General features: G+C 58.8%; 66 protein-coding genes across 66 annotated transcripts in view; 25 read left to right on the top strand and 41 right to left on the bottom strand.

Annotated features, from left to right (window-relative positions):
• The window catches only part of LSCM1_00161 (uncharacterized protein), a gene marked incomplete at both ends in the record, with an annotated part of 3618 nt that extends 350 nt beyond the window's left edge, over positions 1–3268 (top strand). The window contains one exon of the mRNA XM_067317817.1: positions 1–3268. This exon is cut by the window's left edge and continues 350 nt beyond it. Coding sequence (XP_067173922.1) covers positions 1–3268 — 3268 coding nt within the window.
• Positions 3269–5799: 2531 nt separating this feature from the next.
• Positions 5800–11229, top strand: LSCM1_00160 (uncharacterized protein; the record flags this gene model as incomplete). The annotated part of the gene is made up of 1 exon (XM_067317816.1): positions 5800–11229. The coding sequence occupies one exon, from the start codon at positions 5800–5802 to the stop codon at positions 11227–11229; it is 5430 nt and encodes a 1809-aa protein (XP_067173921.1).
• Positions 11230–12641: 1412 nt separating this feature from the next.
• LSCM1_00159 (uncharacterized protein) lies at positions 12642–14072 on the top strand (the record flags this gene model as incomplete). Its single annotated transcript, XM_067317815.1, has 1 exon — positions 12642–14072. One exon carries the CDS (start codon positions 12642–12644, stop codon positions 14070–14072), a length of 1431 nt encoding a protein of 476 aa, XP_067173920.1.
• A 1082-nt stretch (positions 14073–15154) lies between these two features.
• On the top strand, positions 15155–16624 carry LSCM1_00158 (uncharacterized protein; the record flags this gene model as incomplete). The annotated part of the gene is made up of 1 exon (XM_067317814.1): positions 15155–16624. The coding sequence occupies one exon, from the start codon at positions 15155–15157 to the stop codon at positions 16622–16624; it is 1470 nt and encodes a 489-aa protein (XP_067173919.1).
• Positions 16625–18709: 2085 nt separating this feature from the next.
• On the top strand, positions 18710–21262 carry LSCM1_00157 (uncharacterized protein; the record flags this gene model as incomplete). Its single annotated transcript, XM_067317813.1, has 1 exon — positions 18710–21262. The coding sequence occupies one exon, from the start codon at positions 18710–18712 to the stop codon at positions 21260–21262; it is 2553 nt and encodes an 850-aa protein (XP_067173918.1).
• Positions 21263–26708: 5446 nt separating this feature from the next.
• LSCM1_00156 (uncharacterized protein) lies at positions 26709–29459 on the top strand (the record flags this gene model as incomplete). The annotated part of the gene is made up of 1 exon (XM_067317812.1): positions 26709–29459. The coding sequence occupies one exon, from the start codon at positions 26709–26711 to the stop codon at positions 29457–29459; it is 2751 nt and encodes a 916-aa protein (XP_067173917.1).
• A 5429-nt stretch (positions 29460–34888) lies between these two features.
• Positions 34889–36394, top strand: LSCM1_00155 (uncharacterized protein; the record flags this gene model as incomplete). The annotated part of the gene is made up of 1 exon (XM_067317811.1): positions 34889–36394. One exon carries the CDS (start codon positions 34889–34891, stop codon positions 36392–36394), a length of 1506 nt encoding a protein of 501 aa, XP_067173916.1.
• A 4215-nt stretch (positions 36395–40609) lies between these two features.
• On the top strand, positions 40610–42139 carry LSCM1_00154 (uncharacterized protein; the record flags this gene model as incomplete). The annotated part of the gene is made up of 1 exon (XM_067317810.1): positions 40610–42139. The coding sequence occupies one exon, from the start codon at positions 40610–40612 to the stop codon at positions 42137–42139; it is 1530 nt and encodes a 509-aa protein (XP_067173915.1).
• A 5354-nt stretch (positions 42140–47493) lies between these two features.
• On the top strand, positions 47494–48183 carry LSCM1_00153 (uncharacterized protein; the record flags this gene model as incomplete). Its single annotated transcript, XM_067317809.1, has 1 exon — positions 47494–48183. The coding sequence occupies one exon, from the start codon at positions 47494–47496 to the stop codon at positions 48181–48183; it is 690 nt and encodes a 229-aa protein (XP_067173914.1).
• Positions 48184–48901: 718 nt separating this feature from the next.
• On the top strand, positions 48902–51706 carry LSCM1_00152 (uncharacterized protein; the record flags this gene model as incomplete). The annotated part of the gene is made up of 1 exon (XM_067317808.1): positions 48902–51706. The coding sequence occupies one exon, from the start codon at positions 48902–48904 to the stop codon at positions 51704–51706; it is 2805 nt and encodes a 934-aa protein (XP_067173913.1).
• A 1539-nt stretch (positions 51707–53245) lies between these two features.
• LSCM1_00151 (uncharacterized protein) lies at positions 53246–57226 on the top strand (the record flags this gene model as incomplete). The annotated part of the gene is made up of 1 exon (XM_067317807.1): positions 53246–57226. One exon carries the CDS (start codon positions 53246–53248, stop codon positions 57224–57226), a length of 3981 nt encoding a protein of 1326 aa, XP_067173912.1.
• Positions 57227–59197: 1971 nt separating this feature from the next.
• Positions 59198–60664, top strand: LSCM1_00150 (uncharacterized protein; the record flags this gene model as incomplete). Its single annotated transcript, XM_067317806.1, has 1 exon — positions 59198–60664. One exon carries the CDS (start codon positions 59198–59200, stop codon positions 60662–60664), a length of 1467 nt encoding a protein of 488 aa, XP_067173911.1.
• Positions 60665–61370: 706 nt separating this feature from the next.
• LSCM1_00149 (uncharacterized protein) lies at positions 61371–64742 on the top strand (the record flags this gene model as incomplete). The annotated part of the gene is made up of 1 exon (XM_067317805.1): positions 61371–64742. The coding sequence occupies one exon, from the start codon at positions 61371–61373 to the stop codon at positions 64740–64742; it is 3372 nt and encodes a 1123-aa protein (XP_067173910.1).
• Positions 64743–65592: 850 nt separating this feature from the next.
• Positions 65593–67518, top strand: LSCM1_00148 (uncharacterized protein; the record flags this gene model as incomplete). The annotated part of the gene is made up of 1 exon (XM_067317804.1): positions 65593–67518. One exon carries the CDS (start codon positions 65593–65595, stop codon positions 67516–67518), a length of 1926 nt encoding a protein of 641 aa, XP_067173909.1.
• Positions 67519–68796: 1278 nt separating this feature from the next.
• LSCM1_00147 (uncharacterized protein) lies at positions 68797–69264 on the top strand (the record flags this gene model as incomplete). Its single annotated transcript, XM_067317803.1, has 1 exon — positions 68797–69264. One exon carries the CDS (start codon positions 68797–68799, stop codon positions 69262–69264), a length of 468 nt encoding a protein of 155 aa, XP_067173908.1.
• A 2120-nt stretch (positions 69265–71384) lies between these two features.
• Positions 71385–88136, top strand: LSCM1_00146 (uncharacterized protein; the record flags this gene model as incomplete). The annotated part of the gene is made up of 1 exon (XM_067317802.1): positions 71385–88136. The coding sequence occupies one exon, from the start codon at positions 71385–71387 to the stop codon at positions 88134–88136; it is 16752 nt and encodes a 5583-aa protein (XP_067173907.1).
• Positions 88137–89143: 1007 nt separating this feature from the next.
• Positions 89144–89773, top strand: LSCM1_00145 (uncharacterized protein; the record flags this gene model as incomplete). Its single annotated transcript, XM_067317801.1, has 1 exon — positions 89144–89773. One exon carries the CDS (start codon positions 89144–89146, stop codon positions 89771–89773), a length of 630 nt encoding a protein of 209 aa, XP_067173906.1.
• A 2336-nt stretch (positions 89774–92109) lies between these two features.
• On the top strand, positions 92110–93789 carry LSCM1_00144 (uncharacterized protein; the record flags this gene model as incomplete). Its single annotated transcript, XM_067317800.1, has 1 exon — positions 92110–93789. The coding sequence occupies one exon, from the start codon at positions 92110–92112 to the stop codon at positions 93787–93789; it is 1680 nt and encodes a 559-aa protein (XP_067173905.1).
• A 1495-nt stretch (positions 93790–95284) lies between these two features.
• LSCM1_00143 (uncharacterized protein) lies at positions 95285–97879 on the top strand (the record flags this gene model as incomplete). Its single annotated transcript, XM_067317799.1, has 1 exon — positions 95285–97879. The coding sequence occupies one exon, from the start codon at positions 95285–95287 to the stop codon at positions 97877–97879; it is 2595 nt and encodes an 864-aa protein (XP_067173904.1).
• A 1484-nt stretch (positions 97880–99363) lies between these two features.
• LSCM1_00142 (uncharacterized protein) lies at positions 99364–100698 on the top strand (the record flags this gene model as incomplete). The annotated part of the gene is made up of 1 exon (XM_067317798.1): positions 99364–100698. The coding sequence occupies one exon, from the start codon at positions 99364–99366 to the stop codon at positions 100696–100698; it is 1335 nt and encodes a 444-aa protein (XP_067173903.1).
• A 3498-nt stretch (positions 100699–104196) lies between these two features.
• LSCM1_00141 (uncharacterized protein) lies at positions 104197–104751 on the top strand (the record flags this gene model as incomplete). The annotated part of the gene is made up of 1 exon (XM_067317797.1): positions 104197–104751. One exon carries the CDS (start codon positions 104197–104199, stop codon positions 104749–104751), a length of 555 nt encoding a protein of 184 aa, XP_067173902.1.
• A 1027-nt stretch (positions 104752–105778) lies between these two features.
• On the top strand, positions 105779–109201 carry LSCM1_00140 (uncharacterized protein; the record flags this gene model as incomplete). The annotated part of the gene is made up of 1 exon (XM_067317796.1): positions 105779–109201. The coding sequence occupies one exon, from the start codon at positions 105779–105781 to the stop codon at positions 109199–109201; it is 3423 nt and encodes a 1140-aa protein (XP_067173901.1).
• An 849-nt stretch (positions 109202–110050) lies between these two features.
• On the top strand, positions 110051–111700 carry LSCM1_00139 (uncharacterized protein; the record flags this gene model as incomplete). The annotated part of the gene is made up of 1 exon (XM_067317795.1): positions 110051–111700. One exon carries the CDS (start codon positions 110051–110053, stop codon positions 111698–111700), a length of 1650 nt encoding a protein of 549 aa, XP_067173900.1.
• A 3250-nt stretch (positions 111701–114950) lies between these two features.
• On the top strand, positions 114951–117314 carry LSCM1_00138 (uncharacterized protein; the record flags this gene model as incomplete). Its single annotated transcript, XM_067317794.1, has 1 exon — positions 114951–117314. The coding sequence occupies one exon, from the start codon at positions 114951–114953 to the stop codon at positions 117312–117314; it is 2364 nt and encodes a 787-aa protein (XP_067173899.1).
• A 1426-nt stretch (positions 117315–118740) lies between these two features.
• On the top strand, positions 118741–119403 carry LSCM1_00137 (uncharacterized protein; the record flags this gene model as incomplete). The annotated part of the gene is made up of 1 exon (XM_067317793.1): positions 118741–119403. One exon carries the CDS (start codon positions 118741–118743, stop codon positions 119401–119403), a length of 663 nt encoding a protein of 220 aa, XP_067173898.1.
• Positions 119404–123944: 4541 nt separating this feature from the next.
• Positions 123945–124673, bottom strand: LSCM1_00136 (uncharacterized protein; the record flags this gene model as incomplete). The annotated part of the gene is made up of 1 exon (XM_067317792.1): positions 123945–124673. One exon carries the CDS (start codon positions 124671–124673, stop codon positions 123945–123947), a length of 729 nt encoding a protein of 242 aa, XP_067173897.1.
• Positions 124674–125618: 945 nt separating this feature from the next.
• LSCM1_00135 (uncharacterized protein) lies at positions 125619–127751 on the bottom strand (the record flags this gene model as incomplete). Its single annotated transcript, XM_067317791.1, has 1 exon — positions 125619–127751. The coding sequence occupies one exon, from the start codon at positions 127749–127751 to the stop codon at positions 125619–125621; it is 2133 nt and encodes a 710-aa protein (XP_067173896.1).
• A 1060-nt stretch (positions 127752–128811) lies between these two features.
• LSCM1_00134 (uncharacterized protein) lies at positions 128812–129888 on the bottom strand (the record flags this gene model as incomplete). The annotated part of the gene is made up of 1 exon (XM_067317790.1): positions 128812–129888. The coding sequence occupies one exon, from the start codon at positions 129886–129888 to the stop codon at positions 128812–128814; it is 1077 nt and encodes a 358-aa protein (XP_067173895.1).
• Positions 129889–130669: 781 nt separating this feature from the next.
• Positions 130670–131950, bottom strand: LSCM1_00133 (uncharacterized protein; the record flags this gene model as incomplete). Its single annotated transcript, XM_067317789.1, has 1 exon — positions 130670–131950. The coding sequence occupies one exon, from the start codon at positions 131948–131950 to the stop codon at positions 130670–130672; it is 1281 nt and encodes a 426-aa protein (XP_067173894.1).
• A 947-nt stretch (positions 131951–132897) lies between these two features.
• LSCM1_00132 (uncharacterized protein) lies at positions 132898–133671 on the bottom strand (the record flags this gene model as incomplete). The annotated part of the gene is made up of 1 exon (XM_067317788.1): positions 132898–133671. The coding sequence occupies one exon, from the start codon at positions 133669–133671 to the stop codon at positions 132898–132900; it is 774 nt and encodes a 257-aa protein (XP_067173893.1).
• Positions 133672–143225: 9554 nt separating this feature from the next.
• On the bottom strand, positions 143226–144344 carry LSCM1_00129 (uncharacterized protein; the record flags this gene model as incomplete). Its single annotated transcript, XM_067317787.1, has 1 exon — positions 143226–144344. One exon carries the CDS (start codon positions 144342–144344, stop codon positions 143226–143228), a length of 1119 nt encoding a protein of 372 aa, XP_067173892.1.
• Positions 144345–145318: 974 nt separating this feature from the next.
• Positions 145319–145888, bottom strand: LSCM1_00128 (uncharacterized protein; the record flags this gene model as incomplete). Its single annotated transcript, XM_067317786.1, has 1 exon — positions 145319–145888. The coding sequence occupies one exon, from the start codon at positions 145886–145888 to the stop codon at positions 145319–145321; it is 570 nt and encodes a 189-aa protein (XP_067173891.1).
• Positions 145889–147705: 1817 nt separating this feature from the next.
• Positions 147706–150045, bottom strand: LSCM1_00127 (uncharacterized protein; the record flags this gene model as incomplete). The annotated part of the gene is made up of 1 exon (XM_067317785.1): positions 147706–150045. One exon carries the CDS (start codon positions 150043–150045, stop codon positions 147706–147708), a length of 2340 nt encoding a protein of 779 aa, XP_067173890.1.
• A 516-nt stretch (positions 150046–150561) lies between these two features.
• On the bottom strand, positions 150562–152304 carry LSCM1_00126 (uncharacterized protein; the record flags this gene model as incomplete). Its single annotated transcript, XM_067317784.1, has 1 exon — positions 150562–152304. The coding sequence occupies one exon, from the start codon at positions 152302–152304 to the stop codon at positions 150562–150564; it is 1743 nt and encodes a 580-aa protein (XP_067173889.1).
• A 1837-nt stretch (positions 152305–154141) lies between these two features.
• Positions 154142–155866, bottom strand: LSCM1_00125 (uncharacterized protein; the record flags this gene model as incomplete). Its single annotated transcript, XM_067317783.1, has 1 exon — positions 154142–155866. The coding sequence occupies one exon, from the start codon at positions 155864–155866 to the stop codon at positions 154142–154144; it is 1725 nt and encodes a 574-aa protein (XP_067173888.1).
• A 1765-nt stretch (positions 155867–157631) lies between these two features.
• On the bottom strand, positions 157632–158387 carry LSCM1_00124 (uncharacterized protein; the record flags this gene model as incomplete). Its single annotated transcript, XM_067317782.1, has 1 exon — positions 157632–158387. The coding sequence occupies one exon, from the start codon at positions 158385–158387 to the stop codon at positions 157632–157634; it is 756 nt and encodes a 251-aa protein (XP_067173887.1).
• An 836-nt stretch (positions 158388–159223) lies between these two features.
• Positions 159224–161089, bottom strand: LSCM1_00123 (uncharacterized protein; the record flags this gene model as incomplete). The annotated part of the gene is made up of 1 exon (XM_067317781.1): positions 159224–161089. One exon carries the CDS (start codon positions 161087–161089, stop codon positions 159224–159226), a length of 1866 nt encoding a protein of 621 aa, XP_067173886.1.
• A 1349-nt stretch (positions 161090–162438) lies between these two features.
• LSCM1_00122 (uncharacterized protein) lies at positions 162439–162861 on the bottom strand (the record flags this gene model as incomplete). Its single annotated transcript, XM_067317780.1, has 1 exon — positions 162439–162861. One exon carries the CDS (start codon positions 162859–162861, stop codon positions 162439–162441), a length of 423 nt encoding a protein of 140 aa, XP_067173885.1.
• Positions 162862–163957: 1096 nt separating this feature from the next.
• Positions 163958–164965, bottom strand: LSCM1_00121 (uncharacterized protein; the record flags this gene model as incomplete). The annotated part of the gene is made up of 1 exon (XM_067317779.1): positions 163958–164965. The coding sequence occupies one exon, from the start codon at positions 164963–164965 to the stop codon at positions 163958–163960; it is 1008 nt and encodes a 335-aa protein (XP_067173884.1).
• A 1425-nt stretch (positions 164966–166390) lies between these two features.
• Positions 166391–168328, bottom strand: LSCM1_00120 (uncharacterized protein; the record flags this gene model as incomplete). Its single annotated transcript, XM_067317778.1, has 1 exon — positions 166391–168328. One exon carries the CDS (start codon positions 168326–168328, stop codon positions 166391–166393), a length of 1938 nt encoding a protein of 645 aa, XP_067173883.1.
• A 1767-nt stretch (positions 168329–170095) lies between these two features.
• Positions 170096–171208, bottom strand: LSCM1_00119 (uncharacterized protein; the record flags this gene model as incomplete). Its single annotated transcript, XM_067317777.1, has 1 exon — positions 170096–171208. The coding sequence occupies one exon, from the start codon at positions 171206–171208 to the stop codon at positions 170096–170098; it is 1113 nt and encodes a 370-aa protein (XP_067173882.1).
• Positions 171209–177348: 6140 nt separating this feature from the next.
• Positions 177349–178266, bottom strand: LSCM1_00117 (uncharacterized protein; the record flags this gene model as incomplete). Its single annotated transcript, XM_067317776.1, has 1 exon — positions 177349–178266. The coding sequence occupies one exon, from the start codon at positions 178264–178266 to the stop codon at positions 177349–177351; it is 918 nt and encodes a 305-aa protein (XP_067173881.1).
• A 1042-nt stretch (positions 178267–179308) lies between these two features.
• LSCM1_00116 (uncharacterized protein) lies at positions 179309–180853 on the bottom strand (the record flags this gene model as incomplete). Its single annotated transcript, XM_067317775.1, has 1 exon — positions 179309–180853. One exon carries the CDS (start codon positions 180851–180853, stop codon positions 179309–179311), a length of 1545 nt encoding a protein of 514 aa, XP_067173880.1.
• A 1019-nt stretch (positions 180854–181872) lies between these two features.
• LSCM1_00115 (uncharacterized protein) lies at positions 181873–182979 on the bottom strand (the record flags this gene model as incomplete). The annotated part of the gene is made up of 1 exon (XM_067317774.1): positions 181873–182979. One exon carries the CDS (start codon positions 182977–182979, stop codon positions 181873–181875), a length of 1107 nt encoding a protein of 368 aa, XP_067173879.1.
• Positions 182980–184459: 1480 nt separating this feature from the next.
• LSCM1_00114 (uncharacterized protein) lies at positions 184460–186115 on the bottom strand (the record flags this gene model as incomplete). Its single annotated transcript, XM_067317773.1, has 1 exon — positions 184460–186115. One exon carries the CDS (start codon positions 186113–186115, stop codon positions 184460–184462), a length of 1656 nt encoding a protein of 551 aa, XP_067173878.1.
• A 784-nt stretch (positions 186116–186899) lies between these two features.
• LSCM1_00113 (uncharacterized protein) lies at positions 186900–187274 on the bottom strand (the record flags this gene model as incomplete). The annotated part of the gene is made up of 1 exon (XM_067317772.1): positions 186900–187274. The coding sequence occupies one exon, from the start codon at positions 187272–187274 to the stop codon at positions 186900–186902; it is 375 nt and encodes a 124-aa protein (XP_067173877.1).
• A 924-nt stretch (positions 187275–188198) lies between these two features.
• Positions 188199–188663, bottom strand: LSCM1_00112 (uncharacterized protein; the record flags this gene model as incomplete). Its single annotated transcript, XM_067317771.1, has 1 exon — positions 188199–188663. One exon carries the CDS (start codon positions 188661–188663, stop codon positions 188199–188201), a length of 465 nt encoding a protein of 154 aa, XP_067173876.1.
• Positions 188664–190101: 1438 nt separating this feature from the next.
• On the bottom strand, positions 190102–191841 carry LSCM1_00111 (uncharacterized protein; the record flags this gene model as incomplete). Its single annotated transcript, XM_067317770.1, has 1 exon — positions 190102–191841. One exon carries the CDS (start codon positions 191839–191841, stop codon positions 190102–190104), a length of 1740 nt encoding a protein of 579 aa, XP_067173875.1.
• A 684-nt stretch (positions 191842–192525) lies between these two features.
• Positions 192526–192900, bottom strand: LSCM1_00110 (uncharacterized protein; the record flags this gene model as incomplete). Its single annotated transcript, XM_067317769.1, has 1 exon — positions 192526–192900. One exon carries the CDS (start codon positions 192898–192900, stop codon positions 192526–192528), a length of 375 nt encoding a protein of 124 aa, XP_067173874.1.
• Positions 192901–193420: 520 nt separating this feature from the next.
• LSCM1_00109 (uncharacterized protein) lies at positions 193421–196447 on the bottom strand (the record flags this gene model as incomplete). Its single annotated transcript, XM_067317768.1, has 1 exon — positions 193421–196447. One exon carries the CDS (start codon positions 196445–196447, stop codon positions 193421–193423), a length of 3027 nt encoding a protein of 1008 aa, XP_067173873.1.
• A 1168-nt stretch (positions 196448–197615) lies between these two features.
• On the bottom strand, positions 197616–199403 carry LSCM1_00108 (uncharacterized protein; the record flags this gene model as incomplete). The annotated part of the gene is made up of 1 exon (XM_067317767.1): positions 197616–199403. The coding sequence occupies one exon, from the start codon at positions 199401–199403 to the stop codon at positions 197616–197618; it is 1788 nt and encodes a 595-aa protein (XP_067173872.1).
• Positions 199404–200578: 1175 nt separating this feature from the next.
• On the bottom strand, positions 200579–201436 carry LSCM1_00107 (uncharacterized protein; the record flags this gene model as incomplete). Its single annotated transcript, XM_067317766.1, has 1 exon — positions 200579–201436. The coding sequence occupies one exon, from the start codon at positions 201434–201436 to the stop codon at positions 200579–200581; it is 858 nt and encodes a 285-aa protein (XP_067173871.1).
• A 1277-nt stretch (positions 201437–202713) lies between these two features.
• Positions 202714–207699, bottom strand: LSCM1_00106 (uncharacterized protein; the record flags this gene model as incomplete). The annotated part of the gene is made up of 1 exon (XM_067317765.1): positions 202714–207699. One exon carries the CDS (start codon positions 207697–207699, stop codon positions 202714–202716), a length of 4986 nt encoding a protein of 1661 aa, XP_067173870.1.
• A 1581-nt stretch (positions 207700–209280) lies between these two features.
• LSCM1_00105 (uncharacterized protein) lies at positions 209281–210945 on the bottom strand (the record flags this gene model as incomplete). Its single annotated transcript, XM_067317764.1, has 1 exon — positions 209281–210945. The coding sequence occupies one exon, from the start codon at positions 210943–210945 to the stop codon at positions 209281–209283; it is 1665 nt and encodes a 554-aa protein (XP_067173869.1).
• Positions 210946–212758: 1813 nt separating this feature from the next.
• LSCM1_00104 (uncharacterized protein) lies at positions 212759–217678 on the bottom strand (the record flags this gene model as incomplete). The annotated part of the gene is made up of 1 exon (XM_067317763.1): positions 212759–217678. The coding sequence occupies one exon, from the start codon at positions 217676–217678 to the stop codon at positions 212759–212761; it is 4920 nt and encodes a 1639-aa protein (XP_067173868.1).
• A 1197-nt stretch (positions 217679–218875) lies between these two features.
• Positions 218876–222754, bottom strand: LSCM1_00103 (uncharacterized protein; the record flags this gene model as incomplete). Its single annotated transcript, XM_067317762.1, has 1 exon — positions 218876–222754. The coding sequence occupies one exon, from the start codon at positions 222752–222754 to the stop codon at positions 218876–218878; it is 3879 nt and encodes a 1292-aa protein (XP_067173867.1).
• A 972-nt stretch (positions 222755–223726) lies between these two features.
• On the bottom strand, positions 223727–224236 carry LSCM1_00102 (uncharacterized protein; the record flags this gene model as incomplete). The annotated part of the gene is made up of 1 exon (XM_067317761.1): positions 223727–224236. The coding sequence occupies one exon, from the start codon at positions 224234–224236 to the stop codon at positions 223727–223729; it is 510 nt and encodes a 169-aa protein (XP_067173866.1).
• A 723-nt stretch (positions 224237–224959) lies between these two features.
• LSCM1_00101 (uncharacterized protein) lies at positions 224960–225469 on the bottom strand (the record flags this gene model as incomplete). Its single annotated transcript, XM_067317760.1, has 1 exon — positions 224960–225469. The coding sequence occupies one exon, from the start codon at positions 225467–225469 to the stop codon at positions 224960–224962; it is 510 nt and encodes a 169-aa protein (XP_067173865.1).
• A 720-nt stretch (positions 225470–226189) lies between these two features.
• LSCM1_00100 (uncharacterized protein) lies at positions 226190–226729 on the bottom strand (the record flags this gene model as incomplete). The annotated part of the gene is made up of 1 exon (XM_067317759.1): positions 226190–226729. The coding sequence occupies one exon, from the start codon at positions 226727–226729 to the stop codon at positions 226190–226192; it is 540 nt and encodes a 179-aa protein (XP_067173864.1).
• A 900-nt stretch (positions 226730–227629) lies between these two features.
• Positions 227630–228214, bottom strand: LSCM1_00099 (uncharacterized protein; the record flags this gene model as incomplete). The annotated part of the gene is made up of 1 exon (XM_067317758.1): positions 227630–228214. One exon carries the CDS (start codon positions 228212–228214, stop codon positions 227630–227632), a length of 585 nt encoding a protein of 194 aa, XP_067173863.1.
• Positions 228215–233966: 5752 nt separating this feature from the next.
• On the bottom strand, positions 233967–235886 carry LSCM1_00098 (uncharacterized protein; the record flags this gene model as incomplete). Its single annotated transcript, XM_067317757.1, has 1 exon — positions 233967–235886. One exon carries the CDS (start codon positions 235884–235886, stop codon positions 233967–233969), a length of 1920 nt encoding a protein of 639 aa, XP_067173862.1.
• Positions 235887–237963: 2077 nt separating this feature from the next.
• On the bottom strand, positions 237964–250758 carry LSCM1_00097 (uncharacterized protein; the record flags this gene model as incomplete). The annotated part of the gene is made up of 1 exon (XM_067317756.1): positions 237964–250758. The coding sequence occupies one exon, from the start codon at positions 250756–250758 to the stop codon at positions 237964–237966; it is 12795 nt and encodes a 4264-aa protein (XP_067173861.1).
• Positions 250759–252364: 1606 nt separating this feature from the next.
• On the bottom strand, positions 252365–252826 carry LSCM1_00096 (uncharacterized protein; the record flags this gene model as incomplete). The annotated part of the gene is made up of 1 exon (XM_067317755.1): positions 252365–252826. One exon carries the CDS (start codon positions 252824–252826, stop codon positions 252365–252367), a length of 462 nt encoding a protein of 153 aa, XP_067173860.1.
• A 972-nt stretch (positions 252827–253798) lies between these two features.
• On the bottom strand, positions 253799–254260 carry LSCM1_00095 (uncharacterized protein; the record flags this gene model as incomplete). Its single annotated transcript, XM_067317754.1, has 1 exon — positions 253799–254260. One exon carries the CDS (start codon positions 254258–254260, stop codon positions 253799–253801), a length of 462 nt encoding a protein of 153 aa, XP_067173859.1.
• A 2540-nt stretch (positions 254261–256800) lies between these two features.
• Positions 256801–258690, bottom strand: LSCM1_00094 (uncharacterized protein; the record flags this gene model as incomplete). Its single annotated transcript, XM_067317753.1, has 1 exon — positions 256801–258690. The coding sequence occupies one exon, from the start codon at positions 258688–258690 to the stop codon at positions 256801–256803; it is 1890 nt and encodes a 629-aa protein (XP_067173858.1).
• Positions 258691–261698: 3008 nt separating this feature from the next.
• Positions 261699–266393, bottom strand: LSCM1_00093 (uncharacterized protein; the record flags this gene model as incomplete). Its single annotated transcript, XM_067317752.1, has 1 exon — positions 261699–266393. The coding sequence occupies one exon, from the start codon at positions 266391–266393 to the stop codon at positions 261699–261701; it is 4695 nt and encodes a 1564-aa protein (XP_067173857.1).
• Between the last annotated feature and the right edge of the window lie 4084 nt (positions 266394–270477).

The following is a 270477-nucleotide window of genomic DNA, read 5'->3' as shown; positions in this document are numbered from 1 at the left end:
CCGCGGCGGGGACAAGGAGCGGGCCCTGTGTACCGTCCTTAACGTGCTGGCTAAGGCGTCGGGTGTCGCTGAAGTGGAGCTGGACGTTCACGCGCTCGTCGACGGTGTGGAGATACGGCCGGTTCTTGAGGAGCTGTATGCGCGGGTGCCGGAGGACTCGGAGGCGTATCTGCTTGTGAACAAGGACGTCAAGTATAGGCGCTTTCGGCGCACCTTTTCGGAGTGGTGCGCGTCTCTGATGCAGGACGGCTTCGCGTCAGACGTTCTGCTAGACGAGACGTATTTACCGGTTCTCTCGCACTGGATCATTGCCATGAGCGAGAGCAAGTCGCGCTCCTTCCGTCACACCGCGACCGTGACACTGCTCGCGTTTGTGCAAGCGCTCTCCAGCGTGGCCGCCGACCTGCAGAGTCAGTTGGCGCTCCTGCGCACAAAAAAGGACATCAGCCTCGTGCAACGGAGGCGCGACAAGGTCGTTGAGTGGCGCGATCACATCTTCTCGCAGGCCATCCATCAGCGACTGCGCGACATTGCACCTGATATCCGTCTTGATGGCTTCCAGGCACTCCGTCGGTGGATGCTGAGCTTCCCGGACGAGTTCATGACGAACAAGTACCTGCGATACCTTGGCATGCCGCTTCACGACAAGCGGCCAGAGCTGCGGGCCGAGGCACTGGACACCATTTTGCAGGTCCTCGCCCGCGTCCCGGATGCCTACAGCCGGCTGCATTTGTTTCTGCAGTACTTCACGAGTCGGTTAGTGGAGTTGAGCAGTGACGTCGACGTTCGGTGCGCAGAGCTCGCGATTCGCGTGGTCGCCATGATGGTGCGCAGCGACTGCGATGCGCCAGAGGGAAGTGAGCTGCTGAGCAACGAGCGAGTGGATCAAGTTCTCTTGACGCTTTTCGACGAGCGCCCGACCATCCGGGCCGCCGCGGGCATCCTGCTAAAGGTGTTTATCCACTGCCGCACCGCAGCGGAGGAAAGTGAGACAGCGCAGTTGACTGTAGCGACCGAGCTATTGTGCTCCTTCGCTGCCACGCTGCGCGTGCAGTACCAGGAGGCTATGCCGGAGAGGTACTTGATTGACGCCATCTGGACTCCAGAGCGGCCACCGCTATTGCTGACCGCGTTTCAGCCCATCCTTGCCGCCGCGCAGTCCGACAAGCCGCTGGACGCCGTCGTGGGTTTGCAGCTGATAGCCTCGCTGCTGCTCAAAGTTCAGGGGCGACTCACACTGGGGCCGCTGCCGAAGGATGACCGCCGCGGCGGCGCGCTTACGGCAAGCAAGAAGATCCCGCCCGCGGCAAAGGAGGAGGCAGAGGTACTGTTGCATCGCCTCAGCGAGGATGCAGCGCACGCTTTGTGCTCCATCCTGGAGGTGCACTGCGGGAGCGAGGATGTCCTGCAAGCCGCAGCAGAAGTGTGCGCCGCGCTTGACCTTTCCACCTTCACCTCACAGCGCCACCAGGCGGCACTGTCAGCCCTTCTGGTTGAGCTTCGGAAGGCGACGCTGAACTCGTCGTGCACCGCCACGGAGATTCGTGAGAGCCTCACCAAGGCGTGGCATCAGCTGGCCTTCGTGGAGCACCCGCTGCGCAGCGAAGCAAACGCGCACCTGCAAGAGCTGCACAATAGCGTTGTAACGCAGTTTTCGCGCGTGGTCAAAGCGGCATCGCGAGGCAGCCATGAAGGCACGCCGACCGACACCTCGGAAGTGCTGCGCGCATGGGCTCGCATGAACCTCGCCTCTGCCCTCGTTTCTATCGGGCCCCAGTGGCCGCTAATCCAAGCGGCGTTGACGGAAATGCAGGCGACACATCCGCCCCCAGACGTGCCGCTGGTGTTGCTGGTGGTGGGAACCGCCGTTCAGTGTCTTCTCTGGCAGGTGAGCGAGTCCGCCGAGGAGGCGAAGTCGGAGATGAAGGCGCACCTGCGGGAGGTGGTCACCGGCGTGCTGCAATATCAGGCTGAGGCGGAGGACGAGGCGCAGGCTACCGGCTCCCCTGGTGCCGCGGCGGGTGACGCCTCTGTACTGCCTCGTGCTGAGGTATTCGTTTACCTTTGCGATATCCTCGCTCTCCCGTCTTGCGAGCTGACGCAAGTGGAGCAGAAGAAACTGATGCGGCTGCTTCGAGGACTGTACGAGCAACTCTCGGCAGAGCTGTGTAGCGCCCAGGACTGCCTCAAGATGCACGTCGTGGAGTACAGAGCCCTCCAGCAGCAACAGCAGCACCCACCCCCAGCTGCCAGCTCGGCGACTTCGGGGCTGGCCGAGTTGGTCGCGGCGCGGCGCACCTGCTCACGCGTGGAGGCGCTTCAGGTTCGACTGGTGACGGGCGTTGCCCGTCTCTTCATCTTCCAGCGGCTGGACGCCGTCCTGGCGGCGCCTTTTTTGTCGCTGTGGACAAGTACACCGTCCAAGGCGGTCTCAGACACGTTCAAAAGCCTCTTTCACACCCTTCGCGATCGCGCCGGAGACGGCGGCTTTACCCTTGAGCGCGACATCCTGCTCGCTGCGTACCATCACTGTGCCGAGGTGGGCGCGACACCGGTTTCTGTGGAGACGCTTTACCAAATGGGCTTGAAGCTCTCCTCGTTGCACTTTGTCGGTACAGACCGGTTTTACTCGTGCTGTCCGTCCATGGCGCGCTTCGGCGCCGACTTTGCCACGTCAACGGACCCGCTCCTTCTGCAAGCCGTCTCGCCTTACGCGGGAAAGCTGCGCCCAGCTGATGCGCTCCACCTGCTGCGAGATGAGCTGAGCAGGAGCAGCGTGTTTACAGAGGCCAAACACGCGTACGTGCGGGCGTTTGTGACAGCTTTGCGAAAAGCCGCTAAGCTGGATGGCACCGCGACTTCCTCGTCGAATGCTGGCAAGAAGCGCCAACGGGCACCGGGCAGCGAGACGGCGCTGGCAGAGGAGGAGGGCATGCTAAATGCGATAACAGAAGGCTTGTCTAAAGGCTCAACCGCCGCCCCTGGTGTTGCTTACGCGTCCGCCCGCCCAGCTGGCCGGGGACAACATATCTCGGTCGCGTCACGCGTCGTGACAGCTGATGGCTGGCGTGTTTGCACTGATGGTGCGAGTCAGGGCGATGCGGAGGATGAGGTGGAGGTCGATGTCAGTCAAGGCCAGCCGGCCGCCGCCGTACGTACTCACCGTTCTATTGTCAGCGTTCCTACCACGCAGGAGACGACGCAGCCATCGTTTGCGGACGCATTGGACAGAGACGAGGTGTTTGTTGCCACGGAGGAGTACGAGTAGGCTCATCCTATCAGAGTCGGTGCGCCGTGGCTCGCCAATGCGCACGCCTGTGTAGATGCCAATGACTGCAAAACATTGAGCGGGTGTAGGGACTCGCGGTGGCCGATGCATCTTGTTTTTTTCTCTCCAGCTCCCTGGAACCCACGGAACGGCGAGTGCTGGAGGGGCAGCGGCGCGGTGGTTTGGGGGGATTCCGGTAATGGCGGTGGCACAGCTGGGCATCCGACTGCAATAGGCAGAGGAAGAATAGTGGGCGATGCGTTGAGTAGCGAGCGACAGGCAGCCGAGTTGCGGACCATCATAGAAAAACAATGCTGTGCTCGATCCCATGGCCAGTTTTTGGTGATCGACGGGCTTTTTATCAGCATTCTGTGACATAGAAGGGAAAGCGCACGTTCGACGTAGGGCACGTGCGTTGACTGGGACGCTTATGCAGGATTCTTCATGGTGTCCTTGTGCGTGCGCATGTGTACTTGGACCACAGGCCACACTTTGGCCGCTGCCTTTCAGTTCAGTTCCTGTTTCCTGTCTCACCTGCATGAGGGGGAAAAAGCGTGACTAAACCCCGTGCACGCTTATGGCTCTCGCGTACGGGAAGAAGGGTGAAGGACGTGCGAAGAAGAGAGTGAAGCGGTACAGAGCGGCGGGAAGAGGATGTGGATCAGGGGGGAACGCTTCAGCAGGCCAGAGTGAGAGGGTGGTCCTGTCCTACCGAGCGCCCTCTTCCTCTCTGCCTTTACGCACTTCACCGCCTGCTCGCTTCGTTGTGTGTATCAGCTCACAGCAGGCGCATGCCCAACACCTGATTGATTTGTTTGTTTCCTCGCTGAGTGCGCAGCGCACTGCACTTTGCTGTCAGGGCTCAGTCGAGGGTGGGAGGGGAAAGCGCCATGTAAGGGCCAAAGACTTGAAGGAGGCAGCGGAAGCATCTCGCAGAAATCGCCACGGTGGGGAACGTACGGTATGCTGCCTCGGCTTCTCGAGGGGTTGTCCAGAAAATGGGTGGCGCAGCGCGTGTGCCTCCAGCCTCGCCAGGGCTGGCTGCCTCGTCAACTACCGGAGGCGATGCACGTTTGCCTCAGCGACCTACGCGTCGCGTGAAGGCGGTGAGTTTCGGCGCGCCAGGCCGCTTCTTCTCCACCATCCTCACCCTGCTATACCCCCAGCTGCGACTCCGTAGTTCACGCGCGCAATGACGCCACTCATCCTCCCCTTCCACTTCTTCAACGCCTGCGTCTCAGCTGTCCGCTTCTCGCTGTTTCACATACCCAAACGGCGTCTTGCACAGTCCTTTTTCTGCCAACGAAGCGCCAGTGCATCAGGCCATCAAACAAACGCTCCTACACACACACACACACAACACATAGCTGCACGACGCGCTGTCGGCGGCTTCGTGCTGTGACGCAAGGTTTGCGATACGAAGGAATGTCGTGAGGGCAGAAGGGCAACAAGAACCGCCACACAGTCACACGCCTTCCCTTTCCCTTGCCGGTTTCCGTGCCTGCGAAGAGTATCTCTGCTCTCTCTCTCGATCCGAACGCGTACTGAGAAGTGCGCAGACACCCACCCGCCCTCGAGTAGCGTTCAATCCTGCGTTCGACCCTTGTGTGTTCAGCGCAGCTCCTTCGACACGTACGCACCGCCACTCTTTGAGGACTTCCCGTGGCAGAGGGCTCGCCTCTCTGTCTCTCTGCCTCTCTGTCTTTCCCCACGCCGTGTCTCTTTATCGCTAGAACTCTTTTTTTTTGGGGGTGGGGGCGCTGTCGTCTTCTTCCCCTATCCTCCTCTTCCCTTTTTGCACTTCTGTCCGCTCTTTAGATCATCCTTGTCCTTTCAAAATAGGCGAAAATTTTCTTTTTTTTACGTGGGCAGAGGTTTGTCGCTCCAGCATCTGACTCGTAGCCCTCGTCTTCTTTCTTTCCCTGTATCTCGCCATTTCGTCCGTGTAGTCATCATCGTCCCCCTCTCTCTCTGTTTCCTTAGATTGTCTTCACTCTTACCTGTTGAAATGCTTTTACACACATACATATATATATAGAGAAAAGGCGCTGCCGTTGGCCGGCATTCACCCTCTCTTCTTTTTTCACTTTCGCCTCTCTTTGTATCTCCTCTCTCTGTTTCTGTCGTGTGCCCCTCTGTGCCGTCCGCCCCTCTGTTACGCTGGCTTCTCCCTTTCGCCTTCCCTCCAGGTGTGTATTTCGCGCAGCTTGGCTTTTTAAAAAAGCTTGTGTGCGTCTGTGTACATCCCCCTTCCGTAATTTTCCGTTTCGTTTGGCATCGCCGTACAGGGCACTTTCCGCTGCGGCAGCAACTGTTTCTCTGTCGGCTTGGGCGATCAGCGGAGGTGTCTCCCCCTCATTTTGTTTTGCCACCTGTCGCTCGCTCGCGCATCGCTTGTGAGGCACGGGGAGTACTCTAACGGGGGCTGCGTGGTCGGTCCATTTCCCCAAAACCGCTCTTCGTCTTTCGACGGTTTCCTGCACTTGCGCTGCGCTGGGCGCTGCTTGTGCTGAATCAGGCTTCACCTAGCAATGCCCGCCAGGGTGCTGCACACACCGCCCCTGCCAACGCCTCCAGCGGTGCCATGGTCGCCGCTCGAGGTCCCAGCTGCTCATCTCGGTGCTCCGCTGGGGCGGCAAACGCTGCGGCTCATGCCAGCAGAGGAAAGTACTCCTGCTCTCGAAAATGTGCCGTTGTCGTCCTCCGGCGCTTCTCGGCGCCGCGCAGTGTCTCCAGCGAAGCACAGCGCTCGCAAGGGGGTGCAGGGGCTCTCAGGCGCAGCCCTTGCGGACGCCAGTCTGCAGATGAGCCCAGGGGCAGCAGTCAACAGTAGCGCACACGGCTCCCCTCTGCTGTGCAGCTCTGCTGGGCTCGGTGAGTCGATCCAGGTGCCTCCGCCCTCTGCGTTCGAGGATCCGGACGCGTGGCTGCGCGAGTATGCGATTCTTCAGACAAAGCTGAAGCGGCCCGCAGATTCGGTGCATGTATACCATGACTACGCGGCCTCCCTCAACTCACGGGCCACAATGCGTCATGCGTGCGTGGTGCGCCCCCTCCCCGACCTGGAGAAGGTTCAGGAGGGGCTCCGTCAGCGTTTCCAAGCGCGCACGCCGGCGATCTCGTACGACGTGTGCGAGCGGCAGTGCGTTACGGGCAACTCTTCAGCCGCCGAGTGGGACGACGACACCGTTTCCGCGGAGGGCACCCTGGAGGTAACTCGCGGCTTGCGTGGTGCGCATCGAGAGCAGCGCAACGATGTGTTTTCACCATCAGCTACGGTATGGTGCGTCAGCGGCTCCATCTACGAGAACGAGGTCGTCGTCTGCAACGCTGTGACGGGGCAGCGCCTATTCCGCATTCTCGATCCCAAAATGAGGGTGGCTGTCACGGCCATGCAGCACGCGCCGCTTCGTGGGTTCATGGAGGCGCACCAGCTGCACGTCCTTCCCGTGCGAGTGCCACAAGACGTGCTGCGGCTGAAGGGATCCCAGCTTGTGTTCACGGACTACGTGTGGTGCGGCCTGCAGGATGGCACTGTGCGGCTTTTCCCTGCGAATCACCACTATATCCGTGCTTGCGGGGCGTCGTCATCGTTTTTCAAAGCGCCCTCTGCTGCCATCGTCTACGAACTACCGCGATACCAGGGCGGCTCCGTTGTATCGATTGTTAGCAGCCCATGCCACGACGCCGGGTGCGCGTTCGATGACTCGCCCACGTGGGGCCTGCCAAACAGGGTGAGCGATGCCGTTCGGTGCATGACGGCGGCCTCCACCACCGATGCCGATAGTACAACATCCCCGGAGCGAGCAGACGGCGGCCCTCTAGATCCAGGCTCCCGTCAGCACCTCTCGCTGGTGTGCACGGCCGCGACTGACGGCAGCGTTGTCATCTGGGACGTACGGCATGTCTACGAGGCTATGGCAAGGACGCAGCAGCGGCGGCATGAGCTCAAAGAAGAAGCCCAAAGCGGCGGCGCATCGATTTTGCGCCTCGCCGCTTTGGGGTGTGTGTCTGTCGACGGTACCGCTGTCTCCGGCGCGCCCTCCTGCTGCGATGTCGCATCCGCGTTGTCCGGTGCGACGGGAATGTCCAGTGATGTCATCACGTTCGACTGCACTTCTCCTGTGCCTGGGCTGCAGCGCATGCAGGTGCGGTCGACCTGCACGCTACTCCAGGTGAAGCCGCTGGCAAAGCTGGTCGGCGGTTTTGCCGGTCTCACTGCTCTCCGGTGGGTATCTTCGCTCGTCGTTGCGGGCGGCTGCGATGCGCCAGCGATCCGTGATGTGCGGATGGCAACCCGAGATTCACGCACGGCGCCACGTGCAGTCGAGGGACTGCCGCGTATCGAGCTCACCCAGACGGAGACCCGCTTCGACAAGCGCGAGACACAGCGCATCGACTTGGAACTGACAGAGGAGGAGATGCAAGGGGTCGAGCGTGAGCTGGAGCATATGATGCCACCTCTGACCACCGAACCGGCGCAGTCGCTGCGTGTGAATCTGCTGGTGGCGGCGGACTGCATGGGCACCGTGCACGTATGGAACCTTGACGAGGAGCTGCATCGTCACAGCGAGACAAAGGAGAGGTCGCGGGGATGGCCAGCCAGCTTTGGTGCAGGTTACTACTCTAGTCTGCGATCCATATCGTCTCGCAGTGACGGGTGCTCGGGAGCGAGCGGCGGAAGCGACGCGACTCGACCAACGCCACCGACATCCTCTCGAGGCGCGCCGCGCGCCTCGGAGTCCAAGGGGCGCAGCGGGGCTCGCAAGACGAAGCACGACCCCAAAAGCCGCCGTGCGTGCCGGGGTCTCGGCCTTGCCGAGGCACGCGAAAATCGCGCCCGCCTTTCCGAGCTTCCCTCCAATAGCGCCGCCCCGGGGCCTAGGAGTGATGGCGAGGCTGCAACGATACGCAAGAGCCTCCAGCGGCTCTCCATCGGTCGCCGTTGCACCGAGGAGCGCGAACCGTCGCAGGCAGCACAGTACCGGTCGCACCAGACCGCTGCCGAGCGGGAAAGCGGTCGGCCGAGCAACGGCCAAGGCCCGGGTCCAGTCTCACCCTCTGCACCCAAGTCCATGGCGGCGCCTTCGTCACCGGCCCGCCAACACGCCCTGCCGCCCCACCGTGAACCACCCCTGAAGAACGGCGTCCCTGTGCCCGGCCCTACGAAGCGAAAGAAGGTGAAGAAGGCGAGGGACTCGCTTCAAGAGACGCCCGTGCCTAGGTTGCGCTCTCCTTTGCCGAGTACCTCACCATCGCGCTGCCCAACTCAGCAGCATGCCAGTGCACGCTCCCGCGCAAGCAAGCAGCGCAGTACGTCGGTCGCGCCAAAGAATGGGTGTGACGCGATGGACGCCAGGCAGGACGCGATGATGCCCGCACAGGCAGCCAAGTGCCGCATCCAAGTTGGACAAGGTTCGGCAGCGGCCATCTCAGATGTTGTGGTCGACTTGCCGCCTCACATTCGAACAACGCTACGCCGCGTCCCTACGCCGTCTCTCCTTGTGGCATCGTGGCAGCACCGTCCCACGGAAGAGGAGATGGATGCACGGGTCCTGGAGAACCAGTTTGAGGAACTGACCGAGGACAAGGCGCTGTTTTTCGCCTTCCAGCGGCTCGAGATGTACGTCGCCGTCGACGGCGCCATGTCAGCGGTGCGTTGTGTGCCGCACTGGCTGCTGCCGGACGAGGACGGGAGGGAGCTGTTTCGGCAGCGGAACGCCGATGGCAGCGGGGAAGGGGACGTGAGGCCGGCGGTGGAGGAGCCGATACGAACGGTGGCACAAGAATGGATGGCGGGGGCGGGGATGCCGAATCACGTGAGCATGGGCGCCTTCGACCTGCGGCTCTGCAAGCGCCTTCTTGACGTCCATGTGCAGCCCATCACGCAACTCTTCTTAGACCCGTGTCAAGGCCTGCTGTGGGTGGCACGCGAGGACGGGTTCACGTCTATCTTCGCGACACGCGATAAAGCCGTCGTCTCGCACATGGCGCACCCCTCTGCAGACGGCCTTCTAGCCCCTACGCCAGCACAGGACTCGGCTAAGCAGCAGGCATTGGCACTCACTCGCAGCCGCCTCATGGACACAAGGGCGCCAAACAGCTTGGGGTTCGAGTCCCACAAAGAGTGCCGTGGGCTCCCTCCAAATCACCTTACACAAGTCCTCCCTGTCGCCACTCGACCGCAGCGCTCTCTGCTGCTATACTGTCGCGCCTTCAGTGGCGGCCACGAGGCCACGTCTGATGCTCTCACAACGGCAACCGTCGCGTTGTCACCGTGCCGCTCATGTCGGCGCACCTTGTCGCTTGTAGAGCCGGTGACAGCCCGCGATGCTATGAAGCCAGCGCCGCTGAAACTGCAGCTTTCATTGAGTTGCAGTGGTGACACTGAGGCGAGCAACAGTGGAGCGTCGAGCGCACTCCGAGCGTGCGGGCTCGCGGCCGTCGCTTGTGTGGACGGCCGATCCGACATGAAGCATCTGGCCAAGTCACGAGAGGCGCAGCAGTGGCGCTGGCTGCGGTATCTGCAGCTTTGCCAAGCGGAGTCCGCTGCCGTCTGCCAAATGCAGCGCCGGCGCTACTACGCTCTGTGCCAGAGCATCGGCTGGAACGTGGCGCACGTCATTCAGGAGCTGGGGCAGTACGCCACTCAACGCCGCCTGCGCACATACTTTCACCTGTGGAGGGATCATCTGGCTCTGTTTCACCATACGCACCTCATGCGGCGACAGCGCGCAGCGCGACGCGAGCGGGAGCGTGTCTTAGCCGGTCGGTTGGGGGACGCACGCGTGGCGCAGTTGCGTGGTGCGTACTACTTGCGGTGGCGGCGCCTTCTTGCCATGGGCCAGTGCCGCCGTCAGGAGGGGGCGATTGCTCGTTTTGCGCGGGCCGCAGTGGTGGCGGCGCAGAGTGCTTGCACGCGTCGCTGTGACCGCTACGACCGCGGCCCACTTCCGACCGCATCGATGATGGAGCATTTCCATCGCTGCTCAGCGATGCGGATGCACTGGAGGGCGTGGCGGACGTGGGTGGCCGCGCAACGACTGCAACCACATCCCTTAAAGAGCGTGAATGCAATGCAGCAGTATCCGCCGCCCCTCTCGCGTACTCGATCTCTCACGTCATCAGTACCCGCCATGCTGACACCACCTCGCCGTGTTCTCTCAGGGTATCGTAGCGGCGGTGCGGACCTTGGAGAGGTTGGTATGACCAAGCCACACCGCCCAATGCACAGCCTTGGCGCGGACTTGTCTACGACGTCACCGTTGTCGCCACTGGGAAGCACTGTCAAGACAGGTAGTGCGGGCGGCGAGGCTGTGGCTCCCGACTCCTCCCGCGCGCACGGTGCCGCTGACGCTGTGCCGGCCGCACCCCTGCCCCCGCCGGCGCTGGAGCTGCTTCTTGCTGAGCTACTGCGGGCCCGCGTCTTTATTTTCCATTTCAGCGATGCGCGCAGCTCGACCACGAGTGTGCTGGACGAGTCGTGGAGTGCCATTCTCGAAAACGCAGAGTCTGGGGCTGAAAGCGACGACGAGGACGATCGCCGGTTCAGCGTGTTTTGTTATGCGCTGCTGCCGCTGCTTCAGGGCCTCATTTCCACCGCCGACGATGTGCTGCCGAACCTGTTTAACGGGTCGGTTGCAGAGGAAGTGATGTCCATGCTGGTGGGCATTGCTCTGGCAATGGATTACGTGACAGCGAACGCCGAGGACACATGGTGGACGCTGCGCGAGGCGGCGATGCTGACGAGACACTCGACCGCCATGGAGGGCGCCGAGCCGTTGCGCAGCACCTTTGACGCATCACTTCTGGTGCTGCGCTCGTATGCGATGCGCGCCTTCGCGTCAGATCCAGAGGCTGCTGAGGTCTTGCGCGGGCTGGCGAAGGGTAAGAAAGTCCTGGCGCAGTTCCTCGACTTCGCCATGGAGCGGGCGGTGGCGCGAAGGCTGGAGGACTTCTAGACGGCATCGCCTCGCGCGGCGAAAGAAGCGTCCGCAGGAAGAAGCAATGGTGCCGCTCTAAGGTATGCTGTTAGTCGTCATCCCCATACCGCTCGCCGTTCTTCCGTGCATCTGCAACTCGTAGCGCGCGATGATGAGCGGATTCGCTCGCAGATTCTCGTGCAAGGTGGGACACTGCTCCTCGTGGGCAAGGGCTTCCTCGGCGGTTTTTCTGGCGTGTGAAGCGGCGGCGCCTGCAGCGGAAGTGACATGTGTACGTTGACGGCTGCTCCAATGAGTTGCCTCCTCGTGATACAGTATACTCCGCCTTCTGAAAGGAAGTAGCGCGCTTATCAGCTGGCACGCCGAGACGAGTGCGCCCCGAGAGGGGACACCATTCTTCTTGTGCGTGTCGGGCGGCGAGGGGTAATCGTCTCGGCTTTAGATCTGCATGAACGATAAACGTATCAGAGAGCACTTAAAAAAATCAGAACACGAGGTAAAGCACATCCTTTCCTGCAAGAGGAGCGCACGACGTGCGTGGGTGCACTCATGGCTGCATCCAGCGTTACCGACACGAGAGCGCATGCGACCCTTTTGGGGTGTGCGAAAGCGCCTCGCGTGAGAAGGAGGGGGAAATATCAGGTATACCTGTCGCCGTCTCCTTTTCTGTGCGCCTGTCGGCATGTACAGGGCAAAGCGGCAGCCGACATATTCCGAGCACATATCGGTGTTGTACGGCGGTGGCCTCGGTGGGACAGAGGCGCGCTTCGGCACTAGCGCGACTGCCGAAGCGCGCAATATCAGCTGCGGCGCTGTTACGTCTTTTCTGCTCTTTTACACTCTTCACGCTCTCCTTTGCTTCGCTTCTCCCATCGGCTCCCGGCATCCACCCCCCATCCCCACTCTTCCCTTCTCCACGCCACAGCTTCGGTGCAGAAAGTGTGTCATGGGGCGCGATTCCGAAAAGAGAAAGCTATAACGCTTAGATTTTTGTAGATACAGCACGCACGGCGTAGCCCGCCACCCCACCCTGCACAGGCGCACAACACACTACCGCCTCCCGAAGAGGTGCGTCCAGGTCACTCGGCTAGGCTCAGCGAGCCCGCCCATCTATAGGTCGATCGCATTGGGCACTTCCGTGATTAGGCACCTTCCGCGAAACGTTTTCGAAGTCACGCAGCTACACTGTACACACCTCCCTGATTCTCCTGCCCCCTTGTTGGAGAAGATCTCCGCGCGCCATCTTGGGTTTCCTTTCACCCGCTTTCCCTTGCTTCCTGCACATTTTCTTGATTAGATCCTCTGCTCTCCGCTACGCCCTTGTAGCGGACGTCACTGTGTACAGACTGCGCCGCCCCCAAAGCGCTCAGCCTTCAGCGGAAAACCAAACCTCTTGTTCCACCTCTCCTTCTTCGGTGCACCACCAAGAAATGAGCGCAGCGCAGTCGACTGTGGAGAGCGGTGCGAGCAGCCTGCAACGGTCCGGCCTCAGCATCACCGTTGGTGACACAAAGTCGATCGTGCTAGCATTGCAAGCACTCCAGAGCAAGATTCGCTCTCTCGAGCAAGACCGAGACTTTCATCAAGATCAGTATGAGGTGGCACTGCAGGCCCACGAGCGTTACAAGCTGGATATGGAGCGCCAGATGGAGCAGGAGCGTGCGGCACACCGAAAGAGGGAGGCGGAGCTGCTCGAGCTGCTGCGCAAGGCGCGCCAGGAGCGAGCGCAGTTAGAGGATACGCTCAGCAGCAACAAGCACGACCTCGGCGGCTTTCGGCGTGAGCTCGAGAAAATGATCGCCTCCGAAAAAGAGCTCGCGAGCCAGCGAGAGGCAAAGATAGGTGCAGAGGTGGCGAAGCTGCGTGCTGAAATCAAGGAGGAGCAGATGCACCGAGCTGCTCTCTTGGTGACAGTGGACAAGCTGAAGGTGGAGCGTGAAGCAGCTTTGAGCGCCAATGAGCAGCTTCGCGTCGCCATGGATGATCTGCTCACTCGCTACGAGAAGCTGCAGCGACACCGTCTGGCGCCTCAAGCAGCTCTGCGGCGGTTTTCTAGCAGCGGGGTCGTAAGTGCGACGCAGTCACGGGCCGTGCCAGCTTCCTCTGGGTGTTTACGGCGGAGCGTTAGCAACCGTATCCGCTCTCCCGGGTATACACTGCCGCGCGAGGTGCAGCGGCACGCCTTGCCTGCGCGCACGTCTACGGCGCCCCCTGCACTGCATCACAACTACGAAGACCCCACGTGCAACTCGATTCTCCGTGATGTGCGCGTGACTCCTGATGAAGCCCCCCCATGCGCCTACCCGTCGGTGAACTCATCCATGCACCAGCCGCAGCAGGACATTGCGGAGTCCACCGGGAAGGCAAGCACGGCCCGCAGCGGGAAAGGCCAGCGCATGTGCACGGCAGTGACGCCATCTCAACGTGGCAAGCCGTCACCTGCTCGTCGGCCTCCGGGGAAGGGCGTCGTTGGCCCCTCATCGCTCCGCACGACGGCGATAGACGAGGTAGAGGCGCAACTCCGACAGGAGCTCGAGGCGCTGCAGCATCGCTACGATGAAACTATCGAGCGCGGCGCGTCCGAGGAGGTGCCACGTGAGGTTCTCACAGCTGCGCTGCAGCGTATTTCTGCCCTTGTCGAGCAAAAGAAGGAGCAACTGAAGTTGCTGAAGGAGGCGCGCATGGAGCTGGACGGGGCCGTGCTGCTCAGTGCGTCTAGAAGCCATAATGCAACGGGGATTCTGAACGGAGGCGCTAGTGGCGCATCGCCGACACCGTTGATGCACGACAAGCACACTCGCCGCACCCTGCTCGTAAATGAGCTTCGCTCTCTCCTAGCCGAGGCCGCAGAAGGGAGTTGAACGCAGCGCGTCTGGATGGCGGAACTCTCGGGGAGCTGCAGAGGTACGACTACGTTTACCATCCGCTCACACTGCTGTATCGCATTGCTAGGCGCAGGGCAGTGCGGTGGTGCTGCTGTCAGCTTCGCGGTGGCAGACGGAGCATCGCCTTGCGTTTCCCGACACGGCTGTCTCCGCCGTTTCTCCTTCAATCTGCTGCTGACGCAGAGGCTTCGCGTAACCTCTGCATGTGAGCCCACTGCGTCGCTGCGCGGCGAGATGCGTCACCAACTCCTTGCCGTTTCGTTATCTCTTCCACACTGTTTTGAAGAGAGAGAATGCCGTCTCTCTCTCTGTGTGCCTGCCTTCCTCACGTCGCCCTTTCATTGCTTGCTTTGACCCTTCTCATCCCTATGCGACAATAACTTTTGCCCCACCTCATGATCGGACGCGATATACACATGGAGAACTTTGCCCAGCGCGCATCGCGCACGGCTGACGTGACTGCACGGCAACGGCTCCCCCCTTTTCTGTTCGTTTCACAAGTGCCCCCTTCGCTCCTCGATGATAGTAGCGTGATGTGGTCTTCTTTGCAGAGTTTTTTTTATCTCGTAGACATCGGCACATCAGAGGGCTGTGCACCGAACCTTTCTGCCGCAAGCGACACCTCAGGAATTTTGTTCGTGCAGACTGTGAAGGAGGGGGGGCCGTGCGCTGCATGACCTCGTCGAAATACGCGTGTAAGAGGCGTGTCCCTCTTTTTCCCTCTCCTCTGCATCTCCCTCCTGATGAAGGCCCGCCGTAGAGGTCAGGTGCAGCGCCACTCTTCACCTCTCTCACCCCTCCTTCGCCATACACCTACACACTGTTTTCACCCTTGACCACTCTCCCCCGCATCGCCGCCACCACAGCCCTGTCCGTACGTTGCCTTTGGCCCTCCCCCTCCCCGAACGTGCGCATCACCCGACACCCGCGATTCAGGAAGGCGGAGCGACAAAAGGCCGAAACGTGAGTATCAGCTCGAGAGCAGTTGCACGCCATTGGTCTGCTTTGCAGACGCTCCAGCGCGCTCGTGCACTTCTGTCAACGGGAGGACAAAGGCGATGCAAGATTCTGCGAGAACTGTGCCGCCCTCGGAGGGCGAAGGCGTGGCCGTGCCCACTCCCTCCGCGCGGCCGGCAGAGATGCACGATCTCACCCCCGAGGAGTTGCAGAGCTCTCTCTCCGACATTGGCCACAATCCTTATGGGGAGCTGGTGTACACGAGAAGCCACCTCGCGTCGAAGCATCTCTGTGCGCTACCGGGGCTTCAGCGCTACGTTTACCTGCAAAGGCTCTGCGTCGATGACAATGGGCTCAGTGAGCTGGACGCGGTGCGCTACATGCCTCAACTGGTGCATCTTCACGCTCGCCACAACCGCCTCTCCTCGGGGGTGTTCACGTCCCTCGCTGAGGCAGCCGCCGGCAGTCTGGAGCAGCTTTACCTGGACGGCAACTGCATCACTTCGCTTGACGGGTTGGAAAAGCTGCCGTTCCTGCTCGACTTGCGGTGCGGTGGTAACCAGGTGCGGCACCTACCGGCCCGCTGCCTGGCAGCCGCTCAGCGGCTCATGTCCTTGTCCCTAAGCGACAACGCGCTCGAAGCCATTGACACCGACGCCTTCGCGGCGGCGCCACTGCTCCGCACGCTCGATCTGAGTGACAACTTCCTATCGAGCACAGATTTTCTCAGCTCTGTCACTCCCCAGATAGAAAAAGTGAACCTCTCGGGCAACCGGGTCTGCCACTTGAGTGCCGCCGTGGAGCAGTTGTCTTGCTTAACAGTGCTCGACGTGGGACGCAACGAGTTGTCCGGGTTGAAGGAGTTGCGGGTACTGCGTGGCCTCCAGGCATTGCGCGCCTTGGTATTTGAGGGGAATACTGCACTGGAGTGCTTCTCGTATGACGTAGCGGAAGGTGGCGGAAGGCTGAGTGCCCCCCTGTCGACCGCGGCCCACGGAAGCGAGTACCACCAAGAAGTAGTCATGAGTGATGATGGGGAAGAAAGCGGGGCGCTTTTGTCCACCGGTGGCGGAGCCGTTGAGGCCGCTGCCGCGACGAGCACCGCGGCCGTCACCACTGACGCTGCGATAGAAGGCAACAAGGGTCCCAACCAGAGCAGTATCCTTTGCCCCAGCTCAATCGCCACCAGTGAACTAGACAGAAACGAGGCCGGCGTAGCGAGCATCAGCCGCAGGTGCGCCAATTCGATACCGGGGTGGAAGTCCTCGGGCTCATTAGCGACACGAGCCGCAATACCAACTACAGCCGACTACGTGGGCCTCGCTGCTCCGGAGACGCACGGCTTCGTTCGCTCAGTGGGAAGCGTGAGGCGCGATGCGGCGTTGGATGTCCGCGTGCACCACCAGAAAGAGGTTCTAGCGCTCCCGCAGCGAGAGCAGGTGCATTTGTGGACGCTCTCGGTTCTACCCCAGCTTACGGAGATGAACGGCCGCGCCATCGGACCAGATGAGGTGGCGAAGGCAGCGTTCCTCTTTCGCGCCGATGTCCTGACACACAAACAAGAAGCGTGAGGGTCTAGGGGATGGCAGCCACTCTCCTTTGGCGTAGAAAGGAATGTACATTTCTGCAGAGATTGTTGGGTGCGGTGACGTCGCTGTGTTGTTTGATTTTTACGAGAGAGGCGAAAGTGCCTGTCTGCAGTACACGGATCACTGTGCAGCTCTGCTCCACGGCAGCGCCAACGACTCGTCGACGGCCCACGTGTCTCGCGGTATTCTTTTCTTCCTCTGGAATTCCTTCTGCTTTCCCCTGCAGGTGGTCCCAGCAGCGCAGACTGCACACCACGCGCACCTTCACACGAATACGCATGTATAAGAAGCTACTTCTTATTCTTTTTTTTCGACTCGTTTCGATTGCCTGTGCGCAGGCAGAGACCCGACACAGACGGCCTATCAGAAAGGCACCGCTTCCGACGGAGTCTTCCCTCCTTCCCCCTCTGTTCCCCGATTTTGCCCTGTGGCACGACGTATTTTGTCGCCGTTAGCGGAAGCGGCTGCTTCCATACGTATGCGAAAGTGGCAGGCCAACTTTTCTCCTCCCCGTACGCTTCATCCACCGACCAGCACGAGCCACCAGTCTCCCTTACGCCGTCTTTGTCCACCCTCCCTTTTTTCTCCTGTTTACTGGGTCGCACACCTTTCCGTGGCTCTTCTCTTCCTTCCCTTGCCGCCTGCTTCAGCGGACGGTAGTATACGGCGTCTAGTGGTGGCGATCTTGCTAGGGAAACTTCCACACGCAATCGTGCAGGTCGCCCTCTCCGTGCCGCTTTGGAGAAGCGGGTGCCGACCGGACGAGCTTGGGCTCTTCCTCTGTGCACGCATATCGACACAATGGCTACGCTTCTAACCGCTCGGTAGGACGGACTTCGATGGCTTACCGCCAGCTGTCCCACACCGAAGTAACAGGACTGCTTGAACTTCTGCGGCACGACATGAGAGCATCCTTGCCGAGTTCTGCCCATTCACCTACCCGCCCGCTGCATACCGGCAGCGGCCAGATGAAGTAGGGATGGTGTGCCGCCGCCGACGCCGCTTGCATTGTGGTGTCTGGCAGGGCGCGGGGCCGGATGTGCTGTGCCTGACGCGAGGCACTCGCGAGATGGGACGCACACCTCGCTTCCCTCGGCGATCTGATTGCGTGCATGGCACTCGCGCGGTGTTGGCGCCCCCCCTTCCCCCCCTCTCCCCTGTCGGGTGCCTCTCGCGGCACCCCGTACGTGGCGCCGGGGCGGCCTTCTCCCTGTGCACATCCGCGGCGCGGCGATGCCACCGCCCCCTACCGTGTGCATGTCGCGCGCGGCCGCGTGCGCGGTGGTGGTGGGGGGCCGCGGACGCGACGCTTGCGGACCAGGGCATGCGGTGCACCCGTGCCCGTCTGGCGTCGCTGGCGCCGGGTCGTGCGCGAGGAGGAGACGGGGACGGGCGGGAGGCGCCGGCACGACACGCGGTCCGGCGCAGCGGCAGGGACGGCTCGTCGTCCTCGCACAAGACTAAGCCGCGGTGCAGAGGCGAGGCAGGTGAGCTGTGGACGTGTGCGTGTGTGTGGTGGCCAGACCTGCTGGTGCTGGGGTGGAGTTTTTTGTGTGGGAGGAGCAAATGGTTTTGGTGCCGGCTCGAAGACACAGTGAACTTGAAGGCATGACGTACGCAGCGCAACCTTCCCATTGTCCCCTCATTCACCCTCCCGGAGATGTGTCGGAGTGCTGGTCCGACCAGCGGACATATAGACACTCGGAATAAGATGGGCTTCAAAGACTGAGAGGCTCCTGCCACCATGGTAATGTATGCCGTGCCGTGGGAACGCTCACCAGCGCGCTGTAGCGCCCGCATGCCTGGCAACCATGGGTATGGACATGCACCCGAAACCTCTCTCGTTACCCTGCATTCCTCCGATTTCTCTTCCTACAGACGTAAGACGCGGCTATCGCTGGATCGAGTACGCACGAGAGCTGATCGCTCCGGGTAAGTCATCTTCCGGACCGGGGCCAATATCGGCTACGAGGCAGCCTTGAAGATCCCCCACGTGTCGCTTAAACGGCGTTGTGCGCATTGACGTGAAGAGGGTGACTGTCCTTTGCATGAGGCATTGCTTGCAGAATGGCAAAGCACACCGTGGAGAAGCCGACTGTGAAGGGAGTCCGAGGCAGCGAGACCGGCGCCACCAATGCGCCGATTAGCCGTTCCGCGGTTGAGGAGATAGAGGCCCTCCACCTGAGCCGCGCTGTTGCGCTGCCTTTTGGCGAGGAGGCGAACCCGACGAAGGTGTCGCCAGAGGAGACGACAGGGACACCTCTGTCGTGGCCTTATCTGTGCCCGCTCTGCAGCGCGGTAGAGCTTGTTGATCCTGTAGAGCTGCATGCGCCCGTGAGGGACACTCTATCGCCTTCCGCGCCCCACTCCGAACCCGTAGATGAGTCGTTTCACTGTCTGGCGTGCCGAGTGTGTGCCGAGCACTGGCTGTCGGCAGTCCACGCATTCAACGAGAACAGGACCGCGACAGCAGAGCGCACCAGTGACACGGGCGACTCCGCCGCCGCGGCCACCTGCTCACCACTATCACTCGCTGCTCCTGACTGCGTCTCTCTCGTGGCGTGTCCCTTATGCAAGGTGGTGTGTGACGCAGGAACTTTATCGTCTCTGGATTCGGTCGACGCTGTTGCCAGGATCCTGGATGCGCATGTGGTGCGCAACGTCTACACGGGCTCTCAGATACCTCTTCCGACCATGAAAGTAAGATCGACTGTTGATCCGGCAAGCGCGCCCACCGCGTCCGCGTCGCCCCTATGCTCTGTCTGTGAGGAGGTAAGAACGACGTGTGTCTGCGTGCAGTGCGACTTCGGCATGTGCGACGCTTGCCACAAGGCCACACACACCAAAGGTGGGTTTAAGCAGCACGAGGTGATGGACCTTGAGCAGGCGCGCCGGCGCGGTCACCTCAGGTGCACGCAGCACGCCGGCATGGCACTCGACCTTTTCTGTGACACGTGCTCCACTTGTGTTTGCGTGACGTGCTGCTTCGGTGGGGCACATCGCGGACACGACGTGTCTCCGCTGGCTGACGTCGTCGCCCGCACCGCCGCTGCATTGACTCAGCGCTCCGCGGAGCTGGCCGCATTGCAACGGGACGCGGAGACGACGCACATGCGATTTACCTCTCTGTGGCCTGCGTACCAGACCAAAATCGACGGTGTCCGGGCAGAAATACAGCAGTGCTTCGCCAGCCTCCGGCAAGTTTTGCAGGACCGTGAGGACACCTTATTGGCTCGACTAGACGAGGTGTCGGCGGAGGTTGGTCGTCGCTCCTCTGAGCTCAAGAGGGCCACGCGCGCTGTCAGCAGCCTCCTCAGAGGCGCTGGTGAGTCTATGCGGCGCCTGCCGGCGTTGGTGAGCCCCGCCATGCTGATGCGCCTTATCGACACGGCGCAGCAGCAGCAAGAGTGGGTATCTCGTGTCTCTACACGAGTACTGGAGGAGGCCGCCGCGTTTGCCGACGGCTGGAGTTATCACTTGTGCACGGCAGGCGCGAATGGGTGTCGTATGGCATCCTTTGTGCTGCTTAACGCAGCCACCCCCAATGACGATGGTGTCAGAGAATACAAGCGCGTACTCGCCGATCTCGGCCGCCTCAATGCATCGGCTGATGTTCAGCTGCGACTAGCCGAGAAACAGGGCGCGGCCTCTCTGGAGACAGTAGAGAGGCGCGAGGAGAGGATGTCGGGAGGCGATGAGCATCCTTGCTGGGGAGGCATCGCGGTCGACTACACGGCGGCTGGCGATGACCTCAAGGACGAAGCACTCGTTGACTGCGGTAGTGGCAGCTACCCCACGTCTGACATCGCGACCCACGCCGAGGAACGCAAGGAAGAGGAGCTTGTTCGTCCATCTCACATTGCTACCGCTACCCTTTCGTTACCACTGCAAGCGGCATCTTCCACGTCGAGAAAAGCCTCGTTGGCGTGTCGCGACATGGAACTTTGTGCCGAAGGGCAGCGCAGCATGACTGCCTCGACCGTGCTGTCACAGAGCAGACCGCCGCCTCTTTCTTCGAGGAGGGCGCCCGATTCGTTGCCTCCCGCACCGCTACGGGCGCGCGAGCTGAATTTGCATTCTCCAATGGCGGAGACAGGTTTGGTGGCGTCCTCCGCTGCCTCTTACGCAGCCGGTGCAGCAAGCCAGCTGGGCATCACTTCGAGATGGAGTGATGCGAGGCAGGAAGAGCAGGTGGTAAGCGACCGCGGTAGCTTTACGACGAATCTCGGCCCGCTCGGGTGCCGCGCGCCAGAGGACGCAGCAGCAGCAGCTCAAGGCATGCGAGAAACGATGCCGTATCGCGTCTCGCTTCCGCCGCGGCGCGTGGGAAGCCACAGTCGCGCAGATGAGAGTGGTCGCACTGCTAGAGAGGATGACGACCCGCTGCCGTGGCGCGCTTTCAAACTGCACCGCAACAGCAGTGCCAGGGATGACTTCAGGTCTTCTGCGACGCCCCCGGCTCGACATGGCTCCACGACTCGGCTCCACTATCTCACGGAGTGGGACCTGCAAAAGCCAGGTGAGATGGTACTCGCAGCGTATGACACGAGCTTCTCTGCTTTGAGGCAGGATCGTGCCGAGTCGCAGCGACGGGCAACTGGGCTGCAGCTCGAGCTGTAGATGAATGCGAGTTCTATGGGCAGTTCGAGGCGTGTGCCAACATTGAGGCGGATACGTTAAGGCCCCTGTACAGATATATATTTATATATATGCCGCTTAGATGAGTGAATGGTTAGAGGTGCTTCCCCCAACCCTCCCCTCCTCCCTTTTTCTCTACCGCCTCCACCTCATTCAAAGAGCTACGTGGCTCGCGTCCTCAGGCTGCTCCCTTCTTTTTCTTCCGCGTTGCCTGAGAACCAAAGGGGCTCTTAATCGATACCTGTTTCCGCGCCAGTCTTCTCTCCCCCTTCGCTTCTGGCCTCCATCACTGGCCGCTTATGCAGAGATAAAGGGCACGCCTACATCCTCTATTTTTACCGTCTTTTTGCCGTGAGCTCCCCTTCCCCCCTCCCCGATGGTCTCTGTGGTGCGTCACCCCGGTGCGCGCGCTGCTGTCGCGGGCGATTTACACGGATCACCTCTGGCGCTTGTTTTTCCCTGTTCCATTTTAGATCTCTCTACTCCCACCACTCCTCCTCTTCCCTGCTCCTCCGGTGCGGGGAGCGCAGGGCGCTCTGTTGTGGTGTCCTCCACCTGGTGAGTGGCTCGTAGGAGGGGCGGCCACGAGGAAGGCGAGAGGAGAGCAGAGGAGGGGCTTTTCTTGCTTGGCCGCGCGTAACGCAGACACACACACACACAATTATAGACACGCGCTCCACATCGCTGACTCTTCTCCTATTCCATTGTGAAGGGGGCGAGCCAGTCTGCGCAAGCAGCCACTAGCAAGAAAAATAGATGGACATTCTTGGCAAAGGTAGAGGAGTGGTGCTCTCACATGTTTCCCTATACTGAACTGACTCGAGCGCTTCGTCAGAGTACGCGAGTCTAGCCCCACTACTCTCTTCTCGACCACTCAGTTGCGGAACTGGTTGCGTGCCAGCTTTGTCTGCTGTGGCTCTCACCCCCAGCTTGGATGCCTCGTGGCGTTCGCCTCCGCTTTCGTCGGTACCCGCCGCTTGCCCTCTCGTCTTTCGTTCCTTGCCCATTGCTCTCTCCCCACGCTGCTCCTGCTGCTGGCATCCACACAAGAGACGGCCTCACCAGCGTTTATACCGCGCGCGGGGGTCCAAACGCAATGCGGTCACCCGCCCGCATGCTCACTACTGCCATCACCGCGAGGCCGTTCTCCCCATGATTCCCTCCCCCTCTTCCCCTCCACGCCTTACCCTCTCCCCTACACAAAGGCACGCAAGCTTCGCGTCAATCGCCCCTCCGTACCTTCCGCAGGGGCACACTCGCACAAGCGCGTGCCTTTCCCAGCCGCGGAGTCGAAGTCACCGGTGAGAGATGAGAGGACGAGATGGGTGAAGGAGGATGCGCGCGGGGGCGCCGAAGAAGAACGCTCTCAGCAACGCCGCTGACGCCCAGTTGCTGAGGCAGTGAGCAACTAAGTCGCCAGCGAAATCCCGTAAAGGGCTTTGCTGCGGATGTGCGGTCGCTCAAGCGTTCGCCGTTGTACTTGTCGCATGCAGACGAGCCGCGGAGGACGGCACGTAGTCGAAGAATCTCTTCACATGGCCACGACCCCTATCGACGCCAAAACGAGGTGACGAGGAGGAATGAATGTAGAAGCTCTGGCCCATGACGCGCGGGTGTGCGGCGCCGAGGAGCGTGTGCACCAGGTATTCACCAGCTCGCTTCATTCACGGGAAGGCGTGCCAACCACGACCGCGCCGTCAGTGCCTTCTGCACCCGGCAGCGTGCACTCATTGCTAGAAAAAACAGCTTCATAAGGCGCCGAACTGAGCCTAGAAAAGAGGAGGAACGCATACGCCATCGGCAGTATTCCGCCTTCTGGGTAGCCCGCTGCGTCCGCGAACTACGCGGACTCTTCTGCTTTGGAAGGGTGCCGCGACACCGATCCTTCGTGCATCGCCCTCTTCGTCTTCCTGCGCGACGTCTGCTACGAGAAACAGCGCGCGGGGCGGCTTCGCGAATCACAGGTATCTGGACACCTCTGGAGCACACGCAATCGGCGGGGCGAACGGGTCAAAGCGTGCGACCCGTGCGCAAGCGCGCTCGAAGGTCAGGGCGCAACGGAGTCGGACAAGGAGACTGCCACCACGGACGGCGAGCGCGAGTGCGGAGCGCACACGCTTGTCGGTATGCGCCGTGGTGTGGCGGTGGGCTTGACGAACGAGAGGGCCTTGTCCAAGGACGAGGTAACTGGTCGCACGCCGGTTTTGTCCTGCCGTGTAGCTCACGTGACAAGTGAAAGGGCAGACCCTATGGAGAGCGCGTTGGAAAGAGGGCATGTCTCCGCGGCAGATGAACAGGCTGCAGCTGGAGAAGCAGAGGTCGATGCTGGATGGCGGAATGCCATGAATTGCCTACAGAGACTGCCGAGCAGTCCTGGTGTGTGCTATGACTATACCAGAAGCAGCTGGGAAGCCCATGACCACCCTCAGAGCGGTGCATAAGGCGAGGGGAGTTAAAGCCCCGGAGACGGCGGTGCTGCTGAGGAGGACATGAGAGCAGGCGTTGCAGGAGCCAGCGCTGCGTCGCGGCACGTGGAGAAGTTGCCCGTGACGACCGGCGCAGTGTTTGCTACTTCGCGGACTGTGCGAAAAGCAGGCAGCAAGGCGCCCTGAGGTATGAATGGGCCACTGTCTCATTTGTTCTACCGCGCGACCTTGAGAGGCAACGTGTGATGTCGGAAGGCCCCACGCGGCTGGCGATGCGGGCGCTGGAGCACGCGCTTCTTTAGCGGGGTGGCGCTCCGTTATTTCCACTGCGAAAGCCTGGGGCGGGACGCAGCGGTGGTGTGTCCCAGCCTTCTGCGCACACAGGAATTTACGACATGGGCATTGCCGTGCGCCGGCAGAGGCATATCAGGGCGCAACACAGCTGATGCTGCAGGCGACGCTGGTGTGTGTGTGTGTGGGGGGGCCTTCTGGCCCATTAGTGGTCTCTCTCGCTGGCGGCGAAAGGGAAGCTTAATGGAGAGAGGTGTATGGGCCTCGCCCTGCCGCGATCGCGTGAAAGCTATCAGCGGTGCTCGCGTAACTGCGGTCCTCTCTTCCGTACCTACTCGCGTACTTGCTTGCCCTACACGTCTTTTCGATGTGGCTCTCTTCACCCTGCGCCAGCGTCGCGACGACAGCCTTGGGTGATGCCTGGGAGGGGGGAAGGCACCGAGGCCCTTCGCTTTTTTGTTGCTGTGAGCGGATGTGCAAGAGGAGAGGAAGGATGCAACGCGTGCGAGGGTCTTCCCTGCGCCAACAAGCTTTTTTCCCCCACCCTTCGACTTCATTTCTGCCGAGATCGACTCTCTTTTTTGCCGCCTCCTCTCCCCCCTGAAATATCCTCACATATGTGCTCCCGTTGCATCTTCTACCTCTGTAGTGGTACCGAGACGGCTGCACCGCTGTTTAGAGGCGAGCAGGAAAAGGGGCGGGGCCTCTCACTGAGGTGCGGCCGCGCCTTGACCACGAGTAACGGCAAGGAAGACCGGTACCATCGCGGAAGAGTCTCCTCGGGGGAATGCTTGCGGCAATGGCAATCGGCAGGCGGGAGCGCCGATCCGCCTTCCATTTTCGCTTGTGTGTCGTTGGTATGTGCCCAGCCTCAGAGGACGAAGGTTATGTGCCCCCCCTCCCCCTCCCCCAGCCCGCCTTGTTCTCTTGCATCGATCTGCCTCGTTTCCGCACGGGCTCAGGTGACATCCGCAACTTGCTCTTCACGTCACGTGTTGGCCACTCGCTTCTTTGTTGTTGTACACCATTCCTCTCTGCATTATCCTACCATGGTGACGCGAAGAGACCAGTTCCGTCATCGTTTTTGCTTCTTTGGTATCTTGCCCACATGCCGTCCCGATAAGACCTTCGCCGACTCGCTCTTCGTAGCTCCCCCCTCACACGTCGCGTCCAAGCCGCTTGCCTATGATAGAGGTCACCACTTGCCAGAGCCCTCGGGCTGGCTCGGCCACCCATACACCAGAAGGCTGTCTGCGGGCCAGGTAGGGTGCCGCTCGAGTCCCGCGGACACGCTGCCGACCATGCCGGTGGCACAGGCGGGCTCTCTGCTGCGGGTCGCTCAGCCAACACGCCGTCCACAGCCTAGCCGCCCACGTCAGCAGCGCGATACATCGCTCTGGCCACCCCACTCTCCTGCCCCTCCCCTCTTCCGATAGAGAGTGTGGAGGCACGGAGCACCTCGAGACACCACGCACAGCGGTGACGCTCCTGTATTTGAGACGAGGTGTGGGCTCAGGAGAATGAAAACGGAGGCAGCGGGGATCAGGAGGTCTCGTCGAGTACCTGTCCAGCAGGGGCAAAGGTCACGTCTGCCTCGATGGAGAACGATCAGGAATGCATGTTGGGCGATGAATTTTGAACTGCTCATAAAAAAAAGGGTCTCGGCCTAACCAAAGATAAGTCAAGTGCGCGCCAAGCGAGTGCTCGGAGGTCATAGGGCTGTTTCATGGTCTTCCTCTGAAAGAAGCGGGTAGGCGTGCGGGCTGACATCTACGAAGAGACGCGTACCGGACAGAATAACACGCGTCGAAGGGAGATTGCTCGCGCGACGCGTCTTAGTGGCTTGGCGCGCAACTTTGTGTAATGCATTTTTTTTCGGGTGCTGCCAGAGAAGTTAGGCGACTCGCGTCTCCTTCGCACCCTCGTCCATTGTCCACGCTCTCCTCTCCTGTCGCTCCTCCGAGGCATTTCTTCTCTGCGATTCCTCCTGTGCACGCCTTGTGGGACGAATCCTGTTTGTTGCTGGCGTGTGCACCCTAGTTCATGGCAGCTTCACAGAGCTTTCACGCCCTGCACCATTCTGAGCGCTCCTAGCACAGAACAGCCACCACCTGTGTGTTTGTGTGCCTGTGAGGCAGTGAGAACGCCTTTAGGCATTTTTTTGCTCCTTCTACTGTTGCAGAGCGACGTGTATTGGTCTCCGTCCACTATCTGCGCCGAGTTAGCCGTTCGTGCGGGAAATGTCCAGCTCTGTGCTGTCTGCAAGCCTGAATCCTCTTCACGTTCGCCTCGCTGCGACAAAAACGGTCGCTCACCTGCTCGTCTGCCGCCCGGCGCTGGCTGAAGATCAGCCGTTTTGAGTCAAGAGGGTGGGCATAAGCCCAGAGGGGCATAGCCACGCACTTCAACGGCGACCACTCGACTTGCACCTTTGCAGGTCTCACTGTGGAGCTAGTTGCGCCTTCCGCTGAGTCCTCTTCGATATTCTCGTCCAAGTGGCGGTTGCCTTTTTTTTTCGTCTGGCTCCATAGGAAGTTTTCTATTCCCTCTCCGTCGCTCCACTCCACCGCTTCAGAGGTCGAGGCTTGCTTGCTTTTTGCTTCTGCGCAGCAGCACAGCAGCGACGCTGGCAGTTTCTGGTTGCGGCCGCGGCTGATGTGTTAGTCTTCGTGTGGGCTTTGCTTCACTGTCACTATTCTGTCGGAGAGGCGATGTCGCTCTTGCGCAAGAATGCCGTTCTAAAAAACTACCGGCTTCGTAACCGCGAGCAAGATGCCACGCAGTTGGGAGCCAAGGCGGAGGGACAGCCAGAGGAAAGCGATGATGTGGGCACTGCTGCTTTTTTGGACGTCAACGCCGTCCCTCCTGTTGGTTCCACTGCCGGAGGGGTGTCAGCGTCGTCGTGGTCGCCATCAGTCATCATGCTCAACGAACAAAGCACGGACATAGCAACGACGGGGTCGCGGAGCGTAAACGACTTGACCGCCGGTGTGTCTTCTGGCTTTGAAGTCACCACCGCTTCCCGTGAACATCTGCACGACACCAGCGCAGCGATAGCGACTGAGGCCCCATCGGCAAGTTTCACTGTTCAGACTGCATCCCGCCTTGAGACTATCGGTGAAAGGAATCACACTGCAGTGGGCAAGTCCTCGTACTCACGCAGTCGCATGCCCCGCGCAGAAAATGATGAGGACAAGTTTCCTGACATGAATTGCTTAACGGGACCCCGTGGTCGCTCTCCATCGCAGCCAGGCAGGCGAGGCGCTGACAACACGGGATTCTTTTGTTGCCCTAGTAGGAGCGACTTGTCTGGGGAGGAGGATCGCGCTATTGCCGGCACCCATTCTCAGTCCCCACCGACTGAGCCGTCGGTTTCGCCGACCACAGTGACGGTCGGCGGCGAGGCATTGGTGAGCGTTGCGGAAGTGCCCGAGGCAGCTCACGCTAAAACTACTGCATGCAAAACTAATGCGAGTACGGCTGCAGCGGGTGCGGTCTTTGGACCAGCGAGCGGTGCCGGTGGCCCATCATCGTTGGTATCAGCGGCAGAACTGCCGAAGGCGCTGACAGGAAGCAACGTCGTTACCAGCGGATTACCGCAAGAATCAGCGATGGTACGCCCACCGCGTGGGGTGCTCACCGAAGCTCTGAGAGACCCTTTGGGGGAAGAGGTCAGCCCGCCGTCCTCGTCCACTTCTTCCTTAGCCCCTGCAGCAGAGCGAAAACACGATTTCAGCGACGCCGCTGACAGGGCTTCGGTGCTTTGTGAAGAAAATGTCAGACAGCTCGATCTCGCGCATGGGGGCTTGACAGCAGAGTCACCTCTCTTTGGTGTAGGCAGGCGGAGCGGCGCAGGCTCGGGGATGCGATTCGAGATGTCCGACACGCTGCTGCAGCCGCCGACGAGCATCCTGTCGGAGCCGTCGACAGTGACACTTTATACAAAAGAGAAGTCTTTCATGTCCTTCGGTAGTATTGGGCGCCCCGCTGCAAACGGGCCCTTGGAGAGCCGCCGCGTCGCCTCCGCTGCCGACGGCGACGCAACCGACGAAGCCGTCTATTCACCAGTCAGCGGGATCGACGAGAACGAGCGGAGATCCTACGCTGGTGCGCTTTGCGACAGAAACGCATCTCTTGTGGATTCGCGAGCTCTTCTGCCGATGCCGCAACTACTCTCCTTATCCGAGACCGCTCCCTCTTTGACGAGAATATGGGACGACGAGGACGTTGATGTTGATCCAGCGACATGCTTGACGGACTCGGCGCGGCACCCTCCGCGCGCGGTGGCACCTATCACCTTCTACGAAGCGTTTGTGGACCTGACGAGGGAACTGCAACTAGAAGAGACGAACGCGCTGTGCGCATCCGCGGCGAAGCAGACGAGAAGAGCTGATTCTTCGACGAGATCGCTGCAGGCGTCGCCGCCGCCGGCCCTAAAAGGGCGGAGTCTGATGAAAGAGTGCTTCGCCTTCATCCTCGGGTGTTGCGGTGGCACAGCTTGCAATGCTCTCAGAGGGTCAAAGCAATCGCCATCAAGCATGAAGGCTGGTGCTAGGTCGAACGGTGAGGAGCGTATCAGTGCCACAGCGGCGGAAGCTTCCGTCGTCACTTCACTCGGACCTGAAGAACACCTCCGTGTTGTACGCGCTCTGAAGTCTACATCGCTGTCGCTGCAGTCACCAACCCACCGTCGCATGCTCCTGACAGTCTTTAACACGCTCACCGGAAAAATCCCGTGGCCGCATGCGAACGTACGCCCGCCCCCATCCGCCTCGCGCGCCACCTCGTCGCCTTCTTCGGCTATGGCAGTAAAGTGGGAGTCCATCGGATTTCAGGGAGCCAACCCTGCGACCGATGTTCGCGCAACGGGTATCCTTGGCGTCCTGCACCTATTATACCTCATTGACTACTATCCCACGTTTGCGCAGCGACTGTGGCAACTGTGCTGCGACCCTGCCAGCGAAGGGGACGCTGCCGCTCATCGTTGCGCCGGGGCAGCGACGGGGGCCGAGAAGAGACGAATTTCGAACGAGCTGCCGTTTGTTTTGGTTTGCTTCAGCTTCACGGGGTTGGTGCTGGATGCGGTCGGGCAGCACATTCTTGACGACGAGATCGAAAGGGCGGCGAACGCGAAGCGTCCCGTTTTCTCCTCACAAAGCGCCTCTACGCAATCAGTACGACCTGCGATCGCTCCCTCTTCGTATCCTGGCATGTATGTCTGCTGCGAGTCCTTCGTCGGAGCGTTAGCGCTGTTCGTCGAAGCGTGGAAAACACGGCCACAAAGTGGAGCCGCAGGCAAAGGTAGTGGGGTAATGCCGACGGTGCCCGCCAACCGCCCCAGCATTGCCGATTTTGGCGACATCAGAGTGCAGCTGCGGGGACTCATCTTGAGGAAGGGCGCTGGGAAGATAATGCTAAATGCAGCGCGCCACCTTAGTGGGCCCGGTGAGAGGTACGAGTAGTGGTAAAACGGAGGACTGCTTCGTGTGAACACACTCGCGCAGAGGCCAGGAGGACGGGTCGCCAACACACCTTTGCCGTTCTTTCTACCCGCCCTTTGCTGTCCACTCGGCCTGTCATTTACACCTCCCGTTGCGCAATTTGAAATGGCACTCACGCGTCGATCGCTGCAGCCCTCTGCGGCACAAGACGGCGTACCTCTCTGGTCGCCGCTTCCTTCCTCGTTTTCGCTTCTCCGCTATGGTTCGGATCCTGAACTGCCCTGCGCTACGCGACACCACATTGCGCGGTGTCTCGAGGTGCTCCGTGCCTCCACACTCTCTATCGGAAGAGGGGAGGGGCAGGAGAGTGGGGTAGCCAGAGCGATGTATCGCGCTGCTGACGTGGGCGGCTAGGCTGTGGACGGCGTGTTGGCTGAGCGATCCGCAGCAGAGAGCCCGCCTGTGCCACCGGCATGGTCGGCAGCGTGTCCGCGGGACTCGAGCGGCACCCTACCTGGCCCGCAGACAGCCTTCTGGTGTATGGGTGGCCGAGCCAGCCCGAGGGCTCTGGCAAGTGTGTGGGCGCCGGGGCCGTGCGCCGGTGGCGGAAGGTGGCGCATGGCTGTTGCGCGCGTCTCGACCGCTGCGACGCGGCCTGGCGAGACGGCGCCTGTGGCTGGCCGGGTGATGGGAGCGGAGTTCGGGGGGTGCACTGCAGGGCAGCGAGTGCACGGGCGCCTGAAAAAAATATTCGAGTGTCTCCTCGAGTGAAGAATTGAAGAAGGGGCGAGTGTCTTCATATTAACGGTCTTGCGTTTCGCAGAGACCCTCTCTCTCTCGCTGCCTTTTTTCAGAGTGTGTGATTGTGCTGCCCTCTGCTCTTCCTCCTCTCTGAGAACCCCGTGCGTGCCGAGCGGCTGATAAGCGCGCTTTTCACGCTTTGCTACGTTGCTTTGCGTCCGTACCCCTTCTCGATAGGGGAAAAGCAGCGCCCCGCGCTGAGCCTCAATTTTTTTCTCATCTTTTCCTGCTTATCTCTCTCTCTCTCACTGATCGGTGGGAACACATGAATGTTGCGGTGCAGCCTGAAGGAGTGGCGGAGGAGATGGAAAGGTCTCAGTGAGCGTCTGCTGTCGTGTTCGTTACCGCCATCACTGCTTTGACTCGCCTTGCGAGAATGTTTGAACACATTGTTTGCGCCGTGACAGCTTCTGCATCAGTCGCTCACTCGGCGCTGAAGAAGAGACGAAACAGAAAGGAATTGCTAAGCTGCCCAGCGGGAGTGGCTTGCGGAAGAACAAGAAAAAGACGCGCGTACTCGCTCGAAGGTGAACGCTGGCAGCCGTGTGCGAGTGAGTGTGCTTGTATGAGTGCCTGTGATAGGGAGGCGGTGTGCGCTCCCCCTTTAACTATCCCTTTCCTCTACCCTCTTGCTTGTCGCTGAAGGTTCGCCACCCCCGCCATCATCGCATTAAAGGTGTCATACGACCCTTCGCTCACCTCATTGGCAGATGTCTTGCCTTCCCTAAGGCTGAAGCGGTGCCCTCTCCCCTCCCACTCCAAGAGGTCAGATGCATCATTCTTTGACACACAGTGGAGGAGGCGGTGGCACGACACCTTCGCCGCGGTGCTGATCTAAGTTAAAGAAAAGGTGCAGGCCCGCTAGCAGATTCGGGTGTCTTGCGGCGGCAGAGAATCCTCCGATATCGGCGAGCAGCACGCACTGCCGAGAGAAGGGCGCGCGGCACCGCGTATGATGTTGCGTCGCGCTTTTTTCTTCCGCCCACGCAAGCGGCACAGGCAGACGTTAAAGGCTTAGAGCCTCTCCTCACAGCGGTAGCCGGGGTAGGGCGTTGGCCACGTGCAGAGTAGGCGGGAGCTGCCTTCCCCCTCCCCCCATAAAAATACACTTACCCATATGCGCGACGAGGGGACTCGCCCTCTTTCCCTATCCTGCACTCGCACGAACGGCTGCCTCTCGTGACCTCTTCTCGATACGTACCAACGATGGGCTTACTAAGTGGGTGCCATCGCCCTGCTTTTCGGTTGCTTTTGGTGAACCGCCCCCGCCAGCATCGTGCGCACTACCGCTGCGGAGGAATGCTTGGAGCGGTGCCCTGGCGATCCGTCGGCTATCGGGCCTAGCGCTGGGAGGGACTGGTTGATCCAGGTTTATCTGCGCTATCCACGGAGCCGTTTCCGCTTTATTCCTGAGAACTTCGGAGGAAGGAATGCGAAGGAAAGCGCTACAGCAGCAAGCCAAAGGTGGCCGTTGGAAACACTGCATCGACTTCAACCCGCGCATAAGGGCCTACATGCCAGAGCGCATCAGGCTGCAACATGAAAAGTACTCTCGACTCCTGCGATTCCTGTCGCCCATGGCGGATATCCGAGTGCCCTACGGCGAGGCAGCCTTGCGACATTCTCCTCTCTCTGCTGTGCTGTACATCTCCTACAGACGGCCGAAGTGCCACCACATTGCGCGGTGTCTCGAGGTGCTCCGTGCCTCCACACTCTCTATCGGAAGAGGGGAGGGGCAGGAGAGTGGGGTAGCCAGAGCGATGTATCGCGCTGCTGACGTGGGCGGCTAGGCTGTGGACGGCGTGTTGGCTGAGCGATCCGCAGCAGAGAGCCCGCCTGTGCCACCGGCATGGTCGGCAGCGAGTGCACGGGCGCCAACTCCCCCCGCTCTTTCCCTGGGGACTCTGATAAGGTTTGGTTTTAAATCATGCTGTTTTCGCTGCAGAGCGTCGATGTCTGCGCGGATGTCTGGACGTGACCTTTTTTTTCTGGGCAGCTTTGACCATAGTGGGCGTGAGCGGGTGCACATTTGTCGTCGATGGCTTACAGGCGGGGTCTCTTTGCGCTTGGCATGAGGTGGCACCACTTCAGGTGTAATTTTTTTTATGCGTGCGTTCAACGTGGCCGTTTTTTTGTCGCTGTGATGATTGAGGGCCCTTCTGCTTATCTGAGTCTCTGCGTATAGCCGAGCCGCAATTGCTGACCTACGGCACATCTTTTTTTCTTGTTTTTACTTCATTGTTTCTCAGGTATGTCAATCCTGCCCGTTGTCTCGTTGCATCCATCGATTCGTGTATGGGTGTGTGCGTTGTGTGTGGGGGGATGCTCGCCTTTTTCTCTGGTACTCTGCTTCATCACTTGCATCGCCTTCTATCCATCTCTCACACTTGCTGCGTTCTGTGTTTGTGGATTATTTTCAAAGCTCTCTCTCTCTATATCTCACCCCTTGCGTGCGCGGGGTACATCCTTCATCTCCGGTTCCGTTGCTGTTGTCACGGTGTGATGCGCCGAAGGGGGCTTCCTTCTGTGCCGTGAGCGTGGCTCGCTACTCTTTGCAGCCGTGGGCGTCGTGCCCATTCATCGGCTGCACCTTTTTTCCCCTATTTGCGTCTCTGTGTGCTTAGTTTTGTAGATGGCGTCGCGGAGAAGGGGACTCGAAAGAGGGCGGGGGGCATTCAACAGCAACTCCGCCGTATGGTGACGGCTCTATTTTTCTGCTCTCTTTCTCTGTGGCGGCGCTATCACCGTTGTATATTCTTCTGCCTACGTCTACGTGTGTATGGAAGGATGATGGGCGAGGCACCGAAACTATTGATGACGTCGCCATACGCATCAGAGAAGGTAAGCAAGAGGAGCGAGAGAGTAAATAATACCGTTGCGCACGTGTCCACCTCTTCGGTAGAGGGAAAGGGATCGATGGCGGTGGCGCAGAGGAAGATAAGGTGGCTCCACGTCAAGCGCCTTTGCTTCCCCTCAGCTTTATTTTCTGTTCGAGACTCCCCACTCGTGCTGACTTTTTTTCTGACTTTATGTTCTCGATGCGCTGAAAACGAGCAGTCGGTGGCACCATCGCGCGACGCGCTTCTTGACTTGGTGCGCTAGACTCGAGAAATTGCGCACAGCGTGCCATGCCGCAATGCACACGGAGACGGGTGCCTCTTATCATTTCCCTTCTTACTCATACGCCGGCTTCCTTTCCGGCTCGTCCGTCCACGAGTCTTCTGGGTCCTCTTGACTTCCAGATTCTCTTCCATCCTTCTGTAGGCCCGACCTAATCGCCGCTTCTCCCCCCTTCTCCGACCCCCCCCACCTCTGCCCCTTCAGCGACGGCGTTCGCCAAGAGGCACGTGTGTTCCGTTTTTCTTATATTTTGCCGCCATACGGTCGATGCCGCAGCGACGAGGGCATTCCTTCTCGTATCGCATAGGTGCACAGGTACACGTGCACGTGGATATATATGCAGAGTGACCCCACGGAAGCGCCTATGCGTCTCTGCGTGTGCCGCGCGCTCTCAGTCTTCTTCTAGGTGCTCCCGCGTCCATGTCTTGTAGCGGTGTGCCCCCCTCCCTTTACAAAAGCAAACGATAATAATAGCAGTAAAACAGAGGCACATAGAAGAGGTATTGCACAAGAGTGTAGAGTGGAGATGGCGGTGCAGGTCCTGCCGCGTCTTCTTCACATCTGCTTCCTGGCGGGCGCGGGTGCAAGCACAAATGAGCGCCCCTCCTCTCCTCTCTTATGACTACTTTCCTTTTCTCTCCCGTCGGCTGGGTATGAGTCGCACCGTTTTTTTTTTAATTTCTCCTTAGGGGGTCTTTTGCGAGTCTGCTCTCGTGGCGACCTCGTTTTCAGAGTGCTCTGAATGTTTATCGCTAATCATCTTCCTTGCCAACCCCCCCTCTCTCTCCCTTTGTGCACATGCGCCATTTATACCTCATATCGATCTTTGGTCTGCGCCATTACGCACGCACACCCCGAACAGCTCTCTGTATCATATTGGGCGATCTCTTGTGTGACCACCCGAGGTCCATTTGCCTCTCTCTCTTGTCCTTCGCTCGGCTTCGGTCCACATTCTTCAAAAGGGGACCGAATCAGCGGTCGAGTGAGTGCCTGCACGTTTCTGATTCACCTGCGCGACTACCTCTTCATGTTTCACCATCCAAGTGCGGGGGGAGCATCGCGAGCAGCCGACCTATACGGACTTCGCCTTCAGCCTCACTTCTACTTCCCTTCGCCTCTTCCGCAAACGCACGTGCAGCAGGGTTGCAGGCTTCTTTGTTTCTCCCGACTGCTTCCGCTTATTAGCACTGTGTGCACACACCGAGGGAGCGGCCGGGTCAGCATCTCGATTCGCTTCTGCGTTTTCCTCTTTTTTTTCGCCTCTTTTGTCGTTGTTCATCCCCCGGCCCCCGACACGGAACACTTTTCTGGACTTCTCCGTGGCACTCGGGTGAGGGGCGAGGGCGAGGTGTGTATAAGTGTGGGTGAGGGGGCGGCGAAGGAGGAATCCAAGGGGACAACGGTGAAGGAAGTCGCGACAGCGAAACTGGCTCCGCACCTCATTGCCCCCTGCGGAAGTCACGCATCGGTCGGGTGGCACTACCTTTAAGTGAGTACAGCAGGCACGCACCAACAAGTGAAGGGGCCGGATGGCGGCGCCCAGCGATGCACTGATCAGGAAGGTGTGCAGCGCATTTCCTTCCACCTTTGGTGTCGAGACGGAGGACGAAAAAGACACGGCGGAAAGTAGCCAATCGCCTCCCTTCCGATATTACTTGGACGTTGTGCTGGGGTCTGGAAGCTCTGGCACCGTTCTCTACGCTCGTCGCGTGCGCGATGACCACCCGTTTGCGGTCAAGGTTATGGACGTGGAGGGCTTCACGTCGCAGGAGATCATGCGCGCGTCTGGTGAGGTGTGCTGCCTGCTCAGCTGCAACTACTTCTCGATCGTCAAGTGCCACGAGGACTTTGTCCACAGTGACGAGAGGAATCCGGAGAGTGTCTCCATGATGGCGATGGTGCTAGACTACGCCAACGCCGGTGATCTCCGCCACGAGATCCGAAACCGAAGCAAGACCAAGCGCCCCTTCGCGGAGCATGAAGCGGGTCTTCTCTTTATCCAGATACTGCTGGCCGTACACCACGTGCATTCAAAGCGCATGATTCACCGCGATATCAAGAGCGCCAATATCCTGTTGTGCAGCAACGGTCTCGCGAAGCTCGGTGATTTTGGCTTCAGTAAGCACTACGCCGCTACCGTGAGTGATGATGTCGGCCGCACGTTCTGCGGCACGCCCTACTATGTGGCACCGGAGATTTGGCGCCGCTGCCCGTATAGCAAGAAGGCGGATATGTTCTCGCTTGGTGTGCTCCTTTACGAGCTGCTGACGCTGAAGCGCCCGTTCGATGGCGAGGACATCGAGGAAGTCATGCACAAGACACTCGCCGGCCGCTACGATCCCCTGCCGGACACTATCAGCTCGGAGATGCAGGCGATCGTGACGGCGCTGCTGCAGCGCGAGCCTAAAAAGCGGCCGTCGAGCAAGACGCTGTTGAACACGCCCACGTGTAAGCTGTACATTTCCGTTGTGCAGGAAATCGTTCAAAGCGGCGAGGCGGGCGGTTTTTCCGTCGAGGAAGAAACGACGATTACACGGCAGCTGAAGCAGACAAAGGAAGAGCTGCAAGTAGACCGCCGCCGCACACTACTGTCGATGGAGGATGTTATGCGGACGACTGTCAAGGTTTCGTTGAGCGACTCGCCTGACTGCATCGGCTTCATCTTGTACGGAGGGAGATTGATGAAGCAGAGCAGTGACCTTAGCTGGAAACGTCGCTATGTCTGTATCTATGGTGAGGTAGAGAAGGGACGCACGCTGAAAGGCGACGTGGCGTCCTGTCTGGTGTCGCTCGAGCTAGTGCAGGCGGTGTCACAAGACACACTGGAGCAGCAGTGCCTCTCGACCCCCTTTGCAGACCTGGAGGATGTCTTTCCGGTCATTGGGAAGTACACCGGCACAGATGCTGCGCACGCTTTTGCCGTTGTCTTCAAGAACGGCCGACGTATTTTGTTCGATGCGGAGGACAGCAGGAGCCGCGATGACTGGATGCATGCGATTCAAAGCTTTCTTGGCGTTGGGGACGAGGATGACTGAGTCACGCAGCGGTGAAGAGGCGTCAGTACGGACTTGCCGCGCGCATGGGGACCCCGAGAGCGGTCGAGCTTTCATGAAGGACTGCTCAGCTTTTCCTCGAGCAGTCTATCGAGCCCCGGTGCTAATCCAAGACGATCCGTACGTGCCTTTGTGCTCCTTTTTCGTTGCTCCTTTCCTTCGACATTTGGGCTTTATGTTGTCGCGACACCACTCAGTTAGGGAGAGAGCGAGACTGCATATCCGTGTGCGCATGTGTGTGTGTATGTGTGTGTGGTATCTCATTCGCTTGTCTCTCTCGTAACCTACACTCCCGCTCGGAGATTCTTCATCCCGCAATACCTTTTCTTAACTCTTCATTCCTGCCTGCTGCGTCAACGCACCCCAAAGGCCATCAACGCTAAGGCTGCCCCTCCCTCCCTCCGCTCCTCCTTCTCCTGCTCCTTTGCCCCCTGGGCGCGCCCTTCCCCTCGCCCAACCCTCCACTCTGACTCAGCTCTTTTCTAGAAATGCGCACGGCACTAATTTACCGAACATATCGCTGCCGCGCAAGGGCGGGGAGGGGGTTAGATGGCGGGAGTATGTCGGCATTATCAGGAGCGCGTAATAAGGAGGTTGTGTGGCTCTTCGATTTACCGAAACCTCTCTTTTGAAAGCGCAGTACTATCGAAGAGCCGAGTTTCCTCTGGAAAGAGTTGGAATCGACTGCGTTTGTTTTCCAAGCCAATCACGTTGCCCGTTCGGCGCTCCCCTCCCCCCTTGTCTTGCACATGTGTGTGTCTCTGTGTGTTATGCATCCGTTTCTCACTTCACGCCGTTCTCGCGGTAGGAGTCACGGCATCGACCGCGCCCCTGCTGAGCTGCCTTCCTGCGCACGCACATGCGGGGCGTTAGGTGCTCGTGCGCTCATGTGTACAGCACTGCATCCTTTTTTTTCTTCTTTCGGATTCCTTTTTTTTTTTCGAGCGTCTCTTCCCCGCCCCTCTCTTGATCTCCGGGCGCGTTCACCTTTCATTGGCGCAGGAAACTCCGCTACATGACACACCCGTGCACGCGCATCCACTCGTGCGACAGCCAGAGATGAACTGCTCTTCACCGGCAGCGGCCAGATGAAGTAGGGATGGTGTGCCGCCGCCGACGCCGCTTGCATTGTGGTGTCTGGCAGGGCGCGGGGCCGGATGTGCTGTGCCTGACGCGAGGCACTCGCGAGATGGGACGCACACCTCGCTTCCCTCGGCGATCTGATTGCGTGCATGGCACTCGCGCGGTGTTGGCGCCCCCCCTTCCCCCCCTCTCCCCTGTCGGGTGCCTCTCGCGGCACCCCGTACGTGGCGCCGGGGCGGCCTTCTCCCTGTGCACATCCGCGGCGCGGCGATGCCACCGCCCCCTACCGTGTGCATGTCGCGCGCGGCCGCGTGCGCGGTGGTGGTGGGGGGCCGCGGACGCGACGCTTGCGGACCAGGGCATGCGGTGCACCCGTGCCCGTCTGGCGTCGCTGGCGCCGGGTCGTGCGCGAGGAGGAGACGGGGACGGGCGGGAGGCGCCGGCACGACACGCGGTCCGGCGCAGCGGCAGGGACGGCTCGTCGTCCTCGCACAAGACTAAGCCGTGGTGCAGAGGCGAGGCAGGTGAGCTGTGGACGTGTGCAAGTGTGTGTCTGTGGAGGGGGGTGCGTTAGCGCGATGGAGTTATGAATGGGTGACTTGACTCTGTGACGAAGATGCAGCGAGCGTTCTCGCACTCTTTTTTGGGGGTGTGCGTCTCTGCTGTTTGTCGGCTGTACGAAAGTCTTTGCGTTGCGTCTTGGCGTGGTGTGCAGGAGCGCTGTGCGCGTCAGAGGGCTTTTCATTTGCCCTCGTACCGATGGGGCGCTCCATTCGCTCCTTCTTTTCAATTGTGGTGGATTGAAAGGAAAGGCGATTTTTCGCTCGTGCGTGCATGCGGCACGAAGAAAAAAAGGGTGCCAGCGTCAGGAATGTGTAGACGGTGCCGTGCAGCTGGAAGGTTGATTCAGTCTTGTCCTCGCAGGTTTTTTATTCGTTTTTTTTTGTAGGTGGTGGGAGTGTTTGTAGGCGCAGCTCTCTTGGTCCCCTTTCGGTCGCCCTACTGGCGTGTCCAACGTTTATCGCGGAGGTGGCTGTGTCTCTCTGGAGCATTGATCATGTACTGAGGAGCGGTGTTCGGAGTAGAAGGGTAGGGTAAGAGAGAAGGGTCATGTTCGGAAGCGCAGGCGCACTGTACGCGATGCCGAGGCTCCCGGGATATTACTCTCTCCAGCGCTTTTTTTACGCTCTTGCTCGTTGGCCCCCTTCATGCATCTCACCCCTCTTCCCTCCACTCACATGTATTTCACATATATATGTATACATACATGTGCATATATATATATACGTATGTGTATATGTACCCGCTACCCTCCCGAGTTGCCCGTCAAAGTGGGTGAGCGGTGGTTTTTTCTCGCTGTTTTTCATCGGCGTGCTCGCCGCACGCCGCTCTTTTTTTTTCTTTTGAAGGTCTACGTATGTCGTTGTTTTTACTACTGTCTCCGTCTCACCTCTCCTGTTGCCACTCGACAGTAATTTTTTTTATGTGGACCCCTTTCACATTTCCGTCCATTCTTTACAGTGCGTACCGTATGAATGGTGGTGCCTATTTCTTCTTATGTTTGTCTGTTCCTTTTTGCCTGCGCTGGTGTGTGGTGCTGTGGCTGTTATCCCGCATGAAGGCAGAGATCTTTTTCCTTTGCTCTTGGCGTCGAAAAGTTCCGGCCACAGAATGATGTGCGACCCTGGCAGCCTTTCCTGCTGGATCGATTTCACGCCCACTCTCTCTCAGTGTATTCTGTGTTTTTTTCTCCTTTAAAGCTTCTCCTAAAGCTGTGCGTGTGCATTGGCGCTGTGCTGCGTTGGGCAGCGCATGCATACGACTTGGTGTGTGCTGTGCGGGCAGAAGTCTTTGGATCTTTTTCTTTTCCTTGCGCCTCCTCACCTGTTGAAAAGAAGATGCTGGCGGCCCAGTGCAAGGCAGTTGGCTCGAGTGAAACGACGCTGTGAACTGCCCATTCACCGCGCGTTCTGCACGTGCATACGTGTGTTTTGACTTGCGTCGTTGCAGAGGTCGTGTCGCACCCGTGCGGCTTCGCTGCGCGTTGAGGGAGGGTGAAGCTGCACACCAGCTCACAGTGGCACTCGTGCCGAGGTAGCCGGAAGGGGACTCAACGACGCCGCTGGCAAGGGTAGGCTTGGCAATCAAAAAAAAGGCTCCAATCATAAGCGAACATAAAGGAATCTTCAGGGCCGAAGGGGCCTTACGCACCACGCTGAGGTCCGACATGAATCTCTTCTCCACATCGATCCTTGGCGCGCTCGCCCTCTCTCCTTCACTCTGCGTCTCTGTGCATTACGGCGATGGCAGCTCTGCACGCCATCAATCGCTCAAAGCAAAACCGAAAGGGCCTCGTCTCGCTGGGACAACGACGATGGCATCGACCCTTTCCCCGCCGGCTTCCTTCTCGCCTCCTCTCATCCCATCCCTCGCACGCTCTCCTTTGCCCTCGCCGCGCTCCGCTTCACTCTCCTTTGCGACATCTTCAGCAAGCATCCACCCGAAAGAGAACATACGATATTGGGCGCACGGTAGAGAAGAGGCTGACAAACGTCTTGAGAAGAGAGCATCATCTGCTGATTCACCATTCCGCTCGCTGCAGAGACGCTTTCTCACACACAGACACACTTCCTCCCTCCCTCCCACCATCCACGTCGTGTTCGCTCAATTCTTCCATTCACCCTTTTCCCGTGTGTCTGTCTCTGTCTTGGTGATTGCGCTCGTCCGTCGCTTTCCTGAATCAGCGAAGAAGCGAGAGAGAAACGAAAAAAGAACATTCGCGCTTCCGTTAGCGAGCACTCTTCGATACTCTGCAGTTGTCGCTTTGCTTTTTTCTCCTCTTCTGCGCCGCCTACGCTCTCTCTTGTCCCGCTCTTATCTCCGGCTCTGAATTACGCGCAGAGCACACAGAAAAACGAAAAGCACCGGCTTTTTTTCGTAGTCTTTGTTTCCTCCCCCTCTCCTCCTCCTCAGCCTCCTGCCGCGTTCTCGCCAGCCTGATTCTGGCTTGGTGAGCCTCTTCCGCGCACCCCTGTAGGCTTTCGCTTGAGGCGTCTTGGCTCCTCCTCTTCCGACGCTTCTTCTGAGTTGTGAGGAAAGAAGCGACGGGAAAGCATGTCGGGGGGTAACGTCGGCGACGCCATGATTGGCCGTGTATGTCGAAACTTCCCGGAGACGTTTGCCAAAGACGAGGCAACCGCTCGTGAGCAGGACAAGAAGTACTGGATCAGCCGCGTGCTCGGCTCCGGTGCTACTGGAACAGTCCTATGTGCGAAGCGTGTGTCTGATGGAGAAGGATTCGCCGTCAAGTGTGTAGACATGGAGGGCATGTCGGAGGCCGACAAAAACCGCGCGCAGGCAGAAGTGGACTGTCTGCTGAACTGCAACTTTTTTTCGATCGTTAAGTGCCACGAGGACCTAGCCAAGCGCGACTCTAGCAACCCAGAAGCTGTGCAGATGATTGCCTTGGTCCTTGACTACGCCAACGCCGGTGATCTCCGCCAAGAGATCAAGAGCCGCGCCCGTACAGGCCGCACGTTTCGCGAGCACGAAGCGGGTCTGCTCTTCCTACAGGTGCTCCTGGCTGTACACCACGTGCATTCAAAGCACATGATTCACCGCGATATCAAGAGCGCCAATATCCTGTTGTGCAGCAACGGTCTTGTGAAGCTTGGCGATTTCGGTTTTAGTAAGATGTATGCAAACACTGTGAGTGATGATGTCGGCCGCACGTTCTGCGGCACGCCCTACTATGTGGCACCGGAGATTTGGCGCCGCTGCCCGTATAGCAAGAAGGCGGATATGTTCTCGCTTGGTGTGCTCCTTTACGAGCTGCTGACGCTGAAGCGCCCGTTCGATGGCGCCAACATGCACGAGGTCATGCACAAGACACTCGCCGGCCGCTTCGACCCTCTCCCTAGCAACATTAGCCCGGAAATGCGGGATATTGTGACGGCGCTGCTGAGCGGTGACCCGTCGCGCCGTCCGTCGAGCAGTCGCCTGCTGAACATGCCTATCTGTAAGCTCTTTCTTTCCGGCCTTCTGGAGATTGTGCAGACGCAACCGGCCTTTCAGGGCGGCCTACGTGACTCAATCTCGACCCAGATTCAGGAGACGAAGCGACTGCTAGTGACAGAGAAGCGGCACATCCAGCGCATGATGGAGGAGAGCGCGGGCAGCTCGGTGGCCGCATCCACCACGATTCTCGAAGGCGCCACCCCTCTGACGACGGCGCTGGGCGGTCTCACAATTCACGAAGGCACCGTGAAGAAGCAGAGTAGCGACATGGTGTGGAAGAAACGGTATCTGTGCATCCGTGCCGAGCTCGCAGACGGGCAGACGGTCCTTGACATGAATCCCAAGTTCAAAACGTTGGATATGGTCTTGGCAATTTCGAAGGAGACGATGGAGCAGCAGTGCATTTCGACGCCCTTCACGGAGTTGGAGGACGCCTTCCCAGTGCCCGCGAAGTATACCGGTTGCAATGCCTCCTTTGTCTTCGCTGTCGCCTTCAAGACAGGAAAGCGTCTGTCGTTCCAAACGAAGAGCGAGATGGAGCGCGACCTCTGGATGGAGAAAATTCAGGACGTCCTGGGCATTGGCGACGGCGACGAAGACCTTTCTCCTCTGCCTGCGAAGCAGTGAGGCGGGATTCAAACGCGCACGGGAAAAGAGGACACGGCGGCGCAAGAACCAGAAGGATATCGAGCCAGCTCAGAGGCCAGCGCATTACGGGCAGCTGCCGAAAAAACGGGTGGCGTGCACCGCTCTCCGCTGCCTCTCTTTTGCGGCCTCTTATCCTCGCCATCCTCCCTGATGTCTCGTGCATCCACTTCGTGTCGACGGGTGGCGGCAGTGTGCCGGCCGCTTTTCGATTATTATTATTATATATATTTTTTTCCGTTTTTGATTTGAGTCTTTGTCGGAAGGCGGTTTTCGTAGCGTGGCAATCGCTGCGCGTCGTATTAAACGCCAAATCGTTCGGTGGAGGAGGAATGGCCCCTTCGGTCTCCTGTGTTTCTTGACTTTTTTTTTTGTGGGTTCATGTGGATATATATGTGTTTCATCGTCTTTGTCTGCATGCCTCTCTGTATGTGTGTGTGTGTGATGGTGGAGGGCGACCATCCCCCCTCTTCCTTCCTCTCCTTTTCCTCTTCTCGGTAGCACTAGCACAGCTCTCTTTCGCTGGCACCTTTGCCTACTTCACAGTTGTGGCATGCGGGATATATATGCTCGCTTGGCATGTTGATGCTATTGCGTCTTTGCGTATGTGGTGTGCGCATGATTTCGTTCTTCTTGTTGTTCTCTGGCGCCTTCACACTGTGTCTAAACATTTTGTGTTCATTCGGGTGATGATCGGAACGAGCTGGCCAACAGAAAGCGGAGACATGAAGCGCGAAAAAAAAGAGATGTCTTGATGAAACACAAATGGGCAATGACATTGTGACCCTTGAGTATTTTTTTCTGCTGCTGCGTGGTGCGTCTCTTCGCCCCCATCTGACGCCGTCTTCTCCCCCTCCTCCCACCCCCCACACACCTTTCCACTTTCTTGGCTCCCCTTCGCTTCCAGATCGCTTTCCCAGGTAACTTGTGTGACCTTCGCGGCGCCGCCTTGTATGTTTTGCCCTTCCCCTCTCTCCTTGCGTGCTGGAGGGGGGAGGGAGGGGAAGGGGCTCGTTCGAATGGCATGTGCTCGTTTTTTTTCTTTCTTCCTCTCTTTTTCGAGTTCCACATGCATACTCTGTTACGTTCTCTCCCTCCCGCTTTCTCATGTTCCTCTTCATGTGAACTAGGCTGTTTTTTTTTTATTGATGTATTCCAGCAATCCACAGGCAATAGCAGCAGCAGCAATGGTCGACGGCGGCGGGCCTGCTGAGCCCTCCTTTCCTCCGCTTTCTTGAGCACACGCACACGATACGCGCGCTGTACGTGTGTATGAGTGTGTGGTTGCGCGTGGTCTGTGTGTTGCATGATCAGTGGCTGCTAATTAGTCGATGTCTTTGTTTGTCTGTGCCCTCCACTAGCGCCACACTCCTTCCCCCTCCCTTCTCCCCCTCACTTCTCATGCACAGCTACACCTAATCGTGGTGGATGCGGTGCCGTACTTTTAGGCGCGCTTCTCGGTTAGGGAGGCAGGGCGGGTATCATCAAGGATGGCATTAGGGCGGCATGTGTCTGTGTGTTGCTGTGTGAAAGCGCTGGAGAGAGAGGGGGAGGGGAGTGGAGGAGAGCAAGAAAAAAGGGTGTTTTGACGAGATGGCGAAGTGCAGTGTCTCCTTCCCCCCTCTCCCGCCCCCGCTGGCCGTCGTCGGCGGCTCCGCTCCTCCGTACTTGGCTGACCACTTGGGAGTTGAAGAAGGAAAAGAGGAAATGCCCTCCCTCCTCTTCCTCATCGCCTTCCCCCCCCGCTCTCCTCCTCTTTGACACATTTTGAAACATGTGTTTCTGTGTTTCTCTTTATCCTTTCACTGTTGTTGCGGCCTCGCTTCCCCTTAGTGGCGCACTTCAATGTCACCCGTGGCCCTCTCCTCCTCCATCTCTGAGCCGCTTTTGGTTGCAGGTCTTTTTCCACCTCTTCCTTTCTACGAGGCGCTGCTCTTCAACGCTCCCTTCCCCAGTGAGACCATGCAGCGCACATGTCACGAGCGAAGATGATCCGAAGAGTGAACATCACGAGCGGCTCGAGCACCCGCGCTCATAGGGCAGAGCTTTATCTGTTGTCTGTTCGTGCGGTGGTCTCTGTCTGGTCGGGGCGAGAGGCGAAGGGTGACCGGCCTCATTCAGTGCGCACACATTTCTTACATCTGTAAGAGGGCAATCGCTTAAGTTAAGAAGAAGCAAACGAGCCAAACATCAAGAGTATCAAAAGGTGGAGTGAAGAGAAAAATCAATGTCCTTCACCTCTTCCTCCCTCCCTTTTCGCCCCCCTCCCACGACGAGCAGCAGCGCCCGCGGTTCGGTACGTAACAGCAGACACGAAAAGAAACGCAGAGGAGCAGCTGCCCCTTTACATGCTGCACTTCCCTTTTTTTGTAACTTTCCGTTGCGGAATGGAATGTGAGCATTGGCTCTTTAGCAACAGCGGTATTTCATGGCATCCTTTTCGTCAAAGGCAGGCGTTCTCTTTTGCTCACCTTTCCGCCCACCCCGACCACCCCTTTTTTCTCCGTTTCTTCCTTAATTATCATCTTCAGACACGAAGGAGGCTGGTGGCGTATTGCTGTCAGTGCCATGGCGGCAAATCATTTTTTTCCGTGTGTGTGTGTATGTGGCACGATGGCCTCGTCTCCTTTTCTTTTTTTTTTTCAGAAGCCCCACCGCTTTTCGGCCCCACTGTCACCTCTTCCCGAGGACAGGCACGACTTCAGTGCGCGGTGTCTCGAGGTGCTCCGTGCCTCCACACTCTCTATCGGAAGAGGGGAGGGGCAGGAGAGTGGGGTGGCCAGAGCGATGTATCGCGCTGCTGACGTGGGCGGCTAGGCTGTGGACGGCGTGTTGGCTGAGCGATCCGCAGCAGAGAGCCCGCCTGTGCCACCGGCATGGTCGGCAGCGTGTCCGCGGGACTCGAGCGGCACCCTACCTGGCCCGCAGACAGCCTTCTGGTGTATGGGTGGCCGAGCCAGCCCGAGGGCTCTGGCAAGTGTGTGGGCGCCGGGGCCGTGCGCCGGTGGCGGAAGGTGGCGCATGGCTGTTGCGCGCGTCTCGACCGCTGCGACGCGGCCTGGCGAGACGGCGCCTGTGGCTGGCCGGGTGATGGGAGCGGAGTTCGGGGGGTGCACTGCAGGGCAGCGAGTGCACGGGCGCTGAAGCGAAAAGGGGGAGGCTTTGTGCCTCGGCACTTCTGCGCGCGTGTCGCGGGGCACCCAATGGACGTCTTCGCTTGCCGGACCATTGTCTTCATTCAGGTGGTCATGGCTGGCCTGCTCAGAATTGTTGCGTCGGCAGCGGGGAACGCGCGGTGTGGGGGTGTTTGTGTGTAAAGTCGCCAAGGCGGACGTCCGTGATGGCGCTGCCGCATTCCATCTGTCTTTGTTTTTTTTTCTGTATCGAACTGTTTCGGTGGTGGTGGTGGTCTTCCGCTTTTTATTTCGTGCTTTCGCTTCTTCCTTATTCATGCATTGCTCTCTTCATTCCTATATGTTTATGTGTGTGCGTGCGCGGGTGTGTGTGTGTGCGTGTGTGCGTTCTTCTCCTTCAATGTTGTTGTAGCGGCCAGCCTATTGGCTGTTTTTTTTTCGGTGTTCGTTGCTCCCTTGTGTTGGGCACTGTTGTCCATCGTGATGCCCTTTATGTTCGTTAGTTGCCCTCTTTTTCTGTGGTGTCGTCGTTATGTTGTGGAATGGCATGATGGATGATCAGAATCGCCATGTGAGAGAAAGATATACCGACACATACTGACTTGAACAACGAAAGTCACTGGTGTTGGGCAGCGGTATTATCGTGTGACTCTTTTGCACACTCTTCCACCGCCCACCGCTCGCTTTACCTGGAAGGAGGTGCGGCAGGGATACGATCGACGCTCATGTCTCGCTTTTACTGCTCGTGTACAGTTGTGGTTTACACGAAAGGAACCTGCTCCCCCCAGGGTCGTGGTGCTACGTACTCCACACAGGCAAACTGAACAGCCTATCTGCGAGCCAGAGGCGCGGGAGCATGGGCAGTCAGCGCAGAACCCATCGATGTGGTTTCCACGGTCGCTCCACTCTATGGGTAGGGACAGCAAAAGGGGACACAGGGGGCTTACGTGGCACCGGTTTTAGCCCGTTTCGAGCAACGAAGCAGCGAATACACCTACATCATGACATGAGAGCATCCTTGCCGAGTTCTGCCCATTCACCTACCCGCCCGCTGCATACCGGCAGCGGCCAGATGAAGTAGGGATGGTGTGCCGCCGCCGACGCCGCTTGCATTGTGGTGTCTGGCAGGGCGCGGGGCCGGATGTGCTGTGCCTGACGCGAGGCACTCGCGAGATGGGACGCACACCTCGCTTCCCTCGGCGATCTGATTGCGTGCATGGCACTCGCGCGGTGTTGGCGCCCCCCCTTCCCCCCCTCTCCCCTGTCGGGTGCCTCTCGCGGCACCCCGTACGTGGCGCCGGGGCGGCCTTCTCCCTGTGCACATCCGCGGCGCGGCGATGCCACCGCCCCCTACCGTGTGCATGTCGCGCGCGGCCGCGTGCGCGGTGGTGGTGGGGGGCCGCGGACGCGACGCTTGCGGACCAGGGCATGCGGTGCACCCGTGCCCGTCTGGCGTCGCTGGCGCCGGGTCGTGCGCGAGGAGGAGACGGGGACGGGCGGGAGGCGCCGGCACGACACGCGGTCCGGCGCAGCGGCAGGGACGGCTCGTCGTCCTCGCACAAGACTAAGCCGCGGTGCAGAGGCGAGGCAGGTGAGCTGTGGACGTGTGCGTGTGTGTGTACAGCTGTGAAGAGGTGTGCCGTTTATACGATGGAGAGAACAGACGAGTTCACCGACAGGAGTGTGAAGTAAACAAGTTTCTGTCTTGATGCACGCGTCGGAGATATCTGTCTGTCTCCTCGGGACCGGGCAAGGAGGGGAGGGGAGGGGGATGAAGGTGCGGGTGCTGACGACGCTTCATGTGTTCTCCTTTTTTCGTTCCGCTTGGCCCTCCACTGCTCTTCTCGTCTCTCCACGTGGGAGTGAAGAGAAACTGTGGCAGTGCTGTCGCTTCTTTACTTTGACATCTCTCCTCTTCCCACTTGGGTAATTTGTGTCTCTCCGTACGGTGCGCTGCGGATGACGGAGGCAACAATAGGCCGTCCTTCCTGTCGGAGGTCATCTCATCGCAGCAACTCCTCTCTCCAGGCACCGTGTAGCATCCTCTTAAAAAGGCGTTGTCGGGGCAGCCTCTCAAGTGTAACGTGCAGCAAGAGGGTGGGCGAAGGCGATGCGTTCTTGTTTTGCGTTAAGGCGCTGCGGCGCTCAGAGGCAGTGCCGGTCTCCTCTTGGTGCCTGTTCCGGCGCAAAGCTGGTTGTGCCATGCTATGCGAGGGGGCTACGCTGTCTCGAGGCATCTTCAGGGGCAACAGCTTGTGCTGCCGCACTCACTACCCACTCCGCAGCGTTGCTTCTCTCCATGCGCTGCGAGCACACAACGCCGATGGCGTTGCCATCGGGAAAGATATTGACGCCAAAGGAGCAAGTCGACGAGCTTGTGGAAGCGTTCGCGGAGGCCTGCGAGTTGATAACGGATGCGAAGGAGAGCGTTGGCACAACCTATTTCGCAGACGATATGGAGGACGCGGAGACTCAGACGCAAGATTGCTTGAAACGATGGGAGAAGCTGCAAGCAGATCTGCAGCAGCAGGGGGCCGTAGAGGAGCTGCAGAAGGTGCGCAACACGTACGAGTTGAAGATCAATCAGCTGAAGGCAGAACTCGAGATGGTGCGCGAGGCGGGGGGCTCCGGCTAAGACCGGTGCTGTGGCGCTTGCGGCGTTGCTTCGCGTGCTGTGGAATGTGCCCCGGACTCGTCAGTAGCCCCTCGGGGGCTCGTTTGGCGGCGCGGCAGCCATTTGTCCAAGTCCTTCTTGTCCCCTCTGTTGCTCCCAACAGGATACCGTTTCGCTCACGCTACGGCTGCACGGAGGCCCTTTCGCCACAGTGTAGACTCACGCATCCGTTCACCCTCGGCTTCCTGCTGATGCATCTTCTCCCTCTCTTTTCCTGAACAAAAGTGTCCACGTGAAGGTCCGTAGGGACGACCCTTTTTTATATTTCGTTGCTGTTGGTGCTGAGGGCCTCGTCCTTGCCTCACTTTGTGTCCCTTCTCCAGCTGTGATGTCGCCTCTTCTTTTTTTTGTATAAGTTTCTGCTCAACTGTTCTGGCACGCCTGCAGTGCAGGTCGCTGGCTGCCACTGCAAGGAAAGGCAGACAAGCTCCTCACATCTGCGCAGCTGCACTGGAAGTGTCAGAGGAGGTCGAAATGCATGCGTGTGGTCATTTCTGCGCATTTACCTATGCCAAGGCGCCTCTTTGGCATCTCCCGGTCCACACATCGTGAACTCTACTCGAATGATAACGTTCCCTATGGTCGACTTGTGCTTCGGCTCACCTCGGCCTCTGCCCCGCATCGTCTTATTCCGTTTTTCTATCCCCTTTCATGTTCACTCCCCACGTCAGCGAACTTCCTGCATCGGCGCTTCGCCGGTGAACGCTCCACGGCGCGCCCGTAGTTATTGAGAGGTCGGGGCTACACGAAGTCTCCCTCCCCTCCGAACCGGACAAGCACACACGTTCTCGCCAGCTGTGCGCCAAACCTTTGTGTGAACGCGTTATCTGCGCAACAGTTGCGTGACGCATATTGCCTTAGTAAAGGAGCGCGCCGGTCTTCATCTGCGGCGCGCTGCTTTCACCGTTTCTTTTACTACTCTCCCCCCGAGCGACCATGGGTGTCCCTGACTTTGTCAAGTTTGTCGCGCGCTCTTCGCCTGGTGCGCTATGCCGCGTGCCAAGAGGAAGCTCAAGGCACGACCCGCTCGTCTTCGACTTCATCTTGATTGACGCCACGAACGCAGCGCAGACACTCGGACTGGACACCTTGCGCTCTTTCCTTCATCCAGAGAATCTGATGGCGAGGTCAGCTGTCATTTTCGCGCTTGACTCGCAGCGCGATCGCAGCGGCACCGCGCGGGCCCACCGCCACGCATTGGTGAGCATCAGTGACCTCGATGTGCAGGTGCAGAAGCTGTGCGGGCAGCTGGCGGACGCGTACCGAGCGCACCAAAGCAGCGGCAAGGCGTTGGGCGCCTGCGTCGACCCGCATGTGTTGATGAGCGGACGTGGCGTGGCAGGGGAGGCGGATTACAAGCTTCTGGACCTGCATCGCTCTCTGACGATGTGCGCCCTTGCCAACAGGGCCACTGCCCTTCCCACCTTTCTCTTTATCTCAGAGGACTCGGATGTGCTTTGCGGTGCGCTCTGCGGTCCTGCTCCCCAGCAAGTGTCGATCGCCACAAAGCTGCAGGATGTCCTCTTTGAGCCTTCGATTCTGCGTCTCGACCGAGTCTTGGCGTTTATCGCTTCCTGCACCGACGCCTTCTACTCCGAACGGGAGAAGGAGGCGGTGGCGGTTGCTGTGGCCGAGAGCAAGGGGATCGAAGAGAAGAGCGCGGCACGGGGGACGCTGGCAGATTCCGCCATCAGCGCCTCCGCACAAAGGAGTGCGGAGGGCCAAGGCAACAGTGAGGATGGGGAAGTTGCCGTGAAAGACACAGCGGTGGCGGCTGTAGTAGCGACGACTGCGCCGGGAGGCGAAGATGTGGTGCGCCGCCGCAAGCAGGATGGCCCAATGGTGGCCACTGGAGTCCGCATTGAGTTGACGGATAGTAGCGATGACGATCTCCCAGAGCGCGCGGAGTCGAAGCAGAGGGAGGCGACGACAGCGGCAGTGAGCGGGACAGAGAAGACGCCTGCGTCTGGAGAAGAGGAGGAATCCTTCGGCGATGCAATGGGCGCTGAAGGCAGCGCCGTTCCGACAGAGGGCGAGCTTCTCGTGTCCGCCATCACTCACACAAGCTCCGTGGACATGGTTTTTCTATTCATTATCGTGATGGGCAACGCTGTGAATGTGCCGTCGCTGGTTCGCGGCGCCACAAAGGTGGACATCGAGTCGTGCTGGCAGGCATACTGCAAGGAGAAGTACAAGCACTTGTCTGCCGCGGAGGCCGAGACAGGCCGAGTACTGCTCACCGCTTTGGTCAAAACGCACTCGACGAACAAAGGCAGCTTAGGATTGAACTGCCGCTTCCTTCACTCGATCTTGGATGCGGTGCACTATGCCGACGCGGAGCCACGCCCGCCCGGCGAGGAAGAGAAAACCGCCGCCATCATGTACCTCTCCAGTGCCGTCTACGCGACCCTGCGCTACATTCTTGCGTGCAATCTAGAGAAGACTCCGGTGCTGCAGCAAACGTTCCTCGACTCACGCACGCTCTCCGAAGCTGCCATCACGCCTCCTAGTCTCTCCGCCGTGATGTGGGTGCTGGGCCAGGAGGCGACCCGGACCTTTTCTTTTCCTCTCTATGGACTACCCAGAAAAGAGCTCTTGGCGACCGCGTTGGGTGGCGCCACGGCTGGAAAAGATGCCGCACAAGTCTTCTCACGACTTGAAGCGCCCCATCCCACCGCGCGCGATGCGTTATCTTTAACCGGCGACCTCGATGTCGGAGAACATTTGGTCGCTCCTGCTGCCTCGAGCGCGTGGGCGGTGCGTGATGCCCGCGGGAGAACCGTGTCGCTCGCGACGCTGATGCAGAGCCTCACCAGTGTCACAGGTAAGACGCCTTTGGCACTGCGCAGCAGTCTCGGCGCCACTGCCGTGCGGTCAGGGCAGCTTCCTAGCGTAGCAGAGATGCTGAAGAGCTGCCTGCAGACAGTGTCACCAGCCACTTCGGCGAAAGCGAACCTGCTCTTGTACCTCATGACCGTGTGGAGGTATGCTCTCGGGCTTGGCGTGCGCCACATAGCTGTGCTCACCAAGAGAGCTGCGTCCGTGGCAACAGCCGACGGGGAGAAGCCAACGTTCACCTCGGCTGAGGCCACGGAAGGTCCAAAGGCGGGGCAGGGCGCATCGCCCGCCGGCGGACACTGCGTGTACAGTTTTGAATTGCGTCGCATGGCGCCCGTTCTACAGGCTCCAGATACGCGGCGACTTATAACCACCACATGCACTTCTGCAGGCTCCGAACTGGCTGAGACAGCACATTGCAAGGCCTCGTCGTCTAGCGAAAAGTCGGCGGTGCAGCAGGCCATCTTCGCCGCCGCTGGGGTGTCGCTCGACTACTCCAGGGCGCCGCCTGCTCCAGCGAGCGCCGCGCAGCTGCCACACTCACCGGCGGACGAGGAGAATATGGAAGAGCTGCAGCGACACAAGAAGATTCCAAAGAAGGAGCGGAACCCGGGTGCATTGGCTGCGGCCATCCTTTGCGGGCAGCGCAGCGACAGCCCAGGGAGGATGGATGGACCGCCGCTGGGCTGTGGCGACGGCGATAACACCGCGATGAGGCTCCGCGAACAGTCTCACACACCGAAAAAGGACTCCCTGAAAGCAAAGAAACGCTTAGGCAAACATGAGCGTCTAAAGCAGCAGAAGAAGAGTGACCAGGGGACACCTACCCTAAAGGGCGGCGGTGAAACGAAGGCCGATGTGCGTCGGAAGCGCAGCGCGGGTGTGAATGCCGCAACTTCGTGAGGCGAGGGATTCTTACATGCGCCTCGCAGCAGCGCGTGCGCTGTATTCTTCCTCAGGACGCGTTCTCTTTTCTTACCGTACGTAATGCCATTGCATTTTTTTCTGATAACGCAACGGTGACAGTGCTCCTTTAAGCTGAGCATTTACATGAACACCCGGGACAGCCTCTCTTGTGTTTGAACCGCCAAGATGACGACTGGGCTGAGGGCATGAAGAGGATGCCTTTGGTGTGTGTGCTTAGCCCCACTCTGTAGCACGTGCGGTGCAGAGAAGATTACTTCACTGCTCCGGCTACTTGAGGAAACGCTTTGTGCGAGTAGCACGTCCAGGAGGAGCGGCTCCCTGACGGCACGTATCACCATCGACTTTTCGCCTGCTTTCTGACAAGGGATATCTGGGCGCAACACCGGTCAAACAGAGGTGGAGGGAAGGCGCCTCGGAACTACGGAGCGAAAGCACTCTTGCTGCTGCGACGGAGCTAACGGTGATCTCTCCGTTAATCCCCTTTGTCAAAGAGCGCAGCTCATTTCTGGTCTGCTGCAGTGATGACGATATTCGCTGCAAGACAGCCCTGCGACATTCTCCTCTCTCTGTTGTGCAGTACATCTCCTACAGACGACCGAAGTGCCACCACATTGCGCGGTGTCTCGAGGTGCTCCGTGCCTCCACACTCTCTATCGGAAGAGGGGAGGGGCAGGAGAGTGGGGTGGCCAGAGCGATGTATCGCGCTGCTGACGTGGGCGGCTAGGCTGTGGACGGCGTGTTGGCTGAGCGATCCGCAGCAGAGAGCCCGCCTGTGCCACCGGCATGGTCGGCAGCGTGTCCGCGGGACTCGAGCGGCACCCTACCTGGCCCGCAGACAGCCTTCTGGTGTATGGGTGGCCGAGCCAGCCCGAGGGCTCTGGCAAGTGTGTGGGCGCCGGGGCCGTGCGCCGGTGGCGGAAGGTGGCGCATGGCTGTTGCGCGCGTCTCGACCGCTGCGACGCGGCCTGGCAAGACGGCGCCTGTGGCTGGCCGGGTGATGGGAGCGGAGTTCGGGGGGTGCACTGCAGGGCAGCGAGTGCACGGGCGCTGAAGCGAAGGAACAGCGATCTGTTCGGTTTGTATGAAAAGGTGTCGCGGTGTTTTAATGAGGGGTACGGGTACGTATTCGTTGACCTTTCTCATATTCACATGTCGGCGTGTGAATCGCCTGTAGAAAGCGCTTATGGCTCGAAGAAGTGCGACGTCTGACGTTGAATCGTTACGGTTACACGACGAGCACGACACAGTTGCGCTGCGACTTTGGTACGGCCGACAAAGCTCTCATTGCGCTTCTTCTCTGTGGGCGCTGTACGTTTCTTGGTGTGCGGCAGGGTTTCTGCGAGCAGAGCCGTTCCGAGAGTGTGTGTGTGTGGGGGGCGACGGGCGGTCAACATTGTCTCAGCAGATGTACACTGAAATGAGCGAAGCTCTTCATCGATGAACCTTTTCCACGCTCGTCCTCCTCGTTCGTCTCTTAATGCCGTCAGCGGTTGTGACCGCTGGTAACCAAAGGAAATGTTCTTCAGGCGTCACAAGTCAGCGAAGGAGTCAGGAAAGGCACTTGGAAAAGCCACGGAGAAGGCGAGTCACAGTGTCAAGAAGGGCCTCTCCGAGGCGTCTGTGAAAATAGAGAGTCATCCCGAGAGCGCATCACTGCACAAAACCGCTGCCTCTTCACCTAGAACAGCCGACTTCGAGAAGCCAATGGGGAAGCTTACAGGTGCGGCGCCTGCGCCGACTTCTGCAGCCGAGTGTTCGCATGCTGCATCAGCGCACTCGGAGCACGCGGATGCGTCCACAGCGCACGCCGTGCCCACCGCCTCTGCTTCTCGCCCTCGGGCGGTCATTTGCGATTCTGCAGCGCACGCTGTCTTTTCTGCAAGGACAAATAGTGAAGGTCACCGAGCCACCATCCCTGTATCTCCTCTCCCAACCGCAAGGCAGTCAGGGTCGCCCGCGCCGGAGACGTCGCGGCGGGCTGCGGAAGGGGCGGCACATTCCCGAGTGGCGTCTGGACAGTCTGGCACGCCCGGAGAATCTATTGTGTTCTCGTTGTCAGACAGTATCGCCGGGACGTCGATCCAGTTCGCTACCGATTCTGCGGCTCCTGAGCATGTCCTGAGTGGCGAAGCTTCTGTGAGCAGTCGCGCCAGCGGTGGTGTAAAGAAGAGCAGGTCTCCCAACATGGGTGCGCAAAGGTCGCCGGCGGAGCACAACAACGCCGGCCATCACGCCGCTGCTCTTTCTGCTTTCACGAGCCCAGCCTCCTTGGATATTCGCATTGAGGACGGCGAGCAACTGCAGGAGTCGGCGACAAAAGTCGCGGCGGCGGCGGTAGAAGGTGAAGGACGGCATCCCAAGCACCAATCGTCACAGTCGCACAAGATGCAAACGTCAGGCACATCTACGCGTGTGCCGTCGAGCCGCAAAAGGGAGGTGCGTGGCAAACTTGCGGAAGCCGCCGGCGGCTCCACGCGTCACGCCACATACCCGGCTTTGCCCGTCGACCTCCCGCTGAAGGGGAGCCGTACACCCACTGCCCCCAAAACTGCTGCGCCCGCGACAGTGAGGCCGAGCGGTGTGTCTAGAGATGATCGGCGAGCTTTAAATGCTTCGAGGCAGAAGACAAAGACACTTCGCGCGGAGCAGCAGTATCCATCCTCCTCCTCCAGAGGTCGAGGCTTTCTCGACCCGTCGTTGTCATCTTCCCGCAGCTGGAGTGGAGGCAGTGCCGATCATCGTGAGCCTCGCGACACCCTGAACTCCGGCGGCGAGGAGAGCGCGGAGCACCTTCCACGTCGCGTACCCCATCAGGGGCGTCGGCTTCGTCTCATCCCTGGCGAAAATGGTGCTGAGGGGTGGTCAGTCAGCTCCGCAGAGGGAGTGTCAGAGCGTGAGTTGTTTCGCCACCACAGGGACGCTACTGCAGATGCTGGCGAAAGCGGTCGCAGCAGTCGCGCACGTAGTGGGAAGGCCAGCCGGCAGCAGCGACATACGGATCCTGGGCTTTTACCGGCAGGCTGCTACCGCAGTGGAGAGCTGGCGTGGGTGGAGCATCGCCGCTCGTCGTCACGGCGACCGATGCGCTACCCTTTCTCGCAGCACGTCTCTCTTGAAAACTTGGACGGGGGCGCGCTGGTGCATGAGTGCTTGATGGAGGTGATGAAGGACGGCGGCGAGGGCGCCCGTACCCCGCACCACTCCCGCCAGCGCCGACGCAGCGGCAATGCGATTCATCAGCGTTCGCTCACCAAGCACATCAACCATAGCGAAGGGGAGCGCTACTACCCGCTGCGCGGCAGCATCTCGGCCGCCTCGAGCGTGTCGCCAGTCGAGCGGCACAGGAAGGGCAGCGACGACGGCAACGCGCCAGGCGGCGAGAACCGAGCACGGCGACACCGCTACCGCTCGAACGGGTCCCCTCTACACCCGCGGTGGCACTTCAGCGTAGAACGCGAGGCGAGGGCAACTTCACCTTTGTACGCTGATCCTGGGTCGTCCCACCGCATTTCCTTCTACGACGACGATACGAATAGCGACCTGTACTCCGCATCTGCTGTCCCACGTAGGGAGGAGCTCCGTGCATTGCCGGATAGGCCTCGATCTCGCCGCAGCCGCGGCCGCCAGGGCGACTGGTACGGATCCGCGGTTGGGCAGAGCGCACGCTCAGCCATCACCAGTGTCTCTGGCGAAGGCGATAGTGAGTACGACGATGAACTGCGCTCTTCTCTCGTCGCCCATGGCCGAGGGCAGCACTCTCTCCGCCAGGAAGATGCCGATGTCTCGCCATGGTCGAAGGAGCATCGTGCTGGTAGCAGACCAAGGCAAGCAGTCGGGGAAGAGTATCTTAGGCGCCACTACGAAGGTGAGGGAACGTCAGAGCTGCAAGGAAGTCAGGTGAGGGCGCACCGCCGTCAAGGCTCCCAGTTTGACGATAGCTACCACTGCTCGGGCGTGCCACGGCGACTCGACCCACTGTATCGTGACGGCCACAGTCGCTTAGAGCACTCGCGGAGCTACCTCGCTCCCTATGCGACAGCTTTGCCGGCGTGTGACAGCCCTCGCCGTCATCGTCGTGGTACCTGTCGCCAAGATTTGAATGCGGGGGCGCAACCCAGTAAGGCGTGGTGTCCATCGCTTGCGTCCCCAGCGTCCTCGCCGGTTCGGGGACGCCGCACCAGGCGCGCAGCGAGTATCAATGTGAGGACGCCGCTGCGGCGAGGGTCACGCAACCGCACGTCCTCTGCGGGTTCGGCACCCTTTTCCGAGAAAGAGCTCCTGGAGGAGGTAGAGTGGAAGTTGGATGTGCTCGAGCAGCAAATCGCTGATGAGGACGCAGAGCTGGAGCGAGCGATGATGCGGAGTCCCTTTGAGCGCCTCTATCACCTCAACAACCGGCGTGACCGTGATGAGCGACGCAAAAAGGTGTTCCATCTGAACCGCCTTGAACGGATTCGAGACCAAATCATCTCCGGCTCCTTAGAGGAGGCCCTTGCGCGGAAAGAGGAGCGGCTGCGCAAGCAGCAGGAGATGCTAACGAGTCCGAACGGGGTGTTTATGCGCCTGTACCATTGCTCAAGTGCGCGGCGCTCTTCAGCAGACGTCGCCTGCGCGGTCGAGGAGAGCGGTGACAAAAGTGCGCGAGGCGGAAACGGGGGCAGTCATGCCAGTGGAAGCGCCACCGCCGACACCACGGCCGCGTCTGGCAAGCCGACGTCGACGGGACGTAGCCGCATGAGCGAGGCGGAGTTTGAGGCGCTGGGCAAGCGCCTTTACGAATGCGCGGCCATCACGAAACGCAAGAAGGAGGAAATGGCAAAGCACTCGTTAGAGGAGCGCCAGCGGCGTCAAGCAGAAGAGCTCCTGATAGCGCGCTTGGCATGGCAGATTCAGCTAGAGCGCGCACGCTCACGGGGCTCGGCATCGAGGCGACCGCAGACGCCAGCTCAGTTGGAAGAGGAAGCACGCGCTGAGCTGAAGAAGCTGCGCGAGGAGGACCCAGAAGGGTACGAGAAGAAGGTGCTGCGAGGTCGCGTCTTGTCGGAAGCGGAGAGGGACATGAATGCGGCGCGGCTTTCACGGCAGGGATACATTTCGAAAGGGAAGCTAGAGGCGCAGAAGAAGGTGTTGGAGCTGAAGAACTGCACGTTTCACCCCGTCATCAATGCGTTTCCCGGCAGCGTCGAAGAGTCTGTGCATGATCGCTCACACAGCAAGGCCGACCATCGGCACAGCAGTGGGGGCACGGATGGTGACGAGCACTTGGCTTCCGGAGCCTACCGTGCGCGGCCTCACGCAGAGGAGAGGCGTTGCGCGCTTCTGTACCGTAAAGCAATGCAGGCCAAGGAGCGTGGCGAGGCGCTCCGCGACCAGCGTGACCGCGAGACGCGCCTCAGAATCTTGCGTAGTCGTATGGCAAGTGACCACCACTTTCGGCGCCGCGTCGAGCTTGACCCGTCCCTTGCTGAGCGCTTCATGAAATCTCTCGTTGTATAGGCCACCTTTAACCGACGGGCAGCTCCTCATTTTCCCCCGTTTTCAGTTGTGAGCAGCGTACAGAGTACCTGTCGTGGAGCGGGCGGAGCTGCAGGGACCTCAGAGCCCCCCCCGGCCCTCTGCGCACTAACCCTCTCACTCCGTCGTTTTCAATACCCTTTCACTGGATGGCACGCTGATGTTCCGCTTGCGTTTCCGTCGACCGCCTTCGTTCTCGAACGTCTCTGCGTGTGCTTGCTTGCTTGATGGGGTGTGTTAGAGGTGTGCGTTAGAGCGCATCAGCCTTTAGACGCATGAGCATCACCGTTTGCTTTTTCTTTTGCTCTTATTTGGTCCCTTGCGTCGCTTCTGCATTCGCTGTCTGTTGAGGTTGTATCTTAGCACACAGGCATACATATATATATATATATATTAATGTACACATCAATGCAAATACGCATACACATGCATCCACGTGTGTGGTATATACATCCCTCTCTCTCTATATAGGTACACGTGTATACATCTATATATATCTATGTTGTGTGTGTGTGTGTATGGATATGTTTTTCTTTGTCTCGCTGCACGTGTGGCTGCATTTTGCTGCTCTTGGCCGCACGAGGGTCAAGGAGGACCGCTTCAGGTGGAGGGCGGGTGAGAGAGTTTAGTCGCTTGGGCTGTGCCTCATGCGTGAGTCCAGAAAAAAACAAGTCAAGGCTTTTTCCGACACGGCGCTAGCAGAAGAAGTGGAATGCACACATACTGAGAGGCAGGCCTCCTCACCACCGCCTCGGACTCCAGCGAGCCTAAATCGTCCCTCGGTCACGCCCCCCTTCCCACCCTCCCTTCCACATTGTGCATCTTCTGTTTTTCCGTTTATTCTAGATCGTGTCTTGCTCGCTCTTTTACTTGGTCCCTATCCTGGGGAAGGCGGTGATAGCTGCCCGGACACCGCGTTCCGAAAGAGACTTGTACGGGCGTTGGACGCAGGTCAGATGGTGTGAGAGGCGGAGAGTGGCTCGCGAATCGCTGGGAGCAAGGCGCTTGAACATTGCAATTCCTATCCGTCTCTGCGTCACCTTGTGCGCAGCGCTTCCCCGTGTGTGTATGTGATGCGGGAGAGAAAGAGGGGGCGAAGTGATGAAAGCATCGTTGAATTCTGAAGAATGGAGGAGGCAAGGGGGGAGTGACGTCCGTAAAGCTGCCGCGTACCACTGCTTCCACCGCTCTGTTGTGGTGTTCGTTGGGAGGGAAAAGGGGGAGGAGGGCATGAGTCAACTTCGTGCCCATAGCGCTGTGGCGGTGAGGCTTCCGGCTAAGTGACGCGTCAACTTTTCTTTGCCGGCCCCTTACCCCCCACCCCCACAGACACACTTTCTATCTCTCCTGTTTGTTTAGAAGGCGGGCGGAAACGTCAGTGTGTGTGTGAGAGACAGAGGGGAAACGAGAAGTACTTTGCTGTGCCTGCAGCATGTGTTAATGCATATCTGCTCGCGTTCTCGCACAAAGGGGGAATGCCTTTTCTTTCACCCTTCTAACCGTAGAAAGCTGAGATGCAGAGATCGTAAAGATGGAGGCTGTCAGGGTCCAGCGCAGAGGGTGTGCAAGCGTATGGTTGCCTATGTAGCCCGGCGCAACGCGCATGCCTGTTAGCGTTGCGCCTACTCTCCACAGTACGCCCTTTCTCCCTGTGCCAACTTACTGCGCTGATACTTATCTGGCGTCTTGGTCTATCCTCTCTAGTCCAGCTAGAGTGAGCCCATCAGCGTCTGGCCATGGTCGATGCGGCCGTTACCTGCAGCTACGCACGTGAAATATTGTACACCCTCCTTGTCCCCCAATGGTTCACATATGCGGGTCATTGTGCTGTGGGGGCGTGCCAGTGTGGTGCGCTGTGCACCCCTCCTCATCCTCTCCTTCGTCATGCGCGTTCCTCGTCTTTACCTTCACGTAGCGGTGCCCCTTTTTGCGTCCAGGCAGAAGGGATTTGCCATGCAGCGTCTTCTCCGGCCGCTCAGTCTGCAATGCCACGCCGCACTAGGACATTCACATTTACGGCAGACACGCACATGCACACGCGCGTCTACCAGCGTCTATGAAGTGCAGCAGCTGCCAGCACCGACGGACGACGCTTCTGCTTCTGCTTGTGGCGAGAAGCCTTCAGGCACAGTGCCTACTAAGAACGGCAAGAGAAGCGATGACAAGGCCAATAAGCGTTCGTTGCGGCATCCGATGGAGCTCTTGTCTAGCGTCTTCCAGCGCCATCTGCCTGCGCTGCGGTTGCACCGCGAACTCACCATCGCCCTTGCCGATGGTGACTCCGCACGCGCTGCAGACTTGGCAAGCGTACTTGCTACCACGGTTCAGCGCGTGGTGGCGGCGCAGGAGGCGAAATCGAGCGACGCCGCTACGCCCCCCCCTGTGGCGTTGGAGACCGCGAAGCTGGCCTGTCAGAGCGCTCTTCCTATGGCTACTGCCGAAGATGTCGAGGAGGCCATGGAAAAAACGCGTCAGACACTTCTTAATGAAGCCATGCCGGGAAACGGCAGCAGTGTGACCAGAGGCGTTGGCGTTCGCGCTGCCTCGGCGGCGCCTACGGCAGCGGAGGGGTCTCTCCCTTTTTGGCGCGATCCGGATCAGCTGTGTGTCACCGTCTTGGAGTCCACGTTCGAGACGGAGGTGCTCGGCGGGGAGTCGCAGGACACGCTAACACCACTCGGCAACAGGGCAGTGGAGCACGAGGCGGAACAGTTGCGTATACTCGACGCTTACTTGGAGAAGGAGGCCGCACGCTGGAAGGCGCAGAAGGCGGCAATCGGAAAGATCGTTCTCGACGTGGCTCGATCCTTGAGGATCACACCGGAAGACCTACAATCTGCGGAGGGCCTCTTTGCCTCTGCGGGCGCTGGTGTCTCTGCTGCCGTAGGGGAACGGAAGCTGAACGTCTTGCGTCACAGTAACCTGGTCATTCGCGGTGAGATACCATCTAGGCCTCACTCCAGCTCACCCTCGGAGGGTATTGCCGAGGCTGTGGAAGCGGAACTGCGAGCTCTGGAGGAGCGGATGTCGTCTCTTGGACAGTCACTGGCACCCGCGGAGGTGTGCATGGCACGCTATGAGCTCCAGATGCGCAAGTCAAGGATGCGGTACGTCGTTGGGGTGCACAAGGAGCTGCAGGTAGCCCTCGATCACAGCCCTACGCTACGGAATTTGCTTACGGAGAAAAGCACCTCTGAGGTTGCTTTTACCACGGGCACGGAGGAGTTCATGGCGGGGGTGATTCGCGCCCTGAACGAGGGAGCCGATGCGTACAGTGCGAGGCTCACGGCAGCGGGTACGCAGCTCACCGTGGCCGACGTGAAGGCACGAGAGGCGGTGGAGTCACCAGTGCTCCCCTTCACCTTCATGCTCAAGTGTTCTCTGTGGTTCACCACTGCGCCACCTTCCGCTTCGGATTAGCCAGGCAAAGAACACTCCAAGAACCGTGCCTTGCAGAATGGATTCGCAGGGCAGAGGGCCCGCCGCATCCCTCTGCATCTTCCTCTCGCTCTCCATGGCATCGACGTGCCTTGGTGATAAGCGGTCGTCCAGGCACCCGTCAGGATGTGTTCAGCGCGCACGCGCAGGAAGGGCCGCGCAAGCTCTCTGTCCCACAGTACTTGACATGGGTTTTGAAGAAGAGAGCAAATAGCAGTCTGGGAGTGGGGCAGTGCGCGTGTGTGTGCGTGTGTGTGAGCGCTTGGCCGCATGGGTAATGCTGACGTGCTCGCGTCGCAAGTCGAGTGAGGAAGCGGAACTCAGCGGAGGTCCTCTTAGTGACCTTCGTCCGCTCCCTGCGCTTTGGTATCCACAAAAAGGCTCCACATGTCAGGGGTGCGGTATGCCGGCCATGCCATGGACGATTGCGTTCGTCTTCTCTCCCTCCCCATTCACCCCCTTTCTGCTTTGTTCCCGCTTCCTCCCTGGTCTGTCTCGAAGTGCACCACAGGTGTGCGCAAAGTACGCGAGGTCGTCTTACGCATTCCCGCGGCTTTCCCTTACACAGCCGTCTGAACTGCGTTTCTTGGGCTGTTGGTGGGCCCCTGTGCGCTGGGTGGGGCCATCCAGCCCATCCCCCACCTCCTCCTTAACTTGCCACTCCTCTTTCCTTTGAGTGCCACGCAATATGTCTTCCACAAGCCTGATCCCGCCGACGATGTTTGCATCGCCGCCTCTGTCTAACCTATCTGCATCAGTGCAACCCCCGTTTTACGTGGACAAGGACCTGAAGAGGGAGGTGAATGATCGCAATGGAGGCCAGCTCAAGAACGGTGGCGATGGGGCCCCTGTGAGCAATTCTGCTGGTCCGGCTCGAACGCACTCTCTCATCGGCATGCGGGGAAGTGTGTTTCCGGAGAAAAAAGGTGGCTTGCCCAAAATGGGCCACGCCGGGGTGTGCTACCACCAAGAGATGTACATCTTTGGTGGAGTGAACAGCAAAGGGCAATACAGCAATCACATCTTCTGCCATGAGAAGCGAACGCTGCTCTGGCGTGAGATCCGTGGCGTCGGTGTGGTGCCGCGTGGCCGCGCCAATCACGCGGCCACTCTCATCGGTAGCAAAATGTACATTCATGGTGGCCACCGCCAGCTCGAGGTGTTCGATGACCTCTTCGCCTACGACATTGAAACAGTCCGGTGGGAGAAGATGAGCCGCGAGCGGTCGCAGGGGCCCGGCCCGGTGTTTTTGCACAGTATGATACACATCCCTCCCCTGGATAGTCTCCTCGTCCTTGGCGGCATCCATCAACGCGAGCAAAACATCTATCTTGGCCACTTATTCGATGTACGCAACCGCGTCTGGACTGGGGTGCCACCGCCCCACTCCGTCAACGCGCAGCATCTGCAGCTCGTAACGGCAGCGTACTTTGCCCCCTCCGAGACGGTGGTGGTCCTGGGGTTGATGGAGGCAGATGTGATGGAGGATGATACCTCCCCCACCCCACACGTGCACCTCTTTCATCCCTCGACGTTCGTTTGGCGACGAGTGGACACAACCACCGCACCACAGAGCCCGCTGCCGTTTCGCATCGAAAACACGTGGGAATCACTGCTGCATCTTCTCATCCCCAGTGGCGGCGGCCTGTATGACCCGCTTCTGCAGAGCTGGATGTTCCCTCTTCCGTCGACGGTGACGGATATCAGCAGTGACGAAGATACAATGACGCCAAGCTCCTCCTCAGCGGGAGTCGAGTTGCCCCCCGTGCCGCTGAACAAGTATGGCTTTCTCGTGTTGGATTTAACGAGCATGTCGTGGTCACTCGTGCCGTGCAGCTTGCCGCGAAAGCTGATGGCGGAGCTGAACGCAGTAAATCGAACGGTGCGGGAGAGGATGGAGCGACTAGCACTGCGCAACAGTGCGGTCGTTCCTGCCGCCGCCGTCAGCGAGAGCGCCTCGCAACGAAAGTCGCTCGGGCATCCGTCGCCCACTAGCGGCGGCGTGCTGCCCATGAACAGCATTTCCTCAGTCCAAAGCCTCAGGGACTTCTCGTCCCGGCACTCGTCTTTGCTCCCACATCAATCATTGCCATGGGCACGAAAAAGCTCTACGTTCTCGAGCATGCCGTGGCCACGGTCGGCGGTGACCCGCTCCAGCACGGCCCCCGGTAACAACGACGCCAATACGGCCGTCCACCTCGGAGCATCGCTGTACCGCCGCCTCTTCTCCTTTGATAATGCCCCTGAGTTCATGCGGAAGTACACGCTCGTGGCGGTGCGCGATGAACCGGCAAAATCGGGGAAGCTGCGACCTCTTCAGTACGTCGTCTTACACGGTGGGCTGACGGAGCCGACGGACTACGCGATGTTCATGTTTGTACCGATGCTTACTCGGCTAGGGTACAATGCGCCATTGCCCACAACCAGTACGGGGCCGCGGCCGCGCTCAGATTCGCTTCGCGGACGATGCACTGCAAACGCGGGCGCTCGACGCTCATTATCCTCTTTCGGCGATCACGGTGCCACGGACGACGACTACGGTGGCGACGATTTCGATGATGACTCGAGCTCTGTGATCTGCGGCGCCTCGAGCACCGCATACTCGGCGCAGCGGCACTGTCGCAGCAGGGCGTCGCCCGCACAACAGAAGGAACTGAAGGGTCTAGTGAACTCGCGCAGTGGCAGGGATAGTGACGACGACGACGATGCCGAGCGGCGACTCACCGGTGGCGGGGAGGAGCGCAAGTCGTATCTGCTCCCAACGCTGCCGAGTGGACGCACAAACAGCAACTATCACCGCTTTGCCCTACAGTTTGCTCCGGGCAACAGCATGCAGAAGGAGTCGCTGCTGCCGTACACCAGCATCCCTGTTGCGGTCTTCCGAACGCCGAAAGATGTGCAGAAGTGGTCACAGAGCTATTACGCCGACCAGCGGCGGTGGCTGTCGGAGCGGCTGAAGGATGCCATGCTTGAGGAACGAAATCGGCGACGTCTTCGACAGCTCAGCAGGGCGCGTCAGCTGCAGAAGACGACGGTATCGGGCGCCCAAGGCATGCCCTCCCTGCTCGGTACAACCGCGCGCGACGAGGACAGCAACGACGAATCAGAATCCCTCATGGGAAGCTTTTACTTGTCGGAGCCGTTCGCGGGCAACAGTCGCCCGTATAACACTGCCAAGTCGGCCGTCTGGATAACCTACGAGGAGCAGCTTAAGCTAGACGCTGCTGCGGCCGCAGTGACGCAGGCGGAGGCACCGAAGAGGCGGCTGCGAGACTTTTTCGAGGAACACGGGCTCGACGTCCTCGACGACAGCGATCTGCAGAAACAGCAATCGCAGCAACAGACCACGTTGTCCACGGCGGCGAAGACGAAGGGCAGCAGCGACACTAAGCAGGAGTGGCGATCGAAGGACTCAAAGCCAAAGGAAAAGGCCGGCGTGATGGAGGATGCGAAAGCGAAGGTGGCCAAACGGTCCGTGTCGCTGCCGTCAACAAGCGCTGTTGCCCCCGATGTGTTCATGCCATTTTTGTCGGAAGCGCAGATCACGCGCGTAGGATTTGAGCGTCTCCGCATGAAGGGAAGACGGGATGGGGGGAGGGAGCGAATGCCCGCTGCCATCTTCCACGATTCCTCCATCCATAAGCTGGCCGGAGGGATCGCCGAGACGGGGCTCGATTTCCGTAACCTGGCGCCCCACGCTCTGCTGAGACGCTCCTTGGCGCGCCTCGGAGGAGATGGAGACCCCTACGAGATTAGCCGGCGCCGAGCGCAGCTCCGTTGGCGCTTTCTCCGAAGCCTCGTGCGCACCGGTGACGGTGCGTACTTGCTGTATCTTGCAAGTCAAGCGGAGTCCAAGATGAAGGGCATCCCAGTTAGCGGCATAGCGGGTCTTCTGCTCGCCCCAGAACTACATTTCGTGGGCTCATCGCAGGCCTACCAAGTTCCTCGTACGCCCGTTCCTTACAGCGTCGGGGCGGCCGCAGTGCCATCGCCAACGTCAGCGTCACGGTTTGCGCAGATGACGGTAAGTGGCATGGTCGTGTACCACTCTCTGAAGTGACCACTCATGGAAGCGGAGGTGGTCCGCATTTGGCCACTTGTGCTTAGGCAAAGATGTATCGGAACGCCGAAGCGACGGCGAATCCCCTCCAGGGAGAGGGTGAGAAAGGGACGACTAGTGTTTCCGCGCCCCTCTGCTCTCTCTACCGGGCGGTAACGGGCGCGATCGTACGCGCAGCCACTCGAACGTGTGCGCCACGGGTGTCTTCGTGGGTTTTCCTCTTTTTTTCTGTGGAAACGAGCAAACGGTGCAGAAACGAAATAAATTGTTTTGTTTGTTTGCATCCTTTTTTTTTGCATTGCTGCTGTGCTCATTGTGTGTGTGTGTGTTGGCTACACGCCGATAGACGAGTTGTGTTCACATAAATGTACATATGTTTGTATACACGCCTATTCGTTCTGCTCTTCTCTCTCGGTGTATCCCTCTCTCTCGGGTCCGTCCTCACCCTTTCTTTGCTCGAATTTCACCCCTCCCGTGGCCGCACATCTGTTGGGCTGGCCTAATAGAAGGGGTGAGCAGGGCAGTTAGCCGCCACGGCGGCTACGGCTTTTTTGTGTGTGCGAGGCCCATCTCTTAGGGCTCTCGTAGTTCGTTCCCATCAGCGTTGCCGCGGAGTCGCAGGAGGCTTTCCTACTTCACCGTCTGGCCTTACCTCTGAGTTTATGGCGTGCATGCGACGGACGGCTGCCATCCATTCCGCTCTCTGTCTCTTCCTCTATGCTACCAGGGCACCCTGTCGCTTCCTGTCCTTGCTCCTGCGAGTGTGGACAAGCACTTTTCAGGAGGGAGGGGGAGAGCAGCTACCATTCGCGCACCACACGTGATGAGTGCACGCGCTACACACAGCAACATGCTTTCCTTAAAAGCCGGCAACAGCTCGGTGGGTTGCAAACCGGGCGTGCCCGCCCTGCAGCCCCACCGCACCCAAGCTTCAGTTTCTAATCCAGCGCAGGATACAAGGACAACCGGTGTTCTTGCCTCATCGCAAGGATGTAGCACGCGACGTGTCGAGAAAGGCTCGCTTCGCGTGCTCGACCCAGACGCGCTTAGCGCCGCGAGCGACAACAAGGAAGGAGGGTCTGCGAACACATCCTCAGATCATGCAGGGCCACTGTCCCTGGAGGGGCGTCTGGCTGCTGTGCGCGAGCGCCGCCTTGCGCGGGAGGCGCAAGCACTGGATGCGGCAGGATGTGTGGCAAGATCCTCCGCCGCAACTGCGAGTCGGCCTGTGGTTCCCTCCCAGCAGGCAAGGAGCACCGTGGCGTCTCTCTCTCAGGCGGACGCACGGCCCACACCATCGCCATCTATACAACCTGCACAGACGTTAACCTCGACCATTCCCATGGATTTCTCAGCGCCGGAAGCCAAGATCGCTGTCGGGCCATTCACCTCGACATTATGCACCGATGACGTGGGGAACAAGTCTTCCGTTCCTGCGGTTGCTGCTACGCTCAGGGCACCCCGCGCAGCGACCTACGCCACCGCGCCCACCGCAGCGAACTCCTACAGTGTGTCTTGCACAGGCGCCTGGGTCTCGTCCCCCACGTCCGAGCAGCCTGCGCATGCCGGTTACGCGGCCCCGCTGCATCGCTTTCCCTCCACCACCTCGACCGGCTCGACTATCACCTTTTCAGAGTCTCAGACGTCGCATGACTCTTTGGCGGTCCCCTCGGCGCGGGACAGCCCGCCATCGCACCCGAACGGGCCCGCGCCGATGGAGGCAAAGGTGGGGCCAGTGCAGACTCATCGATGGCAGCGGGCGGCTGCTGAAGTGCTTTCCCCACCGCACCACTCAGTCGACGATGCCCTCACCCCCAGCCGAATCCACTCAAACGAAGCGGGCTCCTCTAGCTATGTAGGACTGCTTCACAGCGCGCTCGATGCTAACCGCGTCACCAGCCCTGTGAGTGCTGCTGCGCAGCACCCCTCCCCTCCCCCATGCATGCACTTGGAACGCATAGTGACAGCTGCGGAGAATGCCGAGTGCTGCACCTCCACCACAGCCACGCCCGAGGCGATCGTATTCCCATCAACGGGCGAAGTGCAAAGCGACTCGGTTACAGAAATTTCGTCGCCGTCCGAACGACGCGCTTCTTCTTGTGATACGGACAACCCTATCGGTCTTGACGCGTCATTTCAACGCCCCACATACGGCATCCTTCCTTGCACCGATACTCACATACGTCCATTCGCCCCGTTTGCGCGTCCCAGCGCCACCCCGGTGCGTGGGAGCGGCGCGCCCCCGCAGCTGCTCTTCGAAGAGTCCTGGCGGGACTCCACCACCGCTGGTGTGTGTCTTCGCCGTGAGAGCCCTCATACGGGGCGCATGTATAGCATGCCATGCGAGTGGTCGCACTCCGGGTGCTTTACCCCCGCACGCAGCACTTCGTCACGCGAGGCCTGGGACGGACAGCTACGTTCGGCATCTGCCGAGTGTGGCACGTCCCTCGGATCTGCCCTCTCCGTCACGACACCCATTTTCTTATCCCGGCATCGCATGACGTCTATGGTGGCAGAACGCGTGGCGCCGTCGCCGCCGCGCGCAAGCGCACTACCTTCCCTCCTCAGCAGTGCTCTTCGCCCAGTGTTTCTCACCACCGCTGTTCGCTCTAAGTACAAGCTGCTTGATGACAGCACCGCTACGTTGTCGACAGCGGCTGCGGAGCGTGACATCACGGATCAGCTCGCCATGGAGCATCGGCTGAGTTGCCTGAAGTGGGAGCTGACGAGGCAGCGGATGCGGCGGCGCCGTGACGGGGACGTCGCTACCCTTTGATGTGGCCTGTCGACTCTCAAGAGCGAGACACGGTACCCTCCCCCCACCCAACGCAATGATAGTGTGTGCGCGTGCATGTGCATAGGTGCCAGGAGTGTTCGGCATGCACGCGTGCACCCATCGGCTGGACCTTTTCACTTCCTTATTCGCTTTCTTCGTACGCTGCGTAAGGGCCACAACGCGGCTGTTTCTTTGTGGAGGTATGCGAACTGACAGGCGCAGCGTTGCAGTGGCAGTGATTTCTTGTATTCTCGTCTGCTCTTCCGCGTTGTCGAACTGCTGTTAGCTCTGGGCGGACTTCCGCTGCGCAGCTGCCAACAGACCACTAGCTGGTGAACGCGTTATACACGGTCAACGACAAACACACCCACGCGCAGATAAACTGATTTTTTGTTGTTGTTTCAACGCGCTCTGCTTGCCACCTGCTCTGCTCCCATCTTTCCTATCCGCGGGCGAATGGAATGTGTGTATCCGAGGGGGGGAAGGCGAAGGTGGCACCTTCTCTTGTCGATTGCCTTATTTCCTTTTGTCCCTGCCAAGCTGAGAGGTGACCGCTGGCGAGGATCGTATGGCTGAGGATGAACGTCGGCGTATCTTTCTCTCCATCGCCACCACTTCCACTCACCACCCTCCCTCACCTTCCTTTCACTTTCAGTTTGCTCTCTGTGCCCCTCCTTTTTTTTGGTTACGTTTTGAAATACTTATTTACTTCACTCATCGCAGGTTCCGCATGGGAATCTTCGTTGAGGCTCGAAAGAGCGTTAAAGCCGTAGCAGCGGAACTCGAAGCCCTCTGTAGAAGTTGCCGCGTCACCTTCACACGCTCTACTGATTGGCGTGGTACACAAAATCATTATGACGGAAAATGCAGAATCTTTTAGCTGTCTCTTCACTTGTTTGTTCGTCGCTTACTGTCTGAGAGCAACGGTGCGCACAGTGAAGTTGTGCTGCTGGAATAGTGCTCGAAACAAGGTTATTGTTGTGTTTGGTGCTCGTTCGCTCACGGTTGCAGGATTGCAAGTGCTGAACCTTCGGAAGCGCTGCTCTGCTGATACGCAGCAAGTAGCAGAATTGAAGGGCGCCCTTTTCACCCCTCATCTTCCGTGTGGAACTCTCCCAGATTCTGGCGGCTTTGACCGGCGCGTCACTCTACGTGAACTCTTCCCTTCCGCACTCTTGCCGCTTCATCCGAACGTCGACGCCGCATACAAGAGAGCCTTCTGCGGCCTCTATCACCTGCTCTGTATTCTCATCACCATTGTTTCTTCTCTCGTAGCTCATGCCAGCTGTCGAGTCTAACAGCTCCGTCGACGGCTCAGTGGACCCTGTGAAGCTCACCCACCGCTACATTCAGGACCACAAGCTGAGCGAGCTCTTTGGGCATCTGCTGCAACTCGTCCTCTATCATCGGCCTGATGATCCGCGCACCTTCCTCGCCGAAGAAGTGCGAAAGATTCGCGAGGAAAAGGTCTCCTCATCGCTCTTCACAGAGCGGGATCTTGAGACGATGTTCGAAATGATTGATGTCACGGCGCAGCGCTGGATCACGGTCGCACAGCTGCGCAATACATGCCGAAACCTTGCAGCAGCTTCCTCTGTATGCAATGTGAGCACAGGCGGCAGCGGTCTTACAGCTGAGCAGGAAGCCGTGATTGCCGCTGCAGGTGACGCGGCTGGACACGTCTCCATGGACAACTTCAAGGAGGTGCTGTCTTCGCACCTCTTCACTAGAAATATGTGGTCCTAGACTGGAAGTGGGTGGAGAGGGGGGGGCACCGCCTCCGAGTCGGCTGCCTCCGCCCTGTGAAGGATGTAAAAATCATTCTACGTGTGCGATGCACGAACGTTCGATCGGGGGCTCTGCAGCAAGCCGCGCGCGGCACTCAATTTGAAATCGACTAACGCCAGGTGCCGCGCCAGCTCCTTTCCCGGACAACCAGCAGTACAAGAAGAGTTCCTCCTCGTGTGCATGCCTTCCAGAGGCCCTCAGAGTACCGCTGTGGTTAGGCCTGGGGGAAAAGGCGGGACGGGCGTTCTGTCCATGTTTTCTTCGCCTCAGCGTGCTTCTCGCTTTGCTTGCTCTCCTTGCACTCCTCCTTCCGTGCCTTGCCGCTGGCGCACATCTATGCAGCTAACAAGGAGGTGCTAACCTCAGCGTTTCATGGGCTGCTGGTGCAAAAACGTCCAAGTGCTGCGTTGATGCACTGACGTTGCGAAGCGCGTGACGGCGCCTCGCCAGCGCATGCTACACAGAATCCTTCTCCTCTTCTATTTCAATACCTTTACCGCACCATCGTCCACCCTACTGCTCGGCTTTGGTCACACAATGAAGCCCCATGCAAGCCGTACGCGCAAGCTGATTTCGATCACACAGGCCCTGGTGGGAACGTAAAGGCACACGGAGGCGGCTGCGCACGAGGGTACAAACCTTCAACACTTGTGCCACAGACATTCACTTAAAGCCGCCCCTCATCTCAGCCAAGCGTGTCCCCCTCCTGCAAAGGTAGCGTATACGTGGCGAATGCGCCACGCTTTCAAAAGCTTCAATCGCGTCAGAATTGCCGGTGGAGAGGGAAATCAGCTGGCAGCAGTGACAACGTTTTCCTGAGTCGCCTTTCCTCTCTTCTCTGTTTTCTGCGTCGGGCTTCGTTTGGCATCCGAGCAGGAAGGCACCATAGGACGAAATAAGAGGACTTAGAGAAGAGTGGTGCCGCTTCCAGGTACACCTGCTGGCGCTGTGTGTGACGAGCGTTTATTGGAGGTGCCGCGCCGCGTTTTTTTGTGTGTGTTATCGTTCCCCGCATTTATTCGCTCACTGTTTTGGTGTATCGCCTCGATCTGGCGTGGTGGCCTCTCTCGCAGCGTCCTCTTTCTGCTGTTGTGCCGCTTTCTTCCATACGCGCGCTCAGATTCTTTTCTTTTGCCGGGTGTCGGTGAGCGACGACGGCAGGGCCTCGTTTTGAATACAGGTGGACGGGTGTGCCCCCCCTCCCCACCATCAGCATCATTCTTTTTCCACTTTTTCCTTTGTGCATTTAATGTTCCCCCCCCTCCCCATCCATCGTGCGTGTGTCTGTGTCTGAACGTCAGCCGGTCCGGCCATCGGACCTCCTCCTCCTCTACCTGCATCTCTGACTGTTTGAAAGTTTTTAATCTGTGCCACGGCGAGCTGCGCGAGTTTTATTCCCTGACGCTGGTGTTGCTACTACTTGAGAGCGTGTTTGCAGCCCTCTTGCCCCCCTCCCTCCGCGTTGCTGCTCTGGGAGAGTCAAGAAGGCGGAGTAGGGTGCTCTCACACCAAAGGGATCCCTTTCTCTTAGCCACCTGCCCTTCCTCCCACCCTCCTCTCCTCCGAAGCCAACCACGCCTCCTCCGCAGCCTCTCCCTGCCGTGCTGTGGTTGCTGCTGCGCTTGTTGAGGTTCCCTTGTGAGCTGCGGCTCTTGCGTGTCGTGTCCTTCGGGGGCTTATCCTTGTCGGTTCTCCCTCTCTGATTGTCTGCTTGTGTGTGCTTGAGGCGTCCACCGTGACAGGCGAGCGACGTCTTCTCCTTTGGGGGTCTTTTCTGTATTGCTTTGGTCTCTCCATTCTCTCGAACTCGGCAGAGGAATCTCGCGAGGGCGCTCGATAGTGACTCTTTCCGCCCCCTGTGCCATTTGTGTTTCGTCTTGTTTCCTTCCTTCGTTCCTGCGTTTTGGTCTCCAGCGCTCATTCTTCTCCATACGGGTACACGACCGCCTCCTCGAACCTCGTCCCCACAGCGACGCCTCCCCCCTTTTCCCTCTCTCCCCTCCCTTCCCTTCCCTTTCCTCTCCATCCCTCCGCCCCCCCCCCCCACACGCGTAATAGGGGCACACAGCATAGGGAAGATGCTCGAAAGTCATGTGGCAGAGCTCCTGGCCACCTATCTGAGCCGCTTCATCGAGAATGTGAGTGCAGATCAGCTGCAGGTTTCGCTGTGGTCCGGTAACGTCGTACTGAATAATGTGCGGCTTCGTAGTGACGTCCTTGAGAGCATTACCGCTCTCCTAAATGGCGAGCAAAGCAGCCGAGAGGAAAACGGTGGAGCGGCATCCTCGTCGACCGCCCTAGACACATCTAGCGCCTCATCTGATGCCCCCGAAGGCGGATCGTTCAAGCACACGTTCTCCGTGCGCATGCTACTGGCCCCGTTCACCGTCGTGAAGGGTGTCATTCGCCAACTCGTCATCACTGTACCGTGGGCCTCGCTGGAGAGCGAGGCGGTGAGGGTGCAGTTCGTTGGGGTGGAGCTTGTCCTTGGCCCTCTGCGTGCGCGTGCTTTCAATGCACAGGAGGAGCAACAGCGAGAACAGGCGATCAAGCAGCAGCAGCTTCATCGGTATGATAAGGATCGTCAGCGCCTCTCGCGCGAAGCGACCGAAGAAACAGCGAGCCAGGTATCGTCCATTATGACGGCGAGCACGGAAGCGAGGCATCTGGAAGGGGGAGCAAAGCCCGTCACTGCAGATGCGAGCGGGGCGTTTGGTGCTTCCTGGTTCAGCTGGCTCTTGGATGTTGATCGCATGAGCCAAATCGCACTTCGCAACGTGAGCTTGACGTTGCAGGACATTTCCGTCCGCTATGAGTTCGACTACGACGGCCTGCACCCCTCCTGCGCATCAGCACTCGGCGTCTTTGTCCAACAGATTCAGCTCACCACCACGAATGAAACGTTTGAGGACGTCTTCAACAAGGACCTTCTGGCGCCCCTGTGCAAGAGGATTGTACTCTCAGACGTGGTGGTCAGCACGCATGCCGTCCGACGGACGGTCCACTGCGCACGGAGTAGCGCTAGCGAGAGGGAAGACGGCCTGACGCCTACCGCGGCGGGCGAGTCAGCGGCGCGTGCGACTGCCTACGACCTGTATAGGTTGCACTGGGCGCATTCTACCGCAATAGTGCGAGTGGAGAAACTGGAGCTGCGGGCGAAAGTAGTGCCACCGGGCTGTGCGTCTAGGAACGCCATTGTGGAGGACGCCCCCATACTCTCCGCAAGTTCTACGGAGCTCACGGTGGCGGCGGCTGACAATATCGAGGTAGACATGTGCTTTGGTGTCGTGCAGGTGCTCGAGTCCATGCGGCGCAGCTATCATCAGAGCCTCCCTTGCGCGCGATATCGAAAGCGTCTGCATCTGTTGCGGCCGACCGAGAGGCACGCAACTCATCATGCGCTCCTCGGTCAGGCTTCGACGTCAGGCTTTGGGTGCCCGACAAGAGAGGGTGCGGCCGCCTCTCGACCATCGGCGCGGCAGAGGTGGTCGTTTGCGCTGCGTTGCGTGCTAGATGATGTGCACCAGCATCACAAGACGTTTGGCTTGCATGGCCAGAGACGGAGCGAGGTGGTGCAGGCGATGGTACAATTTGGACATCTGCGCCGGACCTACGTGGAGTACTGGAAGCGAACAAAAGGGGCTTTCTGGGCACCGCCCCTGACGGCGGTGGAGGCGAAGAAGTTGCAGTCGATGGAGCGGCAGCTACCCTTGTGGCAGGTGGTGTTTTTGAGGTGCCTCGCCAATGCCCAGCTCCTCGTCGAACAAGACGGCTACGCGCGTCAGCGAGCCTTCATTGAGGAGGCTCGCCAACGCACCAAAAAGGGGGGGCTGAGCATCGTCGGCACAGCTGGTGGTGGTAGATCGACGGCTTCGCTGTGGGGATGGCTCTTTGGTAGTTCCGCACAGGCAAAGGAGGACGCCGTAACTCGACCCAGCACACCTTCGCCCTCCACCACGTCTCGCGGCGGCACAGGTGCGAAGTCGGTGCCTGTGCACGGAGGCCCCTCGTTGTGCGACATGCTTGCTGTCGAGTGGGATTTTGGGCGCCGCTACGCTTCTCCGCATTCGCCTCCGTTGCTAAGACCCACCCCGCCGCACAACCACCTCTCCACATTGGCGGAGGAGAACAAATTGTACTTCACGCTGCGTGTACGTTTTGCAACGCTCATTATCCGTGTGGATCCCAACTACTGGCCTCTGAGGCACGATAGCAGTGTACCCGACTCGCCGTCCGCGACTCCGCTGCGGCACGTGAGGCAGCACCTTGCTATACGAACACGCTCGGTGGAGCTTTTCTACACGACTATCCCCGACGATCGGCCGGGCAAGGCATCGCTGTCGTTCTTTATCGGTTCTGCATCGATCGCCTTTGAGGGTGTCTTGCGCTCTGTCCTGTTGCAGTCGAAGGAGCAGTTCAGGGAGGATTTCGTCGTCGTGAAGCGCAACTCCCAGTGCACCCATATTGGCGTTTGGGTGGCACCGCAGCTGGTGATTTTTCAGCCAATGCACGAGTGGAGCTGGTGGTACACAGAGATATCTGCCTTCGCGGAGTGGTTTCGAATGGTGCAGCAGGTGCACTACGCCAGTGGCACCGCCGACGCATCTCCTTGTGCGTTGTCTGCATTAGCAGAGGGGGCACCCTTTGATTTGCGCAGCGCTGCGACCGTCAGCGGTCGCACGACGGCATCGTGCTCCGGCACGTCAACTCCCCGTTTCCAACCGTCGCGAACGGCGGCGACGACAGCGTCGCGTGGGACCCCGGCGCCACCGATAGTTTGCTTGACAATTCAGGCCCTCGACGTTTGCGTTCCTCTATTCGCGCGTGACATTGAGAGCTCCGACTTGGAAATATTCAGCCATCAGCCTTCGGCCTTCTCCTCTGCAGCGTTAGGGGGGTCGCTGCGGGACACGTTAACCCCTGAGAGTTACTCGAGGTGTAGCAAGTGGCATTGGCGCCTATCCACGGAGGCGGTGCCCGGTAGTGGCGACATGACGCACGGGAGACCAGACGGGGCAACGAATCTGCAAAGCAGCAAAGGCGCGCCCTCTGCGCCGCCGGTTCGCAAAAAAAGTGGCGTTCCGTGTGTTGCTGCCCAAAGCGACACAGATGAGTACGACTGCGCGGATTCCTTGCACTCTTCTCATGGCGGGAGTCTCAGCGTCTTTGCGAATGCCACGCCAGCTCGCTACTTCCTGAACAACGAGAGCTGTCTCGTATTGTCAGTCTCCACCACGCGACTGTGGACGGTGGCGCCTGGGATGAAGCGGTACAAAGGGGCCGAGAATGAGTACTACCTCTGCATTGGTGATCACAGCAAGGCGGTCCGCTTGTTTTGTCAGAAGGACGGTAACGCAAACATGCTCAACACCGGCCAGCAGCTCGAGCTGCTCTCCTTTGTCGCTGGTGAGGTGCTCTTCAATCCCAAGGAGCTCACCGTGCTCTTCAACAAGGGTATCAACGCCGTCGCCGACCCCGCTGCTTTCGCGCTTGTGAACGACGCACTGCTCAAGCCGACTGTGTTTACAGATGCTGACGCTGACGGGCAGGCTGTACGCGCGGTGGCGGCCGAGCTGCAGCAGGCAGCGTACAGGCAGTCCACCACGCAAAAGTCCGTAGTTCCATGGCATTTCAGGTCTTCAACCAGTGTGGAACTGCAGCCGGAGATGGGCTCGGCACCGGTAGTGCGGGAGGTGCCACAGGGCTGCGCGCGGCACATTATGTCAGCTCTTTCTGCCACCTTCTTCGTGACGCCGAGCTCAGCGACTTCGGTGGCCGGCCCCGCTTCTAACACCGTGCTTGCTACTGGTGTTTTCGGCGACCGTGTCGTGACCGTTGGCATGGGCATGGCGCACCTCCTGATCCGCTCCGAAGACAATGTGGATCTCGCTGAGCTGGTCTTGGTGGCCCCCGAGAAGTTGCCGTCGGCCACCACACCGTATCGTGAGGCGCTGGCGGCGCTCGGTGCAGAGGAACCACGAGCGATTGAGCTGATGTGCGACCTTGCCGACAGCCACCTGGATACCCTAGACCAGCCCTGCTGCGACGAGCTGCCGCTCGATCCGCCGAGAACCGTAGCGTACCCTCGTTTTCTTCTCTCCATCCCGGACATCACCATGACCACCGCAGCGGGCCGAAAGCTGCTCAACGTCGAGAACTTGACGCTTGTGAAGTCCCCCTCGACCTCGAAGAAGTCTGAGGTGGTGCTCACAATCCAAACCTTGTCAGCGTTCTGCGATCTTGTTTTGGTGCAGCTTTTGGAAGTGTTGATCGGCACGGTGCGTTCGCTGCGGCCTATGACGCTGCCTCCGCAGGCAGCAGCCTATGACCTGATGGGGACGTCGCGCACCGAGGGCGTCGACTTAGCGATGCCGCACCGCTTCTCCGGCGTTCACCCATTTACTGCGCGGGTGCAAACCACTCGAGTGCAAATTCCCCTGAGCAGAGATGACGTGATGAATGCGCCTTATGTGGAAGTGACGGCCAGCATAGGGGACGTCCTCTACACCCTTGACCTCTTCTCGGACGATACCGGCCGGGGTGGGCGCCGTGTGTATCTCCACCTCATCGTCTTGGAAGCGATGCACCTCGTCGACTACGTTGGCGGCGACCCTGAGGTGCGCAGTCTCATTTCGGCGCCCCCGTGGACGGCCTCTTCCTCAGAGGATGACGCGAGACATCCACTACGATGCGAGGTGGAGGTCATGCTTCCTGGCACACCCCTCGAGGGCACAGAAGCTTCAGCATCCACGCGAATGGCAGCGCCGCCGACGTGCCGCGTCACGGTGGTGGGCGGTGCGCTCCACGTGTACTTCCCTTTCCTCTACTTCTTGGCGGCCACTCTGGAGACGGATGAGCGAATTGTGCGTCTTGGCGAGCTGGCCCAATCACCGCTGCTCCGCCGCGGGTATACCCATGCGCGTTGCCTTGCAGATGGCAACCGAGGTGCGAGGGTGTTCGGCGGCGCGTCTCCGTCACGAGAGGAGGCGCCGCTGCCGTTTTCGGTGGAGGTCAACGTATCGGACCTGAATGCTCTTCTAGCAACCGATGCGGCTGTGCCGATTGACCTGAGCAAACAAGATACGTTCTCTGTGGTTCACCTTGAGCGAATTGTGTGCGGGATGTGGCAGGCTCCGTCAGATTCGCCTGCGACGTCAACGACGTCGGGCACGCGGGCGCATGCCTACGTCCACACCTCCGGCGTGCGTCTGCTCGATTCGTTTACCGCGTCACGCGACGTCTGCCTTCCAAATGTGAAGGTGCGTGCAGAGATGGGCGCGCTGCTTGTTCTGAAAGACGACCTCACCGGTTATGAGTGTCAACTCGGCGCGCCGGATGACTGGATGTTGCTGGTGGGAGTGCATCCCGGCACGGAGTCGTCATCTCACCGAGCGGCAACCGTCCATAACGTGGCGAGCAGCACTGCAAGCGACTCCTGTGATGTGGTGGTTCATCTCAGTGCGCAGCAGTGTCACCGCCTTTGCAGGTTTTTCCTGTCGAACTTTGCGCAGCCCCCCATTCCTTCCAGCCGGCGTAGGGCCCTCAGCGGCGGTGTCCATCTGCGGCATGTACTGGGGGCCCATTCAACGGTCACCGTTCCCATGGGAGCGGGCCTTGCGCCTTCATCGGCACACCATGACGCACAAGCGCTGGGCCGCATAGAAGCACCTCTGTCGCCGGCGGTAACGGTACTGCTCACCATTCCTTCACTATCTCTTGTGGTGGATGCAGACGACAGCATAGCGCGCGATATGAGCGCACGCCGGCCGACGGTTCGAAAATTAAGCAAAGAAGACGAAGCGAAATCAACTGTGGCTTTGCCGCGTCCACCATCGCCGTCAACGCATCAGGTCAGCTACGAGGTTTTACTGCGCCGCGGTGGGCACATGTACTCCGCCGCTGGTGGGCGGTGGTTTAGGTCACCGGTAAAGAGCGGTCAGGTGGACGGTGCCGAACTTGTGGCGAGGGAGGTGGTTCGGGAGAGCTTGGCGGAGCACACGGGCACGACTGAGGGAGGAAGAACACACCTGCTTCTGACGGTGGACGTGGTGAGGGTGGCGCTGATCGAGGAGTGTGCGTGGACAGCACCAGGCCAGGTGGACGACTATGCGAGCGATGAAGCCGATGCTGTCAAGGTCTCGGCGGTGTTGCAGAACCCCCATCTCAGAGTGCCGCACATCAAGTGGTGGCTGCACCTATACCGCATGCTCACTGGCGCGTCCTTGACCGACGTCGGTGGCCAGGGCACCGCTGCATATGCGCAAGGCCTCAGCGGAACCGACGGCAATGCCACAAGCTTCCGCGATGTAGTCCAGCATGGACATGGGTGCATCAGTGGCCAGGGCAGCAGCTCCTCGGGCGGGCATCTCTTGACGAGCCGAGGCGGGTACGTGGACGAGGACAAGGCGGCGTTGTCGAGGCGTCAGGGCCACCTTGCATGGCGGCAGCACGCCTCGCGCCGATTTCACGGCACCTTTGAGATGTTACACGCACAGGCTTCTTTGTTTGTTGTCGGCAGCACCAGCGGAAAGCAGCAGCCATGGTGCCAGCTCACGGTTTCGGAGGCCAAAGTTACGGCATCTCCCATCTCGAGTGTCTGTGAATGCGGTTGCGAGCACACCGAGAACGCGGAGTCTCCTTCCTACACGTTTGTCTTGGAGGTTCCACGCTGTCCTGAGTTGCTGCTTCGGCTTCTCTCACATGAGGCCGACAGCGCCGACAGGCTAGAGTCGAAGCATTCGCCCGGGTCCTGTTACGCCTCCGTCCTTCGCCGACCGCCTGCGCAAGCTCCTGACAGGGAACCCGGTGCCCCCGACGTAAAGAGCAGCTGTTGTCGACAGGCCGCCGCCGCGGTGGCGCATAGTAATGAGGCGCTCCTCTCTCTTCGCCTTCTGTGCTCCTCCGAAGCTGGTAGTTCGAAAGCGCTACAGTGCGGGCGCAGCTACTATGCAACAGATCTTACGTTATACCGTACGTCTGCGGTGCAGGTGCGACTCCAGCACGTGCTTCTCGAGCTACCTGCCATTCCGCTATTCTTTCTTCTTCGTGAGGTACTGCGGCAGGCGGAGGAGGTGCAGTCTGTACAAGAGATGAAACCGCTCTCCCAAACTTTGCTGCGCGACGGCCAATGTGGCGAGTCGATGGCGCGTGAGTATATGGGGATTGAGGTGGAGCTAACGGATGCAGAAGTGCGACTGCTTGCTGGGCCTACGCCTGGAGACGATCTGTCGGCTATCTGCGATGCTGGCAGCGGCCCTGTTTCCTGGAGCGTCGCCGTAGGCTCATTTCGGTTGACGACGAGTGTCGAGCTCCACAACGTTTTCACCAGCACCCGAGATGCAGCAACGCTCATTGGTGACGAGCTCAGTAGTGAGTGGCGAGTGCGGGTGTGGCACATGATACCGCAGCTGGCGGTTCATGGCGTCGTCCTCTCCACGACCAGCGGGACTCAGGCCCAGTGGCCGCTTCCGGATGTGCACATAAAGGCGTCCCTCCCTCTGATGGGCAAGGTTCTCTGCGTGCGTCCCCAGCGGGCCACAGGCGCAGACGATGAGGTGGAGCACTCGTTAACGCATGATGGCAGAGCGCTTCGGAAGGGGTTTAGCAGCACAGCCGATCTTTTCCAGGTGGAGCCAACTGTGGCGACGGCGTTCAGCGAGCTGCATTATCACGTTTTGGCGAGTCTCCGCGTCGACGCGGGATCCGAAGGCGACGACGCTGCCGGCGAGGCACCGGGTCCGGCGGCTCCCGTGCAGGTTTGTCTACCTACAGTTTTCACCTTGGCGTCAGCTGCGGCGCGCCTCGTTGCGTTGTGGCGGCAGACGCAGCGGCCCTGTGAGCTGAGGGTCGAAGCTGCTGTAGAGTCCCGCGCAACGGGCAGCAACGCCGGCTGGTGGCCTTACGGGGCGCAGGACTGCCTTGGGCTGCTCACCTGGTATGAGCTGGAGCTGTACTTTCCTGGACACCGACTCGAGGTGGCGGTGGACACACCAGCGGCGATGGCGGGTGACGCGATCACTTCTGCGCTGGAACCAGACAGTGTCGTGTGCGTCTCGGTGGGCGGGGCGATCACCGTAGAGGTGAGGAGAGAGGACACTGAGGAGGGGGGAGGGGAAGTGAAGATGCAGGGTATTGTGCAAAATGGTGGTGAGGAAGGGAAAGAGGAGTCCGTTAGCGGCATCGCAGACGCGAGTGTAGCAGAGGCAGTGGTGCGCACGCTCTTCCGCCTGCGGACGGGCCCACTGCTCGTCCATGACGGCGCCGGAAGTCTTCTCTTGCACGTCTCTGAGACTAACGAGAGCGCCATGACAGGGACGCTCATCGCCGAGTACGCCCCTGCAGAAGCTCGACTACACGTCATCGTGGGGAGGGTAGCGATGCACGCCAGCTACTTGACTGCAGCTTCCATGGTCCGCTTGTGGAGGGCATATCGCGCTTGGGGGCAGAAATGGGAAAGCACTGCCATGTGCGTGCCGCAGCCTGCAACTCGCGTGGACGAGACGAAAAGCGAGTGTGAGTGGGTCACGCGTGGCGAAAACAGCGGTCAGTCAGGTTGGCTGCAAAGCCTCACCACCGAGGTTCGCCTCACTGAGTTGCTGCTTGCTCCCGCAGCCCGTCTGTGTGTACGGCAAGCGCACATGACCTTCTCTCCAGCTGACTGGGAGGCAGAGGTCGGCACGGCAGCTGCGCTGGAGGTACGCTGTGAAGAAGCGTGCCTCCATTCCATGATGACGTACTCTGGCGCTCCCGGCGCCTCGGCGTCCACGGTGCTGGCTCGAACATGCTCGCCAGTGCTGGTCATCACGAGAGCGCAGCGGCAGGCCCTCGCACTAGAGTACCGCACGCCGTTAGTTTCTGTCATGAACAGCGACGCCCACAGCTGGGCCATGTGCGCCTTACGCGCTGCTAACGTGCTGACGGGTATTGTGACTGCGATGAATGCTGGTGCTGATGTCACTTCTCAGCACGAGACCGCGAGCGCCACGCTGGCAGAGGGTTGTGTGCCGTGGTGGGTGATGTGGATTCCCCGTGCAGAGATCGACGTGCGCAAGGCTGAGTTGCTGTGCTTCGCACCCAGCAATGGGTGTACCTGTTTCACTCCCCCTGCCGTGTGCTTGGTGGCACGGCAGGTGGCTTTACGCCTGGGAGACTCGGCAAGAACGGGCGACTGTGACGATGTCAAGAGGAGGATTGGTGTTGAATTGAGCATTTCTGCAGAGCTTTTCGCGACGTACCGCAGCGGCGTCCTGACCGATGCTCATGCGCATTCTCTCCTCGGCGACGTTATAACAACCTTTGCTCTCTCTTCTGAGCCAGCCTTGAACACGGTGGAGGTGACTTTTTCAGCAGCGGCAGCAGCGGGGCAGAGTGCTGTCAGTTTTTATGTGCCCACAGGTGACGCCTTGGCGAATACGGTGGCTGCGCTCGCTCTACTCGCACGGGCAGAGGTTCCGCGCCGATATGGACAGGCAGGAGTGGCCAGTCGGAGTCTTGTGTCTCGCGCTGAGGGCCGCCGTAGGGGTGGGGCGCTCTGGCATGTGCGAGTAGACGTTCCTGGAGTGCTGCTGCACTGCGTCGTGGCAGAGGGCGTCTTCCCTTTTTCAGCGTCGACAGCGTCGACGCTGTACTCGATCCGTATTGGTGAGATTCACGCCGAAATGTGCACCCGTCGCGGTACTGGAGAGGGCGGTGCTCGAGAGCCGTTTATGGAGGTGTGGGTGTCCAGTGCCGTGGGTGAAACAGTGGTCACAGAGGCCGCAGACGCAACGGGCGATCGCTTCGGGAGCATGCCGTGGAAATTTTTTGAACTTCGTCCAGCGACGGAGTCATGTAGCGCTTGCCCGCCCTCCATCGTGTCCGCCACGGGTGAAGCCATGGGCACCCGCGGCAGCAGCAGCAGCGGCAGCGCCGGGCTTTCTCTAGTGCAGAGATCCCTCTCACTCCCGCAGGGAGGCGAGGAGTGCGGTAGAGCCGCGCCGTACTGCACTGCCGACGAAACGACGGCTCTGGTGGTCCGCCTTCACGCACTGCACGCACATCCATCCTTGACGCTTCTCCAGCTGCTGACAGAGCGCGTACTGCGCCCGTGTGTTACGGGGATTTCTACAGCCTTGTCGGCGGACGCGGGTGCGGCCCACATACTCGAAGGCCTGAAGTGCACGGTGCTCCGCGTCGATCGTGCCACTGCGGTGCTGCCAACATCCAGGTCGGTTAATCGCCGCGCTGGACAGGTGCGTGTAATCGAAGTGGTGACAGACTGGGACCTATGCGACGACTTGCGACTCGGCGGCGAGGATGGCTTTCAGCTGCACTTCCGCGGCACTGCCGGGCGTAGCGTCATCACGGTACGTGGCGGTGGTAGTGCTGGTGGCAACAAGGATCACGGCAACGCGGCAACCATCTTTCTCGGGTTGCCCGTGAGTGCGAACGGAGAAGTGAACCCTGCCATACGCGTGGATCCAGACTTGACTGCGCGCTTCGAGAATATTAGCGTTATCCTCGGAGAGGAGCCGCTCGCAAGACGCCAAGATGCGTTCGTGCTTGAGGCGTTCGTGGAGCTGGGGGAGCGTTCCCTGTGCCTCCTTCCTTCCCCGTTTGCGAGCGCGAATGCGTCGCCAGCGCCGACCGCCACAGGGACGGCGCTGCAGGGGGCAGAAGCTAGCACCTCACTCGACCCTGGCGACACTGTGGTCAACACAGCGGGGCTGCTGAAGCCGATATCCTGGTTCTGGGCGATGTCTGTGATGCGGTCGGTTGATGTGGCTGTTGGCTTCGACGTATCCCTCACAGCTGGCGCGCGGCGTCTTGCGGCGACAGGCGCGGCAGCAGCACGGTACCGCTTCGAGGAGAAGCGACATTCTCAGCGCACGCTGCGCAGCGAGCACGAGGGCGAGTTCACCGTGACGTTGCATAGGTGCATCTCCGAAAGCGGCCCTCTGACCGCCTGCCCTGTTGCCGCCACGGCCTACTTCAGCTTCACGGCAGGCGAAAACCGGCTTCGGGTCGTGCTGAACGGTGGCTCCACGGCGTGGCGGCTACCACTGGGGCACGCTCATGTTTTGATGGGGGTGGGCAGGCTGGTGCAACGGGCGCTGTACCACGCCCCATCGCCCCCGCCGCCACAAAGTTCATGGCCCCCCCAAGCCACAAGCGGCAGTTTGCCTCATGAGGCCACACGGCGCCCCACCCCCGTGAACGCGAGAGCGGAGGTGCCGTCGTGGGCCCTCACCCTAACCAGTGACGCTGGCAGCATCTTGGCAGTGCTCATTGTCGAGCGCGTTTGCTTGCAGTGCTCCACGGACGTCGACCTCGCCGACGCCGCGCTGACGGCGGAGGCGATTGTGTGTCTGCGAGACTGTGTAGAGCCGGATGACGAGCCCGATGGACCCCAGAATGCGGTGGCGCTCTACGCTACGCGGAAGTCAAGCACGGCGCTGCACATGACTGCGAAGGGGGGGCGCGTTCTCTTTAGTGCTCATCCCCGGGTCTCTGTCTCCTCCTCGCGCTTCTGCCCTGGAAGTCGCTCCTTGTCGGTCTCGGTCCACATCGACGATGTCGTCGCGACGCTGCCCACGGCTGCCGCTGCTCGGCTTCTGCAGCGCCTGACGCGGGAGATGGACGCGGGCATGCTTGTGTTCTGTAACGAGAGTGGCGTCGAGATGGAGGTGACGGAGGCCGAATCGAACGCGATGGCGTCTGACAGTGGCGTCTCGCGGTGGCACCTACCGGCAGAGCCAGGGCGGCTTGTGAGCACGACCATTCCTGTTTCTTGTGCCGTGTTGATGTTGACGCCCGTCGAAAGGCCGGCCGGCGGTGCCTGCGGTATGGCCGCTCGGAAAAGCGATAAGTGCACCGAGGGCGTTGCGTTGAGCATTCAGGCCGTGTGTGGCGGTAGTGTCTGTCGAGTGTCGCTGCCCGGCTATGACTCTGCGCTGGGGGCGTTGGACCTAGTTGTGCGAAAGAGTGTTCTCGAAGGGGTGGAGGTGTTGCACTTGACAACGGCCGTGGCGCTTGCGAACGGGTTTTACGCCGGCACTGCCGATGGCCGTCGCCGGGCGCCAGCGGCTGCAAGCGCCGTTAGCGTGACAGCAGACTCTGCACGACTTGCTGTGCCGCCGCGCTCGGGGCGTTACATTCCCTTACCTCTGCTTCGCGAGTGTCTGGCCCTTGAGCTTCACGGCTGCGCGTATACGCCAGTCGCAAAGATGCTTACATGGGCGATGCTTGCGGATGCCATGACGGCAGTGGCTGATCAGGCTGCCAGCTTCGGCGACGGAGGCAGCGGTGGGGCACGGGAGAGCGGGACTGCCTCCGGGTTCATGGTCTATGGCAACTTGTATGCGCACGGGACGGAGACCGCCGAAAACGGCAACGAGCGCGGCAGCGAGTTGCGCGCTCCTGCACTCTGCAGTCGGGTGCGGGCTCTTGACGCGTGCACAGTGTCCTTTCCGATGCTCCTCAGCCCAGTGACTTCCGCCCGTGAGAGCTCGCTTCGTATGGAGCGCACTGCGGACAGCAGCAGCGGTGCCACGCTTGGCGTTGCATCTGAATCACAATCGCAGGTTTCTGCGCCGGATGCGGAGGGTGGCTCTGGGATAGGGCGCGTCGTGCAGCTGACATGGCGGCGCCTTTGCTCACGACAGGGTATGCCACTCTTTACTGGGCGGCTCGTGCCCAGCGAGTACATCGTCGCGGTGGAGCCGGTGTGGACGCTGTGGAACTGGACTGGGTGCCGGCTGCGGCTTCGACTGCGCACTTTTCGCGATGGCGCTGCTGGCTCTCCATTAAAGACGCCGTACCGCATGTCTTCATCGCCGCCAACCCCGCTTGCCGGTGGCAGCACCTCCAGCGATATCGTGGCTTCAGCGGAGGTGGAAAACGGTATGTGCTTTCAGTGGACCCCGGCGACACTCGACGTTTTGCGTGAAACGGTGTTTGCCTTTTTTCTGCTGAGGGCGCCATCGCTTGGGGACGATGCGACTGCTTCGCCGAATTGGCCTGCCTCCTCGCAGTGGTGGTCGGTTGCGGCGCCACTTTCGCTGCAGGAGCCTCCGCCATCGTACATGAGACTGCAGCAGGGAAACGGCACGACGCGTGGCGCGCTTCGCGTTGAGCAGCGCGGCCCGTCAAACATCGTGCTGCGGTGTGCCGCGCTGCTCCGCTCGGGCTTGGCGCGGCCAGTGTACCTGAGGGACGCCGATCAGCCGCAGCCGCTGCTCGGCGCTGGTGCACACGGATGCGTTATGCCTCAGCAACAGGTGCCTCTCTTCTACTCCGAGTACGCGACAACTTTTGCCCCGAAGGCTGACCGAGTCGGGTTTAAGCTGTCTGACCGTCCAGTAGCCAGCGCCGCAGTTGCTCAGGAAACTGAAGCCTACTACCTCACATCGCCTATTGTGGCGAAGTTGCTGTCCGCGTGCGACCTGAGCGATCGGACGCACTTTTACACTGTGTCGAATGTGCCTGACGCACGAGTTGAGCCGGCTGCTGGCATCCAGGGCGTGAGGTGTGGAGAGGGCGCTGGAGAGGAGAGCGTACCGGCATCAGTGCTGTCTTGTTTGTGGACGCCAGAGCCGGCAGCAGTGGTGCAGCTGCGCTCGCTGTGTCGCATCCGCAACACAGATCTGGGCCGGACGCTGCTCGTGATGCCATACGACGCGTCAGCCGAGGGCGACGTGCAAGGGGCTAAACCGGCACCGCTGATGGTCACACCCGTTCCTCCTGGCGAGGAGCGGGAGGTGACAGAGTTCAGTCCTCACGCCAAGGAGCCTGAGGTGCAGTTCTGTTACACTACAAGTGGTAGCCTTGCGCTGGCGCACACGTGGTCACCGCCCGTGAGGCTGCTCTCGCTCTCCACGTTGACGCAGCCGCTTGTGCTGAAGCACGCATGCATTCCGCCCCACTTTCAGGGAGGGGGGGCGGATGCGTCAGCAGAGGAGCTCCCCTTCGCCATGAGCCCTGTGCGTCGTCGCTCAGGCGCGCCGGTGGAGCTGCCGGTGGACCATTTCCGCTGTCTCACTGTGCAGTCGAGAATGACGAGCGCGTCTTTGTGTGTTAGCGTAGGGCTTCAGGCTATGCCGCCAGTGAAGATTGTGAACCGTCTGAACACCACCTTACTATTCGCTCAGTGCGCGCTCGCGACTGACTCAGACTTCGCGTCGCCACCGTCACGGTCTGGCACCGTGAGCACAGCCTTGTGCTCCCGCGCGGCGTGCCCTCGCAGTTACGTGGTTGAGGCAGAGTCAGTGAGCTACGGCTGCTGGGAGGTGCCAACGCAAGATACTCCTGGGCTTCGGTTGACATTGTTTTCGAACGTGCGCAAAGGGCTCAGCGTCAGCGATGACGTGGATTTGCTGCGGTGCGCGGCCTCACCGTCGTCTGGCACGCGAATCGGCAACACAGACGCTTACGTCTATGTGAGCCTTGACCACAGGTTGCAGCAATACACAGTGACGGTTGCGCCCACTCGGCGGCTGGAGAGTCGAATGCTGTTTCAGCCCCGTCGGCTTACCCAGGTGGAAGTATACGTGCGCAGCTGCATCGTCTATGTTGCTGCTATTACAGTCCCGACGGCGGGCCCCTTTGCACGCAAGAGCCTCCTCGCGCTGGGCGCACGTGGCCGTATGCGACTGCGTTGTGGCGCGCGTAGCGGTGAGGGCGCCGATTACGACACGGTGCCACTTCACGCCACGGACGAGGATGTTCTCAGCCTCCTCAAGGAGGAAGAGCTCGATGTCGTTCTTGTGCGTCTCCTCGGGTTCTATGGCAGTACTACCGTAACGGAGCGTCACTTAATGGGGAGTGCGTCGCTGGCGTTGCTGGAGGTTGTGGACTGCACGATGGTAGAGGCCGCCTATCCTGTCCTCCTCCGTGTTGGCCCCCGTGCCAGCAGTGTTTCGGTGAGCGCTGAGGGAGGAACTAATGGTGGAGAGCGTGGTGCGAAAGGTGAGCGAGGGAGCGGTAGCGCTGCGATCGTGCCAGACTCATCCGGGGACACGACGGCGTCAGAGCCGTCGACGAGCGTACCGCACCTCAAGGACCCTTCGTGGTTCTCGGTAGAGGTGCAGCTCAGTCGCCCTGAAGGGGCCGCTGCTGGGGACGGGGTTGTCATCCTTCCTGTGCCGGAACTGCGCATCACGGTGCCGCCCATTGTCGTCCGCACTGACGATGACTTTCTCTTTACCGTGCGCAGCACAGCGGAGCGACTGAGCGAAGAGTGGGCATCAGCAACGCCTGGCCTGGCTGTTGAAGACGCAGGCGAGCGGCGGGACATCCTTGCCACTACACGCGCCGCTGTCCTGGGCGATGCGATGACGCGCACTTCTCGCTGTAGGTACAGCATCTTTGTGTATGTCTTGCAAGTCTCTCCTATTGCGGTGGAGGTGACGTACACCCGTTGTGGCCATCGGCACTACAGCCCGTTCGAGGGTCTGGCGCGCATTGCCGAAAACCTCATCCCTTCTGTCGAGGGCCTTTCAGTCTCGCTGAGGGAGGTACACTTACGCCAGGTAGAGCTGCGATCGAGCAACTCCCTCTTCGGCATCGCGCGATCGTTTCTGTGGCCCCTTTACCGGACACAGCTGCTGCTGCAGAGCTACAAGGTTGTCGGCTCGCTGGATGCACTCGGCAATCCCCGCGCGCTCCTCGGGAGCTGGTCTCGGGGCGTATGGGAGCTCTTAAGGAACTCGGCTGGCCAGAGCCGATGGGCCGGTACTCGCGAGTTCTTGCGGACGACCACGTCATCGACTTTGCACTCTGTCGGGGTGGTGGCGCGCAGCATCGGCAACCTGGTCGGGGCCCCACCCCCGACGGTGACACACTGCGTGTCGCACGCTAGCTGCCCCACTTCGGCCAGCGAAGGCGCCGTACTCTCGGCAACGCCGCGTCGCGGCGTCCTTGGCGAGGTGCTGCACGCGGTGGGCGGCGGCATCTCGGATGCTGTAACAAAGCCGATCCGCGGCGCCCGTGAGAGCGGCCTCAGCGGCTTCTTGGTTGGCATCGCTGCCGGCGTGATCGGTCTCGCCGGCCGCCCAATCTTTGGCTTCTTCCGCGGGGTGAGTGCCACGTCAGAGTTTTACGCGCGCCTTCTAGGTGGCTTGGGTGAGCTGACGGAGGTGGAGGCACGGCGCGTTGGCCTTGAGCGCAATTACCGTGTTGTGCTCACCAGCACCACGGGTGCACTAGTGTCGCGGGAGATGGAGGGGGTGAAAGGGGACTCTTCGAGCGCCGCTGCCGAGACCCCGAGACACGGTTTGGCGCGCGCGCCGCCGCGGAGGTTTTTGTATCTTCTGACACACGCCATGTACGATCGGGTCTTCGCAGACATTCCACGGTGGCGCCGCGGGGACGAAGCGAATGTGCGGCTTGCGGTCGACCGGGTCGGGATCTGCAACACGGCTCTTCACATACCGTACGCCTCCCTGTGCGCCTTTTTTTCGCCGAGTGAATTCCGCGCCGCCCTGCCCTGTGCACTCACAGCCCTCCTCGCGAGCAAACTCATCAGGTTGCTTTCTCGCAACGGCACTGCTGGCGCATGCCGAGCGGCTGTCAGTGGAGGCAAGGGTAGCGGGAAGGCGCACGGCGAGTACCACACAGGCGAAGGCCAGGCGCCATGGACACAACAAACACACGAGTGCGCGCGGGCATTGTACATCAAATCCTCGCTTGGCGTGCGGGCGTTGCGGACGCACGTAACGGATCAGGTTTTTGTGTGCGTCTGCTCTCTTGCGGAGGTGGAGGCCTTCTTGACGGCGACGGAGGAGCAGCGAAAGTACTCTGTGGCGCTAGCGAGAGCGATGGGTGCCGCTGGGGAGCATCTGTTGGCGCCCTGAAGGCTCTGGAGTAGAAGACAGAAAAGCAATCGTGATGAGAGCGGCACTACGAAAAAAGAAAACGTGTTTCGTGTGGGGGAACCTCATATGACACGAGATAAGGGTATACGCTGAAGTGTTGGTGTCTTTCTTGGGTTTCTTCATGCGCCGATGCCGACCTGTCCGCAGCGAACTAATTTTATGTGCGGTCACCGTGACGCCTCCGTCACTGCTCCGCTCTGTTTTTGCCCCCCCCCCCCTGCCTCCCCTCCTTTCCAATGGGTTTTGCGTTGTGCGCGCCTCATTCCTCTGCTCGTTATGCGTCGCCTCTGATCTTTGTCTACAGACGTACACACACCCACACAAAAGAAAACGCCGAGAATAGTCGTTTGCCATTACAAAACAAAAACGCACATGAGACACAGATGTCTATGGGGAGGTCCTCACGAGGGCCTTCCAGATGAGCTTCTACTCCGGAAGGCAGCACTCGCTGGAGCATCGGCTCGCGTTTCTCTTTTTGCGGGGACGAGGAGTGCGGAGCGGAAGTGGAATCGGGCTTCCCAATGCTCTCCGCTTTTCACCACGCCGCTGATTCGCACATTGTTCGCCAGTGTAGGTCTCACAGCAGGGGTCTTTATACCCACGCTTACTCTCTCTATCTGCTCTCTGCTTTGTTGGTGCACACAACTTTCCTCGACGCTATGCATGCCAAACATCCTATACGCTTCTCCTCGGTCCTCACCATTCCTGACCCTACCGCCGATCATGCGTGCCACATACATCAACACGGCTTGCCCATCTTCTCACGGCCGCTAACGCTCTTCCTAATCCACCACTGAACGTCACATATCTCACGTTGCCGCCCGCCTTCGCTGGACGGTGACCACGCCTGAAAACAGCCATCAACAGCATTCTCTCGACTTCTCTCTCTATTTCCTCCCCTCTTCCCCCGCCCTACCGCTCTGTGGCCGCTTCTCGACGCAGCTGTCTAGCCCCCTCTTCTTGTTCTGTCAACGCCGCCTCACACCATGTCCAGCCTCAAGGAAGTCAACGGGCGTCTCAGCGCGCAGCCGTTTGTCTCAGGCTTCTCTCCTAGCTCTGAGGATGCCCGTATCTTCGCAGAGATGTTCAGCAACGCCCCCAACGTGCTCCAGTGGGCGGCTCGCATGGCCTCCTACTACCAGGCCGAGCGCGATAGTATTCTGAAGTCCAGCAGCGATAAGAAGCCCGCGGAGCCTGCAAAGAAGACAGTCGCCCCAGCGCCTGCTGCGGCCGCCGCTGACGACGACGATATTGACCTCTTCGGCGAGGCGACGGAGGAGGAGCAGGCGGCGCTGGAGGCGAAGAAGGCGAAGGACGCTGAGAAGAAGAAGGCGAAGAAGGACGTGATTGCGAAGTCGTCGATCCTGTTCGACATCAAGGCGTGGGACGACACGGTCGACCTGGAGGCGCTTGCGCAGAAGCTGCATGCGATCCAGCGCGACGGCCTGATCTGGGGTGACTATAAGCTCGTGCCTGTTGCGTTCGGCGTGAAGAAGCTGCAGCAGCTGATCGTGATCGAGGACGACAAGGTGTCTGGCGACGACCTGGAGGAGATGATTATGGGCTTCGAGGACGAGGTGCAGTCGATGGATATCGTTGCCTGGAACAAGATTTAAGTGGGGCGTGTGGCGCGCTTTTGCGGGCTTCTCACTCCCTTCCACTCAGCGAACGACAGCAGCCCGGAAGGGGACCTGGAAGCGCCACAAACAGCCTTGCGCTCCGCGGTGCCGCGGAGCGTGAGGGCAGAGTGTTACGCTGAGATGAGTGGGACGTGAGGTAGTCGTTGAAGGTAGGTAAGAGAGTCTTGGGGTGTGGGCAGGAAGGGGAGGAGCGAAAGATAGCGGACCAGCTCGCTGAGTACCGCCTGTCTGCCCGTTTGGAGGTGACACAGCACGAGTCGTTGCCGCGTCTCACGAGGTGTGTGACACTGAAACGACGGTCGTGGTGCACGAGTCATAGGCACTGCTTGAGTGTATCGTCATTGGCTGGGTGGACGCGTTCTCTCGTGGTGCGCCTTGCCTCAGCTCTTTCCTTCACGGAGTCTCGCTCACGTCTGTTTCCCTACCACTACGTTTGTGCTACAGTATCACCCTTTTTCCCCCTCACCTCGCTCACCTCCCCCTTCGCAACGCATGCGTCAAGCTCACGACGCTTCGTTACTGTTTATGTTTTTGTCGTCGCGTCCTCTCCCCTGTTTCTCTACGCTGGCAGTGAAGGGGCGCGGTGGGGATTCCACGAAGCGCCTCTTCCCGAGGTTAACGCAGCTTCTTCCCCCTTCCCCCCCACTCGCGCTACGCCGTCACCGCCCGTTTTCCCTCTGGCTGGTGTGGAGACCACAAAAGGGATGTTCCGTGTTTTTTTTCTCTTAATCACATCAACACACAAAGGACAAAAAAGATAAGCAATGATATGAGTGTCATCGGCCCCCTCCCTCCTTCAGCACTGTACACACACATACACATACACAGAGAGAGGGGTTATTACTCTGCTGTATGCGTGTATCTCTGTGTGTGTGTGTGATCTTCTCGTTTTCTTTGTGCTTCCACGATGCGTGAAACTCGCTCGGTATCGCTCTGCGGGGGTTAGTGAGTGTGTGTGTGGGGGGTCGCGCGAATTCTCCAGGTATCTCGCGCGTGCATATGTGCCACAGAGTAAGTGAGTGCATGTGTGTATGACGCAGAGTTGCTTGGGGGGTTACCCTTGTGTCAGCCTCTGCATTGTTAAACGGCTGTGCTTTCCTTGTCGCTTATTCGTTGTCGTTGCCGACAGTGGCTCGATGTGGAAGCCTTGAGGTCGCTTCTCAGATGCATTGCCGAGCTTTCCTGTGCTCTCCAGCTGCGGTGGCTCTTGGCGAAACGGAGCGATGATAGAAACAAGCGAGTCGATGCAGTTAATGGCGACCTATCCGTCCTCACCGCAACCACCAATACAGGCGGTGGGAGACACGCAACTCTTCACACCCTCCCCGCAGGTGTTTTGGTAGCGCGGTGTGGTAGAAGCGTATGAGGAAGGGAAACGTGAGAAGAACGCGACCTCTAAGGGGCTATTATGCAGACATATATATATAAAGGGATACCCTCTAATGAAGCAACAGAAAGGAAACGCAACAGAGGCTCGAGAACGGAGGAGCGGGAGCGAAGACCTGAGCAACTGAACATCGCATCTCAGCAGCACCTGGGCGGCTGCTGCCTTACGTCTGAGACGTTTCGGCATTGATTCCGTACGTGTACAGGAAGTGGACATGTACACATACGAGTTGCCTGTGGCGTGCGTGTGAGTGTGTTTGTGTGTGTGTGTGTCTCCTAAAATATGCTGCCGCAGCAGGCAAGCACTTTTTGCAAGAAGAGCAGATGAAGTGTTTTCCGTTTGAATGCCTATTTTCCGCTCGTGCGGTTGTTTCTGCACGTCGCACTCGTCACCCCTTGCGGTACCGTGGAGCAACTGGAGGCCGACAGCCCAGCTCTCGTCCCCCCTCTCTTTGTCGCCTCAGCACATTAAGGAGCTCTGCGCGAACACGGAAAGGAACAACGGAGGGAAGCACACGTGGAGGAGTCGCGTCGGTCACAGAAATGGGCGTCGCTGCTTCTACTCATGTTTTACCCTTCCCTCTCGAGGCTGCCTCAGGTCTTCCTGATGAGGACCGTACTCGGCCCCACTTTGCTTACGGGCAGAGGAGAGAGAAAAGGAGGTCCGTGCATTGGGCGATGCAATCGATGCTTTCTCAGTCATACCCTCTTTGCGACCATGAGGACACCTACCGATGCCCCTTTCACTCTCGTGGCGCGATTGTGACTGTGCGCATCGTCGCCGGATCGGGCAAGCGCGCGTTAACTTCCTGGGTCTCATCTACTTTCCTGCCATTCTTTCTGCTTCTCTTTGCCGGAGCACAGCCAGTTGGCGCGCATCCTGCGCACTGCCCCCGGACAGTTCAAAAGCCACAATCTAATAGGAGATGCACGGTGCGGTCTGTACGAGGGCACTAAGGTCGGTGCTGGCGGCACCACTTTGCCATCCGTCCATCCCGTCAAGGCGCGGGGGCCTGACCGCATTGCCCTCCTCCTTTTCCCTGTGCTGCCGCGGGAGCTCTGCCCTGGAAACGTCCCTGCGCCGCCACGCTACATTAACACAGCCGCTGCGGCAGTCGTGGAAGTCAAGGGCTGCGCGTCCGTGGATGTGCACGAAGGAGTCGTGCCGCGCCGTGAACCACGAGACACGCAAAGAGTGCGAGTCGTGCGGGGCAGGAAAGCCGCAGCTGCTCGGATGGAAGTGCGTGGGCTGTGGCACCACCAACCACGCCGGAGTGCGAAAGTGCAGGAAGTGCCAGGATGCGAGTGATAAGAGCAAAGGGTTCTGGATGTGCGCTGTCTGTCACGAAAACAACCGCGTCGACGAAATTGAGGACAACAGTCGTTGCGGCTTCTGCGGATACGATATGGCACCACATAGCACGGCGGAGGAGGAGATCCTACGCCGCGCGAAAGAGAGGACGATGACATTGCAGCAGCAGCAGGAGTACTTCGACTCCGTTTCGTACAAGGATGCAGACGAGCAGTTTTCAAATCCGCTGGAAGGGGCCGAGGCCTTGGACTCATCTCTGGTCACCACCTACCCCGGCCGCGAGGTGCCCGTAACCGGGCGTCTGCTGAAGCTGCCCGCTGTGGCACCCTTTGTTCCCAGCACCACATGCGAGACACAGCACTCACGACTGCGCCAGCGCCGGAAAACGAACCCGGCGTTGCAGACCGTGTTGGACGCGGCCAACACGCCGGAGGGTCCGCCTGGGTTCGACTGGATGTGCCGGAACGCCAGTTGCGGACACATTAACCCCGGTGACGAAGAGAGCTGCTTAAAGTGCGGTACACACATCACCCCTGCCGAGTGGGAGTGCCCGTTGTGTGCGGCATTAAACCACCCTGCACGTGCGCGCTGCTTTCACTGTAGAAACCGCATTCCGGTTTGTTGGACCTGCAGCGCGTGCAAGGGGACGACAAGCATTTATGACAAGGCTTGTCGTGGGTGCGGTATGGATCGCCCGGTGGGGGAGCCCAAGACAGTCCGCGAGGTGGAGCGAGGCGGTGGCAACTATGGGGGATCGTACGTGCCGCAAGGGGATAGGACTCGGGGTGATTGGTACTGCTCGACATGCAATGCCTTGAACTTTTCTCGCCGTAGTGAATGCTTCCAGTGCTCCACGTCGCGGCCTGCCGTATTGGGCCACGCAGATACTGACCCCTTCAGCGCCACTGGCTGGGGAGAAGTGGGCGGGTCTGGTGCCGCCTCCGCCGCTGCACCAGTGCAGCACAACAACTGGATATGCGCCTCTTGCCAGACAAGCAACTTCCGCACGCGCCACGACTGCTGGAAGTGTGGGCGTGCCTCAGAGCGGGCAGAGGAGTGGTCGAGTGAGGCGCCAACACCGCAATACGAGCGCGAGGGCTTCCAGGAAGGCGCGGAGGCAAAGTCTAACGAGGGAACAAGGGGCTCGTCGTGGAAAGGGTCGGGGGACTGGATGTGCGCCAAGTGCTATACGAGGAACTTCAAGAATCGTCTTGAATGCTACCGCTGCGGCACCCGAAAACTCGCTGTTGCAGCCTCCAAAGGCATTGGCGCGCGCAAGCCCGTAAAGTTATAAGAACGACCCTTCTTGCCACGCGCTTTCATATGCGTCGGGCAGCCTGCGACGTGCAAAGCTACTGCGCCACGGGGAAGGAAGATGAGCCGGTGGTCGGACAGACGTTTGGCCGAGAAACGGCGGCCACTACCACAGCGCATGGGCTTCACTCTCTCGATCACCGGTTGACGGGAGGAGATGAGAGGGAAAAGTGCGCGAAACGGAAACTCGGCGGGAAACAAGCCAAAGAAAAAAAGGGAGGTAACGAACCGAGGCGAGAGTGGCCTCGTGTGAAGTGGACTGTCGCGCGTCTTGCGGTGGTGGACTTGGCTTGTAAGTCACAGATTCTTTAACGCCGTTCGCCCCCCTTCCTTCCTCTGCTGCTGCTGCTGCTGCCCCCCCGCCCCGCCCCCTTCTCGACAGGAGTGTGCGTAATGGAGGCGGTGACATGCAAATCGGCCCTCATACTCGCTTACTTCTCTCTATGGGCAGCCTGATGCACAAAGGTGATTGATACCAGGGAAGGAGAGTGGTTGAGCCAGCATGGTGCGGCTCGTGCGCCTCCTGACAAAGGGCGAGGCGTGGGAGAGCGGCTCGGCACGAGTCTCGCAACGCGCCGCGTTATCGCTCGCGAGCATGTTATCACACGCTCCCTCTGCTCCAAGCACTACCGTCTCCAGAGGATGTGAGCGGGCAGAAAAGCAACGGATGTGCTAGACGTACCGTGCATTAGACAGAAGCCAAAAAAGAAAAGGTGTGCGTGCGTGTGTGTGTGTGTGGATGGGTGGGTGGGAAGAGGGTAGAGTGGAGTGCAGCCGGGCACTTCATTGGGAAAGATGCCAGCGCATGTGTGCACCTGCCCTTTTTTGTGAGTGTTCCTCTCCTTCTTTTACTGGTGCCTTCAGAAGGGTGTCACACACCTCTACACGTGAGGAGAAGTATGCAAGCAAACGGCTTGGAGAACGCATACCAATCACGATGGGATTCGGTGGTCGCAGCAGTGGTAGCGCTTTCGCGGCATGCGGTAGACTACGAAGCGCGTCCCAGCCATACAGGCGACTGTGGATCATTTGCGATGTTCCGGTCGGGTGTGCCGAGAAGCTGAAAGGGCGAGCAAAGAAGTGGATGGAGGACTGTGCGTGCAGACGAACCATACCCCCTCCCTTCTCTTTTGCTCCCCCACTTTGCTCATTGGGGTGGGCCAGTGTTGTCGTGAACCACGTGGATACGTCCTTGTCGCTCGTTTCCATCACTGCCCTGTCTCACGCAAGAGGCATGGTGCACTTCCCTATCCGACTCCTTTCGCCTCTCCTCGTCTCCGACATCTCGGCTGTCGACTGAACGTTGGCGTCTCAGATGCCGGCTCTCTTCTCTCCACTGCGACCTTAAGCACGAGATTCGCCTACAGGGGCCGGAACTCGTACGTATCGGCCAGCTGCTCTGACAGTCGGACGCGTGACTTGGCGCGACCAAGAGGGGTGGACATCCCTGTCAACCCCCCCTGGACGCTAGCGTGATGCGGACTGTCTATGGAGTGTACGAACGTGCAGCGCATCTTCGCACCACCTGCAGAGCAGCACCAGTGCGTTTACTACTCTTCCGGGGCCTGCGCGCCCACACTGTTCTCGTGCGGTGCCGGTGGAGTCGCGGCTACACCGAAAGGCTCTCTAAAGAAGGCGTGCACCAATCACTGTCACAGGAGGATGCGCTGGTTCGCATCTTGATACAAGATGCCTTTAACCCTGCAAGTACGTCAGTGATTTGTGGGGGCTGCGGTGATGGCGCGAGCAGCATTGAACACTCACACAGCATAGCTCCCAGCACGGGGAGCAAAAGCGGTTGCCTCGCACAGTGCGAGGCCTCCTCCGCGACAGACGGAAGTGCCGTGGAGGTACTCGTGGCAGAGTCAAAAAAGCTGAGGGGCGCTACTTCGCGGGCTGCCGGCGTGTCGCCTTGCCCAGCGGTGCCAGCAAGCGTGCGAGGGAATCCTGAGACCAAAGAAGAAACTGTGTCACCTCCCCACGACGCGGAAACAGTCCCAGCCCTTACCGACTCACGTGGGCGAAATGCACTGGCGGAGCCGTTCGCTACAATCCGTTGGGCGGGGCAGCGCGAGGACATGCCACACTCCTTGGAGTGGCTGTGCTGTGCCTGTCACACCTACAATTCACTAGTCGAATCCTCTGCGGCGTGCCGCAAGTGTGGGGCGTCAGCGACGGCCTCGCACCGGTCTGCGTTCCCGCCGATGCGCCACGTCGCTGTAATGCCCACTGAATGGGTATGCCAGCGCTGCTCGTATACGAACCGTGACGCTAGCGCCCCTGTCCAAGCAAAGGGGAAGCGCGCCAGCGCCGCCCGGGAACAGCGGAAAAAGTTCCTTTGCGAGCAATGCAGCACACCTTTTGGCGGCGTTCAAAATTGGGTGTGCCCGGCCTGTCATCATGTCTGCCCTCGAGCGGCGACGCAATGTTCCTCGTGCTTTGCGGACCGCCCACTATCGTGGGTATGCCCTTGCTGTAAACCAGGCATCGAAAACAGCGTGTTTGCCGTGAAATGCCGCGGCTGCGGTCACGAACGACTGCAGAAACATTCCAACGCTGTTGTACGATGCGCCGCGTGTCGCGAATGGAACGACGTTCGGTGGGAGCTTTGCGGCAGCTGTATGGCGCCTTTAGAGTCCTTCGCGTTATCGAGGAAGGAAATTCGTTCCTCAGAGGAGGCGGCGCTGACTAGGCCACCGCTTTTAGAGAGCACCGCTGTCGACAACATGAGCGGAGAGCTTGTTCCAGATTCTGCAGGGATATTGCACTCGCAGACTGTCATTAAGGCATCCGCGCTTCTGGCAGCCGCATGGGCGCCAGAAGCAGCGGGGGGCTTGCGTCGCGATGATGGGGGCCCGGCCTCGGTCGTCCAGTCCCCTCCAGCGCGCGAGGACGAGGAGAGGCCCCGAGTGGCGATGAGATTGCCCGACAACGCGTGGTGGTGCTTCACGTGCAACGTGATGCATCGCCGCAATGTGACCTTCTGCGACATTTGCCTTCAACCACGCGGTGTCATGCAGCTGAGAAACAAAACAGAGCTCGCCGCGATGCGGGCCTCATCCAGCCTGCCGAGTGCGGACGCGATGCAGCGCAACGCTGGTGAGACCGCGTCTCTTAAGGGTGCCGCTGACTTGACCATTGTGCCTGCCACTGCGGAAGGAGACTGGCAGTGCCCTTACTGCCGAAGACTGCGCAGCGTGACGCAGCACGACTGCTGCGGGCATCGAAGGGAGGTGCCTCACGGGTACTGGCTGTGCGATCGCTGCTGCAGCACCAACCGCGTCGACCGTACGGTTTGTCTGGGGTGCGGGGAGCGACAGGAGCGCGTTCGCCCGTGGACCTGCGCGGAGTGCGAGGGGCGTAACGATGCGGACAGCGCGGTTTGTTTGCAGTGCGGTGTGCCACACACGTCGAGTGCCACAGCGGGCAGAGGCGCCGCTGCCTCAGACGGCAGCGACTCGAGCACGAGCATCGCATGCGCTGTGTGCAGCGCCCCGAATCACTTTGAGAAAACTGCGTGTTACCGCTGTCGCGCTCGCTTGCGTGATGTAGAGTGGAGGTGCGACGCCTGCGGCCATGGCCATCGCACCCGTAACGCATTGCGCTGCGAGTGGTGCAGCGCGATTCGTCAATTCGACCTCCAGGAAGAAGTCTGGTTGTGCGAGTTGTGCTCAACCCCGGTCTTTTCGGGCGGCGAACTTCCTGTGCGCACGCACTGCCCCAGGTGCAATGCACAGCGGGCGCCAACTGCAGCGCACTATCCATGTAGGTGGAAGTGCACGTGTGGCCTGTTCAATCGCTCGCGTGTGACGGAGTGCCCGGAGTGCGGCGCACGGCGGCGCCTCGAGTCGTTGGACACCATCGCATCCTGTCCCCGGTGTTTTCGCGATACGCCGATGGACGTCCACGAGACCTGCGCGTACTGCAGGGCATCCTTGGCTGACTGCTTTATGAGATGGGAGAGCAGCATCACCCTCTTCGTGGACACTACTGAGGCGGCAGAAGTGCTTGATGAGTCAGAGATGGAGGTGGCATCTCACGAAGGCGATAACGGTGCCGACAGCGCTTAGCAGCTGCGGCGGTGGTGGTGGTAGGGAAACGTTCTCGCTGGAGTCCCCTTGCGGTGTCACGCGTCTTGCCGTCACCTGTAGCGGCAACATGCGCCGCTGTTTCAGGTACGTGCGTTCGCGTGTGCCCTTTCCTTTAGCTTTTCATCACAGTCATCTTTTGCTGCCCCCCCTCATCCGCCTCACTCTCGGTGCCATTACGTCGGTCATGAGCTAAAGAACGTCCTCACATTGTGTGTGTGTGTGTGCGGCATTTCCACAACCCTCTGCACGAGCGGGTGTGAGCGCATGCACACACACACACACCGCCGCCGCCGCCACCCTTCGAGGCTGTATATATATATATATATACTGAGAGAGAGGACGTGGACGTTTCAAGGGGGGATACATCTTGGAGACACGAGGGGTCGTTTATCGAGCTGCATTTCTTTCTGTCTTAGCCTGCCGAATCCTCCAGTCTCTGTGCTTCAACCTAGTTCCCGTTCTTTCTCACGACAGAAGCGTCCATGCATCACCCTCGACCTGCCAATGTCCATACGCACGGAAGCAGAAAAAAGGGGTGATCGTGCCCGGTGCAGATCGGAGCAAGGTGTCTGGGGCATGCAGGAGGACAGGAAAGCGGCTGCTCCTCCGTGCGCACGCTTCTCTCCCTTTTCCATGACGCATGGCCCAGTCAGCTATCTTCCTGCCTTCACCCTCCTCCCTCACCTTCTTTTGCTTCGGCTCGTTCGACGGCGTACGAGCGCACTCTCCATTGGCGTGGGTCGGGTGTTATGAGCGCCCGTCGAGTCCCTTCCACAATCCCATTCCCCTTGCACAGCGCACACGTCTGTTTTCACACGCCTTACTATCATCCGTGGCACTCAAAGGCGTACTGCACAGCGAGATTGCCCCACGCTGGTTTCCCCTCACATCTGTAGAACTTGGCCAGCGCGCGTTCTCCCGATCTCCTTCCCTTCAGAGCCCTCGCTCTCTCGTTTCTGCGCTTTGTGGTTGCTCCCCCCAGCACGTTTTCTGAGCTGGTGCGGCACCCTTTTGAGCTCTGCCCCCTTTTCCTTCCCGATTCCGCTTCTCTCTCCCGTTGTGGTTCGCTGTGTCCGTTCTCCTATTCGTTGCTCGCACGGGTGCGGCGGCACTTTGGACTCGCCTCCCTAATCCAGCACATCAACGCGCCCGAGGTACGCAAGCAAAGTGAGCTGTCCCCGACGTAGGCCAGAGATACTGCGCGCGAGTGGTGTTTTTTTTGTTTTTTCGTTTCTCCAGCGGGTGCTCATTAGCGTGGAGCCTGAAGAGTGTTGCACACCACCGGCAACTGCGCCAGAGGTGCACTGTGGTGTTGGCGGGCACGTTGGTGTCTTCTCTAGTCCTCTCGCTAACATCGAAAGTTACTTGACATTCGCGCGTAGTGCTGTCACGGCTCCTTGGTGGTCCGTGTGGTTCGTATGAAGCACGTTTCGAGATTCTCTCGAGGTAGGGTGGTCTTCGCAATGGCGGACAATCAATGGATAACAGAGGCCCTCGTGCAGTTTTCGGAGTCACCGATATGGCGGACGCCGGTTGAAAACTTTGTCGACGACAACTGTTGTATTTTCAGGAACGAGTCGGAGATGCAGCTAGAGTACACAGTTGTGCACAACAAATTCAAGGAGCTCGTTGACTCGCTGTTGACGTGCTTCATATTGGAGCTGGGGGTGCCGATGGAAACGGCTGTGGAGGCGCTGCAGAGCTCCCTCGCACAGAGTGATCAGTCGCCCGGCGGTCGCTCCGAGCGACAGGCAGCAAAGAAGTTGCTAAAACGGATCCTCAATTCCGAGAACTTCTTGTCCTTTTACACGATGATGGTCAAGCGCAACTTGGAGCTCGACATTCTTGCCAACGCCGAACTCAGTGAACATTGTGCGAGTGCGGACGGCGGAGCGCCTCTGCGAGGGGAATTGGGCGGCAACGAGAACCAGGCTCTGGCTTCCGCGCACCGTATCATCGACTTCAACGGCAACATAGACGATGAGGAGGCGTTGCGGCGCGCTATCGAACAGTCATTGCAGGATATCGCGGCACAGCAACAGGTGCGCGCCTACAGTGAAGCCTGTATGCAGGAGGAAGCGGATATGCGAGTCGCTGCTATTGAGCTCCAGGCAAATCGCGAGAAGGCGCAGCTGGAGGCTGCCCTGTCGTCGATGGATATTCAAGACCCCGCGGGAGTCGAGCGCTACCGGCAGGAGCACATGGACGCCATTGATACCCAGAGGGCAACAGAAATTCAGCAGCTTTACAGCCACACGATGTCAGGGAGTGCGCAGAAAGCAGACGGCGAGGCCTCTCAGCTGACGGCCGACTTCAGCTCTCCTGAGACGCCCCAGGCACTCCCAGCGCGGACGCCGGTGCCCGCTGCGTTGCCGGCACCCGTGACGGCGGCCTCCAAAGCACCTGCCTTGCCGCTTATTCGGCATGGCCAGGATGCCTTGCCTGCTATTCCATGCAAGACGGCTGTCACTGCCGCGCAATCAGCATCCAGATCGCCGGAGCATCATAACCACCACACCACCACGTCGGTTAAGCCTGCCCTCACTCCGGGGCCAATGAAGGAGGAGCTCGAGAAGCGTGCTGAGTACATGCGAGAGCAGCGTGAGAAGATCCTCGCCCGCAACCGCGCGGCGCGCACAGAACAGCTCAGCACGTTCCTACAGAACAATGGCAGCGAGACGGTGACGTCGTCGTCCGAAGCAGAGGCATCTTCCGCAGCTGCGCATGCATTGACAGTGGAGATTGCTCGACGGCTGCGCGGTGACCTAATAGGTGAGGGGCGGAAGAAGGGTATTTAATTCACTTTCGTGAATCTCCTTCTTTGCCAACACGGTTCGCTTTCATGAAGTGTAAGAATGGCCGTCCATCTCGCGTTCGCCCCAATTTGTATTTCGCCGTCTCCGTTTGCGGCGATGAGAGGAAGGGGGAACTTGCGGGGCGCAGACGGCGGGTGCATGCCAACGTTCACATATCCCTTGTGCCTACGGCAACAGGTCTGTGCACGGCGTCAACAGGGTGGAGGGGTTTGCGGCGTGATGGCGCTCCAGGCGAACAAACGTTTTTTCTTCGCCCTGGTCGCTTTTACCTTTCTTTTCGTCGAAGGGGTGCCGACGATCGCCTTCAGCTTTCCTTACACAGTGCATGCCACGCATCCTGCTGTTATCAGTCGATATATGTACTGTATGTGTCTGCTCACCTCTGCTAACGGCCTGTCCACTATCATGTCCCTTCCCTCCCACAAATCTGCTGTCTCTCCGCATTCTTTTCCAGCGTGAAAATGTACCGTAGGCATTACATTTTCTGACTCCACCACCTCTCCACGGTGACCTGGCCTCTCGCCCTTTTTTCAGTGTGTGCGTGTGCATGTGTCCGTTTTTTTTTTCCTTCTTTGTTTGCGTCCGTGTATGTGTGGCCCCTTTCACTTTACTTAACCACTCCTTCCCGCTCCACGCCTCCAATGTGCTCCTCTTGACGATGTTAGCTCCCTTTTGCCCTTCCCTTTTTCTTTTTTGTTCTGCTCGGGTCCCGGCGCTGGTGTGCCTCGATGGCACTCACGCGCGGTCGTCTCTTTTTTTCTCTCTTCTCTGCCCATCATCACGGTTTGGCGTGCCTTTTGTATTCAACGATGGAGCGCGTGGTATGATTGGAAGGAAAAAAGGAGGGCGAAGCGTGTGCTTCGTTTTTGCTTTCCTCCCTCTTCGCTCTGCCATCTGAAAGGAGTGGTGGAGGAGGAGGAGGCAGAGGCGATGCAGACCCGCATGGCAACAGGTGCTCCGAAATGCATGCATCATGGCGCCCCAGATTGTGCGCTCCACGACGTGCGTGTCCCCACGCATAGTGTTGTCCGCGGGGTCGAACCGTCGTGATGGCACTCCTGCCGATCTACGCTTCTTTCCCGAGTCTTTTTTTTCCTCGCTCTGTCTCTCCCTGTTCTTCTCACTCGAGCGCTCGTGACGCTCCGCCAGTCATGCACGAACATGCGCTGCTCTATGGGGAAAGTGGTAAGAGGAGTACGGTGGTTCTGAGCACCTCTTTGTGGCAAAAAAAGGAGATGCCACTTTACCCTATTTCATCCGCTGCACAAGAGGTGAGGTCGTCTGCCTTTTCTGGTGCGCCCAGCTGCTCGAGGGCTGCGAAGACGGCGGATATGGAAACTATGTGCGACCAAAAGCGATAAAAGTACACGTTTCAACGCGGGTTTTCACCTCTCGCTGTGTGGGTGGTGCATGTGGTAAGGATCCCTCTCAAGGCGATCGAGGAATGGCGGAGAAGGGCACTGACCGCAGCGACGGCGGACGTCGTATACTCGGTGCATGGTATTTCTGCGCTGCGCGCTCATAGTGCAGAGCTTCGGGGTAGTGGCGCTCTCCTCTCTCACCTGTTGCTCTCCATTACGCTTTTTGGTGGTTGTCTCTCCGCCTTTCCTGGCGCCAATGACGCGTGCCTCACGTACGCTGTTTTCTCACCCCCCTCATCACTTCTCTGTCTGCTCTTTTTCTTGGTTTCGCCTTGCCCGGTGCCCTCATGGCCGCACACACGGAAACGCATACCGCCACCACGTGCCGGCGCTCTTCTCTCCTCTCCTCTCCTCTTCCTTCTTCCATCCTCTATGAAAAGAAAGTCACGCACACCCGTTGTGGGTGTACAGTTGTCACTGACCGACTACCGGCATCGGGTGCATCACCACTCACCCATTCTTTTTGTGGGCATTCCTATTCGGCACTCCCGGCCACTCTCCGGCTGTGTCCACTCGCATCGGTGCAGCGAGTGTTTCCCATACCCTCCTCCCGCAGATACGCACACCACCACCTCACCCCAGACGAGGCCCACTGCTGTCGCCCGCTCTTTCCCCACCCCTCCTGTAGGCTCTGATGCGCAGGAGAGATGTTTTCGTGCCCTCACGATAGCTTATGATGTGCCTTTTCACCTTTTCTATTGGCGCCTGGGCTCAGTAGGGTTGGCGCGACGGCTAATGCACAGGGTTTCGGTGGCGCATATCAACGCCTACGCCTTAACGCTGCAGTCACATAGATTAGTGCGGCGCGGCGAAACGGATGGTGATTTTATTTGCCACGCGGTGCACGGTGGCCGCAGGCGCATTTCGCACTCTACCAAATCAGGTGTGCCTGTGCGTTAGGATGTGCGTGTCACAATAGGTGAAATTCCCGCTATCACTCGTGGTGCACAGGTCCGCACACAATCATTACTGCTCTCCTCCACCTCCACCCCCCCGTGTCACGCCAGACCTGTCTGTCGACACCACAGAGTCCATGAGTCGTACCCTGCGGTCGACTGCATGGGCGTGGGTGGTTTGTCTCACGCAGAGAAAGTACTATAGACCATGATGTCACACGCCGACGTGACTGGTATACTGAATCACATGGTGGGGAGGCACAGTGTAAAAAAAAAGACAGCTATACACAAAGCTGAGATATGGATAACACGCACTGCCTCCAGCAAACGCTCATGGCTCGACAAGGGCTGTTGCGGTCGCACTCTGCGTTGAAGGCGTGGAAGAAGGAAACGAGGGGAGCGGCTTTAATGAACCGACACTCTCTCGTTCGTTTTCGGGAACCCCAACCAGTCGAGTGCACAACGGGTGCAAAGAGACCTACGCTAATGCCTTGTGCAGCGGCTTGTGAGGAGTCTTCGTCGGAGATGCAGGCACCCACATCAGCCCTTTCCCTTTCAGTCGATGTTTCGTCCTGTGCATGACAGGTCGTACTGTGTCTTCTCATCATTCTCTCTTCCTTTACCGTACCGGTCATGATTCTATGACCTGTGTATAACCTCCTGCCCCCCCCTCACCCTTTCAACCCACACAGACACACATACAGACAAACACGCTCCATTCCCAGTGAGACAGGCCTACGCGCTAGTCAGATCACCCCATCCACTGAGGTGCACTGGACAGTGGCATCTCACTCTCTTTCATCGCTGCCTTCTCTTTTTAAATTCTATCGGCGCTCGCTGAGCACCCCTTCGTATCTCCACACGTTGGCACATTTTGTGTGCGTTGCTGTGCGTTTAATGTAGGTGATGGAGTACGCCGCACGTAATAGGACGAAGCATTACCATCTCCTGCAGAAGGGAAGCACAGTAGGCGACGTGGGCGAATTTTTTTAGCGCGCTCGCTATCAACCCCACTTCTGTCGGCTCGCTGGGCTGCCCTTTTGCCGAGCGGTTCGACCCCGCCCCCATCGGCTCCGCCGCAGCCCGTCCCTTCACCTTCGAATGCCTTTGCGGCTGGGACCCTGGGGTACATCTCGTGAGAGTGTCACTAGTGCGATCCGAGCATGTACGGTTCGACGGCTGTCAATGGGGTGCCCTCAGATGGAACCCTCACGCAGGATCCGCGACTACACCGCCGTGTATTTGTGCCGTCGGAGAGTACTAATTGGCCGCTGATTCTGCAACAACTTCTTTGCGCGGAAATGGAGGCACGCACGCGCCTTGTCTGCGATGCCCTTACGTGCTTTCAGCGCATCGTGAGTCTCTGTGTTGCCGAGCGTCATGGACGATGGTCAATGCTCTTAGCCGACGACAAAGCTTTGAACGGATGGTGCTGTCCCAAGTGCGGCTCCGCGGAAGAGTATGTCGGCGCCCCTGGCAGTCAAAGGCAAACAGCCTCCCCAGTAGAGGTCTCTCGTGGGACACTGCCGCGCGAGTCGTACCTCACTCCGCTTTGCACTGAGAGGGAACTGCAAGGGCAGCGGGAGCGATGTTGCCGCTACGCCGAAGATGCCGAGATGCAACTTGGTCGTCAGCAACTTTTCAAGCAGGAGTACGGATCGCTGCTGCAACGCATCAAATCAGCGAGCCAGGGGATTCAAGAAAATGTTACGCGCTGAGTTCTGCTATTCGCCCGTTTGCGGTCTTCTTGGCCGCGTGGACAGACCTTCTGTGATTTTATCTGGCGCCCCACGGTTACCTTTTTTTTCTTCTTCCCATGCCTAGACGAAATGCATTCGCTACGATACAAACGGAAGAACACGATGCACACTGTGACGGGGTGGGCCGTCTTCGAGGCTCCCTCGAATTCCACTCGGCACCGCTCGCTGAGGCGGTGAGAAGAGCGCCCGGTGCAGTGGGCATGCCTGCTGTGCCAGGTGTACGAAGGGACCCGGCGTTCAGGTATTGCTTCCACTCTTCCCAGCAGCACACCCCTCTCCATTGCCGCACGGAAATAACTTTCCCCCCTCCTCCTCCTCCTCCCCCCAGCAGCAGAGTACTGTGCGAGTGTGGTGGCGATGGAGAGGGGGGCGGGGGTGCTGCGGTGGCAGCGCCTCCAATTCCACAATCATCGCAGCCACTTATCCATGCGCTTCCTCTCCCCCTCTTTTTCGCTGACTAGCCGGCGACTCGTGGGACTGTACTACTGCCATGCACGCATCTGTCTGTGCCTGTCTCTCTCTCTCTGAGCTTCGCGCGTGAGTGTGTGTGCCCCGTCTTTCGATTGCCGGCGCCTCCTATACTTTTGTGTGTATGTGTCTCCTCTTGGCTCTGGAGGAGTGCGTGTGCATGCGAGTGAAGACGTGCGCATTGTAAAGGTTATCGCCTGCTTTCTCGCTTACTTTCCCCTCCCTGTCCCCCCCTTTTCAACACCCACCACCTCTCTGCGTCCGGTCGGAGGAGCAGAGAGGTGGTGCGGAAACTCCAAGAAGAGGGAGAGACTGTGCAGCTGCCGAAAAGAGGGGGCCTATCGCCGATCCGTTGGGGTGTTCACGATCGGTGCAAAAAGTTCGTCTCGGCCTGCGTCGTGGGTGCCGACAGCGCAACACAGCAAACGACTTTCACGCCTTCTCCCTGCGTGCCTCTCCTCACGGGCACACCGCACCCGTCACCTTCTCGTCAAAGCTCTCCGCGAGTCGTGACCCCATGAAGTTCTGCGTTGTCGGTGCACCACTGGCATTCAACATCTCTGTTGACGCGGAGGACTCCGATAGCTTCGAGTCCATCTTTGAAAAGGTGCAAAAAGCTGCTGGCAAGGCGACGTCACTCGCCGCATATGACTTGTACATGACAGCGCCTTCGTCGGTGACCGGAGAGCTCGTCGCGGCTACCGGCCCGCTGCGCTCGACAGATACCCCGGCAACCCTTCAGCTGCACAGCAACCAGACCAATCCACACGTTCTCATACTAGTTCGAAGAGGGCTAGCCAACGAGGGTGGCGGCAAGAATCACTCGCCGCTGCGCACCACCATCGGGTCCTGGGACGCCTGCAGTGAAAGCAGCATCACCACCGCGTCCACATCACCGACCACCATGGCGACGCCGCCGGCGACGGATGAGTATCGGCACCTTATGCGTGCTGTGGCTTTCAATGACGACCCTGGCCAGATACGCAAGGCGCAAGTGGCGCTCGACCGCCATCGCAGCGACGAGGAGGACCTGCTGCAACGGCAGATGACGCAGTGCGGGCCCGAGCTGGCGCCAGGGGAAGTCGAAGTCGTCCCCACCGCAGCCGGGGAAGCCGCCAGCACTTCCCATGCTGCCGCGCATGAGAGCCCCCCATCGCAGCCTGCCTCGGGAAGGAGGGCGCATTCAGATAGCAAGCTATCGTACTACGATCGACTCGTAGCCATCTACTCCGCCTACAGGCCAGAGAAGCTGAGCAAGGTGAAGGGCACGTTGCGGCGGTATGCCGGCCGAGAAGAAGAGGTGATCCGGCAGCTGGTGCTCAAGTATGGACCGGAGCCCTCCTCTATAGGAGTGACAATGGCGAAGCCGTCGTTTGCGAGAAGTGAGGAGCCTGCGTCACGTTTTAGTGCAGCACAACACCAGCTGCCGACATCCACGAGTGACACGGAGGCCTCGGTGCATGCCGGTACGGTATCACCGGCTGTCGAGGAACACTCAGCCGCGTCCTGGGTCGGTGCCTCCGAGCCCAAGGAGGCAGCTGCGTCAGGCTTCATCGCGACTGCAAGGGTCATGGCTGCAGCGTCACCCGTAACCCCGTCAACGACAAATGCCTGCGGTGCCGGCGCCGAGGAGACGCAGCCGTCAGACACCCCAAGGGGGCCGCTTCCGACAGCGGCGTCTTCTCTGGCTGACCCTGAGCCTCACCATACGGCCCCCTCACCCGCGTTAGCACCGTCGAGCACGACGAGCACGACGAGCACCACTGAACCGACGGCGATCGAGCATCGACATGGAGAGCGCCTAGTGACTCTCTACCCCGAATACAACCCTTCGAAGCCGCATACTGTAGAGGGAACGCTGAGGAGACTTGCGGGGCAGGGGGAGGGGGCGAATCAGCACCTTGCAAAACACGGCGGAGCGGAGACGAGACCGCTGGCACCGGAGGTAGCTTGTGACCTGCTGACAGCTACAGGCATTGTCAAAGTCTCTAGCACGTCACCAATCGCCAGTGCGCGTACCGCGAATGCTCCGAAGAGCTCCGCCTCTTCGGCAGGAGACTCAAGTCTCGCATCGCCAGCGACACAGCCACGCCAGGAAACAAGCAACCTGCGAGAGCACATCTATGCAATGATTGCCGCTCATGAGCCTGAGAAACTGGATCGGGTAGAGCACATACTGGAGGCGTACAGGAGCCGTGAGGGAGAAGTGATTGCGAAACTGGAGATGCGGTACGCTGATCGCCGCCGCGAGTGCATCGCCGGCGAGCCCAAGACGAAGGGTGCCCTTGCCTCAGTAGACTCGCGGAGCTCCCTGGCGGCCTTGCCTGTTGCGCCCGCCAGTACGGGGCTCGTGGCGATACAGCACTCTCCCCCCTCAGCGAATGTGCCCGCGGAACCTGCGCCGCTGCCGGCACCGGGGTCCGTAGTAAGCGCACAAGCCGCTACACCGCTTGGATCCAGAGTTACTGTGGTAGAAAAGCTGCGAGCTGGACGCGTGGAAGCTGCGGCATCGACGGTCACTGGTGTGGCGCAGTCGCAGCAGAGCCACACGTCGCAGCGAGGGGCAACATTGCTCCCGGCGCACCGGGTAGCGACAGCCCACCTGGAACGTGCTGCGCAGGCATCGTTGCGTGAACGGTACTGGGCCTATTGGCGAGCGTACTACGCACAGAAGAAAGCGGCAGCTCTGTTGCAACAGGGGCTTTGGGTGGAAGCATCAGCCGACGCGGCTCCTCGCTACCGCCTCAACGACTCCGTCGAACCGGCGTACACGGTAGCAAACCTGGATGTGGTAGTGGCCCAGGAGGAGGGAGGCGGCAGCGTCAGCGGCTCTCATGGCCGCGCTTTCTCCAGCGAGCTGCAGATCGCACTGCGGGCCCTGCTGGCGTCGCTGCGGCACTGCGTCGAATCGCGGGTGATTGAGGCACAGTCGAGCGAGGAGCTCCAGGTGGCAGAGGCACTAGTGAGTCACTGGTCTGCCCCAGAGAACCTTGGCCCAGTCACTGACTCTCCCGAGCTGGTACACGCGCTGCATCAGGCTGCGCACCTCATTGGTCAGCTTGGTGATCTCCTCACTGTAATTCGCACGCAGGCGGGGCAGCTGCAGCAGCTCAAGACGGTTACTCATAGAAGGGAAGAGCACGTGGAGCACAACCGAGGAAACACTGAGGCGCTGGAGCGGCTTCAAGCGAAGCTAACGGCCGCGAACAATCACCGCCGCGTATTAGAGCAGGCGCTGAAGCGCGTCTCGACCGGCGCGGCAGAGAATCATACGGGCCGGCCACCGTCGCGTCGCGCTCGCGCTACGTCGGAGGGGCGAAAAGATGCACAAATTGCGCAGCTTCAGCAAGAGCTTGCCAGAACACGCAACGCGCTCTTCTTGTCCAAGGAAGCACAGGAGACAATGAAGGTGCAGTTGCAGCAGAGTTGCACTCGTGAGGGTCGTCGAGCGCACGAGGATCGACATCGCCAGGCCACGAGTGCTCGGCGCACCACTCCAAGTCCGGCGCGCGCAACGCCACGCAGTCTGTCCGCGAGGGTTGGGAATGGCTTCCAGGTGCCGCTGTCCAAATCACCGCGTGGCTTCTTCTCGTACGACCTTCCCCAAGAAACGCCGCGTTTTCGCTCAACCTCACTGCTGAAAGCGGCCGGGCGCGCCGTCTCCTCAATCCGAAAGCTTCCGGTGACCATTGCCGAGCAGAAGGACACAAACACATGCATCAATAGCAGCGCGCCGTGGCCCTCGCCGCGCTACGCTGTGGCCTCAAGGCAAATGGAGATGGGGCCATGTCCCAACTGCTCTACGCCACTGACCTCCTGTTACGGTGAAGGGTGCACGCCCGCGTCGGGAAAGGCGGCCTTTTGCTTCAGCTGTCGCCGCTACTTCGCCTCTGCTGAGCTGCAAACGCGTTGTGCACGAAAGGTCGTGGAGGAACTTTAGAGTGATTTGCCGGACACCGTTAGCGTGGGGGAGTGGTGAAGGAGGAGCAGGAGGGGGGCGTCGCGACGGAAGCGTGAGAAAGCGTTGATGTTTCGACAGAATCGCGGGCACGTGCTTCTCTGTCTCTGTGTGCTGTTTCTCTCTGACACCCATGCTATCCTTGGAGCAGGCTGGCGATGTATGTGTCCACTATCATCCCATCATATCTATTGCCACACTTTGTAAGCTCACCTGGCGCCCACCGACGCGTATAGAACTTTGGACAAGGGGAAAAAGCGCGTAGGCGAAGATCCATGCCTCTGCGCCTCTCGCTCTCTCACGGCGGTACACTTTGTTCTCTCTGTCACAGCGCTCGACGTCTCGATGAGTGGTCAGCATCTCCGCGCTACACTGAAAACGTTGGGCTCTTTTTTTTTCTTACCCCTCCCCCTCCCTCTGCCCTCCTAGGATGAGGCGGGAGGAGGGGGTGGGGGAGAGGGGACGCTGATGGTGCACGTTGAGAGTGCCCCGACGCGTGTGCGGCCTCGATCGGCGCAGCCCATCGTACCGAATGTGAGTACGAGTCAAGACATGTCGGTGCGGTGCGCCTCACCAAAACCAAAAAAAAACTCTCACCCGTCTCTTTTTTTACGTTTCGTTCTGAAAACGTTCCCCGCGCGCTTCGTCCGCGTCATGCTCGAACTACGCGCGCAGTAGCCGCTTTTTTTGTCTTGCGTTGCTGTGTTGCGGACACTCCGTTTGAAAAAAGACTTGTCTGTAGATCTGTTCACAGACGGCGCCTCTCATTTGCCCAGGCTGGCGCGCGGACGTTTGTGCACTCATATGCTACACACGAGGTAGCGCGTAACAATGCCGGCGACGTTGACAAGCAACAACCGCGTTAACATCCCCGCTGTGTGCCGTGTTCGTGAGCCCAGCACGAACAAGACGGTAGGCTCCGGTGTGTTGGTCGCACCTGGGCTGTTGTTGACGTCGACTGTCGCTATCCCAACGCAGTCGCGTGCCACGCACGTTGTAGCCACCTTCTTTGAAGGTACCAAAAAACATGCCGTGGATGTGCAGCTGCAGCCACAGCGCTACTATTTCGCCTCTCGCTATCCGCCCGAAATGGACTACTGCCTCATCAGCTGCGAAGAGGCGCCACTTCTGAACGTCATACCGGTGCGGATACCACTCACTCGGAAAGAGTGGGCACCGGTGGAGGAAGGCGATGTGCTGCTGATCGTAGAGCACCCAATCGGAGACGTGGCCGGCACGGCGGCAGGCGCGTTAGACCGGAAAACGACCTCCCCCTCCATGCTCACCGCAACGGGCGAAAGTGCCTTCGATCACGTGCAGGTGCCGTACGTGGAGCAGAAGCGTTTCGAGGAAGTACTGCGCTGCCGCGGCGATGTGAGCTTCCTCAAGTCCAACGGCAACTGGATGACGGCGGGCTGTCCCACCTTCAATGAGTATGGCCAGCTGGTGGGCTTGCAGACCCAACGCATGGCTGATGGCGAGGGGGTCGTAAACCGTATCCTGTCGTTGATCTCGATTGTGAAGCATCTCTTCGCGAATGCGCAGCTGCCGCATCTCCCACAGGAAGGGCTTTCGTTCAAGGACGTGTGGGACACATGGTACGCGACGAACGACATCGCCCGCATCATCGCTATCCTCGCCAACTTCAAAGGCAAGCCCATGGTGCAGCAGGTGACATGTCACCTGTGCGAGCTGACGGCGAAACCAGATTTGGTCAATAGTATCGCAGTGAACGGCGGTATCGAGGTTATTCTACAGAATCTTAGCCTCTTCCATAGCGACCAGACGCTTTCCGAAATCGGGCTGCGCGCTCTCTGGAACGTCAGCATTGGCGAGGAGGCGCACCTTGCGACGATTAGTAGAATGGAAAGCGTGTGCACGATCCTCGACGTCCTGGAGACCTTCCCAGCAAACGAGACGGTGCTCCAGTTTGGCGCGGTCCTCCTGCACAATATCGCTCGCTGTCGTGCAGCGCCCAACTTTTCACAGGATTTGGGCGACCGTGCGCTGGCGGCGTTGTACCCCGGCTTTCAGAAATACCGGGATAGCGTCGTGCTGCAGAAGTTCGCGCTCGGCTTCTTTGCAATCCTTGTGCGACTGAACGAGGCGTTTGCGCGCGATTTGGTGCAGCGAGGGATCGTCCCGCACCTCCTCGACGTCCTCGAAAGGCAGCTGAAGCAAATCTTCCTCATGGAAATACTTATCGGATTTGTCGCCGAGCTGGCGCAGTACCCCCAAACAGTGGAGGCGATGTGCACACATGCCGGGCAGTACGCCGCTACGACCATGTCGTACTTCATTGACCTCCTTATTCACGTCATCTTCGAATACAAGGACCTCGACAGCCTCTTGGTGAATGGCAACCGGGCGCTGTGGGGACTTGGGAATGTGCCCACCTGCCGCGCCCTCATTTTGGAGAATCCGCGAGGCACCGATGCACTGCGTCTCTCACTTCCAGCACTCATAGCAGGCACTCACTAGTAGCCCCGTTTTTTTCTGTAGTTCGCGTGCGTGTGTGGGCGTGTGTGTTGGCGATGATATCTGCCCATACCGCACACTTTTCTTCTCACCCGGGGCCGAGCCCTTATGTGGGAGGAGGAGGATGGGTGGCACTTTATCGAATCTTCGATGAACACAACGGAGAAAACCTACCACCGATGCCGCCGCCGTGCTTCGGTGTACAGTGAGGGAGAGTCCCCATGATGTGTGTCGCTTCTCTCGGTTGCTTTGCTATGATGCAAGGGGGCCTTTCTGGTACGCTTTGTGTGTGTTGGTCGGCGCCCCGTCTGCTACCTTTTCCGACCTCTTTGATGTACGTTAGTGTATCTCTCTCTTTTTTTCTGAGTATTGTGTGTATCTCCAGTGGCAGACCAGCCTTCGTGGAAGAAAGGCAGTGAGCCCAGCTCGCGAAAGAACAACAAAAAAGGCACAGGTGTGGCCTCCGCTACCAAAACGACCGCCCCACGGACAGCTGCGTGGTTTTCATTTTCCTACGGCGATAGCCCCTGGGATGGCTCCACTACGCTCGGCTCGTCTCCCCTTTGTGCTGTGTCCTTCACGCTCTTCACCTTTCTTTACCCCCCCCCTTTTCCATGCCTCGTCCCCCCTTCTTAGCGCCTCCTGACGGCCTCCCCCCTCCCCCCCGAGAGTGGACACACTTGTGCACACATTTGCACGAGTAAGGCTCTGCTGCACCTGCCGATGCTCTCACGAATCCGCTTAGCGCTACCGCACGTCCCTGCGACTTCACGTGTGCGCAAGAAGCAATGAATAGCGCGCCACCTAATCGAGCAAAGAGAAAACACCTACCACAAACCGAAGGAATAGTGGCAGCCTTCCCCCTTCGAGATGGATTCTGGACGCGAATCCTTGCGGGCTCACTAACCCTTCCTTGTGGGGACTGGGAGGGAGCGACGAGGGGACAGGCGTGGCAAGAAGAATGGAAACAGCAGCGCCCAACGTTGCTTGAGGGCTTCCGGTGATCTTTCTAGGCGGTAACACCATGAATATCCTGCCAGCCTTCTCGGCTTCTTTGAGGGGGTGGAACTCATCTCACGATTGCGGTACCGACGCTGATTTTCGTCGAGCTCGACGATGCGCTGAATGGAGACAGGAAGAACTTCAAGCAGTGCACCCTGCTGGTCATTCGAGGGTTCCCACCCACAATTGCTCGTTGACAATACTGCGTCTTTCTACCATTGGCGGTGGTGTGGTGTTTCGGGGTCTCCACTCTTCCTTTGTTTCCGCCGGTGTCGGTCACAGTGTGTGCGTGTGTGTATAGGGAGGGGGGAGGCAGCAGCAGGGCCAATGAGAACTGCTTTGTGGAGCGCATCGGTCGGCTCTCCCTCTCTCTGCATTTCGTAATCTCTCCTTCACCATTCCTCGGGCGCCTACCGACCCGTTGAGCGCGTGCCCGTTTGTTGTGACCGCGAGTGGACATTTCTCTTCTGCTTACTTTCACCTCCCCGTCCTTTTCACGTTCCGCTTGCGCAACCGTAAGCCGGAGCGATGTGGTCCACTCGAAGGTCGTTGAGGGGAGAGGAAGCGAAGGGAAAAGAAAACAAAATACCCATGAGAGAGGGGGGGTGCGGGGGGAGGTCAGCGTCTTCACGGGTCGTCAAGTGAAACCGTCATGGTCGGTAGTGCTTCGCTTCCTTTTTCTTTGTAGCGATGCATTCACAGCGACGGCTTGTGCCCGCTCGAATGGTATTCTTTTTTTTCTTCACTTTGTGTCCCGTGACGCCATGAGTTCGATCCGGTGGCGAATGAGCTCATGCGACACCTTTTCCTCTCCCCCATTTGCGGAGACGCTTGTGTTGCCTTATCATGGTAGCGGCGGCGCGTCGCATAGGCGATGTACACATAGATGTGTGTATGCGTCTGTGTGACTGTGAATGCACTGATGCCCTTGGTCCTAAAGGGCATCACAGGCTTCATGGCACCATCTGTGGCTTTACCTTTTTTTTTGGTATGCGTGTGTGTGCCAAAGGGAGAGGTGCAGTGGAGTGCTGCTCGTGCAAACGTTGTGCATCAGGAGGATCGCCGCAGCAGCACTACACGCTTTAGTCGACGCAAATGAACGTTGCTTCTGAAGAGGGGGGGGGGTCGCGGTGCCTGCTTCATAAGCTTTGGTGGGCCTGCCGGTCTGACCCTCACAACATCGCTGGCCAAGGATGACTTCTGCACTGATCGCGACTGCCATGTGCATGCGAATATATCTATTCATTTACGGATACGTGAAAAGGGTGACGCGTGGGAACCGATGTAGAGAGTACCAAAGAGGTTCCCCGGCGGATCAATGCAGGAGGCGATGTTCAGGTGCCCTCTCGCCCTATTGGATCCTCCCCTTCCCCGACCGCTGCCAAGGAAACGCATCCGAGAAATAACCACAGACACGTACGAGACGAATAAACAGTTTCAGAGAAATACACCCAACGAGGCCCGTTCCGGCACGAAACGGGCTTGCCGTTGTTGTTACACGCCCTTTCGCTTCTTCTGCGGGTCATCTGGATTCAGACTACACGTTGACCGCGCAAGCGCTCACTCTTGTCCGCGTTTGTTGGCCATCGACACGTCTTCCCCCTGTGCAGGCGCGTCCTTGAATGGTTTGCTCGCTCTCATTCTTCGGTCACTGCCCATCCCACGCTCTCCGCTGCTGCCACTATTGTCTCTCCTCTCCAACTCTCCGCCCACTGTAGTTTCGTGTGTGTGCGTGTGTGTGTGTTTACGTCACTCCCACCTCCCCCACGCCTCGGTCTCTCAATCACTATTGCGCTTCTATTCGTTCTCTCTACTCGTGTGGTGGTGCTCCTCCTCCTCCACATTCGCCATCGCCACTCTCGCCGGAAGAACGGAGAGGTTTTCGTTGGGTGTGTCTCTCTGTCGTTACTTCGAAGCAGAGCAAAACAGTTATCAACCGAAAAACAAAAAAAGAGAATCAGGAACACGTCACGGAAGTCTCCGCGTCCTTTTCCCAGGCCTGTGAAGTGGACGTACCTCCAAACATTTTGTTGTCTTTATTGGCCGTAGCTCGGGGGGAAAAAAGGCTACTCGGTGTAATCTTACTCGCCCGCTTGTGTGTGTGTGTGTGAGGCCTCCTCTCCTATACACACGAGGCTTACTGTTTCGCTGTACAGGAGCGTCTAGAGCGGCCACATTGCTGATTGGCCTCCGTGCGGCCCGAGAGCCACGATTTCACCCACCATACAAGAAAGCAAAGGCAGCGGCAACAATGGCTGCTCCTCAGGAGAGTACCACCTCGAAGGTGAAGCTGAACAAGCTCATCGTCGAGGAGCCCTACAATGACGACAACAGCGTTGTGTCCATGAACCCAAAGCGGATGGAGGAGCTCAACATCTTCCGCGGTGACACAGTTCTCGTTAAGGGCAAGAAGCACCGCAGCACCGTTTGCATCGCAATGGAGGACGACGAGTGCCCACCGGAGAAGATAAAGATGAACAAGGTCGCGCGCCGAAATATCCGCATTCACCTCGGTGATACCATTCGCATCTTGCCGTGCAAAGATGTTGCCTACGGCAACCGCATTCACGTGCTGCCCATCGACGACACGGTGGAGAACCTCTCTGGCGACCTCTTCGAGAACTTCCTGAAGCCGTACTTTCTGGAGTCGTACCGGCCCGTGAAGAAGGGCGACTCCTTCATCTGCCGTGGGGCCATGCGCTCGGTGGAATTTAAGGTCGTGGAGGTGGACCCTGGCGAGTACTGCATTGTGTCACCGGACACGATCATTCACTCCGAGGGTGACCCTATTCATCGCGAAGACGAAGAGGCGCTCGATGGAGTTGGCTACGACGACATCGGCGGTTGCCGCAAGCAGCTCAACCAGATCCGTGAGATGGTCGAGCTCCCTATTCGACATCCGGAGCTCTTCAAGAACATTGGCATCAAGCCCCCGCGTGGTATTCTGCTCTATGGCCCCCCGGGCAGCGGCAAGACGCTCATCGCGCGCGCGGTCGCAAACGAAACGGGCGCTTTCTTCTTCCTCATCAACGGCCCTGAGATCATGAGCAAGATGGCTGGCGAGTCGGAGAGCAACCTGCGCAAAGCCTTCGAGGAGGCTGAGAAGAACGCGCCAGCGATCATCTTTATCGACGAAATCGACTCCATTGCCCCAAAGCGTGAGAAGGCGCAAGGCGAGGTGGAGAAGCGTATCGTCTCGCAACTGCTAACGCTAATGGACGGCATGAAGTCGCGCTCGCAGGTGATTGTGATGGCAGCGACAAATCGCCCGAACACGATCGATCCGGCCTTGCGTCGCTTTGGCCGCTTCGACCGCGAGCTCGACATCGGCGTACCGGACGAGACGGGCCGCTTGGAGATCATTCGCATTCACACGAAGAATATGAAGCTGGCGGATGATATCGATCTGGAGAAAGTGGCGAAGGACTCGCACGGCTTTGTCGGCGCCGATTTGGCGCAGCTGTGCACTGAGGCTGCCATGCAGTGCATTCGCGAGAAACTGTCCGTCATCGACTGGGAGGATGACACCATCGATGTCGAGGTGATGAACGCGATGTGTGTGACACAGGAACACTTTCGCGAGGCGATGGCGAAGACGAACCCCTCTGCGCTGCGCGAGACGCAGGTGGAAACGCCGAACGTCACCTGGGAGGACGTCGGCGGCCTGCTCGACGTCAAGCGTGAGCTGCAGGAGCTGGTCCAGTACCCCGTCGAGTACCCGTGGAAGTTTGAGAAATACGGCATGTCGCCGCCGAAGGGGGTTCTTTTTTACGGCCCACCCGGTTGTGGCAAGACGCTGCTGGCCAAGGCAATCGCAACAGAGTGCCAGGCAAACTTCATCTCCATCAAAGGCCCGGAGCTGCTCACGATGTGGTTCGGTGAATCGGAGGCGAACGTGCGAGACGTCTTCGACAAGGCTCGCGCTGCCGCCCCTTGCGTACTCTTTTTCGACGAACTGGACTCCGTCGCCAAGTCGCGCGGGGGGCACGGCGACGGAGGGGCGAGCGACCGGGTGATCAACCAAATACTGACAGAGATGGACGGCATGAACGTCAAGAAGAATGTTTTCATCATTGGTGCAACTAACCGGCCGGACGTGCTCGACCCGGCGATCATGCGCCCTGGTCGTCTCGATCAGCTCATCTACATCCCACTACCGGACAAGGCGTCTCGGGTGGCCATCATCAAAGCGAACTTCCGCAAGTCGCCGCTGGCTGCTGACGTCGACGTGGACCAGATCGCCGCCGCCACACACGGCTTCTCCGGCGCCGATTTGGCTGGCATTTGTCAGCGCGCGTGTAAGATGGCGATACGCGAGTCGATCAACAAAGAAATTCAACTCGAGGAGCTCAAGAAGAATGGCATGCTGGACGAAAACGCGGATATCGACCCAGTGCCGGAGATAACGCGTCTTCATGTGGAGGAGGCGATGCGCGGTGCCCGCCGTTCCGTCTCCGACGCAGATATTCGACGCTACGATATGTTCAAGACCTCCTTGCAACAGAGTCGCGCCTTCGGTGCTAGTCACCCGCCCCAATCGGAGACCGGCGCACCGGCTGGTGGCCACACCGCCGCCGGCGTCACCACCGCTGACGATGATGACCTCTACAGTTAACCCTGAGAGGAGACGCGAATGTGCTGTTTTCACTGTACTTCGCCTCGTTTTTTTTTCTTTGTATGTTTGGTTACCTTTCACGCATCTTCCAATTTTTTCCCTTTGACCCTCTCATGACCGTGACTAGCGCTGCCCGTTGCCGAGGTATCACCGGCGCCGCTTTGGGCCTGTGGCAGATGTGATTCTGCCTTGGCGCTTCCCTCCGCCATTCTATAGATGTCAGTCATCGCCTCTCGATCACGAGTATGCGACGCGGATGTCGGCTGCCTCCTTGACTTGCGCGAGAGGGTCGACGCATGGATGCCAACAGCTGGCGCTTTCTCATCCGTGGATGTTCTGATTCGTGTTGATTTGATTTCCTGTTGGTTTCCTTGCTAGGGCTCATGTGCTGTTGCGATGGTGGCGCGTGAGTGACGCGCTGGCAAGGGATGCGCAGTGGGTGCGTCTGCAGGTATGTGTGTGTGTGTGTGATGCCATACAGAGGGATCTTTGCTTCGCTCGTTCTCCGCCGAGGTTTCCTGCGAAAGTGTTCCATCTCCCCCTGCCGGGCACGCCTGCCACCGTCCCCTCACGGCTCCCTTCTCACGTAGGCGGTGCCGGGTATCTGGGCCGGCGGATATTCTCTGTTGCGCTCTGTTTTTGTTGTCATGTGCCGCGGGGAAAAGGTCAGAGAAACATGGAGGGTGAAGTGCCTATGAGAGGCTCAAAAAAAAAGAATGCACGATTTTTCGTTCTCCATTGCAGCGAAAAGAGGACGGATGGGTGGCTGGGTGGGGGGCCTTTCCCGCCACAGGTTCGCTGGACAGTACCTTTCGGGTGCTCGTCGGGTCGTTCTCGCTGCGTGAGGAGTGCAATCAAATAGGTTCCACAACGAACACTCTTCCCCCGCACACGTGGGCCCACAGGCGAGTGATCAGGAGGCCAGGCAAGTGCTCGTGCCATGGCAACGCTGTGGCACCATCACCCCACCCTCTCTCCGCCGAGATATCCTCTACTCGTCCCTTCCCTTTCTTCCCTTTCGCACAGTCGACATCACTGTCCTCTCACGCCCTCAACGCGCACATCACAGCCACCCGAACGCCCGCCATTTTTTCCCGTTATTCTTCGCTGGCTTTTGTTTCCGTTTGATGGCTACACTTTGGCCTTACTCACCTGTTGCTTCTTTACATATATATACTTATTTTTTCCTGTTCGTGTGTCTTTTCCCTCTCTCCAGTGCAGCCCACGGTCGTCTGCCTCCCGCCACATTCGTTCGCACCGCCACGGTCGTTCATGAGCGGCTCTCGGTACGTTCTGTGTGTGCGCACTAGCCAGTGCCGACTTGGAGCAACGAGTGTGCGGGTGTATGAGTAGCGTGTGTGCGTGTGCCGAGCGCTCCAGCGCGGATCGACCTGCAGCAAGTAGAAGTTGAGAGAAGCTGTTCCCCATGCCGCTATTTATCATTCTGTTCGGCGCCCCTGGGAGTGGAAAGGGAACGGTGAGCAATTTGCTCGTAAAGCAGTACGGCTTTGTGCACCTGAGTGCCGGTAATCTGCTGCGCGAAGAGGTGCGCAAAAGGTCTCCGCTTGGGCTGCAGTGTGCAGCCATCATGTCCGAGGGCAGCCTTATCCCGGACGAGCTGGTCATCGACCTCGTATGCCACCGCCTTAGGAAGCCGGATGTGCAAGAGCGCGGCATCCTCCTCGACGGCTTCCCACGAACATTACGGCAGGCGGAGGAGCTTAGCACGCGTGGCTTCAAGTTTGACATGATGATCTTCCTCAACGTGTCGCCGGTGGTGCTGCTCGAGCGATGCCTTTCCCGGCGTGTCGACCCGGTGACCGGACGCATTTACAACCTCAAGAGCGACCCGCCGCCGCCGAACATTGTGGACCGTCTTCAAATCCGCTCCGACGACACAAGGGAGAAGCACGAGCGTCGCATGCAGATCTACAACAATCAAAAAGCGTCCCTCATCGGCCACTACTCGAACATCATAGTCGAGGTGGACGCAGATCCGGAGATCCAAATCGTCGTCAAGACGCTAGAAAAAACGATCGACAGGCAGTTGCAGAACATCAACACCCAGGCTCCTGTGGCGAAGCTTTAAGGTCGAAAGAAGTACCCACGTGTGTGCCCATGAACTCGTTGCACTGTGACGAGGACGCTAAGAGGACTCGATTCTTGCATTCAACAGAACGGGTTGTTGGCAGCTTCCGAGGAGCTGCTTGTTTCGCTGTCCCCACCCCCTTCCTCCGTGGTTGGGGCGATGCCGCACGGATGTCCTCTTTCAGCTCCTTTACAGTGCTTTAGCTGCGCATTTCTTCCTCAGCCCCAACCCCCTGCATCGCTTCTTCGCCGTCCTTCCCCCATCTCCCCTCTCTGCATCGGTGTATTCCTGCTTCAGGAAGCCGTCTGCGGTGTCCTCACTTCGTCCCGACACGCCACCGCCTTCCAACGCGCTCCCTCTCCCCCACCCCCCCCACCCACATACACACCACCACCACCACCACCCCCTTCCCCGACAGGTGCAGAAAAGAACAAATATGTTCTTTTCTCGCTCCACTTAAAGTCTGTCTTCCGCTCTCTCTCCCTCTCCCTCTCACACTACGTCGTTCCTTCTCGCTCAGAGGATTTCGGGCACTGCGCATCGCGATGGATGCTGGTGTCTCTCTGCCTTGTTGTTTTCGCGTCTTACTTTGGCTGGTGAAACCACCACCGCCACCTTTGTTATTATTTTGTTCTTCGGTGCACCCTCACCGCATTTCACGTACGCCGACGGAGCCATCCGTCCTTTCACCACATGCGCAGCAAAAGGGCACGGCGGTGCCTCCACGTGCAACAGCAACGGGAAAAGAAGAATAGGAGGGCGCGAAGGGGGAAACAGATATGACTCGCCCCTTCTACCTCTCTCCTTCATGGTGTGCACGTGTGAGATGGGTGGGGTGCTCGATTTCGCTTCCTCTCCTCTTTTTCGTCCTTTGTGTTCTGTGGCTTCCGGACAGCACACCGTACGACCCTTACCCTCCCCCCTCCCCCACACACACGTAGAGCCGTCTGCTTTCTTCTTTCGCAGCAGTGCAAGCTCGCCTTGGTCGAGATTTCTCACCGATTACTTCCCTGTCCGTCTGCCTCACATTTTAGCTTCCGGCATCGCCCACCCTCTGTGCAACGTGCCCATCATCATTCCTCCTTTTTTGCTCTCTCGGTGGCATGGTGAGGTGGACGGCTGCCATGGACTGTGACATACACGCACATATATATAAATATGCTGGCATCTGGTCGTTTGTGTACCCCCACCCCACTCTGCGTTGCTCGTGTGTGGTGGGTCGCTGCGCGTCCTGATGCTTTTCGCAGCTCTTGAGGAGAGGTGGGACAGTTCTCGTGGGTTGCCGCCGTGGTGGTGAGCACGTGCTTAATGGTCGCCTCAAGCAATGGGTAAGCGGCTTGGCTTACCCTACCTTATGCCGGCTCCCTTTTTCTTTTGCGTGCCTATTTCTTCAAGGCGCAACGGGCTGCCGTGGCGGCGCTGTTCAGGGCGGCTTCCGCCGAGGGTGGTGCCTTGCACACACGTTGCCATGCGAGCTTCCTCTTCGCTAGCAGAGGAATATTTGTTTAAAACACCTGTAATTAAGTGACAAGTCAAACAGCCAAAGTACATAGTTACGCCAATAGCTGGGGTGCTGTGTTGCCCATCCCTGTGACAAGATGCGGGACACCAACCCTTCCTTGCGCAGACTTGTCGACGAAAACCGCTGGAGGCATCGCATGCGATGCGCAGACCTCGGCACCTGTTCCAAGCAACCGTCACAAGTACCACCGCGCACGCGTACCTCCCCCTGCGGGGTTGGTTTTCCTCAACTAATTCTCGTTTTGTCTGCTGACCTTCGCAGTGTATGTACTTGTATGTGCCCCCTCCCCCCACCCTAATGTGCGTGCGTGCCCCTCATGTTTGTTAGCTCCACATGCGAGGGGATGGTGTTTTGTTCTCGAGCTCTTCCCCAGGCGCGCGTCTGACGGACCTTCTCCCTCCTTCTTAATCCCTGCGAGTGTAGCGACGTGTCGTAGCTACTCTCAGTGCCTGTGCGGGTGATTTTGGTCGCCAGGAAAGTATTCTTTGGGCTGTTTCTCAGCACATGCAGGTAGGCGTAGAAAGTGAGTGAAGTCCCTCTCTGCCCGCAGCTTCCCACAGGAACCACCGGGCCAATGCGAGGCAGCGGTCAGGACACGCACTGCAAATAGTGTGTCGGCTACGTCACGGCGCCGCCTAGCCCTCTCTATGGACACCACAGGCGTAAGCTTTGTCGCCGGCACCGCTGACACAACCCCATGCACAACCTAACTGTCGACATCAGAGGTAATATATCGCTCTGGCCTCCCACTACGTTGTGTGTCGCCGCCACAAGTGGCTTTACATTGGCAGGGGGTTGGGGGTGGGGCTCTTGCCTTCCATCGGGCGAGCATTGCCGCCCCCCCCCCCCGAATGCATTGCCGAGGTTGTCCCCCGTCGCAGGTGCCTGTGGCCGACTCCCTGGAAAGGCAACGGACCCGGGCTTCCCAGCGCGAAAAAAAAGCGTGTTGCACGCCTACTGCTGTGCTTCCGTGTCTCTTTTCTACCCCCCCCCCCCCCCCTGCCGTGCCGCCAGAGATGTCGACTGCTGGCAACTGCGTGACTTGCTAGCTTCCCCCTTCCCAGACACATACACTACTCACAGCGCACTGCTATCGCCTTCATGCGTACTTCAACTTTTGCCGCTTCTGCTTCTTCCCGTCTGCTTCCATTATGGCTTCGCTCTGTGGCGAGCAAACCCATCCACACACGCCACCGATCACACTGGAAAAAAGGGCCATTGGCGCTGCGAGGACCCCTTTCCCCTGGGCCGCGGTGGCGCCGCGAGGCGGGCCCCCGGAACGCCGGCGCGCTACCTGGGACATGAGGCAGGGTTGGCGCAGCGCCACGGCATGCTGCCGCCCCCACGAGGCGGGTGCGAAAACTATTTCCTTCCGGCCGGAATCGAACCAGCGACCCTGTGATACCTGCTCGCTCTACAGTCACATGCTCTACCAATTGAGCTACAGAAGGCTGGTGTGCTGGGCGGTGGGGTGGGAGAATGGGGGTGACAGACGACGGCGCGGTACTGGAGAGGGAAAAGAAGAGGCCACTAGGGGGATCGAACCCCTGACCTCCGTCTTACTAGGACGGCGCTCTGCCATTGAGCTAAGCGGCCACTTCGATCGATGACGTATGCCTTGTCGTATCTTACTGAAAAACACACCAAGGTACCGTACCTCCATGGTGGCCTCCCTGCATGCGCGGTAGCAGTTGTGGTTTTCGCCCAAAGTGGCCGCTTAGCTCAATGGCAGAGCGCCGTCCTAGTAAGACGGAGGTCAGGGGTTCGATCCCCCTAGTGGCCTCTTCTTTTCCCTCTCCAGTACCGCGCCGTCGTCTGTCACCCCCATTCTCCCACCCCACCGCCCAGCACACCAGCCTTCTGTAGCTCAATTGGTAGAGCATGTGACTGTAGAGCGAGCAGGTATCACAGGGTCGCTGGTTCGATTCCGGCCGGAAGGAAATAGTTTTCGCACCCGCCTCGTGGGGGCGGCTCGTGCGCGAGACAGGGTGCAGCTATCCTGTCGCCCCTGGGGTTGGGGTGTTCGCCGCCTTAAGGTGTGGACGGCGAAAGGTGTAAATCGTGTTCGTCGGGGGGGGGGGGTTGCGGGCGGGGCGTCGGCGGCGGCGTGGTGGGTGGGTCGCGGGGGGGTGGCGGGTGCCCGCGGGGTTTGCCGCCTGGGCATGGCGCACGCGCCAAACTGCGCCGCGCCCCTCGAAACTTTTGAAGCCGCGGGTGCGCCCGGCACCTCGGATTTTTTTGCTATTTGTGGTCCCTCTTGTGCTTTGTCTGCGCACGTCTCGTGCCTTTTGGTAGGCTCGAGGATGGAAATAGGCTGTCCAACATGCTCGCCAACGCATCGAGAAACACTCGCACCACCGCGTCCTCGGTGAGAAAGGAGAGGTGAGACGCTGAGTAGTGTTCGCAGAGCAAGCATCCTCGCCGGTGGGTCCAATGCGCCCCGGTGCGCCATGGCAATGGGCCGACATGGCGACTATAACTGGCATAGCGGGTTGGTAGGGGAAGGAGGATCGCCCCCCCCCACACACACACACAAAACTGAGACAACTCGCGGCACAGTGGTTCAGAAACACCCAGTGCCCGTGCAAGACCCCCACCTCCATTGCTATGGAACCGTCACGTCGAAAAAGATGTCCACAAGTTGACCCGGTCTTCAACGAGAGACAGAACAAGCCAACAGGCAACGCTGCAGACGTCAGTGCACCTGTTGTCAGACTAGCCTGCTGCCTCGTGATATTGTTCTTGCTGAGAGTCTCACGTGGAGAAGACGCGGCGCAACAAAACTCTCGGACGCGTGCGGCAGGCTAACGTGGCCGTCCTACAATATATATATATATGAAGAGGAAGAGTTTTTCGTTGTCACTGCCGGAGGAGGGGGAGGGGGGGGCAACACTCGCCACACGGGGAAAGGCCCCTTCGGCAGGTGCTCCTTGTGACTCCATCATCCCGCGCCAACTAGAATCGGCAAAGTCTTCATGGGTCCAGCAGGGTAACCCAGGTGGCAGTGTCATTGACTGTGCTACAACTTCCTTCGTTGAATCACGGGCTTGAGCTTGGCGGTGCCGGAGCGAGACGACACCACATCATCAGCTGTGGTGCCATTCTCATCATCATGCGTGTACTGCCGGAAGTGTTCCTGGTTGGTGCGAAAGCAGTTAGCTCCGTACGGGCATTTCAGCTTTCCTGCCACAGCCTCGACGACCACTTCATACTCATCGGTTGCTTCGGAGTCTACATCATCTTGGACCTTTGCGTTCGCCGCCTTTGCTTTCCGCGGCGGCGCTCGTGGCCGCTTCTCGCCGCTAACAGCGGGACGTGACTCCCCATCCTCGGCAGTGCCGCTCGCCTTTGCCTTTGCCTTTGCCTTCGGCTTAGCAGCCTTGCCACCTTTTCCCTTCAGCTCAGCAGCCGCAGGGGAGTTGGCGACGTCGCCGATGCGGCCGAGGATCGATGTATCCCCCACTAACAACCCCTCGCGCATCTTCTGCACGAGGGCCTTATCAGCGGGCGCCAAGTCGTCCTCTCCTTGGATGGCATCGATGTCGCCGCTTCCCTTTGCGTTGCTCAGTTGTCGCTCTGTAAAGCAGCAGAGATGGCGCCATTTCCAAGACTCGATGCCCTCGTCGCTGAATGGCATGATCACCTCAGTGCCAATGCGGAGTTCGTTTTTTTGAATGCTTTTGCCACATGACGTATTCGAGCACTTGGCTCGCCCTGACTTGGAGTACTCAACACACAACTTGGGCATCGCTCTCTAATCTCGCCTTTCCGGCCTCGTTCTTTCGGTGTCGGGAGAGGTTCTGTGTGGCGCAACCATGCATATCTTTCGAGTGTGTATGCGTGCGAGGAAAAGGTAGGGTTGGGCGAAGGGAGGGAAGGACGGAAGAAGGGATATGGTGGTGTACGCGAAGCGTAGCACTGAGAAGAAGCGGAAGAACAGTGTCTCAGTCTGCAAGCGGCGTGCCATCCGTTGCGTGCTCTCCATTGAGTACCGGGAAGGGCCAAAGTCGCCTATTTCCTCGTGAGTGACTGGTAAGCGTGGGCGCATGCACAAAACCTGTGCCTGCCCCCTGCGCCGAGCTCGCCCCACGCGCGGTACTGCCTCACTCCCCTCAGAAATATCTTTTCTGGCAACCTTTGGTGTCGTCCACTACCCCACCCCCACTCTTTCTTCTCACGGCGAAGCAAGGTCACCAGCGTCAATACCGCTCAGCAGGTCCTTCTACCTCGACAAGGGAGCTCAAGGCACGGAGAGAAGGGGCGTTCTCTCTTGGGGCAGTTCGCGAGCCCTTGCGCGTGCTGAAAGGGGCATTCGAACAAACGAACAAAAAAAGCTAACGGAGACAGGAGAAACACCACACCACAAAAGAGGAACGCGTGTGTGTGTGGGAGGGGGGGGGACGGGCGGCCACATTATCGAGGTTAACAGAACGGAGGGTATACACACTCAAAACATGGGCGCGCACACGTGTGCATATGCAGACGCCATCGTGCAGACATGCACGAGAGGGATTCACCTCATGACCTTAGCCTCCCACCATTTGGTCTCATGGTCCCTCTTCTCACAGACGCGCATACGATCCATCAGAACAGGAGACACGGCAACCCACACCATCATGCGTGGAGAAGGCCTCCCCTTCTTTTCGTTTTCGCGGCGGGGTCGAGGCGGCCTTCCGAATCCCTCCGCTTTCCACTACAATACAGAGGCGAGGATCTCATCCACAACAGCCTGAACGCGAGAGTCCATTGTCGTTGTAGCGTAGAGCCCGCTCTTGAAGGCCACAGCCAGATCCTTCGTCTCCTTGTACTGCTGTCGATGAAGTGCCAGAAGCGCACGAGCGACGAGGAGAGGTTTGTCTGACGCCGTGTATAGCTCGATCGCAAGTGTGTGGGTGCTGGCTTCGGTGCTGCGGTTGTCCAGCAGGTATCCCATGTAGCGACTCGCCTTGGCCAGAGGCTCTGACAAGTCCACGTCGCTGATGTAGTAATCTTTCTCTTGCTGCTTCACCCGCTTCACCTCGTCGGCGGCGACATTGTCGAACTTCAGCTCTGGCCTCGGCACGTGCGCCGCCCGCACGGCGGCCTCGCCCATCTCGTGAATCCGCATGTAGGTGCGCACGATGGCCGGACAAAACCTCAAGAAGAACTTGTTCCTTCCCATATTATCATCGCACTCCAGCACGTCGAACCACGGGCGCATAGTGTTACGCCGAAAGACGTAGTTGTGGAAGTCGCTGAGCTCGCAGTGGTTCTGCTCGTGGTGCCGCTCGAACATGAGAAGGTTCTGCAACGCAGAGATGTAGTCTCCCTTGCGGTAGAAGGCTTCTCCGACCTCGCGCTCATACCAATAGCACTGCGACTCGAGGGCGGTGAGGTAGGTGTCACCCTCGACCACGGACGGCTTGTAAAAGAGCTGCATCGTCGCCTCCCCTTTCTCCACCTGGTTGTCACGAAAGTAGTACTTGGCCGCCTTGCTGTTCAAGTACTTGTCTTGCAAATCCAACCGTCGCGCCACATCTGCCTGCTCGACTGCCTCGGCTGTCCTGCCCTCGCGCGCCAGAATCTTCGCCTTTTCGAGGTACAGCAGCTCTAGTGTCGGTGTGTGGGCGATGGCCTTCTCAATGTAGGAATGCGCCTGCGCGTAGTCGCCGATGCGGCGGTAGTGCGACGCGAGAAACGTGTGCACCCAGAGAATGTAGCACGGGTTCGCCTCCCCCCCAAAGCGCGAGAAGTCCTTGGCCTGAAGCTCCTGCTCCATCGTTGTGAAGACGTCGCCGATCTGTGCGGCTCGCGCGGCATCCACGTACAACGACTTGAGTACGCTAAACAAGGAGGGAATCATCCGCTGGATGTACGGTGTGGCGAAGGCGGCCAGACGCTCATGGAACTCCTCGATGGGCACGCAGTCCAGCGCATGTCGTTTTGCGTAGTCGCACGTTGGGCAGGCCTTCAAGACACGATCGATGATCTCCATGTACTTCTCCGTGTACCCCGGCAGGGGGCGAAGGTAGCGGTCGAGTGGAATCTTTTGCAGGTGAGCGAGGGCTACGATGCTGTCCGCCTCGGATACACCCATTGTGATCACCTCCATGTAGCGCTTCTCGGCTTCACCGCGCTGGCCCAGCTGCGCATGCGCCTTGGCGCGCAGCAGCGACTTCGTCTCTACGTCAATTATCTCGCTGTCGTGCTTCTTCAGCAGCTCCAGGGCGCGCTGCGGCGCCCCACTCTCCAGCTCGAGCTCCACGCGGTACAGCTGTGCCTCACTCACTTCGATGGGGCTGTCGCCAGCGTCCATAATAGATGTCATGGTGTCCATAACAGCTGCAGCAATCCTGCTGTGGCCTAGAATGCGGTGGCCGCACGAGAGCGCTACCCAGTTAGCGCGCACGCTCGCCTTCGCCGTGACCATCTTCTCGCGCGCCTCAAGGAACAGGGGCCAGTCGCGCACTTGAATACACGCCGACGCCAAATCACGCAACACCTCTGTGTTCGCCGGATCAAAGGTCAGTGCACGCTTGAATGCCTTGACTGCTTCACCATACTTCTTGTCCAGACGCTGGCACATGCCCAACGCATGCCAGGCGACCATCGACTTGGGATTGAGAAGGATAGCCTGTTTGATGGATTCGTAGCCCTCTTCTTGCCTCTCCATGTTGTACAAAACAAGCCCGCGGCCAGCAAACGTGTCCACGTGATTGGGAACGATGCTAAGAATATTTTCAGACGTGCGCAGCGCCTTGCTGTACTCTCGATTCGAGTACTCCCGATTCATTCGGTCGAACAGGCGCTGCTGCTCCACCGGGAGCGTGGACGGCGCTGACGTCATGATTAGAGCCCTATAATGTAGAATCACACAAAAAGCACTAAGCCAGCAGGAAGGGCCGGCTGCGCAGATGCGCTTTCTCCGTGGACGAGTGCGTCTATGTGGCTACACGTATTTACTTATGATTATCACTTTTTTTCTCTTTTTGTGGCGTGCGTGCGATTGTGTGTGTGTGTGCCTTCACCACTTGGGGGAGATAAGAAGACTTGCTGACACGCAGAAGAGGTTCAACGATGGGGAAGCGGGAGGGACGAGGTGGGAATGGGAAAAGGGAGGAAGAAGAGAGAGGAATGGACGGCTAGAAGACCCAGCTGATGAGCAGTACGAGCTCGCATTGAAGACGCCTGCAGCGCGTTGCGCGGAGGCCCTTTCGCGTGTCCGCGAGAGACGGGGATTAAAGGGTAAAAGAAAAGACACAAAAAATACGGAACAACAACTCACCTGCGGAAGTGAGGCCTCCTGCTCTGGCGCAGTAAGACGAGTCGAGTGGCACCTCTGCTTTCGCTATCTTCTGTGCGTTCTGTAAACTTTCAGCCATCCGGCGATATTGCTGTAGTGAGTAACGACTACTTCTACCCCCTCCCCTCTGCGACACGCACCCACGCACACACAACTCTGACAACCGTGAGAAGGGAGAAGGAGGGGGAGAAGTGGAGTCGATGTTCAGCAAGAATGGCACTTATCTTCACCATCGAAGATGTGACGGCAAACTCTGTGACGATGCAACGACGTAGACGTCTATGCGCGCAGAAACACACACACACACATACACAGATACGCATACACACGAGAAAAAGATTTCACAATAAGAATATTTTAAAGATCAGAAACGCGGCGTGAACACCACAGCACCGGTGCAGTAAAGGATAGAAACGGAAGTCATCTGTGCTCTCTTTTGTCCTTCACACTTCAGCACGCATACCCCGCCTCTTTCCCCTTTCCTTCCCAGTCCTCTACATGAGCGCCGTGAAGAGCCGACCTACCGCCGTGGCTGCGGTAGCGGCGGTGGGCAACGGCCGTCAGGACCGTATAAGGAGGTATGGTCGGGGCAGATTTTCGGTTCCTAGACCGCGGCCCGCATCCCTCCCGAGAGGGATCGATCCACAAGCACCAGCTTCCGTGCCTCATCCACTGCTTTGATGTGATAGACGCAGCTCGAATCGACAGGCAAGGGAAGCGTGAATGCAGTGACGCCCTTGTCGAATGTCAGGGTGGAGGACACCACTTCTACAGCTGCCGCGCTGGTGTCTGTTGTCGTTGTTACTTGGACGACAATATTCGGCTGCGCCTCGGCGCTGAGACCCTCCAGCTTCACAGAGCAAGCCTTCTCAGCCCGCTCCACGATGAGCGCGATAGCTGCTTGCTCCTTAAGCGTTGCGTTTTCCAGCAGATGCATTGAATGCGCAGCGAAGAGAATGGCCGCCGCCAGCAGCCGGGGGAAGAGCTGAATGGTAACGAAGATCAGGACAAGGTGCCCAAGGTAGCGAGACTGCATGCGTGACTTGTTATGGCGACTCACAATCACAATAAAGGCCACCGTCATGAACATAAAGAGCAAGACGGCATCGCCGAGGAGTCGCATCTGCGAGCGACGTCGTGCTTCATCAGCGTACTCGAAGCCCCCAGCGAAGTCTCCTGCGGAGAATCCAGCCGAGGACTTGCCGCCCCACCGGCCATCTTGCTTCAAGGCTGCGTGGATAACGTCATATGCTTCTTTTACGCTTTGGAACGCAGCCTCATCCCGATTCGTAGCGTCGCTTGCGCGACCGCTCCCCGCAGCCGAATCGGGGTGGAAGTGCTTTGCGAGAATATAGTAGTGGCGCTTGAGAGATGCCTCGGTAATAGAATCCCCGGCACGGAAGCCCAGCCGCTCCTCAAAGTTTGACGAGCTCCACTTGGCTGCACGAATGACTGCCTCCTCGTCTCCGGGTGGGGCACCACATGAAGCAGAGCGGCACTGCTCTGCCGTCGCGCACCATCGCCGCGCCGACTCCATCACCACTGGGTTGGCCATTGCCGTGGCCCCATTGGCTAAGGTGAAACGACGTGGTACGAATGCGCGGCAGGGCAACGCCTGCGGACATCGGCTTGCCAGCGCCGCCAGCACATGGTTCTTACTGCGGCTGACTCTTTTCAGCATTTGGACGGACAGCGAGGGGGAAAGAAGAGAAGGCGTGCCAGTCTCCAGCAACGTGTGCCTCCCTATATGTAGCGCAGATGCCAAATCGGCCCTCGCGCTCTCGGCTATGGCATGCATGCCTCCAAGCCAGCAAACGTCAGGAAAGGGGTGATGAGAAAAGAGGCACCAGTATGCGAACAGGCATTTTCGCATAACATGAATGAGTCGTGTGTCAAGCTTGGCGATGAGGTAGCGAGCTGAAATGCGGCGCGGATTCGCGTAAGCGATCAAGAGTCGTTCCACGCAACGCGGTGTATCACCACCCACCGAGGTCGATGCATTCACACCCTTCAGTGCGAAGCCAGTACACCGTCAAAAAGCTGCCACTCCCTCCCCCCACCTCCACATATGCGAGCACCTAACGTTATGTCAACAGACAGGCTTCTCACTCGCTGCGATGCCCTCAAGCGACGTATTTTATGTACGTACCAATGTCTGCTTGTGTGTATGTGTGTTTGCGAAGCAAACGAAACGATAGCGCGGTCTATGTGCCGATGTACCTCTGCTAACGAGGCAGCCACGTCGAGAGCATCACAAAGCCAATCGCGACAGGTTCTCACGTTCACATGCAGACGCTGACGCGCGCCATTTGCGAGGTGCTGTCCCATAGCTCACCATCTTCCACGCCTCAGACGGCATGCAAGCAGACGCAGTCCGAATATGGGCTGCCTACCCTGCTGACTTTTCCACAGTGCGGCCTTCTCACGGGGCATCTCTTCTTCTCCGCCCGCACCTCTCTCCGTTATAGCCCGTAGCGAGCACGTATATCAGACAAAATCGAGGCCGCATCCTCGTACACGGAGCCCGCTACCGATGTGCTCGCCTCTGACGCTGTGCGTGCTCCTGCACCGGTGACATGGCTCATCCTGGTGTCCAGACCGCTGCCAAGCAGCCCAGCTTTCTCGCCATTTATTCGATCAGCTGTCTCGCAAGGCGCGCTGTTAGGCCTTATTGCCGCTGCCGCTGGAGGCAATGATGCCTGTGTCCGCTTTTCTACATCCGGCCTGGGCACCACAGAGCCCACGACGGCGGCCCTGTCGTGGTCAGCGACGGGTGCAAGCCTGGTGGCAGCTGGAATCAACGAGGGGGTTGAGTTTTTTGGCGCACTTTCGCTAGGTGGCGAACATGCAGCGCGAGGGTGCAGCGGGGCTGGTGACTTGCCATGCGAAACAGCACCTCCCTCCGCTTCGTCTTTCCGCGCCGCGCACCGCAGCTGAAGCACCTCTGTCGCTAGCGACCGCAACACGGCGGCGACGATGGGACTCACGTCATCGAACCAGCTGTAAGGGTATGATGGCCCATCATATGTGGGCGATAGACGGTGGAACTCAGCGCAGATACAGCTGTCCACGTGCGCGGCCGAGATGCGTATCTCGGACGTGCCGTGACTGTGACAACTGCGTTGATTTGTCTGGACCGAACCGGTACTCCGCAACAGTAACTCTGCTTGGTGGCGGTTCGGAAGGTGGGCCCTTTCGTACTGGGCAGCGTCACACTGCTCCCGTAGGGTATCCAGCATCGCGTCTTGTTCCGCCACAATTGTCTCTAGCGCCTGGATCTGCTGGCGCTGTTGGGCGGAGCGGCGCCGCTCGTCGACCATCTGACGCGACACGCGCACGACCACCTGCTGCAGTTGCAGAAGCAGACCAGAGGCAGCGTCATCCATGTCCTCTTCAGAGCCAGCAAGGATCACATGCTTTTCACGATGCGGCGATTGAGAAGACAGCTGCCCTCGCGGAGTCAAAGGCATCCGAGTTGCCCCTTTCGTCGAGCGAGTTGCGGACTGCATTCTGTTCGCGGTCTCGTGGACGCCGCCCCAGCGTGGCGAAGCGGAGTGCCGTAGTGCATGCTCTGTTGCAGCGTCGGAGTTTCGGCGTGCAGCCGTACGTGCAATCTTGCCTTTGCTACGACGCCCCGTCTCCAACAAGATACCATAGTCCGTTTTGGATCGACGAAGCGCGCTTGCCGACACGGGGAGTGTCGCGTACGACCCACGGCCCGTATTGCTGGCGTTGTGATGCATCATCGCAGCGACGCTGAGAGGAAACTAACTGCCTATCCGCGGATGCGCTCATGCGCAGCATCTACAAGGTTGCTCGGACTTGTGCGGCGAGCGGCGTCACTGTATGCTCGATGATTCACGCGCACATATCGTGCAACAGGCGCAAGCACCGTCGCCAAACACCTACACACACACAGAAAGCGAGGTAGCGCAGCCCCCAAGGGTATACGCAAAACGAAAAAAGGGGGCGAGCGTACTTTTATATCACTATTCCTTGTTGGTAGGGTCGTGCGTGTACAGTGAACGAGAAAAAGTGAGAGAGAGGAGGGAAAGTGGGAGGGGAGCGCCTAGAGGCCCGCCACAGCGCGATTCACTGCTTAGTCGAGACGTGACGTGCACGAGAGAGAGTCAAGAAGAAAGATGAGCAACGGACAAAGAAGAGCGTGCAGCAGAGGGAGACGAGCAAGAACGGGCACCCATACCCAGGGCAGAAAGTGATGCGACTTGGTTCCGCCAAGGCGGACTCTTGCCGCCGAGAGAGAGAGCAAGGGCTTACCCGAAGCAGTCCGTCTCCGTGGTGAGGTTTAGGTGTGCTTCGATGCTGCCCAAGACTCCGAAACGTGGACCGTCGCATGAGGCGTTCGTCGCCCTCCCGTGGTAAGGAGGGTGGTGATGGAACGCCGAAAGGGCGGTCGCCACTATCCCTGCAGTGCTGCGAAGTGCGGTCGTGCAAATCCGCCAGGGTCTTATTTCGGTTTTGTTCGGTGCTTCTTCGTACTACGCCCTCCCCTACGAGGGGCGAAGGGAAACGAGCCAGGGCAACGGGGGGGCGTCGAGATTCAAGTGAGGGGGGCTGCATCTCCACCATAGCGCTGAGAGCTAGGCGCGTTGGAGCAATGAGCTACACCAGTTTACACAGCAGGGGGCTGGGGCACCAAGGTCACGTGATCGCGGCGGTTTGGTATCCATCAACGTGCTGGAAAGCGTTCCATCAAGCGCTGCTTCTCCGCCAGATACCGCTGGAACTCCTCCTCTGCCCTCGCCAACGCGCTCCGCTGCAACCAAATTTCCTCTTCTTTGCGCTTCAGCAGCCGGTCCGTTTCAAGGACGCGGCGGCGACGCTCAACTTCCTCTTCCCGCTGCGCCTCACGCTCGAGACGCTCCCGCTCGCTCCGTACGGCCGACAAACGCCGCGCCAGCCGCTCCTCCTCTCGGCGTTGCTCTTCTAACTGTGCTCGCACTGGTGAGCGTGTCGGAAACGATTGCTGTGGCGCATCGACATCCGCAGCTGCAGAAGCTCGAGCGTCCGCACCGCATCTCGACCGCGTACAGGACGCGGTGCCACCTTCGCACGGCAGTGCATACGCGGATGAGGCGCCTCCAATGGAACATATGCGGCCGAGCGACGGTGGGCGCGGGGGTGGCAGCTCCTTCTGAATGTCGACGTGCCACTCTGTTTGCGTCTGGAAGACATACAACTGGTCGTACTCGTGCAGCTGAGACAGTGATTCGAGCGTTGTCCAGCGCAGCAATACGTCGTCGTAAATAAAGACAGTCCTCAATTGAAAGGGTTCTGCTAAACTCGTGCAGCTTTCCAGTGCAGCCAACTCCTGCGCCTCTTGATTGAATATACGAGCAATGTCGCTCTCCAAGTGCGGAAGCGTAGCCGGAAAGGCGTCTAGGGTGATCTCGAGGTTCACCTTGTCGCCCGCCAAATCTGCGCAGCACAGCAAAGTGAACATAACAGGAGCTCTCTGTATGTATATATATGTGTATATGTGTATGTATGTCAACCTCCCCCGGGGGGGAGCCCGAGGTCGGCCACGCCAACACTGATGAACGTTGGCGCGTTCAAAAGGACTGCGGTGCTCGTCTCTATCCCTCATGCACACGAACACAAGAGAGGGGCGGAGAGGCGGCTTATCATCGCAGCCTCCCCCAAAGAGAAAATGGACGGACTTCGCACGCCCTTCTAAGGGGTATCGTAGCCAAGAGGGTGTGCGTGTGTGGGTATATGTGACAACAGGAGGAGAAAGAGATGCTATATATATATAGAAGAGTCTATGTGACGAGAAAAGAAGGGCCGTCGCCGAAAATATGCGCACAGCAGCAGTACCAAAGACAGACGGTCGAGGTGCTCTCGTGCCCCCCTTTTCATCCTCATGCAGGGGAGGCGGTCAAAAAGGTGGAAGAGGTTCGGTATGCATACGAGAGAGGAAATAGGGAGAGGGTGCAGAGGCACACGACCACACAAGAGGGACAGAGAGGGGCATGCGAAGGAGAAGAGCGAACAAGGAAACGTGGTTGTCGAACGTGAGGAGACGATGAAGAGAATCGATTGCTCGCAGGCACGCAGAAACCCATGCGAAGTAGCGGCAACCATGTGTGATGCGTGGTTGTCGCGCTTGCCGATGCCCACGCCCCTTCGATTCGCGGGCAGTGGCGCCAACAGGGTACCAGCAACCCTGGCAAAGCGGAAAGAACACGGAATGAGTCATCGAGTAACGGGCCTGCCGCAGGCGAGGCCGCTGGAGTCACCTTTTTTTGTTTTGCTGCTATGAGCACTTGAAAGGGGAGAGCGGGGCGGACAGGCGTATACGCGTCTCGATAGCCGGCGTCCCTGCATGCTCATCCATACTGACGCAGATGCACACACACACACACACTCACACAGACCCAGAGAAAGGCACCAACAAGAGCGAAGGATGTCGACGATGCTGTTCGCCAGATGCGCATGGGTCCCTTCCCTACTACCTGAATCCGTCCTGCGCTCAAAGCGGCATGAAATGATCTTGGTTTTGACGGAAGAAGCGAGCCAAGATGACAACTAAGGTGTACAGCGCCAGCACATCCTCTTTCCTAACATCGTTGAGGGAAGTATACGAAGGTGGTGCCGCGGCCGGTGCCCGAGGATGAAGCTTGCCCAACAGCGCGTCGCGGATGCTGCCGGAGACGCCAAGCCAAGCTGCGAGTGTGCGGAGGTGTCGACAGCAGGTGCGGAATAGATCATGAGCAAGGCGGTCTGTGTCCGGATCGAGTGGAATGTCGAGGGCGCTGAAGGACGCGAAGATCCACACTCCATAGCCTGCCGAGGTCGAACGCGCGCATGACGTGTGAGAGGTCGGCATCAGAAAGCGCAGAAAAGAGAGAAGTGCCCGTTGATCAGGACTTAACGTCGGCGAAAAATCAATGGGTGTGGATAACAGCCACACGCGCGTTGTAGCCGGCGCACTCTCTTCAATGGCATTCTCGGTGTTGTCGAAGAACCTCGGTCGATCAGAGGACACGGAGTCGTCCCCAGACTCTGCACACGACGCTTTCTCATCCTCGGCGGCATCTGGCACGTTAATCTGCTCCGCACAAGCTCGCGCACCGCGCAACAGTCGGCTTGTCGAGGCGGTAAACATAGCCGACGTGCTAGCTGCACTCAACCAGAGAATATCTGAAAGTCGCGGCACGCGCCCGCTCTCTGGGCCATGAGTATTGAGATACTCGTGCCAGGCCTTGATGTTGTAACCCATTGGCGCACCAACGCGACGACGCCGAGAAAAGAGGCGGTAGACAACCGCTGCAACTGATGAAGTCGAGGTGAAGACGGCATCTGAAAACTCCGCGAGCGCCTCCGTGAAAGGCTGGAGGCCAACTGAAGGCACCAACGCTTGAACGGCGCTCCGTGACAGGTTCCAGTACTCTCGCCGTTGCCGTTGTTGAGCCGGAACGGCGCCTGTCTCCTCCTTCCACACGCTAGACTGATTTCGTCGTGTTTCTTCCAAGAGCGCCTCCACATCCTCAATGCCGTAGCGCAAGATGAGAACGTACTCGCGCATCTTGTTCACGCGGTTGACGGTGGATTCCACAAACAACATGGAGGGTGCAACCGCGGCGTCCAGCTTGCGCTCTTGCAAGGATGCCGGAAACCACTTCGACATGAGGTCGATGCGCTGCGCCACCGCCTCCACCGGTGGCACCGGCGCCGTCGGCGACGCCATGTTTGTTAAACGCAGTCCGTCATCGAATCCTCCGCCACCGAAGGTCATGTCATGTGAGGCGGGCTGACAGGTGCGCGTCGCTAGTGCAGCCTGCACCACCGAGCTCGGCGTCACTGATGGGGCGTCAAGTCTGCTCTCTTCCTCATTGTCGCTGCGTGATCGCTTTGCAGCGCGTTTCTTTTTCATGGGCAGCTGCTGCACCTCCCGCTGCGCGTCATTCAGCTGCACCACCACTACGCCACTGGCCCCGCTAGTGGAGGTCGCATGCTCGCCAGCAGTGCCGCCGTTATACACAGCTACCGTAGACCCGTCGTTACTGTTAGCCGTTGCTTCCTCTCGAGCCACACCAGTCCTTCCGAATCGATGAGACTGGATCTTCTTACCAAACTTGAGGTACGCGGCAGCGTCGGCCATCTTCCCAAGGGGGAGAAGAGGGGGAGGGAGGTGGGGGGATCGCCCTTGCAGTGGGCTGCTGACAGAGAGAGAGCAAAAGAGAAGTTGAGCGGGATAGACTGCCCCGCTCTGGGCGAGGTGGTGTGTGCCGCCACCGGAGCTGAGGAAGTGCCGCTGCAGCAGCACGGGAGCGCCAAATCAAATGCTTACCTAAAAAGAAAAGAAGAGAAGAGAGAGAGGAGGGGAGGAGAGAGAAGAGCGTGAAGATATGCCGAGCAAGGGCAAACGGATGCGTGTGCGCGTGAGACATTGCCCATGATAGACGCGTGTACGCGCGAGGAGAGACCGAGAACGAAAGAGAGAGAGAGGACCGGACATATTAGGAAAAAAAAAACAGCCTTCGCAAAGGTGAAACGGGCAAGAGATCTCACCGGTGCGCCACGGCTCCCCCTGACCGTGCGAGTCTTTGTAAGAGGAGTAGTCAGGGCTACAAACGCTCATGGCGCAGTCCGAAGTATGCGCGGCTCACAAGGGCACGCCAATCCACGTGAACAGTGGCAGCGAAGAAAAGATTCAGGGAGAAAGTATGGAAACAAAACGCTGGACATAGTGTACATACGGTGGCAAGATACGCCGTGCCTTCGACGCCCTACCTTTGGACACCTGACCCCCTCATTTTGTGGTGCAGAGTCGGTTGGATGCCTCATCGGCTTGCTCGCGGGAAATGGTGCCTGTGTGAATCTCTGTTGGAGCCAGGTAGGTATCATACAGGCGCTTCTCTGTCTTCTTCATGGCCTCCAGTCGATCGTAGTACATGTGCTGCACGAACGTATTGAGCGGCACCTTTTTTTTGGCAACGCGCTGATACTGGTATTGGCGCCGGAGCTGCTCCATGTTTGCCTGCTTCCGTTCAAGGGAGTCGTTGTACAATCGCTTCACGGATTGCTCGAGGTCCTCTGGCGTGAGTGGGGCAGCATCGATTGCGCTGCTGCGCGTGTGCGCACCATACGCAGCGTTCTCTGCCGCGGCCAGGCGCTCCTGCCTGTGCTGGAGACTTTGGGTGTAGAGACGATCCGTCATCTTGGAAAGCGCCTCAGCCGAGATGCGCTTTGTCGGGCACACCTCGAAGGGATCACGCAGCTCCACCTCATGTCGTGGGGCCGTGAGCCGCTCAATCTGCTTCTCCAGCTCCTCTGGGGTAAGTTGCTTTCCGGCGGCAAGGCAGCTGTAGTTGACGGCCATCGTGTCCGTCGCTACCCTAAAGCTTCCTACAGCAGCGCCAACGCAAAATGTGAAGTGTACGTGGTGGCACACAAAATGAAGAGGACCTGGCGCGTATTTCGCAACCAAATGCGTTGAATGGAGGTTCTGCCACCATACGTGAGGCAAAGGTGGCCGAATGGGGAGGTGAAGCGCATAGGAGGAAAGCCTTTCATCGATTGCTGTGCGTCCTTGCCCACATCACGCATCTTCACGTGCCTGCCGAAAGAAACAGCTCAGCAGGGGCAATCCGCTGTGGCATTGGTGGAGGAATGTGTGTGTGTGGGGGGGGGGAGGGCAACGGCACGCAGGAAGCCGGATGAGCACCGGCACCTTTTCTATTGATACTCCGCAGGGAAAACAGCTTCGCTACGGAGGCTGGTAGCGTCCGCTAGCTTTTGTTTACCGCATGAACACCTCCCGCCGCGACCCATGCGGCACCGCAGTGGCTTGACGACCATGCGATTGCCAAGGCCGCTGTTTTTTTCCACGAGCATCCCCAATAGGGCCCCATAGTGCGTGTCATCCACGCCCCATCACATGTGGACGCGCTCCATTCCTCGTTGCGTTCCTGGTCTAGTTGCTGTCCATACGGCAAGCTTCTTCTCCCCTGTGGGATAGATAGAAAGGGAGGGGAGAGGAGGACTGGTTTCCTGTTGCTTTCGCGCAACCTCATTTTTGTCCTCACTGTGCCAGCGCCCTTGCCGCGGCATCAGTGGCAGACTCTTTGAAGTCGGCGGACGGGTCCGAGCTGGCGCTTTGCCGTGCCGGCCTATACTAGGCATCACCTGTAGACAGTGATTCACTGTCAGTGCTGAGAAGATGTTCAACAGGTCCGTGAGCCTGCCCACTGTGTTACTGCTGCTGCAGCGATAGGGCACCGTGCAGCAGTGCAGTGCTGCACGTCAGCCTGTCCTGTCTGCGGTGCCATGGCATTTGACGGAACAGCACCAAGCGCTGCCGGAGAGCCCGACTTCTGGAAAAATCTGCGAATCACACGCGTATGCACTTTCTGGATGGGCGCGCTTCTCCCCTCCCTCCTCCTCAGCGGCTCGTAAAGTATCAAGGCTCTGAGGAGCGTGGTGTTCGGGGGCAGCAGTAAAAAAACAACCACGGGGGCGTCGCTTCTCGGCTCGTTCGGCAGGACATATGCATATATGAGCAGGCTCCCCCCGGTACTAAGGTGTTTCTCGGAAGCAGTGACGGCCTTGCTGTGCTACGATGGCCCTCGTAGCTAACACCGTCCAACGCCCGGCTTGAAATCCTAGAGTGAAGCGGGGAATTGGTGAGCTCTGGATCACACACGAGGCCGTTCTCCTTCCGGTCTTCTTCGAATGGACGCCGGCCCACCCCACTGTACGAGTAACACAAAGAGCGAACCTGAGCGTGATCGGGTCCTTCATGCGATCGGTTTCACGCCAAACAGCCGTTACGCGCCAACGGCGACAAGTCTTCGCCACGGAACAACGCAGCTGGGGGCTGCGGCGACGTTTTTGGACGCCTATGAGGCATCTAGTTGTTGTGGTGCGATGGTCTTTGCGGTCTGCTTTGAGGAGGGATACGGCATGGGGGGCGCGGGGATAGAGGGCGCCATAACATCCCCTTTTCCTGAAGCGAACGAGCTGCTGCAGTGCACTCTCGTGAACAAACGGATCTTCCGAGACCGTGCTGAACGCGTCCGCAAAGACGTGCGGGTCTCATACTGCCGTTCTGACGCCGCACAAGACCACCACCCCAGCAGGCGACACGAATGAACGGTGAATCACCCATGGAGCCACTCCTATCCCGTCCGCACACACACACACACACTGGCGACAGAGCACAAGTAGCGGGGAGTGGGTAACACATATGGGCGAGAGAGCAGAAAGACAACGTATCGGTGTTGCCCCGAAAGAAAAAAGTCAGCGCAGCATCCGGCACCTCCCCCAAGCCGTCCTAATCAAGACGTCCCACCAAGACCTACCCTAGGCCTCGCGAACGGCTCTCGATGGAGATGAGATGCCACTAACGAAGTCCCCGTCGCACTGGTGAACACACGGAGACTGCATATCAGCAACGACAGCCACACTGTCGCCGTCGGCCAGGTCTGTCGCACAGGACAGAGGGTTTTCGAACCCTCTTCGGAGGCCGCACATACCCAACGATGAGCCCGCATCTTACCGCCCTTGCGGCGCTGGCTACGAATGCGTGCCACCTACGCGACCACTGCGCGCTCATCTGGTGAGACACTGCCTCACCAGAGCACCGTGGCCTCCGCCCTCGCCTCTCCGCAGTGGACCTCCCTGGGCTTCAAGACAATGTGCGCCGGTGCCAGCCAGGTACAGGGACGGGAGCAGTGCTGGCGCACTGGGTCCCCAGGTCGGGCTTGACAGATCACGGCGCGGGGGGCGTCCACCGTGAGCTTGCGCCATAATCCCTGGGCCGCGGCACTCGTCGATGATCTTCACGCCTGCGCTCGCTCCGACCAGAGTGCATCCGATATAGCGGGCTTTGCGTGCCGGCGCCCACAGGGATCACTCCTGAGCCCCCGCTTCTCGTCACGGCTGTGGTGAGCTGGCCGACGGTGGTGCTCAGCAACCCTGGCAAACGGCACCACGTCCTCTCTGCCGACTGCCTCATCCTCCCCACATCCCCCACAGACAAGGACGCCATACGAGGCACATTACCAGTCGCCCTCTGGAGGGCAGCAGCACCAAAGACGGAAGCCGTTTGCGGGTATGAAGGCCCTCACAGCAACGAATTTTCCTCTTTGGCTGTCAGCACTGCGGCCCACTGACACTCTCCGCTGCTTCCATCTGCATGGAAGAGCATCGCTGCCCAGGCCCTCGCGGCGTACACTTCCTATCTGTGCGCTCTATCGGCCGACACGCTGGAGCGGTCCTTGCGATACGCACAGCGGGACGTGCTGTGCGCGGGAGGACATGCCTGCTTGCATGAGTGGCCGGCCTTGGAGAGGGCGAGCGCACAATGCAGGAAGTCGTTTGCGCGCTTTCGCGCCAAGGCAGTCGGATTCATTGTGAGCGCCCCCCTCCCATCCGAGCAAGCAACAGAGACCTGCTTGAATGAACTGACGCCCCTGCTCCTCCACTCCACATTTTCGCCTGCGTCCATCCGCAACCACGAGAGGGGGCTACTATGTGTATCTTGGCAGGGGGCGTGCACACGCCAGCATCACGGTGTGGTGGCGTCGCCCCGGCGTCTCCCGCATGCGGGTACGCGGGCGCTTTCCACCTCCGGGACTCCGCCGGCAGACACCCCCCTCATGCGCAGCGGTGGCGTCTGCTTCCACGCGCCACTCCCTGATGCGCTGTGGGCCGTCTCTCCAGGCAGGGAGGGAAAACCGAGCGGCTCAGGGGCAGCTTCTCCCTCGTGACGCGCAGCTCCGGGGTTCGCGGAGGGGAGATGGCGCTGGATTCGGCAACTGTCGACTCAGGCGCGGCCGCGATGCTTTATGGCAGGCACCCACGTCCAGACACAGCAACAAGACCCCGCAGCCCTCTTCTCCCGCAGCCGCAGCGTGTCGCCGTGTGACCGTGTGCATTGTCGACGCGATTACGCGCCTCTCAGCGGCGCTGCACCAGCTTCAGCTGTCGGCCTTCTACCGCTGCCCTTTTCCCCCTTCAGCACCTCCTCAGGGACGCGTGGGATGCCCTCTCTGCCCGCAGACGCTTGGCTATCGACAAGCCCCCCCCCTTCCACTTGGCACACCCCTGCCGGTGAGAGGCGTCCGGATTGCGGAGGCGGCGGAGTGCTGCTCTCATCAGAGATCCGTCGCAGCCTTCCGCCAGCCACCGCCCATGTCGGCGAGTCAGCTAGACACCTCCCCCGGGTAGCTTTGCCTGCAAGCGGAGAGAAGAGCGGCGGCCCTTTTCCCCATGGCTCACGGCTTCCGTCTGCGACCGGTCCCACGCTGCGAATCTAGGAGCGCCCTGTGCGTGTGTGTCTGTGTGTGTGCGCGCACCAGCGCTGTACAGTACAAGCCACGTGGCGTGGCACATTCTCGCGAAAGCATCCGGAGTCCAGAAGAGCAGCAGTGACAGATTGAGCACAAAGACGCGCATTTCAGGCAAACCTCACGTGCACGTGTGCGATGGTTGCGGCGTGCCCTGCATCGGGCCAAGAGGGGGGCTGATGCGACACAATGCCGAAAGCACGGTGACTTCGCCCTGGGCAACACCGTCGGGGTTCCCCAGACCCCGACGTGGCGATTCTCCACACGGCACCCTCCAGGGCCGAGGCGTGCGGCGACGGGAAAAGGGACATGCCATACAGCCGGGTGCCGGGTCGCAGAAGGGGGTCTGGCCCCAGGTTGGCCGGCAGTCTACCCGAGCACCTTCCGCGCATGCACCTGTGCCGCCTTCTCGCATCGCGCGCAGCAGACGTCGCCGCTAGAACCACGGCATGTAGTTCAGCCATACCTCCTTCGCGCCCATGGAGGTCTGCTTCAGTGGCAGGGCAGCGGAATTGCGCTCGTCTATTTAGATGTCGGTGCTCCTTATTTTACCGTGCTCAGGGGCTTTGGTCAGTGTAAAATAGGAAATCAACGAGAAAGCCGAGCCTTCACACACGCACATACAAACACAGACACAGAGAGAGAGACAGTGAGAGTGAGGGGAGGCGAAGCAGTGTATGACATCCTGAGACCTGTGCATTCCTCTCCCTTCCCCCCTCTCTCTTGTTGGTTCGTTTAATGGAGAAGCAAGAAAAAAAAGGGGATGTTCCTTTTTGTGTGTGTGTGTGCTTCGTTTCTTCTCTTCCCCTTCAGCAGGTGCGTGCGAGGACGTGTGATGGGGCATTGGCAGGTGCGCACGCGCCCAGAGAACCACACGGAAAAGGAAAGAGATAGAAAAGGCGTAAACAACAGACACGAAAAGGGAAAAAAGAAACGAAACACACACACAAAAAGGATGAGCACACAGTCGTTGTGCAAGAAGAGCGACCATACGTACACATACTCGGGCACAGACACACACATACACATATATATATATGTATATATATGTATGTATATGCCTACATGGAAACAGTGAGACAACTCCTCTTCCAATGCTACTCGACAGTTTGCGACGTAGACTCGTCCGCATCGCGCATGAGAAGCCCTTGGCTCTTAATGTCACGTCGAGATAGTTTCTTTCCTCACAGTCACGATGAGGCAAAACACGAATCTTCGATACATATTGTGCGTTTAGCGTTTTTTTTCGTTGCCTCGCAAGCATTGTTTACCTTTTTTTGACTTTTGTGGAGGCGGAGGACAGATAGAGGGTAAGGGAGGAGGGGGAGAGGCGACGCAGAAGGGCCGGAGGAAGGCAAGATGAAGGGCAATGACGGCGTTATTGTCTCCTCGGAGAGCGTTCGACTTCCTTTGGAAGTCTCCACCAAAGGAAAGCATCAAGAGAAGTCGCTGCACACGCACTTGCCCCCCTGCCGCGATTGCTGTGGTTATCAGATGAGAAGCAACGCGTTGGAGTCGTTTGCATCCCGCTCGAAAATCCGCTTCCCCCGGTATGAGGTGGCCACCGCAGCCAGGCGCGCAGCACAACATGGTACGCTTTTGCGAAAACGCCAGCCGCCTCTTTTCATAGCCCCCCCCCATTTGGAGAAAAAGGGACCCCGAATCCGCCCCTGAGGCGGGCGCCATGACACCCCAATGAGGCTTAGTATGTGTTGCCCTTAACGTACAGCGATGCCGAGGAGGCGTCGTCATCGGCGCGGTTGTACTTGCCGAGTTGTGCAAGCGAGTTCATCTTTGCGCGGTGCAAAAAGGCGCGGCGCCCGGCAGCAACGCCGGACTCCTTGCCGCCCCACGCCTTCAGCGCGGACGACTGCAGCGCACGCGCGTACGAGAAGCTGAGGAAAAACGGCCGTGGCAGCGGGCTCCTGTTGATCGCGTTCAGGTACTCGCTCGCCTGCACCTCGCTCAGTCCGCCGGACAAGAACATCACACCAGGGAGCATCGCCGGCATCGTGCGCGCAAGCGTCATGACCGTGTAGTGGGCCACTTGCTCCGGCGTCGCCGTTGTGCTGGACTCGGCGCCGGGCACGACCATGTTCGGCTTCAGCAGGCACCCCTCCCATACGACACCGTGGCGCTGCAGCGCTGCCACCACCTCGCGCCACACGTGCTCCGACACGCGCTGGCACGTTTCAATGTCGTGCTTGCCGTCAATCATCACCTCCGGCTCCACGATCGGCACAAGGCCGCTCATCTGCGACAGGATCGCGTAGCGTGCGAGTGTCTCGGCATTGAAACGCACGGCTGATTCCGATACTGTATCATTCTGGATCTTGTACACATTGCGCCACTTGCAGAAGCGGCACCCCTTCTTGTAGTAGGCAGAGGCACGCTTCACGTAGCCGTCCAGCCCCTCGGTCATTTGCTCGCCCTCTGCGCCCTCCAGCAGTGGGCAAAGCCCCATGTCCGTTTTAATACCAGGCACCACCCCGCGCGCTGTCAGGTAGGCCGGAAACGTTTGCCCGTTGCTTGCCTTTTGGTAAACGGTCTCGTCGTGGAGAATGACACCGCTGATGTACTGCTCGAGGCCTTCCGCCTCCAGCATAAGCGCGCGGTACTGCCGCCGGTGCTCCTCTGTGTTACTCAGCCCGATCGGTGCGAACCGCTTCGAGCACGAGCCGATCGACTCATCCGCCGCCAGCAGGCCTTTGCCAGGGGACGTCAACTTCTTCACTGTTTCGATCAGCTCCTGCTCGTAAGGCGTCTTAAGACGGTTGTGCGCCGGCAGTTGGCTATTGAGGACAGTTACACGCGACGACATGGGTGGTGGGGGTGAGTGGTGGACGGGGGAAGGGATGGAAGGAAGAAGGGCAAAATTCTGTGTAATGCTATGTAGGTGGAGGCGGACTGGGAGCGTAAAGAGCGTGGGTTGCTACAGAAGAGAGTGGGAAGCATGGGTTGGGGGGAGGGGGTCGTTGAGGAGGCGCCCGCATTGAGGAGGTTGTGATGGCGGTGGCATGAAACCGAGAGGCGCAGGACATGCGCCGTGAATAGGGAGGGGGAGCACTCATGTTCAGAAAGCGACGACGCAAAGAACAAATCGTGCAACGGGGGCAAAAAAAGGCATCCGCACTGCCGCCTTCGTCATGTGCTTTTGCCGAACACCCACATAGAAATGAGGGAGCAGCGGTTGCTCATTCGGTGGCGCACCACGAAGGGAGAGCGCGGCTACCGGCACAGAGACTATGAGTTCTCTTCCGGACTCCTTGTCGTCCTTTGCGCCCCTCCGGGGGGGGGCTGCTCTGCCCGCCCACCTGCCTAGGGGAGTGCTATGCCTCCTGCCGTCTGAGAGCCTCACGAGTGAGCAAGTGAGACACCGAGAACATGAAAGGGCTGACTGGATCGCTAGCACTACAGCCCAGTGCCAACTCCTGCAACGGCAATGCGAGGGCAGAGATGTTTTTTTGTGTGTGTGTGTTTGGGGGGGTTTAGACGGTGAAATAAGCGTCGAAGGAGAACACGCGAACAGGAAAAGCAAAAAGAGAAAAAAAACAGGGGAAAGGGGTGCCCTTCGAACCCGCTTTACCTCCCCCCGCTGGCCACTCTCGAGAAGAAGCGTGGCGCTGGATGGAGCAGGACAGTGAAAAGGGCAGCAGTCGGAGGCTCATGTGACAGGGCCCCGCACCAGCACCTGGAATAGTGGTGAAGGCCCATCCGCTGCTGCCTCACGAAGTGTCGCTCGCATGAGAGGAGAACATGCTCACCGGGCGCAGCCCCTGCACATCCTCTGACGCCTTACTCATCGTCGCCACCGGCGGCCTTGCGCTTGGCCGCCTTCGCGCGCACGCGCTTGACGCGGCCGGGGCGGCCGTTGCCGAACGGCGAGGCATCCGCGAAGGCGATGTGGCGCTCGCTGCTCACGCGCACCATGAAAGAGGGAATGGTCACAATCTGCTTGGCGACAGCGATGTGGCGCTGCTGGATGAGGACGCGGGCGTGATGCACGGACTTGGCGAGGCCGGCCTTGAAGACAATGGTCTGCAGGCGGCGCTCAAGGATATCTGGCACCGTCAGCGACAGCACGTAATCGAGCTTGTCCTTCTCTTCGTCGAGGAAGCCGTACTCGTGGCAGCGGCGCATGATCGCGGAGCCTTCCAGCAGGCGGCGGGGGTGGTTCTCGGGCAGCGTCAGCAGCAGACGGGCCGTGCGGCGCATCTTGGAGAGCGTCATGTTCACGCGCCAAATCTCGCGCTTGCAGCGTAGACCATACTGTCCGCACAGCTTCATCTCGCGGTCCAGGCGTTCCTTCTCGAACGGGCGGCGTGGCGCCTTCCACACGCGGTTGAAGTTGTTGTAGTTGCGCATGTCGAGATCCTATCTGGTAGGGAACTGGGTCGATGGCACTTGGAGAGGAGCATGAGGAGTCCATGGATGCCGGTGGATTCATACACACACACGAACGTGTGTGTGTGTGTATGTGTGTACGTTCGTATATGAGTAGACACATAAATGGGTATGGATGTATACCGACGAGAGAGAGAAAGCAAAGGTAACGGAGAGAGCGGGAAAGGAAGTAAACGGAAGAGACCCGGAACAACACCACGTTCGTTCCTTCGCAAGCGCCAGTGCAGGGGAGCCGGGCAGCAGCAAAGTCGCTCTCCAGGTGTCATCGACCGGCAGTGGAAAGAGTGCGACAGGTATCGTTTTCTTTTATCGTCGCCTTGAATAGTATGCTGAAAGAGCAGAAGTTCTGCCCGTCGACTGTACAAGACAGCAGTACGCCTCCTGCCTTCGTCTCCGCCATCGCCCATCTTTTCAATTTGAGGTGAAATATACATCTTGCGCGCATCGGCGAAGGCCTGCTGAGCCGAGACCACCGAGTCCAGCCCATACTTCTCGACGCAACGCCAGAATTCACGGGAAGTGGGCAGAAGAACTTCTGAAGGCGGTCCATCTGCCTAGTGTTTGTGTGTGTTAGTGCCCGTGTACGTATACCACACGCCTACCCAACGTTGTCACGACGCAAGGGCCTCACGCTAAACATTTTCAAGAAATAATTGACCAACAAGATAACACGGAACGGAAGAAGACGCTGCCTATTCCCCCTGATCCTTTGCCTCTTCTAAGGCATCTGGACGTCGACCTCCACGGTTTCAGCGCGAGGTGCCATGCGCGGGCATGCGATAACAGCCATAAGTGAAACGCTTTGAGATCAAACCAGATGAAGAAAGGGGACACAGCCAAGCGAAATGATAAAAAGAAAAAACGTTCGCGGTGTCACGCGTCGTGTAGAGCCCGCAATACGCACCGATCGGCGGCGGAGAGAGCGAGTGAGGGGGAGAGAGGCTGACACATGACGAATAATGTGAAGATCAAATCAAAAGAAGAGGTCTCCTGAGGCAGCAGCATGGCGCAAAGAGATATCGTCGCAGCTAATGCGAGGGAAACAAGCGTTCACACTCGTGCACACATCAGTCACACAAATACCCACCTTCTCGATACTGTAGCGATTCTTTACCCCCAATCATCCCTCTTTCCCTCCTGCGGCACCGGAATAGGGCAGTGCCGCTGCAGCGCACAGTGCTCGTCTGCACACACACACACACAGGCATCGATACAGAAAAGGGACAAAGAGATGCCAAAAGCTCTTTTGCGAGTTTCAGGACCCATGGGTCTCCTACACATATATGTGAATGTAAATGAGTATCCGTGTACGTGCTTGCGAGTCAACGTGGCAAGAAGAGCAGCCAACATTCCCACGCGTGTGATTCTGCAGGAGCAGAAACGCGCCGGCGACACGCACACGGGCGCGGGGTAAAATGAAATAATAAGCGACTCAGGTGACGACCGAAAAAGGAAACCATTCACTTCACACGTCGCTGCCTTCCCCCCCGCTCGCTCCCGCCTCCGGCTGCAGTCGAGCGACGACTAGAAAAAGGGAGAACTTGCTGCAAGGCGCAGAGGCGAGAGGAGGTTGAAGGAGTGTGTGTGTGTGGAGGGGGAACTATACCGGAACGCTCTACGTTAAGAAGCCCCCCTCCCACTCTTTCAACCTCCCTCCAGGCAGCGGAGGCAAGTAGCCACGCCGGTGGGTGGTTTCCTTCCATAGTCTCGCGTTGCGTTGGCCCATGAGAGAAGGCCCTGCTCTGCCTGAGGTGTTCTCCTTCCCGCACCAGCGAGCCTCATCCGCCAACTATCCGGCTACATGACACATACTCTTTCTGCAGCGCCTCCACCTCTGGATGAAGTCGCCACCGATTATGCAGCACGGCAAACTTCACCAACGCAAGGAACATGGAACGATGCGAAGAGGAAACACTACCGTCGACGGTGGAACCTTCTGTCGCCACGACACCTTTGCATATGTGCCGCATCCATGCCTCGAGCACATCTTTGCTCAGTCCTTTCAGTGTGACCAGCTCGCGCACATACCGCCCCACTGCGGCGTTGAATGGGCGCTGAAAGAGAATTTGCTGTTCGACCTCATCTCCAATAGAATGCAGCGACTTTCTGCCGCTATTGACCATACGGTCGTTCGGCCGTCTCGGTGCGCTTCCCAGCACACTTGCTGCATCGGATGGCGGTGGCCAACGGTCTCGGCACCACAGCGTGAGTCGCGCTAGCATAGCAGCATTCTTCTCTAGCACCGCAGAAAGCGTCGAGGGGTCGCACAAGGCAGCAGCGATGATGCCCTGCTCAGTAGACGAAAGGTCTGCTAGTCGGTGACGGAAAAGCCACGGCACCGCATCACCGCACGGTTGCAGCTGCGCCTCTGTGCACACGGTTGACGCGCATGCTTGAAAAAAATCCGCTGTCGGCGACGATGTCGAATCTAGCAGGAGCTCGTGCCCACGAGCCTGCACCACACCAGCCTTGTCATCCAACACAGTGGGGCACAGTAGCATGTGCACCTCGCCCTGCTGAATAGGTAGCGAGGGTAGCCGCACAACACCGCTGAATGGAGGTATGGAAGCGAGACTCATCTCCACCGCCGGCTGCCCGTCCGATGGCCGGTGCAGAAGAAGAGTTGGAAATGACGAGACACTGCATCCGCTGCTCACTGCTTTCCATTTGGCAGCTCTCAAGTACGCGTCGAGTTGGACACCGGCACGGTCGGTAGCCATCAGAAGCCGATCGAGAAGTCGGTCATACCACTGGCCAAGGGTGCCTTTCTCCCTGCCCCAGATCCACTGCTCTACCGGCGCGGTTAAAAAAGCCGTTGCCTCCTCCGTCTCCTCACCCAGCAGCTCACTCAGCACGTGAGACGGGGGTGGAGGAGGCGATGGAGGCAGAGAAGCCTCTTGCAGCGCTGCATTGGTGATTTCCACCGCCACGGAAACGCGATGTCGCCAAACCGCAGAAGCCGAAATCACGGACATGAGAAGCAGCTTTGCTGTCAGAAGTACCTCTGCAGAGAACTGCAACACCCCACCCTCACAAGATGGGTGCCTTGCGGCCGGCGTCTTGCCCGTGGCTGGCTTTGCTGTCTGAGACTGTTCGAGCTGCCGGTACTGCACTTCGCGCAGTGCATCGTTCATCAGAGAGAGCAACACGATGGCCAAAGACCGCCTCGACTCCAAGAGCACGTCCAGCACGTCGAGTGAGAGAAGCACCGTGTTGACAACCGGAAACCCCTTCACGTTTGTCGCCGCGGAGCTGGTTGTGTTGTCGCCTCCTAAACACTCGCCGTCGCTGCCGCCCGCGTCGACTTGAAGAAGATTTGCGGGAGATTGCTGAGGTGGCGAAATCGCGAAAGGCGCTGCAGGAAAACCGCCCACCGCCGCGTTGTTCACGCTGTGCAGCAGCGGTTCTGCGCCCGCCACGCTGCCCTGTCCCTCGCTCACACTCGCGTGTATGCGCTGCGCCGAGGGGGTGATCAGGCCGTGCGGCAAGATGAAGGGCGTGTGGACGCTGGGCGGGCTGCTCCTCGAAGCAGGGCACGACTGCTGCATGTCGCTCTCGGCACGGTTGCTTGACTGCGTCTGCGAGGCCGACCCCTCCCTATCGCGCATCGCCAGTCCAGTGTGCGGCCCCTTTTCGGCGATGAAGCACTCCGGAAAGAGAAGTATAAGCAATGTGAAAAGATCTCGAGGTTGGCACTCGGAACGATGTTGATAGGAGGTGCGTCGCGGGTTTTCCACGGTGGAAGAAAGCGGGGCAAAGCAGAAGAAGCCGTCGGCGAGAAGAGACGCGGTCGTCCCAATGAACTTGGAGGACGGCAGCAAAAGTGTAGAGATGCTGACTCCCCCACTTGACTGGCTCTCTGCCCTTCCTGCCACATCCGGAGGTGTGGCCTGAGGTAGACTTTTTGTTTTCATCCCCACATCTGGTGGACTCGTGCTGAGCGTGACTGTGAAGGGGACCACCACGCCTCCCGTCAAGGCGTCGCGCACCACTTGCTCTGCTGTCTGCTCCCGTTCACTAGCGTAGGCCAAGACTTGTAGAAGCGCGCGGTAGTGCCACAGATTGGAGCTTCTCGTTACGGCAGGCGGGGCCGCAGGTGTGGAGGAGGAGCAGCGCATCCTCCGTCTTTCACCCGCGTGCTGCGCGAGAGCCTATTCTGCTTTCGAACCGTCAGGCGAAGGCACACACACACGGGTCACAAGAAGCGGAGTGAGCCCCAAAGAGGGACTGGTGTGTGTGCGTGAGGAGGGGGGAGGAAGGGAAGGGAAGGGGAGGTGCTGAGAACATAAGGAAATACACTATCATGTGTCGGCATATTCTCCATCTTGATCCGATGGGCGTCCGCTTACCGATGAATTGGCTCCGCTGCGCAGTGACATCCGTCCCTCTGCGTCTGTCTCACGAATAGGAAACAGCCTGTTCACCAATCTGCGAGCTTTCTTGTTTTATGTGTACAGAAGTGTGGGTGGGGTCTCGTGAAAAAAGCGGGCAAGGCTCTCTCTCTACCGATCTTCCCATCTCTATGCGCGGGAACTTGGGCGAAGCCGACAGTCTTTCTCTTGGCGTCACTCACGCACCAGTTACACGACAGCAACAGATAAAGCACACACCTGTCTCATGAAGCTGCACGTACATCAGATAGCTGTCGCGTTTGGTTGCAGCCGCCTCGCCAGCTTTTCAAAAATGAGATCAAGGCTCGGGTCGTCCGCGTCAGTGACGTCACGCAACATTTCATGCTCGAAAAAGGCGGCCTCCTCCTCCATAACCTGCTGCAAAACACCGCACTCTTTACCGTAATAAGAGAGCAGTGGCAGGGAGTGACGAGTCGGAAGTAGATCACGCACACGCTCCCAACGCCGGCGGATCAAAGAGGCCAATGTCGTATCACACCGGGCACAGTCTTGCTGCAGCCTTTCTCGCAGCTCGGGGAACCGCTGGCATGCGCCAATGTACAGAGGTCCTGGCTCCACCCACTCCGCATACTCCGGTGTAGGCTCGCCACAGTCGTCGGCGCCAGCAGGAGGAGGGTCTCCGTCGTTCGTCGACACCGCAACGGCCACCGTCACCTGCAGTGAGTGCTCGGCACCAAAGCGGACGGCGAAGTCACAGAGAGAAGCGGCGATCTTCTCTGGCGGATACTCACACGAGAGACCTCGGCCCACCACTTTGGCGAGCTCATCCATGCTGCTGTCATCTTGATGTCTCGTTTCGAAGACGGCATGGTTGCACAACACGAGCGCATCCCCCGGGAGCATTCGCCACGTCTTCACCGTGGGCAGAGCAATCATCTTTTGCCCCACGGGCGAGCGGCGTCTGTCGTTCTTCATGGACCAGTGACCGAAGCTCCGGGAGACGTTGTAGTACGGGTTGGCGTCGATCACGTCGCCTGCGACCGAGTCCACTTTACCGCCTGCCTGAATGACACGGCGGTACTCTGAGGCTCGGAATGGGCTGTGGTCGACACTCAGCGGCACCGTCCGCTCCCGCGATGAGTCCAGGAGACTTCGCATACCGTCCGTGAGCGCGTTTCGGGCAACTCCAAAAGCGCGTGAATTGCCCAAGCAGCCGACAGCCACATCAAGACAAATAGGCGTCTCTGCCAGCAGATGCCTCACCTGAAACTCCGCGTCAGCTTCTGCAGCCGTGAGTACTCTCTGTGGAGAAGGAGCCAAACCCTCTTTGCGCTCCTTCAGCGCATGCCACTGCTGCTGCGCCAGCCAAGTAGGGGTGACGGTCGCCGAAAACCACACGCCGCGACAGCCGCTCTCCTCTGGCGGCAACGGCGCAAGACAGTTATCCGCTGTGCTCTTCGTTTCCGCTACCGATGGGTAGCTTTGTTGACGCTGGCCAGCGTTACACGCACGAAAAAAAGCCGCGTCGGCGCTAATGGCGTACTGCTGAAGATCCCACTCCGTCACGAGGCTCTCCCATTCTGTGTGCAAACTACGTCGCCTCGCTAGGGCGGCCATCATGATCGCAACGAGAGGGTTAGAGGGATCTTCCCTCAGCAGAGTGCGGAGCGCTGACGGCAAAACGGTATGCATGCTGAAAGCCTTTGCGAGGTAGTTGCTCACAAACGTAGATGCCTCTCGGCCTGTGTAGCTGTCTAGCAAGCCACCTGCCACCATCTCGCCTAGAAAAGACGCTTGGTGGTGCGAAATGGCCCTCTTCGCAGCATCATTGGCGGAAATACCCGGCCCAGATCGGGCTTTGGCTGCGACTGAGGAGCCGTACCAGCCTCTGTTCTTGCGATTGAAAACAATAAAGGAGTCCATGTTGAAGGAGCTGGCAAGGTTCATGACTTCGCACGTACCGACCTGAATGTACGGTAGTTTCAGTCGCCGCAGCATTTTGTGCTGCAAAGGGAACGATTTCATGGCGCCTGTCGTTTCTTTTTTTTTTACAGCGGTGTCCTGCGCATTAGTTCATCCACGAGCACGCGCCAGTGCCGTCAGCATAAAAAGGATGCGACACCGCAGTGAGACGCAGCAGCAGAGTAGGGCAGACGAGTCTCACAACGCCAGTCGACTTTACTGTACTCGAGAGGGAAGCGCGCAGGTGAGGCGGTGCTGGTCGCCGCCTCCCTCTTCACAGATGTGGGTCAGGTCACGTTTGAGTGAAGATGATGTCAGCGTTGCCATTGTGAGAGAAGCGTATGTGCGGGAAAGGGTAGACGGGTGAGGGGTGCGAGAAGGTGAAGGAGGAGGAGCAGCGAATCACAACGCTGTGGCTCAGTGGGTGACGGGGAGGGGAGAGAGAGTGATGCTTTGTTCTACACACATCTGGGGACATGAGCCGGAAGGCGTCAGCAGGTGTGACTTCCAGGGAAGGGAGGCGGCCGCGGGGCGGGGAGTGGAGTGGGATGGAATGGAATGAAGGAGCAGGGTGGAAAGGGAAACAGGCAAGGCAGTCGGGCATACCGTAGCGTCCACACGGCAAGCGCTCAAGGCAGAAAGAGGAAGAGAGGAGGGCACTGCAGATGGAGCAGAATGTTACCCCACTGCGCCTCACCGCGTGCATGTAGCCGATGAGAAGGACGGTGTCGATGCTTGGGCACGGGACCACAACTCCCTACACCCGGTTAAGCGAGCCATCCGACTTGATCGACGTGTTCTCGGGCAGCCGCAGGCACAAAACACAAAGAGGAGGGGAAAAGGGGGGCAGGGAACGAAGGAAGCTCGGGTGATGGGGAGTGCACCCAGCATAGGCACGCTGCAACGGATGCATCAAGACATACATGGGAAACGGAAGACAGGAAAGACCGAATCCAAAACAGGAAAAAAACACACAAATAAGCGGGCAAACGATTATCAAAAGGCGGGGGGAGGGGCCGGAGCACAGACACAGCATCGCACGAAAGAACCGTAAAGGGCGGACAAAAAGAGCGCCGCTTTTCTTTTCCCAAACACGATCACTTGCGGCCATGCGCGGCTCACGTGTTGGCCTCCATTCTGTCTCCAACTTCATACACAAGTTAGCATAAGCGGGTCCGCACAGCATTGGCAGAGGCACGCCTGAGATCAGTGCGCTGACACGGTCAGCTGAGAACGCCACCTGTGTCCAACTCACTGCGCCGCCCGCTGCGCAGGTCACCCCACCGCCGTTTCCATGATTCCAGGGAGCTGCGCCATGTGCCTCTCCGGGGTCACTCAGACTCCTCACTCCAGCAGTTAGGAGGATGAGGCCCGCGTCAGATTTACTCCGGTGACACGGAGACTTGGCCCACCATAGGGGTGAGAAAAGTTCGCTGAGTGCCCCATGTGACACCGATCCACCGTCATGCACGCTGTCTGACCGCCGACATGTGTAGCCGCGCATCCCTCTGGCGCCCATCGGACATCGGCGGTACTGGATCTCGTGCCCTTATCCAAAAGCGGCGTGTCAGCCATTAGGAACAGGGGTGGTGGCTGGTGGACGTTTCCCTACGCGAACTCGGGGCATCAGGCCCCGAGAGATGTCAGGCGCTGACATATTTCCCCCCACCCCCGCCCGCCGGCCCGCCCTGGCACACACATACACACACACGCCATGAGGGCCTTGAAGTAGATGGGACTCCGACGACCACAGACGAGCGCAGAAAAGGCTCACAACGTACTGGACGAGCCACCCGCATTTCTGTAGAGTTCTCGAATGGTGCAGGCGCCACGGCTCTGCCTGACGGAGAGGGGAAACGTGAAAGGGAAAAAAGAAAGAAAGGCGACTCAAAGGGACATCTTAGCGGAGCTCTCTAAAAGGGGCCTCGGCGATCCATGGGTCCACTTTTTGAAACGCACGACTGCCTAGGCGAAGTTGCCGCTGTATTTCCGCCAAGACGGGATAGTCGACGCTACTTTGTGCGTCCAACGGTGCCGCAGAGCAAGGGTCATAAGCCACCTGCCATGGCGGGGCGCTGGCGGGCAGCACCATATCGCTCCTCTCAGCTTGCTCCTCTAGTGACTTCGTCTGTGGTGACCGCTCATTTACGCTCAGCAGTGGCACTGGCTTTGCCGGTCCGTATGTATTCAGGGCCTTCTCGTGCTCCGTCTCCAGCACTCTCATGCGTGCCTGCATCATTTCGTGGAACTGTCTCGCTGCATTCTGCAGATGGTTCCGTTTCGCAGTGGCACCTATGTATTCCCTGTGTTGTCGAGCCGCCTTGCGCTCCTGCCTACTGCGAGAGAGGTAGGCCGAAACTTCTCGCGCGAGAATCGACCCAAGGCACGATGCTTCGTCTCTGGCGATGGTGTCACGCTCTTGCTCCTCTTCCAGGACACACCTTCCCACTGGAAGAGTAGAGGCACTGCTCGCCACTGGGGTACAGGGCAGGGTAGGCGCACAGGGATTACGCGGTGAGGCCTGATGCGCCGTGACGGTGCTGTTGGCGGCCGAGATGATGGACGAGTCCAGGAAGGGGACTATTCCCGACGAGTCGCTCTCCTGCGGCGCGACACACACAAAAGTCACCTCCGCCAGTCTTTCTTTCTTCAACGCTCCTTGCGCCAGCGCCGACCCAGTCAACAAGGGCGACGCGCAGATTGGCCGCGGCTCCGAGCCCACGGCCGCGCCGAGCAAAGGGACTTCCTGGGTCGCGCTGCAAGTCGGAGTTGCGCAGCACTGCTGCGGACTGCTCATCAGATGCGGGGCAGAGGTGCGGGAGAGCGACGTGCTTCGCACGGAGGCGGCAAAGATGGACGAGACAGACATGAATGGCGTCATCGTCATGCAATGCCGGTTCAGCTGAATCGCATTTACCAAAGGCGTAGATGCGTGACTGTGTGGTTCCGGGTACGGCGAGGGGGCACGTGGCAGGTCATCCGGAGCGTCCTCGTTCAGCACCATGGCGAACATGGAGCTGGTGCCGCCCTTTGGCGATTTCGCATCGAATTTTTCAAGTATTCCGCCCAGAAACCCTTGAGGTTGCCATCTGCCAGAAAAGTCGCGCGACAGAGTCGCCACAAGCGATGTATCGCATTTCGTCGAAGCGGTGGTCACCTTTGATTTAGTTGCTCCAGGCGTCGATCTCTCCTCTTCTCCGGTTGCCTCAAAGGGTAATGTGACACTTTCGCCGTCACCCACACCGCTGTCCATCTTGGCGGTCATGCTCCAGGCATGAAAGGGTCTCTGCTCGCCGTTGACCGACTCCGCCTGCCGGAGCTTAGCTGTGTCATCGTCGTGCTCTGCGCCCCATGACATCGAGACCGATTCTCCTTTGTCCATAAGAGGGTTAATTGCAGGAAAGGTATTGCTCTGCTTCCAGCGAGACTCCTTAGGAGCTAGCAGCGGCGTGAGAGACTCCAGAGCTGAGCTGAGATCCCCGGTGCCTACAGTACAACTACCCATCTGCAAAGGGCAGTCGCGTGTGCCATCTACACGGTCATTGCCAGTAATCTGGTGTGATTGACACGTCGCTGGGCCCGTTTCTAGCGGCGTTGGAGTGAAGCAGTCTGTGGGTGCTTCCATCTGCTTAGATATCCATGTCTGTGTGTCTGTGTCTGTATGTGTGTGTGTGTGTGTGTTTGCAACGGGACATGCGCCTACGCACTACTTGAGCAGTCTCCAAGCAGTGGAACCGGCAGCTCTGCTTCACAATACACGCTTGCGTATGGTTAGCGCCTATGAAGTGTTTCAAGAAAGGATGCTTGAAATTCAGCTACACGAGTAGCGACATGGTAAGCTGCGCATGTGGTCCGGCGTCAAGAGGGAGAGAGAGAGATCAGAAAACAGGGACAGATGCGGATTCGAAAACACGCCAGTGAGCACACTCTATCTCACCTTCTCATTCGTTTGTGCCGCAGCGCACAGCTCCGATCTGCTTTCAAGATGAGCCCGCGGACGCACTCACAGTCGCCCAGATGGGTAGAAGGAGGAGGAGAGCGAGCCTGAAGTAAGCTGCCAGCGCTCCTGCCGGTCGCATGCGCTACACAGCACCCCTCCACATGGAGGGAGCGGATGGCACAGCGTCTCCGCTGCGTTCTACGGATCGCGCTTATCCGTCCAGCAGACGTCTGGCCACGACCGCACAACTCACTCTCACCCGCAACGACGGAAGTCGAAGCGCCGGGGGCTCTGGTAGACAAGACATACTTGAACTTCTGTTTGTTCGAAAACACACACACACACACACAGACAGACACACACACGGAGACAGCTGCAGTGATCGCAAAGCTAGCACCGGTCACGTTTCTGTGTCGTCTCGAGTGTTTCAGCACGTATTGGTAGTGGCAGCGGTTATGTGTGCGCAGCCCCGTACGTGGACAGGTCTGTCTACCGAGAGCTCACAACGCGAAGTCATTTGTTGGTGTGCTTGCCGCCTAGCAAGCAGGGGCTGGAAGGCCTTACGGAGGGACGTGGAAGAGAAGCCGCTTTCAAAAACTGTCAAGACGGAAAATGCAGTGAAGAACGGGAAAAAAGTTCCACAAAATCGTGATGAAGCACGAGAAAGAGAGATCATGATGGGAAAAATAAACCGCAGCACAGAATTCGATAGCGCAGGTGTCGAAATCAGAGCCACCGCGTTGCGTTCGCGTGCATGTGTGTGTGTATGTGTATGCGTGTCAGCGTAACTGCATCAGCCCCCGCCTCCACCACAGGAAAAACAGCATCACTGTAACACCGCTCCAGGAAAAAAATGGCAACAACAACAAAGGAGGGAGAGAGAGGCGGACGTGCCGAGGGGATCCCGCTCACCGACTTCTGCGTATCTGATACAGCAGAGCAGGAAAAAGATGTGCCCACGGCATGACGCAGATTGCTAACCGAAGGGATGGCAAAAAGGAGGAGCGGGTGCGCAAAGGGGGCGAAGTCGTCTCAACGGTAAGCCTTTTTTTTGTGGGGAGGGGCGAAAGGGCTCTTCCGTGCCACACGAGCAGTTATGCTGTGCCCACTGAGCGCCTTCTTACACAAAAAAGGGGTAAGGGAGAACGTTCGAGTTTCCCTGGAGTCTAATGGTCCCGCATGCGAACGTACCTTCTCCTCAGTCCTGTGACGACCTCTTTCATGTCGATGTCCTCACTCACGATCCGCTTTTTTTTCACCCTCGTTCGCTGCCCACTTCCAAGTTTCACGGCATGAGGCAATCGCGCACGGCACTGCTTCACGTACAGAAATGTCTGTGCACACACACACACACACACACATGTGCACTCACTCCAACGGTCGGCGCCGCAGCGGTTACAAACCGCCTCCCGCACTCCGCAACACATGCGAAGAGACGTGCACATCCAACCTAACAAAGGCCAGCACGCATGTGGTGATAACGCTGGACAGGCTTCAGAGGCAGGAAACAGTCGAACACAGAGCCGAGGAACGCCACAGCAACGCCGTCGTAGTATGTCGGTGCGCGGTGAAGAGAGGTGAGTGGACGAGCGCCCCGCGGAGTGCTGTGGGTGTCTGCAAAGTCCCTCAGCGTCGATGCCGACGGGGGCCTACACGGAGCCGTTGCCGGGGGTTGTGGACTCTCGTCTCGAGCCTCTGGGGACTCGAGAAAGGTGCCATGCGGGACCACGTTGCAGTGGGTCGCATCGTGTGTGCAATTCGCTAGAAAAGCAGCGGCCTCTGCATCCGTTTCACTCAGCTCTTGGAGCATAGTGAACTGCACGTCATCCATGAAAAACTCACGGCACCGAAGATTCGCCAGGTAGCATTTGGTGCACTTCATTGCAGACGTGACAGCAAGCGCAATGCACCCGGTGGTGAGCATCGGCTGGGTGTGCAAGCCGCGGAGAAGCGTCCATGAAGAGAAGTGGGAGTTGCACTGGCCTTGCTTGAGACCGGCGAGGAAGTCGACCTGGCGCTGGTCCTCTTTCAACCGGCGAAACGTGTACCAACAAAGGCTTGCAGAGAAGAGAGACCCGGCGCACGCACCAGCGCGGGCACCGTGGAAGTAGTCGGGGCCAAATGCGCAGACAACGTCGTCCTCCGCCGCTTGCTGCAGATATTGATTCATCGACGCTGAGGCGTACATTGCCATGCGCGATGACATGGATGCGACGTTTCCACTCACGCCCGCTTTGGACGTAAGGGCAAAAGAAACGCTAGCAGGCGAGCTCGCACACACGGAGGCAGCGACAAAAAGGTTCCTCCCTCGACAGAAAGTGATTGCAGAAAAAATAGCGAAAGAGTCAGCCGTCACGAGCTAAGATGGTGCGCCATCGGAGCCGATGCGCTAACAGCGAAGGAACGAAGACAAACGCGTCTTTACGCCCGCTGCCGAGCACCAACCGTTAGCAGTCTGCGGAAGCGACACAGCTCTCTCTCTTTGTCTGGCGAGGGAGGGGGAGAGGGAGGGAGGCGCTGAGGAAGTTGGTGGCCACGATACACAGACACACACACACACACACACGAAAGCAAACAAACACAAGAGAGAGAGATGCTGATCCACGCCTGTGGCACACAAGCGCACCACCCGCGCCACGGCTTCCTTCCCCCCTCTCTCATCCCCTCTCTGTTGCATAGCTCCGTGACAGGAGCCCTGCCCAAGGGGAGCCAGATCCCAGAGCTGTTCATGAATCGAACCTGACCTGCTGCCTCCCCCTTGTTTTGCCGCAGATGCTAAGATGAGTGCACTCTTTACTCACCTACCATCGTTTTTTTTTTGCGCAGAGCGAAAAACAAATAAGCAAAAAGGGTGAGTGTATCCGAACGTCAAGCCAATTACGGATGGCAATGTACGGCGTGAGTCTGCCACAAGGAGAAAGCCTCTGAGAAAACCTTTAGAAGATGGCGACTGGAGGCGGTGGGCGGAAGGCTTCTGTCTCTCCCTCCCTCTCGGTCATCAGCGCTGGCACACCTTGGCAGGCTATTTCACAATCCACCTCGCTACGACACTTCCCGGGACCATAGCTCGAGGAAGCGGTCCTCGTTCGGTTCAAGGCTGTGGGGTGCGTGAAACACGACTGTGACTCGGTGGTAGCCCAATGGCCGCAAAAGATCACCCTCCAGAGAGTGAGCCGTGTTCTGGAAGAGAATAATGCCGTCTGGAAGAGCCGGGGCTTCATCTGGTGGCATCAGGCGGTGCATTTCCCGCCACCACTCATCCCTCAGCAACTTCCCCTCAACTCCTGTGCCCCTCTCCTCGACATCGAGCCTTCCCATCACCCGCAGGTAACGCCACATTGCGTACGCCTTCGGCTGCTCCGTAAACAGACGGTCTTGAGTCACCACTGGCATGCCCGAAACGCCGTCCAACTTCATCGGGCAGCTCACCCAGTCCAGCCGATTCACCTTGCCATGCAGCTGGGCAAACCCAGGCGTCGAGAAGCAATGCGTCAGCACTTCCAGGTGCTCGAAGTACCGGTCGGCGCTGCGAATTCGACGGAACATTGTCGGACCGCCGCAGCGGTATCCGTAGAGAAGTGCAGTCACCAACACCGAATTCAGCACCCAAAAGAGCGTGAAGAGGCGGCGTACCGTTGCAGTCGATGGCACGGCAGGGCCCCCAGACCGATGTCGCGCGTTACGCGGGCCCTTCACGATGGACCGAGGAGTAGTACAGAGGACAACGACGACCATACTGGAAAGCACCAACAGCATCGGGAGGAGAAAGTAGACGAAGCGCATCTCCTTGTGGCTAACAGCACTGTAAGGCAGGAGTGCCACACCGACTACAAAGCCCCACCGCTTCACTTCCTGTCTCAGTGTTCGTGAAGAAGTGGAAAGCAGCGCACATTGTGCGTACAGCGCAGGCTCTCTCGCGGGGTGCCTCTCGGCCGCCTTCATCCACCTCCAACACACGGGCATCCACACCAAAAATAGGAAGAAGGGAGCGGCCATGATGGGCAGCACTAAGACATACCAGTGAGGCGGATGAACCCCGTAGAACCTGCTGACGCCCACCACAATGTTAAGCTTCAGAAAATTGTACATAGTGAACACAAAACGTTGATAAAAAACGTAGTCGACGAGGCATATGCAAGCAGCTATGCCGAGCACCATGCCCGCCGTGGTGAGGACAGCCCAAGAAAGACCGCGCAGGACGCCCTTCTTGCGGCAGATGCGAAGCGTGTGCAGGATGAAAATTGGCAGCTCTGCAAACGCTGCCGTCGCGCGCATTGCACACGCCACGCCTGCACAGAGAAGAAACGCTACGCAGCTTCTTTGGTTGAGCGACAGAAGAAAGAATAGAGACTCCACCACGTTAGAGTAGCTGCGCACTCCTGTTTGAATAAGGAACCACTCTACCACCAGCATCGCTAGCGTTGTTGACGCAATCGTAGGCGTCCTGTGCCCCGATGCCTTGGATTCGCTAGATGGTGAAGTGTGTGGGGTTGAGCTGCTGCTATGATGTGATGAGCTGCACTCCGCACTGCTCCAAAGGTCGTCGAGATCCTGAGCGAGGGCGAGGATGGCGCAGTCTTGCGCAAAGAAGATGCCAGCCTGGACACAGCGACTCGAGGACCACACTGTCATGGCTGTGTCTGTTCCCGTCAGCTTTAGGAAGAGCAGCGGAAGAGCAAAAATGGACGGAAACACATAGGAGCGTATGGCGTCCTCCCACTCCCACGTGAGATGGCCACGACCGAACACCACCTTGTATGCAACCTCTTCGCTCTGCCACCATTCATCCGGTGACTCTCCCGTCCGCAGTGTTAGACAGAGAGCTGTGCGATAGAGCAGCAGCCACATCAGTAGTCTCCAGGACCGCAAAGGACGCGGCCACCGACTGAATACACTTAGCATGTCCATTAGAAAGAATAGTATGCGCAGTGACAGCGTCTTTTTATTTCTCGGAACGTTCCTCCGCAACTCTCTATGAATGCTACCCGCGTGTATGGAGAGGTACGGATGCCGCCGAGTTTAGCGGTGTACGCAAGAGGATGGCGCCACACGCTGTTAAAGCGACTGTGCGAGCGCCTCGCAGTTTTTTCTTCCTCTTTATGTACTTCACGTTTTGCCTTACTTTTGTCGGTGCAGTGGCGTATTCTGTTCGTGCGGGGTGTGGTGGTGGTGGTGGGGGGACGCTGATGCTGGTTGCACACACGCACACAGACACATGAGCTGCGCACACGCTTCTTGACGCGCTCGGCCCGCTATCGCTCTGCCCGACAGATTGAGTTGGTACATGCACTCTCTCGCTGGGATGCAGGTGCCCTGCTTACAGGAAAGAGCAGCTGAAACAAACAAGGGAGTCTGTTACGAGATACAGGAATGGGGGACAATAAATGCAAAAAAAAATCGAAAAGGGCGGCAGTAGGAGCAATGCATGAGGTATGTGAGGAGGACAGGGCGAGGGCAGCAGAAACGCTGCTTGCTTACCTCTTGGAGTGCGACGCCGACCTCGTGTATATCGCTGTGCGTGTGTTTTTGCGTGACTTCACCGCTTTGGGTCCTTCAGAGTTGGACAGTTAGAGAGTCCTCTTTCCCCATCACGGCGCTCCTGCCAAAGCATCGTTGTAAGAAGCGCTAATGCTGCCTGCTCGCTGCATCTGGTACAGGTGCCGCGCCGTCTGTCCCATCCTCGCGCTTTCGTTGTAGCCGTTTTGTGAACGGCCGCCTTCTCCAGCGTGTGCGACGATAGCGAAATCGCAGGCAGGGCCCTTCTCCTCAACACGCACGCCATCTCCCTCGTCAGCGAGCGAAGGGGGGTGGAGGAAGGCGCGGCTCTGGCGGCGAAGGGACCTCCCGATGGAGCCACGCCAGTCCAATAGGGAAATGTACAAACAAAGGAGGCGATGGGAGCGACAGGAACATTCACTGTCCAACGAGGACGACGACTTCCCAAGCGACTACCAATCGAAAGGCCTGACAACCGGGAAGGAGAGCATCGGCTGGAGGGGAGGGGTGGGTGTGTGAGGTTACAGTAGAGCATACATACACGCACACAGACACACAGAGTCTCTCCGCGAGCAAAAGCAGGAGGGAAATAAATAAAGCAAAAAAAAAACTGACGCGATCCCCAATGAGGTACCGTGTGGCCCAAAGCACCCGCCCGGCCATCCCCCGGTACGGTGGAAGCGGACAACATTCCGCGAGGAAGGGCCTTTTTGCTGCAGGGATGAAAGACAAGAGCGACGTTGCCTCTTCGGTTTCGTTCGTCAAAACGGGTGAACACGGCAGACGTCGAACGCACCGCTGCCGTCCTCCACCCCGCGGCGCGTCAAACTCTTCGCCTTCCAGATGCGATGGTAGTGATAGGCCATGTCGTGCCCATACCCCTGCGGGTCGCTGTACACCGCCATCATGTCATTCGCCCAACGCTGAAACTCTGGCACGTATTCGTAGCTGCAGTGCTGGGTGAGGTGACTCAGCTCCTCCTTACGGTTGCGCGGATGGGGGTGGAGCAGCTTCTTGACACTTTCGGCCTGCTCTGCTTTTGACTCTTCGACAGTGCGGTTGCTGTAGTGTTTTGTAATGCGGTTTTCTACGATGCCCTTGGCGGCGATGATCGTTCGCATAGATGTGCGTGCGGCTATGGGCTGCGCACAGGGCGCGACTGCTGCGTACGCGGCACGGCGCATGCTGCTGCACAAGGGCGTGCTAAGAAGAGGGGAGAGAAGAAGAGAAGATCAGGCGAGAAAAACAGAGAGAGAGAAGATACGGCGCACCGCGTAGGAGTGAAGACGTCCTTGTCCTTCCACTAATAAGGCACGTATGTCAGGAAAGAGGCGCACGACTTCACGGCACATGCAGCAATGACCGGATTGCGGCTGAGCATGATGCGCACAGGGTGAAAATGATGAAGAAAATACCAAAACGGAAGCAGAAACAGAGCATATTGGCCGAGTCGAGCATCGAAAGCAAGAAGAGGACGTTGTCGGTAGAGGCCGCAAGGGAAGGTAGTGGAGGTTATGACGACGAGAGTTGAGGAATTTTGGGATCACGGGTGCACCCTGTCCACCAACAATGATCCGAAAAAAATTCTGTCCCCGCATACATTTCGCAGCGTTCTCGGCAGCCCTGAAGTAGGCTACGGAGACGTAGAAACACGTGGCCACCAGAGTCATGCACGTGCCGAGAGCACGAGAGCGAGAGGGCTGAATCGTGCAGTGAGATACTTATCCCTCCCTCCGTACGCTTAGATTGAACAATCCCCGCAGCAACACCTCATTTTGCCTTATGCAGCATAGCTTATCTGTGCGCGCACCAGCTTCTTTGCTGCTGTGGCGTACTCTGCGTAGCAGTTTTTTTTTCTTCTCGTGCTTCGCTAGGCGAGGGCAGGGGTTTCATTTGTCACCTCTAAGCTCATCTTCCCCGCACAAGTCGGTCTTCTCTTCGATTCGACGACACACATTCGTTGGGTGCCCTTCGGCGCCCTTTTACCGCAGTGGGGCGCTCCCACAAGGCCCATCCGCTCTCCTCGCTTCTACGCGCTAAGGATTGCGCTGAGCACTGCTACAGAAGGGCTGCGGACTACAGCCGCCAACGCCCTTCTCTTGGTTACGTGCGGCGTCCTTGCACCACAAAGAGAGCTACTGGAAGCTTTCATGCGACGGCACCGCTGTCGCCTGACTGCGTTCACGGGCGTTGCCCATGGTAGCCTACTTCGAGACGATGGATGGTAACGGAAGAGGGCACGGTAGCGGAGGAAGGGGAGGGGGTCGCTGGTAGCCAGTCTCAACCACCGACAGCCGTGCTCGACTTTTCTGCTCCTGTCCCATCCACCACGCTCCGAGGAACGTAATCGAGGAGAAGTGCTCCTCTGCTAAGGGCCGACTGAACCCCAGTGGCGTTCACGATGCGATCACCTGTGGCTGAGTCGCGTGCATAGAGGCCTAAGCCAGTTTCAGGGCGGAGGGCAGCATCCATTAAGAAGATCCAGCGGCGGTCGAGAAAGGACACACCGCCGGTCGCCAGTGCGAAGGCGCCCTCGCCGGCGCTTTGCATTCGCTCACAGTTCCGCTCGAAGGATCGTGCGGCTTCCAACGATGTTAATGACCTGCTTTCCCTTTGAACCCACAAAAACGTGCAACAGGCTGAAAGCTCCGCGGCGTGTTCGCCCTCATTGAACTCCTGGTAGAGTTCGCTCAACACAGTCCTGGTTCCGCTGGCGGCGTTTAGCATCGGCATCACGGTGCCCAATCCTGAATTTCTCAGCATGCTGGACACCACGCTCGTCGCTTCTTTCTGTATCGTGACATCTTGCAGAGTCGGCGGTAGTTTCAGATTCTTCATAGGAACACCCGGCGTGCCATCCGCTCGAAACGTACCGTAGGCAACCCCTTCCGGATGCGACATGACCACGAGCACGCTGGGCAAGGCGGGTGCACTGTCGCCTCCGCTTGCTTTGCGCGTGGCCGACATCCCATCGATAAAGTGCGTGTAATCGGCGACTGGGACGCCCAGAGAATTGCCGCCAGTAGAAAAGGTAGAGGGGTGTGGCATACAGAAGACGGGAAGATAAACTCCCTTCACCTTTTGCTGGGCATCCAGCACGAGCACACGCGCCCCGCCGCTGCCCGAAACAGACTGCCGCAGCAGTCTGTCACGGGGCGAGAGCACGGTGGACAGCGTCTCATGTGTGTTCTGCGGGGTAAGATTGTACTTCTTTTTCGCCTGGAAGTGCTTCATGTTGAAGAAAGCCACGGCCGGCCGGGTGAGCATCACACGCGAGCCGCATAGCATTGTGTGTCGCCGCCGCAAGGCTTGCCAATCGCCCCTTGTGCCTTGGCAAACGACACCCTGAAAGAGAGGTAAGACAAGGCGGCGGAGGCGAGCGTCAGGGTACGATGAGTGCACTAGCGGGCGTGTGCGAGGGAGTCGCCGACAGCAACACTGAAGCAGTAACGTTTGCCCCTCACCATGAACATGCGTGTCTCTATGTGTCCGCCTGTTTGAAGGTATTAGAAGAAGTCTATGCTGCGGTGAGAGGCGCGTAGGAAACCTTCGCGAAGGGTTCTACCGGCGGTAAAGAAGAAGAGGGCCCAGATTTGCCAACGCGGAAGACTCGCACAGTCACAGAAGGTGAAACAGTGAAGGATTAAAATAGAAGACGATAGCCGATGAGAGCATCCGCCATGGGGAGCACAAACAGCCGCGACTGAGAGAAGGCCTTCCGCCGGAGCTGGCCCATGGCGGCACTACATCGTCCATGCGGAGGAAGCAAAGACGACGGTAACGGGGATGGGTAACAGGCTGGTGAAAGCTCCCCCCCGACGATGTAGAGGCACGAAAGAACTCGGCTTGCTATTATCCTACTAAGCACAGAAGGCGACATACGCTCCACCCCGCTATTTCTTCCCCATCCAGGCGCTCCCCATAGAGTCACTCGCGGACTCAGGCATGCCCGCCTTGCGTATGCTTCCCATGCCGTTTCCTCCTATTGTCTTTCGATTGCGCCTCACTCTCTCCACCTCTTCCTCTTCCTCCATCGATCGCCGCCGCTCGTGTGCTTATGCGCTTACGCTTGCACTGAAAAAGCAAACAACGGAGAGGGGGGCGGAAGGAGGGGGGAGAGGGGAAGGGCCAAAAAAAAAGCGTCGCGCAGTTTCCCCTTTTTTAAATCATTTCCGATGCAGCAGAACCGGAGAGAGAGAGTCGCGATGATGTCGATGGAGACCGATGGGGAGAGAGGGGGGAAGGGGTGGTGGTGGACAGAACAGAGAAGAAGCGAAAAAAAAAAGAAGGAGGAAAGAAGCATGACAGCGTCCCAACAAACGCAAACGAAAGTCTTGCAGGTGCGTGTCCGCCTTTTCTACGTAAGACACACACGCACGTGCAGACGAAAAAAAAGGAATGTAGGAGTGCTTCGTGTGAGCAACTTCTCGCCCTCCTGTCCAATGCCACCCCCTCCCCTGGGCGTTGAAACCGTGGTCTCGGTGTTTGAGTGTGTGATGGTGATGAGGAGAAGGGGGCGCTTAATGATGCCAGCTTACACGTCGGCTCCGCCGTCTCTCTTTCCCAACGCACCAGAGGTACCTGAGTGACGCTTCCTCATCGCTGCTCCTCTTCGTTTGCTTTCTCGTCACGCCTGACCCTCTGCTCGATACGGCTATGTCGATGTGCCGTCAGTATTTTCTTCCCCTGGGCCCGTTCTCTTAGTTCTTTTGTTTAGGCCAGAAGACGTGTCTGGAATCGCTTACGAACGATCATACTGCGAATAGCGCCTACGATGAGGGTGCAGTAGACAAGGAAGATGGCAGCCAGGACAAAAAACGGTGCCAGTGTCGTGTGGGGTGGGTCGCTCTCTGCCTCAAAAGGCAACGGGACGTTCATCGCGTAAAGTGTTTGCACGATGACGATCGGCTGCATGATGTTTGTCATGTTCGTCAGTAGGAGAACCATGCGAAGAGCTCGGTTACCGCGGCGCAGCAGTACCCACTGAATAGCGACATTGTGATACCAGTTGGAGGCAGCCACTGCATCGCGGCAGTCTGATATCTCTCGCTGGAATTGCCGCAAATGTGCCTGCGCGTTCTCCAGCTCGCGGCGAACGGTGGAGTCCGCCACGAAAAACCGGTCTGCAAAAATGGGCTGCAGCAGAGACGAGAAGAGTACCTCACGCCGGGCTGTGTCGGTGCCGCACTCGCCAAAACAGCGACGGACGGCGGTGATGTGCTGGAGGACAGCGTCCTGGTCCTTCTGCTTTTCCTTGACCTCGAAGACAGAATCGCCAAGCTCGTCAACGGCTTGGGCAAGAGTGATGCTGTCGAGGTGATGTCCCACCACAATCTGCAAGAGAACACTCATCGCAAACGGTGCAGTAAATCGACGTCGCATTGTTGGGCACAGGAGAGCGGTGGAGCCTAGCTGTGAGGTGGCCACCTCTGGTGGCGCGCAGTGTAGCTGTACCATGCGCAGCATGTCGTCCATCTCGGCAAATGGTTTTTCGTGTATGGTGAAAATCCAATCCTGGAAGACGATGACCGCGACGGCCACATGCTCCGGAACGGAAGAACGCGGGGCGTTCGTACGCGCCGCCTCGAAGCGCATCTCCATCACGCTGGGCGTAGCGGAAAGGATGCCGTGCGATGAAGCGTGAGCGGAGAAACGCTTTTTCTTGGTTGACTCCCCCTGGGCCTTTTTCTTCTCTGTGCCCGAGAGGCGACTATTCATCCCTCTCAGTCTGTGCAAAAGAGTCGTTTTCTCTGACGAAGGCGCAGCGGCTGCGGCCCTAGGAGCGTTAGTCGCAGTAGCGCTCCTTTCGCGGCGCAGACCCCCATCCACGACCGGCGTGCACATCAGGTTGAGAAAGACGTATTCAGGCATCGCGTCGGCTACTTTGCCCGTGGGCAGCGAGTTGATGTCGATGGAGTCCACCGTGGATAGGTACAAGCAACTGTCCTTGGTTTCCTGCGAGATCGGCAGGTGATTTAACAGCTCAGCGACTCTCTCCGCACTGTGCGGGTTCGACCGGTCAACCTGGATGTCCAGCCACTTTGCTAGCGGCAGGACCGGTCCGGAGCTATCGCTAGCGTTGCTGTTGCTGAAAGGGTTAGACTGAGGCGCTGGGCTACGCGGAAACCTTGCGCCAGCAGTCGCATCGTTGCCAGTCGCCAATCCTATGGGTAGCTGAAGCTTGTGCAGCTCTAAATACCGGAAAAGATCGCCTGCTCCCTTAAAGAGGCGCGCGAACGGTGCAGCGTCCTCAGCCGCCTGGCACATCAGCCACCAGTGCTCTGCCTTGTCCTCGATGCGTACCAGGTTCGACGGAGGAGCCGACGTGCATCTCGGTGGCACTGCCATGTGCTCGTCGGGGCTCCTGCAGACCTCAAAGCTGTCCGCTGCGCCGCCCTCGTCTTCGTCGACGCGCAGGTGCAAGTAGGACCCGACGGCCTCAGGCTCCGTCACCGCCATCCCTGGCGCGAAGCTGCGGTTCTTCAAGAAGAAGTTCACGCGGCACCGGCTCTCTTTCCCTGGAGCGAGGCCGCTGAAATCGATCACATCCGTCCCGTCAGAGTGCACGTAGAGGTGGCTAAGCAGCGTGTAATCGAACGGCAAAGGGTCGATCACCTCGTCGACGGCTGCGTGGCGACGGTGGGCCTTCATTGCGCTTTTACGATGCAAGTGTTACCATTTAAAAGAGTGTAGCTGAGAGCAACAAAGAGTTCGTTGCGGGCGACAACAAAGAGAGAGGGAGGGGGGACTGTACGAGAAAAGAGCAGCAACGACCGTGTCAAAGAGAGAGAGAGGGAGAGGGAGATGGAGCGAGAAGACAGAGTGAGAGAGTGTTCCGCGACAGGTCGCTTGCGTTCATGTCCCTGTGCACCTGCGCTTTTGAAAAGCTGCGAAGACATCATGTGAAAAAGAAAGGCGATGTCAGAGGCAAAGAAGGGGAAAACGAGTTGATGAGCTGGAGCGCTTTGTCGGTCAAGTGCTGCCTAGCTATCACCTCGGTCACAAAAAAACAACTGAAAGGACCAGGGCGGTGGACCGCACCTGGCATGCGAGAGACGCAGAGGTAATGAGCCTCAGTGCTAAGAGAACTCTCAGCAAAGGCCTCCGCGGCGAACAGAGTACGCTTCTTCGGCCCTAAGGCCACCGCCGGCGGCTTTCATCCTTGACGTCAACAGCTACTCGTAGACAACAGAAGCGCCGCTTTTATTTTCTTCATATCTCACACATGGAGGTTCGTCGAGCTCCACCCTGTCCCCGGCATGCCACAGGCCCGACCGCGTCGTCGTGCCAGGCGGCGCTGGCCACAGACGCCGCACGCCTCGAAACCATGCCCGCCCGCCCCCCTCGCATCGCAGTTGCTCCCATCATCCGGCCGAGGCGGGAGGTGGCACAGGCGCCCCGCTCCAGTGGTCGAGAGTAGGAGTCCGCTGTGGCACCTTCGAGTCGCCCCGATGCGCTGCTCGTCACGTGGAGACTACAGGCCTCTCCAGCGCCGCAGTTCTGTCTGACGCAGCGCCATGCAGAGCCTCTGCCCGCCGGCATCCGTCGCCATACTTTGCCCGAGCCTCCGCTGCAGCTGGCGTAAAAGACCCCATGTCTCCATTCGGCGGGGGGCCAGCATTTGGCAGCGATGATGTCTGCGTGGCGCCCCTCCAGAAGGCGGCTGCGGCGCCTCGGAGGTGCCACGCGCGGAGGCGAGTGTCCACTTGCTACCAGTCTTGTGAAAGGAAAGAGAGAGATTGAGCAGAAGGAGCGGCAGCAAAGAAGTGGCACGAAAATGCTCTATGGGGAGAGTTGGGAAATACTTTGGCAGGCGGCTCAGAAAGAAAGAAAGCTACGAATGTATTTTCCGTTGCCCATGCCCCCTCCCCGCCCCCCCTCTCTCCCCCTTGCAACCATCTCCAGCGACATATGGTGTTCCTAACCGCCAAAGCAGCCGGCGCCTTCAAAGGAGTGCGCTACGGTACCTGCACGAGAGAAGGATCGAGCCCAACGACGTTATGTGCCTTCACTGTACCGCGGCCGGTAGGGAGCATGGTGCGGAGATCAAGAAGGAGAGATCTAGCAAGAGCGCTCCGGCAACGGTCGCGCAGTTCGTGGGCGCAGGCGTGTGTCCGCCCAGAAACAGGAGCCGCCGTCGCCAGCAGACACATAAACGGTAGGAAGGTAAAAGCGAGGCCTGTGTGCTAAGGGGGGAGGGGGGAGGGCACGAAAGAAAAGTAGCGATGTAAAACGGTAGCAACGCAAGCGCGTGCAATTCGTGCGCAGCACAGAAACAAGAATAGGAATCGAGACCCCCCCTAAATGCGTATGACACACAGCCCTATGCGGACGTGCCACTGCTGCTTCGGTGACGTGCCCAACGCTCGGCAAGACCGCAGAGCAAGAGAGACAGTTTTCTCTGAGCTGCCACGCCGTCTACTCCATGACGATGGCCGCGGCGTAGCTCACGGATGAGTCGTCGGCGTCCTCGCACCTGTTCGATTGCGAATAGTGGACAAATTTTACCCGCGCCTTGCTTACATCGTCTGCCCAGCGCTGCAAGCCCACACTGATGGGCGCCCGTCCGCAAATCGTGTTCTTGGTCGTTTTGAGGTAGCTGTACCAGCCTTCCAAGTCGCGCTTCTCCAGTAGCTCCATAGCGGCATGGTCCATCGCGATGATGGCGTCACCAATGTTCGGGTACTCGGCGCGCTTGTAGTGGTAGCTGTAGCTGAATCGGTCGCCCCAGTGGCAAAAGTCGGAGCTGAAGATGAAGAAATTGCGAGCATCCTCCATGTACGGCTTTAGCACCTCGTAGATAGCCTTCTCAGCCTGCCGGTCGGTCCAGCCGACGATGATGGGCACGATCGAGACGCGCCCCGCTGCGGGCTGCACCGACGCACGCATCGACGGCGGTGGGTAATAAAGAATGTACGAGAGGTAGGGGGTCTCCATCTCAATCGAGTGCTCTGCCTCATCGGTGCGGCGAGTCGCGGTGGACGCCCCGACCCCAGCCTTCTGCAGAGCAGCAATCACGTGCTCCACGGCAGCTGTGTCCACCTTCAGCGGCCCAAAAGGTGTGCCGTACTCGGCGGCAGCAGAAAGCTCACAGCCCTCGAAGCCCTTTGTATGCGATGGACCCAGGATGAAGACGCGCTCCAGTTCGCTGCCCTTGGAGCCCTTTGTGTAGAGGTATTCCTGTAAAACTGCAAAGGCCTCGGAGGCGGTGCGGCCGGAGTAACTCATGCCGGCATGTGGGGCGATCAAAGCCGTCAGGCGAGTACACCCCACACTCTCCTCGTGGTAGTGGTGTGCTGCCTCGCTGAAGTATTTGTCGATGGTCTCTTTGAGTCGCTCTGGGATAGCCTCGTACCAGCCGCGGCCGTTCGGCGCTGCGTGTGTAGCTGGACGGACAAAGGGCATTCGCGTCTTGGAAGGTTGGGTGGAGTGCTGAGAACGAAGAACGGAGCAGTGATGTGAGGCGGAAGAAATGTTGTGTGGCCGGATAGTACGTTTGGCGCTGGCGCGCGTTTGTTTGTGGGGCTGCATCTGCATACGTGCCCAACGTGGGAGATGCCGAACCGCCATTTATGCAGACGCGGCAAGACGGGGGAGGGGAGAGAGAGAGACACACACACATAGCGATACGCACACACATGCACATGTTGGCATAAACCGCAAGATGGCACCAGCAGAGAGTGGGCGAGAGAGAGAGGGGCGAAAAAAAAAGCAAGCAGAGGGAAAGGGGGATAAGGGCAAATGTTCTTCACAAGGGTGGGAGCAGGGATGCAGTAGAGGGGAAGAAGAGGGCGCCCGGAGAAGTGTCTATACGTGTGTGGAATCCTCGCACATCACACTGATTCACCTTCCCTTTTTTCTTTATGGGCACGTGTGAGAGAGAGGAGGGCACGCTTGTATGTGCTCGGCAGTTGCTTGGTGGAGACAAGCCGTTGCCTTCGCACCCCCAATATGTACCATAGCCTTCAACAATATCGCAGCAATCTGCTTGTAACTCCCTCAGGCGCTACTCTGTGACAGGCCGAAGCATGTGGAAGAGCACCGGGCGATGAAAGCGCTCAGCTCGCGGCAAAACGGAACCGTCGCCTCGGGCACTGACGGTGAGCCTAAACACCGTGACCCGCTGAGAAGAGCGTACGACATTGACCAGAACTTGTATCACTGTCTGCGCAGAGGCCCTCCCTCGCTTGCATTAGAGACGGCGAATTGAGAGTAAAGCAGAAAAGCCGTTGAAGTGGCTGAAGGATGTGTTTCAGAGAGAGAGAGCGAAGAGTTTGGACAAAGAAGAAGTTAACGTAAACAACGAGCAAATCACGTCATGAAAGCGTAAGGAAATACAAATGAAAAGAAGCCTTATGCAGGCGACCGTGTGCTGTGCTGGGCACACCATACAACGCAAGAAAAGTGTCGCGCGGCACCCATGACATAGAGAAAGAGACACGTGCGTTCTTGCACGCTTTCGTTGGTCTTACGTACTGCACCCTGGCCTCTATCTTGCCTTAAGGCAAGACGTGCCGACTCGGACTAGAGCATCTTTTGAGCACATGATGAGGCATGCAAGTGGACCCTCCCCCCTCTCCCCACACATACACTCGCACCCAAGACTCCAGCTAAACAGACCAACGGACCCACACAAGAGGAGCACAAAAACTAGCGCAAACGAATGCCGCAAACACACACACACACACAAACAAAAAAGGGAAGAAAAACGGTAAGCAGCAGAGGAGGAAGAAAGCAGACGAAAAAGTTAGTACACATACCCTACGACATACACATGCACTCTCGTCTCGCCTTGCCTGAAAAAAAAAAGGAGACTGAAAGGGAGTTTCACACCCTTGTGGCCTCTCAGCTGGTGTATGCACAGGTTCCTACGTCGAACAGCGCCACGACGGGGCGGTGGTCACTTGAACGAACGTTTGGGACGTCTGTGTATAGGCGGATGGCGACGCGGCGCGCGGCTGAGGACGTCTTTTTCTTAAACAAGATGCGATCACAGTAGGCCGGCATGCGCTTCTTGTGGGAGAAGTTGTACTCATCGAGCGTAACGCCGCCACCGGCAGATACCTCGTACTTGTATGTTGGGCGAAAGAAAAGGTTGCCCTCCTGGAAACCTTGAAGCACCTTTCCGCGAGCGCGCTCGAGGCTCAGTTGGTCATTGTTGATGAGAATGGATCGTATGTTTCGGTGGTGGTGGATGACGTACTCGATTGCCTTTCGGGTCCCGTTGATGCGGTAGTTCAGGTCGCCGCCGAAGAAAGTGAGGTCGAACTCTTCCGTCACGTCGCGACGCACCTTGCCGTCGTCTACCACCGTTGACACCGTGGGCAGCCTCAAAGGCATCACACCATCTTCCGAGTTGCAGTTGTCCCTGTACCCCGCTGCGTTGTCCTCCTCGTTTGCCTCCTCCTCATCGTCACCCGCAAGCACTTGCCTCCGTCGAAGCAGCCGCTTGAAGAACTTACGATACGGGCCGCGGCGGCCAAGCTGCAAGCCGCCGACAATCTGCCGGTAGTCCCTGTTGCGGTTTGTGACACCGCCTTGATGCGCCGCCAGATGTGCGGTGATGAACAGCAGCGTGATGTAATTCGGCGTGGCGCTATCAGGTGTGTCGCCACTTAACGCGCCGTCGCCGTCCTTGCAACCCAGCTCGCGCTGCCTACAGCCTCTCTCGGGATGCCGCCTATGCTGGGTTGTCTGACTACCAAAGGAGGGCCGTCCCAAACCCTTAAGTGATGTGTGGTGGCCCGCACCCTCAGCACAGGAGAAGACCTCGCTGTTGTCTGAGAGGGAGTCATCGACGTCCCCTGAGACGGTGTCGTCGTCATCGCCGTGGAGGTCGGTTGAGCTTTTGTCATCTGAGAAGCTGAACCTTCCCACGAGCTCCTCGTACTTCTGTTGAACGTCTTCGAGTACGCAAGACTTGCTTACCCCACACGGAGGAAGTGCAAGGCTTCCCGTTCCCGAGGATGCCGACAGCACGAAGGCAGAGCCATTTCGTGCATCAGCTACCATCGAGTTGACAGCATTTAAAGAGGAGGGCCCGCACAACTTCCTTGAAGCGCCGGACGCTGTGAACGTCGAACTTTCCGGCGGTCGTGTCTGTGGGCCATGAGCGGCGGTGCGGTGTGTCATTGAAATCTGGGACTGCTCTACATCTTTAGGAGTCAATGACAAGACCAGTCCCACCGCAACGCCTCCCTTGTTTCCACCCAGGCCGTTCAGCAGCCCTGTCTTCACGTGCGAGGCGTGGGCCCGTGACACATAGTTGGCCACGTCACGACGACGAGCAAAGACAAGCATCTGAACTGCCCACATATGGTGCTTGCCGACCAGCTCGTACTGTCCACCTAGGCAGGCATGTGAGACCATCTTCGTCCACCGCCGCTGGCGTTTGTTGGACATCAGATAGGGCCCATTTTCCTGCGTACCAACCACCACTAAGTGCGCGTTAGGGTGAATGCAATAGGTAGAGACCTCGCAAGAGCGCGGCCTCTTGCTGGCCATGTTCCAGCTAACGAAGGCGATGCGTAGCGGTTTACCGGGGGCCCAAATCTTGTCCTCACCCTGCAGCAGGTCATCGGGGCAGTAACGAGGGACCGGGAAGGTCTCGCGAGTGCAGAGGAGAGATTCATCTACATAAGTGGGCGGAGGTTCATCTCCCGCCTCCGCACTAACTTCGTCGCGGCGCCGACTTCGCCCCCTGGCGGAGGTCAACGTCCTCGCAGGTGACGGTCTCCTATTTTCTGACGTCGCGCCGACGACCGAGCGCCTCCCCATCTCATCACACATGAAGGTGGGGCTTCTCGTGCGCGCAGCGTCAGATAGCAGCGCCGAGTTGGCCAATTCGTCATCGGCGTGAAATGTGGGCAGCTTGCGGGTGGAGGTCGAGCTGTGCACCGATGGCGTGACGGCAGAGCGGGGGATTGACTGGCACTCTTGAGAATCCAAATCCATGTCTTTTGAGGGAGAGGGTACGGCGCAGCAGCCGGGCTTCGCTTCACCCGACCGCAGATCCGCTTCCGCAGGGAGGGCCGGAAGACTCTTCACGGGCCCGTTGACACCATCTCCCGCAGAGGGTGTGTTGGACGTACTCCGGTTGGGCAGCGATGCGACGCCAACGCTGTGAGTTCTCTGGTTCCTGCTTATATGCAGGTCGCTATCGACGTCAGTCTGCGGTGCAGCGCTAGGGAAGCTGAGTGGGTTGCAGGGATCTGTGCCACTAGATGAGCGACGGGGATAGAAAGGGGAACGCTGCAGCCATCTCTCCGACGCCGCGGTGCCGTTGGGCGCCGGCGTTGTCGGAGGAGCTGCTGGGTCTATTATGCGCCGCAGTAGCGGTCCGCAGGAGGGATCCGTCTCGATGCACGTTGAGCCGAAGGATGAAGCGAGTGCCGTCGCTCCGATAGCAGTAGTCATGCTCGCGTTAGCGTTCGACCAAGAATCGGAGTTGCGCCGGTGGCTGCCCGTGCTGTTGTTGTTGCTGCTGTGTGACCCGCTTGGCGCGAGTCCAGTGTGCAACGCACGATATACTCTTGCGCCTAAAGGAGACGGCGGAGCAGTGGCGGCTAGCACATCCCGCATCTGATCTCTCGGCTGCGGTGGGATGGCCGAATGCGCAGATCTCGCCTTTGAAGTGTACATGGAGGCTGGGGTTCCAGCGTACGCTGTCATTGACGCTGGAGGAGGAGGGGGGCGAAGGAGCAGCGGGATGCGAGCAGAAAGGAGGAGGAGAGGAACAATGATCTTGTGAGGGAACGGGAGAAAGACGGAGACCCCTATCGTTTGGCCCCTGCTCGCACAACGCGTGCCAGAAGAGCCGCAGAAGAATCCGTAACTGCAAAACACGGAGGGCGACCCGGCCGCTGGAGCAGCAGCCAGACGCAGAATGCTCAACGGAGTGGTCAAACGAACAGAAACAAAAGCAGCCGACCCTCAATACAGATAAAAAAGGGGGGCGAACAACACGTGCTGCGGAGAAGAGAAAAAAAGACGAGCTGATTTGTATGGAGGGGAAGCGGCAGGGCAGTAACGGAGGCGGAGAGGCTGGAGTGAAGGAGGCGACAGAGTCGGAGACATAGTGAAGGCAGCGCCCGCGTACGCAGCAGTAGCCGAGAAAGCGAGCGGCAGGAGACTGCCCAACAGCAGCGACCGGCTAAGGCAGCGTATTTGGTCGGTGCTGCTCCACGGTGTCAGTGAGACGTTTTTTTGCCCCCTTTTTCGGAAAGGGGGCCGTACGGACCCGCCGCAAGAAAACGTCGAGCGCATGTACGCATGGTAACGTACCCCCCACCTTCGGTGTGGATGATAACAAAATCCGTGCACTCGAGGAGAAGCTGGCTGTCGGTTGATCACGGACAGTGCGTCACATGGACGGCTTTCGCTTAACCCCATCTCTCTCCCTCTGTACGACATGCTGCGGCACAGACCCGAGAAACGTCAGAAAAAACTGCAAGCTTTTGTGAACGCGTGTCCGCGCCCGGTACCCGAGCGCCGTTCGCGCAGAGACGGCGACGTCTGCTGCGCGCGATGCGAGAAGGCGGCACAGGTGCATGCGCGGAAGGTGCTCGGGTAGACTGCCGGCCAACCTGGGGCCAGACCCCCTTCTGCGACCCGGCACCCGGCTGTATGGCATGTCCCTTTTCCCGTCGCCGCACGCCTCGGCCCTGGAGGGTGCCGTGTGGAGAATCGCCACGTCGGGGTCTGGGGAACCCCGACGGTGTTGCCCAGGGCGAAGTCACCGTGCTTTCGGCATTGTGTCGCATCAGCCCCCCTCTTGGCCCGATGCAGGGCACGCCGCAACCATCGCACACGTGCACGTGAGGTTTGCCTGAAATGCGCTTGTTGTTCAGCCTAGCGGTTGAATTGTCGATACCATCCACGAAAAAAGCGTGTGCTTACGTTGTGAGAGCCGCGTGTCTTTCCGCCACCGCGGCAGCGCTGCCCCTGCACGACGATACGCAAGAATTGCAGCCGGGGACGCAGGACGGCGTGTGAGCCACTGACTTTTACATCCTGTGGAGGCTGGTGTCTGATACTACTCGACGGTGTCTGTTGCCCACAGAGGGGGACATGCGCCGCGAAAGGAGAAGGCCACAGAAAAAAAAAGAGCTGCTGACGCATTGACCAGGGAAGAGCTCATTCACAGCAGGAAGACTCGCTACGCAGCATATCGCGTCGTCGTTCGCCAAAGAAACAGCGGTGATGTGAGCAGGTGCACGGATGCAGTGGAGTGCCGCGGATGGTACTTTGCTTTCTCGCCACAAAGGATTGATGCGTCTGACGGGCTGCTCACTCCAAGTGGCGTTGGCAAAGAGGACCGCCCCCTCCCTCCTCCTCCTCTTCCTATATACATGCACATACCTTACAGGCCAGCTTCAGCAACAAGCGAGCGGGCGCACCGATTGCGATACAAAGAAGCCACAAACACCCTGAGGAACAGCAGCTCGATTCAACCGCAGCACCGCGGCGTTCCTTCAATGAGGGAAGGTGCAAAAACAAGGCGAAGATCGGGATTGAAGAAGCAATGGAAAGGCAACAAGGTCCGCGCGCTCTTCATTCGCGGAGATGGCGATACCACACGTTGCGCTCCAAATGTCATGCCCCGCAGATATGGGAAGCGGTGCCTGAGAACTGCAGGCACGCGCATACTGAGCACAAAGCCGATGTGTCTATCAGGACTCGATCTTGCGGCCTTTGCTGTCGTATTTGTAGAAGCCTTCACCAGTCTTCTTACCCAGCTTGCCAGCAGAAACCCGCTCATTGATAAGGGGCGAGGGGTTGAAGAGTGAATCCTTGGGGCACCTTGCGTGCCAGCCGTCGACAATCAGCTTGATCACGTCGATGCCGATGCTGTCACTGAGTTCGAACGGCCCCATCGGGTAGCCGCAGCCCAACTTCATGGCAGTGTCCACATCCTGAAACGTGGCGACGCCGCGCTCCACCAGTCGGCACGCTTCCATTTGATACGGCACGAGAAGTCGGTTCACAATGAAGCCATCGGTGTCTTTCGTGACAACAGCGACCTTCCCGACCTTCGCGCCAAATGTCTTCAGCTGCTCGATAATCTCTGGCTGTACTTTCTCGGTGCGCACAACTTCCAGCAGCTTCATCATCGGCACTGGTGAGAAAAAATGCATGCCGGCAAAGCGCTCGCTTCGCGTCGTCACGGAAGCCATCTCGGAGATGCTCAGCGACGACGTGTTCGAGCAGAACACCGTCGACTTTGGTGCCATCTTGTCCAGGCGTCTGAACAGCTCCTTCTTGGCGTCGATGTTCTCCACGATGGCCTCGATCACTAGCTCCGCTCCGCTCGCCGCCGCGGCTTCGTCTGTCGTAAAGGTGACATGAGAAAGTGCGCTCTCCACAAATTCTTTCAGCTTTCTCTGATCGCCGTTGCACCTCTTATTGGCCACGCGCCCTAGCGACATCTCGAGCGCCTTGCGCGACGCATCCAACCGCGCCTGCGAGACGTCTACCACGGTCACCGGGACCGCTGCCTGCGCTGTCACCTGCGCGATGCCGCTGCCCATCGTGCCGCCGCCCCACACGGCAAGCGACCTGAAGCATCTGGCGGCAGTGCAGCGAAGCATGGCAAAAGAAATTCTGATAGAGAAGAGAGAAGCAAACGCCTCCAACAAAGAAGAAAACGAAACTGTCACGCACTGCAGCACAACGGACGAGGGCAGACCCGGCGCTGTTTGTGGCAGCAGCACCGGAATGCATAAACGAGTGAGGGGCTGTCGAGTGACGCACGCGAAACGCAATAGGTCGAGAGCAAGGGCGGAGGCTGCCCGTTCCATGAAAAAACAAAAGAAGAAAGACGAAGAAGATTCTATGAAGCTAGCCGCAGGACACTGAGAGTCCGCAGCGTGGCGTGAGCGGCACTGGGTACGAGAGCCGGGGAGGTAGCGCCCTAAGCGACGGCCCATCTCGCGGGTGTCTGCGCTCCTTGTGCTAGGCACGCTGGAGCAACATACTGAATAGGATTCGTCTCGCCCATCCACTCAAGGAAGAGAGAAGAGAGATGAAAGCGAGATCACCTGAAGAAAAGACAGGGAGCGGCGCCAGGTCACGCTCCTTTCGGCGACAGAAAAGCGCGATAGCCGCTGCTCGTGCTGCAGCAGCTTCTCCTCTTCCCTCCCTCAATACTCTTCTCATTTTTGGTCGTTCTTATTTTTTTCGACAGAGTTCCACAGTGTGTTCCACACTCAGAGGCACTTCGCCAATCCCTGGAAGGATTGGATTTCTCCGGGTCCCCCCTCCCCTCCGCATTTTGCCATGCGCGCCTTCTGCACCAAACAAGTCGCGACCCGCACGCGGAGAAGTCGGCGCGGGTACCTTCACAGTCCTCTTGTAGAGTACATCATCATCCACTACAACGGCAAGCACGTCAGGAGTGAAGGGAATGAGAGAAAGAGGGAGGGGGGAGGGAGGGCAGTGAATCGGAGGAGGAGGAGGGGGTAGCGCATGTGAGCCGCACAGCAAACCCTCAAGTACGCGGATGCTGCCGCCACCATCCCTCCTCTCTGTTCCTCCTTGTCCGCGGGCTTGTCGGAGACCGACTGGCAAAGAAACGACAAACGAAAGCGCACACCAAACACCGATAGCAACAGCACCCCAAGGAAGCCCGCTTTACAACTCTTGCTCATCGTTGTGGTCGCTGCAGCACCCTTCCCTCACTTCCTCCAGCCTCGGGACCATACGTGGGATGAAGGCGTGCCCGCCTCGCACCGCCTTCTGCGCCAGTTGTGCATCGTGAGAAGCCAAAAACTGCATCACCCCCACCGCGGTGAAAGCACCGATGAAGTTGAAGTATTTGGCCGGATGATCCATGGAAAGGAAGAGTACGTCAGGGAAGCCGCTCTGCCCTACGTTGAAATAAGCGCGCACTGCATCGCTGCCTTGCCTGTCGACAACCACCAATGACACTTTCAGCGCTTCTCGTCCCATCCTTCGCAGCAGTTCGATGGAGACGAGGGACAGCACCTTCAGCGCGTTTTCTTTCGCAGATGGATCCTGCGCAGAATCGATGAATGCAGCGATACAACGGTGCTTCTTCGGCAGCCTCACGCACTCCTTCGACCATGCCTCTTGATCCTTCACGAGAATCGGCTCTCGCGCCATCTGCACCTGCTCTTCCTCGGCGATATCACGCTGCCGCTCCACCAGCTGCGACAGCATGTACAGGCGGCGACTTTCCGCTACCTCAAGCCAGTGCGCACTTTTTGTGGACGTTGCTTTCGCCACAAGTGCCGCGAAAGTGTCTGTAATGTGTGCCGACAGGAACGCCATCACCTCGCGATAGGAGAACGGGGTAGATGTTGCCGGCAGTCGAAATACGCGATCTGACTCTCCAGTGCCGCCGTCATCGCTTCCTGAGGCTTTGTGAAGAACCAGTAAGGCCGGTAGTTCGTCTTTGCTAGTGATATTGTACCGCTGTGCAATTCTTGTTGCCTCAGGCGCCGCGAACGCATTCGGCACGACACCGAACACCGCATCAGAGGAAAAGTGTTGGCTGACGGAAAGGTAGCCGCCGGGGGTGTAGTTCGCAGAGGGAAAGTACAGCACATGCGGAAGCGCGGGGTATTTGGGATACAGCGCAAAAAAGCGGGCAAGATCAGCGTCGCTGTGTAACCGATGCGTGACAGACGAGGAAATGCACGACAGACCCCATGAGAGGACGCTCGGTATGTCAATTTTGCCTTGATAACCAATGGGCACCTTCAACGCCTTTCCCCCAGCTGATGGCGTGTCGGCGACACCTTGGAAAAATAAAATGATTGGGCCGCTGCTCGCTTTCAAGGCGTTCATGAGCTCGCGCGCCGTTTCCGATGATGTTGCCGCCTCAGCCACCTCAATACCAAACGCCTCGAACGCTTTCGAGATCTTCGGCAGGAATAGCGTCCAAAAGCTCGTCATGTCCCCGCCGCTGTGGTCAAACATGAACAACACGAGGGGGTTTGAGCTGAGGGTCATGTGCTGATGAAGTGACAGCCTCGTGGTGAATGAGTAAACCAATGGACCAAACGGTCGACCAGTTCCGTCACCGCTTCCACCGGTCGGCACCCCACCACCCTTGGCACCTGCTACCAGTAGCAGCAGCGCTAGAGCAACGATCATGAGCGACGAGCCATCCCATCGACCTGCTGCCTGATGGTGCCCGTACCCGGATCGCATGGTAGTTTGCGCGCGTGCTAGTAGCGAACAATGGACCCGAGCTTCTCACGACTACCCATCTGACGCTGATCGTCAGAGCAAGCGGAGTCTTAGCACGTGCAAGGGGAAGAGGTATCGGCTGCTCCTCGTATGTGCTTTCGTGTGCGATCTGTGATGAGTAGAGAACCGGGGAAAGGAAGAGTGTGCACGATAAGGGGCAGTCGATGGCGCTGCAGACGCGCATGAGGCACCCGCAGCGCTTGGGTAACCCCGTGGAGGTCCTCCACTAGCGCTGAAACCACGGCGAAGTCTTATTACATCCTGCAAAGGAGACACAGGGACACGCACACACCCGATGGAGGCCTCTGCCATTTCGAGGAAAGAGTTGGCCGAAGAGAGCAGACCGGAAAGGGCGGGTCACCTTCCTTCGACGCCTTCAATTCATGCCGCGGCCCCCGTGGAGCCCCGAATGACCGCGCCCCCTGCCCCCATCACACAACGGCATGGCTTTTGTGGCATTCCAAAGACACGTCGTTTTTGGTTGGATCGCATGCACCCCCTACACGCCGCCCGCTCCGGAAAGAAGGTAAGCGTGCATCCACGCAGTCAAGAGTGGGCGTGAAAATACCGACGCCGCGATGACAGTACGGAAAGAGAAAAAAACAAAGGGAGCAATACGTTGTTACCAGAGGACGCGAAGTAACGGCGAGGACCAACGCTCGAAAAACAAATGGTGGTGGTAGTGTGTGTGTGTGGGGGGGGGGGAGCACTAAGCCCTCCGTAGAAGTGAAGGGCTTGAGAAAAGAGTGGGGTGTGTGTGGACGGAAACGCGAAGCAGGCAGTCGCTCAGTCACGCGGAATCGCGCCGGCATGCAAGTGCAGAGGGCGCTCACACTGGTCACCTTAACACCAGTGCATTCGGCCGGTAAACAGAGCGCTGGCGCCTTCTCCAGGCAATTGTGTCCAGCGTACAGCAACACCCCACCGCTCCGTTATGCCCCAGGAAACGAAAGCCTGCACCTTTATGTGAGCTGGTCTTTTCAGCACTCTTTGGCAACAGCAGCCTCCGCATCGGCCATAGTCTTCTCGCGAGCGTCGCGCTGCTTGATGTAGTTGATGTAGCCAAAGCGCGCCTGCGTCCAGTACCATACCTGGTCCTGGTTCGGGAACTCTTCCAGCGGTCTTTGCCACCAGAAGCAGTCTGTTTCCCAGTCCTTCGGCACACCAAAGGGGCGGATAAAGGTGCGGCCCGGGTAGTACATGTTGCTACTCATCGCCCGCATCGCTGTGACGGACATCGCGTTACGAGCCAAGCAGTACAGAGTTCCGAAAAGCATAATGAACAGCGGTATCTCGCGCCACCCGACGCGCATGTTGTTGTCGCTCCACGAGCGGAACCAGTTGTACCGCTCCACCTCTGAAACGAGTCCCTCGTCGTCCGTGCCAAAGTGGAACTCCTTTTTGCACTGCAACTTTGGCATCTCATAGCCGGGCGGCGGCCAATCCGGGTTCCAGGAGCGTGTGCGGATGGTGGGTTGTATCTCGTCCCACTTTGTGAGCGTGTGCGACCAGTGGTACCACGTCTGGCGGTTCAGCAGCTCTTTGGGCACACTACGGAATCCAGGACGGTTGCGCTGCCACGCCTCGCCGGGATAGTAAAACTCCTCGGCATCCCACTGCTCCTTTACCGCGTAAGCCGCGGCCACCTTGGCGTTCACGCCAGGCTTTGTGTACTCATCAAAGTAGTCGTACAAGCGGTACTTGTGCGGCGTGTGGAGGCTGCCATGGTTCGTTGTCGAATTGTCCTCGCGAGACCCCTGGTAAAACTGCTCACGTCCCTCTGTACTGCGGAACTCAGACTGCGAGTTGATGTTTTCGTCGACACGGTGATAGTCCCACCTCTCGCGGGGGCGCTCCGTGAAGAAGCGCTCCTTCTCCAACTCCTCCTTCGTCACCCGGGTCGACGTGCCACCGTAGGGCAGCTTCCAGCCATGGAAACTGGCAAACTGAAAGCCGTGATACGCACGTCGACACTCTCGATGCGCGGAGCGGCTAGGGGGTCCCGAGACAAAGGCGACGCGGGCAGCAGCGACGGAAGGCGGTCGCATCGCCACACGACCACGCAACGTCGACGCGACAGGGAGCATCGCGCTACTGAGAAAAGAAAGCACCGGAACTTGTAGCGAATCACCACGCGATAGGCGTCGATTTCACAAGCGTCGTGGGAAGCCTCGCGAGCGCCGCCGGGCTCGCCACAGAGGAGGCCGAAAGGCGCACACCAGCGGAAAGAGCGGCAGAGTGAAGAGAAAGAGAGAGCAGAGGGAGTGATGGTGGTGATGCGGATCACGTGCACTGGGGAGGGGAGGAATGAAAAGAAAAACCTACACAAGTCGGTAAATTGAAGAAGATACGCTTAGTATGCACGTTGCCGCGTCCTCACATGAGGCCGAGAAGGATCCTCTGATGAAGAGACGGAGGAGACACACAGCGCTAAGAGAGAGAGAAAGAAAGCGGAAGCAATCCTTTGGCCGTGTATGTGCACGGAGCACAGTCAACGGAATCAATAGATACAGAGATCGGCTACTAAACAACAACAACCTAAACAAAACCGGGAGCAGTGCAGGGACGCACACCTTACAGAGACGGTGTTAACGCGCACTCGAGAGGAAGAAAAGTTGGGGCGGGGGGAACCCCACGAGTTCACCTCAACGGGGCAATACTCACAAAAAGGCAAAAAAGAGTACGGCTAAGAGATGAGCACGAAAAAACACGCACGTGCAGACTATAGAGAGGGTCGGCTGCTTGGATATAGGGAACTCACCGGCTCTTTGTTTCCTTCTGGCTGCCACTCATACCAGCAGGCAACGGCGCAAGAAGATCGCACTCGTGTCAGCGGAAGAGGAAGAAATGGAGCGGGGGCGGGAGGGGGCTGTGAGGTGAATGTTGAAAGTACCCTCGCGCACAGCCGCTCGTAGAGATGTTTGTATTGTCTTTTTTTTCTTGGCTTGAAAGCCAAAGATGCTACGGTACGTGGGCCGAGAGGGAGCGCCGCGTTCTCCTTCGTTTCTGCTGCTATCCCCATGCGAATGTCGCGCGTGTAGAGGTGGCGGTGGAGAGCCACAGATACGTGCAGGACGGTAAAAGCGAGGGTGGGAAGCGTCTCATCACACAGAGGATCGGCAATGGGAGCCAAAGATGTGAGGCGGAAGAAAGGCGTGGCGAAAAGAAAGACAAGAGAGTGGCGCGGCAGACCTGATGATCAAAGGTGGGTGAAAGGACGGTGAGAGACGGAGAGGCCGGACAGGGACCTTTCTGAGCGTGCGCTGACATTACCAGGCAGCGTCAGGGATAGAGGTGGTGCATCATGAAGCGTAGCAGTACCTGGGAGGTGAAGCGCAAGCGAGCCTTCGACGAAAGAGGAAAGCGTAAACGGCACATGCGTACTCGACACGCGCGACAGCGGGGCGACGAGCTCGTTTGCTTATTCGAAGAGATAGCAGCGAAAAGTAGCAGGCAATGTGAAACAGTCACAAAGAAGCGAGATAAGAAACCTCATGCAAGGGCAGATGGCGGTGACTTTGTACAGCCGCTACTGCCCCCGGTACAAAAAAAGCGCCATGGCAATCCTTAGCGTGATGACCGCTTGCAAGTGCCCCCTGCTGTGCTCCGTCGGTGTGCAGTGGCCGCGGGGGGCATGACTTGTGCCGCCTTTCTAGATTCCTCCCGCGCCACGTAGACACAGAGCTCCTGCAGGACAAGCCGAGACTCGTGCGTCAGCAACGCCGTGAGGACATTGAGCTGCATGAGCTGCTGGAGGAGGGGTCCAGGTGGGTCAGGCACTAGCCACTCTCTCACTTCCAACGTTGATGCGCTGCGATCCTCTACCCTCGACCGCCTCTGCGCGGGAGCTTCACGGGCGTCGGACGGCTGCAGAAAGCCCTCCTCCCTCAATCGGTGCAAAAAGAGCCCGACTGCTTTGGCGGAAACGTCGAAGGGGCAGTGACGCGTGCGGTAGGCCTCCACCTCTTCCATCGTCAATCGTCCACGACCGCCACGCGCGCTCGGCGCTTTCGCGAACACGAGGGCGGCAAACAGCAAGTACGTCAGCTCCGCCGGCTTTAACCCACTCCGCTCACCCTCGAGCACACTCCTTTCCACCAGGCGGTAAACGCCGTCCAGCTTCGCCACTTCGCAGGGCCAAAACGTCTCTGCAGTGCGAGCTGCATCACCACGGCCCCTCCCCGCTTCGTCCAACGAGGAGTCAGCAGCGTCCTCTTCCTTACAACTCGCAGTGTCGCATGCAGCACACGTTTCGTCGCCGCCATGTGATTCTCGGCATGAGGGGTCGCCGCCGACCACACGCGCCATGGCTGTAGCGCCACCTGTGCCCGATGCGATCGCGAGTCCCTGGTATGACGAGAAGCTGCTTTCCAACCCGGAGCGAAGTGGGTCGGACAGCGTCACGGCCTCAACGTGCTCATCCGGTGCCGTATGCACTCTTGCTCTCCCGCTTGGCGCGGTCGATACCGTCCTGCGTGTCGCCTGACTATGGATCTGCTGCAGTAGTGGGTGCCGAATGGCGACGGAGAAGAGATGGTGACTGGAATCTATGGACCCGATGTGTACGTGGTGCCTCACCTCATCCTGGTACAGTCGGGCCATGTGGTCGCTCGCCGGTGCAAAGCAGGGTGGCTCGTAGGAGGCCGGAGTCACCTCATCGTAATACGTCAGGCGCATCGTCAGCACACGCTCTGAGAGCAGTGGCGGCAAACTCTCCACCACATCCATGAGCCGCTCCAGGATCGATGTGAGAAGCTCCTGCACCTCTTGCTTCGTGCAGCGTCGCTTGCGATACGCGGGGATGGCGACGTCGCCACTGCTCCTGTGCGGAAGAGCGGTTTTGGCCGCACCGCCTGCAATGGTTTGTGAGGCGTTCAGCGTCATCTGCGCCCGCTCTCCGTTGCCGGTGTAATTGAACCCAAAACAGTAACTCTCAAGTAACTCGCGGCACTCTGAGTCGTACACACAGAGGGACATTTCCTTGAGATAGTTGCGATTAAGTGCATCAAACGCGCCCTTCTCGATCCACTCAGAGATGGTGATGGACTCAGTCGTCGATGGGATGAGCTGGCGAAGCGGAAGGCCGAGAAAGGGGCGCTGCTCGAACGCATTGTCGCTGCAGAGCCCTCGCGCATACGTAATGCACGAGACGGAGGCGCGCACAAAATTTCGAATGGCTGCCAGGCTTTGAGTCTGGTTCACGGCTGTCACGGTCGATGTCATGAAGAGGGTACAGTCCGAGACGACAAGAATGATGATGTGCGGGTGCAGGGGGAGGAGAGAGGATACGCCACACAAGCTTTCTCGATAGAGGCGCGGAGACACCCTCGCAAACCGAACAAGCGTCGCCCTTTCTTTCTGGCTCGCCGACTACACCCTCTCCGCTTGGTAGGCAGAGTACGGCTCGTCGCGTGTGACTCGAAGAAAGGAGCGCGCGCGCCGATGAGTATGTGTGTACGGGAAAGGGGAAGACGCAACAAGAGAAGAAGAGTGGTGAGGAATGGGCGAGTGAAGAGTGAAGAATTCAAAACTGTGAAAGAAAACAAAGAAAAAGGGCGGCACGCGTGGTATCAGAGAGAGAGAGAGTCGGAGAGAGTAAAGCGTGAGCTGTCACAGGTTGCCTGATAGAACAAACATCACTAAGAATGAGAGGCCGCGGGAACAGGCACACCCTAAGCCGAGGGAAGACCATGACGATGGCCTGACTTAGGCGCTCCTCGGTGACATCCACAGCATCCTCCTCTCAACCCAGCACCACCACCCGACGCCACCTCGTTGGGCGCGCCCCTACGCTTGGTCAAAAGACCTGGGCGGCCGGCTCTGCTTCCGGATATCTGTGGTCAAGACGTTTTCTTTATGCTTGGCGTTACAAAACGAAAAAAGACTTGTGTGTAGATGAGGGATACACAGACACTCACTCACTCACACCCCAGCACGAAAAGATGACCGTAAACGGACGTCGGGTGCTTCAGGGTAAAACGAAAAAAAAAAGACTGGCGGCAAAGCTTTACTTCTTGGCGGCCTTGCGCTCAGCGACCTCTGCGCGGACCGCCCTAGCCTTGGCGGAGCGGTCCTCCTTGCGCGTCGCGCGCACCTCCTGGATGTAGGACAGGTCCGCGCCGACAATCGCGCGCTGCACCCTCACCGCACGCGCGGCGCGGCGGCGGTTCACGCGGTCCGTGGTTGTCTTGCGGTGGATGCGACGGTACGTGCGCGTCCATGGAATGAAGCGCGGGTTCTTCTTGCGCATGTACAGCGCGAAGCACTTCGGGCGCGAGAAGGTCAGCACCGGCTTCGTCGACAGGAACGCGAACGGCACATACCGGCGGCCGTGGCCGGGGTGCACCGCGTAGTGGGAGAACTCGCACTCGATCGTACGCATGGCTTCTACGAGTAAATATGGAGCAAATCAAGCGCTGTGGCGATACCGTCTGTCGACAAATAGGAAAAAGTGGGGCAGCGAGGGATAGTTTGTTGCAGAAGGTGTTTCCAAGAAGGGAAAGGGTCTCTGTAATGAAGACACCGCGACCATCATTGACCGGCTGAAAGTCGACCCCTTGTGGGGCGGTGCCAGGGGTGGCTCATTCCTCGCTTCTGTTTTTTTTTGTCCCCAGCAAGGCTCAAGTAAGAGCATCGCAGGAAACATCTCTGTTGCGCGAGTTCCGGGCGCGTTTCAGAGTGTTGAGCTTCAGGCGCCAAGACGGGTTGTGACGGCTATCGCAGAAGGAGAGTGGTTTGAGCACCTTTTTTTCTTTTCTCTCCTCTTTTTGCTTTCCGTTGTGGCGGCTACGGTGGGGGCGGGAGGCAAAGACGCTGCCGGTGAAGAGCGCCACCCCACCCCTCGTCCACCTCTTTCACGTAAGCGCGGGCTATCATGCCTGCACTGGATTCTCACAAAAAAAAACAAAGGGTGACTTGATGAGAAGGGCACGCGGCGACACTGTCCAACGCACGTCGTCCTCACGCTCTCACAGGGACAGTACCAGCAGTGGAGATGAGCAGACAAAAGGCTGCGCCCCCGTCCTCCATCATCGGAGACACTCCTCACCGAAGCGAGTCAGGCATGTGCGCAAGTGGGTGTGCATGTAGAAAAAAAGTGGTACGAAGCCGGCGTGCATGGTACAGCGGACGAGCGAATGTGCTTCTTCTTCCACAGCCCAGAGTCGAGTCCGCGAGTCGTGCACGGGCCTCCAATTATGCAAGCGGTAGCGCGATGGACTATGCATCTACTGCAGAGAGTGTCGTGGTAGCTGCACCGGCGATGGCGTCCTTGACCACATGCCATGCCCGATGTCTCCTTGTTCCTCTACAGATCCGCAGCGTCTTCGCTGTCGAGGGGTCCTGCAGCATGCAGCATCAGTGATTTGAAATAGGGGGAAGCGGAGCAAGCACTGGGCAGCTCGTTCTTGTCAACCTGGCGGAGGCACTGCCGGATCAGCCTCGACGTTGCCTGGTCTGATGTAAAGTTGCAGATGCCATGGGGTATGAGATTCACAGTGACGGTGGCAAAGCAAGCAGCTCTCCAGGCGAGCCACAGCTTGCACTCGTGATTGTCATTGCCTTCTATGTGCTCCATCAAGCAGTCTGCGCGCACTCCAATACCCGGTGGGCACTCCGTCTCGAGAACGCCGCGGCACGCCTGAGTAAGCGAGCGAAACTCTGTGTGAAACGGCCGTACTGCGCGGGGGGGTGCCGATCCCGCGACCCCCTCGAAAAGTAGGAGGAGGGCAACGATACAGAGCGCTGCACACGTCCGCTGGAAGGGCCTCATCGAGAGCGGCTCCTGTGCGTGCGTGGGAGCGTACACCACCGTTTCCGAGAATGCGGATTCCTTTACAGGAAGTGCTTTGGTGGGAGAAAGCGGGTAGGCGGTGAAAGCGCAGCGAAACGCCTCTTCTGGGTGAAGCGATGAAGCCTTCGAAGACAAGGAGGCACAGGTCCAGTCGAGCACCGTCGGCAGCCTCTTCCACACGCTCAATGGCTCAGCGAGCACAGCGACAAGACGCACGCACACACACACAGTGGCAGCCGTGCTGGATCTCTCTCTTCCTTTTTCTGCAGGAAATGGCAGGCAAAGAGGTGATGTCTGCTGAGAGGAGGAGAAAAGCGTGGAGAGCATCGTGGAGGCGACAACATTAAAGAAGGCAGCGCAACGCAGTCCGCGGTAAAGAGTGGAAGGACAGGTGGCACGCGGTAGCACGACGACTTTGTCTCATCGCTTCGCTGCTCCAGCATCAAAGAGAGCGTGCGCGCATACATGAGGGATTGAGAGGTGCCCCAACAGCCAGCGAAAAGCACAGCGAGGAGCGCGAGGAACGAGACCGTCGGTAAAGCCAAGTGGTGCACAGACGATCATCCAAGAAGAGCACACAACAATAGCTGTGACAAAAAAGTGCTGGAAAACACGGCAGTTAGGGGGCCCTTGCCACGGCGAAAGTACCGACTGTGAGTGCTGCGGCAGGACGCCACAGGCGCTGACGGACCAGGTCAAAGATCACCCCCACCCTCAAACACAGACGCACTCATTCACCAACGGCTCGCTCCTTCCTAGTCTGGGAGACTCAGCGTCACAAGGAGAACGTGCCGCCGCCGCCCCACGTGGCCCGCAGTCCTCTCCCGGCACATGCGCTGCGAGAATATGGGGAGCTTTCGCCATTCGTGGTGCTTCGACTCTCATTTTTTTCTTGCGCTGCTCGACGTCTGCGGGTGACACCGTTGCGACGCACAGCAAAGAGACCCCATGCACACATGGTGCGCTGCCCCTCCCCCCTTCCTTAGCGAGCGTCGTGGAGAGAAAACTGGTATCGAAAGCGACGAGAGTGGCGGACCGCTGCCGTCACTCTGCCAAGTTGTCAAGAGGATCACATGACGGCTGAGGATGGGGGAAAAAAAACACAGTTCCTCTTCCGGTTACCAGTCACACGCTTCTTTTTTTTCTCCTCGCAGGTCGCGCCGCCGTCGACGCTGGTGTGTGTCGATTTTCTCCAGGAAAAGGGAGCGAATGGTTGAAGGAGAGGGCTAGTGATGGACATTGGTTCACGGAGGTGTCCACCCATGCGGCTCACGCCGCCCCTATCCTCCAGGCCTCCCTTCCCGTGGCTCTCGTTTCAGTTTTCACCGGCGCACGCCTCTCAGCGCCAGCGTCCTCCTTCTCCTTTGACAACGGCAACGTTAGATCTCACTCTGTCCGACGCAGTCGAGTAACGACCTCATTCGCACACACCACGACGCCGGCAGACGTTCCGCGTCAGCAGAAAGCACACAGCGATCGGGATAACACAGTAGCTGTGCTGTACCGCGAACTCCATCGCCCCGCGCAGAGCACGGGAGGAGCTGGATACGGAAGACACTTTGGCGTCAGCCAAACTGCTCGGCAGTGAAGTCACGAGCTCCTCATCGTTTGGTGAGAGGCCCACAGAGTGGTAAAGGAATCGTTCCAAGGGTGAGGCAGCAGATGGGTACGTGCTAATTACTTTCGATACCATTTGGAGGAGCTTGTCGAGGGAGTCCACCTGACGTGACAGGAGGACAGTGCACAACGGTATCTGGGCAGCGCGACTCCGGCCAAGAAAGGGGCTGAGGTATGCTCCCTCCAGCGAGCTCTCTCTCATCCACGACTGCATGTGCGACATGCTCCACCGTTCATGAGGGGTAAACGCCCTTTCGGGACCGATGCAGGACTTCTGCAGCGGAATGGCACTGTACCTATGCACTGTCTCCAGACGCAGCAGCATGTCAATTATTTCCTTCACCCACTCTGAAGCAAAGATCGAGACGAGCAGATTTCTCGGCGGCAGGTGCGGTGGCTTCACAGTGGCAGAGACAAGCGCTTCGAGATACGCCAGGGCCGCCACACTGTCGGCGCTGCTCAAGTCTACATGCACCAAATCCAGCGGAACCTCGTCCAGCTTGCGCGAGTCCTCAAAGACCACGAGGGCGAAGGGAAGCACGTCTACGGTGCGCCAGGCTGAGGACCCCGAAGAAGTGGCGTTGCGTCGCAGCCACTCCTCGAGCAAGCGTTTCCTGGAGGCCTCTGCGGGGAGATGCTCTGACTGCGCCTTTAGACCCGTAGCGACTTGAGCATGCTTGACGGGACAGCGGTAATGGCACTCCTTGAGGGAGCTGCACGCAGCCTGCACATTTTCCAACGCCAGCTTTCCGATAAGCGGCATGGCTGACAGATAATCGTGAGACGTAGCCGAGATCTGGGCAGTCAAGACGCGGTGCTCCGCCAGCTCGTGCATCACAGCCACCGACTCGCTGGCCTCGCCAAAGACGAGAGCCAAATTCGTCACCGCGCGCGCGCGCGTGCGGAGGGTACTAGATCGGTTGTGTTTTATATCATTCAGAAGCGACGCCGCTTCGGCTCGATCAGACCACTGCTGGGCAACGAATGGGGCCACACAGGCGAGGGCGCTGCAGAGGTGCAGCACGGAAGGTCGGCGCAATGACAGAGGGGCCGTTGTGGCCGCCCCAGTTGTTTCTGCAGGCGTCTTCGAGGCGTCTGCCGATCCCCCGCGCAGTAGGACGGTGCTGTAGACGTCCGCCAAGGTGACCATGAACTGCGAGCGCATCCCCGCCCCCTCCACGTCATTCTGTCCCACGGCGTTTGTGTCATTGGCAGTGGCGAGTGCGACAGAAAAGAAATTGTCCAGGGCCCTGGAAACATACTCAACACCACGGATACCCGCCGCCGGCACCATGAGCAGAGTGCTCTGGTTCGCGCGAACCACGACAGCCGTGAAGTCCTTCACTAACACACCCTCTGTGAAGCCTACAGGGGGCACCTGAAACCGCTCAGGAAGCAGACCGCTGCCGCGCCGCGGGTCCAGCAGGGCCATCGACAGCACTAATGTTACACCAAAGACAAGGACTGAGAGCACGGCATTGCCGACGTGGTATACTCGACGACCCCCAATCCCCGTCGCCTTCGTGGAGGCCGGCCGCATGGCATCGGAGGGCGTGTTCACGCCTTTTTGCGGCAATGGTGATACTGCCAGCGAGGAGTCTCGACTAGGAGCCCGACAGACGGTGCGACGTGAGGGACCCCTTCTGTACTTGGTGGGCGAACCATACTAAAAGCCGCTGGCTGTGCAACCCCGCCTTTGCGCTGTACACGCAGCAGCCCTGAAGCGAAAAGAAGACATCGTCGAGAAGGAAGGAGAGATAAGGATATTTCATATAGGCGGTCGCGGGCCGAAAAGCCCCCCGTGGAGAGACGCACATCGCGAACGACATCGGAGACGACCTCCACAGCCATCATATTACTCAAACATGCCGCGGAAAAAAAAGAAGGTGAGGTGTGCGGCAAAAGCGCCCACACGGGCAAGATAAGCAGTGGCGCGGATCAGTCACGCGAACGTCTCGCGGAGAGGGCTAGCGTTCCCCTCTTCTTACTCTGCACAGACCGCGCACGTCCCCCATCCCTCTTCCTTCCGGATTCATTCGATGATACGCTTCTTTGCGGGTGGTACTAAACGAGCGTATATAAATAAAAAACTAGACGTGAGAAAATACGTTGCCGTGGCCCGAAACCATCACACCCGCCGGCCCACGCCGGCCAAGCGAAGAGGCGGGGGAGGAGGTGGAGCCATAGCAGAGCGCGTCCCAGCGGCGTCACGAGCGACTCGAGTTTACTTCTTGGCGGCCTTGCGCTCAGCGACCTCTGCGCGGACCGCCCTAGCCTTGGCGGAGTGGTCCTCCTTGCGCGTCGCGCGCACCTCCTGGATGTAGGACAGGTCCGCGCCGACAATCGCGCGCTGCACCCTCACCGCACGCGCGGCGCGGCGGCGGTTCACGCGGTCCGTGGTTGTCTTGCGGTGGATGCGACGGTACGTGCGCGTCCATGGAATGAAGCGCGGGTTCTTCTTGCGCATGTACAGCGCGAAGCACTTCGGGCGCGAGAAGGTCAGCACCGGCTTCGTCGACAGGAACGCGAACGGCACATACCGGCGGCCGTGGCCGGGGTGCACCGCGTAGTGGGAGAACTCGCACTCGATCGTACGCATGGCTGCTGAAAGGGATGGGAAATGCGCCACAGTGTTGGTGGAAGATGGCAAAGGAGCGGGAGAGAAAAAGAGAGGGGTGAGTTGCTGACCGAAGCTGTGAAGAAAGGCGGCTGTCGGAGGGTCGATGACTTCATTCCTTTTCCCCGGGAGCAGAATGAACAGGCGGGGCGGCGGTTGCGGCAGTAGGCGCCGAGCATCTCATGAGGCAGCTAGTTCACACGATCGGGGGTGACTCTCTGACAACAGTGTCAATCAAACGCACTGCGCCGCTCCAAACCCATCGGTGGTTTATAGGCGTGTGAGAAGCTACACAACTGGAGGAAGCGAGAAGTGTGCCCATCTTAGGCGCTGGGTCCGATGCCGACACAAAAGATTAGGGGTGTCGCATCTTCTCGCGTCGGGGCGCTACGAAATAGCTCAAAGAAAGTTCATAGAAGTCGAGCGACAGATACGAAAGAGTACGAGAGGCAGAGAAAGAGCGTTGCGCTTCGATTTTGAGGAGAGAAGACGCGCCGTCATACTAGTACGTGTAGTCGACCTTCAGGCGGTTGAAGTACCCGAACATGTGCGCACGCGCCCGTGTCTCGCGACCTTCCCGGGGCTCTTCCAATTTCGTCAGGTACGGCTCCAGAGTCTCGAGCGCGTGTCGCAGAGGCCCCTCCCGTTCTCCGCGACGGTCCAGGGTTTTCGCAAAGGTCCCCAGGTAGTCGTGTGGGATAATACCCCATGTTGTCTGCCACGCACTCGTGTCGACGCCGGCACCGGCTGTATCGTCCGCCTCGATCGAGGTCTTTCCCCCACGCCGACGCCCCCCGCGCACTGCGTTTTCCTCCTCGTCGTCCAGAAAAAGCGACCGCAAGGGGATGCGACGCTTTTTGAGTTCCGGTGGCTCCAGGAGGATCGGAAATGTGGAAGCTGTAAGGTTGGGGACGCTTTGCACGTGCACGACTCGCTCCATCGGAAAACGCCAGTAGAGGCGTCGATAGCGGTCCATGCCAAGAGGCTCGATGATGGCCCCGTTGTCTTCGCCATCCTGCATGCTGAACAGCCGTGCGTAGGCCTCTTCGCGCTTGCCATCAACGCTTCTCAGAATGACCTCGCGGTCCGCCTTGAAAGCCCGCAGTGCCTCTTCCGGGTCCTTTTCCTTCTCCGCCCCCTCAGCCCCGTCGCCGTCCCGTCTGTCCTCATCGCCGTCGTCGGTCTCCAGCTTGTCCGCCGCTGTTGCTGCATCGGTCTTCTGTTTGCTCTCCTGCGCCTTTTTTTTACGGTTAGCTGCGACAGAGAGGGACGGCAGCGTCCGCAACAGTACCTTTAGTTCCTTCTCTGCCTCCTCTCGAATCTCCTTTAACTTCTTCTCGACGCTTAACACTTCGTCGTCGTGCTCCTTCAGCAGACGATCTGCTTCGTTGCGCACGTCATCACTGCCAAGTGCCTCCAGCACGCAGAACTGGAGCAGATTCAGTCGATCAGCGGCATCGATGTTGCCCCACGATGCCAAGGAGCGGAGCTCCGCTACCTTCGTCATCGTCTTCTTCAGCTCCATCAAGAAGGGGTCAGCGTCCAGCTCTTCTTCTGGGGTGGCTTCGGCAGCGCGTTCGCCACCATCGGCCCCACCACCTCTGAGCCTCTCTTCCGACGGGGAGGAGTTTCCTTCCTCCGATGACTTGATGGTGTGGTCCCCTTTCGACGAAGAGGACGACGGTGAAGACGATGTCGAGGACACAGATTCGGTGTCGCTCTCTCCATCGCTCTCCCCGCTTTCCACTTCTTCTGTGCTAGAGTCCCGGCGCCGCCGCTGCTGCTGCTGCCGCCGCTTTTTGTTCCCACTCGCCACCCCGACGAACTCGACAAGCGCATCAAACCAGTTTTTCCCACGCGTCGTGATACGCGGCGTCTCTGGAGAGCGGATGCGGACGTTTTCCATGCAAACATCTAGCAGACACTTCGTCACCTCCTCCATTAGCCCGTTAGCGTCCTGATCCTCGCACGCGATGCCTTTCAGGAAGGTGGCCAAGTGCATCTGCGACAGGTTCAGAGCCCTCGGAACGGATGCAAGCATGCTCCACACATTCAGCGCTTTTTCGAAAAGGTCAGGAGTGCCAAGCGGCAGTGCTGCAGCGTAATCCACGTACCCTAACGTCGACGGAGTGACGAGCGTGGTGTCCTCTTCCAGCTTGTCCTCGTGTTCGCCATTGTCATTGCCAAGACGCCGCCGCAGGAGCTGCCGCTCCTCTTCTTTCTTGCGCTCCAGCTCCGCCTTCGCCTCGGCCTTTTCGAGAGTCCGGCGCTTCGCCTCCTCGCGCTTAGCCCGCGCCGCGTCGCGCAGCTGTTGCTTCCGCATCAGCTCCTCTGGGGTCGGTCCTTTGAAGGGCTCGGTTGAGAAGCCTTCGATGTGGTTGATGACACTCAGGCACGCATGCGCGATGGGGTGCAACAAGTCTTCATCGAGCTCGTAGCGACACTCCTCATCGCTGCGGAAAGTCTCACTAGACCGCTCCAGAGCCAGCTGAACAGGGCCCAGAGTGACGTCGTGAAACGGCTCTGCAACTTTCTTGTCATTCTTCACCTTGTATTGGGCACGTTCGGCGTCTATTATGGCCTGCGCCGTCTGAAGGCGCTCACCGAGCACGTCGAAGATGGGGACAAGATCGTTGAACTTCGTGGCGAAGATGTGCGCAAGTACCTGAATCGTCGAGTTCAGCAGAGCGACAACCTTCTTTTCGCCGCTCGATAAACCGCGCAGACGGCCCCAGACGAGCCCGCCGCCTCGGCCGGCGCGCAAGCTCTTGGGCGCGTCCGAGGGCTTTGGCGGATAGACAGAGGCGTGCGGAGCGCTATCGCCGTCACCCTCAGTCTTTGCCACCTTTAGTGCAGCCGCGTCTCTATGCATGCGTGCATTCGCGGCAGGGCCGTCGGCGGACTGCGAGCGGCGGCGGCGCTGTCGAGAAGAGCCGACGACGTTCGACGCGGCACCGCTGCTGTCCTCCGCTGCAGCCAAGGACACCGTGCCGGGTCGTTTTGCCGCGCTGGACGAAGCCATCCCCGGCTCCGGCGCCACCTTGCGCAGCATATCCACCTTCTCCCCAGCCCCCTTCGCCTTCTGCCGGTGCCCCTTCTCCATCGCCTGGAGCGCTCCTTCCAGGTCGGAGAGGTCCTTCAGCGAGACCTGCCCTCCCGCGGCGTTTTCCAGTACCATGTTCATGGCACTTTGCAGCAGCTCCGCGCTGGTGGCGAAGAGCATGACAGTGCGCACGATGGCGTCGATGTTAATTTGCACCTTTTTTGCAGTCTGTGAGCGTGCGGAGAGGGGAATGTAACTGATCAGATGAGAGATGTACGTGCTCGCTGCGCGCAGGGCGGAGACAGCGTACTTGCCTCGTTGCTCCTCGTTCGATTCGACAATAGAGAGGGACGCCACAAGTGTCTCCTCAGCTGACGCGATCTTGTACGGCAGCACCTCCTCGGAAGGCAAGGAGTTGAAGTCGGCGACGGTGCCACTGGCGTCCGCCGCCTTGTAGACTTGATAAGGCGACCGAGCGGTGATCATGAGCAGTGCAGCCGCCCTGTGCAGCCTACTCGAGACGCTTGAGCGGCTACACAGCAAAGTGACTTTGCGGCCCGCACAGTGGCGTGAGCGAAGCGATGACCGCCGACGACTACAGAGGTATTGTCTATGGAGAGCCGTAAAGGGTGGTGGGAGGAGTGAAGGGGTGCGTCAGAGAGGCTGCCAGTCTTGCGTTGATGTTCCTCAAAATGAGCCCGCCAATAAGCATTGACTGAGCGCAGTACGGCCCAGCCCCGAAACAGTCCGATTAAAAAAATAAAGCTGATGCGCTCTGAAAGGGTTTTCTGTCTGTATGCGAATAAGGGGCGTCGCTGATGGTGGCGAAGGACGGACAGGAGAAGGAGGAGGCACAAGAGGGAGATAGGGCGGTGGAGGAGAGGAGGAAAAAGAAAAGGGGAAAGAGAGAGAAGTGTGAAGTCACGGGGCCGATGGCACGTCGCTGCGTGCCGCGAAGCGTGCGTGAGTGCGTGCGGTCAAATTCTATGCGGCTGGAGCGTGCGCCAGTGCACAGGATAGTGGAGACAGCGAAGGCGCAAGTCGGTGGTGGTGGTGGTGAGACACTCAGATTGTGCACAGCGCAGCGGGCCAACGAGGAATGAAGAGGAGGGGTGGTGGGAATGGTGGCGGAAAGAGGGCAGTGGCATGGAGTAAAAGTTTGTGGGATAGTCCGCCAAGACAGCACAGGATTGACGAGCGACGACGGCGCCATGTCACCGATGCTCCTCTCCTGCACAAAAGCGCGCACAGTCGGCGGACGGCGTTAGAGGGAAAAGGTTTCCCTGCTGGCGGCACGTGCGTCGACGTCGCTGCTCTCTTCCGCTTTGCTATTTCCGTCGTCGTGGAGCGGGCAGTCCACCGGCGGGCTCTTCCCCTGGCAGAGTCGCTTCGCCGCGAATAGAGAGGTCGTAACCACCTCAGCGGGGGCCCTTACTTTCTCCTGAGACCCGTCTACAAGCGCGCGTGTGAGCATCTGCCTTGCCACTCGTAGAAAAGTCAGCTAGCAGCTGCGTCGGGGTGGTTGGGGAGAGGCCGCCGTGGCACAGACGCCTTTTTGATTTCCTGAATCTGCTGCCCTTCGTCCCTCTCTCGCCATCCGTCTCCGCAGACGCAAGGAAGCAACAAAACACAAGGCAAAACGCCTGCGCGGAGTTTAAATGAGCTCGGGGATGAGCTCCTCGTCCTTGAGACGCGGAACTGACAAGATCGCTGGCCGGCCTCCAAGACGAGGTTTCACTTCGGCGCTGAGGCCAAGACCGTCAGCGACAGCGTTCCTCGCGTCCAGAGCTGCGGCAGGGCCGCGCAGCGTCGACCAGCCGGCACGCCCGACATTCCTCACCTTCACCGTCATCACGCTATCTTTCCGAAGATGCGGCATGTAGTTTGGGATCACAGATAACTCTTCCCTTGCAAATGGTCGCGGCAGAAGCCCACCAATCGGGACCACACGTTTGAAGTCGTCGTAGTTGGTGGACTCGAGGAAGAGTGCCGCACCGAGGCCGTGTAAGCGCTTGCGCTGCTCGCGCGTTTTCGAAAGCGTCGCTCTGGTGGCGGGTGCCAGTGGTACACAGCAGTTTTTCGGAATGTCACAGTCACCACTGTCATCAATACCGCCACGGTGCGTTCTGAACCCCGCATACTTAGCCTCAGCCTCTGCGGTTCGCTTCAGCGCGCAGTCCGTGTTGACGAAGTGCAAATCGTTCTCACGCATCACACGTTGCAGCATGCCATTGATTTGGCGAATATGGTAGAGGAACAGCTCAATCGCCAGCTCATACAAAACATGCTGCACCACCGCTCGCAGGGTGTAAATGTCTTTTGTGAAGGGGAACACAAGGGGTGAGGTGCCGACGTCGTGCTGCGTGCTCCAGAGATACATCTGCAACTCCGCGAAGAGGGTCTCGACAATGTCGCTCTTGAACTTGCTCACCACCTTCACGCTGGAGGCGAGCTGCTGGAGGTCGAGGTGGTCGTAGCCCCGCGCCAGACCATCGTTGCCGTCCATCACGAACTGAAAAAGCGTCAGTCTTCCTCTCGTACCCCCTTCATGTGGCGGAAACGTGCAGTGGATGATGCTGTTCAGCACGTATTTGACCACATTGTCACCAACGAACTCAAGTCGCTCGAATTCCCAGGTGCGCATCGAGTTGGAGCGGCTGTCGCTCACGTTGAACGTCTCCACGAGGACGCCGCGGTCTTTCAGAAAACGCAGCAGGTACAGAAGACGCCGCTTGCGAATGTGGGGGTTGTCGTGGCTTAACGAGGGAAGTCGGTGGAACGCAGCGCACAAGTTTAGTCGCTGCCACCACATCTCTATCAACTCATCTGGAGTACCGCAATACGGGCGAACCAGCTCCAGCAGCATCCCCTCCCGCCCAGCGTGAGGGATGCCGCTGGCGTGTAGGTGCCACTGCGTGAAGGTCTCATTGCACAGTTTGCAGCGTTTGGCATCGTAGTCACAGAACATGTCGAGGAATCGGCGAAGGCTCGCGTCGACGCTCACCGAGATGTTCTGTTGCGACTTGGGGGAGCTACCGTAATCGTAAAAATCGCGTCGAAAAATGTTGAAACGCTGCCCCGGGTCTTTCGGATCCGGCTTGCGCGGCGCCACCAGCAGACGGCCTTCCTCTCGAGCCTGCGACATGAGGCGCAGCCGCCGTCGGCAAAGACCCCCATCTCCCGCCGCTTCACAAATCTCATCCACTGGGGTGGCGAAATTGTAGTACACGGGACTTTTCTTTCCCGATGAGCCAGAAGTGCTGCTGCTACTGATAGATGCGGCAGGAACGCAAAGTACAGCGGTGCTGCGGCACCTTGACGGACTTAGTCGCAGCAACAGTGCGGCAGACCCGCCCCCTAGTCGTGTTCGACGCACGAGGCCTGACAACGGCGCCCATGGCGGCCGTTGTAAAAGGCGCCGATGTGAACTAAAAGACTTCATGCTGCACCAACTCGGCAAAGGAGCGCAGTCAAGTGAGTGAGGAGTGAAGAGGTGTTGCTCGAGGCGACGACGGTGTGAAGCCGCTAGCACGGCCGCGCGAAAAGCTGTGCCCCCCCTAGTGCCCGTCTTTACACGTGGAGATAGAACGAGTAGCGCGTCCTTGGTTGGATGAATCGCACGCCCAGTGCCTTGAAGGGTGGCCTAAGGGTGGGAGGCTCTACCAACAAGGTGTGTGGCTGCCAACATATGCGCCATAGAGCCTAGGAAAACGCGCGCTCCGCCGCGCCACCAAGAGATACACAGACGCGGAGCAAGAGCACAGCAGTTTGCCAGACGAAAGCAGCGCTGATGAAAGCAGCGCTAAAACGTTTGCTTTTTTTTCTTTCCTCAGCTCTTCTGTTGTAGGTGTGACGCTCCCTCTTCCCCACACGGCCCACGGCAAACGAAGTCCATTATGAACAGATACCAGCGAGAGAGAGAGGAGGAGGAGAGGGGTGCGGGAGAACAACGATGCGAGACCGTGAGAGCTGAGGAGGACATCAGCCGACTCGGAGTATGAGTCAGCTGCATTCGAGGGGTTTACGCAGACACGCACCTACACAAGCAGGCATCGATAAAATTGAGGCGCACAACGGCGCTCCTTCCAAGGAGAAAAAACGACAGTGACATGTCGGGGGCGCCTGCAGCCATCTTTCAAAAAGAAAGCGCCTGCAGAGGAGGCCCACGACGGCCCATCTGCCAACCGCATGTCACCCGATCAACTGCTTTTTGTTTTCGATGACGCGACCGCAAACAGGTACAGAGCGCCAACGCTCTTCTGTACCCATGCACACACACTCGCCCAGACAAAGAAGAAAGAGGAATCTGGCTAGATTACATGACAGCCAACGGCTCGCTCCTCGTTAAGCGGCACGCCTGCACGAACGACAGCGGTTGCGAGCCCAGAAGCAGCAGCAGTGTGGCCAGAACAGGGACGCGACTGAGCAATAGGAACGGCGACATAGACAAGTGTGGAGTGTGAGAAGGGACAAGAGGCCGGCAGACAAATGAACAAAAAAAGGGATGGAGAAGGGCAGAGGGGTGCATCGAGAGCAAGAGAGGAAGCGAAAAATGAAAGGGAGTCACCGCGCCGCACCGCTCCTCTTGATGGGCTCCGTCATTAGGTGACCATTATGTCACTTTCTCTTGGACGACCCTTTCGAGCCCTGACGGCTACGGTTGCCGCTGAGTGCTTCGGTCACTTTAGCCTCGATGGCTGCGAGTTTCTCCTCCACGAGGCCGAGTCGGTCACTTGACTTGCTCAGCACCGCGTCTCGGATAGCTGCCAGCTGCTCGCGAATACCCTCCTTAAATTTGGGATTGTCAAGCGTGGCAGCGTTCCTCTGCGCCTCCGAGACCGCATCTGAGATGAGCAGCTGATCCTCCATCTCCGCCTCCTCAATTGCGCGCACCTTCTCCTGCACTTTTTCCTTCCAGTCATCCTCTCTCAAGGCAGCAGTGAGGGGCGGGAGTTGGGCTGGCGGCGTCTCCGCCATGTCGTTGAGCATGACCGTCCTCAGGGTCGCCACTTCGCGAGGCACAAAGCAGTACACGTACATTTTGTAGTGGCGGTAGTACGTGCTCATCATGTACGTATCGATGTCCTGCACCTCTCGAACGCTAAATACCATCGTGGAGTAGGGCGGTCGATGCACGCTGTGCCGCACCACGAGCTCGCGGAGAAGGTCGTACGACTTGGCACGGGAAAGCCGGTCAGCAACGCTGGCTTCGTGCACTTCATGCACGATGCCGAAGAGCGTACTTGCTTTGAAAGGAGAGAACATCGACGCCTTGGCAAACAAAACAAGGTGGCCGTAGAGCTCCAGTAACACATTTATCTGGGCTACACTTCGCTCTCGCGAGTATAGCAGCTCCCCGGAGCGATCGCTGTCGATGCGCTTGATGACGAGTCGCAGGGCCTCGAGGTCTACCGCCTCCAGGCATTCCTCTGTCTCCCGCTGGTCGAGCACCTTCCATGTTAGGCAATGCGCCATTTCGAGAGAGTCGTCATTAAAAACACGCACGCACATCTTTCATAGCCACCGCCACGCGTTGCCGGTGACGTGGAGAACAGGCGACGGGGGAAGCAAGACAGACAGAGAGACAGAGAGAGAGCAGAGGAAAAGTGCAAGCACCGCAGAAAGCTCTTTGCAGTGGGGGCTCCGCAAGACGCTACAGAAATCGCTGTTCGCGCGGTCCGTGCGCCTCGTCCACATGACTTTCGTTGCCACCCTGTGGATCAGGCAAGTGTCACCAGACACAGGTTCACAGAGCATCCAACATGAACGGTGCCTCGGCACAAGCGTAGGAGCCTCTACTACTCTGTGTAAGTACCCCCGCAGCGCTCCCTAAACTCATTGCAACAAGGCGGAAGCCCCTCTCGGCTGTCTCTTCTGTATCTTCGATTCGTGGGTCCAGAAAAAAAAGACATGCAGACATGAACCACATTCAGCTCAGCCCCTTTTCGAGCCCTTACGCGGTATCTTGTTGGCTACGCAAGGAGAATGCCCGCGAGGACCTCGACGCCCGCCCCCACGGTCAGGTGCGATACAGCCAATACTCGAGCGCGCGCAGTGTCACTGCTCACCTTTGAAGATTCCACCGTTGAATCGACGTGCGCTCTTCTCCGACATGGAGCACACCAGTCGAGCTCCACCCTGTCCCCGGCATGCCACAGGCCCGACCGCGTCGTCGTGCCAGGCGGCGCTGGCCACAGACGCCGCACGCCTCGAAACCATGCCCGCCCGCCCCCCTCGCATCGCAGTTGCTCCCATCATCCGGCCGAGGCGGGAGGTGGCACAGGCGCCCCGCTCCAGTGGTCGAGAGTAGGAGTCCGCTGTGGCACCTTCGAGTCGCCCCGATGCGCTGCTCGTCACGTGGAGACTACAGGCCTCTCCAGCGCCGCAGTTCTGTCTGACGCAGCGCCATGCAGAGCCTCTGCCCGCCGGCATCCGTCGCCATACTTTGCCCTGTCTCTCTCTATTCTGAAGGTGGCGGACTTTCTGTGAACCACCGACGCAATATTTCATCCGTAGCGGACAAGAGATAGCTGCGCTTCTCCGCAGAGAGAGTTGGGACACCGGAGCCACGGGATACGACGCACCGACGTATCTGCTTGTCATTCGGGCTCATCGGGAAGATCCCCAAGTCAGCACGGCACGGACGCCGAGCGCGAGACAGGCAATCGGTTCACACTCGTCTCGCAGGGCTCTGAATTCGTAAGACAGACCCATGTTATGCTCTTCTCGCAAGAAAAAAAACGAGCCTCTGATCAGCTCCTCGCGGGATGGGGCGTGAGCATCTTCTTTGTCATTGCACGGAAGAACAGCATGCGCGCGCGCGGTGCAAGGTCTTGTACTGTCCGCTGTAGGGAACCCTCCATATGTGACGCTTGACCTTCTCCCCTTCCTGAAACGTTCGTCATCGACAGCGCAGCGTCCAGCCCGTCATCATCGTTTCGATGCTGAGAGTCCTCCGCAGCATGAAAAGCGTCCATGTCGACCACATCACCGAAGACGTAACGCAGCAGTGCTTTGAAGGCGTTGTAGTACACTGGTGCGCGTTCGCTGTCACCACCGATAGCCGCCGCCTGCAGCGCCGCCGTAAGCAGCTGAGCGTAGTGCGCCAGCATCGCCTCGGTGGGCGAAGTGGAAGGGGCTTCCTTCCGGGAACCGCTGGGGGGGCCCAGTAGCACCGTCGCTCTGACTCGCTGCATGTCGGGCAGATCCAGCGCCTCGTCGACATGGGTCAGCGCAAGGCGCCATCGGCGACCACGCAATAGCAGCCGCACCACCGCAAGACTGCATTCCGCATCCCATGTCTCGCACTGAATGGTGCGCAAGCGCATAGCCGTGTTGCTAAGATTCATCGGCGACTTTGCCAGCAGCGTCAAGATGGTGAGGGCTACGGCGGCTGAGAACGCCGTGCCAGTAGCGCGACGCTCCTCGAGAGAGCCACATATCTTGAATACGGCTCCCAAGGCGGAGTGCCAATCACCGTGCCGAAGAGCCACCGAGCACAGCAGCGCCTCGCTGCCGCAGTCCCGGTAGTCCGCAACGCAGCGGGTTAGTGCAGCTGCGTCACCTAGCACCGAAAGTGCTTCGATGTTCTGCTGACGCCACTTCGGGCTCTGCTTCTCCTGCGGTGCGTACATCGCGGCCCAGGCGCGGCGCCATCGCCGGCCAACCTCCCGCTGATCCGCGGCGCGGCTAAATCGCAGGAGCGGAAGCAGCAGTCGTGCAAGGACGGCACGTTCCTGCGCCGCTGAGCTCACGGGAGTCGACGGCAGCGTTGTGACCGAGGCCACCACAGCTGAGGTGTCAGGGTGGTGCGCCGCAGCGGCTTCGACTTGCCCAGTATGATCGACGGCGCTCCAGAACACGTCAATCGCTCTCAGCCACAAGTTGAATGGAACACACGTGTGACCCGTGAAGAGGGCACTGCTGGTCCCTGGAGACGGTCGCATACGGCTTCCCTGCAGCAGCGATGTTGCCGCCAACGCTGAAGCGGCAGCACACCTCCTCACATCCTGTGCCATGCGATCCAGCGTTGTGGCAAAGAAGTGCACAGGGCACGTGCCGCGGGCGAGGGCGATATCCTTCGTGACGATGTGGCACAGAAGCACACTCGCCTTCCAATCTGGCGCAGTCTCTGCCAGCTGCTGCAGCGCCTGTCCGACCCCCCAGCTCGTGCGTTCACGCTTCACGATTGCGTACACGGAGCTGCGAAGACGGAGAGCCAGAGGGAAGTCCCTGCCTCCGCCATATCCCACTGCGGCAGCCCCCGTGGCGCCTCCTGCGCCCCTCCATAGTTTCAACGGCGGTGGCGCTGCACCGCGGGCGAAGGCACTTTGACGATGTCGCGGCAGTGGAATCCAACGGTCCAAGTTTTCCGCATCTCGGCGGCCAAGCTGGTGCCGTACGCGCCTCCCGAGGGCGCTAGAGCTGCGGAAGCACAGGAGCACCCCTTGTAGAAGGCGGGGAGAGCACGTGCGCGTGAGTATTCGCCACACCGGTGACTGTAAAAAGGCCCGAGGCGCGTCAGTCGGGCGCAACGCAACCATCAGCTCCGATGATTTGCTGAGGGCTCGAGCTAGAAGGGCGAGGAGTTCGACATGCTCGTCAGCGATCGCACCAAACACGGCCCTCTCATTCATGCAATCAATGTTGAGCTGGCGCACCACGCACCGCACCGTGGCCGCAGTCACACTGACGAGCTCCTTTAGGCGCTCCTCGGCTGCCCATCGCCACGGCGGCTGCTGCACTTGCTGTGCGGTAACCTGCTCCAACACCTTCGCCGTAAACTCCGTGAGGAGGACCAGCTCCGCAGTGTTCCATAGGTGTGCACTGAAGCGGTGGTGCTGCTGGCCCGGTGGCGCACACAGTAGCTGCACGAGTCGCAATAGCGTGATGGCCAAAAGGGACGCCATATGCGCGTGCTCAGATGGCGGCATCGCGTTCGCCTCTGGCGCCAAAGGCGAGCCTTTACAGTGGTGCGCCGACGGTGGCACAGACAACCCATACAGGAGCTGGTACACGTCGATGAGCCCTGCTGGGCTGTGCACGCTGCGCTCCAGGAACTGCAGCACCTCCACTGTCGCGGCTGTACCATCCGTTGAGGCAGCCACTGTCAGCCGCAGCCAAACGGTCTCGGTCACAGCTGCACAGCACAAGGCAAACGCGTCCACAACATCGCCCCAGCATCGCGGCGCCGGCGGGGAGAAAATCGTTCCCGCCGAATGCACACTCGCATGGGGGGACAGCATGCCGCGCATGGCCGTCGCCGGCGCTGAGACAGATGGGCGTGGCAACGGATCCGAAGTGTCGCTGTTCTCGGGGTCTCTGCGGAGGTCATGTGCGCCTTTGCCGCCCACCACCCGGTAGGCGCCAGTGCGAATGGACTTGGCGAGCGACTCCGAGGCTCGGTGGTGGTGTATGGCCTCCTGTACTGCACGGCGTAGGGCATCTAAGGCAAGTCCGGTGCTCAAGCGAACTTCGTCCATCATGAGGGTGAGGTTGCCGTGAATCGCCTCTTGAGTAAAGGGGGAAGTCACGTACGTCATCGCCTCTTCTCCGAGCGCAACAAACTCGTCTGGCCGGGCCGCCTTGATGCTGCAAAGGTGGCTGAGCCACAGAGCTTGAAAGGCGGCTGTGGCGGACGTCTCGCTATAAGTGGTTTCGGCTTGCTCTCTGGTGCGGCGCGCCAGTCGAGGAAGCAGCGCACTATGCATCCACTCCTCAACCTTTGCTTGCGTCCTCCACGGTCGTGCAGAAGAAGCCAAAGCCATAAAGAGAACCGCCCCTCGCCGAAAAGAATCGGGTGTGATGCAGAGCGCTCCACCTGGCCCCGCACCTCCATGTTCCGCCGTCGGGATGGCCAGCTTCAGAAGCGCAAGAGCACCCTCCCAGCTCTGCACTTCACGAAGCATCGACAGCATCGCATAGACGACGTCATCGGGGAGGAGGAATTTGTCGGCCGCTTCAGGAGATGCGGTTTCGTCACACTCGCTCAGGTCTGCCTGCCAGCGTGCAGGGGCGCAGACGCTTCGCACCACCTGTAGCGCCTCCTTCCAATAGCCCCTCTCCACATGTGAAGACCGAGACAGACTTGAGGAACGTCGCTGCGGTTGCCTTGACAAGCGCGGCGGTTTTCGCGGCCCAGTGGCGCTGATATAGTCCCGCTGCATAGCGCCGAGAGCGAGCAGGTGCAAATGCTCCATAACCGCAGCCACCTCCATCCTCTGCACCAACGGTGCCGCGGCGCCGCCTTGCACCCTGCTGCCGCTCCGAGCAGCGTCCTCGATGCTGCAGGTCGACGGCCCCCAAAGCTGACCGTCGTCCTCCGCCCCCTCGAGATCCTCTAGCGTCCCCATGGAAGCTTCGTAGAGGATCCACCTCTTGATCCACTCCGGCTGTTGGTGGAAAGCCACGCGATGCGCAATGGAGCTGGGCGGGTGCACCTCGTCCACTGCGGCGCCACGGTCCCAGCGCGAGGACGAGGACACGTCCACGCGGCTGCCCTCCGCGATGTGTGTTGTGCCAGATCCCTCTGCACTCGAAGCCGTATCCCGGGTGGCCACAGTGAAGGAAGCATTCGCACCCGTAGGGCCACCCTTACAGAGCGCCGGTGCACCTGTTCTCTTCACCATACTCGCCTGGCACCCTACGACATGGTCTCTTCTATCCTCAACGCTCTTGTGCAGACTCCCGCGCGGCGCTTCCGCTGTGCGAGCGCGCTCAGCGCACACGCAGGCCTGCTGACATCGCTGCGACCAAATTTTCCGGTCCTTCGCCATGGCCGCCGTCTCTTCTGCATTTCGCAGCTGCGCCTCTGCAGTGGGCGCAGCGTTATCGTAAGTCAAGCTCGAGAACAGGAGGAGGAGATCGCTTTGACGTAGCTGGACCCCAATGCCCATGAGTCGGTAGTAGAAGTGCACTGCCGCCCCGATGGCGCGGTAGCGAAGAAGGGAATGGAGAAAGTAGCGCACCTGAAGCACTAGCGACTCCGATAATGCAGAGCCATAGACACAACTGCGATGCAGCGACGTCCACATCGCCAGCAGCAACGCTGCGTCTTCTTCGTGCGTGTCCAGGAACGCTAGGAGAGGGTCCTTTTCGGACGACGGGCCGACCGCAGAGCCGCGCGCCGCAGTATGGATAACGGAATAGTCAGTAGCCGCACCAACAGAGCCTGCTTGCGTGCTGGGTCTTCCGTCACTGGAAACCTCGCCCTCTGTCCCTGCCGTCGTGTAATTCCTACGGCGCAAAAGAGACAAATTGCTTGCAGGTACCCTTTTCACTCTGTCCGCCTGCGCCTTCCTTCCAAGAGCACCTGCACACGTTTCGGGGTGCGGCGCACTTACAGATATGCGCGGAGAAGCAGCGGGCAGCGCCAGGACAGTCGGCCGTGGGGCCGGCAAGGTGCGGGGAGAAACGCTTTCGAACCGGCACCGCCACATGGCGCCCGTCTTGCGCTGTCGCTGTCGCATCTGCCGCTGCGTGAGTTGTGGGCACGAAATGCCGGAGACAGTGGCAGGAGATCCTATTGGGTGGGAAGTAGTAGGGCTGTATAACGGTGGCCCGTACATGTGATCGAGCGGAGGCAACGTGGGTTCTTTCGCTGCATTGTCCTGGCTGCCATCTGCAACCGTGCTCCGCCAGCGCGAGGAGCGAAGAGCGGACGATGTCTTGTCGTGGTAGGAGTGTGCGGAGTGCAAGGAGAGGTAAGGGCCGCAGGTGCGAGCACGCAGAGAGCGCATCCCAGATGAGCTTGACAACTACAAGCGAAAGGTCGATGATTCACCGTAGAGCACATCTCTCATGGATAAGGAAAGAAAGTTCGGCTGTGGGAGGGAGAAGGCAGGGCAGCTGCGCAAATTTCACGTTTGGGGGGAGGGAGGTAGGGAGGGGAAGAGGGCGAAGCGGCAAGGCACAGGGTGAGAACAAAAAGAGACAGAGGGGGGAGGGCGGGCGGGGTCCAGCACGACACACGCACACGCATATCATGTGCGTTGGCACCACTTAAAGGTATCGACAGTTATACGGAATTAAGGGTAACAGAGAAACGAAAAGGCTGAGAAGCAGACAGGAGAGGGATGAAGCACGCACCGCAGGGCTCCGTTGTCTGTCGGTCCCTCGGGGGTGTGCAGGGGAAGAGGAGCAGAGTCGGAGTCGTAAGCGGGCACATATTAAAAGACACCGTCGCCCACAGCGAGAGATGCCCGCAAGGACTGTAATGCGGGTGCAGAGAAGTGCGATGGGCCCGAAAAGATCCGACCGAAAGAAAGAGCGGCGACAACGACGAGCGTCACGCTTCTCTGGATCGGTCTGAGCGTTTTCAGGCTGCGATGCCTCCCCCTCTCACCCTCTTTTTTGTGTTTTCCTTATCGGTTCGCTTCTCTTTTTTTTGGAGTGGGGGTGGGGCAAGTGGACGGTGGAATAGGCACCGACGGTCAACGCATACACACACACACACAGACAGACAGACACACTCGCCGAAAGAGGTGAAGAAGGAGAAGCAGTGGACGCAAGTACAATGAGCGTGGAGCATTCAAAAGAACTAAAAGAGGCACTATCCGCGGCATCGCTGCGTTTTTCGCCGAGGGCGTGCGCTCATGAGGGGGCAGGGCCGCCTCGAAAGGGAGAAAACTTCTCGGTATCACCTCCGGCTCGCGTACTGCAGAGCCCTTGTATGCACATTACGACGGCTGCCCTCGTACAAAAGGGGGAGCCGCGACTGCGGACGGTCAACCCTGTATTCTCCTATCAAGCGAAACGCACGAAGTCGCACAGACGGCGAGGACACCCCGCCATCCGACGGCGACAGTTTGACCGCAGCTCACTGATGAGGGGGCGCCTTTATTTCTCTTTCCTTTCGTGGGCCGCGGGTATTGTTTGTCCCTCACGGCGTACAAGTTACAGGCGACGGGGGGGGCGGAGCCCGCGTCACCTCCGCGCACAGCCGGCTCCTAATGAAACATGCACAAGACGTACTCGGCAACCAGGCACAGTAGCAGCCGGCGCTCCGTTGGTACTGTAAATGAAAGCGTGATACCCACAGCGTGTCTCCTCCTCCCCCTCCCCCCTTCGTCTCCTTCAGGAGCGCAAACGCCACGAGGCGCTCGCACAGACGTCTATCTGTGTGTGTCGAGGGGGGCGTGGGTGTGTGGGTGGGGAAGACGCCTTCGAAAGCTGAACAACACTCCGTAGACGTTTCCGGCGACTGTATTCGACTCCCAGCCCTTACTCGAATTCTCCCTGGATACGCCGCAGAGACAAAATGATACACCAGCTCAGGCACATGCAGGCTCTGATTCGACACAGGATCGCGAAGAGACGACTCACTTCTTCTTGGCGAGATGGCGGCGGTAGACAGAGGGGTCCATCGCCTGAAAGACACGCTGCACTACCAAGGTGACCAGATGGTTTATCCCCATCAAGACTGCAACACAAGCGAGGCACATTGCGCACTGGCCAGGGCGCATCGCGGCAAGCAAACCTAACATCAGCGGCCGCGCTCCGCGCAGCTGCCTCATCAGCATCACAACAGGGAGAATTGGGGGCACTATAAGCTCCAGGAGCGAGACAAAGATAAACACTTGCCGCCTTCGGCTGGAAGGCGATCCTATCACGCCACGCGCGGAGAAGGTGGGCGGGCACAGTCGGCTGGCACGCACTCGGGACAGGCAACGCTCCTTCAACTCTTCACATAACCAAGCAAAGGCTGCGGTAACAAGGGCGCACATGCCGTAAGGTGCTAGAACGTGCACCCGCCACTCCTTCTCCAGTAGCCCAGTGAGAGGTGCGGTAATACTGAGGGTGGGAACTACCTCCAGCACCCCAGACACGTCGTCACCAAAGCGCTGCTTGGCTATGAGGCTCAGCGCGAACAGAGTCGCCTCAGCGCTCAACAGCTGCCCTCGTCGCATACTATCCAGGTACTCCTTGTTGTACTTCTCTAGTAAAGGCTTCATCCTGCGGAGTCCAGACTGCTGCTTGAGCAGCCGCTTCAGCTCCGCTCGCTTCGCCTCAGTCGACTCGTCGTTCGTCACAATCGCCTCCCGCGTCGCCGTGAGCGTCGATATGGCCCACCTGACCGTTGCATCGGCCAACGGCTCTGCCAGGGCCGCCACCTTGGCACTAACTGCCCTGCTTTCCTCCACGACCGACAAGAGAAACCGCAGGTGCGACTCTGCATTGCCGCTCGATGTCGCCAGCGCCGTCTCTTCCGCGCGGCGGAGCTTCCACAAATCTTGCAGGTAGCCCAGCTCGCGCTCCATGAATGGCAGCACCTCTGCATCAAGCACCAGAGGAACTCGAAGGAGGGCAAGTTGCAATGATGGCAATGGCGTCGCTGCCTCCAACGCGCTTCTGTTGACGATCGTGTGGGAGAAGTGCCGCTCCACGAGGCCCAGGAACTGCTGATCATTGGCGGTGTCACTTGCGCCGGCCAACTGAACGCGCTGCAACAGAGCCGCTATTTCACCTTCCACAGCGATACGAGCATCAGTCACCCCGTTCACATCGCTGAGGTTGTAGAGGGACTGCTTCTTCAACCTCGCCTTCTGGCGGCGCTGCACGTTCCGCTCAGAAAAGTAATCAGCGATAGCCAAGGTAGCTTGGCCGCGCCCCTGAGTATTCCCTTTCGCTGAGGCGTTCATCTCGTCACTGCCCGCTGCGTAGTTGTCAAGGCGTTGCTTTTCTCGATACGATTGCAGCCGAGCTAACTCGGCCTTGCGCTGCTCCCACTGCAGACTCGCAGCATCTTCGGCCTCGAAGAAAGAGGCCTCTTCTCCAGGGTTAAAGTTGTAGGCCCACTCCCCTAGGCGATGTCGCAACTGCGCAAGAGCCTTCGCTTCCGGAAGCACCCCATTCTCGATGGTCACCATCAGCGCCCGATTTTCATGAGAGGGTGCGGTGCCCGAAGCTTCAGACGACAGTAGCCCAAAGGCAGCTACTATGAGAGCCATGCATGCCAGCCGCAACATCATTCCCATCAGGCTCATCTATGCCGCGCCTCCGTCACAGACACGTCAGTAACTGGACTCGTTCTTCGTTTTTGGAGACGGCCCCAGTGCCTGTGTGATGAAGGTAAGGGTAGGGTGAAAAGGGGTAGGCCCTAGCCAGAATGATATCGCTTAGCCCGACTCTTCGTGCATGCACGTGTGAAGATCTGAGTGACGCTGATGCGCTTGTGTGTCCATCAGCCATGCAAGAGTGCCACTCGAAAGGGACGCCAGACAGGTGACAGCAAGAGTCGTGTGTGTCAGGGGTGAGTGGGGAGGGCGGGGAAGTGGGAAGACTATGGTCCTGACGGGGAAGGCAGGGAAGTGCTTCGGTTGAAGGCGAAGAGCAACAAAGATAGTTCCTTCGGCACGAGAGGTTCGCGACAGGGAGAAGAGGCGCAAAGGCCTTCATGACTCTCTGGGAGGAGGCAGAAGAGAAGAGGCGGCACAAACAGAAAAGATGCGAAAAATGCAATGCAAGCGCGTATCCTGCCCACCCGTCCCTGCCGGGACACACGGAAGGGCTCCCGTGACGCCGGTCAGTTGTAATGGAGAAAGCCATTCATTTTTAGCCGTTCCTTTCGAGGAAAGCGGGAGAGGGAAGGGGCTGAGACGGAAGGGGCCCTGCGATTTCTCAGCGATCGAAATAATAAAAAAAAAACGGCAGCGGCACGGCGCTGCGCGGTAGATGCACGCTTGTGAAGACAACCCGCGAGAGCGCCATCCGTGAAGCATCAAACCCTCACCACGACGCCCGCCCCCACGGTCAGGTGCGATACAGCCAATACTCGAGCGCGCGCAGTGTCACTGCTCACCTTTGAAGATTCCACCGTTGAATCGACGTGCGCTCTTCTCCGACATGGAGCACACCAGTCGAGCTCCACCCTGTCCCCGGCATGCCACAGGCCCGACCGCGTCGTCGTGCCAGGCGGCGCTGGCCACAGACGCCGCACGCCTCGAAACCATGCCCGCCCGCCCCCCTCGCATCGCAGTTGCTCCCATCATCCGGCCGAGGCGGGAGGTGGCACAGGCGCCCCGCTCCAGTGGTCGAGAGTAGGAGTCCGCTGTGGCACCTTCGAGTCGCCCCGATGCGCTGCTCGTCACGTGGAGACTACAGGCCTCTCCAGCGCCGCAGTTCTGTCTGACGCAGCGCCATGCAGAGCCTCTGCCCGCCGGCATCCGTCGCCATACTTTGCCCGAGCCTCCGCTGCAGCTGGCGTAAAAGACCCCATGTCTCCATTCGGCGGGGGGCCAGCATTTGGCAGCGATGATGTCTGCGTGGCGCCCCTCCAGAAGGCGGCTGCGGCGCCTCGGAGGTGCCACGCGCGGAGGCGAGTGTCCACTTGCTACCAGTCTTGTGAAAGGAAAGAGAGAGATTGAGCAGAAGGAGCGGCAGCAAAGAAGTGGGAAGGTCAAGTAGCCAAGTACTCAAGTGAAATCATGGGAAAGCTGAGAGGCGGCCACACGCAAACAGACCGATACGGTGGACACAGTGTCCACTTCTTGTCTTCTCACCCTTCCCCTTTTTGGCTGCTAAACGTGAAGAATGGGACCTCTTCACAGGTTCGTGCTCCAACAAGTCCACAGCGCTGTGAAGATCTGTGCAAGCGTTCGCGGCAGCGCAGTCGACCTCTCTGCGAGTGACATACATGAGCCGGATGAATAGAAAGAAAAACTTTGATCGATAGTGGCCTGCGTCGGCGTCTTTACGCGTCCTCATCAAGAGGACCACACACCATCCCCAGTAGCACAAGGCGCGGAGGCGCAATAGATGCTCCCGGCGTCCCCCCGTCCGCACTCTCGCCGGATTCGATTACCATGGCAATAGGTGGCGCACGCGCATCCACCACATCTGCAGCGCAGCACCCCAGCGATAGCCGCTGACGCGGTGCAATCGCTGATTGTAGTAGAAGCCCTCCCCGTAGGTTACAACCTGCTCACTGTAATCTTTGGAGAGCCGATTCCACGGCTCCACCAACTGCGTCGACACATGCGCAAAGAGAGAAGGGTAGTCGTGGTTCTGTTCAGCCAGCCGAACCTCCTGCTCCTCTGCGGTCGCGTTGCGGCTGAAATCGCCCGCGGAGAGAGGGAAACGACGTGCTGGGGGATTCTGAACAGTGTCGTAGACGTACCCAAGCCGCTCGGTCAAGTCTCGGAGCAGCGCCGTGCCGTTTAGCTGCGCACTATGCCTCTCGGCTAACGCCCGTCCAGATGCTCCGTTCGCCACCGCTGCCGCCGGAACGTGAGGAGGCTTCCGGACTTTCAAGAGACGGTTCATCTCGGCGACGCATTCCACATCGGCTGCGGGAAAGAGAGAGCCCTCGTACGCATACGGGTACACACGACGGGTGTGTTGGTAAACACGTCGTGTGAGGAAGCCAGCGCACCACAGCAACTGATCGAGCGCCTGCGACACACGGCTTGACTGGCGTTCTCCCGATCCACCGGTGTCGTTGCCGTCACCCTGCAGCATCTTCGCCGCATTCCACCGACTCACACGTGCAAACAGCTCCTGCCGAGCTTCCATGGATGCGTAGCGGAAGGGCTCGCGTGCGTCCAGCACAAAAAGCGGTCCCTCGCCAACGAGCTGTTTCCTCTCTCGCTGCCACTGCGCGGTGAGGTGTTGCTGGGTCCACACACCTGGCGCCAGGGGGCCGAACACAGACTCCGCAAGGTGCGCAGCGATAGGACGGAGATGTGGGTTACCGCGGTCTGTCACTTCAAGCAGGAGAAGCGAGAAGCCCTCCGGCATGCCAGACTCCAACGCGACGGCGAGCAGCTGCCCGGCAATAAAGAACTCGCGCAGCGCGGCATTCGTGGCGAAGGCGTCTATGAACGAAGAAACCGCCGTGCGTTTGGCCCCCTTCACCGCCTCCTGTGATTGCGTCGTCTCGGCACTCCCTCGGCATGCGTGGTGGAGCTCAGCATTGCGCTCCTCAGGTGTCAGGAGCTGCAGATGCATCTCCATGTGCGCGATCAGCGCCTCTGTCGCGGTCGTCGTGAAAGGGTACAGCACAGCATTGTATACAAACCTCAACAGCTTCGCAGCGCTTGTCCAGCGCGACTGGTTTAGGTAATCGTGCACGTCCGCTGCGTAGAGCAGCGGCTGCAGGTCTGCGCTCTCCATGGAACGCTGCTTTACTTTGCGCAACGTCCGCAAGCGCGATTTTCGCGGTGGTCCATCATCAAGACTGCTGCTCCGCTCGCCACTCATAATGGTCACTGTCGAGCCGTCCGTGCCAGAGTTCGTGCTGCGAACGCCGTAGCCGCCACTGCGGAGAAGTTCGACGGTCGGCTCCAAGGCGTGAATGTGTCGCGCGGCGAACCGCAGGAGCCGTGCCGCATACGAGTCGACTGTGTCGTCCACGAGCGGCAGAAAATGCTGAGTAGCACCGAGGAAGTGGGGAGAGGCGGCATACGCAGTTTCGCGCAGCTTTGCTATGGAGATGAGGGGTGCTCCAGTTGCCCTGTCGCGCGTTCGCAGGAGAAAAGAGCTCAGCACAAACGGGTCGGTGCGTCGAACCGAGTAGGAGGTAGCGTCCAGTGTGTGCACAAGTGGAAAGTCGCTCTTCCATCGCTTCATCGCTGCCAAGCACACGAGAAAAAGGGCGTGAATATCCATGCCAGGCGCACTGGGATCCATGCACATAGATGCCATCGGCACGGCAGCATCGGGCAATGGACCCTGTGTCGGTTGCGGCGCCGTCGCACTGGAGTTGCCCGAGCGCCTCTGCAGCAGTCGGTGCAGTAGAGCAAAAGGCTCCATTGTCCATTCAGGCAAATCGCGCTCGAACGCGGCCGCCTCTACCGCCGTGCCCGACAAGGGGCCCCTCGCAGCCCATCGGCTCGTCCCCAGTAGTAAGAGGGATTCGGTCGAGACAAGTGCAGAGTCGGCCACACTGGAAAAGCGACGCAGCGCCCACTGCACGCGATCCTCCAACCCCGCACCGTCGCCGCGCATCTGCAAGGACGCGTTTTCGATACCCTGCACCTGATCCAGTAGTACCTCGGCAGCCCATGCAACCTCGTCGTCGCTCTCTGCGACCCTACTCACTGCCTCGAGAAACTTGCGTGGCACTCCACGGCTGCCGCTCACGTCCTGGTCTTCCTGCAATGCGTTTTTCATGTTTGCCGCCTGAAAACAGCGGGTCGTCGTCACATGTGCGACGCGCAGGGACAGCTCCAAGGCGAGCGCGGCATACAGGTGACTCACATCGTAGCGCTGTTTGTGGGTCAGGTGCACATAGCTGAGGGTCAGCAGCGTCTGCTGAAGCAGCTCGAAGAGGGTTTTCGAATTCGGCACGTCGAGGCGACGCCGCCGTCTTCCCCCTGGGGGCGCCGCTCCCTTTGGACAACTCAAAAGTGTCTGCCGGGCATCGCGCAGGACGTCTTCCAGTTCCGTCTGGTGCTCGGCGCAGGTGTGTGGCAGAGGAACACCGATGATGGTCATCAACGTGGTCGGGGAAGTGGGGGGCATACTCTGTAGATGTGATGGCCTGCCATTGGTGAAGGATGCCTGCACGTCAAGATCGCAAAGGTAGCCGAGACGACGGAGGATGACGAGAAGCTCGCACTGTGACTCCTGCACGTCACGCTCCACCCCCTTGAATCCGGACAGCAACATGTGCGCCTTGAGAAGTCGCCGATGCAGTCGCGCCGTTATGCGCCCTTCGTATTCATTGTTGGCCCGCTCCACCTCTGCTTCCCGGTAGACATCCTCCATTTGTGGCTCCTCGTCGCCGGTGTTGATGTTCTCGTTTGTTACGGCCACAAGTGTGGCGATGCTCCGGCGAGTCATGAAAGGGTCGTCCACCTCGCTGAAGCTGTGGTCCACGGCGTAAAACTGCTCGAATCGGAGGAACCGCGACACGTCAGCCTTAGATGCCGGCGCCGCCGTTGCTGTGTCAGAGGTGCGAGGAAAGCGGCGCAGCAGCAGCTCGCGCCAGAGGTGCGTAGGCGCATGTTGCATCGATCGTAGAAGCAGCACCATGGCTGCTTTGCTCTGCTGTCGGGTGAATATACCGTGTTCCCGGAGCGTCGCCAAGGCGCCAGCAGCGTGGTAGGACCCTAAGCTCAGCGACTGATGCAGGTGCACCACCGCACGCACGATGGGGGATGCCGTGGCAGGAAGCTGCTTCCGTGGCGGCACCTTTGATCGCACCAGCAGCAGAAAGGCCAGGGTGTAGTGTAGCTCCGCGCGTATCCACCTGGGCAAGTGACCTTTGGGCGCAAATCTCAGCGCATCACCGCTGTGCACTAGGCGCTCCACAAACGTGGTGAAAGCGGACACACTGCAGCCCTCATTCACCCCCGCCGGGGTGGCCGCGGTGTCGGCTGCGGGACTCTCTTCACTTACGGCACACAGCGTTTGCGCGGCCCCCGCCTCTTTAGCCCAAACACTATAGAGGGCCGCAAACAGCTGCGCGAACGTCGGCGGCCGCCCTGACTTGCGCCGTTGCGCCCGCATTTCTGAAACACCGTCGCACCATACGTGCGCGGCCGCCTGGCTGATCTCCGCCTCTTCGTGGTGAGTCGAGGAACGGACCAGCAGCTCTGGCAATGCCTCCGAGCACCGGTGCCGAGAATGGAGAAGACGCAGGTGCGACACGCGCGGCTCCGCTTCGTGATGAACGCCAGTGGCACGGAGTGTACGCCACGCGGCCGAGACCTTTCTACAGAGCACAGTTTGGCCGTCATCAACTGCCGGTGCGACAGACGAACCAGCTGCACGACGAGCTCGAGCTCCCGCCATCTGGCGCGATACGGTGCTGTGGCTCAACGAAGCGCCCCTACGGGCTTTCTCGGCGGCATCGGTGGCCTCGTTCTCTTCTCGGAGGCGTGATTGGCGCTCAAGAAAAAAGCGCTGATAGCTCTGCTTGAAGCGCAGGTGGGCGGCGTATGCTGCCTGTTCGCTTTCGCGTAGCTCCTTCAGGCTCGCGTACAGATCACGCTGGGCTTCGGCCACAGCGTTGTCAAAGGCACGAACAGATTCGTGATACTGCAGCTTTGCACGCAGAAGGCGATGTGTTTGCACGCGGCGCAGCGACGCATCGAAGTCCGTCGTTACCTGCCACAGACGATACTGGACGCTGTTGGGCAGGTGAATGACACGGCTCCGCACCTCCAGGTCAGCAAGAGAGACCCGTAACAGCGCCCGACTCCCCCCCTGCGCATCCGAAATTAGGGTAATTTTCCCGGGTGGATCCAGTGCCTGGAGCTGCGCAAGGAAGCGCTCTGCTTCCCGGACAGCAGGACCGACGTCCTCCTTGCACACTAATGACCAAGCGACTGGCGTCTGTAGCCGCTGCAGGGCAAGCCAGCGCTCTTCCCCATAAAGCAGGCTCAGCTCTTCTGGGTGAAAGGAGTAGTACATGATGCGTTGTGGTGTCGTGAAGTGCGGGCAGACGCCAGCGGCATCCGTGCGCATGAACTTGACAACCTCTGTAATGCACAGGAGATTGCCGCCGGCATCGACGGCCACGTGAAACGGAACCCCGACATGCGCGAGCAGCATCCACTGCTCCGACGCGTTCATAATGCGTTGCCCAGAGATGAAGTCAGGGCGGATGGGGAGGTCGAGCTGTGGCAGCCAGGGCCACTGGACATCCTCCCCTGTCGAGATGGTTCCATTCTTCGTGCGCGTCGCCTCCGTGGGCACCAGCAATATGGAGAGAAGTAGAAGCAGGCCGAGCCACCAGCGACGCCGTGGGGGCGTCTTTGCTCTTGGGGGCATCTGCAGATGCTTCGCGTGCGCTTCCATACCGCGGTGTTTCGGCACTGGATCTCTCTGCGGATCCGCACAAAACTCCCTCGGCAGTGTCCGTTGCCAAGCGGAACGCAACCAGAAAAGCAGCACGCCCTCGTGCGTCTGCGCGCCGCCGCTGGTCGATGTCGGCGTCTGTGGCGACGAGATGAAGAGGAGCCGATAGCAACAACGAGGAGGGGGAGAGGAGCGAGGCAAGTGTGCTGCATGCTGCGAGCAGTTGAGGAGCAAACAGAAAAAAGAGGGTCACCGGCGCAGAGGTGAAGCCGAGAGAGCATTTTGAGAAGGTGCGGCTGAACGCCACCGCTGCCCTTCGTACGTCATGTGACTGTGCGGCAAAGGAGAGACTGGGGCAGGTGCGTTTGCCGCCCCGTCTCATCTGCCAGGGTCCAGCTGGCTTTTCTCCTGATCCGCGGTGGATACATTATCTTTGTGTCTGCCTCAACGAATACGATGGGCACGCCAGAGCGCCATACCTAAGAGGAAAGAGAGACTGGCAGCACCGCGTGGTCCCGCCTATCCAACGTATTCAAGCGCGAGAGTCTCTCTCCCCACTCCCCCATCCACGGCTGCAGTGACGCTACATCGGGAGCTCTAACGCCCGCTCCCATACACAAAGCCATGCACGTGTCACGGCGCTGATGACCCAAGTTGCCCCCCCTCCTCCTGAGTGAGTTCAGCTGCTCTTTTTTTTTAGCGCTCGCTCTGGCGCGAGATTCTACACATCTCAAACGTACTCGGCCACACCTACACACGCAATCACAAAGCGAGGGGGAGACGAAGGGAAAGGCGCGTGTGTGTGGCAAATAAGGCAAGGACGAGGAGAAGCGCGAGAGCGGACGGTCCAGTCTATAGAAAAGAGGTCGAAGCATACATCGGAGATCGTTGTGTCCCACAGAGCCCTCCCAGCACACCACCACTCACCTCTCCGCAGAAGGAAGAAAGGCTGGTGTGATGGTGAGGGGGGAGGTGGTAGGGGAGGGAGACGACAGGAACAAGGGACGCCGAGTCGCACGACCTCGAGACACGCACCCTTCTACACACTACACGGTGGGGGGAGGAGGGGACAGAGTCGTACAACACAACAGCTGTGGCACCCTTCTCCAAAAGCAGGCACATGTGTCGCCTACGCCAAAACATTTTCCCTCTCGGCCTTCAATGTTCAGCTCAGCTTTTGACCGCTGAACTTGGAGCGGCTGCCGCCTCCATATCGAACAAGATTTGCTTCATGGAGCGGCCCACTTGCTTCCCGGGACGATACCGACAGAGAGGGCAGCCGCCTCCCTTCATACATGCTGCTTCGTAATCTTCTGCGATGAAGAAGTGCTGGCAGCCGTTGCACAGGCACACGCTCACATCGGAGCGCATGAGGCGGTAATAGTGGTTCGGAACTGGCAGCGTTCCGTACCTAGGACGCACAATGAACACCTCCTCGCGACGGAAGCCCTTCAGGATGTCCGCTGACGCTACGAATGGCTGGTACGTCGTGGTGGTGCGCCCGGGTCGCAGCACGTACTGCAGCTGCGTGAAGAAGGGGTCGTTGCCCTTGTTGGCTGCTGCCTGAGAGCGGCCCATAGCCACAAGCTGCTGATCAATTTCATAGTCGATGTTGCCGTCCTCAAAGCTGATGACGTTCGCACCATTCTCCGACTGCCATTCCCTCGCCTTCGACGACGTCTGTACATCGGCCGCGTCGCTCTGCTTGTTGTGATGCTCATCGTCCGCTGACTTGCGCCGGCCGACGCCGGAGACGATGATGCGCTCCGCCTCCTCGTCTGTTACGTCGTCTGCGAGGATAAACTCGACCAGCGGCAGGCATTCAAAGTTGACGAAGGAGCGGACGCACTGGTGGAAGCAGTTCGGACAGCGATCTCCCGCCATGGGCAGCTGCGGAATGAGCTGATTGCACCGAAAGCACCGGTCCAGCAGCTCCTCGCGGTCCTTCACTGGCTTACTGCGCACGATGAGCGTTTCCACGTCTACCTGCTCCATCATCGACACTGGGAGGATGACGCCCTGCAGCTTCTCGAAGACAGCGCGCGCCGTGCGCACCATCTCCAGACGGCTTGCGATGCGAGAAAGAGTGTAGAGAATAGCACCCTTGCCGACGTTCATGGGGACCGCGGACTCGGCACACATGCCAAAAAGGTACTTGGCGGTGTGGAAAAGGCTAAGCTCATGGTAAGGTAGCGGCTGCGTCGTGTGGGCATACACACTCGAGAAGGCGTAGTAGATGTCTCCTCGGCGCATGCACTCGTTGCTTCGCCGGATTCGTGCCGCCTTCTCCGCGTCCGATGGCTTCTCGCCGTCCTCAAAGCGCCCATACTCCTCGGCAAGGTGAACGTAGTAGAAGGCAGCATCGCGGAACTTGCGGCACGTGACGCTGTTTGTCGCAAGCGTTTCCATCAAGCGCGTCGCCTCCTTCGGCCAATTCGCCGCGCGGAACGCCTCTAGAGCCTCATCGAACTTGTCGCTATCGGCCAGCCAGCTCGCCCATGGCACGTACACCTCGCGTGCTAGGGCCGGTGCCTTCTCCAGAATGGTAAAGGCCTTGCGCCAGTCGCCGCGGGAGACGTGAATCTGAATAAGCGATCGGTGATCCTGCACTTTCTCATACGCCTCGATCGCGAAGGGGATGACGTTATGCTTGCGAAAGAAGTGGGCGCATTCCGTGATGAGGGTGACTTCGGATTTGGGCAGGCTGCGGCACATCTTCATCAACTTGTCCACCTGGCCTGCTTGTCCCATCATGCCAATCGCTTTGGCGTAGTCGCCGCAGCTCTCATAGAGGGAGGCAGCCTCAACAAAGTTCTGGGAGTCTTCGGCCCAGCGTGCCTGCTGCCGAATCAGGTCCTTCAGCATCTTTTCGTCGGTGCAAATCTTCTTGGCATGGTCCCACATTTTAAGGTCGCAGTACATCTCCACCGCCTTCAGCTCACTGCCCGCTTTCAGGAACTGCCGTGCTGCTTCGTGGTACTTGCCCTGGAAGGCGAGGATGCTGCCATACAGCATGCCGTCCTTTGCCGCCGCGCCCACCGCCAGGGAATCGCCGCTGGGGCTAACGGATCCCTTCTCCGTCGCTGCCGCCACGGCGGCGGCGGTGATGCTGCCGCGGGGGGGCGAAGGCAGCACGCCATCCTCGGCCTTCGATTGGCGGCGCCGCAGCTCTAGCAGCTTCAGCAACTCAACAAGCCTCACGTCCTGAATATGGGTAAAGGCTTTGCGCGCGATATCGAGCCGCAGCTGGCTCATCGCATGCAGCCCCAGCATCTTCCAGTCGCTATCAGCCACACCCAGGCACGCAACGTTGTACGCTTGGTCGAGGTCTCGCATCTCCACGTACTTATACAGTGCGTGCGCGTGCGGCACGTCGAGTACCATCATGTGGGCATAATGAAGGTTGAAGACGTGGTTTGCCTTGAAGCCCACAACGAGGCCGCGGACCGCTTGCTGGTACGCCGGCAGCGACCCCGTCTTGATGTGCAAAGTATTGTTGCCCGTTGTGAAGGCGATAGTGTCGTCCAAATCCCTGTTGAACGCCACCGCCGTGACGTTGCTCTCGGAAAACAGCAGTTCATTTTTCTCGCCGAGCCGTATGACTTGGAGGGTGCTCGTGCTGTCGACGACTGCGAGGCAACTGCGTGAGGTGCTCAAGTCGGCGCTTGTGACTGGTGCAGGGCTTTTGTGCAGCAGGGTGGGAAAAGGGTTGTCCACAAAGACTTTCATTACCTGGCCACCATTCAGCCCAATCAACAGAATCTCTCGCCCTTCCATCCCACCTGCGACCTTCACAAACCGCACCGTGCTCTCCATGGACCACTCACGCCGCTTGTTGCCCTGAAAGTCGTACATCGTAATACGCTTATCATGGCACACAATAACGGCTTTTGTGGTCAAACAAAGCAGCGAACACTCAAGGCGACGGCGAATCTGCGCGATGTCCTGATAGCGCATGTTGCGCTCGTCGTCGTAGAAGAACTCAAAGACGATGATGCGCTCCTGCAGCTGAACTGCCAGTCGATCGCGGAACATGGCGAGCTTGTGGACATACTCGTTGCATGGGATCATCATTTTACGGTCAAGCGAGAGTTGGTGCACAATCAAGTTCGTCATATCCTTGCGAAAAACGTACTGGTCATTGTAGATTGCGTGGATGGCGGTGATGGCAACGTCGATGCAGCTTATCGTGCCGTCGTTGGTGCCGTAGCACAGCTGCTGGTTTCGTGGCCGCTGCCGCACAGACCAGATCCAGTCATCGGCACCGGCCACGTCAATAAGGCGGTTGCCGTCGTTTGTGAAGAAAGACACCTTATGGTTGCTGCCGCTGAGGAGGATGTATTCACCCTCCTGGAAGTACGACAAGCTGCACGGATCAAAGTCCAGTTCCCGCTCTCGGCCAACAGGGGTGCCGGAAAGGTCGTAAAAGGACAGCCGCTGGTCCCATGAGCCTACCGCAAGCACGTCAACGCCATTCTCTCGCAGCGGCGTAAACGCAAGAGTCCAGACCGGCGCCGGTCGGCGTATTCTGGTCGTCTCATTGAGTCCGTTCTCGAGCAACACGATCGTGCCGTTCAGCAGCCCGATTGCCAGTATTTTGCCATTCGGCGTCCACGCCGCGCACAACCCTTTAGACGGAAGTGAGTACTTGGATACCTTCGGCTGCTCCGACGACCACAGGCCCCAGTCGATGCTCGACACGGACGCCAGATGCGAGGAGACGGGGTTGTGCGCGAGGGCCTGGATAGACTCCTTATGCTGGTACTTCACGATGCCCTCACCCTTGCTAGACCACACAATAACCGTCCGATCAGCGCCACCGCTGGCGAAGGTCTTTCCATCGTACGCGTAGTCGACGCAGTAGATTGTGTTCTGGTGGCCCTTCAGTGAGTGGAGGAGGGTACCAGTAGATGCAGCGTACACAAGGACACGCACGCCGCACGACGCCACCACATAATCGCCTGACGGGCTGTAGCAGAGACTGTTGATGGGGGGCCGGATACCCTTCACTGCATCCGCCGTCTCTGACCACCGCACGTGTGTGCGCATTGCCTCCGCAGCACCCTTCCCCAACTGCTCTCGCGTCGGGGTCAGGTATTAGAGGGTGTCTTCGAGATGTTCGCTAGCTGTCCTCTCACCCGGTGTGCGCAGGACAGCCCCGTTTAGTGTCGGTATCTCGCGAGCAATTCCTGCCGAGACGCCCACAAGCGAAGAAATACACAAAACGAAATCGCCCAAAATGCCGCGCTGCGCCGTAGAGAGGTGCAGAGGAAGCGGGATGGGGCGAGGCAGAAGGGGGGAACTGGGCGATGCAGAAAGGGGAAGTGTTAATGGACCCTCATCACGGACCCAAGGCACCCATTCACGACGCATACGCGTGACATTATGCAGTAGCAATGTGACAGAGATGCATTTAAACGCAACATAAGAATTTTGCGACGATGGGGACACCATTTACCGGTCACACCGCCGAAGCAAGAGGAGAACGAGAAGAATGAAAGGAAGAGAGATACGATGAGAAGGAGCGGCCTGCATTCGAGGAAGGGGAAGGGGAGGAGGGAAGGACAGGTTGAGCCGGCCACGTGACCTCGACAAAGACGCGCCTGGCGCAGTGCACTCGCCACGGCACGCTTCGCGCCCTCCTCGTTATATTCCCCGGAGCTAACTTATCTTACAACGGAGAAGAACGCAAAATCCCTTCCCCATCCATCACAGCACACGCAGCCGCAAAGGGCCGTAAACGAGGCAGGAGTCTCGCCTCCTACTCGCCTGCCGCATATACAGCTGACGTACTTGCGGAAGCGTCCGCTTGATCTGCGCAAATTTAGTTTTCGTGCACGTGCATATAGAAATGCAGCATGACAGCACACACGCGCAACGCAGGACAAAAAAAGAGTTGGAAAACACCATATATTCATATGGAAAGAAAAAGCGATACCGGCACACGTGGCACGCTCTGCATTGTTACTGGAAGACGGTCCTCTCGCACACACGTTGTTAGCGCGATCGCGCACTTGTCACTCACTCCGCAGCCGGGGTGTTGGCGGCCTCCCCCTCCGGAGAAGCGGAAGCCGCAGCACGGTAGTTCGTGCGCTCGCCACCAAAGCCACGGCCGCGACCACGACCACGGCCCTCACCACGCCCACGGCCGCGGCCCTCGCCACGCCCACGACCACCACGGCCACGACCGCGGCCGCGACCCTCCGTCACCTTCTCGAAGTTCACGCTGCTCGGCTTCTGCGTGTTTGGCATCGCAGACGGAGCGAGGTGCAGGTAGTTGCGCATGTAGGCGATACCTTCGTCGTTGAGGATCCAGTAGTAGTGGCGCCACGCGTACTGCTCCTTGATCAAGTTGCGGCTCTTCAGAGAGCGCATCAGCTGCATCACCTGAATGCATGGAACCGTGAAGCTGCTACCGCCGAGGGTACCCGTCCAGGTGCCCATGGGGTCCTTCTTGCACGCGATCACGCCCTCCGTGAAGAAGAAGCGGTACACGTTGTCGCGGGACGGCTTGGGAACGTAAGTCGACATTTTCCAGTGAACTGCCAAAGTGCCCACCAGGAGAGCAGAGAAGCGAACGTGCAAGTTGAGGCGAGTGCATGTCGGGCACACCAGACGCGCAATCGCCACCGTCGCGGGTTGTGGTGTTCGTGCGATAAATGGAAGAAAAATGTTGGAGCAGAGAGGCAGAGAGGGAGACGAGGAGAGTTCGTTCGGGTTACAACCTTGGCGCGAGCGGCAGAAGCAGGTAGGCGTTGAGCTGCCTCGGCATGCAGTCTTCGAGAGCGCACCCAGCTCGTCATGGAAGCGCAGAGAACGCGGCCTCAGCACCCTCTCAAAAGCAGAGGAGCATCCACTCCGCGGCGTGCAAAAACGCCACGGACTCCAAGAGTCGTCCACCCCGCCACGCAGTACGACCGTCGGGAAGCGCCGCGGCGAGACAGAGCGCCACCGGAACCGTAGGGAGGGGGAGGAGAAGAGGCACGGCAGCGCAACTCGCAGTCTGCAGTGCGATGAGCGAGGTCATCTCTCCCCCGACCTCACAAACTGCACAATACGCTTGGTGCATACTTCGTCGCTATCCAGCCAGTCATTAAAAAAAAAGAAAAAACAGTGAACCAAAATTGAAAATTATAGAAAAAATGTACGGCATCGCCAATGACATGACTCACAGCGCGGCGAAGAGAGAGAGGCCGCTCCGCTGCTTCACAGAGCGCGACAGTCAACACACGCACTCACAGGAGTCGGACCTGTCTACTCCGCAGCCGGGGTGTTGGCGGCCTCCCCCTCCGGAGAAGCGGAAGCCGCAGCACGGTAGTTCGTGCGCTCGCCACCAAAGCCACGGCCGCGACCACGACCACGGCCCTCACCACGCCCACGGCCGCGGCCCTCGCCACGCCCACGACCACCACGGCCACGACCGCGGCCGCGACCCTCCGTCACCTTCTCGAAGTTCACGCTGCTCGGCTTCTGCGTGTTTGGCATCGCAGACGGAGCGAGGTGCAGGTAGTTGCGCATGTAGGCGATACCTTCGTCGTTGAGGATCCAGTAGTAGTGGCGCCACGCGTACTGCTCCTTGATCAAGTTGCGGCTCTTCAGAGAGCGCATCAGCTGCATCACCTGAATGCATGGAACCGTGAAGCTGCTACCGCCGAGGGTACCCGTCCAGGTGCCCATGGGGTCCTTCTTGCACGCGATCACGCCCTCCGTGAAGAAGAAGCGGTACACGTTGTCGCGGGACGGCTTGGGAACGTAAGTCGACATTTTCCAGTGAACTGCCAAAGTGCCCACCAGGAGAGCAGAGAAGCGAACGTGCAAGTTGAGGCGAGTGCATGTCGGGCACACCAGACGCGCAATCGCCACCGTCGCGGGTTGTGGTGTTCGTGCGATAAATGGAAGAAAAATGTTGGAGCAGAGAGGCAGAGAGGGAGACGAGGAGAGTTCGTTCGGGTTACAACCTTGGCGCGAGCGGCAGAAGCAGGTAGGCGTTGAGCTGCCTCGGCATGCAGTCTTCGAGAGCGCACCCAGCTCGTCATGGAAGCGCAGAGAACGCGGCCTCAGCACCCTCTCAAAAGCAGAGGAGCATCCACTCCGCGGCGTGCAAAAACGCCACGGACTCCAAGAGTCGTCCACCCCGCCACGCAGTACGACCGTCGGGAAGCGCCGCGGCGAGACAGAGCGCCACCGGAACCGTAGGGAGGGGGAGGAGAAGAGGCACGGCAGCGCAACTCGCAGTCTGCAGTGCGATGAGCGAGGTCATCTCTCCCCCGACCTCACAAACTGCACAATACGCTTGGTGCATACTTCGTCGCTATCCAGCCAGTCATTAAAAAAAAGAAAAACAGTGAACCAAAATTGAAAATTATAGAAAAATGTACGGCATCGCCAATGACATGACTCACAGCGCGGCGAAGAGAGAGAGGCCGCTCCGCTGCTTCACAGAGCGCGACAGTCAACACACGCACTCACAGGAGTCGGACCTGTCTACTCCGCAGCCGGGGTGTTGGCGGCCTCCCCCTCCGGAGAAGCGGAAGCCGCAGCACGGTAGTTCGTGCGCTCGCCACCAAAGCCACGGCCGCGACCACGACCACGGCCCTCACCACGCCCACGGCCGCGGCCCTCGCCACGCCCACGACCACCACGGCCACGACCGCGGCCGCGACCCTCCGTCACCTTCTCGAAGTTCACGCTGCTCGGCTTCTGCGTGTTTGGCATCGCAGACGGAGCGAGGTGCAGGTAGTTGCGCATGTAGGCGATACCTTCGTCGTTGAGGATCCAGTAGTAGTGGCGCCACGCGTACTGCTCCTTGATCAAGTTGCGGCTCTTCAGAGAGCGCATCAGCTGCATCACCTGAATGCATGGAACCGTGAAGCTGCTACCGCCGAGGGTACCCGTCCAGGTGCCCATGGGGTCCTTCTTGCACGCGATCACGCCCTCCGTGAAGAAGAAGCGGTACACGTTGTCGCGGGACGGCTTGGGAACGTAAGTCGACATTGTTCTTGGTGGAGCTGCCGGTACAGTCATAGGGGGAGCCCGAGCGGATGGGAGGTTGAGAATAAGTACAGATGAGGAACGACAGGAGGCGTTCAATAAGGGGTGGTGAGGAGAAGGAGTGGGAAATGGGGCAGAAGTTGAAGAGGAAGGCACTCAAGACAGGACGGCAATGGTGGTGTGCATTAACGCAGGGCCGACAGCACGTCTTAGGACGCTCTAAATATCATCGCCCATGGTGCGAGGGTCCATGGAGGCAGCCACGGGCTGGCTGACCCGTACTCATGTGCTTGGTGATGGCCGTAGCCAAACGAGTATCAGGGCTTCCTGAGGATGGCTGTCTGCTGCGTCGGGACGAAGGTCGATAAAAGATGGCGCTCCCGACACAAGAAGTAATCACCAGGAGAAAGGCAGTAAGTGAGAGGTGGCGCTGATGCGAACACGATGGTGTCCAGGTCACGTGAAGAGGCACGATGAGTGGGTATGTCCGACGCGGACGTCCACGTGAGTGGTACAAGCACACTCTCACAGAGCCTCCACAGGTAAATACGGTGAAAAAAAAGCAAAACGAAACACACAACAGTCAGTTTTTGTTTGTCCGCTGCGAGAGATACGTCGATGGACATCAAAGATTCCGTGGTGTCTGTATGTGGCCAGAAGAGAGCTTCAGAGAACGCGATGCAAGAGGAGGCAAGCGAGCGTCCCTTCATCACAGAGGCAACAGGGAGCAGGAATGGGGTTCACCCCGGTAGGTGTACATTGGTAGGCAGGGGTATTCGCTCCAGTGCCCGGAAGACAGCGCTGTAGCAAACAAAGTGAAGAAAAAAAATCTCCTCACGACGTGGGGCGTCTTCCTCTTCCCATCACAGAACCCCTCCTCCACTGCATCCCTTTCTGTCTCGACTTCTGCCAACATCACCTCTACGCGGCTCCTCACTTTCTGTTCGACGCTTTCATGAGGAAAGCCATGTTGAAGAGCTCGTCCCCAACGTCAGAGCAGTCCTTACCGCCGGCAAGCAGGTACACATCACGGTCGTCAATGCTAATAAACCCGTTCATCTCACCCTTGGCGAACTCCACGACGAAGCGGCCAAGCTCATAGAACATTTCCGTAAGCTCTTCGGCTTCTTCCAGGGACACCGTGAAGGTGTCGTCAACGGCGAGAGAGCGCGTCTTCTGCAGAATGTGCAACGTGCTTGTCTCCGACCCCGATGTCAGTTTCAACACCCTGCGACCGTTGTCGAGATTGACCTCAAACGAGCTCGAAAAGTGCAGCCGGAGAGCGGCGCGATCCCGCTCTGCCTTGCGATGCGAGAGGAGATCGAGAAGAACACGCTCCGCCTCATGCTCAGTTTTGGGGTCTTTCTCACGCAGATGTGCGGCAAACTCGCTGAAAAGCGCCTGCAAATTGTGCCGCTCCGCGTATTCAGCGTTTTGCCGCTCTTCCTCATCCTGGAACGTGGCGGCGCGAAGGCGATTCTGCGATACATTGAACACGTCGACGCTCTTGGAAGACATCTTCGCTCTGATGAAGGGTACGAAAGGAGTAGGTCACTGTGTGCTCGCGGTGTCAGAGCACACAGACACACGCACATGCACGAAGCGAGAGCAACAGGGCCGAACGCTAACCGTTACCTAGCGAAGCACTTTTCACGAGAAGCCGTGTAGTGAAGAATTCAAAAAAAAATCGAAAGGTAAACAGAAAGAAACAGAATGAGAGAAAAACACAAAGATGTCGACGAGACAGTGGAAGAAGTAGAGAGGGGTGGGCTGGGTAAAGGGCAAGTGTGTATGTGTCTCTTACTGTGTACGTGTGTGTCTGCGTGTTTGTCTCCGCAGTGACTTTACCGCGGAAGAGAACACACACGATTGCCACGAAAATAAGTGTGTGAGGGTGAGAGCGTGAAAAAGCCGAGAGAGAGGGAGAGAGGAATGCGTGTCTTCGTGAGAACTGCTAAAACATTCCGGCGACCACCACCCATGACCGTTGTGAAGGTGCGCCGGTAAGCACGTTCGATTCGGCGCAGTCGATAAGGAGAAGAAAAAGACACGAAGACCACACGAGCGGCAGCGGGAGGAAGGAAAAGAGGCACAGAGGCGAAATCGTAAGAGGACAACGGCACCGCAAAGTCAAGAACATACCCCTTCTCGAGCGACTCCGCCACGCTCTAAGAGGCGCAGGGCGGCCCTTCCTGCGAGGTTTCGCAGACGAAACGGCGCACGCCGAGTGGAATGCTACGCCTCCGCATCTACATGCTTCTTCGTTTCATCAGGGTTGCACAGCTCCCGCATTCTAAGCGAGCGCGACGATTCGGCCATAGAAAGCATTCGTGCGGTACCATTACAGCGAACGGGACCGCACCTTCTCTCATTTTTTTTCGTTCCGTTACAGTACATCGCCGCGTATGATGCGAAATGGTGGCTGGTGAGGAACATAGTCGGCATCAGGACCGTGTATATCTGGCTTGACACCCCCCTTCCTATGGGTACCCTTGCTATCTGGAAGGCAGGGTGTACAGGGGGACTCATCCACCCATAAGAGGCCGGGCAACACGGCTCGCAGACACACACAACAGCTACAACGGCGCTTATTCATGCACCTCTCTGCATGTTGTCCTACTGCCCCCTTCCACCATAACCCTAAACCGCCCACCCTCTCGCGCCCGTCGCTACCCACGCGCATGCAGCTACAGAGCCCCTCCAAGCGCACGACCGCGTCTACGATGCGGTCGTGTTTCGCTCCCTTTTCTCGCTACTCTAAGGGGTGGCCGAAGGGCGGAAGGGGGCCTGGAGAGGCGCATCGTAGACGGTGAGACGAAGTCGCCAATAATAACAGTAATAATACTCCTGCATTCGCTGAAACAATGTTTAGGTCCCGCTTATCGCCCGAGGCAGTGTGCGTCACACCTCTTACAAAAAAACCTCTTCCGCACGCAACGCGCCGACTCCACAAGATCAGTGTAGCCCATGCCATCCGCATCACCTTGCAAAGTATCCTGCCTCTGAGGGCCCACTGTGGCACACACTTTATCGCCGTGGCCACGCAATTCTCATTGGGAATCGACCTAGCCGAGCCGCCAGCTCCCTTTTTTTTATTCGACCTGCGCAAGCATCGTAAGCAGGAGAGTGCTACTCGTCATCAAGGTCGACAACGTCCTTTCATCCCTGCGAGTCCGCGCCCGGTACCCGAGCGCCGTTCGCGCAGAGACGGCGACGTCTGCTGCGCGCGATGCGAGAAGGCGGCACAGGTGCATGCGCGGAAGGTGCTCGGGTAGACTGCCGGCCAACCTGGGGCCAGACCCCCTTCTGCGACCCGGCACCCGGCTGTATGGCATGTCCCTTTTCCCGTCGCCGCACGCCTCGGCCCTGGAGGGTGCCGTGTGGAGAATCGCCACGTCGGGGTCTGGGGAACCCCGACGGTGTTGCCCAGGGCGAAGTCACCGTGCTTTCGGCATTGTGTCGCATCAGCCCCCCTCTTGGCCCGATGCAGGGCACGCCGCAACCATCGCACACGTGCACGTGAGGTTTGCCTGAAATGCGCGTCTTTGTGCTCAATCTGTCACTGCTGCTCTTCTGGACTCCGGATGCTTTCGCGAGAATGTGCCACGCCACGTGGCTTGTACTGTACAGCGCTGGTGCGCGCACACACACAGACACACACGCACAGGGCGCTCCTAGATTCGCAGCGTGGGACCGGTCGCAGACGGAAGCCGTGAGCCATGGGGAAAAGGGCCGCCGCTCTTCTCTCCGCTTGCAGGCAAAGCTACCCGGGGGAGGTGTCTAGCTGACTCGCCGACATGGGCGGTGGCTGGCGGAAGGCTGCGACGGATCTCTGATGAGAGCAGCACTCCGCCGCCTCCGCAATCCGGACGCCTCTCACCGGCAGGGGTGTGCCAAGTGGAAGGGGGGGGGCTTGTCGATAGCCAAGCGTCTGCGGGCAGAGAGGGCATCCCACGCGTCCCTGAGGAGGTGCTGAAGGGGGAAAAGGGCAGCGGTAGAAGGCCGACAGCTGAAGCTGGTGCAGCGCCGCTGAGAGGCGCGTAATCGCGTCGACAATGCACACGGTCACACGGCGACACGCTGCGGCTGCGGGAGAAGAGGGCTGCGGGGTCTTGTTGCTGTGTCTGGACGTGGGTGCCTGCCATAAAGCATCGCGGCCGCGCCTGAGTCGACAGTTGCCGAATCCAGCGCCATCTCCCCCTCCGCGAACCCCGGAGCTGCGCGTCACGAGGGAGAAGCTGCCCCTGAGCCGCTCGGTTTTCCCTCCCTGCCTGGAGAGACGGCCCACAGCGCATCAGGGAGTGGCGCGTGGAAGCAGACGCCACCGCTGCGCATGAGGGGGGTGTCTGCCGGCGGAGTCCCGGAGGTGGAAAGCGCCCGCGTACCCGCATGCGGGAGACGCCGGGGCGACGCCACCACACCGTGATGCTGGCGTGTGCACGCCCCCTGCCAAGATACACATAGTAGCCCCCTCTCGTGGTTGCGGATGGACGCAGGCGAAAATGTGGAGTGGAGGAGCAGGGGCGTCAGTTCATTCAAGCAGGTCTCTGTTGCTTGCTCGGATGGGAGGGGGGGCGCTCACAATGAATCCGACTGCCTTGGCGCGAAAGCGCGCAAACGACTTCCTGCATTGTGCGCTCGCCCTCTCCAAGGCCGGCCACTCATGCAAGCAGGCATGTCCTCCCGCGCACAGCACGTCCCGCTGTGCGTATCGCAAGGACCGCTCCAGCGTGTCGGCCGATAGAGCGCACAGATAGGAAGTGTACGCCGCGAGGGCCTGGGCAGCGATGCTCTTCCATGCAGATGGAAGCAGCGGAGAGTGTCAGTGGGCCGCAGTGCTGACAGCCAAAGAGGAAAATTCGTTGCTGTGAGGGCCTTCATACCCGCAAACGGCTTCCGTCTTTGGTGCTGCTGCCCTCCAGAGGGCGACTGGTAATGTGCCTCGTATGGCGTCCTTGTCTGTGGGGGATGTGGGGAGGATGAGGCAGTCGGCAGAGAGGACGTGGTGCCGTTTGCCAGGGTTGCTGAGCACCACCGTCGGCCAGCTCACCACAGCCGTGACGAGAAGCGGGGGCTCAGGAGTGATCCCTGTGGGCGCCGGCACGCAAAGCCCGCTATATCGGATGCACTCTGGTCGGAGCGAGCGCAGGCGTGAAGATCATCGACGAGTGCCGCGGCCCAGGGATTATGGCGCAAGCTCACGGTGGACGCCCCCCGCGCCGTGATCTGTCAAGCCCGACCTGGGGACCCAGTGCGCCAGCACTGCTCCCGTCCCTGTACCTGGCTGGCACCGGCGCACATTGTCTTGAAGCCCAGGGAGGTCCACTGCGGAGAGGCGAGGGCGGAGGCCACGGTGCTCTGGTGAGGCAGTGTCTCACCAGATGAGCGCGCAGTGGTCGCGTAGGTGGCACGCATTCGTAGCCAGCGCCGCAAGGGCGGTAAGATGCGGGCTCATCGTTGGGCATGTGCGGCCTCCGAAGAGGGCTCTGCGTTGGGTTCCGAAGCCGACAACGAAAACGAAGCAGAAGAAAGACATTGCTGTGATGGCCCTGTAACAAAGGCGTACCGCAGAGACTGGGCTTATGAGCGATGGAGGGAGGTGCGACGGTAAAGGGCATGCTGAGAATGAACGTGACGTGAAAGCAGCTGAGCCGACCCGTCCGCCAAAGATGGACACACGGGAGCAAAAAAAGCAGCTCCGCGAAGGCGGAGGGCACAAAGGGTGACGACGAATCGGACAAGGTTGGGAGAAGAGAGGGGTGACATCTGTGCAGAGAAGAGCAGCGGCAGTGAAAAACACTACGGCAGCCAATGTAAGTACACACCAACGAAGAACAGAGAGGGGGCGGGGGGTAGAAGATGTACAGCACAAACAAGCAAGCAAGAAGGAGGAGGGAGGACGACGACGCAGTTCAGTGAGCACCACATGCATCAAAAAAAAAAAGATGCACGGATAACCGAAGAGACGGATGTGCAGCGTGGGCGACGAAGTCGCCAGCGGAGATGTGGCAGCTGTTTGCAGTAATTACAAGGGAGAAACCGAGAAGCACGAAGAGTTCACCTGCCCTTCAGGTGGAAGCAGGGCAAGAAGGAAATCTACGGTACAACAGATGGTAAGTGGAAGCGGGAAGTGGCGGCGGGGGGAGGCAAGATGTGCGCATGTGGCTCGGAAGTTCACCGACAACAGCCGAGCTGAAAGCTTTTCGGCTGTCACTGAAACGCACCGTGGCCGAGCGCGGGGAGAGGGAGAAGGGGGTGGAGGAAAACGAAGACGTGAGAGCGCAGAGTAAAGATCGAGCGGAATGTGTAAGAGCACCGACGACCTCGACGCTGAGTACGTCGCGAAAAAAAAAGCACTTGGCATATCAAGAAGGGCACAAACAAAGGAGACCTATACAGAAGGTATAAAAAAGTCAAAGGCAACGCCATAACACTTCCCTCCCCTTCCCCCCCCCCCCCCACACACACAGATACCCGAATGAGACGACGTTTGTGTGCGGCAGTCGCACACGAGGAGAAACCAAAATGATAAATAGAAAGATATATATATATATATTTATATATTAATTTGCTTGACAAAGAGAAGCAGAAGCCACGGATGACGTTTGGCAGCAGCCATTCCTTTGCGAGTCGAACAGAGAGGGTGCGGGGCGAGGAGGGGGGTGGGTGGGCTGATGGGTGGAAGTGTAAGAGGTGACCCTTGTGCGCACCATGATGCGACGCGTCAGAGGTTATTCGGCTCGGTAAGCTTATTGCAAGTGGCCAAGCATTGTAAACGTCACTGCTGGCAGCCGGCACGGCAATGTCTGGCCAGATACTCGCGTTGGGGCGCCGATGGGGGAAGGCCTCGCGACCCTAGAAAGGCTAGTTGGATTGCGAATGGCGCTCTCCTGAAGCTGAGGCATAAGCGCTTCGATACGTGCACGACTACTCCTGTGGTTGTTGAAACGGCGTGGGCGTGGAGTCTATTGCTATGCAGACTCGCGCCACCGTGAGGGACGGTGTAGTAACAGGCCTTGCTGCTCGAACACCCAAGTTTGCTGCGGCTGCGACCCTCCGACGCCGCTCGTGCGCAAAGAAGCTGGAGGAAAAAAAACGCTTTCGAGGATAGAATATGTGGGTGTTACAGAAGTCTTCTGTCGCTCTCGGGCACTGCCGCTTTGCTCTCTGTTTGTGAGAACATCGACCATCATCTCATGCTGCGTGGGAGCCGCATGCCATCGACACCAACGAAGCTGTCGACAACGAATAAGGGCAAGGACACCTTTGATCAAGCAAGTGTAATGCTCCTAACTGCTTCCCGACGCTGCGATCTCATTCCGAGAGGTACCTCAGCAAACAAGTTTACCGAGAACGGCTCGTCCACATGGGTTGCGTACAGGTCCTTCAGCCTTCCTACCCACCCATCGATGTCCAGCTTCACGCACGCTGCTGGCTTTGGCTGCACGGAGGAGAAGGCGCTTCGACGAGGGATCGGCCCCGCATCTACATAGGAGGCAGTGCGGTGAAAGCTGTCGCGCATTTGCGCCTGCACCTCGCGCAGCCGTCGCAGGCGTTGCTCCCACAGCGTCCCATTCTCCTCTCGCACGCCCGCACCCTCTCCTCGCCGTGGAGCGGGCTCTAACAAAGTTCCCCCCGCGCCGTCGCCTAGGCTGACGAGGACTGCAGTAACGCCGGCCTCGTAATCATGAAGGAGCCGATGCCTTCTGCGTGTTTCCAGCATGCACAGCGCTAGCGCCGGACCGGCGAAGCAATCGAGCATGCGCTTGTGGAGCCGGCAGATCGCCTCGCCGAACCACATAGTCTCGCGCAGTGCCACACATGCCTGAAATTCAATCCGTTCCGCTGTGTTAATGTGCCACCGGCTCTCTTCCTCTAGCGCCATCGTGTGCTTGAGCTGCCGATACAGCTCAATGCAGCTTCCGACGCTGCAAGCGCGCCGGAGTCCGTCCACCGTCGGAGAGAGACATAAGCGCTTCGAAGTTGATTCGCTGGCGCCGGAGCTCTGCCCGGAAGCGGGACCCGCTATAAAGGTCGTCGACGAGGTCCTTATCAAGGCCGACACTCCCTGCAACGGCACGGTGACGCTGCTCTCCGCTCCTGCAATTTTCTTTGTCGCCACCATCCCCCGCAGCTGTGAGCGCAGCGCCGTCATTTTCGCGTGAAGAGAAGACCGATGGTAGCAGAGGAGCATCACTCCACTCATTATAAGGCACAAAGCAGAGAGGCAAAGCGCGGCTATCACTAAGTTATGGGAGTCGCCATTGCGGCACGAGTAGTGGCGAGGGGTTGAAAGCTTCACGCCAAAGGACTCGGCAACTTTGTAGACGTTGTCCATTTTCTCCTCGAACGCAACGCAGACAGGCTGTCCACATTTCGACAGGCTTCGGTTCAGTGCCACTACGGCGCCCGTCTCGACGACGCTCGTGACAAAGAGTAGTAAACTTAGAAGAAAAGCGCTGAGAAGAAGGGGCCGTTTCCACTGCAGGTGCCGGCTGACCTTGTTCATAAGATAAAGTGCCGGCGGGGCCTGCACACTGATCGCTACGAGATGAAGCTCGCGGTCCACTCTAGTGTTGTGGACAAGCAAGGTGGTGTCGACCACCAGCAGGGACAGAAACATGCTCGCGGAGAAGAGGGCGAGCAGTAGCACAAGCGCCAACGCCGACGCGGCCACCACTAAGTTGCTAAGAGACTGTGTCTTGGCCCGAGACGTGCCGCAATGCGTGCCAATGTCGAAGCCGAAGATGTACTCGTATGTTGCCTCTTCGTAAGCCGCAGCAAGTCGTTCAGGCAGATGAAGCTCTGAGACTCCTTGAGCAGCGTTCGCCACGAGAGACGACACGCCGCTGAGATGAGAGCGAGGGAAGCAGCTGCGGCCCACGCACACGGTGTGGAAGCCAATAGAGGCGCGTAGCTGTGGAAACAGCAACGTTCGCCTCTCCGTGATTCTCGGCATCTCCGAATGCAAGCCACTTGCCGCCGTGAGTGCGCTATTCGTGTAGTAGACGTTCTGGTTGTTCTGCACCAAGAAGGCATCATCCAGGCCAAGGACACCGACGTACAACATCGCCGACACGGTCGAAGAGACTATAAGCAGTGCTACAGAAACACGAAGCCACGCCGTCCCGTTAGCAGTCTTGTCAGCGAGTCTGCTGAAGACTCCCTTTCCACTGCCGAGGCACTCCATACTTTTCTCCCAGCGACTAGCTATTGCCCAAAGAGGGATAAGATGCTCAAGGACCGGCGCTGTGAATGTGCCAGACAGGAGTACGCCGACACGTTGTTTTTTTTCTTCGTCGAGCGCAGAAGTTGGCGCGCACACTGTTTGGCGGTGTACTTGGGGCTCTGAAATCGAGATCGGGGTGCAGAGCCGAGAGGAAGCCGAATGCCGATACTGTCGCAGTGTACTCAATGAAGTTGGAAAAGAGAGAGGGATCGGCAGACGCGCGTCGCACACTCGACGCTCACCAACCCCTCTCCTGTCTGGTGCAGCAGACGCTTTTCAACAGTTCGTCAAGCCTAGAGATAACTAAAACAAACCCCCGCGCACCACCCTCAAGCACGGAAGACTCTGCCTGGCACTGAAGGTTAACCGTAAGGGAGCACGAAGAGAAGCCGAGAGGCTCAGCCGACAACAGGAGAAAGGAGGGTGAGCGACTGCGAGGAGGTGCAGCGGCTCCGCGGCAGAGAGTGGAGTAGCAGCAGGCCCACAATAACAGATGATAGAGGCGCGAAAAAAAACTCAAGAGACAGCACCAACTAAAATGCGTCCGTGAAAGTCACGGGTCCATCCGGTGCTGGTGGCGCGTGTAGGGAAGAGATAGTCGGAGGACAGGGAGAGAGGAAGTGAGTGAGAAAGATGTGAAATGGATGAAAGGAGAGACTTCTTTAGAAAATGCTAATAATACTAATCAACGGGAAAAAGTCGGTGCTCCGCTGTCTGCGCCACGCTCAGCTGCTTCGTGGGACGTACGCGCGCGCACGTAACGCTCCCAATCCCCGAAGGGCGTCTGTTTTCTGCAGCAGAGCGGCCAAGATGAGTGGCGGGGGGGGGCACCAGGCGAGCCGTCGGCAAGCGTGTGGATTACGACGCACACACACACAGTCAGGCAGGCAGCTAAGCAAGCCGAGAGAGCAACCGAAGATGTCACGTAGCGGATAGGGAGATGAGCGGCATAGAGCGCAAAGATACGGAGAGGCACCGAGAATCGAGAAGACCAGGAAAACGTGCAAAAGGGAAGAGGGAGGAAGAGCTGCAATGAGGGATGGGGGATAGAGTGGCGGCACCTTGGGAGAGGTGCAGTGCGACGCGCATGCATAAAGTATGTGTGGGGGGGAGGGGGTACGACGCATACGGTGCTGTGAGCGAAAAGCCGCATAGGCTGCTTCACAGACAGCACAAACGCGCCGCCACACGCACACACGCACAGGGAGAACGGAGGATGGAGAAGCTGCACACGAGCGTGCGTGCCGATTAGCGCGGCGATCAATGCAAATTCTTTGATCGAGTCACCATCGGAACTTGACACGAATGGCCCCCCTGTCGTCGGTATTCTCCTTGAGCATACGTACTTGCGTGTGTGCGTGTGTATTTGCGCTCGTTGGAATTGCTGTATTCTACACCGTACACAGAGGTTCACCTGCGTTGCCGCCGGCACGCCAGAGGGTGTGGGGAGCGCAGATCTTATCTTCTAATGCGCATATGCATATGTACATCAGATTTGCTGGTGGAAGCAATCCATTTATAAATAAAATAAATATGTATATGTATACGTATGAGGGGCACACACGCAGGCGACTCTGTACATCTTGTCCTCTTGTACTAATATAATCACAAGGAAGCAAAGAGTTGAGCAGCTTTGCGGGTGTATGCGCCAGTCTGCGTGTTCGTGGGTGCATTCGCCCGCGCATGCGCACCTTCTCTGCTCTTCTTCCTCGCCCCCTCTCCACACCGTTTCTTCCCATCCTTGTGTCGGACGGCGCATGTAAACTACAGTAAGTGGAAAAGGCGCACAGAAACGAAGGCCACCAGAAGAGCCACCGAGCAGGTGGCGCGAATGAGCCGCGAAGCGGGAGGGGCACGGGGGGAACAGAAACAATCGGCAGAACGCCGTCGGCGAAACGGTGAGCAGTCAGCCGTCAACACTGTGCACCGAACAACCTCTGTGCATGCGCACGCATGTATCACCACCCTCTTCGCCGAGGACACGCCGAGACGGAGATGCGCCAACGGCTGGAGCAGAGCGCATCACGGCAGTGGCGCGCTACGTATTGAGCGCGCAGACAAGGGCCACACCGCGTCGAATCCAGTGCTTCGAGCCCGCCTCGGGCGGTGTTGGGATTTCGATGGTCAACACATAGTTCGTTGAGTGTCCGGTTGTGCTCAACGTGCCGGCGCGTCGCACCGTCTTGTACAGCGGGCACTCGTAGACACCGCTCTCGGGTGGTACGCGGTCGACGACTGGCCTCAGCCACAGCATCGGTGCCTGTTCATAAAGTACCTTTGGTAGCGACTCCGCCAACGTCAGCGTAGCAGGGTCGAAGCGCGCTCCTTCGATAAACATGCCATAAATGTAACATCCCACCTCCGGCGGGGCCGTGATCGACGCCGGGCTCGTCGACATCCACTCAAAGTCGCAGCTGATGGTGTCGATGGAGATGTGCATCTCGCGCGCGTAGTTCTGCAGAACGCTTGTCAAGAAGGCCTGAGGAAAGAAGAAGCCGGAGATCCAGTGCGTGTTCGGGTGCCCGTGCCCGTACCAATCCCGCACCATCGTGAGACGTCGCCCCAAGTCCTCCACCCAGGCACCCAACGGCTTGAGGCTTGGGTATGCTTTCTCAGACCACAGGAGAGGCACCTGGTTGCTGTACAACGCCAGGTACACGTCTTCCAGCTCCTTGCTCATGACCACCTCGCCCCGGATCGCCATTGGCAGCTGCTCCAGGGTCTGGTGCAGCAAGGAGACCAGGCGATTGAAACGAATGGCCTCCTGCACCAGTACCGTATTCATGGAGTCTTCGTACAGTGTCGGATACTTGCGGCGGAACTGATCGAGGTCGAAGGGCGGGGCAACCTTGCGTTGGATTGCCTCCGCGAACGTCTTCACCATCTCATCCGGCGTCGACGCCGTCGTCGAAGTCGACGCCGCGTCGCCACCGCAGCTTCGCTCTCCCTGTAGCAGCACAATTGCCTGAAGCGTCTCGAACGTCTCGTTTCGGGCGCATGCGATGTCGGCATTCTCGTGGAGTCCAAACGTCTCCGGGCTCGTGTTCAGCGGCCACGAGGCGACGTAGTCCAGGTACCCCTGCCGGCTCGTCGCGGGGATCGATTGGTACTCCTGCAGCCGCGGACAGAACAAGTAACCGTCCGTCATGACATCCGGCGTCACGAAGCGCTCCAGCAGCGTGTTGAGGGTGCGACGATCCCACTCATCCGTGACGCGCCCACCGTAGTGGATGTTGCCGCTCAGCTCCCGGATAACCGTGTAGGGCACCTCGGCGTACTTGTCCAGAAACATCTTCATTTGCGCCACACAGCAGCCGAGATCTCCGCTGGTGAACTCATACGCGATGTTCCACCCCAGTGGCCCGAACTTGCGGCGCTCCTGCAGCAGGGCGTGGAAGAAGCACATGGAGAAGAAGAGCTTCTTGAGCTCCACCGCCTTATGGCAGGTGTCCAGGAAGTCGCCTGCGTAAGCGGCGATGGAGCGCGACACATTCGCCTGCATTCCCTTCGGGGGCTCATTCGTCATCTTCACGCCGTTCTGCAGCACCGCCACCGGAAAATGCGCGTTCGGCATCGACGTCAGCCACAGTCGGAAGTTGGGATGCGTGGTGGGCGTAATGGACTCGACCAGTCGCTCTAGTGTCGGCATCCAGGACGTGGCCAGGTGACAGTTTTGCAGAAGCACCCACGATCCGTTCTCAATCGCCTCCTGCATCATGCGTTCCGCTCGCGGGCCTTGCCCTTGGCCGAGCGATACGTCATACAGCTTCTTGCTCATGTTCTGCGCATCGGCAAAGCGCTTCCAGTCGTCGTATGGGTCAGCACCCTGCGATAGGATGAAGATGAGCGGTACCGCCGGGCTTGAGTCTTTGAACGACGTCATCAAGTCGAAGGGCGGCGGCCGAATGAACTTCTCGCCCATTTCCGTCAAGACAAAGTCCTGCAGCCTCTCCATCACCTTGTCTGGGCGAACGCAGCGCAGGAACATTAAGTGCTGCATTGGTGTCAGTTTGTCCGCCCAGTCGGCGGCCAATGGCTGCCGATGAGCGGCCGAGGACATGAAGAACTCCCGGTAGTGCGGCAGGTGAGCGCAGAGATGGGCCTTGAGGCCGCTGAAGGCGTCAAAGTGCTGGTCCAGGTAGCACCACTCATTCCAGGTGGTCGGCGTGATCCAGCTCGGGTCAGGGTTGTCGATCGCCTCCGCGACGAGCGTAGGGCCCTGCAGCAAAAACCGAAACTCCCCAGCGTCTACCCTCCCCCGTTGGTCCATGAGACGCACGCAGAGGTAAAAGGAGAACATGAGCTTGTGTTTCTCGAAAAGAGAGCGGCTCACGTTCTGGTAGAAACTGTAGGTGAAGTCCTCCCTCAGGTTCTCTAGGCGTTGCGAGAGGTCGTCGGCGCGCTTCGCTTGGTCAATGCTCGTGATGAACAGTTGCACAAACCACTGCAGCGAGTACTGATACATGGGGTCGACGTGGGAAAGAGTCGAGCAGCAGAAGTAAAGGCACGACGAGTGATGCGCGATGGGGCGGTACTCCTCGCGGCTCGCTGTCATTTCGGCCTCCGCCGCCTCCGCCTCCGCGACTCGCGTTGTTATCTCGAGCGTCTTCTCCTTCGACTCGTTCAGGTAGGCGATAAGCTCCACGTCGTCCAGGACGTCGCCCTGCACCTCCTTCAGCTTGCATAGGATACTCTCCTGAGTGTTGACGAGGTCCGCCTTCATCCCTGCGTTCTTCTGAATTAGGTCACTGCGCCGCATTTCCAGCTCCTTGCGCTCCTGTCCCACCACGACGCCGAGAAGCTGGTCCTCCAGCCCGCGTGGGGTTATGAAAAAGTTCAGCAGCGTCACGCGCACCATCACTTCCGGGATGAAATGCGGGTTCGGCAGTTTCGTCGTCATGAAAAACTTGAACTTTGTGTTCCACGGAATCGGCGTGTCGGAGATGCGAATCATCTCCGTCCCGCCCTCCACGAAGGTGCGTCGTTCCAGCAGAGGGTTCAGGCTGGCGTCGATTTCCTCGCCGACGTTCTCCAGCAGTACCGGCCGCCCCGCACGGATGCAAAACTCAATGCGCTTAATGAGGTCCTTCTGGTTCGGCCGCACCACCTCCAGCGTGTCCTTGTACGTTCGCCGGATCCATCGGTTACCCTGCGTCTGAGGGTCAATCAGAAGCGGCCACCGGCGCGCATGCTTCGCGAAGAGAGCGTTCTCGATGGACAGGGTATCCATCGGCAACCCTCTCAGGATCCACTCCCGCGTTTCCACCGCGTCCTGCAGTGTGTGATAGATAGAGTACTGCGCGCTGTGCAAGATCGACCGCTCATCGAGCTCCTTGCCCCAGGTCTGGAGAAGGTCTCCGCGATAGACGGATGTGAAGGGGCCGCAATGCGCGATCTGGCCTGCCGCCACGAGCATGTCACCCATTAGGTACTTGGCCGACTCGTCGATGCGCTCGACCGACTGGACCCAGGAGCGCTTCTCACCTGCCAGGCCGTCGATGAGCATAGCAGCACGCTCTAGCCGGAGCGCCGTCCGCTTCACTGTCTGGTCTAGCTCCTCCAGCTCCCTCTCCGCTTCCTCCTTGCGGCGCTGCATCTCGGCAAGACGCATCTCCACCTCAGCGAGCTGCGTTTCTGCCTCTTTCAGCTTCCATTGAGCCCTCTGGTTCGCCTGCTGTGCCACAGCCAGCTCCTCTCGCAGCGGCGCGACTTTCTTATTCACCGCGTGAAAGCGCACCATGGCGTGCGTCCATTGGCACATGGCCGCACACGCCTGACTGGCGCCAGCGATCTTCTTGGGTGTAAAGTCATCGGACGTGACGAGGGGCATGACTGCCTGGATGAGCTTCTCGGCAATGTTCTCCTTGTCGTACTGAATGAGTCGCTGCAGCAGCTGGTTCGGGTTGTTGAGCAGCTGCTCCTTGGCGGTGGCCCAGAAGTCCGGCTTCTTCTCCTCCATCGGGTTCGCAGCACGCATCTGCGGTTTGATTTGAAAGAGAATGCAGATGCCCTGCATCGTCATGACGACGCCCGCGGTGGGCGTCTTGTACCCCGCCACCTCTGTAATCTGTGACGCCTTGAGGTTCTTGAGACTCTCCAGAGCGCGGTCCAGCTCTGGAAGCGCCTCGGCCAGCTGCTCCTGCGCCGCGCCCTCGATGGCAGCGCACTCTGCCTGCATTGTCGCCACCGCCTCGCGCTCCCTCTGCGCCTCCTTCTTCGTCTTCTCCGCCTCAGTCGTCTGCACCTCCATCTCGGCGACGAGGGCCTTGATGGACTCGTTTTTCTCCAGCAGCACCGGCTGACTCTGCGACAGGGTCTGCTGCAGCCCCGCCACCGCATCCTCCGTCTCGTGCAGTTTGGCGAGGCCATTGACAAAGCGGTCTTTGGTGGTCCGATTTTTTTCCGTCTGCATTTCCATGAGCGCACGGAAAATGTGGAGCAGCTCGAGGAATGATGTGGGCGTCACATAGTTGTGCCGCTGCGTTTCCGCGAGAAAGCGAACAGAGACAGCCTCGACGCTGACGTGGATGCGCACGCACACCTCCGTGCACGCCTCCACCGCCGCCGCATCCTGTGCAAGCAGCGGTATCTTGGAGAAGTAATTACGCGCCACGCTGTTAAGCGCCTGCTGCGGCCACGCCGAAAACCAGTCCACAGTGCAGCAGTTCACCAGTGCCGGGAACATGCGAAGACGACTACGAAACACCTCGCCCAGTGGCGACATGCAGAGGGCAATGTGAAGCTGACTGCGGCAGCTGCGCACGAAGCGGGCGAAAATCGTGACCTTGTCCACAGGCAGGCCCTCCGCCACGCAGACGAGGCGCATGGAGTTGAGCAGGTCGTCCAGCTCCTGGGCCACGAAGAGGTTCGGCACCTCACCGGAGTTGAGAAGGTTATTCACATCTTCGAGCATGGCCTCATGCACAATTTGCGTGTCGGTGAAAAGAAAAAGGGTCTGCTTTCTCTGGAGCACGACGCGCCGCAGCACCGTCTTCAGGTCCTCTCGCCAGGCACTCATCGTGTAACCTTTCGAGATCTCGACCTGGAAGACTTCGAACTCATTCAAGTGGGCAGCAAGCCGGGACAGCGACTGACGCCCAGAGCCGCCGACTCCTAGGAGAAGGGCGTGCCCGTTTCCCTTGCGCAGTACACGCGCGATGCGGCAGACGTGCTGCACGGCGTCAGAAAACATGACAAGGTTCAGCTGGCGCCCGCCCATGCACTGCTGGTTGTACTCCTGCAGCTCCCCTTCGATCGTCTTGGCCACAGCATTGAAATCCTTCACCTCTTGGTAGATGCGCTGATCCGCCTTGCTGCCCAGGAAATCTGCAAACAGGAGCGCAGTCATCGCGGCGCCGCCGTCACCGGGCCGACTTTGCATGACCTCGTCCAACGTCAGCTTCAGGTGCTTCCATAGCTGCTTCCCAAGCAGCTCCTGGAACCAAACTCTGTCAACATCGCTTGTGAGGCGGTCTTGGAAAGTTCGCATCTCCTCATGAAGCCACAAACGCACCAGTGACGGCACCGTCGTCACCGTCGCCGTGGTCGCGTTCGTCAGCCCATCCATCACCTTCGCCAGGTCGCGGAGGTTGAACAGGTAGTGGGGACGGGCAGGGGTCGGCTTGAGCTCCTTGACGACCACGTCGAAGATCTCGATAGACGCCGTCACGATGGAGGACAGCTTTCCGCGCACATCCTCGGCAAAGGTAGAGAAATAACTCTCCAGCAGGGAAGAAAAGATGCGGCGCATGCTGTCGTCCTCGATGTCGGGGAAAGCGATCTGGTGAAAGTGGCGCAGGAACCGCTGCGTGACGAAATGGCGACCGCCACCGGGCGGCCCCATCGTGCCAGCCAACACCACATCCACAATCGAAAAGAACTCGCGCGTGCGGCAGTCGTACCAGCCGCTGTAGTCCAAAAACTGCCGAAGCAGTTCAATCGGCGGCTGCGCGCCGTACTGCTCCTTGAGGGGCATGTTCATGTCGTCGACGAGGATGATAAACTTGCGGTTCAAAGGTGCACCCCACACCTGCGGCGACGCGCGCTTGCGCACTTCAAATTTGGAGAAGATGAGGTCCTGGGTCTGATTTGCGCTTGTGCGTGCTGAGAACGTAAAGAAAATAGGGGTGCACTCCTTTGGCATATCGTGCATCAGCAGCTGCCGCATCAGCACCGTCTTGCCTGTGCCGGTAGGACCGCAGCACAGCGTGTGGAAAGAGTGGTCCAGAAGGATTCGGTTCACGTAGTTGTACCGTGCCACGTCAGCTGTCAGGACGATGATCTCGGAAAAGTTACTCTGTGTCACCTGCGCCGTAAACGGCGGAAGTCGCTCTACCCAAGCAACCCAACGCCGCTCCTCTGGTATAAACTGGTAATCCTGCAGACATCCAATCACGGGGAGCTCAATGTTGACGTTGAGCAGCCGCAGCTCATCGCGCAGGAACTTGTCAAACCGCTGCCGGCTGGGCCGGTCGCCTGTGGCGCCAAAGGACCAGATGATGGAGAAGACGAGCAGATGCAGATAGACCTCGCGTAGCAAGTCCACCTTGTCTTGCGGCACCTCGTACGTGCGCGTGGGAGTGTAGGGCGCCATGAAGCAGTCAAAGAAGTTGAAGCACGACATCACCAAGTTGGGCCAGCAGGACGGACTGTACTCGCTCACCTCCGTCTGTACAAAGTGAATGAGCGACGGAAAGAGCTGCTCGCACAGCTCTTGCAGATGCTCCTTGTACGGTTCCATCGTGATGGGGAGTCGGTACTGCTGCCAACTCAGAATGTAGTTGCACACCCCGATGCACGTGTTCGGCTCCAGGTAAATCATACCAGCTCGCGACACGGTGGCCGGCGAGGCTACCGCCAAGTCCTCCACCTCGAACCAGCAATTCATGTAGGGCGTCATGGCGATGATTTCGCCGGAGATGAGGCACAGTTTCTTGTTCTCATCCAACACTGTGTTCATGGACTCAATCCAGAGCGCGTCGACAGGGCCATCGAAGATGATCCACTGCCGCGTGTCGGTTGTATCGCGAGCTGCAATGCGAAAAAGCTCGCCGATGATGCCGTCCCGCCACTCCCCCGTCGCCTCGTCGAAGCCGCCGTAGAGTTGGGCCATCGTAATGGATTTCGGGTTCAGGCAGTACGTCTTCACCTCCGCAAATTTGGTACTCTTCTGCTCCTTTCGCAGGTGCGTCATCGCCGCTTGCAGGACGCGCGTCGCGCTCGTCTTACCCCCCATCGTCGGCCCCACCGCCATCTGTCCATGGCGCAGGACGCTCATCTCATAGAGCTGCATGCACTTCTTTATGAACATTTCCGTCGGCTGCAGGTGCATCAAGGAGGCCTTCGCTTCGAGTGCGGTGCGGAAGTCCCCGTAGTTGACCGGCGCGATGTGGACGCCTGGAAAGAGGTCTGAAATGATGCCCTCGAACAAGAGGAGGTCCTCCTCCAGAAACTTCGGCGTGTTCGAGTCCCGTAGCGCACGCAGCAGCAGCACGTCCTCGGCCTCATCCGGATGCTCCCGCTTCATCAGCCCCGCCGCCGATATGACGGTGTTGACGGCGCGCATGCCAAAATCATAGTGATCCTGCGACGAGAGCTGCTCGGAGCTCAGTCGGAAGGTGGCCACCATCTTCTGCGCCAATTTCCGAGAGTCGGAGTATCCAAAGGAGAAGAGGCGAATCTCCGCAATCATGGCGTAGTCAGGCACCATGCACGCCACAGGGCGGAACAGCACCTTCAGGTTATCGGGCAGCTCCGTGCGGCCAGCGTAGCCGGGGTTCATGGTGATGAAGACGGCATAGGACGGGTCTACCAGAATTTCGGTGCCCTCGAAAGGAATGCGGTACTGTCGAGTGCGCGCCGCCTCTTGTAGCGAGGACACCTGCTGCGCCACGACGGAGAGCACCTCCACGTCAATGCGGTTGAACTCGTCGAAACACGCCCAAGCTCCTGCCTGGGCGAGTCCCTTGAAGAACTTACCCATCGATGCGTACGTCATGCCCTCCTGGCAGTTGAACACCACGCACTGCTTTGCGACGGCCTTCGCCAGGTCCTTCACCGTCTCCGTCTTGCCAGTGCCCGCAGGCCCGGCTGGGGCGCCGCCGAGGAACATGTGCATGGCGCCGGTCAAGGTAAGGTAGATGCGATCGGTCAACGGCGTGATTACCAAACGCGTTGTGTTGCCAAGGTACTCGCCGCCGTAGCGAAACTGTGCCTCCACCTGACGGAGGACGCAGTCGTTGCTCTCCCAGTAGCTCCGCAGCTGCGAGACCCACTCAAAAGCGTAGATGCTGTCCACATCAGCTTTCGCAAGCTGCTCCACAATGTCCCTCGCATGCACTTCAATCGTGATGAGGCCGCTCAGATTCATTCGCTGCAGGTTCGTCAGCGGCCGCCGCACCGTCTCCACCAGCACCATCAAGTTCTTTTGCGCCGTCTCCATGTAGGGAGCGAGCGAGCCGTGCTCCTTCAGCGACAGTTCACACTCGTGCGTCCACATAATCTGGTTCACGGCTATTGCCACCTGCCCTGGGGATTCCAGCACAAAATCCTGCCGCTTCATGGTGGCCGACTTCTTCACGCCCGCCTCCAGCTGCACTCGAATGGAAATCTTCATCATGTGCTCAATTTCCGTCAGCCAGTTCTCCACATACTTGCGCGGCAGCACGGACTGCACGAACGGAATGTACTCCTCCATCTGTGAATACATGCCAAACATCTCGTTGTCTGGCGCGCGCATGTCAATGTGGGCAATGTTCTCAAAAAGCTTGCGAAACTGCGGCTGGATCTTCTGCGGGTCGCGGGCCTCCGACAAAATCGTCAGCAGCTCGTCATCAGACAAGAAATAGAAGCGGGCAAACGAGGCGCGCTTGTTCTCGAGGTACTGGTTCAAACCCCGCTCCACCATCTCCAGCGTGTCGTTGCACTCGTTCAGCACCGCGAGACAGCGCTCCGTTGTCGTGCAGAAGTCGAGCGTGAGGTCCACCTCGTGCGCCTTGTTGGTCAGGAGCTTCCAATTCTTGTTTACCGTCTGGAAACGCTTGTACTCGCCGGGTAGCTGTCGCGAGATGTCCTCGGACTGAAAGATAGGCTCGAGGTAGAGCCACGACTTTTGGCACCGCAGCCACGCATCCAGCACGTCCTGCACGAGCTTCAGCGATCCCTCCCAGTTCGCAATTTCCTTCTCGAAAAGCTGTTTGAAGGGAGAAAAGGAGAGGCTCTGCGTCAGCAACGTCTGATCGTCCAACTTCTCCTGCGTCTGGTCCACCACATCCTTTGACACGACAAAGCAACCGGTCGCCTTGTAAGGCACGACGCCCATCCGCATTTCGGCCCACGCTGCCTTCATCTTTGCCAGCGACGTTTCGATGTGAAACTCGCGCGACGCGATTTCGGATATGCGCATGAGCACATCATTCTGCTGCGTCAAGTTCATGCGAACCACATCGTCGAGGCAGTGCAGCGTGATGCCCGGTTCGACGTCGAAGCCCAGCTCCTTCGACAGCTGGCTCCAGTGCCGCTCCTGCAGGCCTTCCGTGCGGAGGTGCTTAATTGTCGGCACAAGAGGACGGAACTGCTGCACGTTGTCGCGGGTGCGCTCCGCCACCTGCACCAGCTCCGGCGTTAGCTTTGGGTTTCGAATGCACGCGTTCATAATGCGAAGCGTGTCCGCCACCGTCTTCTCCACCTCGTCTGCACTGATGCCCATGAACGGCGCCTCGTGCCACTTCTCGAGGGAGGCGAACCAGCTGGCTGAGGTGAGCCACAGCTCCTCGTACGGCTCAAAGTCGGAGGAGAGTCGGTGCACCGCCGAGTAGTCTGACTTCTCGATGTTAAAAAGCGACTCGTGGGTGTTGAAGGTGTTCGCTTGACTGCGCAGCTGCCGAATCTTCTCCTGCACCCGCATTACATCTTCTGCGATCTCAGTCATGCGGCTGGCGTTGCGGTGCTGACTGTACTGCTCGACAATTTTCTGCACCAGCTCAAACTCCTTTTCGAACACTTCTTGCGCTCGGTTCATGGAGGCCAGCAGGCGCCGCTTCGTCTCTTCCAACTCCTCAGCACGCTCGTTGATGGCGTTGTCGAGCTGAGCTGGCCAGCTGATTGCCTTCCACTTCTTGTTGAACTCCTCTTCCGTCAGGGGGCGTTGGAAGCCCTCGAGGAGGTCGTGAACTTCCTTTGCCTCTTCGATGGCCGCCTCCAAGTCAACGGTGCGTTCCGGAATGGTTTTGATGAAGTCCTTCGTGGCAACCACCTCCTCCGGTGTCTCGGTCGACTTGCGCAGCGTTGCGTGCAGCTCGCTGTAACGCTCGTTCACGTCAGCCTCCTTCCGAAGCGCGCGAGCAGCCATGACGTCCAGGACCCTGGCCGCGCCCGAGGCGCACTTTTTGGACAAGGCACGACGCATCTCGCCGCAATCCACGCGCACGAGACCCAAGTCCGCACACGGAGGAATGTCATTCAGTACCTGTTGCTGTAGTTTGAGGAAGCGTTGCACCTCTTCTCCAACGCCGTGCGTGTTCGGGAAGCGCTCATCAAAGGTTTCCATGTAGATGTCCAAGTCCATCTCAATCACCGCCGAGAGGGGGGCATAGGTCTCCTTGTAAGCCTTCATGGCAACGGCGACACGGTCAAGCACCACATTGAGCCGCTCCGCCCATGAATCCATCAGCGTGCTGGTCGTTTCAGGTATCTCTAGAAACGCTGTGGCGGGGTCGTAGAGGAAGTCAAAGAGGATGCGTTCTACTGTGCGAAGAGTGCTGTGCTGGGTCAGGCAGCGCTTCAGGAGCCCGTGCAGCGATGCCCGCATTGTTTCCACAGAAGAGCTGTACGCCAAGCGAACAGCATGCGGCTTCGCTGCCTTCGTCGGTTCCCCCTCTGTCGGCGCCTCACCCACGGTCATCTCCGACGCTGGCATCGCGGCAGCGGCAGCTCCCAGCGGCTCCTGCGCTTTTGTCGCGTCAGCGTCGCTGCCACGCGGCGTGCAAAGAAGCGTGACGGAGAACAGAGGGGGCAAAGGGTAGAGCGGAGGTGCAAGAAAACCGGCAGTAATGCGCTCGTCGGCGCCGAATGGGGCCTGGGGAGCGGGGTAAGCCCCACGTGTCACCTCCACATCGGCCATTCCGCGAACCGTGATGTCGTCCTCGCCTGCGTGCTCGACAAAACGGGTGAACGCCTCCAGCGAGCTCATGAGGTAATGCTTGAGGCTGTCCTGCATCCGCAGCTGAATCTGCCGCAGGTACCGCTCGGTGGTGCAGCCAGTGTACGTGCTCACATCATAGTGGTACAAGTGGACCGGACCAGTGGACGGGAGGGTGCTGAGCGTGCGATTCACCATATCGGCCGTCGGGACCAGCCATTGATCTCTGGCGTGCAAGAAGGAGTCGCGCATCGCTGTCGTTTCGACCTCCTCCAGTTCAGCAAGACTGAGCGGCCGCTTCACCTTCTTCGAGTAGAGCACAAACGCACAGCGCGGAAGCAGCGCATCGTTCGCTTCGCACACGGCCCGTGTAAGGACCACCAGCAACGGGGAGGCGTTCCAGAAGCACTGCTGGCGGAAGGCCGCCACTGTGGTGGCAAATCGCTCAGCTCCATTTGGAGGAACGCCGTAGAGCGGGACCGGGCATGACACGTCGCTCGCGAACAGCGGAGAGGCCGACAGCATCGCCATCGAGGCCACAGGCGGGCCCATCAGCTGCGTCAGGCCACCGCCCTGCGTTATGGAACGGAAAAGGTCCGCGTTCATGATGCGACTGTATCCAGTGCGCACCTCCTCCATCACGCCAGCCACATTGAGATTTGACTCACTCTCCACCAATGCGGGTGTACTGAGAGCAGCTTCATGCATGCGGCGGGCGACAAGCGGCTCGACCACGGCGTACTCGTCAAGAGGCATGGAGTCGACGTACAGCTCTGTGCGCAGCGCCGCCTCGGCTACGCTGCGGCGTGTGTAAGCGGCGGCGAAGCGGTCCGCAAAGTTGACTGGATCTTCAGCAGCGAAGCACACGAAAAGGCGCGGCAGCGCAAACGCCACCGCGTCCTCTGCGCCGCCGATCGTGTAGGTTTTCTGCTGTCGAGGGCTGCGCAGATCTCTGGCCACGTCCGGGAAGACGTGGTACAGCTGCTGCTCCACGTCGACCGCCGTGACACGCCCCGAGGCCCAGACACCTTCTCTCTGCTGCTGCCGATGGTCCTGTCTCCAAAACAAACAGGGCAGGCCGTACGGAGCCGCTGCTAGAGCACGCGCCGCCCAATCTGCCGGCGACAGCCCCTCGAAGCGAAAAGAGTCATCAAAGGCCTCCAGAGGCAGCCATGTCGCGTACTCCCCGGCGGCAGCGCCGCATGCACCTCCTGCAGTCGGGTCCTCTGCGCTACTCTCCAGGTTATCGGCCACGGCACAGTGCACACCTCGCGCGATGAGCAACTCTGAGAGTGAGGGGCCAGTGTCGATGCGCTGACGCTTGCGCTGGAGAAGCTGCGCCCGTGGCACCTCGCCTCGTATCGAGTGCGCGGGTGCCATGATCTTCGGCTCTATCTCAGCCGCCACGGTGGCCGACACGCACGTGGCGGGCCCCCCATCTGACTTCTGTGAGCATGGGCTGACAACGCCGCCCTTCATCGCTGAAGCGGGAACATGCTCAGAGGCTTTGAGAAGCCGGCGGCCATGCAAAGTGACGGGCACTGCTCTTGCACCTCTCAGAGAAGCTGAGGTCGGGGACTTGACCGAGGGAGCGGCCGCGCCGAGGGTGTGCTGTTGTTGCTGCTGCTGCTGCTTCTGCTTCTCGGCCACTTGCGCGCGTCGAAGGGCGAGCAACTCCTCGTAGGATATGGACATGGTGGGGTGCGGATGTAACCTAACGTTTCCAAGCGAAAAAAAGAAAGGCTCAGTCGCACAGACTCGAAACAAAAAGACGCAGCAGCAGAGGAAACGCGGCGAATTGGGCAGGCGCACACAAGCACCGCCTCTCACGCCAAAAAGTGAAAGCCGCTCGCAGAGCTGCGCCGATGATCTCTGGCACAGGGTGCACGTGGTTTCCGCTATCTTTGCAAGCGTGGCTGAAGGGTGGTTTCGCTGCGGAAGGCGCCGCGTACGTGTGCGTCTCGAAAGGCCAATGCGGACTTGTGCGGGAAACGACAGCTGAGGTAAACAAGGCCCACGGAAGCCAACTGCACAAGCGCACACCTCGCTGGGGAAGAAAAAAAAGACTGCTGCCAAAGGAGTCAGGTGTAATGTCCACGGTGTCTTGCAGGGGCAGCAAGAGCTGCTGTATTGGAAAAGGAAAGGAAGAGCAAGCACGGGTACGCATAGAGCAGCACTGCTCTCTGGCGCTCTCTCCTCCTCAACCTCTCCCTTTTCTGTGTCCCTCGAACTCGCTGGCGTGCGCCCGAGACGGCTTGAGGGGCGGTGGATACGTAGACAGGTAGGTGAAACGTGTGCAGGGATGTGGCACGTGCACTGCCCCTCTGACACCCTTGAGATGGCCAGAAAGCCAGCGCGTCTCAGCGGAGATGAGAGTAAAGATGCATCGGGGGATGAGGAGAAAACGTAAAGGAAACTGAGGTGTGCGGCATGAAAGATGCACAGGGAAAGTTCGGCTTTCGGGAAGCTCGCGTTGGCGGAAAGGTGCGGTTGTTGCACAGGCGTGCCTTATCCCACTCTCAAGCGCACGATTCCCCTCTGTTGTGTAGGTCCAAAGTTGGAGCACCCAACGTTTGCAACTGCCCCTGCGCCACATTCCGCGTCCAATGAAGGTCTGAGGTATCGCCAAGGAAAGCAAGTGGTACGCATACCTGTTTGCCGACGTGAGAAGACTGCTGCCGGGCATTGAGCCGCGCACATGGAGGCCTGGCCAATGCTCTGCGACGGTGCAGAGATGATTGCCGCTGAATGCACTTTCGCTGTGGTTTCTTCTTTTTCTTTTTTCAGAGGAGAAATGACAAACACACGAGAAAGGAGAAAAAAAGGGGAGTGAGCGGACACGCACACATCGCCCTTCACTTCCACCGGAGACGACAACACACCAAAAATAATACGACGAAAAGGAAAAAAAGACGGAGGAACGAAGAGAAGCGCAGGCGACGGAGGAAAGAAGGGGAAAAGAGGAGGAGTTGGTGGGGAGACGGAAGCGCATGTGCTGAGGCCGCCTTTCTTCCTTCCCCCTCCCCCACGCGGCATATGGGTGCTACGCGGGAGAAGAAAGAGGGCTGTTCGAAATATGAAACAAAAAGAGGCACAACATCGCTCCAGACAATACTCCCACCACTACTCATCGCTTCAACTTCCCCCCCCAGCCTCCACCCCGCCTCCGCTGCCCCTCTCCGACTCGTAAGCCTGCCAGTGCCCCGCATACTCTGTCCCCACTGACGGCAGGGTGAGCCGAGCGTCACGAACAGCGGAAAAGGAGACGGAAAGAGGTGAAGGAGCGGCGTTCTCACAGAGCTTACTTGCCGCGAGACACACCGACTGTCTTGCCGTGGCGCCCGCTCGTGCACGTGTGCTGGCCACGCACACGGAGGCCGTACGCGTGGCGCACACCACGGTGCGCGCGCATCTTCTTCAGGCGCTCAAGGTCGTCGCGCAGGCGGGTGTCCACCATCGAGCTCGACAGGTGCTCCGTCTTGCCAGTCTTGGGGTCGCGCTGGCGGTTCAGGAACCAGTCCGGGATCTTGAACTTCGCGGGGTCCGCAATGATCTCGGCGACCTTCTCCAGCTCCTCCGCGGTCAGAGTGCCGGCGCGGCGCTCCACATCGATACCGGCCTTCTTGCACACGAGGTACGCGAAGCGGATACCCACACCCTTGACCATGCGCAGCGCAAACGGCACCTTGCGCTTGCCCTCCACATTCGTGTTGAGCAGACGCACGATGTGCTGGAAGTGATCAGGAATGAGCGTGAGCGACATGCTTGGATACTCTCTCCGTTGTGTTTTCCTTTTTTTGGTAAGGTCGGGGAGGTCAAATCGGAGCGTGGCAATCGAGTGCCAGCAACGCCGGCGTGTTGAGCATTCGGTGTAAAATCATCGACACAGAGAAAACAACCACGGGCGAGAGAAGAGGGTGCGGGAGAGAGGGAGAGAGAGAGCGAGAAGAGAGGGAGACGCCAAGAGGAGAGCATTCGAAGACGCGAATGCACTACGGCAGACGTTGGCGTGGCGCAAGCAGTGTGTTGCTGCTAGATGATATGGTGTGGGTGAGAGTCGGCAGAGGAGGAGGTCATGCTAGTGCGGCTTGACGCTAGTCCACAGCGGGACGCTCTCTGCCGCGCATCCGACTGCCGTTATCAAGAGAAGCGGTTCGGCGAAAGGGGCCAACCGAATAGCCCTCCAACCTCCCCTCCGACACTGTTGCACCCCCCCTCTCTTGGCTACGGATGCGACTTGCGCGCAGACGTTTCCCACGCACACGAGGCGCGGAGTCCACTCCGCTGTATACCACGCAGAAGAACAGCACGCGTGGCGAGGGAGGGAGAACCCTCACAGGGACAACGGCAGCCGCAGAGAAGCGAAAAACGTCCGTGCCCGCCGTACCCGCAAGCACCCCGCCGTTCGAGGACGGCGTCCTCTGCGGAAAGCATGCAGCTATGGGTTGTGCTTCGTCTTCCATTTTCTTTTTTTTTGCGTGTGCGTGTGTGTGTGTGTTCAAATAAGAGTGAAAGGTAAAATCATCATGAGAAAGATTTCGTACGCAGAGAGGACCGGAAAGCGCTCTCAGTCCGACACATCAGCGCACGTGGCGAGTTTGGCGATTCACTCCCCCGCTCCTTCCCCTTACACCTCTCGGCCAATGTAACGCGGGAAAGAAGAAAGCACGCGCAGAGGAGGTCCGCCAGCAGTTCCGTGCAGCAACGCAGAGTGCCAGCTGCGACCTCACAGAGCTTACTTGCCGCGAGACACACCGACTGTCTTGCCGTGGCGCCCGCTCGTGCACGTGTGCTGGCCACGCACACGGAGGCCGTACGCGTGGCGCACACCACGGTGCGCGCGCATCTTCTTCAGGCGCTCAAGGTCGTCGCGCAGGCGGGTGTCCACCATCGAGCTCGACAGGTGCTCCGTCTTGCCAGTCTTGGGGTCGCGCTGGCGGTTCAGGAACCAGTCCGGGATCTTGAACTTCGCGGGGTCCGCAATGATCTCGGCGACCTTCTCCAGCTCCTCCGCGGTCAGAGTGCCGGCGCGGCGCTCCACATCGATACCGGCCTTCTTGCACACGAGGTACGCGAAGCGGATACCCACACCCTTGACCATGCGCAGCGCAAACGGCACCTTGCGCTTGCCCTCCACATTCGTGTTGAGCAGACGCACGATGTGCTGGAAGTGATCAGGAATGAGCGTGAGCGACATGCTTGGATACTCGGCTGAGCGGGACGGTGTACGTTGCACGTAAGGGCGGAAACGAAAGCAGCGCCACGTGTGGTGGAAAGTGCACTCAGTGTTAGCGCAGAATGGAGTTGAGCGAGAGTGAAAGGCAGGGGCGGAGCGGGGGGTCAAAGAGACGGGTGTGTGTAGAGGCGCCTTTAGGCCAAGCCGACATGCGGGGAATCTGCAGATTTTGCAGGCGGGCAGAGCTACAAGGGCCCACTTCCAGTTCGTGGCAAGTGGCAAAGGAACTCGCCATTGCGCGCGTGAGGATGCCGCCACCGTTAACGAACGAAATCGCAAATAAAGAGAAGGGTCTGAAGAGCACCCTTGGCGTCAAGTTGCTTCTCCTCTTTCTGTGCGGCGGCAACAAATGGCGAGACCTGCCAGTTTCTCCAGCAGCGCTGAGAGACTAAAAAAATAAAATAAAAAAACGTTGTCTCTTTTGCTCTCAGCTATCACAAGTGAAAGCCAAGTATGCGCCGCTCATGCGCGTGAGCCTCCATCCGCTCACGTGAGGCAGTGCGCGGATAATTTCAAGCAAGCGCATCTGTTGCGTTTCCTCCCTTCCGCCTTCATCGTTCCCGCTTCTACTTTCCCCTTTACGTCCACACTGCATGTGTATCTGCGGGTCGCTTCATCTGGACAGGACACCATTCGCCGTCACCACCACCACCACTGCTACCTTTTCTCCTCCTTTTCCATCATGATGCCGCGCCAAAGCGTGGCGCCGCAGCGTTCACGCATGATGATGATTGCCTTGCGTGAGCTCTCCCTCGTCCACCTCTGGTAGCAAAGCGAAACGTGAGTGGCGGCCGACAGCCCTCTGGGAAGTGCGCGTAAACGTCCCTTTCACAGAAAGAAAAGGCAAATGCGCGCGCTGAGGTCGAGCGGGCGGGTCTGACTGCCGAGCCGGGGCAGGAAGCGCTCGGTAACCTCACCTGCAGCGCCGTACCCAACGTCGATCTGGTTAAGAACATCAAAAGCGCTACGAGGCCACAGGTGATGCAGACGCACGATCCCACGCAACCTCTGATGCGCGACCGCCGCGAACTTGTTTGCGGGTTGTACAAGTCTGCAGACATCGAGATACTCAGTCGCGTGGCACGCGCGCCCCATATGCTGGAAGAAGCAACTGCGTAGCGTAGTCTGAAGAGAGCCCCTCACTGATGGCACGCGTGTTAGCCTATTCCGGTGCCTGAATAAAAAAAAAGATGAAGGAGCACGGAGAGAGCGATTGGAAAAGCGGTGAGGAAGGAAAGCAGCTATGTCTCTTGTGCATTTGTAGGCCTGGTGGAGGAGGAGTGTGAGAGCAAAAAAAGGGAAAATGAAAAAAAAACGATGAAAGGGTCTCGGACAAAAAAAAGCGCTGACAAGTGCAGAATGTTAACGGGGAGTCAACAAGCAGAATGCTCCAAAGAATAAGCAAACGGAAAGGCCATTCCAACGCGGCACGGAAGCCTTCGCGGTGGAGGGGTGAGCGACAGAGAAGTGGAGGAGAAGCGGTTCGAGATTGACGCCCCCTCGTGGTATGCTAGTGGAACTCATCACCGGCGGTGAAACAGCAGGCAATCCCACAGCGAGACGAAGGTGAGTGAGGGAGCGAAAGAGAGAGGGAGCGGGAGAGGGGAGAAGGGGCCAAAGGGACCAGACGAGAATAAGCCGACGCTGTGATGCTCGCAAGAAGTGTGAGGAAAGCGTTCAGCACGCCGGTGTTGGTAGAGGAGGCACCGCTGTCGAAAGTGGATGGCCCAATGGGCCTTATGTACGGGTGCCACCCATTGATTTCAAGAGGGAGAGAGGGGAGCTGACGCAGGAGAAAGGGCAAGGGGAAAATCGAGGAGCGATAGGCAGGAACGCAGAGAGCAGCCGTTAACAAAAAAAATGACAGGGGTGCATTGGTGTGGGATTCGGAGAGCAGAAGTGCACAATGCGATGGGGGCCCAGGCAGATGGGCTGAGAGCGGTCAAAGATCACGCATGAAGGAAAAAGCGAGAAAGACAGGAATGTTGAAGGTAAAGAGAGACATGCGCGAGGTTCGACCAGGTGAGGAGGGTGCACATTCACGTGCGGGCAGCCATTACAAAGGCATCTAGGTCTGCGTGACAAGGACGGATGCCTCCTTTGGATTCTGCAGTGCAAAGCCTTTTTCATTGATGACCTTTGGGGCGGGGCGGGGAGGAGGGGAGGGGGCACGGTGAGCTTCGCCTCTAAAAGAGGGTGGGGCACCAAAGGCTAGAGAAAAGTAGCGAGAGGTCGCGCCAGTTGAGAAGAGAGACGCCGCAGATCAACAAAAACGTGAGCATACGCCGCCTGGCCCCTTCTTTCCCCTCCCACGCCCTTCCACACACGCGCACGCATACTTTAGGGCGGCGACGGAGTCTCTCAGACCACTCCGTCGCTGTGGATATCTTCTTGCCTTTTCCTACGGGAGACGCGCAGTGCGGAGGCAGCTTACTTTGGCAAAGGGGACGAGCAACACATCACACACACACACAAAAAGAGCTCCAAGTGACGCTAGAGTGCTACACGGCCGCCTTCTTGGTCAAAGTGATGCCGGCGGGGTGCGCAGCCGCATTCAGAATCACGGCACTATTCGCAGTCACAAGCGCCTTCAGTACACTCGAAGGGACGCCCTCGTGCGCCGGTGCGATAGGCAACGGCTGCAGTTCTTGTGAGCTGAGCCACGATGTCGACGCTGCGTCCGATGTTAGAGCAGCCGTGTTGGCCCCAATACCGTGCGGCAGCGTAGATCGAGGGAGAGAGCCACAGTGGGCTTGAACGGCTGCTTGACAGGCACTTCGATTCCACTTTCTTTTCCCGGCAGCATAGTGCTGCCGAATGACCTCTGGAATACAGCTCGCGGACGGCGCAAGCCTGCGAAGTGGGTCTTGAGGAGACGAAGGCGCTCTGAAGAGAGGCTGTCGACTCCCGCGTGGCACATGGCCCTTCGGCAACGGCAACTCTGGACGGCACCGCTCCCACGCGAGCAACGGCGGCAGCGGTGCGTTCTTGGGGAGGCTCGCGGCCCAGTTGTACTCGCCCACTCCATCCCGCGCCAGATGCCGACCTTCCGCGACGGTGCGCAAGTAGTCTGCAATGGTGTGTTCGAGAATGAACTCGCGGGAGTTCCGCAGGGTCGTCTCCAGCTGCCACATGAGCAACATGTGCCCCAGCTCGGCGATAGTGTGGGCAACCAATGCTCGCAAATACACGTGCGCGGCACGCTCTCCGGGGACGAGGTAGTACTCCATGCCCCACACCACCTCGGTGGACCACAGCAGCACCTTCAGTTCCCCGACCACGGCCTCCACCACGTCAGACTTTGCCTTGTTGTTTGCCAGGAAGCACCCCGTAATGTCATCGAGGCCGAGATAGTCGTAGATGGCCAGCAGGCCATAGTTCGAATCCAGCATGCGCTCAAAGTACTGAAGCTCCGGCGTGAGACCGCCTTCGTCTGCTGGGAAGAGGGTGTGCATTCGGTCGGGGGTGAGGCTCTTGAAAACGCAGTCGCCAACCATCTCGAGGCGCTCAAAGGTTTCACCTCGACCAAGGCGCTCACTGGAGCCCGGCGCCACACCAGAGTCATCCGTCCTCAGTGTCAGGCAATGACGGAGAACACCACGCGACTTCAGGAAGTAGAGCAGGTAGCGCACGCGCCACCTTCGCGTCTGCAGCTCACTCGACGAAAGTGAAAGGAGGCGGTCGAACGAAAGACTTCCACGCTTCACTGGCGGGTGATGCAGGTTGTGCCACCAGCGCCGAATAATCACGTCCACCAGGTCAAACTCGCGGAGCGCGCACGGGCGATGATGGAGGAGACTGCGACTCGGCACTCCATCCTCGGCAAAGAGCGGTGACTCGGCATACGTGACGTGGAAGCATGAAGAGGCGGGAGTGTGGAGCGTTGCTGTGTGAGCCGACGCGGAGGCGCACATGCGCTTGCTGTCCTTTAAAGAGCATCGCTGGCCCTGCCGCGGCGGCGACGACGGTGAGGACGAGGTCTGCTCGAGGAAAGTGAGAATCATACCGATGGTGCGCTTCACAAGTGCGATGCGCGCAGTGTGACCAACAGTGCTCCGGTGCGAGCCGTAACTGCCTTCCAGATGCGCGTTGCACAAACGGCAGCGTCTACTCTCACTGTCATAGAAAGGTCGCTTATCAGAGTGCGAATCTTCGGCCTCCGTCACAACGCGCTCTGCGCAGCTTACAGCTTTTCGAGAGAGGACTGTTTCTTGCGCGGCGCTCACAGACCACTCCTGTATTGCGGGGCTGGTCAAACGCTTTGTGAGCTGATGCGGCGCGGCTCCGGGCAACGACGGAGATGCCGGCAAGACCACGTCACGACGATGCGTGCGGGAGGCAAATAGGGGATGGCCAAGTGGTTGCCACAGGGAAGAGCGGCAACGACGCATCGGCTGCACGAAAGCACGCGCCAAGGCGAGTACACTCTATTGGTCGGCCAGTCGCCCGCTGCCCTCAAGCCACGTAATCCATCCGCCTTCGCAGTCTTATAGGTCCGGAAGCGAAAGGTGGCGGGAGTGAAGAGGAGGAGGCAGGAGACGTTTTCGTTCAAGTAGGTCCACCTGGAATACACCACCGCCACAGCATGCACACGCCCACGTGAGCAAAAGAGACAGCGCGAGTCTGAGGTGCGCCTGCTAGAGCGCCTGATGTTGATTGCTAATACGATCGAGCACGCTTCGTCCCTTCCAATCGTGTACCCGTCGATTTCCCCGTACCAGTGAGGTTGACTGAGGGAGAGAGGGCGCGTGACAAGTAGCACCAAAGGCGGCCAAAGAGCCACGAGAGGAGACCAAGCAGAAACACAGCGGATTTGTGAGGGAGAAGAACAAAGGTGTCGAAGCGCGTGGGCGTCCCTAGACATCATGCGGAAGAAAACAGTTGACGGTGAGCCGCACATGTCCCATGCGATGCAGGAGGCGTTTGCCATTGCTGCCTCTTTTCCGCTCCGCCCCTTAACCGCTCCTCCTCTGTCCTGCTTGACGTCACGGCCCGCGTTCTGTCTCCTGTTCGTGCGTGCTGCAGCCATCTTTTATCACAGATGGCTATCGCATGGGAGCAGAGTGGGCTGTATCACTTGGCCCTTCTTCCTTTCCGCTTTCACTTGAGTGCTTGTGTGCGCGCCTCCTCACAAACGTCATGAAACCACAATGGACGCGCTTCCCTGTCTTTCGGGCGCCGTTGGCGACCCACACCGCACGTAGCGCTCTCTCCGGAAAACGAAAAAAGAAAGGGTGGGGGCTGCCAGCCCCCTCTCTCTCTTTCTGAATCGATTACATCTTTCAAGTCAACGGGGGCAGCGCCGTTGCTCAATGCCGCGATAGACTTCCTTCTCCCAAGCCACAAAAACAGGAATGCTCCGCTGAGATTTTTATAGTTCCCTGCAAGCAACACGCCATCTGTGGAGCAGGAGGCGACCGCGAACGGACCGGATGAAAGCGCAAACAAAAAAAAGCGTGCACAAACGTGTCGTTGCCAGCGTGCGCAGGCACAGACGCTCATTCTCATCGACGCGCAGCGGAGAAGACAACGTGCGGCGTAATTCCGTGCAAAAACGAAAAAGGTGTTGGGTCTAAGCAAAAACTTTGAGACAGCGACCCGGTGAAGAGCCAAAAACGGCAACGCCATCGTGTGGGTGATGCTAAGAACCGGCGCACCTGCACAGAAGTGGCCGCTCTCGCACGCGCGGACGGGAGCGGAGCCGAAAGGTATAAAGTAGGGGTGGGAGGGTGGGATAGGCACGTAGCACAAAAAAGAGTGCCTCGTCCCTCCCTCGTAGGTGACCCCCCTCTTCTGTCAACGCGTTCTCTTCCGCTGTTAAGTGCTTCTTCGACGGTCACGGCTGCAGCGCCTCGGGGCAGTCCTTGCTGGTGCCACTTTCCTTTTCTTCGAGCCAACCTCAGCTCTCTTCAATTACTCACCCTCATGGAAACAGCACACAGAGAGAGAGAGCGACGTAGGCGTACGTGAACAGCAAATCATTAGAGAAAAAATGTCTGTCTCTCCCCACGCCCTTTCCAACGAGCAACGTCGGCGAAGCTCCATTCGCACTGGAGTTGCCACAGATCTGAGCGCCTAGGTGCGAGGCACCGGTGAGCATGCGGTACAGCACCTTCCGGGCTCCGGCGCCTCAACACCATGTCTACCTCTCGCCTCGCGGATCACCCCACAGCATCTCCCATCACGCCTGTTGTCGTGTGCTGCGTCCCTCTGAAGCAGGGCTAGTTCACGCGCCCCAGATCAGCGGCTGGCAATGAGGGACGGGCGCAATGCCTACAAGTCACCCCGATGCTTCGCCCATCCTACATAAGGCGCAATGGGGTCGCTCAGGCGCACGCATTACCGAGGGAGCGCCACGCAGTGTGTAAGCGCCGGCTGATGTCGTGCGACATACTTCTCGTCTGTTCTCCAAATCGTTGATAACCAACAGTTCGCCATCCCTCAAGGCGGTTCTGCATGTATGGGTGGGGGTGGAGGGGAACTGCGTAGTTTCTTCCTACGCCGAGCGGAGTACTTGGGCATGAGACACTACACACTGTGGTGTCCGTCCCCCTCCCCTCTTCCCTTCCTCCTCCCCCCCCACAACCGGCATCAGGGGCGAGAGGCGAATATGCAGTAACTCAGCAAGCGTGAGAAAACGCTAAGCGAAAGGAGAACAGGGTGAGAGCAACATCTCGGGAAAGGGGAAGCGTGCGCTCGCTTCTACCCGCGGAGTAAGACCGTCGGCCATGGAGATTTTTCAATCAGGCGGGGAGATGCCTACATGAGCGGACGCCTTCTGCAGTTTTGATCGTCTCAGGAGAGTGAAGCACGGTATTTTTCTTTCTCGCCCACGAGGTGGCGCACAGAGTTTACCGCAGGCGCCTTCACGCCACGGCGAGTTCCACACTTTCTACTCCTCGTGCCCCCCTCTCTCCGCTGTGGTCCACCACCCATTTTGCCGGGGAGGGAATAGGGAGGACGCTGGCGCTTGTGCGTGAGCTAACGGCAACTGCTGGTTGCCTGCTGAATGGGCAGCCACGCATATCAGCTTAACACCATTCTCAGAAGGCGAGGAGAAACGGGGCAACGAAGTGAGACACGATTGCACGCGCGAAGCGCAACCAGAACGCAGGAGGAGGAGGGAAGGGGGGCACAAAAGAGAAAGAGAAGGGGACGGCAATGAAAGTAAAAGAGGCCAAGCCAATCGATGAGGGGGGAGAAGAGGGGAGTGTACGAGATGGGATGCAAAGCCAAGAGAGCTTCGGAGGAGATTAGTGCGTGCAAATGGGAGCTCGACACATTTTCGCGCGCAACGAAAAAGTCTTGAATCAAAAAAGAAATCACACTTAACTGAGAGGAGCACAGCGTTGGACGACATTAGAACAAAAGAGTGAGAGACAGAGAAACGTGGCGGCGATCATGAGAGCAGAGTCATCAACTCCTCCGCTGTGGGGCGCCGAGCGGGATCGAACTCGCAGCAGCGGTGGATGGCCCTCTGAAGCTCCTTGTCGTGCAGACTCGTTGGAAGGTCTGGCTGCATCGCGCATGGCGTCCCCGTCTGCATACTGTGCCGTATTTCACCCGCGTAGTGCGCGACGAAAAGGTGGTCAGGCTCCTTGTAATGGTGCCAAGGGTGCACACCCGTCACCATCTGAGCGACTGTGATGCCGAAGCTGTAGATGTCCGCCTTCTCGTTCCAGATACCGAGAATAGCCTCTGGAGCCGAAAACCTCGGTGTTCCGCGCACCGGTGCCGCATCCGTCAAACTTCGCCCTAGTGAGGCGGCGCCAAAGTCTGCCAGCTTGCAAGTGCCGTCGGCTGTCATGAGAATGTTCTCCGGCTTGATGTCACAGTGTAGCCACGAGTGCTGATGAAGGTAGCCAAGTCCGAACAGCATGTCACAGGCGTACTTGCGCGCCGCCCTCTCCGGGACCACCCCGAGACTCTGAATGAGAGAACGGAGCGTTCCGCCAGCCATGTATTCGCAAATAATGAAGAAGAAATTGTCTTGCACGGCGCAGCAGTCGTAGCCGACGATGTTCGCGTGCCGCATCTGCGATAGCGTCTCTACCTCGCGGATAAGCTGAGGAGCGTTATTGTCATTTAGTGGAAAGACCTTCATAGCGCCAAGCGCGCCAGCCTCGGATACCACGAGATACACTTCGCCAAAGGACCCACGCCCCACAAGCCGCGAGGTGCGGTGGAAAACCTGGCCACTGACCGACACGATATGCTCCGGCAGTTCGCAGCGATAGTGCGTCTTGAATGCAACAATGATGTTTTCAGTGCTTTGCCTGAGCTCCGATCCCAACGCGCAGCCAGCGTTGCCACCACTGGTGCCAACGTTCGAGGCAAAGGCAGAGAGTCCTTCCCCAGCGCTGCGCTCAAGCGCTCTCAACGCTGCTGAGGCACCCGCGTTACAGTCATCGCCGTTCACGAAGCTGGACGCCCTGCTGCGCTGGCGTTCTGCCGCGAAGTGTCGGTGGCTGTTCGATAGGGTCGACGATATGCCAGACGGGCTATGCGCGCTCTCCCCTTTGTCAAGCAGCTTTCCATGCAATGACGACGAGACGGTGGATGGCGGCAGTGGGGTCGCCACGCACAACACACTGCCCTCCTCTCTGGCCACCGCGTTTTCATCATGCCGAAGCACCGACCTTATTTCCTCCGAATCCGTTCCGCTAGCCTCTGCGTTGCCTGCCGCGCCGCCGTCCTGCGGCAATGACGACCTCGACGAGGCTTGCGACTTCTCCTCGTCCTCGCTGCCTCTGAGCATGAAAACAGGAAAGAGGGCATCTTCGCTGCAGTGCGAGCTTGACAGCAGCAGCTGCTGCCGCCGTGTCATGATGAGCCTTGACTGCTCTCCCACTAACGCCCGCGCCAGAGCCGCCTCGCTGCCCGCGGTGAAGGTGTCACTGGGAACGAGGCCAAACTCGCCGGAGGCAACTTTGCTGTTGCCTGGGAATACCGTCTGGGAATCTTCTGCGGTGGTGCTGCCGGCGGGCTTGAGACAGTGCTGCCACTGCGAGCTGTGGGACTGCCTCACCTCGGAAAGGTGATCCGCGATGAGCTCTTCGCCTTCGAGGTGCTGCCAATGTCGGCGCTGCCGTCGATAGCCACTACTGATCAGCTCCTGCTGACGTTCCACCAAGGCGTGGAGGCGGCGCACTGGCCACGATAGCATCTCGTGCCGTTCCGCAGCGAGCTTCATGTACTCGCGCATTGCTTCCAGTGCCTCCTCTGCTCGGCGGTAGCGCACCAGCTTGAAGACGGAGTTGACAAGCTGCATATCTGGCGTCACAGCAACTTGCCGATTACCAACGATCTCAGAGACACCGTACTGCACCCATTGCTTGTCATGCGCATAGTACAACTGCATCACATCCACCGCGACAGCCGTCACGAGAGCTTCACACACCACCTGGTCGGTGGCTAAAATGGAGCAGCCGAGGTAGTTGCTAAGGCTCGTCAGCGACTGCGCCGCCACGACGCTCTCGCCCATGATAATACGTGCCTTTTGGTGCTCCGTGCCAGTGGTGCCGACGTAGTTGTACCCTGACGCGATGCCCATGCTGACGCTACACCCCAGACCGCTGAACGTCTCACGCATCGCCAGCGCGCACAAGCAGGCCTTCTCCTGATGCCGCGGAACTGGAAAGTGCGAGTTGAAGGATATAATTATCTTCTGGAACTCGATGACCTCTACAACGCCGTTGGCGCTCGTCGAGTGATTCAGCACCGTCTGCACAAAGAGGTTCACCACATCGACGGAGTCGCCCGCGTCCAGGGCGACGTTCGCAAGACGAACGACAAGAATAGTGGACTTCGTCCGGTGAAAGCCGCGCTGCAGGAGTCGCGAGTTATCGACGGGGCTCGCGAAGATGCCGCCGAGGGCATTTCGCAAGCCGAACGGCTGCGGCGACACCTCGGGCGCCCCTTCCTCGCGGACGAAGAGCTCGTCTGCAGCGCCCGCGCTGAGTGCCACATCGTTGCACGACAGGATGGGCAACTCCAGCGACTCGTCGGACAAGGCGAAGTTACTTTTGGTGAGCAGCGACTGCGGCAGAAATGGACGATACGCATTCAAGTTCGTGAGGATGAGCTGAAACTCGCAGTTGATAATCTCAGCAGATGTGATGAGACGGGCAAGCATACTCGGCTTCTGGCGATCTAGCACGTTGCGCATCCGCTTGGTGTCGTATGTCGCAGCGTGCGTGGAGAGCTGTGAAATAACCTCCACCACATTTAGCATCTGGTTGACAGCCGCCATAGCAACACCACCGAGGAGGGACATGCAGATGATGATGATGACCACGCAGATGACAATCTGCACGTAACCTTCCCGGCTCAGCGAGGTGTCCAGCGGCACCGCGTATGCGGCGAGGAAGACAGTGGTCGCTTTCCTGCCCGTGGCAAAACGCAAGTAGTCTTGATAGACCACAACATAGTCGTCCACTATCCTGGTCAGCGTGAACGGATCGTCCAGCAGGTATCCGTCTCCGAGGGTCTGGGTGCCCTGCAGCGTTTCTGTGAACGCGCTGACCATTTTGTCCAGCATCGCTCTCCTGCCATCCCCGCGCTCGCGCAATGCGCACGGGCTGCCGCTCGCGTGGCACGGGGGTTTCGCTTTTCGATACAGGGGCGCCACATCGTCGTTGCCGTATGCGAGAATGGTGCCGTCGACGCTGAAGAGCATCGAGTAGCTCTCCGTGTGTTTCTGGAGCCCCTTCTCAAACCTCTGAAACCAGCTGTCAAGGAAGCTGCCTGTATCGCAGATAACCAAGACGCCGCTCACCGTTGCCTGCCGCCGAATGTTCAGGGTGGAATGCACCGAACCGTCGGGCATGATGGCGAAGTCTGGGTTGAGAAAGTAGCTATAAGAGAGGTTGGCGTGGCTACTCACATAGTTCACCTCCAACGGCATGTACTTGTAAAAGGCCCCGATGTGCGGAGCGCCCGCTTCGTCAAAGTCGATGGCGTGGGCCACCATACGCGAGTTATTCCCTTCGTCAGAGCGCATGTACACGCACCTTGGCGCTGTGCGGCTCGGCATACATGCAATGGCTAGCCCCATGACAGAGCAGCCCGAGGTGTTGATCAGTGATTCGTCGCACATGGGCACATAAATGGAGTGCGTCTTTGTAGCGTTCGGGGAGTACAGCCACGTCCACCATGCGTCGAAAAAGGGACGATACAAGGCGTTCTGTAGCTCCGTTGCGTTCTGCCATGAGACACGCAGCATCGAGGAGCGAACAAAGGTCATGAGATTGTGTGTGTCCGCCTGCAGCGCCTCGTGATAATTCTTCAGCAACATAATCGAGCTGTTGAGGATCATGCGCTCGCCCATCTCTAGATACATGCGATGCGTCAGTGTTGTGTAATGCCTATTCACAAAGCCAATACCTCCTCCGCCAGCAACGGCCAGCACAACGATGATGACCAGCAAGACGAAGAGCAGAACACAATTTTTGCTCCGCACGCGCGCCAGCGTTCGCCGCACCGTCGCATCCGCCGGGTCCACCTCGTATTCCGTGAGAAGGACGCCATCCTCGCCTGCCGCCGTGGGCTGAGTGTTGTCGCAGTATTTGCGACGTGCATTCACGAAGTCCGGCCACCGGTTATCGTGGCGGTCGACCGCGCGACTAGTTTCGCCATGGCCGCACCGCTCCAGAGAGGCACCACAGCCTGGGATGTGCGTGGGACGCAGGGCTGTTGCACCTGCACGGAGTGCAGGTTGGGACAACGCAGCGCCGACATCGCGCGCTGCCCGAGAGTGAGAGCGCGTAGTGTGGCTCCGCGGTGCACCCTCGCTGGATAAGACGTCGCGCATGTTGAGCCCCGCCTTGTCGCGTATGCGTTCGCGCGGCCGGGAAACAGCGCCAGCACACGCGCCAGTACGTAGCGGCCGAAATTCCTGCATGGAGGGAAGAGTTTCAGAGAGCGGTGCCGCTGTCGTCAGCGGATTGCCCTCCATGGACTTCGGAATGTCGATTGCGTCGACGGCGCCTCTCTGATGCGGAGTTGATGCACACGTCGACCCTTCGACACGGTCCGCTGCCTCAAACTCGAGCCCTGTCACGCCCCCGCTGCGGGGCGTCAGATGGGTGAGCATTTGCCTAATAGACCAAAAGGGAGAAACAGCATTACACTCTTAAGCAGACGAACGTCGACAATGAGGGCGAGAGGAGCAGACGGAGGCGCTGAAAAAAAAAGGGCGGGCGAGAAAGGCTGTTGGGGAGGAGGGGACGAGGGCTCGTTGGTCCGAGAACGTCGACAGATGCACCGGCGAGGATGAATGCAGCGAAGCCAGAAGGGGGGGCGGGGTGATCACCACACACGAAAAAAAACACAACGTGAGCCACACAGAAGGCAAGGTAAACAGAAGCAAGCGCAGGGCGATTGTCACCTCTCACTGGAGCGAATCGGGGATGTGTGAAAGGAGACGCGGAAAGCGTTACAGACTCCCTTTGGCATGCCCTTCACTGTCGCTCGAGCCGCGTCTGCGCTTCGTAAACTCACCTTCTTCTCTTTCGATTGCCCGTTCTCTTGATGTTATCAGAGAGGCGACAGTGGACCACGTTTGAGAAAAAGACTGCCGACCTCTCGGAACCACACACACACACAGAGAACAAAAGCCGTAACAAAAGGAAACGTTCAGCAACGTAGCAGCACGTGTTGATTTTCCGCCTGTTCGTATTCGTGGCACACACAGACACCCAGAGACAGACAGACGAACGGGCAGGCGGAGACCACCGATACGTGGGAGCCCAGGAGCAGTGAACAATTCCTCACCGGACAAAAAGGAGGGGAGAGGTAAATGGCAGCCAGCTCAAGTTCACACGTCACTGCCTTCTTCCCTTTTTCGGCTGCACGAAAGGTACCGTCAGCTTCGACGCGACGTCTTGTTCCCTCCCTCGGGAACGGTGTACGTGTGTCTTGCGTTTCAGCAAAGGGCAGAGACAGGTAGGAGACGCTGAGGTAGGCACCAAAGAGAAACCGTCCGTGATGCTCTCCCCTCTCTTTTGTTGTTGTTGCACCGCCCCCTCCTCCTTCTCTTAAGAAAATACGAGCTTCTCCAGCTGGGGAAAAGGCCAAGGGCGCGCGCTTCAGCTCGAGTCTGACAGTGTTGGTATCGCGGATTGTCCAGGTCTGTGTTACAGTCGATGCGCACAACGACAGCAAATCGCAAAGCAAGGAAAAAGAGGACGTTAAGTCGAGCCAAACGAAGATTAAAGCTTGAGCACTCTCAGGTCTACAAAGCAAGGGGTAGTAGATAAAATCCACAAAGAGAATCGAGATACACACACAGCTAGCCGAGCGTCCAAGCTCGACCGGGCGTGTGATTCTCTCTGCCTAGCAGTGGCCTTCGAATCTAACTGTTGCCGGGGGCGCGGTGGGGGGGCTATATGCTCGCGTCGGTATGGCACCCACAGCTATTTATGAATAGCCGAAACAGAAAGACGAAGACGGAGGTGCCAACTAGCTGACAGGAGCACACACTACCGAATGATTAGAGGAAAGACCGTTGACGAAAAAAAACTCACACAGAGAGACACGGAAAAAACGCAGGATAGTGAGCAGCGATGCAGAAGAGAAAGATAAGCACCAAAAACACAAGCGCTCGCACAAACTTTTTTTTGTTCGGGGGAGGGTTTCAAGAAAGGCAAACCGGCCCGCCAAGCTATCCTCTGCGATCGAAGGAGGAGAAGTCGATGATGGAAGAGGAGGGGACAGCCCTTTAGACAAAAACACACACGCACACTCGTAAGAAAAAAGGGAGAGAGAGGGGGAGACGACGAGACAAGAGAAATAAAATACTCGCAGATGCCCCTTCTGTCTTCTTGCAGCAGAACGAGACCGGAGCACACACACACACGTTACGAAAAAAAAACTGTTTGAGGGTAAAACAGATGCGGACAAGAGCGAAACCCCACGTGGAAGCGCGAGGGTGAGAGGGACTATCGAGCGAGTGAAAAATGGAAATCTGAAGGTTCTTCTTTTCCCCGTTCGTAAGAAGAAAGACACAGAAAAGCCGGTAGCGCGATGCACTTATACAGAAGACACGACAGATGAAATAATAAATAAAAAAACGGCAGCAAAGGAAAGGAGTGTTGCAGGTGCGCAACGGCAATCCTTCGCCGTTGCTGCTCAGGCGAACAACTCTCCTACGCTGCGGCACCTGAGCGCCGAGAGAGAGAGAAATAAATAAATAAAATGGGCAGACGCCCTCTACAAGTGGGGTGGGGTTGAAGCGACTCTTGCACCACAACTGTATCTATCTGTATATACACATATATATATATATATATACATATATATGTGTGTGCACGTGGCTGTGTGTGGCGGTGTGAAACGTCAGAGTTGAGGTTGTCTTCACCCAGGAAGGATGAGCGCTTCCACTCTCTCGCAGTACCGGCAATCGAATCGCTGCGGTATGTGTGCAAAGGCACACAATCAGAGCTCTCGAACCCCTCCTTTCTCCCTCACAGGCACACACACACACCACGACGACTCACAGACGCAGCAAACACAGTCAATGACAGAGGCACGCAAGCGGAAGTGTGAGGCAGCCCAATGAGATGCACAACAAACGAGAGGAAGACGTGGGAGAAGAGAAACAAACGTAAGGGAAAGAAGCAATGACCCTCACTCACTTCGGCAGGATAGCGAAAGTGAAGAAGCGGGAAAAAGACGGGTAACACTAATCCACAAAGCCTCGAGAAAGAGAGAGAGGCACTCAAGCGAAACAACAAGGATTTAAGAGAAAAAAGCGAGAAGCCTAGAGGCACGAAGACGGCGTTTTACACAGCGCACGAGTTTTGAAAAAAGTTCGAGAGATGATAAAACGTTCCTTTGCGTCCGAATCTGAGTACGTCACCAAAGCCCTATTAGCACCAATGCATATATGTATATGTAGAAATGTGTGTGTGTGTGTACCAACCAGCAAGACAAACGAGGCGCCGAATTGTACAGCTGTTTAAACCGAACGAAGAAAAAGGGGAGGAAGAGGAGCAGAAGAGACGACTAAAATCACCAAAGAGGGGGAGAGAAGAAGCGCACAGCGGCAAACTGATGGGAGGAGGCGGGGGAAGAAGGGGAGGAGCTTAGAGATACGAGGAGTGAAAAAGACACCACAGTTGAGGGAAGATGGAGAAAAAAAAAGCAAAGACTTGGAACGCGCGCACACACACGCAAAATATGAAGGCTCTAGCGAACAACCCTGCACCAACAGACACGTTTTACAGTGCGATGGGTCACACGTGTCGGCGAAACGCGTGTGGAGGCAGAGTTTCTTTTTTTTTCGAGGGGGGAGCTTGTTTTTCGCTTCTCGAATTCGCTTCTCTTTCTTCTCACCGAAGGGTGCAGAAAGGAAAGAAAGGGGGGACGCGACGTTCGTCCAAGAGCGAAGCGAAGCAAACCACCTGCGTATTGGAGCCGCGAATAGATCTGAAAAGCGGAAACACACAATTATATATATATATCTTCAAGAGTAAAGGAGAAGAGAAGGAAATGAGCTTGGCGGAGGAGTTGGGAGGGAGGGAGGAAAAACTACAAAAAAGAACGAAAACGTCGAGAGAAAGGGGGGAAAGAACGAAAGGTGAACACACACACACACGCAGACAAGAGCGAAGCGACGAGGAAAGAACAAAAGAAGGGAGAAAGGGGGAGAGGGGAGCGCTGAGCAACAGAAGAAAGGAGACCCCAAGAAGGAAAAACGAGAACACTTTCTCCTTTCTTTGTGTGTGAGCGTGTGTGTCACCGTAGAGAATGAAAAGCAGCGAGCCCAAAAAGGTAAAGAAAATGGAGTGGAAAAGAAAGGCGGGGAAGGCGGAGAGGAAAATCGAGTCTCCTGACGCGAAAGGACTCCAGCGCAGATCCCAAGGCAGCTAAAGCATACGATCACCACAATATGGGTGAAGGAGGAGTGGCTGCAGGGGGTAGGGAGGGAGCTGAAGTGGAATGCAGGCAAGGAACTCGGAAAGAGGCGGCGGGGTAAGGTAGAACTAGATTACAAAAGAAAATACTATTTCACAGCAGAACCATACAGAACACAGGAAAACACACACACACACAAAGAGGCTGCCGCCACGACACTGTTGGCGATTCCCTTCTCTATCCAAAGCGAGGAAGCGCAACACTAAAAAAAAGGAGTGATGCCAGCGTGGCGTGACTCATACACGATGAAGGTGGCGTTT

Source organism: Leishmania martiniquensis, chromosome 36, assembly GCF_017916325.1.
Source record: "Leishmania martiniquensis isolate LSCM1 chromosome 36, whole genome shotgun sequence".
Classification (NCBI taxonomy): domain Eukaryota; phylum Euglenozoa; class Kinetoplastea; order Trypanosomatida; family Trypanosomatidae; genus Leishmania; species Leishmania martiniquensis.
Note: the sequence above shows the minus strand (reverse complement) of the source record. Positions and strands in the feature narration are given on the sequence as shown.